The sequence below is a fragment of the Halichoeres trimaculatus genome, unplaced genomic scaffold (genome assembly GCF_033239565.1).
Source record: "Halichoeres trimaculatus isolate MK-OKI-2021-1 unplaced genomic scaffold, fHalTri1.1 fHalTri1_scaffold_5, whole genome shotgun sequence".
NCBI classification, from domain to species: domain Eukaryota; kingdom Metazoa; phylum Chordata; class Actinopteri; order Labriformes; family Labridae; genus Halichoeres; species Halichoeres trimaculatus.
Window position 1 is genome coordinate 12,636,588 of NW_027437183.1, and position 233,413 is coordinate 12,870,000.

The 233,413-nt window shown below is 41.2% G+C and overlaps 3 protein-coding genes across 7 annotated transcripts in view; 1 reads left to right on the forward strand and 2 right to left on the reverse strand.

The window, feature by feature from the left end:
- Positions 1-2,443: 2,443 nt before the first annotated feature.
- On the reverse strand, positions 2,444-129,437 carry sema6a (sema domain, transmembrane domain (TM), and cytoplasmic domain, (semaphorin) 6A). 2 transcript variants are annotated; one of them, XM_074669512.1, is made up of 19 exons: positions 128,982-129,437; positions 77,653-77,803; positions 76,707-76,824; positions 62,441-62,501; positions 61,046-61,108; positions 59,244-59,345; positions 51,138-51,228; positions 47,613-47,732; positions 46,968-47,056; positions 44,069-44,286; positions 42,305-42,436; positions 38,959-39,114; positions 35,094-35,267; positions 33,273-33,413; positions 33,050-33,127; positions 26,846-26,904; positions 25,200-25,220; positions 21,624-21,803; positions 2,444-6,701 (listed from the first exon to the last, which is right to left on the reverse strand). In XM_074669512.1, the coding sequence occupies exons 2-19, from the start codon at positions 77,750-77,752 to the stop codon at positions 5,551-5,553; spliced, it is 3,054 nt and encodes a 1,017-aa protein (XP_074525613.1). In that variant the 5' UTR covers positions 77,753-77,803; positions 128,982-129,437; the 3' UTR covers positions 2,444-5,550. The 2 variants fall into 2 exon arrangements, with proteins under 2 accessions (XP_074525613.1, XP_074525614.1); XM_074669513.1 differs by lacking the exon at positions 21,624-21,803 and having other exon boundaries at positions 2,445-6,701; positions 128,982-129,435.
- An 18,205-nt stretch (positions 129,438-147,642) lies between these two features.
- dmxl1 (Dmx like 1) lies at positions 147,643-202,407 on the forward strand. Of its 4 annotated transcripts, none has more exons than XM_074670788.1 (51): positions 147,643-148,020; positions 149,714-149,953; positions 150,788-150,913; positions 153,836-153,913; positions 154,449-154,530; positions 154,714-154,858; positions 155,235-155,301; positions 155,555-155,739; positions 156,491-156,692; positions 159,209-159,389; positions 159,983-160,159; positions 160,256-160,497; positions 161,919-162,633; positions 163,003-163,124; positions 163,567-163,656; positions 164,078-164,180; positions 164,324-164,443; positions 164,622-164,843; positions 165,619-166,877; positions 167,446-167,704; positions 168,773-168,906; positions 169,116-169,302; positions 169,407-169,517; positions 170,540-170,709; positions 171,345-171,442; positions 171,602-171,767; positions 172,781-172,909; positions 173,063-173,201; positions 174,377-175,176; positions 176,328-176,426; positions 176,863-177,030; positions 179,054-179,245; positions 180,667-180,743; positions 182,997-183,118; positions 183,242-183,499; positions 183,981-184,183; positions 184,304-184,452; positions 184,559-184,644; positions 184,791-184,992; positions 185,495-185,609; positions 186,000-186,068; positions 187,706-187,792; positions 188,253-188,371; positions 188,748-188,895; positions 193,410-193,470; positions 193,875-194,002; positions 194,565-194,642; positions 194,830-194,921; positions 195,084-195,136; positions 195,323-195,540; positions 199,510-202,407. In XM_074670788.1, exons 2-51 carry the CDS (start codon positions 149,867-149,869, stop codon positions 199,747-199,749), a joined length of 9,360 nt encoding a protein of 3,119 aa, XP_074526889.1. In that variant the 5' UTR covers positions 147,643-148,020; positions 149,714-149,866; the 3' UTR covers positions 199,750-202,407. The 4 variants fall into 4 exon arrangements, with proteins under 4 accessions (XP_074526889.1, XP_074526892.1, XP_074526893.1 ...); XM_074670791.1 differs by having other exon boundaries at positions 154,452-154,530; XM_074670792.1 differs by lacking the exon at positions 186,000-186,068.
- Positions 202,408-203,670: 1,263 nt separating this feature from the next.
- hsd17b4 (hydroxysteroid (17-beta) dehydrogenase 4) overlaps positions 203,671-233,413 on the reverse strand; it is a 30,744-nt gene continuing 1,001 nt past the window's right edge. Inside the window, exons 3-25 of the mRNA XM_074671080.1 lie at positions 232,412-232,519; positions 231,780-231,839; positions 231,667-231,688; positions 231,465-231,511; positions 231,099-231,183; positions 227,818-228,005; positions 226,501-226,592; positions 226,319-226,343; positions 226,052-226,180; positions 221,225-221,337; positions 215,222-215,334; positions 215,026-215,149; positions 214,810-214,861; positions 212,812-212,883; positions 211,855-211,958; positions 211,681-211,746; positions 211,272-211,341; positions 211,029-211,135; positions 210,721-210,807; positions 210,505-210,591; positions 209,416-209,554; positions 207,243-207,370; positions 203,671-204,564 (exon numbers count right to left, since the gene is read on the reverse strand). Of these exons, the coding sequence (XP_074527181.1) occupies positions 204,475-204,564; positions 207,243-207,370; positions 209,416-209,554; positions 210,505-210,591; positions 210,721-210,807; positions 211,029-211,135; positions 211,272-211,341; positions 211,681-211,746; positions 211,855-211,958; positions 212,812-212,883; positions 214,810-214,861; positions 215,026-215,149; positions 215,222-215,334; positions 221,225-221,337; positions 226,052-226,180; positions 226,319-226,343; positions 226,501-226,592; positions 227,818-228,005; positions 231,099-231,183; positions 231,465-231,511; positions 231,667-231,688; positions 231,780-231,839; positions 232,412-232,519 (2,108 nt within the window). The 3' untranslated portion in view covers positions 203,671-204,474. The remainder of the gene's footprint in view (positions 204,565-207,242; positions 207,371-209,415; positions 209,555-210,504; positions 210,592-210,720; positions 210,808-211,028; positions 211,136-211,271; positions 211,342-211,680; positions 211,747-211,854; positions 211,959-212,811; positions 212,884-214,809; positions 214,862-215,025; positions 215,150-215,221; positions 215,335-221,224; positions 221,338-226,051; positions 226,181-226,318; positions 226,344-226,500; positions 226,593-227,817; positions 228,006-231,098; positions 231,184-231,464; positions 231,512-231,666; positions 231,689-231,779; positions 231,840-232,411; positions 232,520-233,413) is intronic.

A 233,413-nucleotide genomic window follows, 5' to 3' on the forward strand; every position in this document is an offset into this window, starting at 1 on the left:
GTGGCCCAGCCATAAGTCGATTCTCATGGAAACATGTTCTTCGCGTTTCCAAACTGCAAAATACTCACAGACCTACTTCTTATATTCACAATCACTTGGGTTGAACATCTCACTGATACCAAACTATTGCACAGAGACACGTCACTGTGAGAACAACACTGATAGAAATGGTTGTGTTGCTAGTTTCCACATACAGTATATGCACCATCAGTGACTGGCGCAGCTCTGGAGGCAAACTAATGTAATGTGACATGAACTAAGCCCACTAATTAATCAGCCTGAAGATACATAAACTGTAAACATTCACTGTGACCTTTCAAATATTCCTCTATCATATAAACAGAAACTACTCAGTGGAAAAAAATTGACCCTGACATTATTTTCATTATGGTTCCCACTTTTTTTGTATCCACATGCAAGTTATGCATTCTAATCCTGAACAGCGTTTTCACACCAGCGCTTTAAAGCTCTTATCAAAGCTCTAAAAAGTAGTGGTAAACAAGTGAAAGGAATTAAGTTTTGGCACAAATAATTTTCAGTATGAAAAGAAATGCTTTGTAAAGTAACACAACAGTTCTTGACTTTGAGGTCACAAAGATGAGATCACTTTAATTTGTGCATAAGGGTTTTAATCTTGTGCTCATAAATTGTTATTTTGTGCACACAAGCTATTAAAATCACATAAATTGATTTTCTCAACAAGTGGGCCCCATGCTTTGCAATCTAAAAATAATGTTATGGAAATTGTGTATTTTGGTGCATGTGGGTCATAAAAAAGTATCACATAAAACTCAGTTTCAAAACCAAATAAAAACTCCTCACTGAAGCTTCAAGTATGGTGGAATAAGAGAAGAGTTCATGACATCAGGATTTCTGCTTTGATTACTTTCGTTTGTCATAGATCATAGCTGCATGCACTGCACTCAAAGCTATTGCCTGTAATCTGCCTTGACTCTGACTTGACAGACACAAATCTCTGCTCAATTGATTCCCCAACACACACACACTCACACAAAGACACACACTCACCTGTTCTGACCTCTCAAACACTGACCTGGAGGTCACCAAACCACACTGACTAACTCTGTGATCATCTAGTCTCACACAAGTCACCACCAGATGTGATTGCGCTCCTGTCATGTACAGAGAGCCTTGGTGGTGAATATCTGAATCTTGATCTCTGAGTAGAACATAAACACAAGGGCGCCTGAATGGAAGCAGCACAATGCCGCATTGTGACTGCAGCGACAGGCCTCATTAGCTGCACCACATCCTGGTTATCTGATCTCCATGAGCAGTCTGATTCGTACCAACGCCTGAAACTTGTGACTCACAGCAGGATCAAAGGAAAGAGTGTCAGACTACCTGCCGGAGCCACATCTCCTGACAAAATGATACTGAGGGTTTGCTAACCTGTGAAACCAGAGACTTCTGTGTGAAATAGAAGCTGCTGTAGTCAGTGTTAGTCAGCGGCACTGACACTCTGTGGTGATGAGGGTTGGTTTGGAGATCCATGACAAACCAGAGGGATAAATGTGGAGTAATAGCAAAATAAGTGCTTTTAAAAGGTATTCTCTCAGTTTATATTCTCCCTTTGGCGACACACAAAGCAGACACCTGCCATGACTTGTTTCCAAGTTACATACTGTAAACAAAGCTTATTCAACTCTTTGGTTATGACACATTACAACCTTTGTTCACCTTTCATAATTGATTCCTCAGAATTTGAAATACAGAGATCGTCAGCAGTGTCCCAGCTTGTGCTAAATGGTATTATGTGCTAGCTTAGCCTTTTGAGATGTAACCATAAAATGGAAATATCATTACCTCATATATTTGAAGAGCTTGCTTATTAATTTAAAAATTAAACAAATGAAACTTACATTATTGGATCACTTCATTGTTTTGCAGTTGCTCCAGAGAACATCCAAAGTGTTTATTGATTTTCTTTATGAGAACAAATGACTATTTTTTAAGTGTCATAGTTTAAAAGATGAGTTAGAGAGCATCTTATTGTACCAGTTTGTCAAACAGAGAGCTGTAGCTGTATTTAACCTACAGGATCAATAGTACAATAAAGTAGAGAGCCTCTTCCCTCTGTTCATGACTTCAGTGTGAGGTTAGAGGAATCATTTTCAGTACAGTAAACGCTCTCTCATCCCCTAAGATGTGCTTTGGATCAGGATTAGAATATTTTTCTAAAGAAAAGTTTCTCACATCTCCAGGGGAAAGACGCAAAGAAGAGTATTTCAGGTCATAAAAGTAAAATATTTCCCTGAAAATGAAGTCAAAGAAGCTATAAATCCCGAGCAAAGCTCAAGCTTGGTTTTCCCCAAACAACAATGAGATCCCCTCAGTATAAAGACAACCACTGCAGGCACAGTTCAAAAAATAAAAGTGGAAAAAGTCAAGGACAAACCGCAGTCTTCATGACGAGAATTTTATTTTATTATTTTTTTTTATTACATTTTGCATTAAATTAAAGAGTTTTTCTTTACAACATACATTAAGCTGTGAATCAGATGTTAAGGAAGTGAAGAGAGTAGGGCAAAAAACTTTGTGACGTCACAATATCTTACAAGCTTACAAAGTTCAAAAGGTCGAGAAGTTGAGAAGAGTCGATTTTGCCTCTAAGAGCAGTGGAGTATAACAAGGGTGAAAGACAAAAAAAGGCACACACCAAAGAACCTCACTGTCCACAGCAGCCTTCACAGTCAAACGCAATCCAGCCTTTTGAACACTCAAACCCCAACCTGACATCAAAACACTTGTTAGAGAATCTTTAATCTAAATTTGCTCACCAACACAGGGTGTGGACTTTGATATTCTTCTTGTTGATACTTAGGAGGAAAAATGAACATTTCTTGATATTTCTGGATCAGCATAATCTTAAGACTGGGGGAGTGTATGATTCGAGCTAGCCAGTTTACAATATGCTGGTGTTCTGGGCTTATAATGAATCCTTTTAAAAGATCATAGCTTCAAGCAGCAGCAAGGTTAACTGTCTCATTTGACCCAGTCCGTACTCCGAAAGAGGCACCTTTCCTCCCACTACCACCTCATCTGTTTACACCAGCACCTCACCACTTACACCCAGCATCTATTTACATATTAGTCAGGTCACATTTTCTACATGTCCTCCTCCTGATAGCTGTGGATTGAGACATAGTTGGCTTTCCTCCATTGAGAAACAGAAAATTGCTTGATATCAAGAAACCTATCTACACATACGACACTGAGGGAGTGCTCTGTTTAAAGTGATCAGGGGGGAGGTGATCAGTAAAAAAGAATCTTCAAAGAAACAAAGAAAGATCAGATTAGTCCAACTCTCAGCCATAATCTAAGGCCTTGATAATGAGAGTTAATGAAGCACAATAAAAACATTTTAAACTGTTTTCTTTTACAAAAACGGGGTCAAAGAAGCAACTTTGTTTTAAATTGTTGTTTTCAAAATGTCAACCTTCTTCACAGGAACCAGCCTGTTTATGTAACTGCCTAACAAATTTGTGTTACAATGCACACAAGAAGCCTAGAAGTGTGTTAGTACTCTCAGTGCTCATGTGTGTGTCATACTTGCTAGTGTTGACGCTGCTTTTACCATTATGATTATGATTATTGCAGTGCACCAGGAAGATACACATACATTGGCCGTCTCAAGTAACAAATGTTAATTGCTCAGTTAATCAGTCAATCAACCGGTACTCCAAAACCAACAGACAGCAAAAGAAAAAAATAACAGTAAAAAAAAGAAAACAGGACGTTGAAATTGTATAAAATATAAAATCAATAACACAACGTCTTCATCGACACTGCCAGCACAACATAAAGGGATGCTTTAAGCGCATTAATGGCACAATCAGAAATGAACCACAAAGATGATGTGTGTGTGTGTGTGTGTGTGTGTGTGTGTATGTGTGCATGTCATTATTTTTTTGTGTGTGTGTGTGTGCGTGTGTCAGAGAGGGAAAGAGTTAAAGAATGTAAATCCTCCTCCTCTTCCCTCTGGACTGTAAGTGTTTCATGTCTAGGGACCAGAATTACAACAATAACACCTACATTCTTTAATTGCATTTTATCAAACCAGGGAAACATCATGATGTAAGAAAAATAAAAAAAAATACTACAAGGAGACAAAGTTAACAGCTAATAAAGAAAACATTGTCACTACTTTAGGGGTGTAAGGCACAAATTTACATGTGGAAAAAGAAGCAGGCCGTATAGATGTTTTTAGACTTTTCTTTGTCGCCTGCACTTCTGCGTGACGCTGCTACAAACCAAGTTACTCCCCAAGCGTCGGCTTCGCTCCGCCTGCTCGCAGCGTCACTTCTTACAGCTTCTTTTTTGTGTGTTCGCAGATTCTCGCACTGTTGTTGCTGCAGCTGCTTCTCTTGTATTTGCAACATGCAACAGTGAGCTTTGATGGCACTGGTAAGCCAGCAACCAATCAGGACAAATGTTACTGACTCACACACAAAACCACAGTGCTGATTGGAGGGGAGGAGTGAAAAGGGTGAGATAACAGGAAGTCTTTTTTTATGATTGGTCAGAAATGATGGAAATCGTGGTCCATGAAGGTAAAAGTCCCTGTCTGGCACAGTTTAAATAAATATCTCCTCCTCTTCACAGAGGTCACATATATCTCAAGCTGCCGGTCCCACTGAGCACATGGTAAGACCTAGTGGACCTTAAGTCATCAAGAAAGTTCTACGGGCTCCAGTTTAATGACTTTAAATATGTTTTTTTTCATACTTGATTAATTCATATTAAAAGATCTCTTCTCTGTCCTTTCTCTTTCGCACCAAGCCTAAAAAGTCAGTCTGTTTTTTTTTTTCAAAAGCACTTAATAAAAATAAATACAACAAGCTATTAGTATTAACAGTCATGTGTTATTTAGTAACCAGTACAGTAGAAGGTTCCTCTGGCTTTCAGTCAGGCAGGACTTGATTGCTGTAACACTGAGAGGCTTTTTTCACAGTTTCTGAAAAACTCAGGCAGCTGTCTGTCCTTTAAGTCCGAGCTCAGTCTCTCTCTGAGTGCTTGCTCATTCACTTAGATCTCCCAGTCCTCAAGATACTGTACAACGATTATCCTCCAATCCTCCCCGTGCTGTCATCTTATGTGCTTTTACCAGCGTGATAAAGTATCAGGTCAAGTCCCGGCGGCGAAGAGACACCACAAACAAGAGAGAGCCACCGCCTTGGATGCTACAGGGCGCCGTTTGGATGAAATATTCAGGACAGCTTCATCTTCGGTTTTCAGTAGCACATGTTCCCATGTGTGTTTACAGAGGAACCAGCCGGAGCATGAGCTCCATGGCTGCAACAAATGACAACAACCATTTGTATAATATGTACATATTTATATAAAAAGAAGGTGTTTTCTTTAAAAAAAAAAAACTGTGTTGCATTTTCCACTGTACTGTACACCAAAATAAAAAAAAACACTAAAAGGAGATGCAAGTTGTACAGTATTCCCTGTTTTTTTCTCTCTTTCAGAAAAAAATCTTTCACTACTGTCTGTTCACATTGGACTGACTGGTTAACTAGCTGACTATGTGCACGAGTCACTGGACTTGACTTTTGTGGAGAGTGAGACTACAGAGGGTTTGGGGGGGACATCAGGTTTGAGATATTTGATGCCCGTTCGAGGGAGTGAACCGTAAGAGCTCATACTGGGCTGTCGAGACAGAGATATACCCTGAGCTGTCATTTGTATGGAGTCCACCCTCTGAGGCGCAGGGGGCGGAGTCTCCACACGGTTGAAGCTGTGATGTCTCGACAAATGGGAGGAGTTGGATGAGTTGGTGTTGTGTTTCTTCAGGACAGAGGATCCTGAAGCAGATGATGCTGATCCTTTCCGGAGCCCGTAGACTGATGAGTGGACCTCCAGACGTTTTCCCATCTGTGGGACGGCTGGTGGGACGGTGAGTGAGGCCTCTCGCTGGGGTACACGTGGTGGCAGGATACCATCTGGATCCACCATGGTAAGGTGACAGGGGCTCTTCACTGTCTTGTACTCCAGCGTGGCCCCCTGGTCATCCATGACACCGTGGACCATGCCGAGGTCGCTGTGGTGCGGCTGCTCCACGTATTCATGCTGGTAGGACTGCTGCAGGTGAGGCTGGAGCTGGTGTTGATGCTGCGGCAGAGGAAGTACGACTACGCTTGGGATGTGGCCTGGGGAGGCCCTCAAGGGCAGATCTGTGGAGATGACAGGAGAGCCCATGGAAGGCATGTCCTTGGTGCAGGCGTTGATGAGGTTCTGGTTTCTCTCCCACTCCCTGCTGCCTCTGCTGGGCTTCCGACGTGGCTGCATGGGGGTCGATTCAGGCGTAGGCAGAGCAGCGAGGTCCAGGTGGTGCTGGTCTGCTTTTATCAGCATCTTCCCGTTGGGTGTCAGTCTCCCGTTGTGCATCAGAGGAGTGAGGATCGCCTCAGGACGACCGTCTTTGGCCTGTGTCTCAAACAGGCCCGTCAGCTTGGTCACACTGTTCATGGAGCCTCTGCGGGAGTGGAGGTGGTGGGTGTCCTTTTCTTTGCGGCCTGTCAGGTCTATGTCTCGCCGCCGGTGGTCGCAGACACAGTAGACAATGATGCCAGAGAAAATGGCACCCATGGCGAAGGCTAGGATGACGGCAATGGCCAACAGGGTCACAGGAACAAGCTGGTCACGGCCCTTCTGGTAGCTTTCGCGGATCACACCTGTAGAAAGAGGTGAAGATTAGATCAGACTCATAGGAAGACTGGCCATACTGCTGCTGCTGCTGCTGCTGCTGTGCTGTAAAACTTATGAAAAGAAGAGCTGTTGGTAAAGATTTTCCATGAGACTGAACAAAAATAGAACATGATATTAAATTACAATTATTAAAAGACATTTTCTTGGCTGAAAGATAAGAGGTTTAAGTAATTTTAGGAAAACATGAAAATGAAAGATGATTTATCCCACCGTAAGGAACACCTAATCAAAACACAAATGGTGGCTTGAAGAAGCAACATTCAATATTTCCCGAAAATCCAATCTAAGACTGTAAATGTGTTTTGGAGGGGCGATTATGATTCACATTTTAAATCCCAGATAAACCCTCGCTGCTGAAATGAAAAAAAGATAGGAGCACAGATAAAGGAGCCTGAAATACCCAGCCCCTTTCTTCTCATGGATGCAAATGGGAGACTTTTCATAAATCTTCATAAATGGATCCAATCTCCATGAATCACAGAGAATACATTAAAAAGCCTGTGATTAGCCACTAAATCCAATGAGCTGTGTCATCAGTGTCTTATGAAAGCGCCACTTCCAAAGACTGGAGAAGAAGTGCAGCGATATGGCCAAATAAAAGATAATTCAATAAAAGCAGCTAGGAAGTATTCTAGCTGTGGGAATAAAATGGGGTCAACAACAAAATAAAAAAGCTTACACACAAGTGTGGGCACATGCATCTTCTCCCAAACACACACACACACACGCTCCCAGATGATAACCTCCAGCCTGCTGATGAATGAGGATGTCTAATGTAGCACTCTGTACCTCGGGTTAAACACACCAGTCCACAGCAGAGAGATTTATAATGCGTTCACACATGACCTGTGGCCAGCACAGATCAGTTACCACAGACAGAGGATTAGGCAGGTGGACTCTATCACGTAAAAGGCTCCCACAGTGCATCACCGCTCTTCATAACGTGACTCAGTTACACGTGTGTCTTTGTCTCATATCAGGCTATGTATAATCACAGTACAGAAAACACATAAAAGACTTTTTTGAAACTCTCTGTGTATTCACTTAGTGCCAAGAAAAACAACCTAAAATGTGGAAAAAGAGAAAGCTTTCTGCCACTCTGAGTGATATAACTGCTATTCATATGTATGAAGGGAATCCATTACGCCAGCGTGTGTCTCCTATGCAGAGGAGGTTGTGTTTACAGTGAATCTGTGTTCTAAAATAAGCACTATGTGGGAGAACTGATTTGTATAACAGCTTTCAGACATCATAGTCATCTTATTTATGAGGGATTTACATAAAGTTGGCATGAAAAATAGCTGAAAATGGCAAAGGATGTGTCTTTTTTGGTGTCTCTGTATAAGGATTTGCATTTAAAGAATCTCATTTATTAGTCACCCTCTTATAAATAAGGCTGTCTTGTCTGTTGATTGAACTGTAAAGTCCTTTTCTGAAGAAATATAATGTTTGTGTTAAAAAAGAACTGAAATCAAAGAAGCAAACAGGTTATTAGGGATCAGTATTCCCCTGTTTTCTTTCTAATCACTCAGCTGTGTCGAATGTAAATGTTAAATTCATTTTTCATGATTTGCAGCAGTAAAGTAAGCTTATATTAAGACTGATGTGATTGAAAATGTTAAAATACAATACTTTACCTATACCAGTAAGCTGGTAAGAATACTTTGACCATTGTTGACTCTGTGAAATTTACTTTTAAATCTTTGAAATTGAGGTATTGCGTCGGATCGTCCTTTGTTTTGCATCAAGGTCTCCTCTCGTCCAATCAAGTCTCTGTTTTGCATCACCACCTCCTGACAATACATCGTCCTTTACTTATACAACCCACAAAAAGTGAATAGATTTTCTGTTTTGACTCAGTTCAACACTCACTCTAATCTTGATGCTGCCTAAAAAAAATCAAATGAAAAGTGCCTTCAGCGTTAAACCTCTGAGATTACGGAAAACAGTATTTACAGCACATGTCAACACACAGACTGTTTCAATTTTGTCTTTTCACTCTCTTCTCATTTTCTCACAGATCATCATAAAAGTGTTTCTAATTGCTTTGTAGTTCTCCAAAAGATGACGAAGCGTTAGTCGCAATAATTCTGTAAAATCCTGAAGGCTCTGGATAATCTTGTTTGAGCCTTTCAGCTCGTTTGTGTCACCCCGGACGTTCTCAGCGAATCTCTTCTTTCTGTGTCTCCTCAGCGAGACATAACGCAGACACAGAGACAACACAGTAATCTGTTCTCGTGGAACTCAAATCCAGACTCTCTTAAACTAACACCCATAATCCTCACTCGCTGCAGTCATACTTCATTAGGCCAAAAACACGACTTAAAACGTGCTTTACTCGCCGAAATAAAGTACTGAGAAACGCCTCAGTCTCTGTGTTGACTTTGAGGCTCAACCTAGATGTAGTAAAAAGCAGCTTCTTTTTTTCTGGGATCATCCTTCTTTTAATGTAAAAACAAGACTTCACTTTGATACCTAATGGAGTGCTGACAACATGCAGCTACAGTTAAACAGTTTTAAAAACGACCTCTACAGCTGAACTGGGTTATTATCAGAGACAGGCTCCTCCATGCAGATAGAGTGAGAAGTGATGAGTGTTCTCTGCAGAGAAACATTAAAGTTTGACATGTGTTATGCTGTGGACTCATGTGACCAAATGACCCGTCTCTGCTGAAACATCTGCTTCTCGTCTCGTACAGAAACATCTGCGAATGTGAGAGAGATACGAGCTGCTATCTCTCATTTTGTTGACTTTCTCCCGTCCTCACTTAAGATCCTCTCTGCTACTTTACAGAAACAATGAATCACCACGCTGACTTTCTTGTTTTCTCTCACACTGTGCTGCTTCCATATGGTAAGTGTTCCATTCAGTGGAAGCTATAATTATCACCTTGTGGGTTTTTTTAGAGTTATCATCCTTTGGCAGAGACGACAATGGGGACGGGTTGCATTCAAGTGCTGCTGGGTTGAGCACTTCTGCCAACAAAGAAGAAAAAAGGAAGACGAGGAGGCAGACAGCTTCACCTGAAGAGAAGAGCCTGGATATTCTCCAGAAACTATTTTACATGGGAAAAATGAAAAAGCAGGTGTAAACAAACACTTTGGCAAATTTCTTGTTTCTTCTCTCTGTAATCCTTGTAAAATATGAGCACTTTATACATCTCCGTCTGCACTGCTTTCAGGCCTAAAGAGCAAGTCAAAACTGCCATGAATTTTCATGACGGGGAATTTATTACAGCCAAAGGTTAACATTCTTCGACGAGGGATTTTGGATTCATATTGAATAGCAAAGGCGGTGGGTAGCTGAGCCAAACAGGCTTCCACTCTGAACGAGGCAACTTGTGGAGCTCCGTCTTTGTCTTCCTCTCTGGACGTGGGAGCCGGGGTTAAAGCCCTTTTTAACCTGCACTGCATGGGTCTTCCTGTCTGTGCCTTTCATTCATTCATTCTCTCACTTTTTCTCCCATTCCATCTATCACTCTTGTCTTTGCACTCATGCACTTCTGCAGGGTACTTTGCCTAAGGCTTTGGGTAAATCACGAAAAAAGAAAAACTCTTAAGACCTCCACCTCTCGTGTAAGGAATTGTTTTTCATCCTGACATCAAAGAGTCTGGAAGTAGCCACAGAGGACGCAGGAGGTGTCTCTGTCTAATCACAGGACTTAAGGGGTTTTCAGGCACCACGCCGCCCAATTCGAGAACCGTTTGTGGTCTTGGTAAAACTTTTTAGAAACTTCCACAATGTGGCCCTAAAGAGTATCAAAGTGATGCTAAAGCTCACAGATTTTCTGCCGTGGTCTCAACTTGTTGAGGCTGGGAGTATACAGTGACTTCTAATCTTCTGGTTTCAACTCTTTGCCTTGCCCGCAGAATGCATTGCAAGGCATCCCGCAGCTCAAACACTTCTCACAGCCTTTTGAATTGATTTGAATTTCACACCGCCTCAGGCCTCAACATTCAGATATTAAATACATATCTCAGATACTGAGATATTTTTTTGCTGTCAAAACAGTCTGGGTCGGCAGCACTTAGTTGTAAATCAGAAACATTGTAATCTGCTGTGACTGGAACTCTTGAATGCTCTCCCTCTTTCTGTCTGTCTCACACACACACACACACACACACACACACACACACACACACACACACACTCACATACACTCCTGCACTCGTTTAATCTCTTCAGAAGCACCAGCTGACTTAAGCCCACAGAGCTCGTCTTTGTGCTGGTGTTGGGGAAACTTCAAAGGTAGTTAAACATCACAGAGAGGTCACACAGAGGGCCTTCACCTCTGACTGCAGGCTGCTACTCAGAGACATTGTCTCCCAAATGATAAAAATCTTAATCGGACTTAACTGCACCCACTGATGTGACACTTGTTGAAAGACAGAAAAGTGGACCTTGTCAGCAAGCGAAGGAGGAAAGAAGATGAAAAAGAGGAGCAGAAAATATTTAATGCCACATCAGGAGCTGTTTTATTTGCTGTCTGGGACTCATTTGTTGTCATTTTTTAAAAAGGGCATTGCTGTTAAGATGATCGCAGCAATTCATTAAATTCTATTTAATCTCCAGTTAGCATTTAATCTCATTAATTCCTGTATATGTTTAAAGTGAAGAGGCACTGGCATGGTGTTATTCAATTTTAAACGTTCATCAAACAATCCAGGATCAGCGCGCAGCATACAGATGAGCCAGTTAAGGTATAATTAAAGGCTTAATTATATTATTCTGCACCTCAGGTATTAACAGCAATGTTCTCACCTATCTGCCTCCCTGCATACAAACCGTAGTATTTAATCCTCGTATAATGATCAGAAAGTAAACATAATTTACACATTGATGAGAACATTTTTGATCAGGTCATCATCATGATTAATTGCCACGTCTACTGTTTGCATTCACTCGTTATTCTGGTGATAGAAATGTTGTGAAAACACAAACATATTCTCCAACTGGGGATGCAGTTCAGCAAGTGGGAGACAGATCTCCACAAGGGACAACAAAGTGTATTTATAAGTGTTGTATAGTGTTGTTTCCTACTGAATCATAGTTATTTCTTGTCCTTTTGTATCCTATCATTTTGGAAAAAAAACAGTCAAATAGCAAAACTCTGCACTTGGAATTTATTTTGCATACATGGATTACTCAGTTAGTTTTAGGGATATATTAAAGATGTTATAGATAATAGTTTGAGTGTAACCAAATAGTTCAACCAAGCTTGCGCAGTGTGAAGACTTGTGTCCTCATGTGCATTTTTCTTGCTCTTGCAGAGCCATTGACCTAAAATTCAGAGTGCTCCTTAATGGTGCTTACTGTTGCTTGGTCGCAAAGGTTGTCCAACAGGATTATTAATTAAGTTTGTATTTAAATGATTTGTACAGTTCTTATTCCCTTTCATTGGCATTTTATAAAGAAGATGAAAGATATCATGTCCCAGCATCAGCAGCTGTTCTAAATCTAGAAATGAACATCAGTAAGACAACTGTGGGTGGTTTCTCCTCCATATATGGACTGTTGCCTTGTTGTTGACAAAGCTGGCATCAGGAGTCCCACTGTTTCCTAATTTTAAAAGGTCAGTGATGGAGAAGTGACACTGATGAGCAGAGCGGTGTTTCAAAAGTTGAGCTACTGTATTTTCGGTTAGGAGCACTGTGAGCTCAGGGCGTTTTTGAGCTAAGCACCGAAATCCCTGAAACGCACAATAAAAAAAAGGAGCTACCAGTGCAAGCGACAGTGTTAATGGACACAGACCCTAATGTAACTACAGCACCATATTAGACACACATACTTTCCTTACATGACTTACTCTTGTCACTCCTTGAAATTTGGCTTCAGTGAATTTGTTTGCTTTATCATATCCTTGCTTGTGTTTGTCAGTGATCAATGTCCTGTGTCTTTTGTATTCCTTACGGTGTTCCCATATTAAAACTTCTTGGTTTGGTTTAACCTCATGTTTTTGAAATCGGGCCCATCCTCTACAGTTTTTGCAACATACCTGATGGGATGGATTGACAAAGAAGTGATGAACCACAGACACTAAATAAACACAGGTGTGAAACGGGACAGAGATCAAACTAATGAGTAAGATCGGGAAGAAAACACAAGGACATGAGGAGAAACTAAACCAGAGACACATGGAGCAAGAAGTACAAAACAAAACAGGAAACTCTTAAGGGTTGGCATAGGAACATTATATATATGAAAAAAGAAGACAGGACACCGATTACTAATAATCACAAGCAAGGATAAAAGGATAAAGCCATAAATTCACTGAAGACAAAGGACAAGACATGACAATGTATTTGTCCAGACAAAATGATGAGGTGTGCTCATCAGTGGTGTTTTCTCCTGGAGACCAAGGGAAGCCATGCTTCCTCTCTTTTTCCCACTTTAGCTGTGATTTAATGAAAATACCCCTTTTTAACAGTTTTGATAATTCTTCTGTGTTTTGTCACTGTCATCTCTTCCTTAATTCTCTCCTCTACTTATTGAGCATTTTATGACGTGTAAAACAGCGCCCTCATAAATGTTATGTGGCGAAAGCGTGGTGAAAATATGTTATTGCACACTGTTGTCCTCAAGGACGCCAAGCCGAGTTGGCATCCCTTGATGAAAAAAACAAGAATGATTAACCAATCAGATGAGGTCATGACACTGCTCAGCTGTGATTGGCCAAGACTGTGTCAAGGAAAGCCACACCATCTATGGCCTCCAACCAATCAAATCACAGTATCATCATCATCAAGCCACTGAATGAAATCAAGGAGATTAGCATATTAGCAGTGTGCATGAAGTGGCCGGTTGTGCATTTGAGTGGGCAGTTGGCTAAATTAATACGATGTTTAAGCTAATTTAAGATATCAATGTACATGTGTGAATGAGTGACTGAGGGTGGGGGAGTTAAAGGGTGTGTGTCGGTGTTCAAAGTAAGTAAAATGAGCGCTCTAACAGGTTATTCCATTACATGAAATAGCAATATACAAACAGCAACATAGTCTTTTATATACCCCACTCACTAAAAAAATATACAGATTAGAGGCTTTGTCTCACTTGGCTTTCTCAAAAAAAATCCCCACGCCACGCCACTGGTGCTAATAGCATCATTTTTTGACAAATGTCAGAGCAGAAAGAAAAGGCTGGACTATCTCAGCTAAAAATAATATCACACGATTACACCATGTGTATATGTACTGTATAGTCTGAATATTTTCATGTATATTGTATAATATTGGCTGGTTGGTGGGTGGCTAGGCTTGGGGCCACTTTAAGTGTGAGGGAATGTGAGTGTGTGTGGTGTTGGTGTCTCTGTGTTTAAATGTTTTGTCTCATGTTCTGGATTTACCTTTATCATAATCTTGTATTATTGATGATTGTATTTATGTTTTGAAAGGACCCTCTCAAATGTCAGATGATGCATCCGTGAAATAAACAAAAATAAATACTTTCCCTGTTTTTGATAGTACAGATTCAAAGCAAGTTTTAACCATAAATTAAGCCATTTTAAAATGTGTGATTTATCTGAAAACTCAAGTTAAAATTATTAAATATTCAAAATATTTTCTTGCTGTTGATGACGCTGTCTTGATGTGTCACTGTCACATAGATGATGATCCACTCATGTTTTTTGATAATTCTGTGACAGCTGATAATGTTTCTCAAGCTTCTGACTTTAATGGATGACTAAAGTGCTGCATGTTATGAATGTAGACAGGAACAACCATTGAGAAATGTATTAACACACACCCAGCTCGTCTGTTGTACCACAAGAGAACAAAGGCTGAGCTTGTATCTGCCTGATGAGAGGCCCCCTAATGGACATTGTAACGTGACTGTTAAAATTCAGAGGAATAACGACAGCTGAATGTGAGTTAGAGGCTTCAAGAGCACAAAAGGATGAGCTGCAGTGATATTAGACCCAGTCACATGGCTAAAAGGACAAGGCAGAGCTTATGTGTGATCCAGTAATGTCAAGAGGTCTGACTGAGAAGCAAAAAAAAAACAGAAGATGTAAAAGTGAGCAGCAGTAAATGTGTGCAGAAAGCAAACCGGTCTGAGAGAACAATAAGCTCATCAGTGGAGGAAAATACGGCTTATAGCTTGACGTCAGAGAGGGAAGTGCGTAATACCGGGAAAACATCCAGTCCACTGTTTCTATTATGATTCACAATGAGCTGCCAATAATTCATCTTCCTCACAAAAGCCTATCACAAGTGAGAAACACTGAAACTGAATCATGCACTCAAAATAAGGATGAGGTGTAAGTCTGACCTGTACACCGTTTGTAAGATTATTTAGTGCCTTAGAGAGCCATTTTACCAACTTTTAACCTCAATCTTATCACCATTTTATAGGATTAGCATAAACTCTGCCATTACTTTGCAGAAAATATGAGATCACTAACAGTGAATACCAAAAAGTCCTCACCCTCAAAGGCTTCCGATAAACTTCACCAGACAAAAGTATCACCAAAGTTTATTTCAAACTCTTTTCAGCCCATATAACAAAGAGGGTATCTCTTAAAGTTTTTATACTTTGACTAATGAGAAATCATTATTTCCTTCCTTTGTGCTCCTTTGTAGAGGGAGAAATTTAGCTAAAAGATTGTGTCCTTTATATACTGCTCATAAAAGAGATGGCCATTAAAGGCTGTCTTCTTCCAGATGGCAGTAGTTGGTGTTTTTGCTTTGGTTTGCAGAGATTTTGTTGATGTAAATCAGAGGTTTAATGGACCCTTTCAAACTTTACAGGTTGGCTTTATGAGTCTTCTTTGCAATGCAGACATTCATCAATCCACAACGTATACTGACGTTACTGTTTCAATTTGCCATAAAAGTAGAGGAAATAACTAGAGATGTTTTGAAACAACTTAATCTAGATCCTGACTGACTCCCAACCCTAAATGTCAGAAAACAGTTAGCTGGAAGTCAAAGCCCAGCACAGTTTATTTAACATGGTTAAAACAGGATCATAGTGTTTGTGAGTAATGGAATCAGATTGGTTTTGTTGGGTGTGGCCAACACTTGCAGAGACAGCACCTCCAGGCTTCAGTTCACCTTGCAGGTTAGCATCCACATGCCTGTGCCTGTTCTGGCATTTCGTTTCTAGATCAAGTTTACCATCAGACTTCATTAGTGCACAGTTACACAATTAATCAAACTAACCTTTTTTTTTGTTGCTGAAAAAACTGAGCCAAAATACTTGGGTTGATTCATTCTTTACACTGAGCACGTACAAATTTTGGACTACAAAGAAACTGAAATATATACATGTATTTTTTAGCTGATACTGGGTGTTCCCGACAGTTCTTTGAAACTCAGCCCTGACATAGAATCCCAAATAATGATCGTGAAATGATGGAGGTTTGTGAGCAGGGTCATTCTCTCCTCTATCACGCCGCATCAGCACACAGGTGTCAGAGAGCCGCCTGCAGCTGAAAATAACCCCGCAGACCTGCTGTCAGGCAGTCAGTGTTACCATGAAATCCATGACATGGATGGAAATTATTTCTTTCAATCCACCGTGGACTTTCTGATAATGGCAAAGAAATGTCATCAAAATACGAGGAAGCTGCTTGGGAATAAACATTTGGCCCAAACCTTGTGTTTCCTCAGACTTTTGTTCACAATCATAATAAAGTCTCTGTTTATGAAGACGTAAATGTCGCTTCCTCTTCAGCCAGTTATCACGCAGTCAAAGCTCATCCTGTGAATACTGATGAGAAAGCAAAACCATCTCAGCAGACAACCACGTCTACTACAAATTACATTTATGCAGTACTAATTTGCTTACCCAATTACACCCCGGTTAGACGAGTAATTGCTACCTGGATTATATTTACAGGCAATGTTATTTCCAGTGTAGGAAGAGCTGCATTTATATACCACAGCAGGGGGTGTTATTGCTTTCTGATTAAAGAAAACTCGTGACAGCGCTTCAAGCCAAAAATGATCTAAACTTTGAAGTTACTGTGGGGAACTTGCTTGTCACAGTTCTGGTGCACCTGCAGACATGGTGGTGCATAAAAAAGGCTCTTTTGACCTCTCTTGAATTCGGATGTCATCTGACCGAAAGAGCCTGAACAGGCGTCACAATAATCAACAAATATAAATGGTTTGTCTTCATGATGATGGTCTGGCTTTCAAATGTGGGAGATAAAGAGGCTTCAGAATATAAATCAGTTGTCACAGTACGAAATGGTTAACATAAACTTAAAAATGTATCATGTCTGTTTTGTTTAGGGATGGGTACTAAATTGGGCATTTTATAGGTGCCGACTGAATTCTGTGTGAAGTACCTAGGACTAATTCATATAAAATCAAACGGTACCATGTTTCGGTACCTAAATACATCCTTGTGTTGGAATGAGTGTAGGAGTAGTCAATTTTCCATACTCGACATTGAGAAATAAATATGGTAAATTGAAAAACTTTGAGATTTTACATCAAACAAATTCATATTGATTCCCACAAAATTAAATGTAAAAAGTACAGAGGATTGGTACCGTTGAGTACCAACAGCGATTGCCAGGTACCTGGCATCTATATCGTATCATTTCAAATGTGAAAAGTACCCATCCCTCCTTTTGTTGCCTGAAAATATGTTAAATATCTCAGAGGGAATAAAATGAAAAAAGGTTAAGCATTAACATCCACAGTTCCTCCGTTTATGTGCATTTTCTATTCTAAATTAAAGGTTTGAATTTGCTCATTTCAGTCACTCTCCATTTAGCTGATCTTCTCCTGGACATGTTTCCTGATAAATAATCTTATACTGCTTTTATTTAACCGTTAAATGTACTCAGTGCAATTATTTCCCATTTAAAAGGTTAATCCATGTTTTTATGTTACTGACACCTACCTCCTCAAAGTGGTGACAAGCATCAAAAATTACTGTACTGGAATTGTCAGTCTTGTTGTAAATGATCTTGTTTGGGATCATAGGCCATTAAATGACATCACTGTAAATATCAGCCTGTTTAACAACCAGCCCAAAAGTCCTCACGGGAGCTTTAAGGAGACAGGGTTACATAGGAAGGTTTGCAGGTTTTTTAGATTCAACTCAACAGCATGTCAGCCAAGATTAGTTGAGCTCGCCAGGGAGACATAAATACAGAACATGGACTCAGGGTTAGATTTGTGGCCCAATATGTAAACAGATGACTGAGAGGGATAGAGAGAAACACTGTTTTCATTCTGCTCAGCTGCGATAACTTACTCTATCTTCCCCTTTTTTTTCCAATTCTATTATTTCACCTGTCTGCTCACCTTCTATCGCTTCACCCTCTCCCTCATAACCTCCACCGCTACATTATTGTCCTCTTCTGTTTAATAAATCTTTATCATGTGTGCTTCTTTTCTCCTCTTTCCCTCATTTCCCATGTCCCTCTCCCCTGCCCCTGTTGTCTCTCTCCATCCCTCTTTCCTTCCACCTCTCGCCTTTTCTTCTACCCCTTGGATAGCTGCTGTAATGAACCCATAAATTGGAGCAACACAGCGGTGGCTACAGGTCGAGTTGGGGGAGGGTGGATGTAAGAGGAGAGATGGGGAGGGGTTGAACCTGACAGAGACAGAAAAGAGATAGGGAGAAAGAGAGGGGTGAGGATTCATTCCTGCAGACAAGGGGAGAGATATGAGTCTAGGAGAAGAGGAGACAGACTACGAGGGGGGAGGAGACAGAGAAGAAAAAGAGACAGAGAGAAACAAGGGCTAAGGGGGAGGGGTATTAAGCTCCATAAATTGGTCGAGGAATTAATTTGCACTTGCTAAGGTATAGCCTTGGAACATGCCCTCCCAGTCAGATGAGAGGTCCTGTGGAAGGAGGGAGACTGATCACAATGGCAGCAGATGGTGGAGGGTGGGCGGGGCTGGTAGGTTTTCGGTGGGTTTGGGTGAGCGATGGGTTGCAAAGGGAGAGGTGTATGAAAGGTAGGGTGACTGGAGTGGAGGAAAACATAACAGAGACAGATGAGGCCCAGACAGAGAGTCACACGGACACACAGACAAACAGAAAAGCGGCTCAAATGTACTGTGAAACGCCACCTGCTAACTGCGATGGTCCCACTGGAATGCCGAATAATGATGCCGCTGGGTGCTAAATACCATCAGCGTGTGAATCCTCATCACTTTGCAGCATTGGTAATTACTCTGCTAGTGTCAGGCTAATACATATTGGCAGCACTGTAATATTCATTAGCAGATAAGATTCCACAGTGTCCTGACTGCAAATGAAAAAGTTTGGAGGAGTAATTGTTATTTCTTTTAAATCACAAACAAGCTTGCAAACGACCCCCGCTAATTCATTTTCACTCAAGCATAAACTTTTCTTACTTAACTTGAGAGATTGATGCTGCGGTTAAATGTTCTCTCTTTTTTTTTTCTGCTCTAAAACGGTCTGCATGGATTCATCTCTGAGGCGATAAAATGACTCATTTACTTAGCTTCTGACTCCATAATCATTTCTCATATATTGATCCCATTTCCACTTCCTCATGCGCAGTTTAAAGTTTTCACAGTACAGTTGACACCTGAAGCCAGTAACACCGAGGGGCGACAGGAAGGAAGATGGAGAGGCAGGATGGGTGGAGCGGGAAATGATGAATACTGAGTGAAACTGCAGTGCTCAATTTGCCATGCTGAAAAAACGCATAAAGCTGCATGGAGGCAAAACTGTGCTTAATACCATCAAAGCAATCAAGACAGGGAAAAGGCAAATATATAAACAGCAAAAAAAGCAGACCAAGCCATGCAAAACATCAAGAATTGCTCACAAGAAACCAAAACAAATCAAACAACTTCATCAGAGCTGACTCATAGAAAAGGAAAAAGAAAAGACTGTTGAGCTGAAATTGAAATAGAACTAATAAATACTGAAACAAGCTGCAAAAGTGTCTTTGAAATAATAACAATAGCAATAATGATCATACAGAAAAAACAGCAGGAAGCATTGTATTGAAATGTGAAGTCCTGTTGCCGTTACCTGAGATCAGAAGCTCTCACCCCCCTCCGGAAAAGAAACCAAAAAAGGTTTCTTTAACTTTTATATCATAAGTGATTCTCAAAGAACATCCTCGCCCCATTTCTCGTGAGGCTCCAGTGATATTACACCTGCTCAGGTAAAGGCAACAAGGGGAACGACAGCATGTTGTGATGCTGGCTGTAGGCATGCTGTCTGAAGTCTCTGCCACCATTGTGCTTGGATCTACCCACTGGTGCCTCACTGCTTCCAGCTGACACGCTGCCTCTTTTTATTCCACAGACAGGAGGAGATGCGTGAGTGTGACAGACTGAACCGCCTTATTTTAGGGCTTGTAATTATGACAGACGATGTGTTTGTGCCTCGCTGTATTCAAGTCATGCCGCTGCGTTGTGGATTTTTCAGAAATATATACCTGCTGATCAACAAATTCTGTCGTTCTGAAGTTATTTCCAAAATCCTCAAAGACTCCTCCAACCATCTGGATGAAAAAAACAATCTGTCTGTGCACGATGAAAAAAGATCTTCCACCTCTTTATTAGGTAGCAAGTGTATTTCCTTTCCAGGTTGCCAAGAATGAAAAATAACCTTGTTGTTGGCAAACACAAACAAAATACAAACTTGTTATTTTCTATGAAAGCAGCATCTTGCAAGAATTGATACTTTTTGCAACTTGGTGTCTCTCGTCATGACTTCTCTTTTCCTCCTCCACACTTAATCAACCCAGAGGTGACAGGGAGGCTCATCTTTTAAAGCTTTCTCTGCCCTTTAAACAGAGGGTTATAACTGTGCTGAGCAAGTTACATGCACAGCATTAGGAGGTAGGGGCCGTCAATGACACAAACACTGATCTTCCTATTGTATGTCAGTGTAACATCTGACATTTAGAGCATTATTTCAGTAGTGCAACAGCCAAATTGCATTGTTAAACTTGGATGTTAGGATTAAAGAAAGCAAGATGTCTTTTTTTTAACTTAGTGCTTTATTATGTGATTCAGATTTAATATGAGGTGCAAACCGTGCTAATCTTTATAACTGACCGGCACACCCAAGTAGATAATTTCCTTTACACTTCTCTTCTCTGTACAGTTTGGCTGTATAATGTCCCCTCCATGTATTGATAATCAATAAGTCCCCAAGGCCAGGGTGATGCCACATGTTACAAAATTAACTACATAATGCATCAGGGACATGTTGCATGTTGTTCTAATGGAACCTGTAATGGCTCCATCTGTTTTATTAAGGGACAAAACATGATCAGCAGCATCACAGTGACCTTTTGTCTTCCTCCTTTCCTCTGATACGTGTCGACCCCCATGTCTCCTTTCCTTCTCTCCTTCTCCCCCTCTCTGTCATTTATCCATTTAGCTGTTCTTGAGGCGGTGCAGCATTAGGCAGGTTGTTAACACAGGAGAAAAGGGCGTTCAATGTCATGTCACTGTGTCGCAAAGCATGACAGAGCCAGGCACCAGGGCTGTATACTCCAGGAAATAAATACGTCGCCATCCTCCTTTTCAGAGCGTAATGGTCTGGATATTACATCTCCTGTGGGACATAACGGTCCATGGATAATAAATCCATCCAACAGTGTGGGAGTATAAGTGTTAGTGTGTGCACATGTGTAAGTTCAAGGTGCGTAAAGTGTGTCCGTGTCTGCATATGTATGCACCTTGTAGGTGTGATCATTTCCAAGGGGGGTTTACGTGCACAGCGTGAGGCAATTTGTCCCCCAGAGAGAAAGCGATCCGCTATCTCTACACCTCGTCAGCTGGAAGCAGCCAGGCAGCCGTAAATCTCAATTACACAAAACCCTCCCTACCCCCTCCCCGTCTTCTCCTCCCTCCTCCTCTCTACCCTCCCTTCCTTGCCACAGGTGACAAAGGACCGATTTGACTGTGATGGTTCCAAGGCTTACCATTGGCTTCAGGCTGAGTCTGAGAGGGCACGGCCACGTAGGGCTCCTCCCCTTTGTCTGAGCTCATGGGGGGGTCCTTCCGCTCAACCATGCGGCCCCGCCCCAGGGGGCCCTCGGCGGCCTCGGGTAGGGCCGGGGTGGGGAGTGTGAGGGTGTGGTGGTGATGGCGGTGATGGTGGCCTGCCGGACACAACACAGGTTAACTGTCGCTCGGGGCCGACGGGGACAGGGTTCAGTGTGTGTGAGTGCAGGGCAGCAGGGGTGCACGCACACACAAATACATACATAGGCACACACACACACACACACACACGCAAACACATCTATTCCTCGTTCAAAGCACAGATTCAGATAAAGTCTCTCCCACACACACACACAAGGACAGCTGCTGGGCTGTGTGAGGCAACAAAGTGTTTTTCCCTGGTGACCCTGGGCAACTCATTAGCAAATGTGTGTGTATGTGTGTGAATGTGTGAATGTGTGTGTATTTCTCAGGATCGACATGTCTTTTCTTTTTTTCCTGTCACTCTCCTTCTCTTGCTGCCGCTCTCCCCTCCTGTTCTGACTAACATGTCAGAGCTCTGTCGGGCCTGTCAGAGCAGAGCAGAGTACAATGGAGTCCCTCCACCACCACCATAGGGTGTCTACCTTTGATATGAAGGACAAGAGACAAACTTTCTCTCTGTCTCTTGAGAAGTTGCTGAAAGTTTTCCAACTGCTGTGCAAAGTGCTATTGTTTCACCATCTTCTAAAACTTTCTGAATCCTTTTTTTCCTTTGTTCATTTTGATGTGAGCTTCTCCCACTTTGTATTATAAAGTTTGTTTGAAAACTGGAGCAAAGAGTTGATTGGAAGGGAACAGACATTTTGATAAGTGGTCCTCCATTTGACAGAAAATGCCAAATCCTTCCTTATCCCATCTCCTAAAATGTTAATTCCTTCTGCAGTTCTTTGTCAGATGTGACATTTAACTAAATGTCCTTCTTTTGTTTGATATCTCTGGCTCTGTGAAATGAGACTTGATAATATTGTTATTTGACATTTTATAAGGTAAATGAATAATCAAAACGTAGGGGATTATGGGAGTTATTCAGTACTTAAAGTAAGAATTATCTGCATTGTAACTTCAATTCTTTATCCTTTCCTTTTTCTTTCTTTGTTTTCGTCTCTCATAACCCCCCTTTCCTCCTCCAACTCACCAATTTCCTCTTCTTTCTTATTTTAAACTAAAGATGTGCAACTGTGTCTTATCTGCACTGCTCCTAATCTAAGTCTAGCGTTGCCCTCAGCCACACGGTTCGATCAATCATCAGAAACGTGTCATTAAGAGTTAATGAAATTTCTCTGATATGGCTCCTCCCAGTAATTAAATCCTTTAATGGCTAAATGAACTAGTGGCCAACAGTTAGAGAGGGTATCACAACACGTGGGGACATTTTCTGTTGGAATGATTTCACTGTTAGAAACACCTTACATCTCAAAGTTTGACATTATCTGACAGATTTAACAACAAGCTCTTTCAGCCATGGATGATGGATCACATCCATCTCCTTTCCATCTTTTAAACAATCGCTGAGTTTCCCTGCATCATTCCATCCTTAGTTGAATCAGTGCATAGGCTTTGATGGTTTAATTTTGAACCATGCTAATCACATTACCATCCCACATGCTGGCACTTAAGCCACCCTACACATTTTTGAAAAAGCCATATATATTGTATTTCATATAATGTGTTTAAGCCACTCGTTTAAGAGGGGGGAAAATCCAACCTAGATGAAGAGTGACAACACTCTAATCCACAGCCAGTGGTACCCAACCCCAAATTCCCTTTTTGACACCTTCTCTACACAGAGGAGGTGACAGCCATGTATGTGCGTGTGTGTGTGAGTGTTTGTGTGTTTACAGATGTGCAAGTGCCTTTTCAATCTGTGTTTATGCTCATATTTGAAGAGTGGGACACTGAAGCTGGTGGTAGACACCCACACACAACACCACCCAGAGCCTCCTCCGCCTCCTCCTTCTTCTTCTCCGTGTGGCGTGGCAATCATTAAAATGATTTATTTAACTATTGGCCCAAGGCTGAGAGATTAGTGTGACAGGCCTATTTTATAATTCATTCCCCCACCGCCAGGGGAAGTGCAATTCAGGCAGATGACACACATAGAGAGAGGGAGCTTGGAGCCTCGGAGCTCCTCCACGGATCAGGAGGGGGGGTGGGAGCAAAAAAAGCCCTAAACTGCCGACGGATGCACATCCCTCTCTTTCTACAGATTAAAAGAGAGCCGAGGATGTCTGGTCTGAAGTGGAGGGGAGGAAAAATCGAGAGGGGGCATTTATTTATCTTCAAATCCATATCAACCACCAGCAGATAGACAGAGGGTGTGGGGCGATGGCTGAGACTTTGTTTGGAGGGTTGTAAACTGGTAGTTGTCTGTGTCTGTGAGTGTGTATGTGTGCTTCTGAGTGTGTGTACATGTGCCTTGAAACACACAGCCAAGCCTGTGGGAGCGCATTCAGCACTATAGGGGGTGCACACTAACACAGATGCTTTTCTGACCCTGGATATCCAAAAGGAGGGAGAATCACAGTGGGGGTACAGCCACAGGGGAGAGTTGGGCTTTCTGGAAGGACTTCAAAAATATCTATTCTTGTCATTCTGTCTGGATCTGACTGTTTCGATCTGGCAGCTGCGAGAGGAAGAGAGAATCACTGGAAACAAAACGAATGTGCCATCCGATTAGAAGACAATGAGGTGGATTGGAGTGCAGGTGTGGGTGTTATTGATAAGGGTGACTTTGCTGAGGGCTAATCACGCCTGATTATCATTCTCCAAGAAGACTTAAATGATGGGAATGTGATCAACAAGCGATGATTGTGATATTTTGCTGTGTGATCAAGAGAATTGAAGTGTTTGCAGGCCTGAAATGCGTGCACGTGTAATCATTAGCATGTTAGCATCAGCGTTTCTTAAGAGGACCATGCTTTATGGAAGATGGCATTGACATACCTAACCTCTCCATACTGTAAACTGGTCCCTCTTTCTCTGTTGAAATATGTCCTGTTTAATGTGCACACTGAGACATTTCCCCCACTACCAACCATCAACAACCAGATCCATCCAATTAGCGCAGGAAAGGTCAGGGCTAATCAATGCTATTGCACAGGGGATAAAGAGGAAGGGACAGTGGAATCAAGGGGGTGGAGATCCAAAAGAACAACAGGAATCAGAACCATCACTACAGATTTCTAATAAAACACGTGTCCTTTACTCATATTCAATAACACCGAAGGGGCAGGAGAAGGGGAAACACTGCCTACTGACCGTGATGTAATGTTTCATTACCTTCGTAACTGGAAGGAACGTCTATCAAGAAGAAGGAATGAAATGAGTTCAGTTAAAACCATGAGTCATTAATAACCTGCTTTACACATGTGGGAGGAGTTCTCATTTCCTTGAGAGGGAATGATTGATTGACTTTGATGAAGAGGTGTGGCTGAAGTGAAAGAGTCAGTGGGGATGAAATGCAGCGGCTGACTTTTATTTGATTGCTTCTACTGTGTATGTGGGATACTTACCGTTCAGCGCCACAAAGGTGTCTGAAAAGAAAAGAGAAGAAACGAAGGGGGATCGTGTTAATGCTGGCAGTAAAAGAGATTATACTCTTACATGACCAAAAGCCATGACTTTTAAAGTAATTCAGAATCGACTGGCTGCTCGATATTCTCCTGACTTTTAATCAGAGGGGTTCTACGGCTTTTACAGCTAATGAAGGTCCAACGCTATGGCTCCCCTTGACTAAACATACTGATGAAACTGAAGGAAAAATGCACTGCCTCAATTTACTCTGAATAAATAGTTGAAATTGACTTGAAATGAGCTTGGATTAGTGGTTTAATGTCAAACTGTTTTGATGTTTCTCTTACAAACTAAGCAGCTCAGTAGAATATCAACAAATGATCTTATTTAAATTCAAAAATCCTTCTTGACATAAAAGGATATTCAATATGCATCTCTCATATCTTTCATTTAGCATGTTTTCATACAGCAGCCATTACCCTTTGACATCAATCTCAGGTTGAAGAGCTAAAATGCTGCCTTAATGTTGCACTAAACAAAGTAATTGACAGTAATTACATTGTTTTTGATAAATAAGAAATTAAAAGGCAGTAAACAAAGAAAATATTGGAGAAAATTAGACACAACTTCAAGTTAAAACATATTTAATCAACTGTTGGAAACCATTAGACAACAGATCATGCTAGCATTCAGCTACATTCTAGCCTCAGTGAAGTGGAAATTTGCTTGGAATGAAGTTAGCCTAATAGCTAGTTTAGTTAGCTCAGTATTTTCTCAAGAAATCTGTCCATCTCCACTCTCAAACATAGAAAATATGATTCAGCTACTTCCCTAACTTAGGTCGAGTTTTCCGAGAATTAATTTCATTTTGTAAGCCAAGAAGTATCATACATCTGGCTAGATATCTGTGCCTTCCTACTGTTTTATGTAAAAATGCAAACAGTCATTAGCTTCAGCTGCTTCCTCACTAATGGTAATGATATCTAAACCAACATGTTTCTCTTTTTTGTTTTTGGAAATATGGCCAGATTTTCCTACTTGTTGCAGTGTTCACTCTTTATTCATAGTCACACGCATAAGATGATTGAAACTTAAGCAACCTCAACTGATACTCAGCAGTTTCATATTAAAGCAGTATCTGAACTCCCAAACCTGAGCATGAAATGGCTGCCATGGGTATATGGTCAGTTATATGTGTTGCCAAGAAAAATAGATGTTTCAAGACTTCTGAGGCTGACTGGAGTGAAAGCCTTGTCTGTTTGTGTTTCAAAATAAGCCCCAACAAGAATGCCATCTCTGTGTGATGCTGGGTGTTTGTGCCTTGTTTTTCAGAAAGGAACCCAGTCTTTGCCCAAGTGGACACAACTCTGTATTGACATGGGGACCAGAGAAACAGCGGGGGGAACGGACAGAAGAGGCTGAGAGCCGAAAGGGACAGATGGATGGATGAGGCTGAAAGAGAGGATTGTGAGGGCGGAACAGACGGGGGAGAAAAAGGTGACAGCGGAGGAGAGGGAAACAGAGGGCTGAGAGAAGAGGGAGACAGAGTTAACAGAGAAGAGAGGCATAGCAGTGGTGGTGTTGGGGAGGGATGGGGGGGTATAAAAAGGAGGAGGAAAGATAAGAGTGAAGAGGGCCTGCTTACTTTGGCAGTCTCCCAGGCCATCTGTGTTACCATGCTCCACGTCCTGCTCAAAGGCTGATCTGCGGGGGACAGAGACATCATGGTCAGCAGAGAAAAACAGGCCAGGCTCGCCACACCTAAGAAAGTAACAAAGCTATAGGACAGCTACTATGAAAACACCCCAGAACACAGCAGAACCTATGCTGGAACAAAGTGTAGGCTGCAGAAAGTCTCTGAGCTGGAACAGATTCAAAGAACACATAGCAGGTGCCCTGGAGGCCTGAAATCAGTGGTTATGAAGAATGCTGGCAGGCTAGTAAATCCATAGCTGGCTCATTGCCAGTAGTGATACTACAAATAGATCCATGTTTTATTTGATTGTAGTAAAAAGCTATTATCTCATGTTGTGTGACTGTAAAGGGAGATTTGAAGCTTTAAGAAATCAAATATTTTGTTGTTGTTGCTCCTTCCTTAGATGAGACTCATTCATTTCAACATGAAGCTATACTAGTGAGCTTAGCTTAGCTTAGTACAACAAAGACTTGAAACAGGAGAACAATGAGCCTTGCTGTATTCAAAGGCAGCAAATTGACCATTTGCACATTAGTACTAATAGCACCTTGCACTGATCTATTTTAGCATGTACAACAGTTTTAAAACAGTCATTATTTGTTATTATGCGTTGAATATCAAATATCTTATCAAAAGCTTAATGGCGGCCAAAAAAAAAAAGACAAAGGAAAAATGTCATGTTAAGTCTGTTAGCGTAGAGTTTCAAGCATTATTTTCTGAATGTTCGACATTATAAACCTACCTGTTTGTAAAATTGTAGGTAAATTTGAACATTGCTACCCTTTCTCCCCAGTTATAAAAAAATTAAGCCAAAACACTACCATTGCAGGCCTTGACATATTGTGCTTGTACCTTTCACCATTCAGTTTCTTCAGTGCTTATCAGGTAAAGAGCATGGTCTGTTTAGGTCAAGAGAGCTGCCAATCATGGTGTCACAATTAGGGATGAGTACTGAATTAGGTACTCATATAGGTACCGACTGAATTCCGTCTGTAGTACCAAGAACCGATTTGTGTAAAATCAAACGATACCATTTTTCGGTACCTAAATGCATTCTTGTGACTGTGAGGGAGTGGAAGAGTAGGTGATTTTCCAGGCTGGACATGAACACAGCATTGCAAGTTTATATGTTGAGAAATAAATTTGTCAAACTGAAATACTTTGAGATTTAATCAGTATTCATTATCACATAAACACACACAAAAGGACCAAAATGGGTACCGTTGAGTACCAATACCTGTTGCCAGGTACCAGGCATTGGTGCCATATCGTTTTAAATGTGAAAGGTACCCACTCCTAGTCACAACTGTCATGATGTTCTACATGTAGTTAATACAGCTCAATCCATATCCCATCAATTGTAATGAAACAAAAGACCTATACTTCAACTGGTCACCAGGAGGACTTTGCTTTGCCTTCATTCTTCAAGACCTGGCATGTCATACATCTCTTAAAACAGCCTACAATTTTTACCTGTTTCCAGTCTTTGTGCCAAGTCAAGCCATCTTTTACAAACTCTAGTTTCCACCTATTTTACAGATCTGACAGTTGTGTCAACCTCTTATTTAATGTTTAGAAAGAAAGCACCATAATTTGTTCCAAAACGTGAGACTGATGCTTTGAAATAGAAAATAAGAGCTCCAAAAGCACGAGGCTGTTTTTGTGAAAACTTTACTTGGTTTAATCCTTTCTTCTATTTTTCTGTGTCTAACATCATCTAGGCTGAGCAGAGATATGGGGCTGCAGTCCCAATCACATGGACCAACACCAAGGCAGTGAAGGGTAACCGGGCTTGAGGGCCATCATATGACACAGAGGGAGAGAGGGAGAAAAAAGGGGGCAGAGAGTTTAGAAGATGTTATTTTCTGATGCAATCTGCACCGAGACCTGTTTTCTTCCTGAAAGACCACCAAGCAGGCAGTAAGGGGATCTGTGAAACAGAGCGGACCAACTGTCAACCAGGATCACAGTCACGCATGACAGCTTTTCACAGTCCTCGTCAGCTCCCCCCCGTGCTCTACCACCACCTCCTCCTCCTGGCTGTCCACCCGCCTCTCATCTTCCTCACCCTCCACTGCTCACAATTATAGCATGAAGAGGAATGATTTTCCAAAACAGCATCATCCAAACCCTTATCCCCTGATCAGAGTCAAAAGCACGGACCTGGAAAAAACGACGAGAACAGGAGAATCTAGGTGTTTTTGCTTTTCTGCTCCTAAAATAAGCAAAAAGTCCAGGGCTTGACTCAGGCACCTACTTCTGTGTTGAAAATGATGAATGCCTTTATTTTGTGCTCATCCTTCCCTCTAATTGGGCCAGAGATCAGGAAATTTACCCACAAGATAACCTTTTTTTCCTTCAAAGCATCTACAAAAGAATAACAAAAACAAAAAAAAAAAAGCAGCAGCATGTTCTCTTTTCAGGGGATATGTTTAATCTGCTTATCTGATCTGCCTTTCACTTAAAGTCATGATCAAAAATCAGGTGCAGAGCAGCACGGTGTTGTCCAATCATTCCTGATATATGCAGAGTTTTCTGCACAGGTTTTCATCACAACACTGCACCCTACAAAATAACTTGTTTGGCATTTTCTGACCAGTCCAAAACACTCAGAAGATAGAGATCCTGGTTTTTATGGCTGAAATATCATTACATAGTGCTGTGTTGAGGTGAAGATAACGCACTCTAATCCCATCTGTCTTGAGATGAATTAACAATAAGTCCTCACACTACAGATGCAGTGTCTGGCCTTTACTTGGCACATGTGAGCGTGAATGAACCTAAGTGTGAACATTCAGTTAAAGGGTTCAGGTCTCATAGCGGCTACATTATAGCAACGTAAGTGCAGTGTGCTCTGAATTTGACACTACAGACGGTTCAGCTCGGGGTTAAGATCCCTCTGCAGCTGCATTTTGCATATTTAAATCAGATCCATGGAGCAGTGTACAGAGCTTGAGGCAGTCGAGGGCCAGGAGTTATATTATCTTGCATCAGATGTGATTATTATGTGAGATGTGTAGTTGTGCTGAGGGCCCTTGGTTGCTAAAATGCAGGTCAGGCCTAATGGCATTAATTATTCATAAGAGCAGTGAATGGGTGACCAGGGACTTATACTGTACATACAGTGTTCCTCAAAGTTGCCAGTTTAATTTGATTCATAACTTTGATTTAAAAGGAAATAACTGTGCACAACTCAAACTTAATAATAACAGTTTCACCAGGTGATAAGTCAGTACACTGTACATGATGTAACATGTAAGACCCCACCTCAGAACAGTAGGGGCTGTTTGGCTGTGCCCGTCTTAAATAATTAAGAAATAATGATAATCTTTTTTGTCAGTGAAACAGACGCATATAGCTTGTTTACATAATAACATTACAGAATCATATGCAAACATATTATGTATGAACACAGGGTGACTAAGGGCCATATTGCAGGAGACCAGAGGGCGAGCTGTACATAGGGTACAGTAGGTATGAGAGGCATAACTCCACACAGGAAAGCTGGCACGCTAAAGATGAGGCCAGATGGAAGAAGAAAGGAGGGGAGGGCATGCGAGAGGGAAAGAATATGTCAGAGGGAAGATAGAAAAAGACAGATGGTTAAAAATAGAAGCACAGACAAGGACGGGTGGACACGCAGGTAAGATGATAGCGAGGTAGCTTGTTAGGCAGACAAATGGACAGAGGGGGCAACAGGGAGAGATGCTAATGCAACAGGGCAGAGTTTTTGTGTTAAGGAGGGGGAGAAAAAGTCGGAAAAACCTTTTCATTTAACACCAAAATGTCTCTATCTCACACTTTCCTCCTGTCCAGCTTGGAAAAAGCTTTGAATAGCTCTGACCACGGACCAGCAGATCCTACTGGCCCTAATCCCGCCGCCCCCCTCGTTTCACATAGAAATATGGTACAGTGAAGGAGCGAGGTCATCTGCCCTCATAATGCCTCTGTGTTGGCTCTTCCAAAGTGGAAACTCAGTCTGAACAGCCCACTGCAGCTTTACAGAATAATAATGGGATGGTGCCATATGTGTGTCTGTGTGTGCGCATGTGTATTTTGGAGGATGAGTTTTGTATCCACATGTGGGTACGTGTGCATTTGGTATATTGGTATGCCAGACCAATCATTTTGCAGCAGGGGGATCAAATTCACTCAACGTCAAATAGCCACATGGTGCGCTGGTCCTTTTGTTATGACTTCATCCATAAAATGTTTTTTCCCACCGCAGAGCTCCATATGCTGTTTGTTCAGAAAGCATAATTTGCTTCTGCGTTATAACTACAGCCACAAATTACAGTTACCGCGACCATCAAGCCCTGCGTACCCAACCCCGAGCCTGGGGCAAACAACACATTTCTTCCATTCATCCCTCCAATAGTCCTTTCAGCCTGGGGAAATTACACTTACACACCATAAAATTAGAAAGATCACAGACACGACAAAGCGAGAATGAAATGCCACCAGGCATGACAAAGACGGTGGTGTACTCTTTATAAAATTGCTCTGTAAACACATGAGGCTCAGGCTATTTTGAAGTCACAGAACGTTCTATAAAACTCAAACTTTCTCTGGTCAAAGTCCCCAGTGTTCCTCAAAGCAGAAGCAACAGAGCCTCCTTCATAATTTAATAATGTTGTGGGTTAATGTAGCTGAACAGACTTATCACTCTTTTTTAATAGTAGGAAAAACATCAGGTTACTAATGACACAATCAGCGTGACTTTTTTTCCTGCAGGCTCAATGACATGACTTTAAAACTGAAGCACAGAGAGGAGCCTCAGATACAGCAGCTTCATGAGAGGCCCAATACTTCACAATACAACAATCTTAGTTCTAATCTAGCGTAATTTTACTCACACAGGGCAATCAAATGCACAGTAGTGTTCATATGAGGCCTCTGGTAAGACTTTGAAGCCTTTTAAGACTTTGCTCTGTTCTTCCCAAAAAGGACTTGGTTATATTTTGGAAAAGTCACATTAAAAACTAAAGTATGTCAGCCAGGTAACCCCTGGTTTTTGACCAGGGTATCACAGGGGTGACAATTATAGGTATGTGTGGGAAAACTTAACATTTATTTCCCCATTCTGACCACTGACATAAAAAGAGAAAAATAAATGTTTATTTCTTCTCATACATCCTGATTTCTTTTTTTTTCAAAATAACTCTGCAGACTGAGAGTAAATTCAACTAATTTGCTTAATCTTTATAACAAAAAAATAAAAATCGAACAAATAGAAATGTGCAAAGAAAGCAAAGGAAGCCCGTTGCTTAAATATTTGATTCCAACAAATGTCTTTCTTTGACCATAGACTGTATAAAACATGGACGAAGCATCCGCAACGTCAGCCGTCTGTTTCTGAAACCGTGAAATGAAGCCAATCCGTGGACACAGCCACATTCAATATGACGCCGGCTGTGAGTTTTTCTTTGAGCAGCAACAGGGCGCCCAGCGGTCACGTGACCTGAGCTTTGCCTCTGTTTGGAAAATCAGAACCAGGCTGCAAACATGCTTTTTAATGCTGTAAAAGTCTGTATTTATGGCTGGGTGTGTACGTGAATTCCGGTCTTTCTATCACCAGCATCAACCGGATTCTTGACGAACAGCGACTTTTAGCACTTCCGCATAGGCTTCATTATTACTTCCCGGATGTTGCCCCTTGTCTTTGACGAATCGCAGTTTAGGTTTTCAGGTGGCATCTGTGGTGCCCAATCAGAATTTAGAGGAGAAAAGGGGACATGACACCACTTCTGGACGTAATGTAGCTAACTTGATTTAAATGTATGTAAAAATTCCAATATATGATACTAACTCAGCAAACATAGCTAACATGGCTAACATAACATAAACCAAAGCATTCAATGATTGTAGTCCATGACTTCCCCCGGATAAAGTCCTGTTTGTTTTTGTTTGTGTTTGTTTGAAACTGCTCAAGAATATTAACCCAAGCTCACTTTTGCACTCTTCATTCCTCATTACCTGACAGCACCAGCATGTCAAAACAAGATAAGTTCAGAAATTACACGAGAACAGAAAGATCAGTGTCATATTTTATCATGTTTGGCTGCTGATGAAGCTGATGTATTTCATGACCTGATAGTGACATTCCTAGAAACAAGTCTAACTTAGATTGTTATTACTGATTGTGTTACTTACTTAGTATTGCTGACCACCTGTCTGCAGGCTCCTTCTGACACCCAACCACAGTACGGATCTCTGGAGGCTATACAAGACCTGGATGGGGCACACATTCACAAATACACACACCATCAGCTCCTTATCACTTCTCATTGTGGATCATTGTTTTCCTCTACCAGAGCGAGTCAAAACCATTTGGCTGTTTGTGCATGAATGATTTTATACGCAAGCTTTAACTCACTTCTTGCATCGTCCGTGTCTTTCACAGCGAGAAAGCGGCACTTTAACCACGCAGGAGGTGAAAGCGACCCACAAAGCGTGACTCTTGCCGTCTATCTGCATGCCGACAATGCGCTTGTCCTCAACGCCATCTATACTGCACCTAAGAGGGAGAGAAGAGGACAGAGAAAAGGATGACACATGGGCTTTTTTGTGTTTTTTATGTACTTGTTGTTCAGGGACAAACAAGTTGGCAAAGAGAGATGTAAGTCATTAAATGAGATTTATGACTTCATTTAAAGAGATTAAAAAAGGAGGAAGATTAAGATGTGGCAGTGAGACAAACTGCGAGGTCAGGAGGAACAGAGATAATGCCGGACTTGAAAACTCGAGGTCAGGAACTGAGTAGGAGATAAAGAGAGATAAAGAAAGGGGTGATACAGATACAAGAGATAAACAGACAGATGGGCAGTGTGAGCAGTCAGCAGTAACACCGCACTTAACTGTTAAACCCACTAACATTAACCTCCACCCTCCTCCCACTTCACTCCACTATTCTTCATTCCCTGCCAGTCTTCTTTGTCCACTCGGCCCCATAGCAGAACACCCTAATCCCTGTGGGCGTGTCGAGCCTTCCTCTCCATCCATTCCTCCCTCCATCCCACCATCCCGCCATCCAGCTCCTGGGATTTAATCTCCCCCCTTTGCAGTGCTCTGGCCCCGCATTAACGCTCTCAATTAGAGCTTAGAGTCCATCTACACTGGGTAATGCACGCCAATCGAGGCCCGCGCTGATCCTGCCAGCCGGGCAGGGAGGCAGGCGGGCAAAGTCACTTACTGTACACGACCAGAGCCAGATGGCCGGCAGCCGACGAATGCTCGGCCCCAGCCAGAGAGACGGAGGAGAGGAGAGAAGGGACACAAGATACAAGAGATAGAGGGAGGGGAGAGGAGAGGCCTGCCCTTCATCCCCTCCATAAGGCTCGTCACATGGCCGCAGCATGTTGGAAAACAAACAGTGGTAACCTTGAAAGCCCTCCTGCAAGTCCTCGCTGTTTTTCCTCCGTCTTCTCTGCTGTCTAACATATTCTTCACTGATATTTCTCTACATCTTCATCTGGTCTTCTCCTTCGGTTCCCTTCTCCTCAGTGCTTAATTCATTTCGCTTTATCCATTACCCCTTAACTAAATGTTTGCTTTGGCAGGGGTCATCCTGTGGCTTATTTTTCCTTATTCACTTCTAATCCAAATACATATTAATGCTCAATTCGCTCACCCTGCCATTCCCTGCTCACACACAAACCTTCGCAATCATACATTCACCAACAGCCGCGTTACGAATTAGCTAAGACCCTAAGTTGGCTCTGAAGACAAACACAGACCTTTGTGTGTAAGAGTGTGTGTGAGTGTCAGCGTGTGTGTGTGTTTCCTTTAATCAGCCGGCGTTTTAGATTTGGAGGAGCTGGGTTCCACTGTGGTTGAGAACCACTGCACTACGTTATCCAGAGCCTCAGGGTCCATGTCTTTAATTTAGTAGCTGTGGTCGGGCAGAGTGTAACCTGATAAAACTCTTTTAAATGATAGAGTAGCCATCTGGTTGGCTGGATTCACTCTAAAGCCCGGGTCTGGGGGGAACTTTCTGGTACTGATGGAGGCGGTGGGTTGGTGGCTTGGCTGAGTTTGGAGATGGTTGGAAATATGTAAAAACACATACTTGCTCTATAAGGCGCACACATATGCAATAACCAACTTTATTTTTGTTTCTAGCAACTGTATCCATGTGTTTCTCTACTTTCATCCGTCTCTCACTCACATACAGCACAGACTTAGAGCTGCAACATACTTGTCAGGGTTGTAGACGTTGAGCTCCTCCAGAAACAGGCTGTCATTAAGGAAGCCGTTGTTCATCTTAGCCAGGAACTTGAGGATGATGCCTTTCTCAGATCCAAGAAAGACCACAGTTTGGTTCTTGTAGGGACCTGCCTCATTGTCCACCACAATGCGTGTCAGACGATACCTGGAATAAGGATCAGAGTATGATAAATCAACCAATCAGTCAATCAGGATTGTAACAGAAGGAAACATTTGTGAAGTGAATCTGTCTGTTAGAAGAGCAACAGATGGGGATGAGACCAACTATGAAGAAATCAGCTGAAAAAAGAATGAAGCAATTTCAGAGCTGCAGAGCTTGAAAGAAAAGATGTGAAAGTATCTGCATTAAATGGATCTTTATTCTGACAGTCACTTCCTTTTACTTCTTAAATTTTAAGAGAATTGTCTCAACTTTCTGCTTTTAAAATCTGTCAAATTAGGCTTATTACTTGACTTTCTGCATATGAGAAGTGCTTTGAGTGGGCCAGCAATTACGCCACTGCTACGTTTAACCCCAAGATATGCCTGGACTTCTGAGAAGTGACCAATGTCCTAAGCTGTGTAACGCTTGCATCCTTTTGTGGACAATACATGATGCTCACTTTTGCCAGAGAGCTACAAAGTCAAATTATAAAGAAGAAAATCTGAGAAGGAAGAAGAAGATTCCTTATCCTGGCTCCAACTGCACCAAACATTGGATAGGAGCACAGGGATGCAGAGATGCTCAGGTTCTTTGTTTGTGTGACACAAAAAAGTAGTTTTTCTAATTAATATGTGTTTGTCAAACTCAACAAGTCAACAAGGAGAGTGCAGACATCATTTTTTTTTTCCACTTTTAGCACAAAATATCTGGAGAATTCATTTTTTATTAACCATAATTGCTGTTTGCTGTAATTACCAAAATGAGCAGGGCAAAAACAAAGTCCTTGTGTCTGTGAATGCATGTTGTGCTCTACAGACATCACATAATAATCAAAATATTAAATGTATGCTACAAAAAAAAAAAAAAATAGAGACAAAGTAGCGAGATTGAAGGTGAGGGTGAGAGTGAAGGAGACGTGTCTTACTGTCTACTGTTTGGTATTATCTTTGTGTTTAACAGTGAAAACTTGAAGAAACATAGAGGAAATTAAATCAAATGGCATCATTAAGGATGACAGAGCGGGTGCAGATCAGCAATGCAGTTGGTTTCATGTTTAAATAAAGCTGAGTGAAGCATCATTTCCAGTTGTGATTTATTAAGTGACTGATTAAGTTTAATAGCTTTTCAAAATTGGCGTGGCTTTGCACAGAAACAGCCTGTAAAATCTCCTCTACAGAGCTGTTTTTGTATTTCCCACTCTGTGTATGGATATCCAGAGCCTTTTATTTTTTTAAATTCACACTTGAAAAAAGTTCCCTCCAGTTGTTTCTGTTCCCACAAAAGTGCTTGTGCTTCTTCTCACATGAAGATCTTGTGCACTGTCATCAGCTCTGGTAATTTCCAACATAATAATTTTATAATCAAATCAATTAATCAATTGATTTGCCCTGCATCATGTGCGTCAGATGTCTAAAAGAGAATAATGAACAGCAGGGAAGATTACAGAGTCTTAGTAATCTCTTTAGTTGATTGTTATTTGATTAGTAACTCAATAAGATTGCCATAGGGCATGTCAGGTGGCTCCTAAGACAAAAACAGCACACAGAAAGTTGCCCCGCAGTTGATGCAATACTTCCTCTGCTAATTGATAGCTGCTGATCACACGGGTTGGCTCAGCAACAGATGGGTGTACAGAAAAATCCATTGTTGATTCATTATTTGTCAAAAATCAAACAGATTCAGTTAGAAGATTAGACGCCTGCCAGTCAGTGTGTTTGAATCAGCCTGATTTTTCTTACAGGCACTGAAAGAAAAACTCAGACTGAAGTTGTTAGAAAAATCTCCATTACTTTGAGCTTCTGCATTATCCCACAGATGTGGTTGTTATTGCTCAATTAATTCCAGGGCCAAAAACTCTGCAGGTTTTTCAGAAAGCACATACCTGCACATCAGAGTGTATTATGCAAATGCTTGTTTGAATGATTTTTTTTAATTGAAGGAGATAGGACCCGCAGATTAAAGATAAGAGCTTCTCCTGAAATCTCAGAAGTTAACATTTAGCCTCATTAAAGCATTTCTGAGATTTCTCAACACAAAAAAGGGTGCCAAGGTCCAGGATGTATTTTTGGTGTTATGAATGTACATTCATTCTGTAGAAAGCGCATTTCTGTTGAGGCTGTTAAAGTAACAAGAATATAACAACGCCCTCTCATCCAATCCTCTTTGGGTTTTCTTTAAATATCCCTTCAAATGCGGGGTGTCAGTGGCTCCACAGGATCCTCGATAACAGCAATCTGAACAAGTAATGCAGTTTTAAATTCAAGAAAAATAGCACCACCAAGGTCTGTGTCAATGGGATTTGATCTCAGCGACATCACACAATCTCAAGGACTGGAGACATTCACTGTCTCTCCTATTCAGGATAATAAAAATCTCAAGAGGGGGAATCTTCAGTGTGTCTCCCCCTGCATTTGATTCATTGTGCCCAGCCAGCTGAGGTCCTTTTCAGCATCCACAGACTCTCAGGACAGGAACGCTCTTTCAAAATTTACAGCCAAAGCTATTTGTCCTCTCCTGGGGTGTAACGGGGATCAAATGATATTACTGATTTCCTCTCCAGTTGATTTCAGCTCCAGAATAGAATTCAACTTCGTGACAAGTATCATAAAAAGACCTCCCTCTTCTTTGACTTCTTGATGCTCTCTGAGCTTACATAATGCTTTTAACTCCTGCCTTCCACTCGCATGTAAGACTGTGCTCATCGTGGTGTCGTTCCAAATCAAAAGCAACCCCCTGATTGCTGATTATGCAAAGACAGAAAAAGAAACTCTGAGTTATTCATTTATGGTTGTGTGTTAGAGTTGCACTAATGAATAGAGAGTTGTAGGAATAACCTTCATGTAAGCAGTTCATTTTCTGAATAAGCCTGAGCTCTATCTAGGTCAGGGCTAGGCTAAAGTGGCGGCAAAATGTGATCTGATGCAAATAATGGGTTAAACTAGAAGAATTCTTTAAGGGGCTCATCCTTAAAATGATTTTACTGACACAGAGACTTGTCAAAAACCTCTCCTAACTCATATCTTTAACAGTTGCTTTTCAAAACCAAGTCCACATAGATTTTTCACTTTTCACTGAATGCCCCGTAAGCTACTTTCCCCTCACGACTGGATGCTGGTTTTGCTGTCGTGCTCCCCAAGAGGTCGGCTGAAGAGTCTGTGCGGAGTGTAGCTGAAAGCCAGACAGACCTTTATGATCAAACGGCATCAGCCACAGTGCAGTGACTTCTGGGAAATAGGCTCAACTCCAGAAAGTACGGAGGAAAAGCCCAACCACTGAAGAACAAGAAATAGTTTTCTCTTTGAAATATCCTCAGAGGATTTGAACACGCAATTTCCTACAGACTAAACATAGCTGGTATCATCTTCTTAGCAGAGTCCATAACAAGCCAGACTATAAAACCTGTTTGCATTATAACTTCTCACGTAACGTAGACATGTCAGCATAAAGGCTAACTCCTCTGATGAATCAAATTCATCACATCCCTGCGTGTAGAGTGATACCGTGGTGCAGATCAGTGTTTCCTCCATCAAAGCAAAAATAGGTCAGTGTCTGGTTTATGCTGAAGCACTACTGAGTTTTAATGAGCGAGGCTCTCCGAGCAGCACTTCATGTAATTATTGTCCTGAGCTGAAGAAGCTCATAGACCTGTGATGAACACGGTCTTTAGAGTGTGAGTGTGAGTGTGAGCACTTACCGGACCATGGTCTTGAGGAACCAGGGCCTGTTAGCAATGGAGGGCACGGCTTCGTCCATCAGAGGATGCATCTTGATGAAATTGAGAGTGTCGTCAGGGAACTCGTTGGAGACCTTGTACCTCTCCATAGATGCAGTACCGGCACAGCTGCCAGGTCTGAAAAGCAGGTGGAGGAAGAAGAAGAAAAGTGAGCAGAAGAAGGAAAAAGCACGGCAGAAAAACCTGGGGAAATGAACACACATTTTAACGCCAGGACTCTGCTGCAAAACAGCTTTCCTTCCCTGAAATCAATGAAAGTGCAGCTGTAAATTACTTAACTCTCACCTCAGGAGGTTTGGGTCAGAGCAGAGGACACAAGATGTCTTCTTTTTCTCTGGACACAAGGTAAAGCAGCGAGACATTCTATCTATCTGATCCTTTTACAGGGAGTGGGTGAGCTGCTTGTAAAAGAGAAGCTGCTTTTGATAGCATATCCCCTTTGCAGGCATCTCACCTCTGAGAGCTTGTAAAACCCCTTTACTGCATGATCTTTGATTCGCTGCCACACCACATAATCCACACCAGGTACATGAAATATTAGCCAGCTGGCCTCAAATATCTGAAACTATCAACATGTCAGGATCTGATCCCCTAAAATATATACACACCTACATACTCAAGTGAGTATCTATTCATCTTCACATAAAATTTCACTTTATAGATGTTTGTCAAAAAAATTGGGGGAACACATGAGTTGAGAAAAAAAATCTCTGGATATTCTGTGCATACTTAGATCTACATCTATCATGGGTTTACAGGGAAAGGTCAGAATTTAAGGAACAAATCTGGAATGATTTATAGCAATGTGAGGAGTTTTCAGCTGAATTTGTTTGCAGTACTCGACTGTGGTTACGTACATTTCAAACTCTTCTGGTGAAGTTTGGCAGGACTGTTTTTTACCCTTGCATAGTTTTTTTAACCTGATGGTTGCTAGGCGCTGGCCTGTTGGCTATGGCTGCCTTTTGCAGCAGCTCTCTCTTCTTTGTCCGTTTCTTGTAATTTTTTTGTCTCTTTTTCGTAATCGTTGCATTTGGAGTGGATCATTACTTTGTATGGCTCATTTGTTGGTCATGGACACCAAACTTTTTGTGGCTTTAGTGATATTTTTACTACTTTTTCTCCTGTGTTTGTCTGGAGATCCTAGAAGTAACCATGGCTGCATTGTTTACAAGTGAACTCAGCTGTTAGCTTCCTGTAGCGTGTCAATGCTAACTGGTGTAAGGCCTGATGTTTCCCCACAAGGTGAGGACGACGTGCTGGTTCTCAGGTGTGAGCTAAGAAGTGATGACATGGACCTGTCCTTCCATTCATCGTTATTGGGAACGTAAGATCTATTTCCAATCAAATGGACGAGCTAGCTGTGCTAACCCAGCAACAAAGGGAATACCAGAGGGCAGAGAAGCATCATCAGGATCTAGGAGACAGAGATGGAGCATGACTGAAGAAGCTCAGTCCTGGACCCTGTGGAGGTGGAGGCTGGCTGAACTGGACAATGATGGACAAGCTGTCATCATCTATTTTCTTATGGACCTTTCTGCACTTTCTATAAACGTTATTACTTTTGTTTTCTTGATTGCTGCTGTGACTTCAATTTCGTTGTACTTGTTACAATGACAATAAAGTCCTATTCTATTCTATTCTATTGTATGTTCTGTAAATATATCTGATTCTGAAGCAGAATTATCAAAAAGATATGCTGAAGTACTGTTCTAGAGGAAGAAACTATAACCAGGATTTTGCTTGATATGAGAACAAACTGACTATAAAGAGGATTGAAGGTTGATGCCAAAGCGTGAAAGCTTTACTGCTCATTGGGGATGAAAGGGTTAACCTGTGTAAAAATTTACATCATTCTGACATTTATTGGGACACTGGAGCCGACATCATGACACCAGAACTGTGATGGGTAACGTTAAACCAGTACATCTGGTCGACCTACACTAATAAATCAGAGTTTTGACATTGTTATGCTACAGTTGATATTTTTACAAATCAGTGCATTACTTCATCACTCTGTATAAAAAAACAATTCAGAAAAAAATGAAGTAAAAAGAGCCACATCTTTAAAACAGATGGCAATGGTGCTCATGGGAAATGTAGTCTTTCTTCATGGAACATGGAAACTTCTCACAGTGACTTTAAGATTTTTTAAATCTGCTGCTGCGAATGTTAAATTAACCAACAAACTGATAGTAATTAACAAAGGGACGGGATCCAAAGAACCTTTTGTCCTTGTAAAAAAAGAAATTCGCCCACACATTTTCTTAGCTACATTTCTGTCGGCGGGCATATGGAGGACAGAACAGAAACAGACATCTCTTTATTTAAAAAACCTGTAAATGATTCAGTAGGAGCGTCTAACACATGGAGGAACAGTCTGCTGCAGGGCCAGACCTAGGTGGCTTTGTTACCACCCTCCGTCTGTTTGCCTGCAGATAAACGCTCTGAACGCACCAGTGGATAGAAACAAAATCAATCACATCAATCAGTGCGGAAAAACGACGGCTATATCTCATCTTTTTTTATGCCCAACCTTGTTGAACATCAACAAGTAATTACATGCTAATTGAGGAAACTTGCTAATATACTTCTGTTCGCACAAAGCAGAGCTCCATAAAGTGCGGAGCAGGCCTGTTTTTACCCTGCCTCCTCAAGCATATGGTAACTCACACACACACACGTACACGAGCACCCACACACACACACACACACACACACACACACACACACACACACACACACACACACACACACACACACAGGGGTATCAACAATTATCGTAACCCAGATCTTTGTGGTAAAGCTGTTTTTCTTTTTTTCTTCTTCTGCTAGAGAGGAGAGCAGCTCTTAGCGCCTTAATTAGCAAAGCAATAGATGGTAGATTGATCAGGCTGGTGCATTTGTGGAATTAGGCAGCCATCTGTAAAATGATCTCATGCTTCATTTGTTGATAGTGAATGCTTCTTTGATATGCAGCTGTGTGTGTGCTGAGAGAGGTGAGGTAATGCGTTAGGGGTGCGAGTGTGAAACGAGGTGGGATACGTGTGGCTGTGCGTGTGCATTAAGTGTGTAGGTTTAAACATGGGATGCGTAATTGCTTCCTCAAGACAAAATCAGCAGGGATGTATGCAAATATGGTGCAACAGGAGTTAAAAACGTGATGAAATTAGCACAAGTCTTATAAACTGATAAGTGGGGTATGTAGCTAACGTGTGGGAAAAATGGTAGAGTGACTGTACGTGCTGTTAATGTAATCCCATGTGTGTCTGTTCGTGTGTGCATGGTGGTTAAGTGGCTGCTGTTGTACCTTGGCTTGGGAACCTTCTCTTCAGGGAAAGGCGTCCAGGTGGAGTCGGGGGATTTCTGCTCTTTGAAACGCCCTGTAAAGGTGTTGGCCACCTCCGCCATGTCATAGGCACACACCGCTGAGCCTGGAATACTGCCATGACGCACACACAAAGACAAAGACCACATAAACAACCTTTCAACTGAATATTTCAAAGAACACCTGGCCTGGAAGTCTGGAATATCACCAGGAGAAGGAAAAAACATTCACAGCCTTTGTTTAGAAGGGTTAAAATCCCTCAAAAACAGCTTGTTCAAGCTGTTGCATATCAACACTGGGTCAAGTTTGTTAAAAAGGTAACAGATTCTTTCACTCATTATATAAGATGTGTAAAAAGTGTGCAAACTTTGCTTATTCTCTCCGCTTCTTTAGTTGAATCAAAAGATTATTTTAACTCAAGTAGAAATCACTTATGCTCTGTCTCACTTTCTGCCTGCTGCTATATTAGTGTATGCACTGGAGTGTTATTGCAGATAGTAGTCTTTTTGTCCTTATGAGCCTGCTGAGCCTCATGAGGACACGCATTCCCTCCGAGACTGGGTTTCCCCAGAAGCCTTAAGGCATCAAAGTTCACCACAAGTGCACAGTGGGGCATGAAATACAGACAGCAGATTATCTTATTATTAAGGGGAAAAACACTCGTCTTGTGACAGCAGCAGATTCTTTCTGCTGAGAGCAATCGCTGCATAGCAGATTGCTGACTCACTTTTCTATTTTTCATGCATCTGCCTTCATAAATTTAAAAAATGAAACTTGAAATTGTTTTCTTTATCAGGATTTCTTTGCAGAGAATCCAAGCTGGCTGGATTTTCTTGCAGTTGCATCATGGGTTAAACTCACACAGACATCAGGGAGACGGCGTGCACAAGGGCGGCATTATAGTGAGCAAGGTCAGAGAGCTGTTGATTCTTGGCTTAGCTACTAAATCACAGTAATTGCACCCAGTACTGGATATGTACAGAAAGTCAGACAGTCATATGTCTGTTTATATCAAGCTGCTAACAAGGCAGAGAGAGGAGTGCGCCAGTTGGTGAGCGAACAGGCCAGCAGGACTTCAAGACAGACAATTAAATGACACACACTCTGTGAGCTGCCTGCTCTCTGAATATGCTCTGTCTAATTTCCCTCCCTGACTATGAAATGGAAAATTAATGCCAGGATCAAAACCAGCGCTTATAGAAGTTTTCAGAGGCACTGCTTCATTGGGTTTTAATGTCCATTAACCACGCTCAATTGCATTGTCACAAGCAATTGTCTTATCTGCTAAAAAGCAGCCATAAAATGGAAAATTACAATATGTGCAAGCTATCAGCCCGGCTCTATGGCTTTGTGGTAATTTTCAATTTAGATAACAAGTGCCTATGAATATGAAAGCAGCTCTGAATATGAATTTATAAAAGAGAAAATAAGATTAAACACCTGCATGTCAAAAGGGCGTCAAAGCTGTTTTGACTAAAGATGTAAATGTTGACCCAGAAGTCGCAGGAATTACGTGTCACAAAAAACCCCAGCAGGGCACGCACTGCTAACATTAAAAAGGTCACACTGTCAACTTTTGATAAATTGGGGCCATTTTTGAGGTTTTTCAACCTGAAAAAAAGATGATTGTGTTAATAAATGGAAGTTGCAAAACAGATGTTGACACACTTGACCTTATTTGTGACAAGGGGAAAATGAGATAGCTGAATAAAATGCCTCATTTAGTTTGTGTCTTCTCCTGGGTACCTGTTGTAAGGTGTGGAAAAGGTTGCCATCACCACATCCCTCCCGTTGATGTGGATGACATCCGTCACAGCCTGCAGGATGTTAAAGTAGAAGTGGGAGTCCCCCGGGATGGAGCAGTTCAGGCGGGACTTTAGGAAGGAGGTCCACTGTTTCTCCAGGACACGAGGAGAGCCGCCACGGTCGTTCTTACAGACCCGAGCAACCCGAGGAAACACCACCTAATAGGATGAGTCAAAACAAACAGCTTTAGGTTTAAGAAAAATGGCCGTTTCAGTTATTTCTACAGACTCTTGCTCAATTACAAAAAGATGGTTGCACAAATCTGGCATATATGTCCTTGAAATTTGATGTTACAAAATGAATGAGGAAAACATTGTCTGTTTGTCATTGTAGCCAAAAGCTGGTCCTTCTTTGCCCAGTATGCAGCTTGACAATCAGCAGTTCTGTTTTGCTAGTCATGGGTCGAACAGCTAATGATGCCCCATGTAAAAGTGAAGGCAGGCTGCAGAAAAATGAAAAACATACTTTTTCCTTCCATCCACACATCACTTAAAAAAACACATTAGGTGTAGTTTGATCGCGAGCCATAAAACTTTTTTTTTCTTTACAAGATGTTAAGTAACACTACCCAAACCTTAAAAATATTTTATGATTACATTTGTGGAATTTCCCTTTAAGGCAAGGATTCTTTTTTTTGGTTGTGATCTTGTGACTGAAATATTTTTGCCATTTTCAGACTGAGCTTTCATCTTTAGAACACATAAAACTTTAATTCTGCTTCAAAGCTCCTTGCAAAATCTCCTTTTCTTTAACTCCTTTCTTTAATTCAGCTTGTAGCATCATGATGATGATGATAACAATCTGACCACACTCAGTACCTACTCTGTCCTGCTTTCAGGGAAATGAAAGACATCACATTTTGCTCCATCAGATGATTGAATACTGAGGAATGGTTTGTGAAGGCTGAGGGCTTTAGGTTTAAAGCGGTTTAGAGATTTCCATGAAACCCTAGAAAAGTATCTAGTAATGACAAAGATGATTTAATTTCAAGCTCCAGAAAAGCCCCAAATGTACCTGAGAGTTAAACTATTATCTGAAATGTTGTTTCTTCTTTCAGCTCAGTCTGGCTGTTTGACTGACAGAAATCTCTGGAAGACACTGCACTGCGTCTTAATCCAACATTTCACCACTTTATGGCAAATTAAAGACACAGAGGAGTAAATTGAAGTGTTTGATATGCTGTTAAGGAGTCAGCACCTGGCAACCCAAAATCTAAAGTATACAGCTTCAAATCGGCGCCGGCACTGTAATTACCACTCTGCTGTAAGTTCACTCAGTCAGTATTGTAATTAGCTGTTGTCACACTATACTTACCAGCAATAAATCCAACCCTGACCTGAAATTGTAGCCCAGAGTAAACAGTGTGAATGGGAGCGAAGAGGCATTTAAACCAGATCTCTCTCTAAACACACATACACACACACACAGCCACAGATAACCACATATAAACACACCCTCATCCCTCCATGTTTTATAACCACTGGAGACGTAGCTGAAGAAAAGCAAAGAAAACACGTATAGTCCTTCAGTCTGGCTGTCAAACACACACACACACACACACACACACACACACACACACACACACACACACACACACACACACACACACACACACACACACACACACACACACACACTCTCAAGCACACACACCTACACGGGCCTGTTTAGAGAGAGATTATAGAGCTCTGAGATTATAGAAAATGTGTTACTGTGCGCACTACAGGTGAGACTGTCAAGGTAAGTGTGGGATTATGTCAGCTTTACATAAAACATTTCCTGCTGCTAAAGAGGTGCACGCTGGCCTGTGTGTGTGTGTGTGTGTGTGATTTAGCAGGACACACAAAGCAGCAAAATACCCATAGAATTCATTAACACACAAAATGCCTCACTCAAGGTTGACCAATCCACAAGTCTCTTAAATTATTCACAGTTTTGTGTATTCCAGATGACAATTCAACAATCTGACTTTCAGACTTCTGGCCTGACAAAGTTGATTTCTCAGTTTGCGGCAAAGCAGAAATGATGCTTACCCTGTCAGGAAAGGCCAATCTATTCAATAATAATGAAGAAATACCATTTGCTTAATGTTAAATCGCTCTCCACACCATCAGTTCTCACACTTACATGCATCATTATGCTGACATTAATATCAAAATACCCCGCAGATTGAGGAGCCTGATCTGTATTCATGCTGGGGAGAGCAAGAACCTGTCACTTGTGGCAGTGAATCTATTATGTCTGTGTTTCTTGTTACCTCTGCTCTGTTCTCAACTGTTCCCCTCTCTCCTTCTCATCCTCTCTTGTGTGTTTCCTTTCATGTCTTCAAAATATATCCATTTCTATAAGGTATTTTCTGCTACCTGGCATCCAATTAGACTTTTTCAGGGCAGAGTCCAAAGCTAAATTGGGGAGATTAATAGAAAAATGTCTAATAGCTGCAGAAAGCCTGACTCTCATTCAACTTCCTTATGGTTTTTCTCAGAGAAACTTGGGTGGAATTCCTCTCAGGAAGCATTGAGATGGTGGGTCAAATGGGAGCAGTGCCGGACGGATACGGATGTGCAATTCAAGCAGTATATTTAGACCTCTAAATGGGATCTGCAGACATACACGGGTTTTCTTTTTGGGTCTATTTTAGGGTCCTGCATCCTGCCTTGTGTTTATCTGTTACTGAAAAATGCTTGGCCACTTTACAGCCCCTGAAAGCCTCCTTCCAGTTATGTGATACACCCATATCCTGTTAGTTTCTTCAGGCACTTCCCAATTCTCCCAGTAAATAGGAAGTCACCTCTGATTAGACTTCAAACAACAGCAGAACAATCGGGCCTGTGCTTACCTTTCCCATTGTGTTGTACTCCATGGCAATCTCCCGAAAGAAGAAGTAGATGAAGTCGCCGTAATCGACCGCCTGCACAAAGTAGGGCTCTGTGAGAGGAGGAAAAAAATAATAAAGTATGACTCAAAGTGACGTTTTGCATTGATAAAACAGTTCTGACACCATATTTCACAGTAAACAGCCCGGATATCTGTCATATTATGCAGAAAAGCACCGAGTGTGAGCCTTGAGTGCCTCAATCTATCATCCATCATATCAGCGAAGTAATTTGCATGCAGGGAAAGAGGGAATCTCTCTATTGAGTTTTGACAGGCTGGACTTGTGCTTGTTTCTCCCCGGGGCAAAGCAATTTCCTGCCTACATCAACTCTGCCGGCACAGGTTGGCAAAACGACTGAGTCAAACAGAGCATGTAGCATTAGCATAAGTGCTCCTGCTCTTCATACTCATACATTCATATATATACACACACAAAGGAAATGCAAATCGTAAATCACACAAAGACAAACACATGGTCAAGCATGCATGTCGGCAGTAGAGTTTGTTTTCTAACTTGTCACTCAGCTTTGTGCTTTTCAGCCTCAGAGAATATGTGTGCACCCACCCCTCCTTCCTCAAACACACACTAACACACACATACACTCACCTTTAAGCCATTTGGAGTCATGTTTGACAGTGCGCAGAGTCGGGCTGTCTCCAAGGCTACGATAGATGACCGCATCGATCGCAAGAAAGTCTGTTACGGTGGCCGAGTACAGCTTGCCATCTGGAGAGGGAACACAGAAGGAAAGAGCAATAAGAGAAAAAAGATGGAGACGGAGAGTACAGAGGGACAGAAAGGGCCGTGAAGAAAGAGAAAAGGTGAAGAGAGGAGGGTGAAGTCGAAACAAAAACACAAAAAGCCACTCAGAGATTTCTGCCGTCTGTGGCCAAGGCTGGATACACAAACATGTTACAGATGGCTCAGAGCTGGAAAAGAATGAATCACACAAACCAAAGAGACTCTCTGATGGACAACAAACAGGCTGTACACACACTTAAACATGTTGCACATTTGTAACTGCTCGCTCTCCCAAACACACTTCAAACACAAGAAGGCTCTGCATACAGTTCAAGAAGAGCTCGACAGAAACCCACAGTCGCACACGTACGCACACACACATAGTTGACGAACACAATCCACCACCAGCATGACCTCAGCCTGCCTGGGCTTTAACCACAGTGGAAACTCAAACTACATAATTGAAAGGATAGCAGTCAGAGGAGCCCTGTTGATTACTCAGTGCTTCCAGCTCCTTCCAAGCAGCTCTGCTACACATTAACCGGTCGAGCTAGGCGTTTGCTCTCCTCCTCGGCAGGGACAGCTCATCAATGCGGCCGTAAATCGCTTCACAGAAAATATGAACGGGGACTGAATGTCTTTAGCGGCCTGTGGGTCGGTTGCATCAGAAGTGTTGCACCACGCCATCGGAAACCTGACTCATCCTGGTCCCGTCGGTTTGTGACTTATTTTTCATGTGAAGCATTTTGATAGAAGGCTAACGAGGGACAAAGAGAAGGACAGAAAAACCCAATAAAAGCCAGAGAGAAGGGATTACCTTTTTTCTGTTACCACAATAGTATTGATGGATTTCCAACATGCTCTAAAAAGCAGCAAATTCTTTAAGCAGAGCATTTGTGGCCTCCAGTTCAAGGTTTTCCTCTGGTGCATTTAACACAGATTGGCCTCCACTCTTGACATGTTGTCAAAGTACTGCCATTACAATAAACCGCAGGGTATTAAGAACAATATTAAATACAACCGCAACTAATCCCCTCACTCAAATAGACTCAACTATCCCATCTAGCTCCAGCCTGTTCCAGTGTTTAATGAGTGCAGATAGGAGGAAATTAGGCTGGATGTTTTTGCCTTATGGCAGCAAGGGAGTTGTAGCAGTATCACGTGTAATTCATCTTTTCTTCACTAACAGGAAAGTTTCTCCTCTGTGAAGCCACAAAAAGGGCTTCTGAAAATCACAGTCACGACGAATGTAAGAAAATATGTACGAAATAATGTACAAGGAGAAGGTTGTTTTAGCTGACTAAAAGGGCCCCAACAAGGTGATGTGGACTCTGAGTGAACTTGGGTCAGCATGTCACGAGGCTATTTATGAGAGGAATCTTTAATTTCACTCAGGCTTTTGTTGATTTATAAAGACAGACCTTCTTTTTGCTGTTGGAACTACTTTTATGAGCTTCCTCAAATCAGTCCATTAAGCCGTGTATTTGTGGTGAGTAAAATAAGGTGAACGTAGTCAAAGTTTGTCATTGTCTTTTCTATTGGCTATCTTTTAACACTTCCATGTGCCATACACACGTCATGATCGGTGTTTTTTTGTTTGTGTACTTCTGACAATCTTGTCAACTTCACTGTATTAGAATATAATGTATATCAGTTAAATCAGGGGTGTCAAACTCATTTTCACCAAGGGTCACATCAGCATGATTGCCCTCAAAGGGCCAGATGTAAGCAGAATAAAATGTAACTAAATTTAATGTAAACTAAATGCAAATACTCCCTATTGTACTTTTTGACAGCCGCCACTGCCTCATAACACAAAAGACATGCTAGTTTGTCTCCCTGAAGCAAAAACATATATTGGCCTTCCCATCTTTCTTTAAACAGCCTTCCATCTGCATCAACTTTTCACTTCCTGGACATTTTGGGATCATTGTTTCATTTCTCATTCCACTGGCTTAGATAATGGCGCTGATGTGAAAACACAGCAATATAGTGGCGGGATGCCATCACTTCTTGGGTAACATAATCAGTAGGCATTATGGGAAATGTATTTTATGATCAATGCATCTATTACAAGACAATCAGACCTTTTAAGCTCTCACAGGCCACATAAAATAGCGTGGCAGGCCACATTTGGCCCGTGGGCCTTGAGTTTGACACATGATTCCTTGAAGGCTGCTCTCATGTAACCTCGCTTATGACTCCTCATATTTCCCTCCTCTCTCCTTGATCCTCCATCTTTGAGCAGTAGTAGGGATGGGTACCTTTTACATTTGAAACGATATGGTACCAATGCCCAGTACCTGTCGACAGGTATTGGTACTTAACGATACAAATTTTTGGTACTTTTGTGTGTTCCTGTGTTGATAAATATTAGTTTGTTTGATTAGAATATCTAAGAGATTTTCAATCTAACATATTAATTTCTCAGTATATAAATCTGCAATTCTGTGTTTATGTCCAGTACAAAAAACCGCCTACTCTTCCACCCTCTCTCACAGTCACATGGATGTGCTTAGGTACCAAAACATGGTACCATTTGATTTTGCGTGGACCAGTAATCGGTACTACAGACAGAATTCAGTCAGTACAATAGACTGTAAAAAAAATGGACGTCCGCTTGCTCTTCTCGAAGTGAGGTCTCCACAAAAACTGCTCCCCCTGGTGACTGGCTGCAGTATAGGTTGGAAAATCCAGCTTTCCAGCCATTCCAGATGGGCTGTGGTCAATCTTTAAAAAATGAATACACCTCGCAGAAATGTTTCTCACGTCCAATTGTTGTGGTGATTTGAAGGTATTATTTGGCTGTCTTGCATTCAAGTCCTCTTTTTTCTGAAAAGTTTCATTTTCATTAGTTATACCAGGTTAAAAATGAGGCTTTACGTAACGTTTAACGATGGTTCACAGATGCCGTTCTCATGTTTTTTTTTTTCGGGTATTGTTAAATATGTCGGGAGGTAGAGTCAAGAAGTGATTAGACTCTCAAAAGAAAAAAATAATTATAATTTTTTGTCACCCAGCTCCACTCAGATTCTCCCAGAATCCCTCATCATCCCTACTGCACAGACTCTGGCTGTACAACTGCTCAATGGCTGCGCCTGTGATAGAGGAATTTTGGCTTCAAAACCATTCAATGATAAATGGGGAAGCCACGCTGTACACTCCATATACAGTTTATGGTCGGTACCAATAAAAGTAAAAGAGCTTTAGGACGATTCTCAACATGGTAGTTTCATAACTACTTCATGTTATACTGAGGACTGAGAAACACGTTTGAGATGCAGGGCATGGCTGTGTGAGAGTTCTCCTCCTGCTGTCTTGTGTTTTAAGTCTTCAACACATCTCAGTAAAAAAAGATAAACAAGACAAACGAGATTTACTGCATCTTACCTGCAAACAGGGCAACATTGGCGTGCTTGGCATCATATGGGCAGCGGGCCATTCCACTGATCTCCTCCCCCAGAGCCTCCAGAGTGTCCGTCTAGGGTCACAAAAGATGTCAAAGGTCAACAAAGGGTCAAAACAATGCAGTGTTGTTAAAAGAAACAATGGACCTAAAATATAGCTAAGACAGGAAGTGTTGGTTTCCAGCTGAATGGAAAGATCTGAAAGAGGAAAGTCAGAGATGCGCTCAGTTGTCAAAACAATGTCAATCTGAAGACCCCAGAAAAATAAAAAACAAACACTGGTGTGAGTCTTACTAAAGTCGTCCCAAAAAGCTGTTCAGAGTGTGTCCATTTCACTCTGACCTAAACTAATATCCTGTAGATGCCCCTCTGGCGTCCCACTGAGAACTGTCAAAGTGGCCCATCTGGGAGGGTCTGGGAAACTGTCATAGAGGGAGATTACAAAAACCCTGACATATTCCACCACAACATGTTTCACAGCATGGGTGGGTGCACTTTGCTTCCCACTGTCATCCTTTATCCTTCAACTGTCTTGGTGATAAAGTCAAGTTTTAACAACCCTTGAGACGGATCTTTAACCCATTTTACTGCGGTGCTTTCCCCTGCCCTGATTTCTGAAGTCTGTGCTTTTACTCTGAAGAGGAAATAAATGGGCACAGGGAAAATGGGTGAGCACACGGCCCTGAGCAAGGAATGCGAGAAGTTTTTTTTTTTGAGCCACAGTGGTTTTTAAATAGTCAATCATGCAGTAGTCATTATTTCATATTTTGCAGTCTCCACTTAGACCCGTGCTTAGAGCGTTTCCTTGGGCAAAACTCATTCCCTGATTTAGAGTCTAGTTTTAATTCTGCACAGAGTCGGTGTAAAAGTTGTCCTCTTCAGCACTGGGTGTAGTTCATCCAAACTCGCAGCTAATTTTATCACTCCATCACTCAGTGGTCCCATTTCCATGAGCTATTCTGAGATTTTATTCATTGTTTCACAGGCACTGCTCGTCTAGTCGAAGGCTCAGTGAGATGATCGCCCTGAACTGGAATTTCGACAAGATTTTCCTGCTTTGCACCCAGTTTGGTTGCAGTTCAGTTGGCAGTGCATGGCGGAGAATAAGATGTGGGTGAGAGGTTATTATCTTCCCAACATGGGTTGGCTTGTCTTCCCAGGATGCCTTAGGATACTCTCTTACCCTGGCTAAACACCAGAGAAACCCACAAACACACAAACACATGAAAGAAAAGAAGAAAAGCCGTGCATCACAGGCCAAAACCGAGGTCAGGAAGGATTACCCAACACACTTTTCCTGCAGAGTTCCTAACACACCGTCATTTTTCTTCCCTATCTCTAGTTCTATCTCTCCTGCAAACTACTTCCTTCCTTGTTTCCTCACTCATTCCCTTCACTCTAGACAAAGCGGAGTGTCACTTGCCAAGGCTGCAAACTGCTTACGCCGCCCTTTCTGGTCTCTAAACAGGTCATTTTGTTTTTCTATTCCTGTCTCGGCGGAAATGGTTATCATCTGCCCACTAAAAAGGTCACACACACACGCCGGCGCAATGCTGGAAAATCCTGCCAGAGAAATTGTTGAGGCTGATTTGGCAGAGAAAATTACAAGTGACCTTTTACAACAAACACAGAGGCATGGACAGCAGTGCATTTCTCAATTTCTCATTCCATCTGCCTTCTCAGAAATCAGAGGCAGAGAATACACAGAGGTGATCTTCTATGAAGATATATGTTGTTAATAGACAGGAGAGACTGTAATTATAGATTGGACTGAGTTAATCATAAGAGACGGGAGCAGCTGAAGGTCAGGTGCATCCTCTGAATCACAGCGTCTGGATGTGCAGAGCGACGGTCGAGGTTGAAACGTCAGCAGCTTGTGCCTGTGTCAGCCACCAAACACAAACACACCCTCCTCCTCTGACACATCACAAACACACTCTCGCATATCTCTCACGCCACAGCGGCTCCCCCTCCACCCCTCAATCCACTCAGTTGATTTCACAGAGGCACTGACCTCTGTCTGCTGGGCTCGGCTGCCTGTCACTGATCTATTCCTGCCGTTTGAACAGAGGAAGAAACTCCCGGCCCAGCCTCAGATATACGCACAGCTCCTGTCAAGTTTTGGAGCAACAACAGGCCGAGTGCTCACTTGTTGTTAGCCTTGTCCCAAGCAATCTGTAATAATTCAAAAAACGGCCAACAGCTTTCCATAAAACTGCTACGCTGAAACACAGCATTCTTAAACATTACCATGAAGAATTTAACGTCTTAACAGCCAGACAGATTTTTTATGTGTTGTTTACCAGGCAAACCTTATTATGCTGTAAAACTCACTGGTTGGAAAAAAAAGAAAGAAGTGCTCCAGCTTCGACGAGACACAATTCAAAGTAATGGGAGTAGAAGAGTAAGGCTGTCACAGTTTGTCAGCGCTGCCTTAACAACACACTGTTCTGCAGGGATGGGCTGTAAGTCAGCAGACAAACGTACAGTAACCTTGGCTCGGGGTGCTATGTATCTAGATGAATTAATTACTACAACAGCTCACTGGTGCTTTCCATAGGCTATATGCTAATTAATTAGACAAACACAATGTAGATCCAAAACATGCCCGTCAGGAGTGTTATAATTGGTTCAGCATCAACTTAAAAAATTCAGGGTGAGGGACACGTTCCTCTTACATTTTTGTTCTTGTGGCTTCAAGGCATCTATTCTGTATTTTGAGGGATTTGTGAAATCTTAGATGACATACTTTAGGTGAGTTGAGCCCATATCCAATTTATTAAGTGTTGAGCTGTTTCCTTGTTACTCTTACTGAAAAAGAGGATGTTTACATTTTAGATCTTGTTTACGTACGTAATTGTTCCAAATAATCTTGGAGGACAAAAGACAAACCTAAGATTACCTGAGCCTTTGTACCTCTAATTTTTTTTTTTTTATCAGTTATCTTACTGAGTTATTTTGTAAAAAAATGTTATAACACTATGAATATTGAAGAAAACATCAAATCTGATTAACACAAAGGTAATATTTTTTACACTAAGATAGGAGAAGATAAATTTGAATGCAACACAAAACCATACTGTGCAGATTGAAGTGGACTGATACACCATGAGACACAATAAGATACAATAAGACACGATACGACCTGATACAACGCGAAATGATTCAGAACCACTTTGTATGGCATGATAAGATGGGACGTGATAGGAAACATTACCTAAGGCTACTTTGCGTTACATTACATTACATAATGTGATATTTTGTTACATAACATTGAATTGTTACATTAAATTGCATAACATTACGATGGGTTTTATAACTTTTTGTAACATTATGCTACATAACATTACATCGCCTAACAGAATGTTACATTACAGTATGTTACAGTTCGTTACAGTATTTTACATTATGTTACATAATGTTACATTGCGTTATATTATGTTGCATTTAACTTTGTTAGGTTACATTATGTTGCGCTACATTAGGTTATTTTACTTTACACTACATGAAGTAACATTATGATGTGTACATCACTTTAAATTGTGTTACTTTTCTTATCTTACATTAAATCACATTAAATAACATGACATTACTATTACGTCATGTAATGTTGCACTGCATAACATTACATTGCGTTAAGTTGCTTAACGTTGCGTTTTGTTGTGTTGCGTTTCGTTACGTTTCGTTTCATTACGTTTTTTTTTATAACATTTCATTTTCGTTATGTTGTGGTTCAATACATTGCGTTTCATTGGGTTGCATTTTGTTGTGTTGTGTTGTGTTTCATTGCGTTGCATTGGGTTGCGTAGCGTTGGGTTGCGTAGCGTTGCATTGCATTGCGTTTCATTGCGTTGGGTTTCGTTGCATTGCGTTGCGTTTCATTGCGTTGGGTTTCGTTGGGTTTCGTTGCATTGCGTTGGGTTTCGTTGCATTGCGTTTTGTTGCATTGCGTTTTGTTGTATTGCGTTTTGTTGCGTTGCATTGTGTTGTGCTGCATCACATCGTGTTGCATTATGTTGCGTTACGTTATGTTTTGTTATGTTACATTACGTTACGTTACGTCACGTTACGTTACATTACGTTGCGTTACGTTACATTATGTTACGCTACTTTTAGTTTTGTTACGTTACGTTATGTTTCGTACATCACGTTACCCTGCATTACGTTACTTTATATTACATTAAATTATTTTATATTACTTTACATTGGACTTAAATTTATTCACATTAGATCTGAAAAAATAGAATAAGAATAAAACGTGATATGATACGCCTGTCACCTACCATCTGGTAGTGGTTATACATTTAGCTGCATCTATATCCTGTGCTTTATGTGTAGTGCAAATTGTATAAACATGACATAATGAAAAAGACTAAGACCAAATTGAAGAGTTTAAAGGGCCTTAAGAAAAAAAGACTGAGCATTTAAAATGAGCTGTGCACAGGAAATTTTGAAATGTCTCATTCTTAATCTAGAGACTGTCATCTCTGAAACAATCTCAGTGCTCTAACCAGTTCTGATTTTGACGGATGGCTTTGTTCTAATTGTTGGTGTCAAAGAGGTCGGCTGCTGGAAGATTCATCATTATTATAAAAAGAGTATCTCTGACACTTTGATGCATTTTTCAGATCCGGCTCTACAGTTTGCAGCTGAGAGGAGTGTCCATTTTTCCTCCTGCACAACCTTCCCCTCATCCATAAAGGTCGAGTGCACAGGATCACACCTGGGTTAGGAGCAGTTGTGTAAAGCAAACAAGGACACATCTCCCTGGGAGATTAATAGTCATGGCCCATTTCTCTGCAGCCTGTCTCTGAGCCCTGGGAGGATGAACCCTTTCCCTGACCACCTTTTACTCCGGAGCAGGAGGCTGCAGGCTTTGCAGCTGCTGAGAGAAATATGTTTGAAGAAGAAGCTCATTTATCAGAGTCCTCATAAGAAAGAATCCAGTCAGGATATATGAATACCTTTGACTAGTTTTATGTCAAAGAGCTTGATTATGCATTACCTTTTTCAGAGTATTAATTATTTTCTTTGTAATGGACACGGCGGTCATGAAAAAGCTGTATCAAGAGAGGAAGAGACGGTTGTATCTCTTACTTGCTCAGAATTCAAATGGAAACACTTGGCATGCATAGAAATTTCCCAGCACATCTCCGTCCACCAGTATGAGGTCCAGGATGCATCACCTGGGACCCTCTGCCTCCCAGCTTCCCCACCGATTCCCCCCACTTCGCCTGGCAACAGGCGATGAAACTGACTCCAGTCATATATCAGCCCAGCTGGATGGGGTGTTTATTATTACAGCGCAGCAAGGGAGTGACAGAGGGAGAAAGCAACAGAGGGAAAGATGGCGGGCGGAACGGTGGGAGAAATGGAGGGGGAGAAGGAATTAGGGCTGGCAGGAGAGGGGGGAGGGTGGGAGGAAGGATGAATAAAAGAAGAGTGGGAGATGGGTACTCTGAGGTGACGAGGGAGAGGTCCATGCCAAGGTGTCTTTCTGTGTTTGCTCTGTATGGATGCATACGTGTGTCAGTGTTTTTGTGCTGACATGAGCAACACGAGGTGATGGGCGAGGAACGAGAAGCAGCTAATGAAGACAGAAAAAAAGAGGAAGAAGGTAAAATAAAAAGGTAAACAAGGTGTTGCAGCAGAAGACAGCATTGGCGTCTGCTGGTTTAGCCGGGTGCCCTCCCTGCCCCCTCAAGTCTCTCTCTTTCCCCACCTCTGCTCCCCCCTCCACCACCCTGCCCTCCCCCCTGCTTGCCCTTGCAGCGTTGTTGATTAATGTGGGATGAGGCTGGCCCCGAAACAGAAGCTCTTTTCAGCGCTGTCACACTGGGGAGATGGAGAGGCAAACTGTGGCCAAGGTGGATTTAACCACAGACAGACACACACACAGATACACACACTATGATACACACACTTTTGACCAGGCAGAGTGGATGAGCCCAGCACGCCATCAAAGGCCTGGTATCTGCCCAGAGAGTCTGCCAGGCTGCCAGCAGAACACAGTGTGTGTATGATTTTGAAAATGTGTGTTGTATGTTTGCCTGTTTGCACAGTTGTCAGTGTTTGGATGGGTGTACACACACTTCTGTTTCGTCCATACACTTGTGCCCTGACATTTGTTTGTGCATTTGTAGGTTTGTGTAGAAGCGATTAGTGATGATTTTAACGACTTTTGAAATGCTGTAAATATTTCACTCTTTAGACATGAAGTCATGGTGTATTGATTTGGTTTGTGGTCTAAAATTGTTATTTTATTCTACTACAATAATTATAGTGAAGGCAATAGAATCATTTCTAGAAGACGGAGCAAATTCATTTACATTTACTGAGAAAATTTATGGCTAATTAGATGGAGCAAGTTTAAAATATGCAGTAATATTGCACTGAGCGCTCAAATGAAATAACTGTTTTTCGTCCAACTCTTATTGACGGATATGCTGCTTTAATGAATTCTAAACAAGTGTTTCTCATTTTTTTTATAAGTTCATGCTACCAGAAGTCAACATGCAGTAATTTATGACAGCAAACCCAGATTTTCATGTTTGCAAAAGCATGTGTGCCTGTGCAAATGCATGTATCCAAGCGTCACTGTGTTTTACTGCACTTTCCTTCACTTCCCCTTTTACTCCACCAGACTGGCAGCAATCTCACTGCAGCTCACAGCTAAAACACAAACCTTGAAACCATAACCGGAGGAGCCATAAAAGCTAACCACGCCTGATAAATGCAGAGACATAAATTCCACTTTCCCCTGCAGGAGGAGTCGCTGAATTGAAAGACGTCCGCTCTGCGCGCTTAGCATGCCGAACCGCAGACGCAACCGAGCGGAGATGTCTTGTTTGACTGGTAAACAGATCTAGTGAAGCAAAGCAGGAGAGTTTTCCCCACAGGCCACCTAGATAACATCTCAGTGTGCCGTGACCACCGCATCATCCTAACAAAGCAAACAATAGCATCCTTCAGGACGAAACCTCTTTCTGTCTCTCGCCTGTCTTTCTGATTATCCCTACATCTCTCTTTCCAGCCTGTACCATGTTGTTTTTATCTGATTCCTCTGTATGACAGCTCATAGCCCCTCTGGATACTTGGATGAAATGACAGTGACGTTTGAAACCACATAAATCGTACTTTTGTTTGTCTGGAGAACATTTCAGGCGTACTTTGTTTCTGCACATGTGATAAAAGTTGAATGAGTACCGTAACACTGAGCTGCTTTGTTCCTGTGGCATGTTTTTCTGTCTTTTAAGTCAGCCCAGCGTCTTCAGGTACTTAAAATTGTTTCATGAATGAGCTAAGAATCACTCAATGGAATGGAAAATGCTCACTTTTAACACGAAGGCATCAAAAACAACGGATATATGTCACTAGGGAAGGAACAAATTGGGACAGTTTTGGCAGCAGTTACAAGACAGCCTGTCAACTTCTCGTGTTTGTCTTTCTGCCTGCTTCTTTTTTTTTTTTTTGTCTGCTTCCCTGTCTGCTGATCTTTCTTTTTCCCTCCGTGTCTATCATTTCAGACGTCTCTATTTTTGGTGATAATGTCAACCCAAAAGTCTACCTGCTCTGTCTTGACTCCAGGTCATTAAAAATGCCTCTTCGCACGGCGGTTTTGCTTCGCCTGAAGGAATTTTGAAACCATTCCAAACATGCCCGCATGAATATGACCAGCAGGGCATCTGTTTACAGGAGAAGGTTGAGTCAGATTTTAGGACTGGGCCTGATTGTGTGTGAGTAAGTGTGTGCAAGAAGGAAGGTGGTTGGGTTTCTCAGCTTCTAAATCGAGCGTGTCAAAGTACACCTGGAGATAAAGACATAGGAGGAGGGCTTGCTGAGTTGTGAAAGTCATCCATCCTTGTCCATCACCTCATTGCTTCACCCTCCAACCCACCCTCCTTAAAACAACACCCACATAGTTTGGGTTGAGAAATTGTCTTGAGACGGTGTGTGACAGAGAGAAAAAAAAAAGAAAAAGATAACAGTGATAATAGGAGTCCTTAGTGGTCATGCATATAGGGAAGAGCAATATGTCTGTATGTCAGTACATCTGTGTGTGCATGTGTGTACGTGAGCGTATCCCTACCTTGTAGGTTCGACAGGAAGGGTTGAAAGCATTCGTTCCACACACAAACAAGGTGTCATCGTTTTGCTGCAGGAGGACTTTGATGAAGTTGTGACACTCGTCCTTCAGGCAGAGGAAGAAAGACAGAAAAAGATATGGTGACATTTGAGTCTTTTTTTGATTTCACACACAGAGCCATGTGCGGTCTCTGAGACAAGACACTCTTTCTTTGCTGTCTTCTGAAATACAGCATGAGGTATTATACACAGAAGATGAGACAGGTGTTTATCAAACTTAAAGCATAATAACACAACATGAAGCATCAACCTCATTGTACACTGAGAAACATTTTAACCTTGCTTTATTACCAGGCTCTGTTCATCCTGATTGGTCAAATCCAAGCGGCAACCTCCAGTCTAAGAATATGGGACAATGGGGAAGTGCTAAAATCTGCTGTTTCTTGAATGTCTGCTTGAGGCTGGCTCCTGAACTACACAAGTCACATACAAACCCAGCCAAAAAAAGCTGTTTTTAAAGCAGAAATTAACCTTTATACAGCCTGATTCAAAAAATGTCCCCTGTCTGAATCGTCAGGTTAAGTATTGGCAACCACTGTACTGGGAGTGAATTTTCTTCTAACTCTGTGGTTTAGAGCTCGCCCAATCAGAGGCACAGCTCAGGGTCACGTGACCGACAGGTGCCCTATAGCTGTACGCGAAGCCCTTGCCACTCCCAATATGGCCACTATAGCTGATGTGCTTCAGTTTTTGTTTCAGACGGGTGACGTCGAGAGACTACCTCCATGTTTTATACAGTCTATGGTCAAATCCATTAAAAAGGTGATGATAAGCAGTGCTTGGTACAGCGACAGTACTGAAAGTTGTGCCAGCTTGATTTTTCTTTAAAGGGTTAACAGCTGCAAAACTCAAAGAGGAAAAAACATTTTCTTTGAGTTAATTTTTGGGCATTTTCACCTGCATTAGATATAAACTGTGGAGACTAAAGAGTGGGTGATGAGATACAGCAAACAGTTGAGGCTGGGTGTCAAACCAGCGACCTCTACAATGAAGACTAAAGCCACCATAGACGTGGCACATGCTCAAACAGCTAGTTCAAAGGCACCCCGGAAATGTCCACTTCACTGTTTATTTGCCCCACTAGAAAACTAATAAGAACCTGAACCCTAAACATGACATAAGGAGAAATGTTTTCTCAAGTGGAACGATTGAAAAAAATAAATAATAAAATAATCTCTTGATTAACAATTTGTGCAAACTTATTTTTGGGTCACCTGGTAATGAGCAGTTTAATGAACAATAAACAGAAGGTTACGCAATTAAGTATCCCAACAGGTTGAATAAGACCTCAATCTGATGCGAAGCATTCAATATACATTACCCTTTACCTATCATGTGATTTTTCTGCATCTTTTAATGAATCAAAAACACCAAAGAAATCTTTTATAATTTGCATGTTAGCTTTTTCAATAGTTTTGTCAGCTCTACTAGAGAAAATGCAGTTAAACCACTGCCTCATACAAAGATAATCACTTCTGTGCTCTTTAAATTGTCATATGAGCTGCAGGTGTGCTATTACACCTGCAGGGTCTGTGTGTATACTGTGTGTGAGAATGTGTGTGAAAGACAGGAGCAGACAGAAACGGCAAGAAATGACACCTTGAACACCTGCATTGTGTAACATCTGATCTCTAAAGTGCTGACTGCTGGAAATCGAGGTAATATATGTCTTCAAGTTTAAATAAAGTGCAAGGTTCAACTTCACAAAGTTGTCGTGTGAGTGTTTTCATTGTGTGATTTCTCTACCTTGTGCTTCCCTTTCATTCTGCACGTGTCCACGTCCGCCTGCCGGGACTTCCATGTCATTTTCTGTAATTAGAAAAAAAAGGTAGAAGTATAGTGAGGAAAAAGAGGGAGAGATCAAACAGGGAGCAAAGGAGATAAACATTGAGGTAGAAAGAAAACAGAAGGCACCACAGAGCTCAATAACCAATCTATACTGGGATCAATAATCATCATCTGAGATTCTCCATTATCGATTCGTCTAATGAGGCACCTGCTCTGAGGTGAACTTTGTTCTAAGCGCTGATTGGAGATCAGTTTACCTCCTTGAACTTCTAATTCTCTGCCCAGGAGGAGGAAATATGATACTGACCCCAGATCAGAACAGAGTCCGTCCAAGGACAGATCTCCCCTCCCAGAGCTCATTTCTGTGGATTGATAGGCTGGCCATCCTTGCACACACATACACACGCAGAAACACAAACACACATTCCTGCATACACACACTAACACACACTGGCTGCCTTGGCCTCCAGGTCAGCCCTTGCCAATACCTGCCAGTCAACTACAAACACACAAACGAATAAGCAATCTTTCACTGTCACACACACTTATCAGTCAATGCTTGGTTATATCTGCAAACACACACACACACATTTCCACTTTTTCATCCCTCCCCAGTGTGGCCTGAGGGTCAGTGCTGGGCCGCCCGGTTCAGACCGCCGCTTACCCGCCGCTGTTGTACAACATGTTTGGAGCTGGGCTGCTGATTAAAGACCCTCAGTCATCAATCAATCTGCACGTCTCCCAGCAGCCCTTTCATCTGCAGCCTGCTCTCATTAAGACCCACTCACTGTGCTTTGACATTGAAGTGGATGAGGTAGAGGGACGGCGGGTTGTTGTATACACCAGAATGGCCTTGTTTGAATTGTGTTTGCATGCATTACGTTGAGGGCAAGTGATGGCAGCGTGGAGTGGTTGAAATGGAGCAGAGAGTGGGTTATTACAGCCGAGGGCCTCTGTGTAAATGTGAGGTGCTTTTTGAATTATTTCAAAACATGAGATCTACTGTTTCTGCATCTATAATCTCTTTTTTCCTACTTCCCTTCCCCCTGCTTCTCCACTTCCTCTCCCGCCTCCTCAGCTTCCGTTACACATCCTTCAGATCTGTGCTTGTCCCACTGCCGAGCGTGGATGACGTAGGTCAATCACTCGCTGATTGATTGGATAATGTTCTTAGCAGGGTCAGCAGGGCAAGCACGGCAGGCTCACACCGGTGAGCGGGTGAGTAAGACGGCTGGCGAGGTAGACACCCACGTGCGCACAGAAACACACTGGGAGCCAGGTTATTAGGGCCACGTTGTCAATCACAGCATGCTGAGAACAAGTCGTCCTCCAAGAGACAGACGTCTCACTCACCTTACTGAAAAAGATCTCGTCACTGTTGGCAGTGTCTGTGTCCACCGTGTATATGTGATCCCTGCAGGCAGAGGAGGGAGAGGGGGTAGTGAGGGATTTAGGAAGAAGAGGGAGAGGAGATGAGAAGATAAGAGGTCAGACGGCAGCAGACAGTCAAAAATTCAACAGACAATAAAACACATTTCTTCTCTTCCCTCTGTTTTCTTCCCCTGCAGGCAGCAAACAACATCAGAAAATGAGTCTTTGTGTAAACTTTGTTCAAACTTCAAAAAATGACAATAAACAAAAGGAGGCCAGAGCTATTTGCTCTGTCAGACAGAAACAGTCAACAAAGGTTTAGAGCGCTGTGGCGCAGGCCTGAGGACAAAGCCTCTTTGTCCCACAGAAAGGTCTTCGGGGGTGTAAGGGAGGAGGGGGAGGTTGAGACGGGAGGTGCCAAGTCACTCAGAGCTGTTCAGGTCAATTAAGCCTAGTGTTTGAGCCACAGGAAATCTATACTAACACTCATTACAGCTCAGACAAGTGGACTTGTGTGTGCCGACCTGGAAACATACAACCTTCTCCTGTATTACACAGTCCAGCCATAAAGGCCCCAGCAGGGCATATGGAAGACATAAAAACCACAAGGGTTAACTACATCTCAGGCAGACGCATCGGCTGGTGGAGCAAGCGTGGAGCTGCACCTACTTACCGTGAAGAATTAGGGTGCAGACACAGGGAGGGAGGGCGCAGCAAGGGGAGGGAGAAGGTGTAGAGGTGGTGTGAGCGGAAGAAACGCACAAAAAGGGGGATTTTCCTCATTTGAGGAGAGAACTAAAGGTGACCGTGCCAAACGATGTAGCTGCTTTAATTTGTTGGAGATTAGCCGTTCAACGTGTTTTTAATCAAAGTGTATAACAGTGGCATCGTCAGACTCGCGGCTTAATTACGTTCTAGCTCCCCATCCTGCGCTCAGACACTCAGCCCGCCTTGCTCTCTCATTAACTAAATCTAATAAAGTCTTTGGAGGAACAGGCATCTTGAAATGAATCCACTTATATCGCTTTCCTGGGGGCCAACACTGTCTCCTGAAGGATAAAACACAGCCTACTGTACATTATCAGCCACCACACTTAAATTGAATAATTAATCTCTAAGAGCAGCTGAAATTAAGAAAACACCGATGCCTTTTCGGAAGGAGACGACACATTTACAGTGAGGTCAGAGGCTCACTCTGTCAATTCAATTAGGTTTCTGGTCTTTGCTTCTTCTTCGCTCAACAAGGGACAGTTTGTTTTTGTTGCAGTGGGGTTGTGTGAGGTACTTGTCAACATTAAGTGCATTACCCAGAGGGGATGCTGGTCAGTTAAGCCTCTTTGTTGAGAAACCATCCACAGAACCAAAACAGGAGCTGGGTTAGCAGATGCAGCAGACTAGGTCACATTTACTATGTGTGTTAGCATTTGAGAAAGTCTAATGTAACTATATGGACATGAAAAGCCACTTTTTTGTACGACCTTCAAAAAAAGTTGATATTTTTGATATCAGTCTGAAATAAATTCAAGCATATTGTGATTGTCACGCCACACTTAAGTCCTTTAATTTTTTACTCCCCTTCAGCAGACTGCCTGCTAGAATTTGGTGTTAGTTGCAGGTTTGTACAATAATTTGTTACCTGACAGTGTTGAAAATTATGATGACCCAGTACATATTTCATATTCTGGATCTTTGTATCTAGAATATTGGCAGGATCTGGATTGTACTTTTACATATGTCATAAATTATGGTGACCTTGTCTTGTATTGTTTTGCAGAGCAATCTGACCATTTATGACCATTTATGGAGTTATATACACATATGGGGAAAACGCCCCCTATCACTCAATGATAAAGAATCCTTTAAAAAAAATCCTGGCTCCAGATGGTGATCCAGATCACCTCCAAAATTTAATCACTTCTTCCTTATCCTATTCTGAAAAAAAAAAGGCCTAACTATCTCTTTGAACAATGTTAGTCCAAACTTTAATCTCATTAACTATATTCACAAATCTTCTAGCCTGTTGTTTCAGCTGACAGTTGGTGCAAAGTCTAAATTTTAGTCATGTGACCTACTTCGTGTTACGACCCTTTGAAATTGTTTAGTTGTTGAACTTTTTTTTGTTTTGTTTTGTTTTGTTTTTACAGACCCAGAACTTCTGCTCTTTCTTTACGTTGCTTACCCAAAACAGGCTAAAGAACTATCACTTTTATTATCCACAGAGCAAATCTGGGCTTTTTTATCGACCATTATTTTGCCACGGGGGAGAAAAAGAGAAAAATAGTGAAGTCAACTTGAGGTCAGTGAGATCCATCCTTTGCCCTCTCTGGAGTCAAGTTCACTGGTCTCCAACACCAGATGCTGACTGTCACTGTGCACTCTGCCATGACTAAAAATCAAGCTTTCTCAGGCTAAAACGCAAACTGTGCTGCAAAGTGTTTTTCATTAAGCTTCTCTGGTAGCACTAACATAGCACTACTCAGGCTAATTGATCTGTATTGAATTTCCACGGCTCCTTAAAACAAGCCCGCTGTGTTTCAGTGTTTCTTTCACCTTGCTGCCAGGGTAACTGGATACATCTCCAGGCAGGGTGGTGGATTTGATTAGTAAAATGTCTGCTAGATTAAAAAAAAAAGGAAAAGACTCCACCTCATCATGTTTAAGAGAAGAAGAAATATTTAAATGGAGACTTTAAAGTGATGGGTGATAACGAGGATGGATGAGTATAATTTTCTTTGACTTGTTCTTTTAACTTCAATTAAATCTTCATATTAAAATTCAAACTTTATATTAAAAAGACAAAACTAAATCAAAAGCCATTAAATCAGAGGATTACTTGGCGGATTTAGTATAATCCTGTGGGCAATTTTAAAACAGCTCATGAGCAATCTGTAATTGACTGCTGCAGAATATTCGACAGCACCCATCCCCGGCTCTGCTCCCTGACTTGTGCGTGTCTGGTTTTGGGTGCTGACAGGATCCCCGAGGGGCCGAGGTCTTCATGGGGATTTCAGTTCCAGCAGAGATTAGAGGGAGCCGAGCGATGAGGCGTCCCTCAAACATCCTGAGCAGAGATGGAGCAGCACAATGGAGAGGCTGTGTCTGTGTCAACACCAGCTCTCTAAACACACACACATGTGGAAGGACACATGCTCACACACACACACAAAGGCACCCTTTCCTTTCCTCTCCTCGCAGCTGCACCTGAACTCATATTACATGCTAACTTCCATCCTGTTTGTGTGTGAGTGAGTCACAGCTTTGTAACTTGTAAAAAGAGAGAAAGAGAAGTGCTTTAAAGCCACCACTTGTGGTTTTGTACGATGAAGACTGTTAACTGAAATTAAATCTATAGTTAACATCGTTTTTAACCAATTTCCAAAGCTCACTTTAAATCTTAAGATTTCTTTCTCACCCTCGAGGCAGTGAGTATTTTTTAATAACCCATAAAAATCATTGTGCAGAAAGTTGATGCTTGCTTGAAATGCCTGATTCATCACAACCAGCATTTAACTGCCTTTACTTTCTGCCAACAGAACAATATTAACAAGAGTTAGAGAGAAATTTGACAGCCTAACAGAATTTTCTTCATGACTGGATGCTGGAGCTATACCACTTGAAAAATGGTTGTCCTGGATGATTACTGGGGTGACTGTTTTTGGTATTCATTGACAAGTATGACCTAAACACTTAATGAATATAATGAGTGTACAATAGTATAAAACATCAAATGCAACAGATTCTTGATTTGGAGAGCTGCAAGATGAGCGTATTAAGGATGCCTGGTTATAAGAGTTTATTAAAGCTCCCATCAGGAATTTTTAAATGGTTATGAAGCTAACTGAAATTAACGGCAAGGCCTTTTTTAAGACCTCCACAACAACAAAAAATAAATTGGAGGAAAGTTTAACAATGTCTTTAATGTAGCTTTTAAATTTCTGCAACCTGTCTGAGGGGGTAGTAAAACATTTATGGTGACTTAACTGTCAAAGTAAGTAGTGTGAGACTTTCCTTTTGGAAGAATACATGACTTAAACAAGAAACGCACTTAGAGAGTGCAGACCTCTGCAAAGCATATTGTGATTGTCACGCAACACTTTAGTCCTACTTTAATGTTATACTTCCTTTCAGCGGACTGTCTGCTACAATTTGGTTTTAGTTGCAGGTTTGTACAATAATTTGTTACCTGACAGTGTTGAAAATTATAATGACCCAGTACATATTTCAAATTCTGAATTTTAGTATCCAGAACATATAGCCAGGATCTGGATTGTACTTTTACATATGTCATAAATTATGGTGACCTTGTCTTGTATTGTTTTGCAAAGCAATCTGACTATTTAGCATGGAGTTTTATACACATATGGTGAAAACGGCCCTATCTCACATTGATAAAGAATTATTTAAAAATGTCCTGGATCCAGATGGTGATCCGGATCACCTCCAAAATTCAATCACTTCTTCCTCATCCCATTTTAAACATTTTCTGAAAATTTTATCAAGATCTGTTTGTTACTTTTTGAGTTGTGTTGTTCACAAACAGACAGACAAACTCACCCAATAACATAACCTCCTTGTCCGAGATAACAAGTGCAGGAAACTATCACTTAAGACAGAAGGGTATCACTTGGTATCAAAAGCAATACACAAAGGAGCTTTAAAGTTTTGTTGCAATCAACAAACAAATCGATTCACTTTTTTTCCACTCAGAGCTCAGAGTCTTCCCTTTAAAAGGTTGCTATCAGGTGTGGCCCTTGAAAACTTCAAACTCAGTAAGATGTCAGCATTTAAATTGTCTTAGCTTTTTAAAATGTTTTCCTGCTCATGTGTCTTCAAGCTCTGAATAACAGCCAATAAAATCCCACTGACCCAGCAGTCAGGAGCCGAGGTCACATTTCAAGACGGTTCTTGCTCACTGAGCACAGTCCAGACTAAACAAGCAGCCTGAGTAAAGCTGCTGAGCTGTCCTGGTAGGGCTAAAAATGTGACACAGATTAATAAGACAACCTGGTTTTGTCATGCAAAGGCCTGTTTCCATTTGCCCTGAGCAGTTCACAGTGAATACAGAAATACATGCTCTATTGTGTATTGTTTCCTAGAATAGAATCCATTTTCATTATGCACGCGCATTTCCATTTCAAATAATTTATGAGAAAGAAACTGTTGGATGAGTGTACCTTCACTGAATTCGTGTACTTGAGTCTGAAGACTAAGCTTTGTGATAACTCAAGCAGTGCAGGACTAGAACTTAAAACATGAAAACCACCTTCAGGAAGTGAGTAAGATACATTTAAATTTACTCTTCTAACAGAGAAATTAACAGCATCATACTTTTGTCTCAGTAAACTTACTGCTGGGCCTGTTATCATTATCAGGAGTTGTCAGGAAGCTTATGTCTGCCCTCACTAATTTCAGTTATAACATTATTACTCTAGAACAGGTGTTTATTTAAAGCATGACACTGTGCCCACCTTTCCTTCAAACTCGCTGATCCTTGACAACTCCAGACCCATTTCTCTGCCTATTTTTGATCATATTTTGGGATATTGGCACCATTTAAACTGTACTTAATCAGCTCTCAGCAGTACCTGCTCGCACCATCCACGGACGCTCCTTCAAGTACTATGGGATTACTTTGATACTGAAGGGGCGTCTATTTCTATGACTTTTAAGCGGATTTATGGACATTAATTCAGAGATAATGCTATCCTCAGGAAGTGTCGCATTGAATCCCAAAATATATATGCTTCATGTCTGTGGGTTCAGATTTGACTGAGTTATGACTCATTCTTTTCTGGGGGCTGAAAGTTTGAAAGTAGCTTTCTGCCACCGTGAACTGTGTGTCACCTCAGTCACAATGGTAGCGAAATCTTTTTCTATTGATAGGAAAGCTGAAGGGAGACAGAAAACACAAGAACAGCAAAAAGAGTCCAACTGTACTGCTGCAACAAGGACCATGACTTCCTTTTTAGGTCCATTGTCGGCCCAAAAGCTCAGGTGATAACGGTAAGATTGGTCTGTTATGTGACTGAAAAAGAAATCAAATTCTAGGGATTCAAATCCCAGTCTCCTGGGTCTAAGTAGTTTGTTTGAACTAATGGCCTCAACATCCTAAACGAACAGACTAATCCTGGTACCTGTGACATCCTGCGACTTAAACAATGCTTCCAAAGATCTGGCACACAATTTACATGAAGAAGAGATTCATGGTGTTTTGTGTTTTGCAGCACAAGACTTGAATTATAGCTGCCATGCTTTAGAAATCGGGGAAAGAGAACACTTTGCTGTTTGTCTTCAGCAAAATTTTGGTCTCATGTTCTTCCCACTGGTTTTTAAACCATTGATCCGTCAACCCAAGTCTGACAGATACAAATCAGACTCAGAATAACATGACTGAACAACCAGACACGGTTTATCTATTGTGACTAGATCTTTTTTTGATATATGTTTAAATCATCCTCAACATAGAAGCTGAACATTAAAAACCTTTGTCAAGCTTGTTGTCCCTATTTTTGGCTAAGATTATACATCAGCACAAAAATCACTTGACTGATAAATCTGATTTCGATGATATTTTGTTCCACAACATTTTGCTCCCATCATTTTTCTCTTGGAAAAGTTGAACTGCACAATCTCTAAGAAAGGCCTAGGGATGTTACCAAAAACATAAGGCTCCAATGTGTACTGTATGGATGATGAAATTTCCAAACACCATACGATTTTTGGGAATATAAAAAAGCAGAAGTCTTTGACAAAAAAAAAATGGTAGAAACAATTGTAAGTCAAAGTGAATCACTTGGCAGGGGTTTCACATTTCCCGAAATTCAGCGACAAAAATGTGTGAGTAGGATGGAAGCTATGCAAATATCCTCTCAGACACAAATGTGGAGGCTCTGTAAAAATGGGTAAAGACAAAAAGAAAGATCTGAATGACTGAGGCAGGACAGTGGACCAACTGAGCGCGAGCGAGGGTGTGAGACTGAGTGGAATAGAGTGATATAGAGGGTCTCGGTCGGACATGTAGCCATGCATGGCCATGAGAACACAGGGGCTTTGTGTGGAAGAATGTCGTTTTCATAACAGCGCGTTTCTTCTGGGGGTGACGGCGGGCCGGCTTGGTCCATCTGCTGGGCCTTTGTCAAACTATCTCGCAGAAAAGAGAAGAACGCGATTAGCATGCACCCCGCACCTTATCCCCACCACCCCTCTAAATGCCTGCACGTCCTCCCTCCTCTCCACCTCCTACCCTTTCCTCTCTCATCACGCTCTCCATCCGTGTTCCCTCCCTCTTCATAACTAGATCATGGGTGGTAGAGGAGGGTTCATTGTACATTGTTTATGGCCTTCCCTGGTTCAAATCCTTCTTAAAAAGTGGATGGGAGGGAACTGGGGAAGCCAGCAGGCACCTTTGGGCTGTGAAGGGAGCTGTTGACGTTCTGAATGGGCTCAGGGCACCGAGAGGCCCTCTGTGATGTGGTGGCATGAAATACAACAAGCCAGAGTTCACTCACCTCCAAAGCTGCAGCCTGGTTGTTCTTTTCGGAGGCTGAATTTCTCTAAATTCTCTCCACATATCCAGAGTGTATGTGTGTTTTTGTCTGTAGCTGGGTCAGTGAGGTGAGGGGCATGTTTTGAGCATGAGTTTGATTAGTCATGCGTGGATAATAGCTGCTTAAAAGATGGGAATTCATTTACATGTTCTAAATGAAATGTTTCAGTAGTCTCAAAATATCTTAAGGTCTCCCTTTTTATTGCGTGTAAGCTAATTTAATGAAGGAATTGGTGCTCTTGAGTTGGAAACATGCTTTCAGTTACAAAAATCTTTGCTCGTGAGTCAGGTATATTTACATATCAACAAAAAGAACGCACAGTCAAGCAGTATTGCGAATATTAAATCATGCCAAAGGGATACCAAGGTTTCACTCCATTGTAATTTCATACAATTTCCCTGGAATATTCAAAAATTTCAAACCCAAGCAACCCATGCTACTCTGCATTAGCCCTTCTAGTTAGTCAAACACAGCTGAAAGGACTGAAAGGAGAACACACAATGTAGCATCACAGATGAACAAAACAAGCCTTAAGAATGACAGGGCAGGAATCAGTGCAGCACAATTAAAGATTTTCTATCTAAAATGGAAAGAAAGTCTGTATTTCTGTTGAAAACTTGCCATGAACACATAACCTCCAGCCTGATACTAGGACTCTGGGTGCACCTCCCAAACCGACTAAAGCAGCCACAACAACCTGTTACTTCAGCTCCTGCTGTTACAGAAGCTAAACACTAATTTGAGAGCATGAATTACTGTTTCCAGATGCTGTGTATTTCTGTTGGATGACTACCCAAAAACCCTGCAGAAAGAAACAGTTTTGAATATTTTCAGACTTTGGTTTTGAATGAAAACTTGTTCCAACTTTTAATTCAGGTGATTATGATTACTGAAGCTGCAAGTTTTGTTTCACACTGCGGACGTGGCTGAATGTCGCTGGTGCTGCGAGGAGAGGGAGAGGAGGCAACCGTGTAATCCCCGTCATTAGTGGGTTTTAACAGGATTTGGTGCAGCTACAATAATGGAGACTCTAGTGGCCTCCACTGCGAGACCCAAAGAGACCCGACAGGGAAGAACAGCGGCCACAGAGGCTCGACTGTTCCAGAGGACCCAACCGAGGGAAGGTAATCGGGATTTTTGAGTGTGTGCGTCTCTTTGTGTGAGTGCTAATGCCAACCACAAAATTTGTGTCCTATCCCTCTGTCTCTCGCTGTCTCACTCTCCCACACACACAAACACATTCTCCCTCTGGTTCCCATGCTTCCCAGCCTCATAGAGGGGTGTAAACATAGTGTGGCTGATGTTACCATGGTGAGGGCTGACTGAGGGCCGGGAATGGCGGCTATGCCCTCCATGTGGAGAGACCTGGGGCATGCTGGGCAATACAGTAACGCATTCACTCCAAATAAGTGAGGACTGCTTGTCTTAATGGATGCATGTCTTTCATCTTCAGGTCCTCAAACTGTCTTCACCAGAATTTTGTTTTCAGTCATCCTGGATTTTTGGCTGTCATTGCTTTCTTTAAGAGCAACATCTTTAAAATATTATTAGCCCAGAGATTTAAATTTGGTGATGTAGCTAATCAGAGGCAAGATAGGACTAAATACAGATAATAACCAAATTTTTTAAGAAGAAAAGGCAGAAGAAAAGATTATAATCAGAACTGTTCATTGTAAACATTGTTTATCATTCCTCTTCTTGGGGCTTAAGACAGATAAAACAATGGTTTGAACTGTCTCTCCAGCAATATCGCTGTTCTTCTTTTGATAGTAATATCTGAACGACTGTATAAAATCATGGACAGCACAGCGGCTACCCTTTTAGAAGCCAAAATCTTTAGAGCTCTTTTTGTGATTGAGCCAGACTCATCAGCCAGTTCATTCTCATTTTCCAATTTTGTGGATCCGGAGCTGCTGACATCCTGAGTCTTTTTTTGGGAGCTTCAGACAAAGGAGACCAATCATTGATCTTTGTTAAGATGACAGCGCAGGAGCTTCAGTTTAGCAATTACATTCACAACAAATACTTACAGCTGTTTAAACAAACTGGATCATGTATTTCCATTACAACAATGCTAACGCTAAAGTTCTGTCACTGCTCTGAGTGGCTGTGGGACCAATCGGTCACTATCCAGATGGCCTTGTACATGCTAATGCTAATGCCCCCTGGAAAAAAGGACATGAATCCTTCCGATCCAGAGTCATTTATCAATGTGAATTGTTCTGATGATGTCAGGCTCAATGAATGTATAGTTTTTAAATCCCACCCCCTCCATTTTAAAAGATGAGACATCACAATTAACATAAAATACTTAAGTGATCAACATGGTTTCTGTCATGGTGTCAGTTCTCATCATGCTGATTGATGACAAAGTGTTCATTTTTTAAGTTTAGTTTCTGTAAGTAATCTAATGTTAAAAAGAATGAATTGACAGCTCTGTTGACATATATGAGGTTCTGTACCATTAGCCAATTAGAGGAAACTGCAAGAGAGATATAACAAATGCTAACAAATGAGCGATTAAACTTAAACCATAATCTTATGTGTCTACTTCAGATCAACACAAGAATCTATTCTTGTATGGACTGTACTGAGCCGGAGGATTTTTGCCATGTATTGAATTAAATGTGTGTGTTTTGGTTACAAGGAGGCTGATATCAGTACCATGGCCCCAACAGAGCAATATATCAACGCCTAAAAGGACGTATTATGGCTTCACATCACACAATGGGAGGAAATGGAGGCATGCTGTCCTTATTTACACACAGTCATACAGCCGATGGTATATTTAGCAGTGTCGCCTGATCCCAGAAATGACATTGTTGAGATGAATCCTGCTCCTAATGGTTATAAAAATGAGAGAAACACAGAAAAAGACTGAGGGTTGTGAAAAATAAAAATCAAATAGATAAATAAAAAGCATTGTGAACAAGTGATCTGTGTGATCAGGGAAATTTGATGAAGAGAGATGTCAAAAAACACCCACGTATATTACTCTGCGCTCTGCATTTTTGTAGGCCTGGGAATGTGCCTGACCTTCACAAATGTACCCAGCTCCTCAAAGAGTTAGGGCCTCATTGGTTTATATGAAGACGTGTAAACACTTTTCTGCTCCATTTTTGCTTCAACTGCTGCCTGAAGTGTTACTGTAGATATGACCTCTACAGCAAAAGAAACTCTTTCAAAAAATGAAAAACACTCTGAAGGTCTCAAAGTGATTCATAGAAACATAAAAGTTCATGAATAAAAACACGTAAACAAACAGTTTCTGCTGATATCTTCAGGAAGCACAGCAATAACTTTGATAGCCCTGAGGCACAGAGAAAAACAAGTCTGAGAGTGAGGTGTTGAGTTAGGAAACGTCTGTGTGATTGCTACATGGCAAGTGGCTTCGATCAAAGTCATTGATGAAACACACTCACACAGACACACATGCAACAGAGGGGAGCGAAGTGACGAGGCTCGCAGTGGTTTCAGCATACACACAAAGACGCTCATGCACTGGGAGATATTTTCCAGAAATATTTTCCAGCAATCCGAATGATAAATCTCCCATTGCACGATGATGAATTCCCTCTGAATGCTGAACATAGTGTTCCCTGACCATGAAATATGGAGCGCTGGGATAAGAATCCTCTAGTGTCCATCTCTCGCTGGATCAAGAGTAGTTTATTGCTTTTACGGAACGTGACTTTGCTGCTGAGCAAATGACACACATATGAAGGCACACAAACATAAACCACTGAACTTGTAGAAGAAGGTGTTTTTACGTTTAATATCCATGCTTAAATATTGTACAAGACTCTCTTTATCCGGAAAAATATACAGCTGATTGCCACCATGAAAGTGCACAAACCAGCAGCTACAGGTATATCAGCATATATCGGCGTATATTGGCATAAATGTCTTTTATAGAGCAGAAATTATGGCAACAAGAAGCCTACATATGGGAGGACAGCAGTCTGCTATCTTATCGGGCTCTACTGTCCCTCTGGATAATGCACATGACTGATTCAAGGAATATGACTCAGGATATTAAAAGACGCAAAGAGTCTCATTCTGAAGCATTTAATATATCTGAGCCTGAAAGGGATAAAGCATTCTTTACACATTTTTGAAAAGCCACCGATGCCCTTTTCTTCCATATCTGCTCACATAAAGTCTCTTACACATGATTTAAGAAAGTGCGCCTGATTCCTCTGAATCAATACACATCATTCAGGCCTCAAACCCACAGATGAATTATCAATCATTGCATCTGTTGCTGAGTTTCCTCGGTTGCCAAAGACTTGCCTCTTTCCCTCTTCGGATTAAGCCACTTTTGTCTATTTACAATTTCATCAGTTGCTATGTTTGTATGCGTCTCGTAGCTTAGAAATCTTGTGATTTTATTGCCAGCACCAAAACAGAAGCCAAAAGGATTTAATACACTGAGCAAACCATTCAAAAACAGCCTGAAACAGTGTTGAGCTTTGGACTGCGTTCACAGTGGCCATCTGCAAGCTGCTGCGCACCAAGAACTGAGGCTCACTAGTCTGGAGGCATGATGGCAAATCTGTGTGAAGCTGGCCCCAGAATAAACAAGTCATTTTACTGGACAACCATCATAAAAGCTCCTATTGATGTTGCCTTGTTTTTTTCCCCGCAGCGTGGTTGGTTGTTTCCTAGCTTGAGCCTTGCTGGGTCGACCGTTGGCTTGCTTTCACATTGATTTCTGAAAGGGTGATTGTCTCCGCTACTTGCCTTAAACTGTTTGTCATTCAACTTTTACATGTCTTTATCGATATCCCCGCTAAGGCTGATGGGTTTCAGTACACGGGCCGTCGATTATGCCTCAGCGTAATCGACTCCACACATTCTTTTCTGCCTCAGGATCAATGGCGGTCATCCGGCGAGGTCTAATCTGGGGCAGCCATTCCAGTCATTCAGGGGGGGTCACATACCTCGGACATGTGGCAGAATTCCCGTCTGCTCCAAGAGAGAGCGCAAGTGTGGGACCAGACGCACTAGGTGACCTCGCACATGCACGCATAAACACATGCTTCAACACCCACGCCCGCGGTCACACCAACACATGTTCACCACCTTTAAAGTATATCCATATGCAGACACACACACGGCCACATATCACACGCAAAGGATCACTTTTAAATCCATGCGACAACTGGCCTGTAACACACACACACACACACACACACACACACACACACACACACACACACAAACACACACACACAGACACTCTCTAACAGACACACTTTCACATACACACCCCTCCAATAAACCTTCTGTGTCTCATTTCCTTGCCCTACCCCTCAGGCCGCTGCCACCCCATGTGGAGCAGGTGGGAGACCGGCAGAGCAAAGTCTCTGGTGCCCCAACACATACACACACACAGACACACACAGAGGCTCTGTTTCCTCTCCCTGTCTGCACACACCTCCTCTTAATGATCACAGATATGTTAAAAAGCTGTGCCACTTAAAGCTGCAGCCCCTCGCAGCCACTTAATTTGACATGCTTGGGAGGAAAACAAAGAAAGACCCCTATTGTGACTTTTTAACAGTATCCAATCAGGCATGCCACTCAATTAGCCGTGGACGACGCAGAACAAGGATCCATTTTATTAGGACCACCTTTTCATGCTGCTTTAACCTAACTGCAGAATGCTTAAAAGATCTGCGAGTCAGATCTTTTGACACGGACCCGACTGTTTTTACACACTTTGCCTTGAGGTTTAGCCACATGGACGTTTTTAAAATACTGATGAGAACTGAGAAGCCAAAATCAATATTGAGTGTCTCCCTTGCTGTGGATGGTGTAATTGAGCTATAATATCTCTAAAAGTTGAACTGCACACCAACAAAGGAGATGCAGAAGTAAAAAACACATTGACAAATGGACAGAAAGCAATAAAAGCAGGTGACAGACAAGCAGGAAAACGGTCTGGCCGAGACACAAGGTGTTTTAAAAAAAATCGATTTGCGAGGGCAAGGATGCTGCCAACAAATACAGAGCCCAAACTTCTTTGTTAGTTGTGTTTATTACAGCACAGTATGTGCATTAAAACTGTCAGGCTGAAAAGTTTTGACATCAAAAGCTTAGTTCCTTTCTTTTTTTATCTGTATGCATTTGTGTGACTTTGTTGGTCTGCCTGGATGTTTAACCAAAACAGGGCAGAAGTCCTCAGGGACATCATGCAAAAGGTGAAGAGGTTTTGGCAGACAGTGGGTCCAAAATAGACAACAACAAGACGGTGGCGAAAGAAAAATCCCAGACTGACAAGTGTTTCAGATTCTCAGCCTTTTGCACTGAATCATTCCCTCCCGATCCTCCAAACTTTCAAAGAAAAAACCCAGCACAGCAGGACACCAGAGTTCAGTGCAGGGGCCTGACTGCAGTGGATCTCACAGCCCTTAGACATTATCGAGTTAAAACACAATCCTCAACTGGTAGCAATTGATGAAACCTTTATAGCTGTGAGTCAAATTCAATTTGCAACTGTAATGTGCAAGAAGATGATGGAGGATTCAATAATCCCTGATGGAACCACACTTGCTGAGTTAAATTAAACCTTACACAGGCCAGCATTTTTTAAAGGGTGAAATATGCAGCACTTTTTTTCTGACTGCAATAGATCCTCCCTTAAGCGTAGGGGAAACACATGTTGAAAAATCTGCCCAAAAGGTTTTATCACTCACCTGGCAGCGATGTATAACGTCCTGTTCATGATCATAATGAGCTGGATGTCCAGTTTGTGCCGCTGGGTGTTGTTCCTGCCAGGTTTATGGCCTACAAATGCTGGATACTGTTTTGTATCTACAAAGAGAGGAAAGAAATGAAACGTTGCATGACTTTTCTAAACATTAGTAATAAAGTAAGTGTAGTGTAAGGACAAGAACTTTGATTTTAGGAATTTAAAATCTTTCATCAGGTGTCTCCTGGGTTTAACTTTGATTTCAAGCCATGTGTTTTAGAGAAAACGCCACCATAGCTCCTCCTGGGACCATAAATTGTAGGGTGAAAATGTGCTCTACTGTAACATGCAATCGTTCCATTGTTAGTGGCTTTGGATGAAAGCAGTGGCTTTGGGTTAAAACAACAGCCAGATAGAGGGGCAGGTCTCTGTGAGGTTGGCCACGAGCACTGGGTACAGCATCAAACCCAGAGAAAGAAAAGGATGAGGCAGGACAGAGAGAGAAACACAGACAGAAAGAGAGGAAACAATGACCGTATCTATTTAGCCCGCAACAGCATTTACACTATCACACACAGCATTAGGAGCCCAACAGAAAAATAAGGGATTATCCTTTGATGTGGGGTGGGCGCCGTTTCAAATGCTGCTTTAAGGCCTTCATTTTTATGTGTGTGTGTGTTTAGGTTCATTCCTCAGGCGCCAAATTACACTCCATGCCTACAGAATGTATTCAGTGCAGGGGGGGAGGAAAAGCTGGTATCAGAGGAAGCGAGGGGCTGAGAGGGATGTGAAAGAGCAAAGGGATAGAATGAGTGAAAAAGATATCGAGAGGGGGATTTGAGAAGAGGAAGACAAAGAGGTAAAAAGGGGAAGAGAGTGAAGGGAGAGAGCAGGAGAGGATTTGTAATAAGGGGGAGGACAGTGTAGGAGAAGTGAATGGATGTACTTACAGTTGCCGTGTGAGATGCTAATGGGCTCGCTGTCTTCAGGGAAGCCCGCCCCGGCTATTTGCAGTAGAGTGAAGTAGAGTAACAAGGCCTCTGACCTCATGGTCGCATCAACGCTGCTGCTGCTGGTCCTCTGCTACAGATTTACCTCGGCCTGGAGAAGAAAAGGGCAGAAGGGAAAGGAAAAAGAGACAAAGTTCGTCAAACAAATCTTTTTTCATCTTACTTCCTCTTCAATTACTTTCTCTTCACGGTTTGTGGGTTCTTTGTGTAGAAAGCCAGGGGGAGACGGCGAGTACAGGAATATAGAGGAAAAAGTAAGGCAAAGAGAATTTGTGTCCACTTGATTTAGCTGTTTGTGCGTTTTGCACGGCCCGTTGCAATCTGGCAGAGAAATATTTATATATGTATTTTTCGATGACTCAAGTGAGCTGCGTCGCAAGCAAAACAGAATTAATTGGATTAGCTGGGTAATATGCGTCATAGATCGATGTCAGGCAGAGAAGATCTCCCTCTCTCTGTCTCTGTCACTCTCTGTGTTCATGTGCATGTGTGTGTGTGTGTGTGGTGTGTGTGTTACAGGGTCTTAGTGAAGTAAGAGAGCTCTTGTTCAGATTAGCCTGCTGTAAAGTATCAGCAGTACCTGGAGATGGGAAGGGATGGCTTGGCAAGTGCCTCATTTCCCACTTGTTAGTCTCTGACGAGGGTAGCAATCCCACATCCAAACTCCTACAGGCCTCTGACTACCCCGGGTTGAATCAGATGTTCAACACTCAAATTTAGCACAGCGTTAGTTTGAGAGCTTTCTGCAGGCTTGCACTCTTCTTTCTTCCCCTTTCAACTCATTTAGCGCTACACTTGGACTCTAACTTAAATGCCAACTGCTCACTCTCCATCCTCACTCAGCGAGCGTGATGATTGCCTGGAGGAGAACCACCATGTTTTTTTCTTCAAAGCTTACCTCTGAATCCTAGAAAACATTATGACCCTCAAAAAGGCTGTTTTCTAATTTGTGGATTCTAACTAAATGCTTAAACTGAATTGATATACCATCTTCATTGAACAAACCATGGCAACTGAGCTTTTTTCCACAGCAGTTTGTGGCAACAAATTACACTCATAAATCATCCGAGACAATTATTGCGTCGGTAATCTAATCAGGAATAAAGCATTTAATTTGCATAAAGGACTTTTTTTTTCTTAGTTGAAGCTACAGGGGTGAAATGTTGCCGGCTAGATCGAGCACAGGGATGCTTCAGGGATGAAGAATTGAATAAAATAGTCGATTTCATTTGCTCCAGTCTGATAAAAGTTGTTTATCCCACGCTGTATTTTTCATTCCCTATTGTATGTCCAAGGGGAGAGAAAGCAAGGGAGGAGGGAGAAGGAGGGAGAGTAGGGGGCATTACTCTCTCTGTTCCTCTCTCTCCTCCATGCTCCTGTGAATCTCATTCAGGAGAGGAATGAAAACACTATTCACTGGGAGAATCACTTTAACACGGAGGAGAATACCAATACTAAAGCCTGGATACGACCTTGATCTTGGAGGCCGCTTCGTTCAGCTCCCTCCTTTCTCCCTCCTTGGCCTACACCTCTTGTCCTCACTTGTTTTTTTTTATCTACCTCATTTCATTTTATCAGGAGAAAAATGCTGTAATAGATTTTTCCTGCACCCTCACCTTTCTAAAGCAGAGGTTGACAGCTCTACACCAACGCTGTGCTTTCCAGTTTAGTCCATATTGTAAATAAATCTTTTTTTACTTGTTTGTACTGTACAGTAAACATCTGTAGAGAACTGAAATGTGTTTCTCTTCTGAACTTTGAACCAGGAAACCTCCAGTAATTGACTGATTGATGAGCAGGAAGTGGCGTGAAGCAGCAAGGTTAGCCCAGAGGGAGCTGACGTAGTGAATGATGGATGAAGGTCGCACTTGGTGGGAAAACAGGACATGGACAGGCCCTTTACTGTACAGTCCAAGTGGGTACAATATGTGACTAAATTTTGAGGCAAGATTTAATTATATCAGTAAATAGTAGAAGAGTACAATGGTAACTTCTGCCTTGTCAGTTTGTTTCTGTTCATGTGTAACAGAGTAATCTGGATTCAGATAAATTTCCAGGAAATTCATCCAATAATATGCAAGTGATTGAATTTGTGTGCTTACCCTCTAACATCTTTTATCATTTCCACAAAAAAACCTTAATCTCCCCCATAATACACCAACCCAGCGTCAGCATTTCAAGCACCGCAGGCGTCATCTGTTTCTAGACGGGTGTGCTAGCTTAATGTCGGAAATAAGTGTTTTCCAATCACATATATGACAGTTACCTACCCACTAAATGAGGTAGTGCCAGTGGGAAACCAAGGCTTTTTTGGACAGCCTTAAACTTAAATGGGATGTTTAAAAAGACAGCTAGCCAAGATGTAGCTAACGCTAGCTAAGCTGCTTAGCTTGTTTTCAGGTTAGGGTTCCTTTAGCATGAAGACCAGTGCTATTATAAAGATAGCAATCATATCAGATCCAGGGTTGATAGCATAACCTGTGGGGGTTAAATAAAGATAATATCTCTCTTTTAATATTTTAAAATGCAGTGCTAAAAGAGGGTATACCTTGTATCAGCCAAGCGTAGTCAACAAATCAGAGATGAGATCAGGAAAGGACAAAATAATATCAGATAAATAACATCACTAATTTAAAATAAACCCCATGGGGTTAATTGTCCCCTGGGCTTTTATCTTGAAAATCAGAGTCTGCTGCAGGCAGCACACAACCTCCACCCATATCAGGTGAGGGTGTAATCGAATGCTAAAAACTGTTAGTCAAACCATCTCACACTGCCTCCTGTGATTCACAGAATAAATTGAGCACAAAATGACTTAAGTGAAACCCCTCAGCTTTCCACCAGCCCTTTAGTTACAAGCTGCCACACATGAGTACGAGGAGGGAGTGAGGCGCAGTCTGTCTTTACTGAATTACGCTTTTCATGGAAGAGAAAATTGCTTCCTTGCATTCGATTGTGACTTGGTGTGTGTGTGTGTGTGTGTGTGTGTGTGTGTGTGTGTGTGTATATGTTTAAGATTTTGATGTCAAGTGCTACCTTTGAACAGCACATCAGACGTCTGTTTTACCACACATCACACAAACGCAAAATGAGAAAATCAAGAACTCTAGCTCCACACATAAATGGCCTTTGACCAAAAAACCACACTTGCGCAGGAGGACGCATGTGGATTTCCTCTCTTGTAAAAGTTCTCCTTCAAAAGGGACCAAAGAGATGACATTAAGAGGACCACTGCAGCCCTGCGCCTCCTCCCCCTCCATCTCCTCCTCTGACTTTTAATAGATAATAACATTTTGAGAACCTTTGCTGCTATTTCTTTTACACCTTACGCACACACTCAGTGATAAAGTAGCTGCTTGTGTGTATGCTCATAAGTGTGTGTGTGTGTGTGTGTGGAGCAAGGCGAGTTAATCATGCTGGAAACTGGCAGGAGGCCACCAGCAGGTAATAAAAACACGAGGACCCCCCAGAATCCCTCTGCATGCCTCGCCATCTTATGAATAACACACACATGCGCTAGCACACACTCAGTCACCTTGTCTCCTTGCAAGAAGCTAGCAAAGACCAGGAAACTTGGAGGAAACACGAATAAATTGGGGCAATAAACAACTCACAAATACTCAGACAGACGCAGTTAACCACTTTCCCTCCCCAGGCAAAGCAGCCCCAAATCACCCTTAGCTTTAACAATAAACATATTCTCAGGACTAATGATGTTATTGCTGCTGCTACATCAACAAGTTAGCCATGCTTAGGAGCTAACAAAACACACACAATAAAACATGTTTATAAGAGCAACAAGGTCAGCTACAGTGGCCCTCAGGTGAAAAAAGGACGGAAACGTTAGACGTTCAGTTTGTTCATCTCGTTAACTGCAGAAACAAACAGAAAACACTGGTTCAGACACACATAATCAAGCTTGGTTGAAGAGATTTTCCTAAAGAACATACACACACACTCGCACAAACACACTCAGAGCCAGTTAATCTTGAGGAGGTCCAAGCCATTCATCTCCCAAAGGCCCCCGCTGGGCCAGCCATCAGACTGCGCAACCAAGTGAGAGACTGCCATTTAATTACATCTGAGGGAACCTGTTAGTGTTAGACTAACGCTTCTGGATGTGTTAAAAGACTGTCCGACCAAGAAAAACAACGCCATTGGATGTTCCGGCAACAGGCCTTATGTGAACTCAAATACAATAGCTCTTAGTGGCTCTGAGCGAAGGAGAGTGGTATGATGTTAGAGGCTGAAAGTTTATAAAAGATGCAGATGGATTCCACTTATGGAACAACAAAAAGGACTATATGAGTAGGGGAGGCTCACATAACTTTATTTTAGACCTTGGATTCAAAAGGTGCTGAAAAATAATTCTTGTCCATAGTTGCATCAGGTAAGAAAAAACATCCATGAGCTACCTCAGCAAACAACCTGAAGAATTTTGTCTGTGTTTATATTTGTGTTCACAGCTTGCTTCATGGCCAACAGTCTATAATAGCCTATACTTGAGCTGTTGCCTCATACCCTGAATTCCTGCCATGTACACCACCTGATACAGGGACTTCACATTGCAAAGCTGTATAGAATAGCTGACCTGTGAGTTAAGGACATACACACCGTCATGAGTCCTGTCTTCACATGCTTTTGTGTTACTTCTTTTGAGATCAGACTTTGCAGCATTATCAAGAATCAAAGTGCTTTAAGCTGTTGGGTTCTCGATCAGGAGTGACAGTGTTATATGAAGGTTTTAAAGTTGCAGGTTCTTTTCAATGCAGCCTCACAGCTCAGCAGCCTGCCTGTGTTTATATTTGGCTGTCTGGGTTATGTCTGCAGATTGGTGGTGAAGGGTTTACAGATGACAGGAATGGCAAAGAGATGGGGGTCGCTAACCGGCGGTGTTTACTGTTGCATGTCTATAATTGTGGCCAGTCACCACATTTGGAGGAGGTGTTGCTATCAGTGTCTTTAACTGGATGACGCAGGCAGACAACCACACTGACTGTTTGTGCTTTGCGTCAGATCGGGAACTTTGTGTGGTCATAAAAGGGTTGTTTGATTCTGAGTAAATATTTATGTCCCTGTGTCTTGCTGTGATCCACAGAAACAATCTCAAACAGAAAGTTTAATTTAGAAGAAAGTAGTTCCCAATAAAACTGTCAAACTATGGATCACCCAGGCATTGTTTCTCGGAAGAGACTTTACGGTTCAGCTTTTTAAGTAAACTTTAAATCCTGCAGGTCCTTTGCATTGTGTTCAGATAGAGGACTCCAATCAGTTCAAAACTAACTTTGTAACTTGATTCTGCTTGAGATAAACCAATCGTTTGAACATGAATAAAAGTCATAAAAGTGTCTGGCTGAGAGGAGCAGTTTGTCTCTGCGTTGCTTTTCCTGTTGTGTTTTTGGAGCTGTATGAAAGCAAAAAGTGATTTTACAGGTGGATGATTGACAGCAGGGGAACTCCAGTGAAAAATTCAGCTGTGTGACAATCTCACAGTGTAACGGAGCAGAAACAGACCCAAAACACGGGTGTGAACACAACACCTGCACCACCACAGCTCAGCCACATAAATACCATAGCTCACAGGGCTTTCTATGGCAGCACCTGTTCCAGGTCAGGGAGGACGTGTTTTGGGTGGAGGTGTGAGAGTAAAAGAGAACGAAACCATGCTGGGAGAATGGTGGAAAGGCGTCCAGGTGAGAATAATGCATTGATCCACCATATGGGGATAAGAAATGGAACATATCCAACCACCTAGGGCTCCCAAAAGGGGGGATACTCTGGCAGGTGTTTACACTTGTCAGCCCCGGCCTGATAAATCAGAGAGAAAAGACAGGAGGAGCTGTCTGCCTGAACCCAGGAGGCCGTGATAAGAGGAGCGAATGGAGAGGGAGGAACCTGCCTGTCTTTCAGAGAACAACACCCAAACTATAGTGCCCAATATGAGCACACAAAAACAGACACACACCCACATCCAAACTCCCACAAGTAGACCTTGAGCTATTAACCAACATGCTGGTGTTTCCCTTCCACTCCCCCATTTTTCATCCTTCAGATGTTGCTTTCAAGTAAATATCTGTATGGGGGCAATCCATCATGGTTTGATTATTAAAAGACAATGAAGTGGACATGAATGAGGCGCCCTGTCGCTGTAGGGCCTTTATTGAAACAGAAGCCCAAATGCAAGAACGTCTCCCTTCAAGAGGTGACGGATTGATTCTGGATGTGGGCCAAGAGGATTTTAAAAGACGAGAGGGAAGAAGAGAAGAACAAGAGACAGAAAAACAAGTGGGAGAACAGAGGCAGAGCGCCAAATTGTAACAACAGAAACCTAACAAAGACGTTCAGCGACTGGAGATAAGCTGCTATCTTTAAAACTCTGCCACTGTGATCCAAAAGCCATTAGGTTCGGACACGCCTCTGTGCTTCTTAATCATTAAAAACAATTATCAGTCACAGAGCAATGGATATCCTTTTTTCGGGATACATTGGGGACACTCTTTGTTGCATTTAAAAGGAGGAAAAGTAAAGAGAAAAAGTGTAACTACGACAGAGGAAGAAAGGAAACAGGAGGAGACAAGTTAAAGGGAATTAAAGAGAAAGGAAAAGAAAGCAAAGGAAAGGAAAAGATAGCAGAGCAGAGAGAGGAAGAGGAAGAGGAGGGGAGGCTAATGGGTGTTTGCTGTGTGAGAGTGATCCAAAGTAAACTGACATCACACCAGCCCTGCTACCAGCAGACATCAACAGAGCAGGAAGATGAGAGGAGATCTCTACCTACAACTCACTACATTGTTTTTAAAAGTAGGTCAAGAGCTTGTTTGGCTGCTGCAGGGCTGAGATGAACTTGCAAAATAACTCTGGAAACACCGTCAGCCAAAGGTTTAGCACTAGACAAAAAGCATGTTAAACAGCCCTGGATCAGACTTACATAGTGTGCAAAAAAAGGATTATCAACACATGTAACAAAGAAAACAGGTAGATATGCATCAAAATACAATACACATGATGTGATAACAGATATCTTATTTATCTCTTTTGGTTCTGCCAGCTGTAGCTGTGGGAACGACAATGTCAGTCAATTTCAGCAACCTTTGGATAGACTGTCAGCAGTTTCTGTGCAGAGATTTATGGTCCCCAGAGGATGAACCCAACTGATTTTAGTTAATCCTTCATTTTTCTTGTTCAGGATAAACAGCAATGAAAATTGGTACAAACATTCAACATGTTCCCTTAGGGAGAATTTGTAATTACCTTGTTATTTTTCTCCTTCAGAAGAATCTTAATAGTATTGTTTCTGTTTGTTTTGAATCAAATTAATGTAACAAACAGTTTTTGCTGTTGGCTTATTTGTGTTGGGTGATAATCTCAGGATACAACCACAACCACTGTCTGTCATCCGAAGACGCTTTGTGGTAAATGCCTCTGGTGACGATTGATTGGACTTGAAGGTGCCACAAGTTGGACTCAAACGTGAGCCAGCCCGTGCAGCATTTGCAGTATCAATGGAAAGGCCATGGTTGTTATTAGGGATGTCCTGATCTGAGACACTGATCTGTATCTGCGCCTGATATGGCTATTTTTGGAGAATCGGACAGCATCGTTATGTGATCGGGACGATCCAGTTTTCATGTGTTTTCGGCACCATCTCCCTTGCATTGCAAACATGTCCGCTATGTGGGGCAAATTCTCTTTGGAAAGCAATGATAGTCAGACAGCATCTTGCAGCATTTATAAAGTGAGTGTTCCTCAACGAGGTACCAACAGGGCTCACTTTAGTACAACGAATATGATTTGTCATTTACAACAGAATCACCCAACAGAGAACAGTATCTATCAGAGAAAGGTATCGGATCAGTATCAGATCTGTATTGGATCAGTACGTCATCTGCAAAACATATGATGAAAAAATCGGATCAGATCGGAGGTAAAAAAAAAATCTGTATTGGAGCATCCCTAGCTTTTGGTTCTTCACATCCCCAGGTCTAGCGCCTGCTCGTCTGTTTGAAGTACTTCTCAGCTAAAGCTGACGGATCATTATCAGAGGTATGAGCCACAACAAGAAACCTATCTACTTATCTTTTACCAACAGTCTACAGGTCTTAGGTTTGCCAAAACAACACCATGAAGCTTTATCAGATCCGATAAGAAAACATCTTAAGGCCAGGTCAAAAATCTCTGATGCCTTTTAAAGAATCAGGAAAAATAATCAGAGATTAGCTCGAACAACACTGCTGCAGGTAGATCCATTACTCAAGCTCAAATATTTGATCTGTCAGCTGTACTTCAATAATATCTTTTACCAATATAAATAAATAGCTGTCCAATAGAAGTTGTGTGTTTTCCACTATACAAACTGTTTTTCCTACACCAAAGCCTCTTAACATGTGACTACTTTATTCAACTCAGACTGTAAATGTGCCATGAACTCTTCCCATGCTAATTTAAAAAAAACCCCACAGAGTTCAAATTGTATTCTATACAGGCCATGCTTATATTTTCCTATTAACATTTTAGCATACTGGTATTAGCAGTTAGCTCAAAGCACTGCTGTATTACAGCCTTATAGGACTGCTAGCATGCTAGCTGTTGCTGTCTTGGCTGGTTTCTCTCAGTTTTGTTTATTCATTGTCTTGCAGAGCCTCAGAGCAGTTTTTCCTCCCCGCTCACCCACTTCTTCACACAGCCTTAATGAAAGCTGTTGTTATGATGTCATCATCATCATCATTCGTCCTTCCTCTACACTTTTTATCTCCTCAAGAACAGGAGCAAACAAGAAAAAGGTGAGAGCAGCGCAGACTGGTCCTCTGCTTTGTTGTGGGAAAAAAAGTGTTTATGAATCAAAACAAGCCCTCACTCTATGACACACATCTAACAACACACACAAAAACAATGCAATCCTCGCATCACGGGCACACACACACACTAACAACTGGTGCGTAAGAGATTGACCCTGAAAGACGAACAAGGTTACACATTTAAATATCAAAACCTTCTCCCGGCCTGTCAATCATCCTTCGTGACGATACAAGCTGGGCAACTTAATCAATCTGGAAGCAGCTGATAGGAAGCTGTGTGGGAAAAGCAGAGAAAATTGCTGTTGATAAGGACATGCTTGGTAGCACTCGGCCTTTTCTGTCTTTCCTTTGATCCAATTATCTCCTTGGTTTGATGCCACATTGCCTCCCTTATTTGAATGTTACAAATCACTCCTTTCATCCCCTTTTCTCTTAATACACCTCAAAACCTGGGGCCTGACTCTTTTTTCATTTTACTAAAGATCATTCATCTTGTTCTGAGTTGACCGCTGCCAAAAGAGCACAAGATTCTGAAGGATACAAACCGAGACTCAGCATTTCTCCTGAGGTGCAGCAGAGAAGAAATACCAGTAAAAAATGTCAGAATGTCACTGAGCTAAATGCCACATTAACTCCGCTGAGAGAGAGATGCTGGGATGACTGAAGCACAGCGCCCTGCGGAGCTGAGATGGGGGTGTTGAAACTGTCACACGGCATAATGCACATTTTACTTGGAAACTCACTTTATGAAGGCCGACTGCGGGGTGCCTTCAGGCGACACTGCACCATGCCATGCTATGCTCAGTCACAATACAGACCTGGGACTACCAGCCTGTGAGGTTTGTGAGTCAAGTGCTGCTTTAAAGTTGGCTGCCTGGGGTTGGAAACATTTAACAACATGTTTAGAAATGTATGTCCGATACAGGAAGAGGTAAACGCAGGGGCAGATCTGACTTCCAGGGAGGAGTTAAGCACATCCTCCTCAGGCTCTCATCCTCAGTAAACATCAGCTAAGCCATCAGCTGGGAGAAGCAGAACAGAGAAATCCATTTCTGTGGGTCTCCAGTTAAGTATTTCTGAATCCAAAATGCATGAGGCCTAAAATGACTTTTTATGTAATTTCTACAAGGGAAAAAACTGCTCCACTAAGGGAAAGAGGGGAGAGCTTGATAGACTGGCAGTAACTCATGCATAAGTTCTTTGAGCCATGGCAGGAAATTAGTTTGGGTATTTAGAGGAGTATTGGAGGAGCAGCTGAGGGACGCTGTGTTCCTGGGGTAGTTTTCCCCACAAATAAAAGAGGATTCGCAATCAATAAAACAATAGCCGTCCGGCCCAAGAGCTGGATGGTTACAAACCCTTTTCCTCGACAGGCCCAGACTGTAAATGAGAAAAGTCTCAAAGTCGATATTCAACGGCGGCTCACTAAGTGGTTTTTACTATGGATATAACAGGCTAAAGGAGAATCGGAGGAAAGAAATGGAATATCGTTTTATCCTTCTTGGATTTGACTGGGTGGATATAAAGTTCTAATCAATACTGCACGCATGTATTAGGTCATGAACATTATATGCATGAGAGTCTGCAACCCACATGACCTCTGCTCTTGGGCAAACGCAGGAAAATCACGGTAAGGCAACCAAGAGCTGTGGTCAGAAACCTAAAAACATCTGGCACAAAGGTCGAAAGGCCTCTAGGAATTCACTTTCCAATCCCAAGACTATTTATACACATTCTTTATTTTTGCTCGTGCTTCAACACTCAACTCATGCAGCTGTTTTGTTTTGCTTCTTCCCTCTCCTCATGACTAAACTGAAAAAGCAGACTCCGGATGTAAGCGGGTGGCCTGCAGGGACTGAAGAAGAGGTGTGATGGTTTTCTGTTGTTGAATCCATCTGGTGCAGTTTGCACTTCTCACAGCCTCCTGCTTCTTTGTAATAGGTGTGTTTCAGAGTTTCACTAGGTGTGATACATTCTCTCTGTGTCTCATTGTGCTTCTAATGCAATCCCATCTCAGACTTGCAGCAGGTTGAACTGTGCCACGTTTTCCACAAATGTGCATTTAGGTAAACTGCACAATGGGCAATTTGTAGCAAACAGTGAGGTACATGCAGGAGGGAGCTGCTCATACATGACAAAAAGGCTGAGTAAAAGCCATTAATATGCCATGCTGCCCTGGTATAATACCGCTCAGTAACACAGGACACCATGTGCATCTGTTTCAGTCATAAACTCTGCAAATGCAGCATGATTTCATTCCCTGTTTCACCATCACAGAAAATCATTTCAGCTCTGTTAATGGCATTTCTTTCTTGTTGAGCTCCCAGCTCATTTGATGCAGGTTCCATTATGCTAAGTGATTGAGTCTGTGTCCTCGCTGATAACTGGCTAGCTGGCCATCCGTTCCACGGCGTCAGGCCTATCAGATCTGACTGAGCATGATGCTAATCTCTATTAAGGTAATGTGCCGGCCATGGGTCGGAGGAGAGCAGAGCACAGCCCAGCCCAGCCTTTCTTACCCTGTCTCCTATTATCTGTCCCTGTTCTTTATTCACGTAGAACAAACCACCTTGTTCAGTCAGTCTCTGTTCATTACATTTTTACATCATCTTTGTCTTCCTTCTCCCTTTCTCTCTGCCTTCAAATCACCTCATACATCTTCAGAATGGAATAAACCCTCGTCCCACAGACTCCGTTTCTCCCCACGACAGGAAACCCATATTTATAATGGAAAAGAGACGAAGCTAAACACAATTACATTGTGTGTTAGCCTGTGATATTGTGATGCTGATAACAAAATATCTTGTTTTCTGTTAGTGCATCATATCCAATAGCATTATGAATCATCTCTGATAAAACCAGGACATTCAATCCCACTGCTGCACGAGGCCACAGTCACCGACAGACAACACATTGTCCCACAGCAGCTGTCTTATTGCCAACGTACAGAATGAATCTCTCTGAATGTTTTTATCTCCACAGACCATATTGTAGGAGAGAGCTGCTCGTCCAGCTCCAAACTAATGACAATGACAACGAGATGACAATGCTGGTGCAGGCGGATCACTGGGACACCCTGCCAGTATGCAAAACAAAAAGTATCACACGTTTGATACAATGCAATGCAGCCAATTCCAAATGAATGCTGTCAGTCTGCAGCAGAGTACTGATTGTTCCTACCATTACCTTTATGTTGCAACAATAAGGTGTCACAATACAAGAAGAAAAGTAATCTGCTGGGGATTGCTTTTGAAGGATTTTCCTTTCTTTGCCTCAGTGTAGCTGCCAATAAATGACTCTGTAGAAGCAAAACTAAGTGGAAATAAGAGAACAGAAATATTTTTTTAAAAAAGAGATGTGCAAAAGATAAGTTGAAGAAAACACCACAAAAGTGACATAAGCGTGCAGTCCCTCAGAAATCTCATGGCTTCCTCCTTAAACCTGATTAGAGCCAAGCCAATCAATGCAATTAGACCCCTCAGTGAGTCACAACGCCCACTCTGATATATACACTCGCATGTTTGTTGTAAGCTAGCTTTAAGAGGCTTCTCATGAAAACATGAGTACAGGACTAACAACATGCAAGCCCGTCACGACTCAGTGTCAGCCTGCAGGCATGTCACATTAATTGAAATAGGCAGGTATTAGTTTTATCTTAAACCTTTTTAAAGGGGCTGTGTGGAGTTTGACTGATCTTGAAAAAGGCTACCTTCGGGAAACTTCCCTGAATGTAATCAAAACTTTAAAATGAGATTATCAGTGCCTATATTGCTGGTTACATGTTATTTTAAATTGCTACTTCTTAGCTTCCAGGTTGGGTCGACCAGGACCAGGTTGATTCACAGCACGTCTAGGTCTCTATGACAACACCATGCCAGCTGATGATGTTTAATAGTGAGAAGAGATAAAACACAGAGATCTCTAAAACTGCACTGATAAGTACCTCACCTTGGCACGTTGTATCCAGTAAAAAGTTGTCTTGACCAAAGAAAATTTGATTCAATCCGATCTCCAATTACTTCCAAAAGAAACACTCACCTTGCTAAAAGTAATTTACGATTGTGCAGAGACTCCAGGCCACAAGGTGGCGAGGGAGTGCAATTAAAACAGATCCTCCTCATAAAATTTTTAAGCTTATAAAGAAAACCAAAAGTGAAAGTTTGCACACAAATAGAGTCATAAACCACAAAAATGTCCATGAACTGTTCCGAAACAAAACTTCCAAATCCAAGAAGGTCTCTGCTTTACTTATAAACAAAACATGACCTTATCATTGTTGGGTCCTGGCGTGGAACAAATGAAATTCAAAATCAAGATGCTGAACCCATTGTCAACAAAGCCTACTTAGTAGAGCAGGCTAATGATCTGTTAACCATCAGCTATGAGACTTCGAACAAAATCCCTTTAGGTTTATACGTACATGAAGCTGGATTATTAGTTAACCTCAGTTAACTCGAGATGTGTTCATGGCAGCTGTGCATGAAGCACTCTGGGTCACATCTGAGCTCATCTGAGAGTAATTAACATTGCAAAAACACTTTATAAATAGAATATGAGGGGTTTTTTTTACTGTTTTTTTACTGAGATGTTGGAAAACTGGGTGAATTTGCATGGCTGGCACTGAAGCATGAGTTAATAAACAGTGAATGCTAGGTTCATGTAATGAGCTGTATGAATGCTGGTGCCACAAGAGAGACGCCTTCCTCTTTATAATGAGACCATGAAATCAATACAAGAAGCTGCTCTGCAGCGCTGAACTTCATTTATGCAGCAGTTTAAAAAAAGAAGACAGCTGGGGGATAAAACTGAATCAAGTTAGAAATGTTGTGTGATCAGCATTGGGAAAAGAAAAACAATTCTCCTGATGTTCCTCCTGTTGTTGACTACTGTAAGTGATGTAATGATAATGCAAGTGCCCATAGCAATTTAAACACATGGCTGCTCGTGTGGCATGATTAAGACGTACACATGGTAATGGTAAATGTAACACAGTGTGACATGAATAAATACATGTGTTTTTTTAAAGGAGGTCATGATGATGCAGACGTAAATCTGACACATAAGATGTTTTTTTCTTTATAAAAGAAAAAGATTGAGAGGGACAGAAAAAGACCTACTGTACAGCAAGAGGTTAAAAAAAGATAATCTGACCTTGCATTTGTTTAACAGCTGTCCAAACCATACAGTCATGCTATTGTTTCTCAAATACACAGTCATTATGCTGTAATTACAGTGTACAGTTCCAATGAACACTGGTTATACTTCAAAGGCTTCAAAACCCTGCACTGAGTGGAGGAAAACAGGATGAAATTACATCCAAATCAGCTCCCTCTCATTTTATAAGTGCTACAATATACGCAGAATGTAATTCATATTTAGTCAAAATTTATTTCATGTGTCATATCAGACTTTTACAAGCTACAAGATCCTTCTCAGCTTCTCAGAGGAACGCATCTATTACATTATGCACTGCCGCCCACCGTCACAAATTTCAGCAAAGCACAGATGACATTTCTCCGATAAGTAATTTTCCATGCTGTGTCACAGCGTCTTTGTGATTGCTAACTTCTTCTATCAGCTGTGTCATGCAATTTTTCTAATGGAAATGTTGCATTAATTCAGTGGCCAGGGTTATACATCATCGCCGTAAATTTCCTTTGGGGGGTCTAAGCTGAACTGGACCAGGCCAGACCAAAGCAGGCTAGCTTTCAAGGAAGTGGCGACAGACTAAAGTAATTAAAGATTTTTTTTTTTCTCTCATACAGACACGTAAAAAAAAGTCCTCAATTTTCCAAAAATGTCCTTTTTAACCCAAATAGATGATTACATACTGGGTGCAATAAGCTGAAGGTGTTCCTCAGTTATCAGACAAAGCCTTTTTAATGTTCACATAATATTAATGTTTATATTATTTGTCTAAGTTGAGAAAAACATGTGTTTTCTCTACAGATCAACTCTAATTCTTAAGATAATCAAGGCTGTCCTCAAACTTGACTGAAAAATAAGTGTGCTACAATAGATGCACCCATTGAATCTACTCAAATGGTGAGGCAAAGAAAATGGGACATGTGGAAGAAGTATAATTTCAGCACAAATGAGCAGCGCACTGAAAGTAAAAACAGTTTACGATCACTCTGCATAATTGCAGGAAACTTGCAAACTGGAAGGTTGAGGGCACAATTATTCCTTCTTATCTATTTTCTCTTTTTCACACCATAACTCAGTAAGTGTTGTTCCTCTCAAGTGATAAAAGCTTTAACAGTCTCCAATTTCACGCTTACGAATCCTGATTACTTTTTTTCCTCTTCTTTTGGAATAACTCGCTACACAAAGGCTTTTCGAGACCGCACGCACAAGATTTCTGTTCAAAAGTCAGTCCTCTGGCTTTCATCTTTAACCTTACAACCTTCTAACCTCTTCCGTTTCCCGGCTCAGCCACATCTAAAGATCTGCTTTTACGACTTCCTGATGGCAAAAGGACAGAGGAGGGGGACATAAAAGCGAAAGGGAGCCAGACTGAAGGTGACAAGATCCTCGGGCCCTGACCTATTGTTCTCAGCCAGAGAGATAATGAAGGATGGAGTGTGGAGAGACTGCAGTGGGCTGTTTGTGGGATCTAGCATGTGGTTATATGCTTGTCCTTGCAGGTGTTGCATTACAGAGAGTGGGTCAGATGGTGGGCGTGTGAGTACCTGCAGATCCTGGCCTGAAAACACAGAGGGAAACCGGATCCTGTCAAGCCCACTTACAGGGATGTTAAGCTCATGCCAAGATTACAGCTTCCTTTCAATCAAACCTGAGGAAAAAAAATCCACCTTGTTCTTTTCTACCTGCCTGTCTTTCTTTTTGTGCGTCTTTTTTTCCGGCTCTGGCTGCCAAACAAACCAAGAGCACATCTGGTATGAAACTGTCCTCTCTTAATTATACACCTTCATAGTCCATCAGAAGACCTGAAGGGAGCGTTTACAAAGAAGTTACAGAGAGGTTGATGAAGTGTGGAAGAGAATGGGCAGAGTCAAGAAGAAGAGAAAGCACAGAAAAAGGTCTCCTCTTTTGGCTTGGCAGACACATCAATCATACTGTTTATTCAATGGATGGAGAGTTATGTCAGATTTCAGGAGAGTCTGATGAATCATGTGGAAGGAGGACCTCTTTTTTTTTTTACACAAACAGAAGAGACAAAGAGCAGCCACTCTCCATCAAACCTTAATGATTGAGAGACACATGACAGTGAGTCATGACCACAGCAAAAGGTTTACACACCTTTATTTTGAAGTAAATTTTATCAGAGGATCCCAGTGGGAATGCTTGCTTAAGAGTCCACAGCTAAGCTGCTCTGTGAGGCTGTACTAACAAGCTTAATGCTAGCATCATAACTCTTGCTGTATGTTTACAAGCAAAGCCAGTGATGATGTTAAGCAGGCTAATGTTAAACATGTTTACAGTCCAATATTAGAGTGCTAATACTTGCTAATGAGCCTTTACAATAAATTAGCCTAATAAGAATGTCCTAATTTTGCTGGTTAGCTAACATGATGAGGTTAAGCAAAACATGTCTAATCACAGATTAGCATGCTAACATTTGCTAATGGTTATAGGTAAGCCGTTATTTGATAGACATTTGATCATATGCTCTTAACATCATGGTAAAGCTAGATACCAATCAAATGGTGTTCATCATCCAGGGACTATGAATAACTCTACCATGTATTATCATGTTCATCAATAACATAAATTGGGTTAATTTTAATTCAAAACAACTTCAATTTAGTCAATTCATTAAATTTTTACGGACATAAGGGATTTATCATTTGGGGAATATGAAAAATTAAAACGGATTAAGTCCATCACATAGCTTTTATGGAACAAACAATTTCTACAAGTAAGTAAAACTAGAGAAAGGCAAAATTATCTTGAACTATATTTGGATTTATTATCTGGTGAACCTGAAAAAAATAAAAAAGATTCATGGTAATACAGAATTGTGGTAGTCCATCATACTGTAACTTTATGGAATTCACACACAGCTTCTAAAATGATCTTATTGTTGAAATAATTTTCAAAAGGGTCAGGATTTATCATCTGGGGGGCGATGAAAAATACAAGATTATCATTGCAAATGATCACCTTACTTATGAGGAATAACATTCAGAACTACTCGAATCTATCTTATGCAAGAGCAGGTGAAAGGTCAATAACTTGGAGAGACATTAGGGCTCTTCCTTAGGGGATCATGAATAACTGTTCCAGAGCATCATGCCTGAAATACACTAGATCTGTCCGCATTTCGACTCCATTGCACTGCGTCTTGACTGCGTTTGTCAACTTACAATGGCTGCGTGTGTTCAGTCCAACAAGTTGCATGACTGACAGACAGCTGTAGTCACGTGACAAAGGAGTTTCCGTGCTTCCCACTCCATTGATAAGTCTCTCTTCATTCATGATGGGCTGTAAAACCTCCAACCTCATGACTCCTGGTCTGACTACGCTCATTATATCCATTTGTCATCGTAGTCAAGCTAAATACGAACTGATTTTGACACGGTGTGTTTTATTTTGAAAGTCACTGGGTGTTTTTAAGTGGTCTTAGGTAGTTTCTCAGCACGACTTCCTGAATTTATGCGTCACAGCTCCGCGTCCGTCAAAAATAGGATGGCTGCATATTACCTTTGACATGACAGAGCAGCCATGCAGACGGACTGCAACAGAACAGATCCAGTACAAGTTGACTCATTGACTTGAATGGAAACCTATTTGATTTATTTGCCGTGACACGGAGACGCAATGCAGACGCATCCAGTGTATTTCAGCCACTACAGCAGACCAATGTACAGTTTCTGAGAGGTTATAGTGAAACCACCATCAACTTAAGGAAAAGTAAGGATCATCAGAGTTGCTTGGGTTAATCATCAAGAGAGCCTGACTGACTGGACTAAATTAGATGGAAATCTATCCAACTGCCTCCAAGTTATTTACATCCAAACACACCAAACCCCAAGCCACCATGACATAACAGGAAATTTGAAGTGCTGAATTCCATCCATCAAAACAAACACTCAAAACGAGAAGCAGCTTTTCTAAGAGTTTGTTTCTGCAGTTATAGTTTTCAGAAAGTGAGAGCAAAAAAAAAAAGACTGTGCATAAAGATGATGGAAGCCAGGAAAATGTATTGGTTCAGTGACAGCTCATTTTAAGATTCAAAAATATGGATTTGTAGACAAACTCCACAGCCCACGCAGCCTCTTTTACCCTGTGTGAATTTGCTTCGTAGCTCTAGCAGCAAACAGTGCCCAGACATACACACACCTACTTGTATACAAAGGTCAGGAGAGCAGTGGCATTTCATACACTCAATCCCTCACTGCAAGGTTATATACACAAACAAACAGACAACAAATACAACTTCTATTACCACAGTGATTTGTTGTATGACTACTGTGCGAGGCCGGCGTGTGTGCATTGGAGTCTGTCGGCCTCTGAGTGTGCTCTAACTAACCATCTCATTTCCCCATCGGAGGACTTGGTCTGGCTGCAACTGCATCCTCTGGCACAGTCACATTAACATTTCATCCTGATTGTCTCTGTCAAAGTCATTCATCATCATCGACTGAACGACTGTGGCTGGAGACTCCCCCGACTCCACAGCTCTCCCTGTCCGTCTTTCTCTCATTCCCATTTCTGCCCCTATCTCTGGCTTAACTTCTTCCTTCCTCTATCTCACTCGTGTCCATCTGGCTCTTCAGATAAACACAAGTCTGGCTCTCCTCACACAGACAAAATATCTTTAAAAATGAGCATAATCAGACTGAGCTGCGCTCATTTGGCTGCTAAGTCCGAGTAACCCTCCAGCAGAACATAATCCATCTGTCTACCTCCTTTTTCTTCACCTCAATCACTTCTTCTTTTCTATTCCTGCTACCCTCCCCTTGCCCTCGCTCAGGTTTAGATTGACAAGCAGATTATATCCAAGGGGAAATGTGATTAATGAGTTTGTCTAAATAATGTAAATCAACTTAATGGAATTGAAGGCACAAAATGAAGGAGCGAAAAGGAGCAGGAGAGAGGAAAAGATAGAGGTGGTTCAAATATCCACTTAGCTGAGAGGCAGTAAGGAGGCCTCAGCTGCTGTCACACCGGCCTTGAAGAGAAGAGAAAAAAAAGGGGGAGGACAGGCAATGCCCTCCTTTTTTCCTCCCCCTTTCTTCTTATTTCCCTTATTCTGTCGTCTTTTGATGAGTCCCTGGAGCCCACACCCTCCCATCTATCCCTCCCATCCATCCATTCATCCAGATATGATCCCATCCAAACCATTACCACCACCACCACCACCTCCACTATCTCTAATCCAAGGACAGAGCCTGTAGCATCTCACACACACACATGTACGCTCACACACACACTTTCACGTGCATGCAATCGGAGAAGAAGCCTGCAAGACAGCTCTTTACAGTCTGCTAGTTGCAACAATGAAATCTGTTCTTTACTGACAAAGTTAGGGCCCCTAAAGACATAAGAGGATCAAGCTGCTCATCCGGCAACTTAAACCATTTAACTGTTTGTGCATTCGAGTCCACAGACATGCAATTTTCAAACAGAAAACAATGCAAAGGAGCTATCCTATCAGACAATGCTCAGGCTTAAAACCTCTCATCAAGCTGGCTTAACCAAAATACCCCTGCAGAATTCTGAAGTCTACTTCTGTGAGCGACTTTGACAAACTTAGTAATCACAAAGTTTCATTTTTCAATTATTGGTGGTGATTTTTTCAAGGACTTTAAGTGGCTCCTTCATCCTGAAACTAGAACGCAGAGGAGCCTGTTACTGTCGAGTAACAGCTAACCTTGTCCTTGGGTAATCCACTTATGAGCTAAAGCACAGCAGTACGGATCCTCCACAACATCTTGACTAATGAAGGATCTGCGGATTACTATCCTTGTCTTAAAACTCTGCAGTAACTAAATCTGTGGTATAAGGATACTGTAATACAACAAAGGGATCAATCGCAGCGGGTTTATTATCACGTCCAGTAGACTTTGTGTTGTGATGCTTGAGAGTTGAAAAAAACATCACTGAGTACGAGAAGCAAGGGGCACAGGTTTAGTAAAGTGGTTAAATTGTACGCCCCATGGATATGGACTGTCACCAGTTCAGGCAAAGCATTTGACTTGCCAATGAAAACAAATAAAGTCACTTGATTTGTTTATTTATCTGTGCAGCCACACTTTTTTAAAACTTATCTCTTCCAATGCTGTAATTCAAATCTTTCATCACAACACTGCAATTATGAAATGTTAATGAAAGAAGGTTTTTGTTGGAAAAAAATGATCAAATTTAATGAGTCTTGTAAAATATGATTTCAGTTCATTAAAATTCTGCTATTTCCAGACAATACTTGAGGCATGACTTTGGTTTCAGTGCAACCACGAGAGCCTTGTAGCTCATATTACACTGCAATAAGTCGGGTTGTTAAAGCACTCTAAAATACACCTGCAGCATTTCAAAGGACAATAACTTCAATTGCACAAGGTAGAATTTATTAATATGTGTAAAACACATTTATATACTGTCTAATCATTCCCTTTCTTTTTATTCTTCCTTAACTCGGGTTGATAATTGGATGTCACTTCAATTCAGCACTTTCAAAGGAATCAATTCAGCAAAGCATTCCAGACGACTTCATTTTTCATTTCATTTTTCTTCTACAAAGATAAGCCATCTGTGAAATGATGCTTTACAGTTTCATTCTCTGGTGGCATATTAATGCGATGAATTAAAATCACACACTGACAGGTTAGGAGACAATTACATGGAGTAGTTAAAGGGAGATTCAGTAAAGGTTTGAAGTTCATTGATTAGAGATGTCCAGCTTCATCACCTCGTCTTGCATAGCCACAGGCTTTCAACTGGGGCCAATTATTTCAAGTTAAAGTTGAAGGGTGCTCTCATTATTTTTTGTGGTGTTTAATCCAAACCTTGCCTGCAGATTCAGCCCATGACAGACAGGTAGGAATGGCTGGGTCTGGTCTGACAATCTCCAGAAGTAAACAGACATCTGTCCTGACCTTTGACCCCATTTCTACATCTGTCAAAATACTGAAGCTGACATCTGAGTTTCTGTCAAAACCGTCTGCGTGAAGCCCTTCATAACCGCTCTGGTGTTATCTGACTGACTGGCCGACATCAGTCAGTAGACAGGACAACACCAACCGGCAGCTGTGGCTAATCCTCCTGTGCCAGTGCCACAGAGAGAAGCAGAGGCACAGTTAACTCAGCTGACTCAGGAGGGAGGTCAAAGGTTACGGGTTTAAAAAAACAAAGGCTGGCATGGAAGCAGTGGAGACCTTAATTTCAAATTAACATGGATACCAGGATCTCCAAAGTAGGACAAGTTAATACTCTGTTATATAGACCTTTTTTCCAGTTCATTCTAACACAAAAGTCCACCAAGACCAAAACTTGAATGTAAAATAAATGCAATAAAAGGTGTTAGACTTCATGAAAAATTACATCTCATGCACTCTGTTTAGTTTTAAGATACTTATAAAACACTAAACTCCTGTGAGCAGTTTATAGCTGCTTGTGAAACAGATGGAAATTAAAAATGAGGTCTCTTTATGATCTAAAAGAGCAAACAACACCGCTAACAAGAGGAGTGAGTATCTCTCTACAGCTATTTTAATGTCTGGTGACACCAGAGGAGGTTTTGAGGAGGAGATGTGATACTGTAATCATAATCTACAATGCAGCAAAGAAATTTGGTGAAAATATAAAAAGTATATATTTTTTTAAAACAACATGAAAACAAAAAGTTTTTTTTTAAGGCACTTTGAGGAGTTTTGAAATCCTTTGGATGAAATCAGTGGATGGGACCACATTTCCCATGAGCACATTTTCCCACAGTTACAGATCTGGTCTTTGCCTGAACTTGTATTTTTTTGCAGAAACAAAAAAATATATACAGATTATCTTTTTGATACAACTTTTCTTTGTTCAAGCCAACTTTTAGCTGATGCACAGCGATGCTACTGGATTTGTAGCGACATAAAATGTTTAACTTTTGTAACTATCATATAATGGTCAGCAAAACGTAAACATAGTTCAACTTTTTAGTCCCCAAAGAGCTCGAAGCATTTGCTTACTGGTAAGAACATTAAACTCTGTTCACAACAAATTCTGTTTATAACAAATTTCTCAGTCTGGCACAATTTCTTTTGCTAATGTTTTCCTTTTTGCCAGCAATGCTTGCAACACATTGTGTAAACAGAAAACAGTCTGAAAAAACCTCCTCCTGTTTGTTTGTTTACTTCTCACTGCCAAACTTTACCAGCAGAATTCTTCAGAAGTACTTCTAGGTGAGTGCTGAATATCTCAGCTTCTTTCATGGAAAATTCTATCTGCACACAGACACACACATTCAACTCATTTTACTTCATAAAGAGGTATAAGTATGGGGGGAAATCTGTTCAAAACTCCTCCTAATGCCTTCAAGTGAATCCCTAATCATGACACATTTATTCTGAACCCATTAGCAAAGCACTCCTAAACAACCTGGGTCATTTGTTTCCCTTCTCTTGTGTAAAGCCAATCTACAATATCTACACAACCTAACCAACCCTGACCACCTCACTATGACTCGTAAGCTCGGCACATTAAGCTCACTTCTTCCTTGAAAAACGTTGCCAGGGAACCTAAGCCGGGCAGCAATTATTCCGCTGTAGCAAATATAATTGGAAAAACAAATTAGAAGTATATAAATGTAATTTGTCGGGGACTGGGTTAGAGGAGGGCCACCTGAGGACAGGAGCCGTGAGTCCAAACAGTACTTAAAGTGTATTTATATGTGCCTGAGTGAGTGTACGACCAGATCATTCGAATGCATAGAGTGCATCACATTAATCCAAATGGACAAGATAATCTAGTATAATCTCTTTGAAAATACAGGAAATGTTAGGAGAGTTCATTTCATTATCTCCAATGATACTCCAGCATATCAAATGACTCCAGCTCAAGCAGCTCAATATAAACTACACTCTTGTGTAACTGCATGGCATCAACTGGAATTCAGCCAATCACGTCTGTCTTGTATTTTTCAGAGGCTTTAACTTACCACACAGATGAGTAGTTCCAAGATAGCTCAGGGGGTTGTTTTCACAAATACACAACCATCAAATATGAAACTTGATCAGTCAGACCTACAGATTTCAATTCAGGTGGGTGTTTCAGTGTTTGTTTAGTTCATTTTCCCCAAGGAGTGAGTAAAAATAAACATGAAGCAAATGTTTAAAGCATTAAAGCAGTATCTTTGCTCCTCTGAAAGCAGAATTTCTTTTTGTTTATGTTAACTGTGATCACTTGATTTATGTTTCTTTTGCATCTACAGCACAAATATTGTTTACACCACCAGTTTATAACTCTGAAATCTACCTCTATTCAAAGATTTTTCTGCAATATGCACATCTCTGCCAGTAGGTATAACTGCTGTATTTGCAGCTGGTGCCATAGAGCTGCAAAGACGCAACAACACAAGATAATCCCAGCAATGCACCTCAGAGGGCTTTAGCTCATGGGAGGGAGTTAGAAGAGAGAGGAGAGGGAGGAGAGGGACTTAAAGCAGTCTTTGTCCCTCCAGGAGCAGATTAACTATTTTAAAAGCAAAGGTGACGTCTTGCTGGCTCGCTACGCAGCGCCAGGAAACACTCTCAAACTCTGTGTGAGATGCCGTTTCTCTTCTCTAATTGTTCTCCTCTCCTTTTCTCTTTGGAGCTCTCTTCCCTGTGCAAATATATCTTTTGCTCCCTCTTTATCTCTCTTACCTCAATTTCCCTCCTCATGAGCTCATTCTTTCTTTTCTTCTAATCAAGTAGGAGGCCGGCGTAAGCTCGCTGAGAGCGGCTCCGGCGACAATCAGAATCGCCTGAGCATCGGGAGCAGAGCCAGAGACATAATGACACACTGGGAGCACAGGGAGGACTGACGATTAAAAGTTATTATGATGGCTCCAGTGGGGGCCCTTCCCGTTGGGAGAAGCACAAATGGGTGACGACAATGAAAGGAGTACACACTCATGGGATACAGAGGAGCAAGTGGGATGACACTACTTCAGAAGGGGGGAGGAGAAAGTAGGGCATTGTGGGAGCAGAGTGGGGTGTAGATATGAGGGCTTCTTTTGAATTTGTTGGGGGTGAAGATGAGGGAAAACAAATAATCTACACTGGGGGATAACGTGATAAGTGCTATAAAGTAGCGGTGACGGAAAGAGAGGGCGCTACACTTGGGAAACACTCATGTTTACATAAAGGGAAACAAAGGCTGGCACGGAAAGCCTGGCATGAAAATGCAAATATATCCCCTCCTATGCGCCACCAAAGTGTTTTTATTAAAGCTAAGAAGCAGCATGAACGATGGGGGGAGGCTAGGGGAAAAAAACACTTAAGAAACCCCATTCCTGCTTTTGCTTTCTGTACGAATGTGTAAACAGGTTTGCAGCATGCATCCGTGCTAAAATAATTCGCTATGGAGTCATACTTTCCTCTCACTGGTCCTTATTGTGTGTCGTGCATAATGCATGACTTCTGTGTATGGATTGTAAAGGGGGAAATTGTGCACAAAGCTAGCTCTCTGTAAAGGCTACGAGCATATTATGTTGTGCTAATGAATTATTACATAAGGCCGTCAGTGCTTTCCTAGAAGCTGCAGGAGTTCGCTTCCTCTGCTGAATGAAGACGTCCTACCTTAAGTGTTCAGTGAGAAGAAACATCCTGTTGATACACTTCAGCACCCTGGCACATAGAAGGACCCTGGGAGCATGGCCACACACACACACACACACACACACACACACACACACACACTGAATGAACATGCTGCACATGAACGCACATGGAGGTCTTTATGTAGTTGTCATTCCCTCTTTCTTTCTCTCCATCTCCAGTTTTCCTTTTGCTCTTTCTGACTCGCCCTCAATACCAACACAAACACACACACGCATCCACACACACACACCCACACAATTCAGTTCTGTCATAATGAGGCCGTCATGATGAGGGCAACACAGAGTTAACAGACAGCCATTCACACACAGAGCTGCCGAGTCTCCTCAAGTCTCTATCTGGCACTATCCCCAGTGTGTGTGCAGTGAGAGTGTGTGTGTGTGTGTGTGTGGCTGCCAGGCAGGGTGGGCCCCAGAGGAGAGGCCTACATGGCATGACCTCAGCCAGAGACTTTCCTCCTCCAGACCCCTGGCACACACACTCTCTCTCTCTCTCACACACACACACACACACACACACACACACACACACACACACACACACACACACACACACAGAATCATGCAAACAGCGTTCCTCACAGCACCAGTCAAACCAAGCTTCTCCTGCACATCTTTCATTCTGTTTCTGCTGATCCCTCTGGGTCTCCCTGGTTTCTTTTTCTGCCATTACTTCGATCCATATTTACTCTGCAGGGAGCCACAAGAAACAAACACAAAGCCCTGTCACATCTCCTTACAACATAATGGGATTTCAGGCTTGAAACATCACAAAACATCTTGAATATGTATTTTTATTCAACGCCTGTTCACTGTAAGATGATTAAAGAAACAAAACAGTGGTTGTCCACCCACTTTGGGTTCAGCTCAGGTCTAAAAGAAGCAAAAGGAGCTGTTTTGTCTCCTTTTATTCTGTAAAACAAACATTTTTCTTCAAGACGCATGCAGTTAGTCCCTCGCTTTGTGTATTATCCCTCCAGTATCTCCCCTTACATGTACAATGAATCATTTCCTCTGAGTGTGTGTGCTGAAGGCAGAATCCCAGATTAACATAACTATGGCAGGAAAGGTACTGTACATTCCTGATGCATAATTCATCTGCCGTGCAAGGTATCATCTGAGAAAACTAAATATTGGATCTACAAAAGCAGGCTAATGGATTCAATTTGAATGAGGTGAATACATATGCAGGGCCGAGCTACAGTAACAACACTGAGGTTTTAAGAAGAAAACACAGATCATTTATTTAAGAAGGAACTTTACTTTTTGTGATTTGATCAAATTGTCCCTTTGTTGTAAAATTAGTTAAAAAGAAATGTTCATGGAACTAAAATTTGAGTCAAATCCAGGTTGAATGAGTGATGATGTGATGTTGCATGCTCAAAACCACAAGACATACCACTGAGAGAATTTTATACTCAGATGTGATCGCGAGGATGTCACGCTAACTGAGACTAAATTATAGATAGCCTGCATCCCCCCAAGCCAACCTCTCTGTGTTTGTCTCTCTTTTTCTTTGTCTGTCAAAATGTGATGAGCTAAGAAACACAAGCTTTGGGTGTGAAACTGCATCCCTCTCAAGGGGTTTCAGCTATTTTGTTGAATTTGCATCCTAACAACCTGTCTGAGTAATTGAAAAAGTGGTGTCAGAGCCCATAGTCTTGATCTCTGATATGGTAATTACCTTCCATTTATGCCACAGACTTTCAGGGAGTCCAGAGATCCAGAGGCAGCAGCTGTCTTTTGAGGGGGGAAAAAAGGGAAGCGTAATGGCCCACATATGTCTGCGTCTGCTTGGGAGCTATCAAGATGCATTTGGCCGGGCATTCTCATGTGTGGTTGACATCTCTGATTATAAGATCCAGTAAAGTTGTCTAATCTTCCAACGGCAGCGAAGGGAAGGAGGCGGGGATGGAGGGGATGGAGGGGAGACGGGCGGAAGGATAGGGGCAGACCTTTCATGTGGTTTTAGCCCACTCTGAAATGGGTTCCAGAAGCGAGCGTGCTGCTGACACACAGCGCTTAAGACTAAGCTTTGAAGACATGCTACTGGTTTAGCGTAGCGTGTGTGTGTGTGTGTGATCTGAGAGATGCAACTGAGATCAAGTCAGAACCGTGTAATCCTTTGTTTTAAAATAAGTCAACTTAGAAGGCAAAAGCAGGAATCTGGGCCACAAAATAAAACAAGAATGTTATCGTTGCAACATGAAAGTGTTTGTTGGAGTGTGTAAAGCAGTTCTTCACCATATGTTCTTTAATACTACAAGTAATTAACTGCTTAAAGTCTTTGAAACCCAATTCTTTCCAACACTGCCACCAGCTCTCTATAGTCTGACATTAAGCTTGTTTGATCTCCACAAATATACCTGAAAACACGACAGCTGACATATATCCATTGCCCGTGTGATTATTGAGGGAACCAGGCAGCTTTTATCACTTGATTCAGCACCATCTTTTATCTGGAGCTGCAAAACGTCAAAACAAATGGCTCAGAGGGACGATATCACTGTGGGGGGATCTGACAGATGAATGTGTTTATCTGAGGAAATGTAAACATCATTTCTACTGAGTATCCTGTGCATGAAATACAACAAGAGTCATATTAGGAGAGCACAACTCTGAAAAGAGCAATAACAGATAAAAAAAAAAGTCCTGAAGGCTCTAACACAAACAATCCTTCAAGTCACTTGAAAAGACATCACTGCAACATCATATATTTGAGATCAGCGGGAGTTGAAGTTAGCATCAACAGCACAAGGGGATGAGTGCTAGTGGTCTGATCCAACAGACCTTTTTAAAGGATGACCCAAACTAAAGAAACTAGAGACAACACAGGACTAACTATCCAAGGTAGATAAACAAGGATTTCCCCATCAAATGTGAAACTAGAAAAGCACTCAGAACAACACGTTAGTCCTACTTTAATGTTATACTCCCTTTCAGCAGACTGTCTGCTACAATTTGGGAGTGTTAGTTGCAGGTTTGTACAATAATTTGTTAAAGTGTGTTAGAAATGATGATGACCCAGTATATATTTCATATTCTGGATCTTAGTATCCAGAATATTGCCAGGATCTGGATCGTACTTTTACATCTGTCAGAAAATATTGTGACCTTGTCTTGTATTGTTTTGCAAAGTAATCCAACCATTTATCATAGAGTCGTATACACATATGGTGAAAACGGCCCTATCTTACAATGATTAAAGAATCCTGGATCCAGACGGTGATCTGGATCACCTCCAAAATTCAATCACTTCTTCCTTATCCCATTTTGAACATTTCCTGAAAATTTCATGAAGATACGTACGTTACTGTTTGAGTTGTGCTGTTCACAGACAAACAGACAAACATAAAAACAACCTAAATGCTCTGAGTACAGCCACAACAATCCATATCAACTGCTAGAACACATACTTTATTTTAATAATGCACAAATCCAACAACAAAAGATAAAAAAGGGCATTTTTCTGTCTCCGTTGATGAGATTCTACATGAACTTTTAGATTTTTAGCATTTGACCTGCTTCCCGGCACTATGAGCCAACACTTTTTCTCAGCAACAATCACCACAATCACTTGATTAGCTAAAGTCGTTTGTCAATTACACTGCTCTCTATGTGCGAGCAGGGCCTCTCACTAATCATGGTCAAATGGAGAGGGAGAATCAGTGGAAGTGGAGAGAATGAGAACACGTTAAATGATCCATGACACAGTCGTAGCTCCCAATCTCTGATTTATCCACTTTATGCCTCGAAGATAAACTATTAGTAATAGCTTCATCAGCTGCTTTTAACCGCATAAAATGCATGAATCTAGATTGAATATCTGTGAGGGCACACAGGCTAAAAGGCTCATGAAAAGTGCCTGGGAGAAAAATTATTACATGACGCTTTCACATAAAAAAAGAACATCTCACTGATTGGAAAAGACGGGTTCCTCCTTTTTTCTCCAGGCTTCACATCCTGTGCAATGTCACCATCAGAGCGATAGTGCTAATTACATACAGGACATTATCCCTGGGTATACATGTAAGTCTTCCTCTAAATCCCAATCAATACAGAGTTTGTTAAAGAGCCACTAATGTCCGAGGCTCCATGCTTCACAGACACTAACGACCTCGCTCTGGATCCAGCTACGACAGCTGAAGACACCCAGCACACGCTGCGATCAATACCTCCTCATACCGACTCAGGCTCCAGCTCCTATCGCTCCTACCATCTGTCTCACTCTGTCTATCTCTCACTCTTCCTTCACCTCTGTCACCTATAGGTTCTTATCTCTTCCCTCTCTGTTTCCAAAGATGGGATCTCTCCCTTTCTCTTTGTTTACCCAACACACTTTCCAAACCTCCTATCTCTCCATCTTCCCCTCTTCGTTATTCACTGTCCATCTCAATCTCATTCTCTTTCCCCTCCCTTCCTTTCTCTCTCCCTCTTTTCCTCTCTATCCAGCCAACAGCTTCATTGTCCACAGGTTGGGGGGGTGAACAATGTCAGCCCACATGGGGCCCCTAGTGCGGTCCCAGCCGAGAAGGCAGGGAGCACCAGAGAACACCCATAACTCACAGCTTCAACTGGGCTGTGGGATAAAGGGAAGCCTCACACATGGCTGCCTATGTGGGTCAGCCTTGGATCATTTGTAGAGGAGGAGGCCAGCAACTGGCACCAGAGTCCCCCACTGAGAGTGTGCATATATATGTGTGAGTGAATGAGTGTGTCGTCGTGTCCCCCTGCTACCCAGCAGCGATGCCCCCCTCGCCCCAACCCTCTTGGGTTCATCCCAGCGGACTATTCTATGGGAAACCTGCTCCTCTGCCTCGCTCCAGCCCCCAATCTTCTATGTGACCGCACCCCGATGTCTTTGTGAGCGCCATGGACAAAACAGGGGGCTCTTTGGGGGCCACCAATTAGTCCTCCCCCATGGGGTGACATGGCCGATGAATAGAGGGACCCCCGAACCGTCCACGCATATAATCTCAATCTTCCCTGCCAGAGGGTCGCACTGTCATAGCCACACAGATTCAACCTTGTTTTCAGGAAGGTCTTGATTCAAAGGCACGGCGCACTGGTGCAAAAGAGAAAAAACGAGCATCCGCATGCCAGAGAGTCACTTTGTCAAGAAAAAAGGATGTTCTTCTCGCTGTGTGTTCATCCTAAAGGACACACATGGAAGGACAGCAAAGGAAAAGGGGGGTTAAAAGAAGGTGAGTTTTTCCCATCAATCACTGGGTGACATAAACAACAATAGCAACTTGGAATCCATTACCAAAAACAAACAAAGACATAGCAGGAGAGTCTGCAGACGCAGGGACAGGCTGTGTAAACTGAAGTGGTGATTGAGGAGGCGCAGAGGGAACTTTTGAATGAGCCAAAACACATGTCAGAGTGACGAGATGTCTCAATGGTTGCATTAGTACTTCAGCCTAACCTTCCCCCAACGCTGGATCTGCGTTTGAAACAAGAAAAAGGAGAAACATCAGATTTTTATTTTAATACAAGCCTTTACGGGAAAAAGCTAATTTCTCCCTGCTGTATTTTGCTAAATTGCTTTCAGGAATCAAAATTATCCACAGTCATTACATCTCAACTCAAGCTCAAGAGCTTTTTATCCAAATTACTTAGCCTTTCAACTTTTCTAACATTCAAACATCCCTTGAGTCTCCTTTTCTCTTTGAAAACAGTTTGATTCTGTTGACTTCTCATGTTTGAGTAAGATGTGCAAACCCCATGCAGACAGCCTGGCACTAACCCCCCCTTAATGCACAGTATCACATACAAACACACACAATCCAGAATCTGACTTTTCTCCTGTCACCTCGCCTCAACTGAGCCATCAGCAGAGGACATAATGTGAGAGAAAACACAAACAAACAGACAGAAAGAGGGGAGATGGATGTGGGACACTTGTGGAGGAGTTTTCTGCAGCAGTCTTTTCTCCTGCTGCTCCCCCTGTTCTCCTGTGTCACCAAGTCCTGACAAGCCAGAGCAGGTTAAACTTGCAGAATGACCTCATGGCTGGTCAAATAAACACACTGAATTGGAGGAAATAAGCCGCAGAGAGGTATAGCTGTGAGGTACAGAAAATTGCAAAGGAAAAAATGACTTATTCTATCCGGCACACATAGGGTATAAAAACGGAGAGGTAAAAAAAGCAGAAATTGGAGAAAAGTTTTCATGCCTGGTTGAGTCGGAAAAGTTGATAGTCGTAAAAATAGAAGGAGCAAAGGTGGGATGGAAACAGAACTCATGAATAAATAGTTATAATGAAGCAGGTCAGTCACTGTGTCTTCATGTTGTTACATAAAACAAGTAGGACTGGAATGTCCTCATTATATTATCCATATACTCTCACATAGTTTAGGCTTTGACTGGTGCTTTCTAACTACATCTCATTATCCAGTTATTTCTGCAGAGGTTTAAGGGCTCTCAGTTGGATTTTCTCTTTAAAATTGGTTCAAACTAGTACTATGTTTAGATGGAGAGCTGAATATAGTGCCACATTTCAACTTTGATGGAGTAAATGTGCATGTTCACCTCAAAGCTTATGTGGGGAACTTTTGATTTGTGTCCGTTTTGGCGACCCTTGAGGTTAAAAACGGTAAATCAAATTTACCCTGCTGATTTTATCCCAAAACTTTTCATAGCAATGAATTTCATACCATCTTCTTTTTACCATCAACTGCATTTCTTTAGGGCGCGAAAAAGGCTTGGTAGTTTAAAATGTGCCCCATGTACAGAAGCTGCAGTCTCCTAAGCTAGCGACCCTGGTTTGGCTGTGGCCTAAATCTCTTTGCTGCATGTCATTCTCCATTCTCACTTCCCAGTTTCCAACACCATCCACTGTCCTATCTCTGTGACTAAATGCATAAAAAGCCTTGAACTACTATAAAATCAGAGATATGATGCAGCAGACGCTGCATGGTGGCGCAACGGGTAGCGCTGCAGCCTTGCAGCAAGAAGGTCACTGGTTCCATTACCAGCTTTGCCGGTGGGCCTTTCTGTGTGGAGTTTGCATGTTCTCCCTGTGCATACGTGGGTTCTCTTCGGGTATTACGTCTTCCTCCCACAGTCCAAAAAGATGCTCACCAGGTTAATTGAACGCTCTTAATTGTCTGTAGGTGTGAGTGTGTGCGTGAATGGTTGTCTGTCTCTGTGTCAGCCCTGTGATTGGCTGGCGACTAGTCCGGGGTGTACCCCGCCTCTCGCCCAATGACAGCTGGGATAGGCTCCAGCCACCGGCGACCCTGAACAGGATAAGCGGTTAAGAAAATGGATCGATGGATTACGCACCAGTACCTCAACTCCCATTGAATTCAGCAATGTGCAGTTTCTATGCGGCTGTGTAGCTTGTTCTAGTGCCACCACTTTTCTCCGCTCATGCTAAAAACAGTCACAGAAGTTGAGATAATCCTACATTATCTTACAATGAGCTAAAAAGTAACCAGTATTTTATCTTCCTCACAGTAAACTACTTTTTTCTTTACACAATTATTGTGACCAAAGGCAGAAAAGCGCTAAAAAAGTGGCGCTGGTCCACTGGACTGTGTATCCAATCTAATTATTGCACAAAGGCAGTTGTTGTCTTCTCATCATCGCCTGTGTAAGGTATTGTTACCCAATGATATAATTCACTGCATGTTATGCTGGTATGTTCATTGCATCAGCATACAGGAGGCAGCACACACAGAAAAGGTGTTGAAAGAGTTTTATACACCAAATTCTCCTGAAACTTTTGCAACCATCACTTTCTCAATTAACATTCACTGTTGAAAATGGCATTAATAACTATTTTAATTAACTAAATAGAAGTAATTAGCTTTGATGCTGATGTTTACATTTGCCCCTTTCACTCATGAGTTTCAGTTTCAGTTTCAGACTTTTTTCCTGCTCCAAATCCCATCCTCTGCAATACGTTACCCAACACAGACATAATACTCTTAAGTTAAATGTTCTACCCTAGAAAGTCAATACACTGAAAAACTCATGCACAAGCTTCCCACACTACAACAGCAGCACAGCAGAACAGAAAAAGAACAATATCCACTCCCAAAGAGAAGCACATCGGCTCTTTGTTCATCATCAGTAGCGGCAGTAGAGCTCAGCCGGGTTATTTAATGCTCGACTGAAGAGTCAGGCAGCATTTTATCTCTGTTTTAGTTCACATACCTGAGGAATACTCTTCAATACCTAGAACAACACACTGGGCAAAGAGTCCCAGTGTTTATCAGTGATGAGATATAATTCTGTGTACCGAACACTAAGCAGAAACTTCTTTCAGGAGAATCAGGTCATCTGATGTGAGGCTGATGGTGTTACTTTAAACTATTTCTCTGTCACATTGATATTTTGTTTCCTCGCAGTAAATCTGCTACCTTCTGAAGGTGAAAGCTGCAGGGTGGAGACGCCTTGTGGCTTCTCACAGAGCGGAGAGAGAAGGTGAGGGGGTGCAGGAGAGCGGAGAGGCAATGGATCAATGACTCCGTGTTCCCACTGAGAGGTATAGGAAGTACAGGGCAAGCAGCAGACGGGGACTCAAAATAGCTCCACCGACTGCAGCTCAGCTTTAACCCAAATAATGAGGAGGTTGACCAAGGTCTTCAGAGGTCTCTACATTTTTCATTAACTCATGACCTCGGGAAAAGTGGAGACAGAAAGGAGAATTAATTCTGAAGAGATAAAAAAAGTGGGACATGAGTTCTTTCCGTCTCTGTCTGCGGCCTTGATCCAGTGTTTAGACAAATGTTTGAGTTAAAGATCGGGTGTTAGGTGGTACAACCAGCACATCAAGTCTCTGTGCGTGTGTGTGAAAGTGTGAGCTTTACGTGTGTCTGTGTGTATAGATCTCCCGTTTCATCATCCATCACATCTGTCAGATTAAACCTACCAAGTAATGGCTTCAGGGGAATGTCAGCCGCTGAAACACCCACCCACATGGAGACACATACTCGCACACACTAAGACAAATCTCTGTCCACTTAACGCTTTGTGTGCTTTGGAAAGAGAAACAGCTTGACATTGAATATGAAAGCTTAGATAAATAAAGCATTATCAAAGCTTTCTTTTGTGAGAGGGCTTCTGCAGCCGAGACGGAGTACACATTAAGATAAGATGAAAATTTAATGATCTTACTGGGTACATTATTGTATTAACTGGAAATGCACTTGGCTATTCAACTAAAAAGGTGAAGGATTGGACACATTCAACCCAGGTTGGTTATCAAGTTGCATCAACTTTCTGAACACATACTAGCTGGTGACACACTGAGCAATGTGTCCATTGACCAACCTCTTAGGTCCAGACTGAAATACCTTACAACAGATATACGACAGATTTCCATGTCACGTATAGATTCATGCTCCTGAGAAAACTGACAACTTTTGTGATCTCCTCAGTTGTTATCATCATTTGTGTTTTAGGGAAAGTGTTGACAACAGTTAGAGGGAGGGATTGCTAGGCTAAACCAGTGGTTGTCAAAGTGGGGGCCACCAGGGAGCAAAAGGGGGGCCTCAGAAAATAGGAGGGAAGGGAAAAAAAGAATCTAATTTTTTAAGCATATATATTTATATGTAGTTTTTCTTTTTTATATCAGTTTGTCCTGAACTACAACAAGTAAAGTGCCATAATCGTCAGGTTCAAATGTTTCCATTTGTACCTAACCACATCTCGGGTGACAGCTTCAACTTTCGCATGATGATGTCATGATCCATGTTAACCTGGTGGTTTGCGACTATTTTTGAGCTATCTAAAAAAAACAGAACTTTATGGCTCTTTCCTTGTCTAAAGACTGGCTACATGTAATAAAGGCATACAGAGCCATGAAATACCTTCCCCCTTTAGCAACAACCTATGTGATTGTGAATCTGGTTTGTTAAACAAATGTAATATTTACTGGAAAGTGAATAAAAGTTAGAAAAAGTTCTTCAAGTTGACATTTCTTTACATACTCTGAAGCATTGTCTGTTGGTTTCCAAAGGGGGTCCCTGGCCAGAAGCATTTGCTGTTTGGGGGTCTTGGCATTGTTAAGTTTGGGAACCTCTGGGCTAAACCACATGAACCTGTTGAGAATCAACATTTTAGAATTCTCAAATTATAATTTAGGACAGAGCGACAATGGCAACTTCTGGTGGTGGGAAAATAAAGCTAGAGCGAAAGTGCACAAAAACTGCAGTTCCATACATGTCCACTTGAGGCTGGCTCAAACTCCAGGAATCCCCATAAAAGCCCTATATTAGCCCCACATTAAAAAGCCAGATGCGAGCAGAATGAAATGTGTTTGCAGCCTGGTACAAAAGATGATTATGGTCTTAATTTCTTATCACCTAAGAGAAAGACTCTTTAAAAAGTCATCCATTATCATTCTACATTTGGTCGTGACTGATTTGACTCACACACAGGTTTTTTCTAGCTGTGTCAGGAGGGCAAACACCTAAAGATGATGATGAAGACATCGTCTCATTATAGGAGACTAGGATATCCTGTGATCCTTTCAAAGTTGTGGATGACTTTGCTTGCCAACCAGCCTATGCTTTGATATTAGCCACAAAACCTTTTTTTATCCCATGCATGAGAAATTCTTCACTCCTCTGGTAATGAAACTGTACAGAGTTCTTTTACCTTCTGTTGGATGTGCTGAAATTTGAAACCCAGTAGACACAAGTGCTGCCACTAATATTTCTTAGCTTCCCAGACTTGTGCTGGGTGACAGAGATTAATGATGAGTGTAAAACAGGGCCCCGATCTTGTCCCAACACATTTGGGTTTTGGAAGACTTCTCACATACTCTAAGAGCAGAACCGTGACTCCATATTTCTGGAGAAATCCCTTTTTTTTACATTTCAAAGCCGATTCCCTGCTGAGCTGTATCTTAGCTACTGTTTCAGAGAAAAGATGAACTCAGCATTTCCATGACCCAGAAAAGTAAAACAACAGATCAGCAGGCAATAAACAGAAATAACATAAATGGAAACATAAATAAAAATGAGTCATTAAAAAGATTATTATTCTGGACAAGTTGGCTCATTAGTGGAGCAGACTTCACAGGAATCCATCTCATTGTGCTGCATAGTCACCAATAAGACTTTTCCTGTCCACTGAACAGACAAACTGATTCCAGCAGAGAGCTGCTTCTGCCATAATGAAGCATCCGCTCCTTTCTTTCTTTCATTCTGTCTCTATCAATTTCTCCTTTCACTTTTACCCCTCCCTCTTCTGTTCTCTGTCTTTCCCTCGCCGTCCCTCTTCCTCTAACTCTGTATCTTTCTGCACTAAACCTCCTCCTCCTCCTCCTTCTATCCGTGCCTTCAGTCGCTTTCTCAGGGTCAATTAAGCTACAGTAACTAAACAGCAGTGCAGCCTGTCACATTCCATCCAGTCCTCCTTCATTGAGTGACTACAACTTACACTAAAACAAACGGCCTCTGAAGGAACCCGCTCCGGCAGCTATTTACCATATGAACAACTCACTTCCTAACGCACAATGAACTACCTTGACAGACCTTCTTTGCCCTAAAGCTGTCCTTCGCGGAACTCTGTTATTAACAGGGAATAAAGAAGGGTCTGTGTGCAGGTTTTCAGCCCTCTCGCCTCTGCTCCGCTCCGGTCTCCTCTGCTTTCCCAGCGCTGCAATATTTACTTCGTAGGGGGTTTGACAGAGGAGCAAAGCCGCTCACTCTCACACACCTAAGTACACACAAGCTCACAGCGGGGCGGGCGTAAGCACAGAGAAAATACATGAAACAAAAACTTTGATGTGCACACACACTTGCACACATGTTCACACAGAAACATGCACGCACTTTCAAGTACAAGAGCACCATACTGTGCGCTCGAGAGGCCAACCTCCACCAAAGGCAGATCTATTTCTCTTTCGCTCCTCATCCACCTCCAACTCACAGACACTTCAAATCTAACAGTATGTCAACAACTGAAACAGGAGAGAACAGGTACTTTAGGATTTTTTTTTTTACAGATATTTCAGACAGTTTCATGTAAATAAATGTTGGTTTTGCTGAGCTCTGCTCACTTCGTGGAGGTCTTTTCTTTTTTCTTTGCTGAAGACACCAGGAAGTTGGACCCTTTCTCAGAAGCATCCTCTTATGCAAAGAACTTGACGTGGCTCTGACAATACTTTTTGTGCGATGACAATAGAAAAGAGCTAGCTCATTAGCGTGGGACTCTACAATAGCTGGAAGAGGCATAAACAAGCCTGAGAGCAAAAGAACAGAAATCAACAGAAACTGGCATGTCATTCTTTTTTTTTTTTTTGATCAAATACAGCACAGCAATAACAGCTTCTTACCAAATATGTCTGTATGCTTCCTGATCTTGTTTTGCCTTGTGAAATTAACAGTATGTGCACCCCTGAGAACTGTTAACGTGTTATTTCCAAGGGACACATCTTGAATTTACACCCTGCAGGTAGCTAGAGCATCCTTTCTCACAACCTGATACTTACCGCCTCTATATGCTGCGAGAACAGGCCTCATTGACTCTAACACAGAAGGAGGAAATATCATGTGATCTGCCCAGGCACCCAACATGAGCTTGTTAGCTTTATCTATCCACTGGATCAGTTTAAAGGAGGAAGTTTGGTTGAACGACTCTTTGTGATCAGCTACTATAGCTTTCTGGCCTGCAGGGTGGGTGGGCCGAAACACAATCAGATAAGTTTGATTGAAAACCCAACAATCAGTGGAATCATGTTCTTCTCTGTCTGAACACACACACAAAAAGTAGATCTATAGGTCATTTGGATGAACACAACTTGTACTCAGATCTACCTACGCCTGCTGTGGCAAGTTTTTTCATCGCACCACAAAGCAGTCAAAATGCTCAATTCACCTTCCTGCCAAAATGTGTAATTGAGGAAATAGTCATGCTGTTAAAAAACATGACTCACTTCTCTTAGTTTGGCTTTGGTGTTCAAATTCACAAAGCGTATTGTAATTGAAAGAAATTTGAAACAACAGATGGTGTGACAAAATGTTTTTATTATGTAGCAATATTGTGTCATACCTTGTTTCAGAGCTCCCAGTTGAGTTGGGGCTGAATATTGCCAGAAACCATCAGCCGGGACAATCTCCTATTTGTGTTACAGAACGAGTGTGTGAGCTTTACTAATCTCTCTGTGACGAGTGCATTAGATTGATTACACTGCACTGGGGGATGTGGACTGAACAGTTTGTCTCTATAAATGTTATTGGTTTCATACAAAGACTCATTCAAAACTTTATTGAGGCCACTAAAATCTGTGATTTACCAGATTCAGATTCAGACACAGATACAAGATTATGTGGGGAAATAGGTAACTTGAGACTCTTGTAGATTTTCGGTTTTAACAGTTGAAAAAAAACATATGCCAGAAGTTTGTAAGTTTAGAAATAAGCCTTAAAGTTAGAGATTTCTCAACATTTTATATGTCCAAGATGTAGCACAGCAAACCCCCCGCTATTTGGGGCTGTAGCTTTGGCTGATGGTTACTGTCTCAATGCTTTGGTGCTTGACAACCCAGATGTAATCAAACACAGATGGCATCCTAAGCTTTGTTTGGCAATATTTTGATCTAGAATATGGAGATAAAATTGGATGTCGTGAATGTTAACCTAAAAGGAGGAGCGAAGGCTGGTGATGCAAGCTTTTCTGACATTAGCCACACTCCCTGTTATCCAATTTGACTTGGTTTCTCACACACTCTGACAGTGTTTAGCAGTGTGAAACATATTGTGCCCATTTTGACTTTTCTTTTTGCTTTTGGACTAATTGGTTAGTTGGAATAAAAATGTTTGCTCATTAATTTTCCGTTAATTGGCTAAATGCTCAATCCACTAATAGTTGTTGCTCTATCCATCTAGCTAACCTCTTTTCATTATTTGATTGTAGTCTCATGTAGACCTCTGACGCCAACAAAACAAAGAAAACCTGAGTCAGAGAAGTCAGCTTCTCACGGATCAGATCTTCATCTGACCACAAAGTCATCTGACTCCCTGCACATGTCCAATCCACTGACACTTGATACAGAGAACCCAGCCCAAAACCCAGATAACAGACACCAGAGAGGGACACATATGCAGCCCTGCCCAACCTATAACATAGCATGGCTCCACCCTGAGGGCGGAGCAACACCAGCAACATATGTAGCTGTGATGTACGTGTGACATGGAGGAGCTCTATCTTTGGTTTATGAATGCTTGTGTGCACAGGCCTGAATTCCTGGGTGTGTGTTTATGTCATGGTTAAGATAGACAAAAACTAAGAGACCTGAACAACTGATCAGGCGCTGAACAACTATACAAGAGGAGGACAGTTGAACCAGGCCAATGGTTTGTGGCATCAGTGATATAATGTCTTAAAAGCAATAAAGCAAATGCCCCAGGGAAAGCATGAGAAGCAGGAAAAGTCCCGGTCCTAAAACAAGACCCTGAGGAACTCCAAACAGCAGAGAAGCTGAAGGAGACTTTACATTTAAAACTATCTGTCATTCCAGTATCACTGCAACCTATTCAAACCTACATCACTCATCTCAAGTTTCTCACCATCACAATACCATAAAAGCCTGTCCAAAGCTTGTTATCTCTTATACATATTTGCTCATCAAAACTGCACCATAAAAGTCCTCAGAGGTGGATAAAGTTCCATCACCCACCTGGTAATGAAATACACTGTTTGTCCTCTTATACAAATGGCTGCAACACAGGTGTGCTCGCATCTCTGTCCATTTGAGAGATAGCTATCAGTTAAAAGGGTAACCAAAGCCTCTTGACTTGTCAGACCCCCCCCCCCCCCACACACACACACACACCCCTTTCCCCTCTATTCATCTCCTTATTGCATCCCACTGTGAACACTGTGAATAATATCTCCTTTTAGCTCTGTTTACTGGAGGCATATGGCAGGCCTACTGTAGTCAGCAAGCTGTTCCTATGACTGACCTTTCCTCTTTTAGTGCTGTTACTGCACTCTTATGACTGCATCATATGAACTGATCACATTTGAAAACCAAGTACTGAACACATGACGGTGGCTCTATCTAAAAGAGGAAGACAGCAGCCATCTGAGAGAACAGGACATGCAGTGCAAAAAGAGTATTAATGCCTCTATTGATCATGATCACGCCATCAGCGTCTACACCCTCCTTTAGGTGTAACACAATGCATCTCAGGGTATGAATAAGTATTACTAATGGCTATAAAAAGCCCCTGAGAGCTGGCTAACGTTCTCGCCACTAAAATCGATGTCTCCCCCAACCACAATCTTTATTTAATCTCACTATAGTGGCACAGGGAATTAAAGATGAAGAGCGGATGAGAAATTGCTCAGTCAGGACAAAATAGGAGACTTTGCCCTTTTTGGAACATCCTAAATGGACTGAAGTACCGCTGCTAAATCAAAGCATCTATTCAGAGTTTGAACTCCTACAGTATTATAACCAGTTTGACTGTTTAAAATGAGTTAAAAACACACTCTCTTGATATCCCACAAGGTATTCTAGATAAAAAATAGTGTCACTCTTTCTCTAAAATAGCACACTGACTTCTATCATTCGCAGAGGATTTTAAATAACAATCAATTAACTAAATACATCTCCCTGGTGCTCACCTCTTCCATTCAGTTGATGCTGTAGTCACAGCCGTGACAGTATTTACTGTAATAATAATTAGCCCGATGTTACAAGCTTGGGAATCCCTGTGATGAAGGAATAACTTTGACTGCCTCCAGGGTGGGGCAGGCAAGGAGAGCGCTCATACACAAAGTCACGCCTTGTTATGTAAGTGGCAGAGGTGAGATATACAGGGTCCCTAGGTAATTGAGACCATGCACGCTGCATATTGCAGGCCTTCAACAAGACTGAGGCTCTGGTGATAAGTGGAAGTGAAAATAGCTGAAACCCTGCAGTGTTGTTTTCCTCAACAATCATCATATTTTCTCTTTTTGGGAAAAAGAATACCAGTGAACGTATCAAAAAATGTGAATTTAAAAGAGGATACACTCCTGGTGAGATAGTCAGCCCTGTGAAATTAAAATATCATGCCTTAATGTGGCGATAAATTGACTAGCACATTATTCTCACTCCAATCAGAAAGCTTTCTTTTCCTTTAAACCAAAAACACAACTGCAGCCTAAAAGTTATGGTCTATATCAACCACCAGAAGCACATAAAAACCTGATATTAAATGCTAGAAACCCAGTTATGTGCTGAAATTCTGCCATGGTATGTATTTCAAATCTGTCATTTCATTGCTCAGCTGTCACAGCTTTATTGACTTTGGGTCTTGTTTTATTGGGTTTATGTGTTTTTGTTTGTTTACTCATGCTTGTGTGCAAGTGAGGGCATGTGATTGTGTCTCAGAAGTGTGTAGACCTGTGTGCGTGTGTGTGTGTGTGTGTGTGTGTGTGTGTGTGTGTGTGTGTGTGTGTGTGTGTGTGTGTGTGTGTGTGTAAGCATGAGACTGTATTGGGAAATGCACGCAAATGATCTCATTATTCCTAACCACATCCTCATTCTTCACAGTGTTGTAATGACATCAAATATCCTTGTCCAAGTAATGTCGCCTGTGCTATCTGCGGCTGTTCATTTACCAAAGTGCAGGTCAGACGGAGTTAGACGGCTCGACTAACACAAGCGCATACACACACAGGCGAACGCACACTAAGTCCTTCACCTGTTAATGTGTGAAACAAATGACGGCTGCAGTGGCGCCAGTATGAACAAACCACCGTGTCCCATCTTATCAGCTGGCTGCATGAAAACCTGTTTGTTCTAGATAGAGTCTGCAACAATTAACCAGTCAGCTTGAGGGAATTCAGCTGCACCTCACAGGACTGAGCAGAGATACAAAAAATCCAGCAGGGAGACGGATGAAGATCAGTGGCACAGGCTGGATGACAACAAACGGCCTACTCAACACTCCTAACTCCTCATCTTATCTAGGTCAGAGCTGCACCTCCACAGACTCATCCCACCTCCTTTTTCTCTGTTGCTGTCTCATTCGTTGTCATGGGTGGTGATGTAACGTGTTGTAACTTTGCGGTGTAAACCAAAGATGGAGACCAGGTAGTGAAGCCATGTGATGAAAACAGACATTAGCAACATGATTCTTTCGAATAACTGAAGAGGAATACGACAATATCATCAAAACAACTAAAAAGACCCCCAAAAAGTAATATCAAATTTAAAACAAAAACAAATAACCATGCAAAATTCTCCATTAGCAACCAAGCTCCAGTGTGTAAATGATAAACTGACACTGGGTTTAGATACCCTCTCCTCGTGTTCTGTGTTGCTATCTAGTTACCAGGCTAGCATTACTAAACAAAGCTAGCATTACTAGATTGCATGCAACCTGTGTTAGCTCACATGTACTCTTGACGCAAACATGCAGAAGGCGAAAGACGGATCAGGAGAGAGAAAGAAACTTGAAGAGGGGATGAGTCATGGATTGGCCTGCTTGTGTTTTTCCTACCTGTCACACATCTGAGACGCGCACTCTGAATCCTTTATGCAAACAGTACCTGATGCTGAGAAAACACTCACACTCTAATAATCTCCTCCAAAAACAGAAATAAATTCTCTGTGATGATGTCTGACCACTTTTGACTCATCAAACTCTCCTCAGAGAAACTGGGCACATCGCCATGCCTCTGCACTCTGGCTCCCAGCTCAATTAAATAATCACGGGTTCAATTGCTGTATATTACCACAATCAATAAACAAAGGATTTCTTGGTTATTTGGATGAAATTAAACAGATCCCACAAGAAAGAAATACTGAGAACTTATCAGGAAAACGGATGAGATGGTCCCAGATTGGGTGAGGAAGAGAGTAGATGAAAAGACGCGGCATTTCAGTATGCAGCTGGTGCCCTGGCCAATCAAACTGAACTACGCAGGGACCAAAATAGGCCTCATTGCAGAATTCTCAGTCTCCACACACACCGATTTATGCAAGAGTGCATACATACACAAACAAGGCACTGGTTGCAAGCACATCTTCACAAACCAAGCTGCAATCGCCTCCTGAATAATCCAGTCAGCACACAAATCACAACCTTAACAGGTTTTGAAAAGCAGAGAACCTTTTTAACAAATAACGTAAAAAGGCCCCCAGTAGGCTGTGATGAATGAATCAAGCCACGCATGCTGCGAACATTATCAGAGTGGGGGATGAATGAATACATTATCATGCAAGGCACAACTTCTCTTTTCCTGCCTCACAGCTTGTCGGTCTTCCTGCCTATCAACCCGCTCGCCTGATTACCTGCCCACATACAGAGCTGCTTTTGTCCAGATTAAAAGGGGTAAGGATGGGGGCGAGGCGAAATATTATTTCTTTTCACTAGGAGTCATTTTGAAGAAGAGATGTGTTGAGTTTCTTTACCTCCAAACCTCACCACTTGCCTCCCCTGCCAACAGTCCAGGCTTTTTCTATTATTCTGTCTGACAGTCTATCTCCTTCTCTACCTGTCTGCTTAAATATCCCAGTTAGCTCTGAGTCTGTGTATTCCTCCATGCTCCCTGAACGTTGAATATCTGCTTCTGCTTGACATCTCCATCAGTCTGTCTTATAGATTCCCAAAAGTGTTTCCTCTTTCCTCCCACAAAAAGTGTTTTTACAGATGTTTTAAGAGGCATGCTTAAACTTAAGTTACAAGACACTAAATAAAATGATTCACACCAATTAATTGCCTGATCAAGTTATAACCATAGCTCATGCAAAAGTACTGAGTTACTGAACAATTTATCTGCTTATTATTCAACAGAGCTCACCATGATTGTGAGTTTTGATCTTGTGTTTGCGGTGTATAAACATCCTTTTACATGCTGAAGTAATATTAGAACAGAAACAGACACTGTAACAGTAGACTCATCCCTTTCCTCCTGCATGCACCGTCCTGCAATCCGGCCTTCACCTGACTTAAACTGAGTTTATCCAGATGTGAGACTGCTTTGAAGTACATGTGCAAACCGCAAGATTCTCAAAAACTCTAATGTCTAAATTTTAATGATCTGGATAATACCACGAGTTTAAGGTGTGAAATGATGTGAAAGTGTTTAATTCTGAGGAGTTGCAACATCGTCTGCAAAAAGCATCTCAAGCTAATTAACACAACACATCCTGTTTGCTCCAGTACACAGAAAACAGAGTGTAAAAATGACACCTTGTGGTTTTATGGGGTGTTATGTACAAAGTGCAGCAACGTCCTTCAGTTAAAAGGCTCTTTAAGTCAACAATGAATGAAGCTCCAGACATCAAAACCACCAGTTTTCCCCTCGTCTCAACTGAGTTTGTTTTCAGATGTCACTTTCTGACAACGTGAACTTTGGTCTCCAGGTCACAGTCCAGGCTTTTGCATGTCCAAACATTCACCTTTTACTCCTTTCTGTAGGAAAAAGGATATTACACTTCCTGCTCTGTATAAACATTCCCAGCAAATGTAATTCAGGCAGCAATTCCATTTCCTCTATGCTGTATTTGGCAAAGCAAATTAAATATATTGAAATGTATTCCATTGGAGATAGGCTCTCCCTCCTACCTGTCTACCTGCCTGCTAGTCTCCATTTGCCTATCAGCCGCCTCTCCTCCTGGTGTCAGCTCAGGCTGCTGTCACACCGTACATTTAATCAGTCCAGCAGCCTCAGCTATACCTTACAGCCTCCCTGTGCTGACTGAGTAGTGTGCATGCATGCATGTATGTATGTGTGTGTCTGTGTGTGTGTGTGTGTGAGGCCTCCGCTCAGCAGAGTGATGATAAGTACTCCCAGCCCAGCGCTCTGCATGAGCTGATGGACGGACAGGCCGAGAACACTGGGGGCCTTGTGGTTGGGTGTGTGTGTGTTTGTGTGTGTGCGTGTGTGTGAACTGTGGTGAACAGAGGGAAGGGGGAAGATAGGCGGCTGGGGACTGGAGTGTGTGCATGGGGGTGTGTGAGCCTGTGTGTGTTTCTTCTTTTTTTTTTTTTTCTAACAAGCCACACCACCAGACCATGCCACATGGCTGCAATTTGTTCATTAGCAATGTAATAAATGTACACACACACACAGAGGTAATATTGTTCAGGGTTCTGGCTGATTGGATTCTGAAATAGAGGAGCCTCAGGGGAATCACTTGTAGTCTGCCAGCCACTGTGACCAGCAGAGGTCTGATTTCTTAACAAGGTTTCAGTCTGTATTTCTCCATCTGATGTAAGAAACAGTGTGGATATGAACTTACCTCATGGATGTGCCAGTGTGTAATTTAAACACTTACATCCACCAGCTGAAGGTATCTGAGCTGTTAGATTACTTTTAAGCGTCTGAAAGTAGAAATCTTTCCTCTCTATCTGGGATGGTAAAACTACAGGTCATCATAAAGATTTAGCAGTCACCTGGAAATAATTAATACTCACCCAGGGCCAATTACAAGCAATCTATCATCATCATCAGTGTGTCAGATGAGCTGAGGATGGCTGTAACAAATTACCCGCTGTCTAGGATATCAGTCAATGCTTGTTTAAACTGAGCTCATCCTGCCAGGTTTAGGGACACGCTAATAAATGTTTGCACACAAGTTTTAGAGAGCGGTATCAGATTATATGAAGCTCAATCCCTGCTGACTGATGATTCAAGCATGGATGTTGCAGCAGAGGAAATCCAGAGGCTCAGATGATGAACTGAATCATTGTCGTCTAGGTTGGCCTGCACATGGAACCCGGCAGAGAGGCTTCAGAAGAAGCATCATCTTGTTCCACATTCGTCGAGGCTTAGAGCCTCTGGGAGGGTATGACTGCTGCTCTGCCGCGAGCATACAGATCACCTTACACACTGGCTTTCCTCCACTTTGATGACTGATGCACACACACACACATGCACATCCCAACACACAGCCAGGAATGCCTGACTCTACGGGAGCATTTACCAAGCTGGATTTGCACACACACAGACACACACACACCTCTTTACCGCCTCCCCCACCTGGATTAATTCACCTGCTGCACCTGAGAATGTGACCGCTATGATGTCACCTGCAATCCCATCACTTCAAAGGCACAAAAGCAGCCCGGTGCCATCAGCACAAAGAGCAAATGCACCCTTGCACTCCCTCCTTTGTCCTCCTGTCCCCTAACAGTAATTCCCCCAACAGAAAGTCCACACACAGTGAGGGGGAGAATTACACAGTGGGCTCCACAATCCTGTATTCTTGGGTTTCTGCCCATTGGCACTCACTGTGCAGCACTGTAACAATGACAGCCTTTCTTTATCCTTCTCCCCACTCAGTGACATGAAAGAAAACTGCCCTGCTGACCGATTTCCTGTGCTCTTACATCTGTCTTTTGTGCACACATGTGTATGTGCGGGTAAGTCCAAGTACAATTGTGTGATAAAGGTGGTTGTGTGTGCTGAAGTGAATCCCATGATTACTGTGCTGCTGCTGCTGGTTCGCCTGCTCTCTGAAAGCCCCAGGTGGAAAGGCTCATGAGTAAGAAGGCAGCGTATGACGTGACGAGACAAGGCGATAATACAACCACCACATTAGAGCACGGCAAGCCATTAAAACGACCTAAATGAGATTATAAGGTCATTTGGGAGGTACGGAGCCTACAGCACCCCCATTTTTTCTGAAAGAAGCAGTGAATGCTCAGCTCTCTCCCTCCACAGAGAGAAAAAAATCTGAATGTAGAGGAAGGAAGAGAAGTAGAAAATGGGAAAAGGAGGAAAAAGACAGGCAGATGATGAGAGTGAGATTGAGGGGCCAGGCATGACAGCAGTAGGTAGCCCCTGCCTTGGAAATTTCCATATTTGTTGATTGTCATTGAATGGCACATGAATTCAGCATGATTTACCATCAAAACACCCAACTGAGCATGAAACAGGAGGCCCTGGTCTATCTCAGCTGAAGTCTTTTCCATTGTAATAGCAAGGTGCAATAACAGCCACTCAGTGTACTGTAACACAGTGGAGATGCAGCCGCCCCATGATGCTATTCACCAGATGATGCCTTCTGTGAAAATATTCTCCTTCACTGAGATGGAGGGAGTTTTTTTTTATTTTTGTATGTGTGTTAGACTGAGAATGAAAAGATGCACGCACAGAAGGAGATAGAGGGTTCACTGCTGAGATAAAAATGGAATCCATTTTGGTTCTTGAAGCACACTCATCCGCCGTGCGAGGACCTGCCCGCTGTGTTAGCCCGCCATTGCTCTTTCAATCACTTCCCATCCTTCCTCCTCTGCTCTGTTTCAATTGTTCCGCCTTCCTTTTGCTATAATGTTTATATAATTTCCTTCTTTCCTCCACAGTCACACCTCTTTCCTTTTCCTCTTCTCCTTCTCACTTCTCCTCTCTTTAGGCAGCCAGGCACCCCAACACTGTCTCAGGTCCTGAAACTATGGCAACGGAATGAGAGAGCAAGCGCTCTCTATGATTAATAGATGAGAGATGCAGTGCCAATCGCTGGGGCCCGGGGAGGAGGGACAGATGCACTCGAACAACGCCATGCAAACACACACGCATACTCACACAACACTGAGTACACACTCTCCAACCTCCCCACCACCACCACCATTAGCCACCCTGTGCGCTTTGTGGAAATATACACACAGAAAATTGAAAATGCTCACAAACACATGAGTTTAAAGGGCAGAGTCAGGGCTCAGAGAGCGAATGAAGAGGCGGCAGAGTTTTCCTCATGCTTAACATCCCCATGACACACACACTTCCTTATTGGCTGCCGACAAGCACACTAACCACAGAAACAACCACAGCCACACAGAGCGGATGTGGCCCTAATGAGTCTTAACAGACTGTGGCTGTCTGCATGACTCACAGCTGGCTGCTCTCACCTGTAAGAGCACAACAGCAGGACAGGAATTAGGACATTTTATTTTATTTTTTTTACACCGTGTAAGCATTTACATCATCTGATCCGCACAAGAATGGCTCTCTTTCAAGGCCAGACATTCATCTACCTCCTAGGCAATCACACAAAGCCCTGCTGCTTTTGGATTATCCCTGCAAATGCATTTCCTTTCCCTTCCATTTGTGTAATGACAGGCGACCAAAGTCAGCTCAGACAGGGGTATTACATCGCATGTGCTAAATGCTTAAAAATACATGTTCAGGAAGAGAGAGAGAGCTCATCGCAAAAGATTTTTGCTGTGGTTTCAAAAGAAGTAGAAAAGTTGGCTCCTCAACAGTCCTCAGATGAGCTGGCTATCACTTTCTAATTCATTTAATTTCTAACAACAAAGCTTTGCCAGGGAGCAACAGCCAAAAACACCAACAGACTGTCCGCCAATTCCGCCCAAATGAGCCTTTTTTTGCCTGCTCCTGCATGCCTCTGGCTTTCTTGGCGTAAACAGACAACACACTCAATCAATTATGTTAATGTAATGAGGATGAGGAGCGTTTAGCACATGGACGGTTAATTCAATGGATTCACATTGGGAGCTGGAAGGGGTTAAGGCTAAGTGGGAGTGGAGCAGCCAGTTAGAACGACACAATGAAAGTTAGGAGCTGGAACGCCCTGTATCCATGCATATGTGTGTGTTTGTGTGTGTGTGTTTTATAGACATAGAGAGCATGGAACAAGATGCTGAAGCAAGTGATTAGAGGGTGATTACATTGTCAATGAGCCATGCTGTGAAAGCTGGACCATACTGCACAGTGAGATATATTAGGTCCCTGTAGTATAATGAATATCATTCATCAACTCTTGTTAATAGTGGGCGGTATGATCCAAAGTAACTGGAAAGAAAAGCAAACTGCTGTAATATACTAACAGAGCTGAGTTATCCGAATTCAGAAGTAGGTTTGCCATCACCTCTCATGCTTGTGTAACATTACTCACCATGATTTTTTAGATAAAATGAAAAGCGTTTATCTAATAATCACTGAGAGGAATCATAGCCCCAGAAAAATAAAAGATGGAGCAGCAGGAGATTAAATAAAATGTTTACAGAGAGGGGGAGTTGTGTAATTTGCTACAGCAGGTTAGAATATCTTCCTGTCTCTTTTTTCACCTTCTGAATCACAACACCGAAACACCCACTGAATCTGAAACGAGAGCCAGCTCGAGTACAGCCTAAATCAGCGAATGTGCGATGTAACACGGTGATGGACATTTCCATTAAAACACACAGATCCTCTGATTCTGCTGTGCTGTATTTCCACAGCAAGATGTGCTGTGCTAAAAACACAAATGCAAACTCATGATTATCCTCTTCTTTCTGGACATATGCCACTGCTGGAGCAGGTTTGTCATTTAGTGTGCAGGCTGTGTAATTGAAGCAGCGGCAATTTAGAAAGATGTGGAATCTGGAAAATAGGTTAAGCATCAATAAATCACATCCAGATGAGTGAGAGGGGTTTGATGCTTGCTTGCACCCTAATTGTTTAATAAAAAATACACACAGCAGCCCACACACGAAGAGAAGCATCAATAAAACATGGCTGTGATGAAATATGCATAAATACACACACTATTGAACGCTGGGTATTGACACTGACTGAATGAGGAGCAATGGTTAACAGCAGCTGACCGGTGTGCCTGTTTATAATAGAGGGCCAATTCATTTCAACGGGAGCAAAGCCATTTATCAATTATTCAAAGCTATTCAGGCTGTGTCTGCATCTGTCCTTAACGGGCAAAGGTAAATACCAACTCTCATCTCTCTGTCTCACTTTCAAACTCACACATACACATGCACACACACACACATACAGTGTGACAAATCCACATCAGTCACACACAATGCCATCCCCACTGCCATTGTTAGGGGATCGGCGGATCAAACGCTCCACGGAGCATTGCTCCAAATACAAGCAACAACTCCAGTGGCTCCGCTTGGCTCTATCCTGCCTCTCCAGGAGGAGAAGAGCAGGCAGGCTGCTGTCACAAAGGTAATCACGCTGTAATTCAAGCATCAGCAGCACAACATGCCATAGTATGTAGTGCTAATAGCAGGATTTGCACTCTGCTTTTGTGTTGTTGCATGAAGCGGTGTAAGGGGGGGATTTACAGTCTGTGCAACATCTCAAAAAAGCCTCCAGGACATGAGAACGCCTTGAGGCTCATGTTGTCGGAGGAGGGGTGGTAAAATATTAAAAAACATTCTGCTATTCTACATTCAAGATCTACGTGTAATCAGAAGTGCAGCCTGTATCCATCTGATGGGAAACATCAGGTCATAGTGAGAAAAACCTGCACACATTAGTCCATTACCAGATATTTCCAGTGATTTGAGGAAAACAGATAAAACACACACCCCTTCCTTTCAGTTCTGGCATCAAATCCTCTAATCTTTTTTCCCTTATTGTAAAGACCAATACTAGAATCACATTTCCAAAACACTACTTCTCACTGCTGAAATTCAGGTGACATGAAGCACATTTTTCTGTGTGCCTTCAGTACTTCTTGGATTCATCCGTTGCTATCACCCCCTTTTGCACACTTGATAATCTATAACCTACATTCAGAGTTGCTGAATCCTTTTTCCAGCTTTCCCAGTGCCTCTAGGGGGATTTTTTTATACTGGGAGGAGAGGAGAGGAGAGGAGAGGAGAGGAGAGGAGAGGAGAGGAGAGGAGAGGGAAATCTCTGGCTGGGTGTTGGCAGTCAGGCTGCTGGCTCAGGTTCATGAGGCCTCTCGCTCCTCTCCCAGCTTGTTAAAGCACTTCATTTAATGGCAAATCCACTTCTGAAGACCGGTGCAATTTTCTATCCTTGTCAGAATTACAAACATTTGATTGATCTTTTGGGGTATGAGTAATGGTGGCCAGTCAGACTCATGGTAGCTGGAAGTCCCTGAACACACCCTAGTCTATGTGTCTGTCAGAGGGAGAGAGAAAGAGAGGAAGAGGGAGGCGAGGGTCTATCCTAACTCACTTAGGAAAGCTAAAAATCTGCATTTAGAACAAAGCACATTTAAAGAAACCTTTGTGAATCAGATGGAGCAGCATTAAGCTTGTAAAACAGGCTACCAGCACCATTAGCATACATGCAAATTGCTGCTCTGATTTTGCTGTTTTCAATAGTGTGAAAATTAATAGCAAATGAAATTCCCATCATGCATTGTACTGGAACAAGCACCTCAGTGTTTCTGCGTTTTCGAAACAAATCAGGCGTGGACTTGTTATTGAGCTCATATAATATCAGATTGTTCTGTGTTTACCCTCATCACACTTCGATACGGTTGTCTAGTTTTAAAGCATCCTCAGTCAGAGGGGTTGAAGTGAATAAAAGAAGCGCTGTTAGACTGAGAAACAGAAACAACACTCGCTCCGTGTCCAGCAAGTTCCCCCAGCAAGCACGTTTTTTATCCTCAACATGTACCAGCCTCCCGTACTGATCGCAGTAACGTTATCTTTTTGTTTAGACTCAGGTTTCAGGGATACTCTGTGACTGATACTTCTTTATTCCGTATGGGTAAACAGCATTAGAGGGATTACGCACGAAACTGTTGTCTGTTTATATCGCCACAAGGTTGTTTTCATATGAAAATGGGTCACAGATCAAACCAAAAATAAAATAAAGGCACTTTCAGGTGGTTTTGAACTTGAGATTTGCTGTTCATAAGCGCACAATCACGTTAAGTTGCCGAAGTAACGCCGTGGGTCTGATGCACTTGTCGCCCGGCAGCCTGCCTGCCTGAAGAGAAAACAAGCCTCCGGGGCTAGAGAAAGACTGGTACAGGCTCTACGCGCACCCAAAGTTTGAAATAAACAAAGAAATCTTACCTTCAGCTCATGAATGGATGCGCTTCGGAGTGGTTTCACAGGTCTGTCTTTAGTAATCCATTGGACATGGCTCTCAAAGCAGTTCAGACGGTGCTCGCTTCGGAATAACAATACGAGCGCTACTTTTCTCTTGCGCTTCTTTTTGTTACATGCCGCGCTCAAATCACACCTCTTCAAACGAGAATATCCATCGGAAATCCAACCAGGAGGGGAAATAAAAGGGTTCGTTTGGGTTTTAAAACTCCCCTCAGGTTAAAGTGAACGCGCAGAGTGTCCCAGAGCTAGCTACGGAGCTGGATACAGTCCCTTCCACAAAAGCCGACGGTCATCCTATTTGGAGATGAAGCTTTACCAGACTGGAGCGGAGCGCAGCGATCCCAGCTGTCACCCACCCGCTACACACACACGCTCTCACACATACATAGGGAGGAGCTACGTCGCTGGAACGGGGGGTATTGTGTCAATGGGTGCCAGTTATGGACAACTGTATTTCTATTTTTACGCAGCGGCATTTCAGAGGAATGCGCGTTGGGAAAGAGAAAGCCTGCGCGCAGTTTGAAGGAGAAAAAAGAAAAGTGTAAAGAGGATAGTTTGAAATGCAGTTAAAATTAACTGCTATTTTTCAAGACTCGCAGTCTGTTGGCCCAGTGTCATGCAAACTGTCAGAGGTAATTTTGAAGACACAATAAAGATGCAGGTCCCCCTTTGTGCCACCCGTATTGTACAGTTTCTGTGCACAACCGATGCGAATCGGTATGTGATCAGGTTCAAAGCGGCTCTTGTCTGTTGTCTCTGGTCTTTGGAGCGCACTTCCTTCCCTGGTGGTCCCTCCTGGTCCCGGGCTGGCACTGACGCGCGCACACGCACGCACGTACTCACGCAATCAGCAATGCTTTGCAGTTCTTTTCTACAAATGAGCCCTGATATCATCTTAAGGGCCATCAGGTGAAATCTGAACAACATCAGCAAAAATAAGAAAGTTGCAGCTTTAATTAAGGCTACAATCTCAGGGAATCTTGCTACACACACACACACACACAGACACAGACACACACACAGACACACACACACACACACACACACACACACACACACACACACACACACACACACACACACACACACACTTTTAAAGAGAGCCAAGATCAACATCAATTTGTTAGATTTAAAACTGCAAACTCGCCACAAAACACAAACATACTGTAACTACTTGCACATGCCCTTAGATACACAAACGCACGCACACCCACACATTATATTGCTGCCACACACATTTCTACACACCCCTGTGTGCATTTTCAGAGCATATATAGATGTACATGAGCTCCAGGAGGCCAAAGCTAATGTGTATGCAGCTTTAGGCTTATCATTATATAATAGCAGGCCACCTGTTAAAGCAGTGTGTGTGTGTAGGTGAATGTGTATATGTGTCTGTGTGTAATTATGCTCCTGAGTAGTGGCCTGTCAGGCTCTATTGCTGTCTTGTTACAGTAACAGCTCAGTACAGTGCTGCCTCCATAGGCCTGATGCCAAACACTGCGCTGTTGTTCTTTAATGTAAACTAATGCCTGTGGACTCTCCTCATCTGTTTTCATTTCATTTGCTTTTAAAACAAAACTCATTTAGCATCAGGCAATTGAACCATCAAACAAGTCTGTGCACCAAATAAGGGAAACTTAATCACTTGTGCTTTATTTGGCCTTCTTTTGTGTGGTTTGTTTAAAAATACCTTGCAGTTAAAATGCAGTTAAGTCGCATCTAAATACAAGCACTTCTTACTAGCAAGAATTCATTCATACAACTCACACACCTCATCTGACTGTATAATACACCACAGGCTTGTTCCAGTTCATTAAAATTCTCTCTGAGATGCGTTTGATTGCAAGTTTATCAAATTCCGTTGGCACATGCAGGTGAATCATCGTGGATACTGTACACAAAGCAGATGAAAAAAAAACATTTTGATCTGCAAACATCAATAGATATGCAAATTCTGCAAGCTTCCAACCAAAACAAACTACATACAAGCCTTCTGTATTTCACACACTCTTACTCAGTCTTTATATTCTTTAATCTCTCCCTCTCCAACCCTCTCGCTCTCTCTCACACACACACTTTGAAGTGGAAGTGTTGCTAAGTGTGGGAGGCGGGCAGGGTATAATTCGAGCTCAATAATGTCAAGATGCACACCAGTTAGTTTGAACTCTGGAAATATGCTCGTGTCAGAGCTTATCTCGCTTATCTGGCTAAAGTTGTCCCAGGCGCATTCGGACTGTGCGTGTGTGTGCATGCATGTGTGTGTGGAGGAGAGGTGGTTGAAACAGAGTAACTACATCCCAAGCCAGGACTGAGAGGAAAGCACACACCAGCAATTCTGCAGGGGCTCAGTCCAGCTTTATGTACTGTACCACAAATTTTTCATCTCCTGACTCCCCTACACCCGTCGTTACTCACACACCTCTTCCCTCTTTGGCCTCTGTAACAACATCCAAACATTACTTTCCAAGAGTCACACACATCTACTCATTTTACTTGCTTTCAGTTTCATTTCATTTCTTTAAAGACACCACAGAAATAGCACCCACCTTCCTGGAGACAGCCTGTGGCTTTAAAATCTTTCAAAAAATAACCCACACCCAAATTTCCTGAGTCTCTGACACTTCACTTCTCTTTCCCTCATCCTCTGTTGATGAAAAGCTGCCATGACACATCAGTGGGAGTACTCAGATCTTTTTTTTTTTACCTGAGTGAAAGTGCCAATACATTAATGCTAAAGTAGTCCAAAAAAGACATAATGAAATATTACTTATGTTGGGGGAAATGGACTTCAAGAACCAAAAGGTAATACTCCCATTCTGGGGAAAATGGCTCATGTGGCGGATACAATGCTATTTATGACATCATTGCATTGTTAGTATTAGTAGTTAATGTTCAAGCAGAATTAACTTTATGCTATTTTGCACATGGATGAGGTAATTTTTATCTTACACAAATACAGATAGCTCAGTATTTTGGAGGTCTGCAGCGTAATATTTCAAGCTGACTGTAATGAGTTTTAGAGAGTGACGTGAGATGGTTACAGGGTTGGGGCAGCTGTCCCTCAGGAGCTCATCAGAGAATAAACGAGTATGTGTTGACATGGAGTGTTAAGTGCTTTAAGTAGTAAGAAGAATCTCATTTACCAAGCAAATTTTCTTATTCTGTTTACTATCATACTTTGCTTTTTTGACTACAAGATGCACTTCTTTTATTTCATACTCTAACACATAATAATCAGATGATGCATCGAGTCATTTAAATTGGAAATATGTCACTCACAACTCATTGAATCTTTAAAGTCACAAGATTTGCGCTTGCTTTAATAACGATATTAAAATGAAATTTGAGTCTGGACAGTAACGACTTAACAGAACTTTGCATCAGATATGGTTGAGTTAAGTGGATTAAGCATATTTTCCCCCGAGTTTACATGTTTTAAGGAAAAAAGTACACTAAAGTACAAGTTAATATTTATGTTACCCCCTATTGCTGCAGCATGATCAGTTATATGTAAATAGTCATGTAAGATGCAGCCACTGACAGGGAACCATGCTGCATCGAGCTAAAATGTTATAATGTATTTGTATAAACATTTGCATTCATCTTTTCAATTACATGAACTGTGGCAACAAGATACAGCAGAGTTCAGCAGTGATGACAGACACTTTCAGGTCCAGTATCTGTGTGTCTTTAAGTAGAAACATTATCCTGGGTAAAAACTCTTTTGCAAAAAAAAATTGGAGAACAATTTTTTTAAACTAGAAATAAAAGAGCAATATAAAAGAGACCAGTCAGTTTCGGTTAAATGTCCTTAAAGTAATAAAAAAAAGTAAAGTAAAAGGTACTCTTGTAAAGTAGTGCCCTGTTACAGACACCTGTATCATGCATTAACTTTGGATATTGCTGCTGATCAAGGTAAAAGCTTGTACACTGATGAGTAGTTCGTTTCTTTTTTTTTTTCAATTCTCATTTATTTTGGTCCAATTTTGCTGCTTTTAAATAGGACAGCTAATGAGAAACAGGAAACACTGAAGGGGTGGTGGGATTAGCATGCAGCAAAGGACCACGGATGGTATCAAACCCTGTTTTGAAGAAGACTGTCGCCTGGGGCATGTGCTTTTAATGCTGTGCCTGGCCCATTGGGTAGCTTTATCTGTGAAATAAAAAAAAAATCTGCAAAAGATGATCATAGATTTTAAGTTTATAATTTGTTCTGCAAAGTAACTTTTGAGTGAAGTTTTAAAATAGCTAATAGTCAAATAAAAGTTTTTGAAAAGTATGCAGAAAAACTTGTGACAGGAACTTTCTGTTTGTGTGGTTTTTGGCAGCTCCTGAGGACACAGCAGTACTTCTTAAATGTCATCTGTCAGTGAAATGTATCAGTTACTGAGAATATTTGTAGTGGAAAAGTTTACAAAAGTGTTTCTTCAGCATGTTGTTTTCACCTCAGTGTGGTAACAAGTATCAAAATTACAAAACAGAAATTGTCAGTCTTGTCGCAGTAAGGCTCGTTGGCTTCTTTAGCTTTTAAAAAGGCTTGTTCATTTTAGTCTGTTTCATACCCACACAAAAAACTCCTCACAGTAGCTTCATTGGATAGCTATGTTTAAGTACAACCTTCCTTTGTTTAGTACTAACAAATGGACTTTGTTACCTCATGACACAAGTTTAAAATATACATGCAACAGCTACAGTTCACTTGAAAAATCAGTCTGGAAACAGCTTGGTGAAAACAATAAATATAACAAACTCACTGACAGTCTGCAAAGTGCCTGAGGGACTCAGTTGGTCGGGGTCTCATCCTGTTGCAGTCACACAGAGTTTGTTGTGCCTTTAAATCCCAATATGATGCAGGTAATGGGATGTCCATTCAAAGCCTGCTGAGCTGTTTGTTTGCAGCTGGACCACTGAAGGAGCATCATTTGTTCAAAGTGCCATTGCTGCTGCTGCCAGAGCCCTAATGGCTGCTGCTCACCTGTGGATCATACAGACAGCAGAGATAGGATTGGAGCCCATTTGCAGTCGTAACTGCCACTGTACTGTTGCAGGCCAATCAATGAATCTGTCTGCTACCGCTCCTCTCAGTACTTTAATGGGCCCTGCAGCCTGTTTATTTTCCCCAAAGGGTGGTAAGTGGAAAAGAGTAAACACAAACTTACATCTTATATTTGTGGCTTACATACTGTTGATTGCTAAACCTTTCCACATGCGACTTCTGGGAAAAGGATAGCTGCTGTGTATGTATGTGCTGCGATCTGCTGTTCCTATTGTGTCATAATTGATATTTACACATGAATCATTTTGCAAACAGACAGAAGAGTGTGGACTTTAAGGATCTAGTCTGCCACAGGTGACCAGTTACAGGTTTTAAAGTCATACTGTGGAGGCTTGAACATTTCCAGGCTCAGTACACCACATGAATATTGCATATGACTGCAAAAGCTGCAGGACTATATGAGAGACCAAAACATGGCATGAAAGTAAATACATTGTTATGATGGATGTTTTTTAGTTGATTTCAGGCCAGAATACAGCATAAGAGGGAAAAAATGATACAGAGCAGAAATGTGGAAAAAAAAAACTTTGTGTTATTCTCCAATGAGATGGCACCTAGCCAATTTATTAGCAGAGGACTTTGTAATCAGACTGGACAGCTGGACACTTGAGAAAAAGTCCATCTGCTGGGATCTAAATGTCACAAAGGTAGGGATGAAAAAAAATCTAAGATAAAAAAAAATACACAAAAACAGTTCCTTTCCTGAATTTGTCCTAAGAAATATATCATTTTAAAAACTGTTATTCTCTTCAAAATATATTTCAGGGCCATTTTATGTCTTTATTGATAGGACGGTGATGTATTTCGGTGTTTGGGAGCAAAGAACAAGGGACAATATGCAGAAACAGGACTGTGCACATGGGACACATGCTCTAACCAGCGAGATAAAAAAAATTAAATTAGTTCTGAAATGTCATGCTCTTTACACATTTTATCCAACTACTTACAGTTTGGTTGGCTAACAGTCTACACAGGTGTCCTCATCATATCTAAGATACTCATGTATAGAATAGAATAGAATAGAATAGAATAGAATAGAATAGAATAGAATAGAATAGAATAGAATAGAACTTTATTGTCATTGTAACAAGTACAACGAAACTGAAGTCACAGCAGCAATTAAGAAAACAAAATTAAGAAAGAGTATAGAAAGTGCAAAAGCATCCATAAGAAAGTAGATGATCACAGCTTGTCCATCATTCTCCAGTTCAGCCAGCCTCCACCTCCACAGGGTCCAGGACTGAGCTTCTTCAGTCATGCTACATATCTGTGTCCCAGTCCCTGTCTGCTCACAGCAGGTGAAGCTCTTCCAATGAGGCGTTAGTGTCTGATGTTAGCTCCGTTAGCCATGTCTGTGAATAGCATGATGCTACTTTGCCCTCTGGTATTCCCTCTGTTGCTGGGTTAGCACAGCTAGCTGGTCCATCTTATTGGAGATAGATCTTACGTTCCCAATAATGATGGATGGAAGGACAGGTCTATGTCATCACTTCTTAGCTCACACCTGAGAACCAGCATGTCATCCTCACCTCCTTCTCCTCACCTTGTGGGAAGACATCAGGCCTTGCACCAGTTAGCATTGATATGCTACACGCTGCTAACAGCTGAGTTCACATGTAAACAATGCAGCCATGGTTACATGTAGGATCTCCAGACGAACACAGGAGAAAAAGTAGTAAAAATATCACAGAAGCCGCAAAAAGTTTGGTGTCTATGACCAACAAATGAGCCATACAAAGTAATGATCCACTCCAAATACAAAGATTACAAAATAGAGACGAAAAAAAAAATTCAAGAAACGGACAAAGAAGAGAGAGCTGCTGCAAAAGGCAGCCATAGCCAACAGGGCGGCACCTATCACCGAAGATATAAGTATTAGAAGGTAGAAGAAGAAGGTATAAGAAAGAAGGGGAAAGTTTTGGTGTTTTCACTGCACTTTGACTCCAAAAAGCCCTTTTTTCCAACAACTATGTCAGCAGAGGCTCATAAAACAATACTAAAACTGTAAATGAGCTCAAGAAAGTTCAGCTCTGTGGCCATGGGTCTGGAAAAAAAAAGATGCTGCTATGATTAAAGCCATATGTTTAAAAATACGAAATGACATAAATCTGCTTTGTTGTCTTTAAATTTACCACTAGGTTAAAAAATATAGCAGAGTTTATGAGCAGGAACATATTTAACATTTAGTATTTACTTTAAATCAAACACTTCTTCTCCTCCATGTCAGATAACTGTCACATACGTCAAATCAAGAGACTCACTCAACAGATCTTATAACATAGTGTGTAGCTTTCCACAGGTAGGTGGGAAATCAAGTTAAAAGAAAAGAAAAGCTATACTTTTCCCTTTGAGCAGCTGAATATGTGTCACTCACATTGAACGCCTGTGTGTGTTATGAATTCCATTAGAACCCCAGGTTGTTACCTGTGTGTACAGAAACACAGTTTGTATGTTTCCTGATAATGGGTGAACACGATTAAGTCTACGGGAAAAAAGAATCATTCAGTGAATCAGGAACAACAGTCACATAATTTAGTATCATCCAACAAGTCAAGCAACACTTTCACACCAATTTAATTGGTCTCCAAGTGAACTTAATCTTCAACACTTCACGTTCTCATAGCTCTGTTGTTTGCAAAAGGTTTTCAACATCTGATTTGTATTCGTAGATGACTGAACCCTGCTAATGCTACATAATCAGCTCATTATCCCTTTTTTCACCTCTAAATATCGACAACAGGAAACAAGCTTCAAATTGTTTGTATGTGCATGCATGAGTTTTTACTTACCAGCTACTGTTAAGACATGTTGTTTACATATAATCATAATACAATCAACCTCCAGACATGGGCTTTTTTCATGCAGTTGGTTTTTGGAGGGTATAGTGTACTAGTGTACCACAGTTCAGATCCAGGTAAATTTATCTATCGGTGTACAGACACAGTCCACTCAGAAAGCACGTGTGGGTGATCACAATGCCATTTGTGAAGTCTGAGTTGCCTATCTATATGTGTAACAGGTGCAGTGGAAAAGAAGCCAGAGATTTGTAAATCCTCTAGTATTGCACTCCAAAAAACTGAAATATTATAAGTGGTTTTGTCTTATCTAAGTAAAAATTGTCTTAATATACTCAATATGAGCCACATTTGACCAATCGGTCCTGAAAAAAATGTCTTATTTTAAGTTATTTAAAGACAAAAATGAGGTCTGAGTTGCGTGTAACAAGTAAAAAAAAATCTGCCAATGAAAAAAGAGATATTTGCTGGAAAATTTGCTTGAAACTAAAATTACGTCTTGATACAAGTAACATTTCTCTTGTTGGCATCTTAGAAGATTTATTTTACTTGTTCAAAGCAATTAAGATCTCGTTTTTGTCTTTAAATAACTTGAAACAAGATAGATTTTTATTTTTTTTGACCGGTCAGTTGGATGTGTCTCATACAAAGTCTGAAAAGACATTTTCTACTGAAAATAAAACAAACTGACTTAATACAATCACAGTTTTTGCAGTCTGGCTAATGTTAGTGTGGTTTGAAAGTAAGACCTGTCTGTTATTAAAAATGAACGTTAACTTAAGGTTAGAGAAAATAAGTATCAACAAAATTTATAATGATGAACAGCAAGCTTAGAGTTCAACTCAGCCAAACGCTGATCAAGAAATTTATCAGATTTTCACAGTTACATGCTAATCACAGGGAGCCAAGCTCTTATTTACACCTTTTTATCCTGTATTTTACTCCAAATGACAGCAACATCCAGAGAATAATCATTATGTTCTCATGAAGGAGACTTCAAAGTGATAACGGGGACCATAAAACCATTAGGAAAATGTTTACCGAGGTAATAAATCAAGTGAAAAGTTGAGTTATTCTTCTCAGAGGCTTATTCATCCCAGTTTCTTTTCACTCATCAGACCAGAATAGGTCATCTTAATTCAGCCATGTTTTCAGCTGCATGTAAACATGCTTACACAAACCTTCACTACAGGACCTCTTTTTCTATCTGGACATTAACACGGAGTCAAGAGTGGAGCCAAAATATCAAAAGCTTCATTAGCAAGTGGCCCTGAGTGTAAGCCAGAGGCATCTTTGTCAGTATATCGCACTAAATACATGTAAGTGTCTGTGTGAGTGTGTCTGACCTGTAATGGCAAAATGATGTAAAGCCTGGCTGAGTGGAGTACAGTAAGCAAAGTACTGTCAGTCCCTGCATGCACACACAGCAGCTAGCTTGGCCTCGCCCCAGCCAGCTTCAGTTTCCCCCCTGCATCCAGGTTTGCATGAAAGCCATGAATAAGTCAGCATTTCTGCATGATAGGTCTGTAACCAGGAGTGACAGTTAGAGAGCACAGTCTTCACAATCTCAGATGGGACACAGTGTGTTTGTGTGAGGATGTGTGTGGGTGGGGACTTGGTGCATGTGATTGTTAGTCCTCCCCCCTTCTCTTATTCACCTCACAAATGGACGTCATGCTGCTGATGAAGTCTAAAAGAGAGACACAGAGAGAGGTTGTTGACGTCAGTAGTAAGTGGAAATTTAATGTGGGGAAGGAACACCAGGGTTCAGGTTCAGGTACAGAAACTGGGTCATCATGTAATCAAATGGCAATATTCTGGGTTTTTTTTTCCATGTGTTAAAATAACTTTTCAAAGATGCTTCCTGGAGGTGAAGAACTCAGGCAATATATGAAAGGGGAGACACCTAGTGAGCTTTAATTTTATTATTTATTGAGGATAAGTGTCTACCTGGACGACAGCAGATCTTGCAGTAAATGATTTCACTGGTAAACAAAAAAAGGGTAGAAAGAGGTGTCCTTAATAGCTTTGGGATCTTGAATTTTGTAGACAATAAGTTCTAATTTTGGTTTGCTTGTAAAATTTCTGTTTTTTTCTCTCATTCATTTATTAATTAATCTCAATTTTTCCAGCAATCAATACAGAGAGCTTTTCACTGCATTCATTGATTTAAACACTCTTGGTAAGTCTTGTCTCTTTTTGTCTAAAAAGAAACTGAATTCTTCCTTTTTTTCTATTTACCTCCTCTATTTCACACACCTCAGGGTCATTGTGTTCACTTCTCCCTCGTTGTTGCTCTGTGGATAAGCAGACGCAAAAAAATAACAAAGACGTTGGGAGTAAATTGCCCACTTTTTCAAAATTTGAGTGTTTTTGAAATTACAGCACATTTACCTCACTGGTGTTATTTGCTGCTGTCTGGGTATGTGAGCATTTTTGAATAACCCTGAACAACATGTCGAGATTCTTGTGAAATATGTAATTCAGAAATTGTATGTTGTCAATATGTGTGCTATTACTTTGTATGATAGTCTCTTGTGAAGTAAAACACTATCTTTACAGACTTACTTAAAAGTGCTCTTTAGTTTTTAACTCACAGCTGAATATAAAAAACTCTATCAGACCAGATCAGCAAGCAGTGTTGGGTAGTGTTTAAGAGAACGACTACAATGATGCACAAAACCCCTCAGCACTGCATTTTATTATTTATACCTGCCTGTAGATCAAGATCCAAATCCAGATCCAGATTTGACCCCTTTGTCTCTGTGTTCTCCTTGGGCTTTGACATTAACATCACCTGGGTGGCTGTATGTGAACACAGCAGCTGATTTAATGACATGTACACACAGTCTCTACTGAATAAGTCATCTGGTCTCTGCTTACACACCCATAGTACTCATCTATTTTTCAGTCCGGGGCATTTCTCTCTTTCCTTCTCACTCCGGTTCTGTCTGCCTGTCCATCTGACTCTGTCTCCTCTCTCTGCTGCATGTAAACAGTGTTTTCTGTTAGTGTACCACAGTCAGCTTCATGTTCTCCTGAAACAGTGCCAAGCCATTTTCAGGGCTGTTGAATTATGGCTGCGCAGGTGTTGTTTGCTGCTGTCTGTGGTTTAATGGATAGAGATTCATAACAAAGGGAGGGAAGAATGTTTTCAAATTGGTCTTTAACCTTGAAAATCCACATTTACATGTACTCTAAGCTTTTGCAACAGCTGGATAACTTGGCTAATGATCGTCAAAACAACCTTGATCCCATTTATCTTAGTCTGTATTCCATGTTTCAATCCAAAGTGGTACAGTTACAGCGCATTTAGATACATAATATTGGCCACTATTCCACAGTGTCATTTGGGAATTAATGCCACTTTGATCAAGCCCTCAGCGATCCTCCACAGACAGACCTTTGCTTTAAACTGCTAAATGATTGATGGCTGAGATGAAAGTGAATGTAGGTCACCGTGGGTGAGGGTCGACTGAAGCAGTATAAATCAGACAGGGATAATAACCAGATATCATGGAGGATAATGGCCTAACAGGAGCCATTACAGGTATATCGAAAAGCAGTTGCTGAAAAATGTGTCACAGCTTCAAAATACCGGCTTTTATGTTTTACTGCTTTCAGATGATTTGATGTCAAAAATATGGATGGTTTAGTGTTTGAAAAGGAAGTGGTGAGTAGCTTTATCATTTTATACACACTTTATGTGTTTCATGTTTCTTCTGACAGAGAAAATAAAAGATGCCGGTGTCTCCCACTGCACCCTCTTCGCTGTAGTTGATTTGTAATCAGTTGAGTCTTGTTTGAGAGAAATGTGTTGTGGACGTCAGCTCTGTGATCTCTTTTTAAATCATGTAAAATTATTCTTGTCTCCTCATTAAACAAGTTCACTTCACATTCCCTCAGACAGGAGGAGGCAGTCAGACAAAGAGTGATGCCAAAGCAGCTGATGATGAAGACACCCGAGCGCTAACAGTCAAAACACGTTGGGAAGAATGCAGCTTGAGAAATGTGCTAACAAGTGAGAGTGTGACTGAAAGATCCACGGTACAGAGACAACTTTCTGAATTTGGAATCCCTGAACTTAAAATAATCCAATTACAATAGCAACTGAGAGACTTGAGGTCTAAGTTGATGTCAATTCAGTCAAAAACTTTGCTGGCTTTTGGTTCCTGTGTTATGAAATGGGGCTTGAAAGTTTTCACAGTGAATGACCAAATCTGTGCAAAATGGAAACATCAGTTTCAACTCTCCTGCTAAGTTTTCTCAACAACCATACATTATTCTATCAAAGCACACCATTGTGTATCATGAAATATTTAAATGACATAACATCTATATTGCATTATCACGTGCCCTAGATTTTAGTTGTATTTCTGACACACATTTGGCTGTCCTCTCAGGCTCATAACACAGAGCCAGCCCCCTCTTTTTCTTACTAAAAACTCACCAGAGATTCTCCTTTGAAAGAATTTGGTTCAATCTCCAGCTTGTCTGAGTGGAAGCTGCAGTGGGTGTATAGTATCTCTGTTGCAATCTAGAGATCAGCTGCAGACTCAACAAAAGGTCTCGGAAAGGGACTCCGGAGTTCTGTGAATCTATGAGAGGGACTGACAGAGGGAAATTGTGAGTGAAGCCCCGGCCATCAAAAGAGCAAAAAGAGGCAAATGAAAGGCTTAGAAAGGAATGAGAACCAGGGAACAGATGGAGAGTAAAAAGATGTGAAAATCATAAAAGAAAAAGGGGTGAGGGATCAGAAAGCTAAAGCTGGCGCCGGGGGTAGAGGGTGAGGAGAGAGGGGAGAAAGTTCTGTTGTCAGCAGAGAGAAAAGCAGGTGATGGAAGGATAATGACAGAGGGAGGAGCCCTCTTCACCTCTGCTGACCTCTCTGCTGGGAAGAGTTGAAGGAAGTGGGCGCAGCAGCAAGACTCCTAATGTGATGGGATATCCTGCCGGCTGCCTGCTAACCCCTCTTCCTCCAACCGTGATGTCTGTTCCCATCGTTTCACAGTCACCTCTGCAGGATGAGGCCGTGCTCGAGAGCTGCAAAACTCACACAGGAGACGCACACGTAGACATCTCACGCGGTGACACACATGAGTTTACATGCACGCCCACACAGATGGACGCATGCAGGCCTTCACACATGCTGACAGACCAAAACACACACACACATAAACACACCTTCAAGTTGACTCAACAACATTCACGGCCAAGGTCGCTATGACTCCGGTCACCGCGTTAGGCATAAATGTAGGACAGTGTTGAAATTATGGTACAGAAGAGGAAGAGCTGCTGGATTACAAACACAGACTGTGTGCCAGTGACGGCACCAGTGAAAGCAGTATTATCATGCAGTGCAGTGCAGCTGGTTTGGTTTACTGAGTGCAAACAAAGCCCATTATCCCTTCCAATGCTGTTTGAACACCAAAATGAAAGCTTATCATTTGATGAGTGTTTAAAGGATACACATAATTACCTCGAGATGAGAGTATTTATCATTTTGTGATTACTGAAGCCAAATGCTAAATGGTTCGTTTCTTCAAAAGAATACTTGTTTTATTTGCCATTATGCTTCATTATGGTTTCTTACGCGTGTCCCCCTCTCTGTGAAAAGAAGTTCAGACACTTGTGGGTATTTTCTCCTGTGGAAAAGCTCCCCTCACTCCCCCACCCACCCACCCGTGAAACATCAAAGCATGGCCACACTGAAACTTCAAGCCCATTTTGGCTTTGCCCTCCTACCTCCAGATCCAGTAATTACAGCTCATACAAGACATCAACATTATTACTCGTCAAACCACAGTATAATAATACCGCAAAACACTTCAAAGAGACAACTCACATTTCAAGGGAGAAATAAAAACTCATGGATTATGCATTAGGAAGGACTGATTCAACCTTCCAAAGCAGCTGGCGCTCAGTTCACGTTATCTGGAGCGAGACCCAAAACTTGATAATCGAGGTCTACAGCATGTTGGTGTAATGTGAAAATAAATTTTACATGATTGTTAAAACTTACCAGACCAGTGGTTTGGGGTATTTTTTTAGAGCACTGTAGTCTGCATTTGCAATGCGATGCTTTTTTCAAAAGCAATGGTAGGATTATGCGTGTGAGCCTGGCAGTGAGGTTAAATTTCAGTGCTTTGATAAAAGCGCCACACCAGCCTGTTTTTTTAATGTTTCAATACTGCCCTCTTGTGTCTGTGAAGAAAGGGAAAACACTGTTCTATTTTTCTTCTGAATATGATTTCCTTTTTAAAATTAGACCAAATTATTATCACTTTTCACACCAAAAACCTTTTTGAAAATAAGGTGAAAGAAATTGTTGACTTTGGAAAAATGGAGCCAGTCCCAACTGTTAGTGGATAAAAGGCGAGGTAGACCCTGGATAAGTAACCATCACAGGGCTATTGTGGAGACAAACAATCACTCATGCACTCCCACCCACAGGCAACGCTAGAGCCAAATTTAACCTCATGTTTCTGGACTGTTGGAGGAAACCAAATGAGAGAACACATGCATGCTCTGGGACAACATGCAAACTCTACATAGAAAGGTCTCTGCCCAGCCAGGGACTGTATGGAGAACCTTCAGTCTTACTGCATTTTCAATCACAGTCAAATTAAAAAAAACAATGTTTACATTGTTGACTTGTTCAGACACATTCTAAAGTCTTGACTTCTTTTTCACCTCAAAACCATGATCTCGAAACATGCAGATGGTTGCTCTGAGCTCAACAAATATAAGATGAAGTAAAATCTACTATTCTATCTATTTTCAACTTAAAATTGTCAGAGTTTTTTCACCTTTTTGCAGTATTTTCAGCAGCACGTCTGTCATAGTGAATATATCTTTCCTGAGAATTTTAACACTACTGTCCTCCCAAGCTTTCTGCAACTCAAGCCAAAGGCTTTCATTTGACTGTACAATAGATCTGTCCAATTCTTTTTCCAACTCACCCAAATTTGCTGGATGGGTTTTAGATTTGGACTTGAGGGGGCCAGTCTATCATTTTCAATGTTCCTTTTTATAAGGAAAATGACCAAAATCTCCATGGGATGGCTCTTTTCTATGGTACATAAGCATTTTGACATAATTAAGCCTAGATTTTTCAATGACTTTAAGGGTACTTCAATGGCCAATTCAATAATACTACTGAAACCTTTTAAACATGCCATGTGTTCTAATAAATTTGGCCACCAGTGTAAATTTACCAGACTTTTATCACTTTATTTAATTATTTCAACATCCGATTTTACAAGCACTAAAAACATTGGAGTGATTTGCAAGAAGGCGAAGTAATAAATAAAGACAGTTATTCTGAATTAGCCCTATTGGTCTAGAAATTTCATGGGTATTTTTCAGGGTTACACAGATACTTTATCCGATCTATTTTGTAAGACTTAATTCTGAAACAGTGCTAACATTTCCTGATTATTTTGCCCCAGTCAATAATCTTTGTGATGCACCCCTGAGTTATCTGCTCCCACCTCTGAAATGACATAAGCCTCCCAAATAAAAGATGCTGCCTGGCTGAAACTCCTTTCACAATTGAATACTTTTAGTCTGTAATTCTGCCTTCACATGCACAGGCAGGCTTTTAAAACAAATATTTTCTCTAAAGTAAACTTTATCAGAGTTATTTCCAGTTTCAGATGGGATACCGAAGAACACAGTTTCTCTTTTTATCTTTGTGGCTGTCTGCACTCAAAGAAACAGTTGCTGGCAAAGAACTACACACTTTTACACAAACTCAGAGAATTCAATATCACACTGAACAGCAATATCCTTTACTCAGTACACCACGGACCAGAGTTTGTCTGAGAGAGAATTCTCTTTGATTTCTCTGTGAATGTTGTTCAAAGTCAAACCCACTGCTGGAAAACTGAGACGGTAAAGTGAGAAAAGGTGACAGAAGCGCGGATGGTGTGTGTATGTGTGTATAGATGTGTGCATAGAAGGTGTGTGCCAAAATGTTATGTCAACATCCAGAGCATATATATTTAACCTCTAATGGTTGTGCATGTGTGTGTAAAGATTGTGAGTTGATGTTATATTAAGCACAGTGATACTGTGTAGCTACATCTTTAATAATGCTGTGACCTACTTCTTGAGTGAGAAGTCAACAGATTCATCAGTAGCACCATCCAACTGCCATGACAATAAATGTCGCCAGCCTTCCTTAATGTCACTGACATGTCAGCCACTTTAATTATTCATGGGAAGTGTCTGTCCCATTTATCTCCACATGCTTTAATTCAATCTGAAGCCTCAAACCCCCCATCCAAATACACATCCCCGCTCAGCAGTATATGTTCCTTGTAGGGGAGCAACAGCAGAATATACATTAACACAGTGGGTATGAAAATTTTATCATATGTGCAACATACTGCCCTTGGTGCACTGAACGTGATTACAAAAGTCAATTCTCTGTCACCCTCCTGACAGCCCCTCATGTTTCATAACCACAACAGTAACAATGCAATATGTGTAGAGTGTGTATACGATTGATTCAGAATGTGGAGACAGACACACAAAGCTAGGAGTGACAATAGCATTAGCTCTGGGAGGAAACTATAGTCCACTCCTACAATCTGGACTGGTCAAAGCCAACTTTCAAGTGTACTGAGCAAGAGCGACACCCTGTGGTTATTCAAGCACAGTGCAAGGACTACAAACACCACATCAAACCAATCATCTCCCCTCTCAGAGAAATAGCACATCAGTAACAATAGAGATGTTATTAACTTGTAGTTTAAAATTGCTTGAAATCTAGATGATGAATTTTGAATATCTACTAATTCAAGCATTAAAATATAAAAACAAGATCATGAATAAGATGCAAAACTGACATAGTGAAAAGAATAGCAATGAAAAAAAAAATATTGGTATAGGACTAAAAAAGCACATCATAATTTCCCTGGGAACCTTGGGAAATTTCATCTTTTTTCCCCCATCTCTAGCCTTTGCTAAATTTGCCAAAAATCTTTACAAAACCTGTCATACAGAGGATTTCAAAACAGTTGCTCTCTTCCTCTCAAAATGGTTTGATACAGACCTGTGTTAAGAGCATGTTAAGATGTAGACCACTTTGTTAATAAAACATTATGTTGACAAATAAATCCAACCAAATCGATAAGCAGACAGAATGATTCACATGGAATATGTCACACCTCCAGATACAGGTACACAAACAAACAAACAAACAAACAAACAAACAAACAAACAAACAAACAAACACAAACACTTAGTCCTGCCTGCACAAACAACAGTCATTGCTGGCAGCCTCAGTGTATCAGTTGAAATTGGGTAAACAAAATGTCAACAGTTCATAAATGGCCCCTATACACCTGTGCAAGTTTTAAATATAAGTTTTAAAGCATGAAGAAGCAACATTTTAAGATTTATTTAGGCTTAAATTGATTAATGAAATGCATATCAAGTGACAATAGTGCATTTATATTGTTCAGAAGGGAGGAATAAGAAAAGAAAAAGACGAAGGGATTCTTTGCATGTGCTCTGCTCTTTAGCCTTGTTTAAAAAGTGCTGGTGCTGACCTTTTTGCTTATGCTGCAAGATATTTGCCAATGACAGCAATACCAGTGTGCTTTAAAAGCAGTAAACTTGCTGTGGCAAAGCTTTCACTGGCCTATTTTGATTGCTGGACTTGCTTTATTTACTGAGGCTAATTTTGGGCTGCTGTTGTAACACAGACCTGGCAACACTGGCACCCTGCCACTTCCTATGATACAGGATGCTGCTAAAAAGCACAAGATTGAATTGATGCTCTAGAATATTCGGGGCAAACACTGAACCACAGCCTGTTTGCATTTATCAAATTGAATCAACAGCTTGTGTGTTATCCGACACCACTTTTGTTAGACTTTGGGTAACTGAATACAACAATGGAAGTAGCTGGCAAGCAGAGGCAAACCATAGACAGAGAATAACAGAGGCAGACCGTCTATTATTGTTATTATGCTGCCTGGGTCTGCCCCAGATCCATAGCATGAAGGTCAACAACACAGGGATCCCAACAAAAACAAATAGAAAATGATTTACAGATTTTATTTCCTATGAAATCCCAACTTACCAACTGTTGAGAAACGGTGTTCACAAAATTAACGTTCTATTTTGCTTCCCTTGAAAGTGCCCGAGACTTGTGTTTCATGCTCTCGAGAGCTGTAAACATCCACACGCGTTTTTTAAATATGGCGGGTCACTACGTCATTTATGTGGGTCCTAAAATACTTGCATTAGAGGCAAGTGTACGCCAGATTATAATACAATATCCCTAAATATGGTAGCGTGCAGTATTATTGTGATAACAGGACTTTGTAAGGAAGTACTCTCAAATATATTCTTTCACTCCTTTGTTCATATTGACTTATTTTGATGTAAATGTGCACAGGAGTCCACACGATATGATATACCAGTTATGACAGCAATGTATTTATAACATCAATGAATTGACAGGTTAAGTTGGATGACGTAGCCCATATGTTATCCAAAGATGAGTTTACTTTGAAACTGTCACATAAGGACGAGCAAAAAGTAACAATTGTTTTCTAATTATGATATAAAAATTGTTATATCGACATACAGAGACATAAAATAGCTTACATAAATAATAATTTGCATAGAAGTATTTATTCTATTTATGAGTTACAGCATCTGCATGCAGATAGGTGCCAATGCTGATTCCAGACTCTTGTTTTATACAGTTTATGCTCTGCCCTCTGGCTCTGCCGTGACACTACAAGGACCACAATTCCTTGCGGCGAAGCAGTCACTATCATGACACATCTTCAACATAAGGAAAAGCTTCCTCTCTGGAAGCCTTCTATATGCTAACCTTGGGGATAGACTGGATTCTTTTTGTGACTGAATTTTGAGTAGTAATTTAAAACTCACCCATTGTGGCACACAGATTTTGACAGGCACTAAATGTTTGTCGGACGTGAAACACAGCTAGCTTTTTAGCTCGCTAAAGAGTTGCACAAGCCAGTCTGTGCTAACTGTAGCTAACTGGGGGGACCGTAACGTCTAACGTTGGAGTGCTAACGTTAAACATAACAGAGAGGAGTGAGAAACGAAGACTTTTGCCGTTGTGACTACGGGACATGTTGTTCAATTTGAGCACAACGTAAGTTACTCCGTTTTTATTCTTACAATGTTCGTCCCAAACGTTGGTCTCATAAAGTACAGCTGGTTAGCTAAACTTGACAGCTAAGTTAGCGTCATCATAAATTCTAGTAAGCCAGTTTTGACATTTATTTAAAACATTGCACCAACTAACTGACATGTTAACTATACATATTTTCAAGATACGTGATAGTGTCCGCTAGATGTGGTGTCATGAGCTGTGTGGTACTGTGGTAGCGTGTTAAATGATATCACGTGAATTGTCACAGAACAGGAAACATAACTCATTTTATGCAGTTAGTAGCTAGTAAAATGTTGCTGTCGCACTTTTTTTTTCCTCTTGCAAGACTTGATTTTTCAGATAACATTTTGGAAGAATAACTCTTTAAACGTGGGAACTGTGTCAATCGATACGAAGATACAAAAACATAATTTGTGAGCCCCTGTGGTTATGAATTTGTTTACATACGCATTTAAGTTTCCTCAGTCGACCTTTCGTGTTTCTGCAGACAAGATTGGTAAACAAAAAGATGTAAAACAAGTGGATACCAAACAATTGAGATTAGGGTTGCAGTGTTGATGTCAGGTGTAAGCCTCAGGTGTAAGCCTCCAGTGATGGTGACCCAATTGGCTCACTGACATCTGCTCTTTAACAATGGCTTTTTGTAGTTTTTGGGCTTGCTGTGCTAACACCATACAGAAGGTCAAAACTCAAGATGCATCCATCCTTTTTCATGATCTGTTGCTAATACTGTCTTTTTTTACTTACCCTTTATAACTAAGCTGAAAACTGTTACTGTAGCACAACAAACCTATGTTATCTCACCAGTAACTTAACCAAACTGTCACTACAACTACAAAAAACTGTCATCAGTGTTAAAAGGGGTGTTTTACTTTCTATTTTGGTGTTAAGAACAGTTTCATGAGAACTAGTTAAACTATTGAACTACAGTTATTTTCACTTTACCATACTTGGTTAAATATGTACTCTCACTTTTGCTCAAATGTGCATTCCAGAAAATTATTTCCATGTTTCACCTGTGCAGTGCTGCAACAAAATTGATGCCACACTTAAGAAAATGTGACACAGACTTGTACAGCATCCCCCCCAACATGTACTTACAGTATGTGCTCCCCCCCCCATATTTACATTTCTGGTTTGCTCACCTAGTTGTAAATCCAGTTTAGTAACTGAAGTAGTTTGTCAATTCAAGGCTGACAGGTTTTTTAAGTGGAAAACAATTGCTAATCTCTTAAACCACTTTAACCATTATTTAAATTAAATTAGAGATGTCCCTGCAGGGTTCATGAGCCTTAACACCAGTATGCCTTCCAGTTTTCTGAACACCATATTATGTTCAGTCACAGTGTTTACTTGAATTGACGTTTCTTCTTGTCAAAAAATGTAATTTTGGATCACTGTCATATAGTGAAATGAATGAAGTACACTTTTTGATCAGTCAATCAAATATATAAGAAACTTGATGCCCTCAATGTACAGTGTAGTGCATTAGAAATAATTTTAAGAATCATCTATTTTCTTCTTGATTGTATTACAAGTGCTGAGTGTTAAATCAATTTGCAGTCAATAACTGTAGGTTAGTAATATGCTCTTTGCTTGATGTGTACAAAATCAAAACATTGTCTGTTTACATTTCTCTTTTTTATCTCTCTCCTCACTTTCTTCCCTACAGCAAGTCTTTAGAGACATTCAAGTGAAATTACAAGCTGCAGAGGAGGATGAATGCATCGGTCCCATGGTTTCCCATGAATCTCCCCTGGAGTGGGAGGTGATTGTGAGAAAGGAGAGTGGAGGGAGGCACGCAAGGAGATTATAAACAAGAGTCATGAATCTCCATCAGGTCCTCACAGGCGCTGTCAACCCTGGAGACAATTGTTTCTCTGTAGGAAGCGTCAACAATGTGCCGTTCACGGTAAGATATTTCAAGCTCTGGAAATATTTCCATCCCAGCTGTGTATGCTATTTAACTCTAAGCAGTATGTCAAAATGATCAGTCAAGACAGATCTGTATTCACAGGCTTGATTACAAAGGGAGATGCACAGTTAAGAAAAGGCGCTTCTTCTTGGACCAAGAACTAAGGTCAAGTTATCTAGCCCTCAGACCTCCAACAGGTGGTGTTATGCTGTAATTTCTTCAACACGAATGCAATCCTGGGATATGAGTAACACTCAAGCAGGATGGGGATGTTAGAGCTGGATAAAGTTTTACCTAATCAACGCTGTTGCTTCTTGAACCATAACATTGCCACTTTTTTTGTGTTATGATAACTGCTGTAAAATTTAGGTCATGTGAAAGAGTGCAAAAGCACATCCCTCAACTACATTACATCCTTTCTCAAGTTTAAGATTCTTCTACATGTCTGAAGCACAAAGAAAGTACATCTGACTGCTCTCGCACTCTGTTATCTCAGGGCTCTATGTGAGATACTACTCCCATGCTAGTCAGAGAATGGATCAATAGGAGAACTATTTCTGTCCCTCTGTCCTCTTGTAAAGGAGGCTCAGTCACATTGAGCACGTCCCAGCTCATGTCAAGATCTCCTTCTGTGAGCCACAGAAATAGAGCACAGAATACTAATCTTATCTGCTCGTACTCCTGCACTGTCATATGGTGACGTGTTTGATGCAGTAAAACTAACTCTATGTCAAGTGTTGTTCAAGTAGTCGTTCGTGCCATTTCCAGTGGGTGGATTCGAATGTCATCCCAATCTCTGTCCCTTTCTGCTGTCTCTTTGTCTCTTGATAGGCCTATGCATCGGGCTGTGACGTGGTGATTTTGGGTAGTGACTTTGAGCGACTGCAGATCATCCCAGGGGCCAAGCATGGGAACATCCAGGTTGGCTGTGTTGACTGCTCCCTGCAGGGTGGACAGGTAAGAGTGATGGAGAGGTGTACTGACATGTTGGGTCCTCAGGCTGATTTGGAGAAAAGATGCTTCCCGAAATATCTTGCATTTGTGATGTCATTTCACTTTACATCATTTTTTATATTTTAAAATTTCATATGATGTGTTTACATTTCAATCAGAGGCCAGAGCTGTTAGTAGATGAATAAAATACAAAAGACCTACAACACAGTGTGTTAACAAAATAGGAAAAACAATGCAGCTTGTGTGTATCATAATGATATTGCATCATTTTCATAACCAACTACTCATGCAAGCCTTTGGTTTTGCAAGATTAAGTTGCAAATGAAACCTCTAAAAGGTTTATGATGACAGGAAGATAATATTCAGACTTCTTTACTTTTACTATGGAACAAGTCAGGCAGGCAAGCTTAGTTATTTGTGTGAGCAAAATCACTCTCCTCTTATGGATTCTACCAAAACCTTTCTTTTAAGTTCTTTAGAGATTAAAAAAAAAATAATGAACTGTTTTGCAAGGCACATTTTTGGCAAAGTCTGTTTCTCCTCTGAAAGGATTGTGCAGCTTTTCAGGGGGAGATTTGTTGGCAACATCAAAGAGTCTTTTAATGAACTCTAGCTTTCTGTCATCAACTCCAAGTGAGAGAAAAGTTCACCCAGTAAACTAAGAGCTGGTACAGCCGGCTCTTTCTCTGATGTGATGCCACTAATAATCACTTCAATGCCACCCAAATGAGTTTAAATGTTGGCACAAACAAAAGATCTTTTGTGGTTTCCTTGTAATGTGAATCCAAAACAAATCCGCAAAATTATAATACTGTTGTTTAGATTGCCTGATGTTGGCAATTGAAGACTTTTCCAAGTCCGACTGTAAAACATAGATGAAAATTTCTTGTGTTTACACTTTCTATTTGCAGCAGAAATGGTCTGCTTGGTTTGCTTAATATAGGAAAACCTGTGTGCTTTTTTACTGATTGCAATGGTGCAACGGTGCAAATTATTTTATCAACACTGCTTTGTTTCATTCACATGAGTTCTGTAGTCTAATAAGTTAATATCAGAAATAAGCAATTACTCTTTACTGAGAGCCTCTGTAGTTTTTGACCTGTCTCCACAGACTGTCATCAAATCCATTTACAAAGCTGCTTAAGTCCAGGTTTGAGTGTCTTCATTGTATGCTTTAGATCTCTGCAGGGCTTGTTTATTGTTTTGACCAACTGTGGCTTGTGTTTCAATGGCAAGGATTGGAAGAGAAAGATTTAAGTCTTGAACCCCACTTTTGTTGACATGTGACACTTTCCTGGGGGAGAGCTGCTTCCCTGGCACAAGTCAGAGCAAACTATCCCAAATTATTGGCACAGTCACATTTTCACAATTCCTCTTTGCTGCTGAATTGCAATGCTTAATCTGATCAAAAGGAGGATTCCAGGATAAGTCTACATACTTTTTTTATCCAACAAACAGCATTGGAAGTATACAAAGTGGCAAAAGAAATGAAAAACTACAAGCCACTAAATTATTTTGCTGCTTGCCAATAGTAGTAGCCATTAGCAAACAGAAACTTATCAGACTTAATTCAAATAAGAACAGAAAAAAGCCCACTCAAACCATCACTGCTCCCCTCATGTGATGTTTAATCCAATTCAGAAGTAACCTCACATGCCTCCAGCATGGTCTGGCGTCTGTAAAAGCATGCCCCATGTTGCTATGTATGCTATTCCCACTTCACTGCCTGCTGCCACATGGCATTTGTATTGCTGAGCATACAGCCTGGGTGCAGCTTGAATGTTTTCTACTCTTAAAGCCCCTAAACTATTTGGTTATCAGAGGCATAATTCTATGTCAATCACTTATCTTAGGTTAGTAAGTCTCTGGCTTTACTGGCCCTTCAACTTAAACACCTCAGTCTGTACTTTCCAGCAAGGTGCCAAAATGACTACCAGTCATATTCTTGTTACCAAATTTACCACGTTTCTGCCCTGTGATTAATAAAGTATCTCTGATTCTGATTGATGGGACTGTGATCAGAAATAAAGGTGCTTGCCAAATGATCAGGTCTGTACTGAATGGTACAGTACTTTGTCCCTTGTCTAGAGCTACGGCACATCATCCGTTCTTTGATGTGTAGACGTGTTGCTCTTTGCTTTTCACTGGAAAAAGAAGAAAAACCAACACGTTACCCTGATGCACCCTGATGCATCATCATCACACCAGGAGGAACTGTCTGTTTAGAAGGAATTTTTAGACCAAGCTTATTCACATTAAGACTTTTCATGTTCCTGTGTAAACTAATTCAAGCACATTTGCTCATATGTGACCAGCTCTCCATACCCTGTCAGCATATTTTTTAGTCCTGTACAAAGAGACCTTGTTTTTTAACACCATGACCTTATTAAGCCTGGTATTTGTGGTCACTGACACAGAAATGTCACCCATTCAGTCTGTTTAACATTGTGACTGTGGCTCCCATGGAAAGCCCTTCAATTTGTTGCTCTAACCAGAGGATACATTCAGCAGACAAAACAGTGTTGACTTGTTGACTCAATGATAAAGGGTAATTGTCAGCCTAAGGTATTTTTTCCCATAGGCATGGACTGTAAAAAGACCACATGGTTCCTTGTTTGCACTCAATTAGCATCTTGAATAAATATCTGCACTTTGTCTTAACTGTCACGGTTTGTTTCCCCCATGAAAAATCAGGCTAATAAACACAAAGCTAATGCTTTTGTAATAAAATGTTTCTTCTTTATCTTGTCTGTTTAAATTTAATATACAACAGTTTGATGCATTTTTGCATGTGTAAAAGTGCAGTTCAGTCTGCAGTGTGTTGAGCAATGTTTTTCTTTTTTACAGTTCATTGTATTTTTTTGAGATATGAGAGATGCATGTTGGTTCTTAATGAGTTGTCTTTTCCTTGTTTTCTGCTGACAGATTGCAGCTTCCTATGGAAGCATCGTGTGTGTCTTTGAGCCTGTTCAGCACTCATATCAGAAAGACACATCTCAAACTGTGAGTAACCTACCTTAATCTTTCAGTCACAGTGTGGTCATGAGTGCTGTCAGATCATCTGAGGCCTCTCTCTTTTCACGACTTGATATTTGAAACAGAACAGATTATTGTTACTTCAAACTTATCAGAAAGTCACCAGAGAAGTTCAGACATTTCAAACACACAAAGTTCCTGCTGACATTCTGTTTGAAGTCTTGCCGCTGTTGTCATGTGTACTGTTTATTCCTGTTCTGTAGTCAGTGCAGAAGTCCCAGGTTATCTGTGTCAGCGTCTGTTGTTGGAGAAGTCAGAGAACAGTCACAGCGAATGGAAAGATTTTACACATTTTTAAACTAGCTCACCAAGTTCCATTTTCATCACAGCAGTCTCCTGATGTTTCAGCTGCTGTCTGCCTAATCACATGTGCCTCACATGGGAGCAGCTTTACTAACCACTGATTATACAGTTGTTACTGCTGTTATAGGAGACAAATTATGTGATTGTTGAAGAACCTATCTTAGTTATGTCATATATGCTTTATTTAATGTCTTTTTAGCAGAAGCTGAACTGCCAATGGCAGAAGACTGGCCAGTTTGTTTTACAGTCTGTGGTACGGAACCTGGCCTGGCATCCTACAGGTACTATGATACTTAAATTAAGATACTTAGATTAAGTCCCACGGAAAGTATTAATTTAATACAGTCAGTCTTCTGAAATTAAAAAAAGTAGTTTTAGTATTAATTTTTAAAACTTAAGTCTTTTAATCAAAATAAGACATGGTGGTATCAGTCCTGACATCAAGAATGTGTTTGTGTTTTCAGGCAGCACTCTCTTAACTGGCTCTACAAGCCTCCAGTTGTGGTCTCATTTTGACGGAGTGAAAGATGAAGCTGAAGACGGAGGCAGGCAAAAAGAAATGACCATAAGAGACTCTCAGTCTGCCTGGAGATGCATCTGGCAGAGCAAGTAAGAACTCACAAGTAGAAAAACTACACATGAAGCTGCCTGGGACTATTCCCTTAGACTGTATCTAACTGCTTTTGTCCCGAAAGAAAGATTGTTTAAGCTGTAGTATTGTTTCTTACCAAAAATGAACTCAAACATATTTTCTTCCTTTATTTACAACACTGTTAAATTACAAATAATCACTTATGTGGAGTTCAACATTACTTCTGTTAAGTACCAAATACCAAATTTTTTCTAATGGCCTTTATTTTTCTATTTATTTCAATTTATTTTGTTTGCCTTGGACTTTTGCCAATTCTCACACTATATATTGTATCTGTTAATACATATTCCATTTTGTAAAATATAAAACAGCACTGTAATTATGTCTCTGAAGGACAGCCTCGCCAGTCAACTTGATGAAGTTCTCTCCTGATGGAGAATTCTTTGCTACAGCTGGACAGGTATACACACACACACACACACACACACACACACACACACACACACACACACACACACACACACACGTATACATACATAAAAACTCTATATCCATGTGTTTGTTTTATACTGCCAAAGCCAAGCACCTTGAACTCATTTTAATGTAAAGTAACTTTTGATTTGACTCTTAGTCTGACCGGATACCTTAAACTTGTAAAACCTCATCCTCAGCACAATAACATTTATATATCTTTGTTTATCTCTCCTGTTCAGGATGATTGCCTCGTAAAGGTCTGGTACAGCACCAGTAAATGGAAGTCAGGAGTTTCCAGACTTTTTAATCCTCCAGAGCCCAGTGTCACTGTCCAAGGAGAGCTGGCCTTTTCTTTTGTCTACCTGGCCCATCCCCGTTCTGTCACTGGCTTCTCTTGGAGGAAAACCAGCAAGTACATGCCACGGTAAGAACAGCGTCAGGGTGATATTTTACTATTTTCCTTTTTTCAGCTATTATTCATTTAATTTAACTGTGCACAACAAAAGAAGAAGCCAAAATTTACAGTTGCCTATTTAGAAAACCTGTTTAATTGGGATTGTTTACCTGTTTTACTGGGTAGACAGGTTGTGTCGAGCTCTCTAAGAATCCTGATGTACATGTATAAATTGTCAACTAAACCAAAGCTTTAGTGAGGAGGATGGGTTTTTTTTGTTTTGCTCTGCTTTATTAAAGAAAATCAGCCTTGTGTAACCTGCCATTGTTCTGTGTACAACCACATGTGACACAGTCCACAGGAGGTTTGGCTCACAGGACACGTATTGTGAATGAACAAGAAAGAGTTTCAACTTGTCAAGTTACTTTAGTCACTCCCACAATATAATTTTAAGGATATTGTTTTTTTCCTGAGCCTATTTGACTACGTGATTCAAGCCACAGTTGAGATTCAGGTTGTATGACAATGTTGATAAGCCTCAGACTTCCATTTTATCCAATTCTATCCCTGGTCAGCTCCAGGTACAATACAAATAATTAGATTTGATTACTTCCTACTCATCACTGTGTTTCATGTTGACTGTAACGTCTCTGTTGATTTCGTGACAGATGCTTAGGTTTTGATCTGCTTTCAGTAGTGCTATCATCATTGTTGTAAAGGGATCAGGAAAAAGGCAGAAACATATTATTCTTTGTGACTCTTCTTCCCTTTCTCCTAACAGAGGTGCAGTGTGTAATGTTCTGCTCACCAGTTGTAAGGACAGTGTGTGTCGGCTTTGGGCTGAGACGTTGTTGCCGGGAGACAGCCTCCTGTCAGGTCACAATAATAACCACCCCAGCCAACACAGTGAGTCACACAGATGTGCTGACCCTTCCAGGAAAAACACCTGCAATGGGAAGATGCAAGGACGAACATCACAGGAAGTAAGCTTTTAAGCTGCGTCTGTTGAAGTCTTTTCTTTTTCAATGTGATGGACACTATTAAACACAATAACTCAAGAGACAAGGATATGGATGTTCTGAAGGGGCTCATTTCCTAGTTGTAAATGGAAAATCAAATTATGACTAATGAACTAGTCTGGAGGTAAGAAACATTCAAATAGGACATAATTTACTTGTGCTTTGCACTTATGCATTTTACCTGTACTGTGAGATGCCATCTGTCATCCGAGCTGAGAAGCAGAGCTTTATAGTGTAATAGCAACCGTCACAACATATGGCTGCACAACATATGACCATCATTTCAGGCCTGCAGTTTTAAAAATATTTGTTATTTTTTTAACCAACAAGTGAGTCTGGTGTTGAAACATGGCTGTCAGTGCCAGTATGATTGTGGAGTCATACCAAAATCCCCCTATGTGGTTGAAACCAAAACTTTTAGAGTTTCACATCCAGGTAGAGTTTGTGGTAGTACTGTTGTATACAAGAGGAGATGGTTATCTCAATTACTAGAACTGACATCCATTTTTAAGAAGCCAAACTCATTAAAGAAATTCTGTATCCTGTCATTAATTTCTCATTTAAATCAGTATAAAGGGGAATGTTTAATCTATATTTGGATATCTACAATCATCATTATGATTGTCATCTTTCTTTCCATATTTGAAAGGTGTAGCAGAAAGATTGAGATGGGTTAAAAAGCTGTCATTTTAAACTACCCATTATAAAATTTAGACTAAAGAAGGCTGGCTTGAACCAACACAGTTTCTTTTGCTAAAATCAAAAACATCATTTAGACTTTAAGGAGCTGAATCACACACAGAGTAGTGTGGACTTTGATAACAAAGTGCAGAAATCATCTCAATTCTATTAACAGTGGGAACATAAATTACATAGATGTTATGATCTATGGCTTGGCCTAGCTACTAAACTTCCACCACAGCTAATGTAGGCCATTATTGCACTGCAGAGATGAGAGAACAAGTAGTGCCAAAGGAGACTGAGGAGGAAGATAGAAAATTAGAAGCTTAGTGGAGTTAAAAGGGAAAATTAATTGGCTATCAGGCATGAAGATGGTTTTTGAAGCTTTGTAAGGTTCAAGACAAGCAACAGTGAAGACTATTGGCCTCTTCTCTGTAATCCCTGCAACACCTCAAACTTATTATTTTGACTTTGCAGCTAGCTCACTGCATAAATGTTCTGTCTCGTCATGCTTCAAATAATAAATGTTGTTGCTGACAGCCTTGCCAGGCCACAGAGAATCAATATCCTCTTTAATATGGACATCTAAAGGGTAATGGATCTCACAGGCACTGACACAGCCCAGGGCATGGTGGATTACAGGAAAAATAGATATGCAAATTTTCTTCTGTGCCTGGAGGAGAGTCTGTTAGAGAACATGTTTGGAATTATTCATTAAAAATCTCTGAATTTGCTGCATGATTCAGGCAATAATCTGAGGTAACACTCCTCAGATGGAGGGACAATAAGGGACAGAATCTCATACAATAAGCATTTCTGTGTGAAGTCTTGTGATTTGATAACAGGGCAGCACAGATAGTAGACTGATACAGGATTTGTACCATAATCTCTTTTTTTCCTTGTTTGTTTGAAATCTGATCAAAATAATGTGTGTATGCTTTGTTCACACCAGTTCGCTCAACTCCCTAATCTCTTTGTTGGAGTTGGGAGCACACAGGTGTCAGTCTTACTTGAACAGCTTTATTATGTAACTACCTCTCAACCAGGGAAGCTGCATCAATAAACAGAATCTAAACCAAATATTATGTTAAATAATCTCATTGAACCCAAAGATGCTCTGGCTCTCATTCCAAGGACCATCACTCATATGAGACTGCTGCTATTCAAAGAGGCTTAAGCCAAAACTGCAGGGTTCAACACATTTCTGAAAAACAACAACCCAAGCCCACTACTTATATAACCTAAGCACCAAATTAAGATTTAATTTCACTTCCCTTTAAACACCCCTCCTGCTCTGCGGCTTGTTTCTCTCTGTCTCCTTTCAAGACAAATTGGGTAGTTAACTTGAATGTCCTTTAAACGTCAATAACATTAAGTAAAACTTCCATCCTGAAGAGAAATGTCTGTTCATTAAAGTAGAGTAGCTCAGGTTTGGCCCAGAGGAGATAGAGAAGCACAAGTGGATTTATTCACATCAGCCTCCAAAACCTGCTTTAACCTGCAGCGCTGTGTCGACCTGAGTGGGATAACAGAGATATATGATGTTACACCTGCCTTGCTATATTAAACACTTGTTGCTTTTCAGGGTGTTTTAAAAGTTCTTAATCTCTATATAATTTATGGGCAGTATGATGATTACTATGGATACGACACACTGATAATAAACTCAGGGCAGTTTCTGTTTATTAAATTTAGATTTATGTTCCAACAGAAATCAAACACACAATAACTTAGAGAAATCACAACACATGACACGATTCATAATTATCTAGCTTGATTAATGGATGTTTTCCTTTCAGTTTAATTTTCAAGAATCATTGCACACCCCCTCCTGTCGGGATTTGCCCCAGCCCTCTGTGACAGGCTGCCTGCCTCACCATCAGAGCCGACACTACAAGCACAAGAGAGTCAGCAGCCACATGCCCCATGCCAATGCTCTCTGCCACTTCCACATTGCTGCCAGCATCAACCCTGCCACAGGTGAGAATGCAGACAATGCTTGTTTCAAACATTGTTTTGAAACTAACCCAATTATTTTTTTACATATTTGAAGCTACAAGATGGAAAGTAAGGACCCTGCATTACAATTACAGAGAAGGTACTCCTGAGCTATAGAATTAGAATAACCTCTGGGCTTCCTCAGAATAATCAGCTGGATGTCAGAAGTCTTTACCTGCTTTTCTTGCAAGAAAAAAATGCTACAGGATTTGTAAATTGCCAGAGGCTGTTTATTTAACATCAAATTAAGGGTTTGTGCTCAGTGAAAGCTGCCCAGAGTAATTCTAAAGCACTTTTAGTTTGTCTTTTCAATGGGTCTTTGACCTAAATAAGGGCCAAACGTTGTAGATTCTTGCAGCCTTAAGGCTGAGAAGTCTTTTAGGATTGTATTTGTATGCTTGAATTATGTTTTAGCATACTTCAGAACACACTCCCTTTCCTGAAAGTTAATTTGCTTCGGTTGATGTCTTTTACCCTGCACGGCCCTTGACCTAATGCAGTGGAAATTTCTCTCGTTCTTTCTAGCCTTTTTCTTGACATTATAGTATCCTTATTTTTTCATTATCCTCACCCAGACATTCCTCTGCTGCCCTCCATCTCCTCACTGAGCGGTGTCGATGATGAGGAACCTGGAGGTCCTTTCACTGTCCACTGGCTCAACAACAAAGAGCTTCATTTCACATTAGCTATGGAGGTCTTCCTGCAGCAGCTCCGAGGCAGCCTGGAGCAACAGAGCGAATGCTCCAATGAAGGTACAAAAACAGTTTGAACACTCTGACTTGTTATTCAATGAGAGCTGTATATGAACCTGTGGTAACACTGGCATTGTAATTTGCTTCCTCTTTCAGAGCCTGAAGATGAAGATAACTATGATGAAGACGATAATGGTAACAGGCCAAATTACAACCAAGGACCTGATGTAGCAGAGCTTCCTCTGGCAGCAGTGAAGCATCAGGTGGACGTGCTGTTGGAGGAGTGGAATAAAGGGGCAGACATGTTGTTCAGCATTCACCCAATGGACGGCTCTCTGTTGGTCTGGCATGTGGACTGGTTAGATGAATATCAGCCAGGCATGTTCAGACAAACTCAGGTACGTCCACTTTGTTATGGTAGACAAGCCAGTGCAACGTTAAATTTACAGTAATGCTGTGACTGGAAATCTTTGTTTTTCCTACTGTGGACTGTTAAAGAGCACTTAGAAAAATGAGAATTAATTGTGATTTGAAGGTAAACTGCCTTTTAATATTTTTTTTAAGAAGAAAAAAAGTCCTATACTTTTCTTTACAACAGGATTTGATGTTTCTTTAACTTAATACAGCTTATGCAATCAGTAACTCTGTTCTGACTTGGCATGTCATAGATGTTAACCAGGTTTTAGGAGCTTTCTTCTCACATCAAATTAAGAACCTAAGCTTTTTTACAGCCATCTCTAGATGTCGTTAAAGAAAACACTTAATCCACCAGTGTGCAAGGCTGGAGAAGAGGTGCATACTGCTTTGAAAAAAATATTTATAAAAATAAAAATCTTTGATATCAACAAGTTTTTAGATGTTGGGGTAAGAAAAGTTGACCCTTTCAAGTAGTTTGTTGAAAACATGAAAGAGAGAGGCTGTCTTCACATGGTCTTTCTTGGACTTGCATCATTACACTTATCAGTGCTAACACGTCTGCATGTGAACAGACATACATGTCGGTTATTTACTTCACTAAGATTTGTAAACATTGACCATAAACTAAGAATTATGGCTTCCTCAGAGTAGGTGACTCCTTTCTTCCTGACTCCTCTTGAGCTGTGTTTGAGCCATGATGTATTAGCAAGTAAGAGAACTGCTTTTCAAGAAAAAGACATACTTGTTTCATTTTAATAAGGCTATGAATTCACTAAGTAGCTGTAATGGTCCAACTCCTTTTCTAATAACTTCCTACCCATTCATTCAGACAATATTATTCTAATTATAGATGACTTAGGGAATCAAATTCAGAAACCCCTTGATGCATTTCTATTAGGGTTGAAATAATGAGAACCCTACGACTTGGCCCCTTAGTCAGTCAGGCAAGGTAGCTTAAAGAATCCCAAGCTTAATTGACATTCAGGTGATAAGACCTGGCTGCCTGTAATAGAATAGATGGAAAGGATTCTGTTACCCTGAACAGCCATGAGTTATTCTTTTCTGATAATTCAAAGAAGCCAGTGGTGAAAGCTAAATTCCCTTTGCGGTAATCACTCTCTAGGTGTTGTAATTCATGTCAGTAAATGAGCTCAGTTGATTTCTGAATGGACAATTGGATAATGTTTAGTCCTTTGTTTTTATTTTTTTCTAATCCTGTTATAAAGTAATGTAATAATCTTCAGTAACATCTTTGTCATTAACACATCAACATAGTTATTGCTTCAGTTATCAGGTAATGAATGCTTTTCAAAGCCAAAAATAATTAGATTGACAGGGTTTTTTATGCTTACTTGGAGCTAATTAAGATTCTGTTGTGATTATGTCTTTCTTTTTCTCCTAGGTGTCATTTGTGTCCCGTATCCCTGTGGCGTTTCCTGCAGGAGATGCAATCTCCCTCAGCCACAGTGTGGTCATGTATGCCTGCAACAAGAATGTGGATCTAGCAATCCAACATGGCAGACAGAGACCACCTGGAAGCTCTTTGCCTCAAACTAAATCTGCTCTAATAAGCTACGGAGGTCAAGGAAAAGCTGCACCCAACAGTCTTCGTCTGAGCATATTCACCCCAAACGTCCTTATGATCTCCAAACATGCCGATGGCTCCCTGAATCAGTGGGCCGTCAGCTTTGCAGAGGACTCTGCGTTCTCCACTGTGCTTAGCGTCTCTCACAAGTCACGGTACTGTGGCCACCGCTTCCACCTCAATGACCTGGCCTGTCACTCAGTCCTCCCTCTCCTGCTCACCACCTCCCACCACAACGCCTTGAGGACACCGGATGTAGACAGCATCCTGGCTCCTCCTGACACCTGCTCCTCTGGTTTCCCTCATTCAAAATCTCTGCCTCATCGGTCACGGTGCAGCCGGGGGTCTCTGGGTGTGGTATCCCAGGATCCCAACGCTATTTACAGTGAACTGATTCTGTGGAGAGTGGACCCTGTGGGCCCACTGTCTTTGTCCGGTGGGGTTTCTGAACTAGCACGGATAAATTCTCTCCATGCATCGGCCTTTGCTAATGTAGCCTGGCTGCCCACTCTCATCCCAAGCAGCTGTTTAGGTGAGTAGATATTTAAGCTTTGGGAGCTCTCTCTGTTACAATTATTGTCAAACATATATTGCTTGTCCTTTCTTTTGTTTTCTTTACTGCGTTTCAAAATATCAAGAAATAAAGTAAATCTCTCCAGGATAAGCTAATTGATTCAACCTTACAGACTTTCTGAATTTTGAAACAGTGAAAATGTGCACTTCAAAAACACTGTTGCTGAAAAATACAGGTGTACAAAGTAAATAAAACTAAGTACCAGGAGTGTTCAGGTAGCCTGTCTTCTTCTAGATGTGGTAACTAAATCTACTGGTTAATTGTATCCTGTTCATTAGAAAAATGAGCAATAAAACAAACAGCACTGAATGACATTTCTCTCTTCAGGTGGGTACTGTAACTCTCCCAGTGCCTGCTTTGTGGCAAGTGACGGCCACTCGCTCAGGCTTTATCAGGCTGTTATTGAAGCGAAGAAACTCCTGAGTGAGCTGTCCAACCCGGAGATATCAGTAAGTCATCAAACTGCAGGAATCCTGCAGGGTACAGTCAGCATTGAAACATTTTTTATGGCACACTAATAACAACACATCAAGGTTTTCCCTTGGGCTCTGGCTGAATCACGTAGATAATAAGGTGTTGATGATTTGCCAGTTTATTAGAGTCTTTTTGGATTTTTTGCTGAATGACACGTGGACATAATCAGGCAGTTTGTGAGGAATATATTCATCCATTTATCAAACACCAAAAAATAATTTTCAGTAATGTTTTCTACAGCTTAAAGAAATTGTTTCTATGATAATGAGTCAACCATTCTTTCTTGCATTTGTTTTTCGCCCATCGTTTTAGATCAATCATTTAAATCAATGCTAACTCACTACCTTTTTTGACTATGTGACAGTGAATGTACAATTGCATGAGTAATGTGAAATTCCGCTGTTTCTTCCACTCTAGAAATATGTTGGAGAAGTGTTCAACATCATCAGTCAGCAATCTACTGCAAAACCAGGGTGCATTATAGAGCTGGATGCCATTACTGGATTTGTAAGTATCTATACAGACCAGGAGAAACTGCTTCTTGGTATTTTTCTGAGGCACGCAGACCTGGTAAACATGGATGAAAAGGATATTCACCCAAGCTTCTCTCCTTAAGTGAAAGAAAGATGAAAAATCAATGCACTGTATTTAAAAGCTATGGTACACTTCTAAAGCTTTTGTGTTATGAAACATTGTGCTGTGAGGTCTTTGTGAAAGGTCAACCATGATAAAACAGACGGGTGCAGAGCAAACCTTCTCTCACCCCTACAGGCTATCTTTTTTTTTCTCTTTTTTCATACATGCAAGTGTGTGCGTGCGTGCTTGAGTTTACACAACATGCTTCATATTCACTCCACAGCGTATGAAGCATGTTATGCAGTGTCTGTAGCTGATGTTGTTTAAAAAAGGCTGCTGTTGTTCTCTGCAGCAGGGGAAGGAGACCCAGCTCCTGCATGTTTTTGAGGAGGATCTGATTCTCGGCTGTGAGAGGATGGAGACCACACAGGAAGCTCCTGATTTGTCTGATACTGGTATTGACAAAAACACTGTTTTATTTTGTTTTTTTGTTTTTTCCTACAGAGTGCTTTAATATTTGCACCACCTCCATGTATTGATTGCAGCACTGTTCATTAAGATTCTGTGTTTGTGTTTGATGTGTGTGCTTCCCCCACAGCCTCGAATGAGCCAGCCTTCTCAGCGCGTTTTTTCCTGGTGGTGGTTGAATTGACCCCAACAGGTCGCTCGCTCCTCCACATGTGGCATCTCCATATTGCTGCTCTACCTGTCACCACAGGTGGGTTCTGAAAACAAAAGACTTCCCAGGATGTGGAAAAAATTGTGATTATTATTTATGCTTTATTGACAGTGTCGATAAAAATACCACTTTGGGCATCCTTAGAAGTTATAGCTGTTGTTTGGAGCCTTTAAAGCTTTTCTTACTTTTTTTTTTTTCGCTCTTTGTATCTCCACAGATGAGAGCACTCCGTCACAGAGGGATGTGCCACCGGTTTCTCCTTTGAACAGCTCTCAGTTCAGTTTTGACATGTTCACTTCCCCGGTACCTCAGAAAAGTAAACCCTGCACTTCCAATCTGCAGAGTGCCTGTCGTCTCAGCCTCACAACTCACAGGGTATACAGCCAAGAGATGGCTCTGCCTGAAGGAGTGGAAGCCATCAGTGTCACACCCTCAGCAGGTGAGGGGCTGAAAACACAAATGACATAGATTAATACACAGTCTCAGTGGGCGAGACACAGAAAACGAACAAACATCATAGCATAAGGGAAAGGTATACAGTCCTAGAGGAAAATAAAGTCAAATGAATGGCAAACTATAAACAGCTTTGGTGGCAGCAATTACTATCATGTTACACAGAATAACATCATCTCTTTGTGTGCCTAAATAGTTTTGTGGTAACAGCGTTAAATCAGCATCCTCAGCGGAGGAATGTTTTCTTTTATCAGGATGCAGAAACGGAAGTAAAGTGCAGACAGCTGTACAGAGTGAATGTTGCCATGGAAACTAAATAAATGGTCTTTCAGTTATGAAATGATTGAGAAATCAAATAACCAACCTTTACAGAAAAGCTAAGACTTGCCTCTCTGACCTTGATAAAGGTATTCAAAGAGACTGAAAGCATTAGGTTTCTTTCAAACACATTTTCAATCAAAATATTTATACTTTTACATAATTTTGGGGGAATTGTCTACAACGAAATAAATCAAAAATGAATTTTTAAAACCTTTTTTTTTTTTTTTATTTTTTTTTTTTATGTAGCCTCTGATATTTCACTACAGCTGTGGAAAAATGTGCCTTCATGTGTCTGATAGTTTCCAGCTGCAATACTCGAATAAACCCTTTCAGAAATGCCTTAAAACCTTGATATTAAAAAAATAGTTGAAGTATTTTTGGAATAACTTTTAATTAAGTTATTGGCATGTATCAAAGTGTTTTGTCTGGTCTTTCTCCAGGTCACCTGAGCGCATCCTGTTCCTTGCTGAAAGGCCCTGTGCCTTACCTCCTTGCTACTTCCTGTTCTGACGGGTCTGTCCGCTTCTGGAGGTGTACCATCAGTACAGCAGAGCCCTCTGGCACAAACACTGTGGTGTACCAGTGGGAGGAGTGGCCTCTCCTGGTAGAGGAGCAGCTTCCTAATAACAGTGCTCTGAGCGTGCACGGCCGCCCCATAGAGGTCAGCTGCTGCCACTCGGGACAGATTGCAGTTGCTTACAGGCAGGCTCCAAACACACCTCTGAACTCAACACCCCACCTGAACTCTCACGGACTGTTGACTTCTCCCCCCACTCTGGCCTCCACCCCTTATGTGCACTACAGCAATACCACTACCAACACCCACCTGACCCCAACCTTAACTGTACAGAGAAGCCCAAACCTCACTCCAAGTTCCAACTTAGCAAACACCAGAGAACCATTGTTCCACATCAGCATCTTTCAGTGTGAATCCACTGGTGGTTCCCAGTGGATTCTTGAGCAGACCATTGTCCTGGATGGAACAGATGGTGTTGGTGGTAGCACAGCTGGAGGCGGCAGTACAGCAAATACCACAGACTTCTCTGTACCTAATGAGAACTGCCAGGGTTCTAATTGTAGGAGCCTGGTTCATATGGACTGGGTCTCACAGGAAAACGGCTCACATGTTCTCACTGTCGGAATTGGGACAAAGATTTACATGTACGGCCGTCTCTCGGGGAAACCTCCAGAACTGGGCCTGTCATCTGACGCCAGCAGAGACCAGCGCTCATCTCGCTTGGTTCTGCTCCGGTCAGTTGATCTGGTCTCCTCTGTCGAAGGCTCCTTACCGGTTCCAGTGTCTCTCTCCTGGGTACGTGACGGCATCTTGGTAGTAGGCATGGACTGTGAGATGCACGTCTACTCCCAATGGCAGCCTCCAGCTCCACCCAAACCCAGCGCCACTGCTACTCAAGATGCAGACTTCAGCAGCAGCGTGTCCTCCATAATCTCGGTGGTCAGACAGAGCCAGGAGGACGCTCTCAGCCCTGGGACCCCCCTGTCTTTACTGGCCCCTCCTAAAAAGGCCCTGACCAGATCGATGATGAGCCTGGCTCAGAAACTCAGCGGGAAGAAAACAGCTTACGACCTGCCTGTAGAGATGGAAGACTCCGGGCTTTTTGAAGCAGCTCACCAGCTCTTTCCCACGCTGCCCCAGTACCACCCTGTACAGTTACTTGAGCTCATGGATCTTGGAAAGGTAAGATAGAAAAATCACAAAACTGTTGTCCACACTGGCAAGTGTTCTCCAATGTTTCTTTTTATGTGTTTGAATGAAGCCATTTGTAGTGTTTCCTTTCATCAAACTTTACTTGTGCTTCCTCAGTGTCTATCCAAATATTTTTGTCAACAAATTTGACCTTTTTTTGTTTATTTTCCTTTACTCTTTTAACAAAACAACTCCATCCAGAGCAATATTCGTGGCCTATGTCATCCCAGTTTCAAACCCTTTTATACTTTTTGGTTAAAAGTTTCTGCACATGCTCTGCAAAAGAAGTGTGTCCTCTTGTGCCTCCTTTCTCTTATGTATGCCACTGTTTTGAAAAGCTGGTAAAGCTTTCCAACCTTATTCAGCACTAAGATAGTTTTGATTGCTTTGATATGCACACTTATTTACTCCTAGTCCAAACACATACCTCTGTTTAAGAAAGTCAACAGAGCAGTAATAAAAGCAGGAAGACACAGAAAGGAGTGATGCTGGAAAGCTGCTGCTGCAGGTTTACCTGGGTTTGAATTGTAAATGTTAACCATAACTTATCTTTCATAAGGTTCATCGTGCCAAAGCTATCCTTTCACACCTGGTGAAATGCATTGCGGGGGAAATTGTAGCTCTGAAAGACAGCACCACCAATCCTGAGAAACGGGTGCGCTCTCGAACCATCAGCGTTGGAGGCAGCACAGCCAGGGACTGCAAGATGTTCAGCAAAGCAGAAAACTCCCCCCCAGACTACACCGAGATAAGCTCTGTTCCTCCTCTGCCTCTCTACTCACTCCTGGGAGCTGATGAGGACACATTAACGAAACCTGGTGGGTTAGCAGTGCAACAGTGAATAACATCTACATGTTATAACAGCAGTATCTAACATTAGCAAAGAAGAAGAAATATAAGCAAAACAAAAATGGGCAAAGACATGTAACAGGAGTCCTCAAATTCTCTGTTACCTTTAAAAATAACACAACTGGTGTATGTAGGTCAGTCATAGTTATACTTAGCATAGTTATACTAAGTTATACAATTATATTTTACTTCAGGCACTGATATTCGAAATAACACTTGAAAAAAATTGACTCTCCACTGGGGCTACAAAGGCATCACCTTAGGTGCTTTTTTTCCTCTTTTCTTTTCTTTTTCCCTTTTCAGGGGGGTGATATTTTGAAGGTTATCCATCTTCTGATCTGAGGCTATTCCTCTGAAAGTAAAACAACCTTAAACTTACATTGGACTTTACATAAATTTATAAATTAACAAACACTATTGAAAACTGGGTTAGAGAAAACATTGCTTTGTATTTCTTTTTTGTCTTTTTAAATGTTTTACTGAACAAACATTATACGGCTTTACTTGTTGATAATTTAAAATACTAAGTAAGGAAAAAAATAATTATATATATATATATATATATATATATATATATATATATATATATATATATATATATATATATATATATATATATATATATATATATATATATATATATATATATATATATATATATATATATATATATATATATATATATATATATATAAATATATATATATAACATTAGATTTTGTTAAATTTGAAGCGAGAAAATTGAGGTTTGTAACATGCTCTGAGCTTAAGTCTGACACAGACTCCCCCAGGGAAACACAGGAAAAGTGATTTCTGCTTTAATCCATAGTAACCATTTTTTTTGTATTTTTTCATTAATGTTTTCCTTGTGGGGTCTCTTGGGATAAAACGAAAAATAGAAGCAGAATCATGAATACAGTGGAAGAATTTCCCGCTCTTGGCATTTTAATTTATCAGCTGTCTTTTCAGCAGCAGGGTTCTTTTTTGTCTGACACTTTTAAACCATGTCTTGTGCTTGCTCTTTTGCTCTCCTTCAGATAAAGTTGGCAGTGTGGGTGGAGATAGTGGGCATGGTTCCAGTCACACTGATGCTTACGATGAGCTCTTTCAAACTCCTAGCATGGCGGACCTGGACCCTCTCGATAATGATCAGGAGGAAGCTGGGAACAAGGTCAGTTTGTGCTGGCTTCTGCTCTGATAAAAGGGAATTTATCAAAATGAGTGTGCACAAACACTTAATCTTTTTATGCCTTTCAACTGCTTGATCAGGCTTCTCTAAATTATGCATTTCAAGGATGATTTATTAAATTTGTGCCATTAAGATAGACCAGGCATGCAAATAATTTTACACACTGTCCTCTGTTCATCCCCTCTCTGTAGGTTATTGACCTTTCTCAGTACAGTCCAACATACTTTGGTCCAGAACATGCCCAGGTTCTGTCCAGCCATCTCCTCCATTCCAGTTTACCAGGATTAACCAGTATGGAGCAAATGTCTCTGATGGCTTTGGCTGACACCATCGCCACCACAAGCACAGACCTTAAGGATAGCCAGGGCACCGGCAAAGGTGAGGAAGAAAGCACAGAAGAGGCTCTTTCAGAATGATATACATGCAGAAGATGAGTGCCTCCTTTAATAATTTTCTAAAAAAGCATTTTTTTAACTCACCAGGTGGGGAAACACTGGATGAGTGCGGCCTAAAGTTTTTGTTGGCTGTCAGACTCCATACTTTCCTCTCTACCTCGCTGCCTCCAGCACACAGAGTACAGCTTCTACGACAAGGTACTGTGACATTGTGTTTTTCAAACTGCTTCATAACAATTGCAAATTATCAGAAAAGACACTTGACAGGACATCTTACCTCTTTGAATTCATGCAAGAAGACCAGATTTCACATATAAATTCTTCATGGTGAAAGGGTGGCACAGTGAAGACATTTTTCTTACCTCTGAAGACATGTTCAGACACTTAACAAGACCCCCCCTTATGAAGCCTCACATCTGTATCTTCCTTCAAGCACCTACCAGAGGGCAACATTTTAGACAAGTGGTGTCCAGGACAGGTTGAGTCTTTGAGAATGCCAAGGCAGCATGTGCTGTAAATGTCCTCAAGAAAAGAAAGAGAGGTATCCAGCGATTTTTTGGTGCTGTGGAAATGACCCGCTGGAGTGCTTTCTTTTGTGCTACAGAGCAGCTGGCATAGAAAGTGGGTATAAAGAAGCTCAGTGCACTTTGGATTGAGCAGCCGTAGAAGGACAACAGCTTTTTATCATAACAGTTGCTCTTTCTGAGTAAAGTGGAGGCTTTCTTTACAAGCTCAGTGGTGTTGTTATCCACATATAGGCTCAGGAGCTTGAAGTCCAGCACCCTCTCCATGCGGTGATGTTGATAAGATGTGTATCAGTTCTCTTCTTGAAGTAGCTTCTGCCAAAATGTTTTCACTCTTTTCTGACGAGACGTGTTTTCACATTGCTCTGCCTTGCAAGACTCTGTGTAACTTTACAGCTCATTGCTCAAGGAGCCCCCTGTATTTACCCCATTAAGTACAGCTCCAGTGCCAGCACATACTGTAGGTTTTAGAGCAGTCACTGTACGAACACTGCTCTGAAAAAGCTTGCTGAACCTGTTATAGACTAAACATATTTAACAGTGAAGTTCTTTGTTAAGCTGCCCTAGAGGAAGTCACATAACCTATGTCTCCCCCATTAAACCACTAACCAGCATTGTCATTGAAGGGCTTTTAAAATATTTCTGCAACCTTGAAGTTCTACACTACTGAAGACCGCCTTTGTATTTTCTGTGCAGGTTTGTCGACATGTCACTATGCCTGGGCCTTTCACTCTGAAGCTGAGGAGGAGCTGCTGAACATGCTGCCTGCTCTGCAGAGAGGAGAGCCCACCTGGCCTGAACTGCGCTCCATGGGTTTGGGGTGGTGGCTACGTAGCACCAACAAGCTACGCAGGTGTATTGAGAAGGTGAGGAATGTTTTCACTTTCATTTGTGGTCAAATTCCCAAACAGAGACCCATTACAATCTGTCTGAAAACAGGTTTTCTAAATCTGTGCAAAAGAGGAGGTACAGAAAAAAATGAAAGTCCAGTCTCTCTATACTTAAGCAAAAATTGAGTTTGTAGTCTTTCCTTTATTATTGAACAGATGTTTAAGTTTGCTTAGAGTCGCTTTATATTACATGATTTTGTGTATTTATAACTCTGATTACAGTCAATCCATTAAGATTTTTAAAAAGCTAAGTATTATTAATGATTAGCCACCTTTCTCATTTGAGATAAGACATTTTTTTTAATTATAAGTTTCAAAAAGCTCTTTTAAACTTAATTGTAATCAATTAAAAGATGCTGCTGCAACATAAAATATCTTTACATAATAGTTTTAAAGGTTTGCCATTAGTGTGTCAGCTCTCTGACTGCTTCAGTTACAAAAGGAAGTACTGTCAGGAAGGTGAAAGTAAAATCTCCCAGAGGTTGAAATGAAACACAACACACTCAGTTAGAGCTGCTCCCTGAAATGACCCATGATGCTACAATTTGCTCAGTGCATTAGACTGTATAGAATGAGGAGGTGTGAGCTGAATGCACTTTTCATTTTGTCAGGTTGCCAGGGCTTCATTACAGAAGAACAACGATCCTCTGGATGCAGCTATATTTTACCTCGCTCTGAAAAAGAAGGCGGTGGTCTGGGGACTGTACAGGTAGGAAGAACTGGCTGAGACCTGCAAATGTAATAAAAAGCACTCCCATCCACACACAGTCATCACCACTGTTAAACAAGATGAGTTCTGTCAGACTACAGAAGACCTATGACACCAGTGTTGTTGTTGTTGTTGAATTCACAATGTCTGTCTCCTCAGGTCTCAGAAGAATGTCAAGATGACAGAGTTTTTCCGCAACAACTTCAGTGAAGACCGGTGGAGGAAAGCAGCACTAAAAAATGCCTTTTCTCTATTGGGGAAGCAGCGGTTCCAGCACTCTGCAGCCTTCTTCCTTCTAGCTGGTTCCCTTAAGGATGCTGTTGAGGCAAGTGCAAAATAGACATGACAGATTGTTTACAAGAAGCACTTCTTCCTTCAGCTGTTGGTGCTACTTGCCATCCTGCTGAAACTCAGTTTGAAGCCTTACTTTCAGCAGTCATTTACTGCTCATTTTCATTTACAGAAGCAGTGTAATTGTTCTTTTTTTTCTCGACAACTCAGAGTCAAGGGCAGCGTCTGAAATGTAGTAAAAAGCTGAGAAAGAACATTCACAAAGAGACCTTGCTGTCAGTGTTTCTGTAGTGTGTGATTTTCTTTTTATTATTAGAACAGCTCAATACATTCCCTCAGAGGTGTCTTTGTCAGGAGCTCTTAGCACAATGCACTGAAGAATTATTGATGCTGGCAGTTGACTCTTGGGTGCTGCTGCCTTTTACACCGTTCTTGTGAGAGTTTTCAATAGCTTGTTGTTACGTTTATGAACCAGCCGCAGCATATTCCTGCTGAAGCGTTGTAAGTGGGGTCATTACCTACTACCACCTTTTATTTAAGAAATGCATTAGTATGATTTCTGTTTGTTAGCTTTTTTCATGTTTATAGTTTTTCTCAAAAGAAAATGTGTTTGTAAGGCAGATTTTTTCTACCTTTTACAGGGATTAGTTTAGAGTAAACAGCTCTCTGTTTTTTTTGGTAACACATGAAGTGGGCTGCTCCCGGTCATCTTGTTTGCTTAACCTTTTACTCATCAAAGTGATAGTCCCTCGAGCAATGAGTCACATTTTTTAATCTGCGTGAGTAAGTGGATCCTCTCTGAGCACTTTATGGAAATGAGTGTGACCCAGGCAAAGGGCTATCATTGACTTTGCTTGCTCTCTCTGGCTCTCATTGAAATTCACCTCATACCCCATCAGCCAGCCCCTCTAACTTGTTGCTTTGTGTTTAGACTTTTATTTTTCCCTTTTTTTAAGCATTTCTCTCGTTTATTCAGTCCTGTGGCAATAGCTCAGAAAAGATTTGGAAATAATAACTGACTGTTTTAATTTGTTTTATTTCCCCCAGGTGTGTATAGAGAAAATGCAGGACCTACAGCTTGCCCTGGTGATCTCCAGATTATACGAGTCTGAGTTTGAGACTTCATGTACCTACAAAAAGATCCTGCAAAGACATGTGCTGGGACACGACAAACAGGTGCAGACTTTTAGTTAGTCACAGCCTCCGGCAGATATTGTTTTTTTTCTGAAATATGCCCCATTTAGTCAAACTACCCAGCGTTAAAGGACTCTCCAGCATTTTAATTATTGCAGAGCAGTATGAGTCATTTTTATTCTCTGTTTGCTTCAGATTGCAGCCCACCAGGACCCGTTTCTGCGGAGCATGGCTCACTGGGTCCTGGAGGACTACAGTAGAGCCTTGGATACTCTACTCGAGCAGCCTGCTAACAGCACCAGCTCTGGGTCCACTGAGACCAAATGTGACAACGGTAAGCTCTTCCACTTTTCCTTTCATCTCAAATGAGCCCAATGCAGAGGTGAAAATAAGCTCAGGGTGAAGTACTTATCACATTTTTAAAATCACCATTCACCACTTTGCTGACATTTTCACGGTATCACTGCTAATGATGAAATATACACAGATCAGGTATATCAACTGATTATTTAAAGAAAACCATAACATTTTTCATTGCTGGTGACAAAATCCATTCTGCATCGCTCCAACCCACAGTAGTTACAAGCCTGGTATTGATTGACATCCCCCCCCGCGAAAAACATTATAGATTTCTATAGACACAGCAGTAAACTATCTAATTGACATCTATAGACGTCAATGGCAGTCAATGAGTGAAGAATGTCAGAAGTCACTCTGGCTGACATAATCCCATTTTGGTCAAACTAAAGGCGGAGCAGGGTCAAAGTTGTACCTCATAGGTAAAACTGCGAGCACACCCAAGTTGTTCATCAGATTTTAATTTGGCACTGTGACGTAAAATCCTCTAGTTTCACCAAGTCTCTCAGCCTTTAATCTATTTTTAGTCCTATAAGTATGTCAAAAAATGCGAGTAAATGCAGCCGACGGGGCACAGTAGACCGTTTAAGTGAAGAATATATGCAAGGCTTTTTGTATGAATAGATGAAGAACTGAACTTCATATGAACCTCACTTAGACTTATCCCCGTGCTACATGTGTTTCACAAATGATGTTCTCAAAGCCCGTTTGATATGCTTACAGAGAGAAGAGCTCCAGCTTATAGGAAGCTGAAAGTAATTCTTATGCGTCATAGGTTGCACGCTGTCATCATTGGGTCTTTTGTACAAGTCGTCTTGCTCTTTGACATCATAATACCTGGATAAAAAGGATATATTTAATTCATCACCTTTCTTCTCTCCCTCTCTTCTCAATAAGTTTTTTAGTTATTTTTTACTCCCAACTCTTTCTTTTGATCACCTTTAAACAACCACAGAATGCAGTTTGTCAGACTAAAAGCGCTCAACTAGCTGCAGGCCACAATTTGTCAGCAAAATTTGATCAAGACAGCCAGGGCTCCATTTGTGTCTCTGATCCAATATACCGCCTGTCTCTCCGGGTGCTGTGGTCAAAGAACTACAAGTTGCAGGTTTTTGCTGACACCAATTTCCCATCTCTTTTTATCTATGACAGGTTCTTCCCAAGTGTCTCCATGTAACCCAGAGGTTTTCAACTTTTACACCTACCTTCGTACTCACCCACTCCTCCTTCGCCGGCATTTAGGCTCTTCAGAGAAGGCTAAAGTTGGACTGACTGCTGAGGGTCGCAGGGCTGACTCCATTAGCCTGGAGGAGAGGAGGCTGTTTTTCACAGCTGCGTATGCACACCTGCAGGCTGGCTGCCCCATGCTGGCGCTCGAAGTCCTTTCCAAAATGCCCAAAGTCCGCAAGCATTCAAAAAACACCCACCAGGAAGACACGGACATAGCTGCTGAACTCAGTGTGGGGAGCAAGAACGGTCAAACATCTGACCCTGATTGGTCTCAGCCAGCTCTGAACGGCTACGAGTCGGATGGAAACAGTTTATCCAACAGCCAGTCAGATTCAGTGTTGAGCTTTGACTGGAGCCAGCCGTCAATGACACTTCCAGACGAGCCCCTGGAGCTGAAGTGGGACACTGACAAAGATGATGAGGAAGATGATGATGAGGATGAAGAAGAAACTAAAAATGGTAATCTTGGTGTTGCTGCAGACAGCAGCAGTGTGTTTCAGGACACACAGGATGCCATGTCCCCATTAATGGAGACAGTGACTGAGGAGGACAGGGAGGACAGCAGTGACTTCATTGCACCATCTGACGACATCCTGGCTGCTCAGCTGAAGTTTACAGCCTGCTTGAAGATTTTAACCAATGAGCTCCGTACGCTGTCGACAGGGTATGAACTGGAAGGAGGAAAGCTGCGTTATCAGCTCTGCCAGTGGTTGGAGAGAGAGGTAACACCTATCAGGATTCTTAAACAGAAAGTAGGGCTGGGACGATGTGCCTTTCTCTCAATTTGATTCTTTTACAATTTTTGGGGTGCCAATTCAATTTTAATTGCAATTTTTTGATTTGCAATTTGTGATTTTTAGTTTGCTTTTATAAAACCAGACAATGTGAAAAAGTTGAATGAAGATGATGATGACGACAGACTATATCAGGAGCCATATTTTCCCCAAAAAATGCACATTACATGTGAGTCAGTTTTTAGGATAAGTTCAGGGGATCTGACATCTCAACTTTTTCCCAACCCAACTTATAAAGAAAAACTACAATGAAGGATTTAGATTTGAAAAAAAAAAAAAGAATTTTGAATTAATAATCCCGTTTTAAAATCCACCCCTTACGGACACAATGTGCCTTTTTTTTAAGGTTTAATTTTGGGAAATCAGTCTCTTATTTCAGTAGAAGGAGAACATCGCCCTGTGCTGTGTGTATGCTCCAATTTCACAGAAAACAATGCTTTCTGAATTTTAGGAAGAGTGTTATTTTGTAGTTTGTCCAGCAGAGAAAGCTCCAACTCAGTTTTTTTTTAAAACTCTCAGCACTGTTTACGTTTAGTATAGCTGAGCAGATGGTGGTGTACTTAAGAACTGGTAGAGTTTGGTTATGTTTCGTTCAAGAAACACTGTTGTAGTATTATGGTTGCAGATTTAGTGAAAAATCCACAGTTCAGCTTGATCATTAGCTACAGTGCTGTGCAGGTAATTGTTGAGCATTGCTTTCAATTCATGATCAAGCTCAAACATCACATCTGCCAGGCTGAAGTTTAGCAGAATAATAAATATAATATCCATCTGTGAAGAATAACTCTGGCTGCACCCCAAGGTTCACTTGATAAATCTTTTATAAGTTGCATAACTCCCACACATCTCTCCTGTCACTATGTTGGCTGTTAGAAGATTTTATCTGCGTGTGTGTTCTGTCACTGCATGTGAACATCATATTTGTAATAACTACTGGTTTTCTCTTATGAAATTATTTTTCTTTCCCTTGTTAAATCTGTTTGACAATTTGAGAACTGTTTTGCTTTCACTCCCACACATGTGAGATAAATTCCTTCTTGACAAGTCGATTTTAAAAAACCAAGTTCTGTTTACCCCAGGTGGTGGCTCTGCAGCGCTGCTGCAGCTACAAGCCCTGCCTGCCAGAGCTGTCCGTCCAGGCTGATGCTCCTGTCTCTGGGTTGGTGGAGGAGGAACAGGTGGGTGTAGATTGCTGGCTGCTTCTATATTTGTTAGAGGTTCATGAGGAAAAATCAATGCAACACTTGCTGTAATAAATAATTAAGAGAACACCGCTGTGTTTCTTGACATCGCTTAAAGAATTTTCCCTAGTTTTATAAATTTTGGAACTTGTTTTTTATTTCGGGTAGCATAAAGTTTTAAATTACGCTGTATTTCTCTATTATCAACAATCTAATTTATTTTGCACCCAGATAGTTAAGTTAAAAGTTATATTTAAACTCCCAAGACCTCCCAGTTACCCAATGAATGATGGGACAGAGTAATATGTGTTTTTTTTTTAAGTTGTAGAGCACGTGGAGCTTTTGTATGAGCAGAAACCAGTTGGATAATGTTTGAATATTTAGAAAGGTGTTGAGTGATTGGTCTATCAAACTAATTACAATACCTCTCCAGGCGGGGAGTCCTCGTGCTGGCAGCCTAAGGAGCAGAAGACACTGGCTGCAGAGTAACCAGCCCTTACTGAGGATGTTTCTGAGCTACTGCAGCCTGCACGGCTCACACGGTGGAGGACTGGCCTCCGTCCGCATGGAGCTGATTTTGTTGCTTCAAGAGTCTCACCAGGTAATGAAAGCATGCACGTAGGACCACTAACAGACAGAGCTTGACAAGTTAATAGGCTAAAACTTTATCTGCCACTGTGTGACATAACCAGTTGATTTTGAAACTGAGTGTGAGAGGGATTAAAAAACAAGTAAATAAGTCACTGAGTACCATTCCTGGAAGAATTAAATGCTGGTAAGAATTTGGGTGATCAGCTGAGATTGTTGGGAGCAGTTTCTGCTCCTGCAGCCTCCTTTCATTTTGTTACCTCAGCCAAGGAGGTTATGTTTTTGGGAGAGTTTGTGTGTTTGTCTGTGAACTACATAACTCAAAAAGTAACAAAAAGATCTTAATGAAATTTTCAGGAAATGTTCAAAATGAGATAAGGAAGAAGTGATTAAATTTTGGAGGTGATCCAGATCACCGTCTGGATCCGGGATTTTTTTTAAGGATTCTTTATCATTATGGCCATTTTCACCATATGTGTATATAACTCCACGATAAATGGTTAGATTGCTTTGCAAAAAAATACAAGACAATGTCAAGGTAATTTCTGACAGATGTAAAAGTACGATACAGATCCCGGCAATATTCTGGATACTAAGATCTGGAATATGAAATCTGTACTGGGTCACCATAATTTTCAACACTGTCAGGTAACAAATTATCATACAAACCTGCAACTAACACCAAATTATAGCAGACAGTCTGCTGAAAGGAAGTATAATTTTAAAGTGTTGTGTAACAATCACAATATGCTTGGCGGAGGTCTGCGCTCTCTGAGTGCTTTCCTAGTTTGTTCACATGCTGAGTACAAAAATTCTTTAAGGGCACAAAAAACAAGGCTTTGTACATTTGACATTATTTTATCATTATCAATTTTGCTTTTTACAGATGTTGGTTTTACTTTGTTTTCTTGTAATGTTTTTTATTTGATTACCTGAACAGCTGGGGTGAGAAAACCCATGTTCACAGTGGAGGCACTACTGAGAATGTTCTGTATTAAGGAGGTTTTACATGATGCATAGGATTTAGTTGGTGCTGTCTTAACTTTAATTCTCATGAGTTCTGAATATAACTAACAGAAACAAAATGTGACAAAATATTAACTAATTATTAATAAGAACATCATGGCAGAAACAGAAACTGTTGACATGATAAATTTGAACAGAAGAATAATAATCATCATTGCATGTGAAAGCGTTCACACCAGTGAACTCACAGAGCTGCAGAATTATTTAACTGTTCCCATATTCTCTTTGAAGGGAAAGGTTCCAAGCAGATGAGGGGCAAAGTACGAAAGACGAACATGACGCCCTCTGAAAGCTTTTCCTAATGCAACCACATTCCCTGGACACACACAGTCACGCACACTTACATGCACACAATCACACGAACCACGCATAGCCCTCCTTACTATCGTCTGCACACCTCCAGCAATGGGCTGACAGCATGTGCTGATCCTCCTGCTCCTGAGGGAGCGTCTGCCTTGGGCTGAATATAAGAAGGTTGAGTCAAGTTTTAGGAGATAAACAACCCAGTGTGGCACCGTGGGGACAGTGCTCTTTAATGTTAGCGTGGTTGTTGGGCAGTGGGAGTACGTTCTATCGCTTTACTTTGATCTGTAGATAACAGCAGCTTCTTAATCCCAGCTTTGTTCCCAGGGATGTCAGATTTCTCTACTTTTTTCAAGACAATGTTTTTATTTTCTTTTGTTTTGACATCAGCTTATGGAGAGAGCATCTGTGAAGGAGTTTAGTGACAGCTAATTGTAATTCATCAAGACTGAGGAACATAAGCCTGTGGTGAACCCACTTTAGAGAGCCATGTTCAGGGATCAAGTAAATGCCAAAACATTAGAAAACAATGTGTCGGACACAAATTTTGCTCTCTTGGTTTTGGATCTTTTTTTTTTTTTGCTTTGGTTCAGGCTGCAGCCGTTCATCATGATTTACAAGATGATGTGATTTCAGCGCAGTATATACAGCATGTGTTTGCTCCATACTTTGTCTTAAAAGACTTTTTGTTGAACTTTCTCTTCCAGGACGACTCTGTCCAGTCTGTAGCGCAGCCATCTACCCAACCAACATCCATCCCTCTACTGATGGCGTGCACAGCCAACGTTAAGACGGTCGTAGCAAATCCCATCGTCCACCTGACCAACCTGACCCACGACATACTGCAGACCATCAATGCTTTGGACTCTCCCCCACATCCTGATGTCATTAACAATGAGGTGAGACAGTGTCTGGTTTTATCCATTTGTTCCTCTTTGTGTGTCTGAATAGTTCATTACTGGAAATTCACTCTTTCTGAACTTATGAATTTGAGTTCAAAGAAACTGTTTGCTTCAACACAGATATAAAAAATGAATTTTTGCATTTTATATTAATCAATCAAACTTCAATCAATCAAACTTTATTTGTATAGCACTTTTCATACAGGATTTTGTAATACAAAGTGCGTCACATGAGAAAAAGATAAAATGAAATAATAAGTGGAATAAAAAACAGAAATTGCATAATTACATAAAATGAAAACAAAAGCCCCCACAATCCCCTCCCACCCCCAAACCATATGCAACATACACACTCACTTACTCAAACACATGAAGACATGAAAAGGAAATTCTGACAGAGAGCAGAATAAGAGGACTGAGGAAACGCCATCTTGTATTAAAATTGAGAAAACACAGGAGCTAAAAGTAATATGATACTTAAAAATACTCAAAAATACTAGAGGGTAAGATAAATAAGTGAGTAAATAAATAAATAAATGAATAAAATTATATAACAGTATAGAATAAAAGTTAGATAAATAGTATTGTAGAATGAGATTGTGTAACATCAGGTGCGTAATAAAATCAGCTAAAATTGGAGAAGCATTTAACAAAAAATGAAATTCCAAGTAAAAAATAGAATAAATAAATAAAACATAAAATAAAATTTAAAAAAAAATCTGACTGAAATGTAGTAATAAAACAAAATAAAAGAGTTAAAATAAGTTACATATAACATAAAATGATATTAAATACAATCAGCTAAAAGCGAGATTAAAGAGGTAGGTCTTGAGTCTGCCTTTAAAAATATGAACAGAAGGTGCTGCTCTCAGGTCCTCAGGTAGACTGTTCCACAGACGGGGGCCGTAATAACAAAAAGAAGCTTCCCCCATATGTTTTAGTCTTAACTCTGGGAACAGCTAAAAGACCCCTGCCTGAGGACCTGAGGGCTCTACATGGTTCATATGGTAAAAGCAAATCAGATAAATATGCAGGAGCAAGACCGTTAAGAGATTTAAAAACTAATAAAAAGAAACTTAAAATTGATTCTAAAAGATACAAAAGTTGAAAAAAGGGAAATTTATGTCTTCATCTGGGCAGACCTCTGGCATCATTTGACTTTAATTTAATAACAATAATAGACCGGTTTCAGTATGAGATGTTTACCAATACCTGAAGAAGAGACGCCAAGACCTTGTTGGCAGGAGACAAGACTTTAATACTGTAAATGACATACTTAAGAGCATTTCTGAAACTGCTGAAAATTACAGAAATCACTCTCAAAAAAGAAGTAGGTTTTGGGTGAAAATAGGTTTTTATTGTTTGCATTAAGTTTAATCACTTATTCATCTCTGTCTTTACCCCTTTACTCCTTTCAGATCTATGTGCTGCACACATTGGCTGCTTCCTTGTCAGCCTGTATATATCAGTGTTTGTGTGACGGACACACCCAAAGGTGAGAGCCTTACCTCTTTCTTTGAAAGAATAAAACAGCAGCTGCTCACTGAGCTTTTACTAGATCACAAACCTTTTCCCATCTGTTTTCTAAAAACCATTTAGGATCTGGGGAAACAAATCTGTGTAGATCTGAGCCCTGTGTTTAAATAAATGCTTTAAAAGCAGCCTGACTTAAAAAATAGTTTGGTTCAGAGTGAGATTCTACAGCACTGCATCTCTGCTTCTTGAATTCTTTATATGACTGCAAGCAATGCTTAACTTTGTTACTGCTTCCTCATTTTCCACCACATTCACCTCGACACAATAGCATTAACAGCTCCAGCCGCCACTGGATTATTTATCTATCAAGAGTGATCTGATCCTGGTCCCTTTTCATTAGCATTCAAAACACAAAGGCTGGCCAAAAAAATTTAATTTATGTCCCCTGGTGTTATTTGTGAGAGTGTGCGTTTGTGTGAGAGAGTTTTTAGACTTATTGGAGCAGAATGATAAGAGATAAGGGGGAAGGGACATGACTACTGGCAACCAAGCATACTTTAAAATAAAAGGGTAATGCTCACATACATCTCAAGTCAGACTCGACAAATCCAACAGCAAAGTGCAAAAATGCTTTTCAAGTTGTCTCAAGCTTCGTTTATGAAAATTCATCTTAGCACATGCTGTAGGCTGTTTTTACAAAGCGCTTTAGTGGCGTGATTGGAGACGTGGAAAAGGGGAAATATGTTGCAAGTTTGCAAACCAAAAATACGACAGTCACTTGTCTGTTTTCATCGCGCAGAGAATGATTTATGAAAGCTGCGAGGCTGTTGTTTGTCATTCGTCATTCTCATCGTAAATATTTAATAAGATGTTTTGGTTTTGACAGATGTGAGGATCATTGTTTATTAATAAAGATGTGTACGTACTATAACGCCGAATCACTTTGGCAACAACTTGGTGGGGTTTAAACTTTGCAGGGTGAAAGTGTGTGCGTGTCTGTGTGTCTGTATGAGTGTGTTTGAGGGGTGCTCTTGTTGTTTGTATGACTAAATTGGCTTTGAGCGGTGCCGCTCTGAGAGTTCCTGTCACTGTTCCTCCAGATTTGTGGTTTGATTTCTGATGTTGTATAGAATCTTTTACTTAAGCTTGACCTGACCGGGACCTTTGAAGCCACAGTGACGTAACCCCAGAGACAGAACTGCTTTCACAAGTTAAATGACGTGTCAGAAAGGTTTTCTTATACTAAGAGAGAAAAATTCATCATTCTTTTGGAGCAACCTCTCCGACCGTACACAACTCCAGGGAATGGGGTTTAAATGAGCACTTAGTTTTGCATTTTCCCCATGAACAAGAGACTTTACACAAGCACACACACACCTATCACATTCTGTTTGTCAGAGAGCAGACTCACCAAATTAAAAGGCTATTTCTAATTTAACACCGTCTTTGTTATGGTAATCATGATATCAACTCTCCTGGTGCATCACTGCAGAGGTTTAATGAAATATTGCTTCTGTTTTTTCCTCCTGAGTGTGTGAGCGACAGAGAAAGACAGGGTGTGAATTTTTTAAATGGTATTTCAGGATGCAGGTTTCAGGAGTGCTGCCACCAACTTGGCAGTGTTCTGATACACAATGTACTCCTTCCTCTCTCTTTGATATCACATTATCTGTAGTTTAATTTTATTGACAAACAGCCAACACCCTCGTTCAGCCTGAAAAAAAGGACTCTGCAGCTGTAGGGGAGCTAATGTTTTGTAGAGCTGCAGAAAGACCACAGTCACCTCCTTTGAGTGATGTTTCCTTTGACTTGTAAATTCTTTTTGATGCAGGGGCTTCAATTTTTACACAAAAGCTTAAAAGGGAACTAATTGGATGTTATCATCCTAATAGGCTCTCTTGTGGGTTGAGGATCCAGCAATCTTAGCGAACATTTCCTCTTCAACCATCCAAGGTTCTTTTTGTGAGTTGTTTTGGAAAGCTGCTTGACGTGAGAACTAGAGTACTGACACTTTATTCATCATTGAAGTGTTTCTTCATGTTCCAAGCAGAAGAGATAGGCAGGTAACTCAAGATGGAGCCTATTAGTATTTTATGCATTGATAGAACAAAGTTTGACAGCTGTGCCATCTACTTGAGAGTAAAAATAGAACATTTGCGGTAAAATATTTAGACATTTTATATAGATCAAACACCATTATTCACTTTCACTCCAAGGTTTCATGTTTAATGTAAATATTCTACTTTTTGATTTTTCTTGTTTCCTCCCCCAGTCATGTGAACGATTTCACAGGCACCGTGTATCAGAGTGTGCTGCTGTCACAGAAGCATCCAGTCAGAACTCTCAGCATGGACGAGTCTGTTCAGCCCAACACCTCTCCTGCTCAGTGGCCAGGTAAACCAGACAAACCCAGCACATTTCATTTTATTCCTGATACAAAGCAACAAATATTTATTTCCACTCCTACCATCTTCTTCACTTTCCCTGCCCCTGGTTTTACTTTCTTCTCCCTCCCAGGAATCGCCTCTCTGATACGCCTGTTGAGCTCAGCAGGTGAGGAGAGCCAGCCGGGCTTAGCTATGCTGCTCTGTGAGATCCTCACCGCTGTCTTCCTCAGCCTGTTCGTTCACGGCCTGGCCACTCACTCCTGCAACGAGCTGTTCCGCATTGTGGCCCACCCCCTCAACAGCAAGCTTTGGGTGATGGTGTTCGGAGGGGGCGCCCGTACACCTGTCATAGAAAAACCCACCAGCCCAACACGATCACCCCCACCAGGTGAGGAGGGATTAGTGAGGCTGGTTGAGTCTTCTCTCTGACACTCTCTGCCTAAGCTGCTGCCTGCCTCTCTGTCTCTGTGGGGGGTTTTCTTCTGGAGGTGACCCAGCAGCTAAATCAAATCAGTCTCGCTAAATTAATTGGGTTCCAGTCTGTAGGTCATAGTGAAACCCATCAACCTATCAGTGAGGGAGCGATTTCCCTCACAACCTGTTTGTGTTCTCCAGTGGTTTTCAGAGGAAACCTGATGTAATGCAGCTGTAACTCCCATTTATCCTTAAAAAAGCAGATATTTCAACCCATAGCTTCATATGTTTTTATATATTTCACATAATTTAATGCCTACGGCTGATGTAATCCTCCGTAGAACATTAAATAAGTACATCAGGCTCTGAACATGTGAATATGCTCAAACAGAAAGGGTTATGATGGGAGCAATTACATATGCAGCAATTTAAAACACACTTTCTCCACACCCCAGCTTCTCCAAGTGGCTCAGACAGGAAGTCCAGACGATTCAGGCTGCTGTCATCGCGCAGTGGATCAAAGGAGGAGTCAGGGATAGAGCGTGAGGGACCGGCTAGTCCCAGGCATAGCCATGTGGTGGAACAGGAAGCTCCTCCTGTCTTTAAAGAAAGATTTGTGCCTCCAGAGCTCAGCATTTGGGATTACTTTATTGCAAAGGTAACTGATGTAATCAGTGAAACAAATGATGATTTTTTTTTTGTCTGTTAAGTTTTAATTTGGTATCTTAATTAAAATGTTGTAGCAGCTCCTCATTGATTTTGTTGATGTTTCTTTTAGCCGTCACTGCCACCATCAGAAAGCAGGATTGAATATGACTCGGAGGAGAGCCAGGGCAGTCAAGATGAGGATGAAGAGGATGATGAATTTGAAAATGTGTTTGACCCCAACTCTCCTCAAAGAGAGCATTCCAACCACAATTCATACAGGTAATGGTTGTGGATATTACTCCTAAGAGGGACTCATCCTGAGCCTTTTGGTGTCTTTTGTCTTCACATTTTTCATCTGGTTTCTGCTACTGTCTCCTCCTTTCAGTTGGTGTTTGATGCGTTTGGCCATGGTTCAGCTGGTGTTGGTCAACCTCAAATCCTTTTACCCAATGGCAGGATATGATCTATTAGGTAAACACTAAAACTCTAAAACACACCACATACCTTTCTGATGCACTAACACCATTTCAGTTAAACAGCCATCCCATTTCTCTCAGCCTGTCTCAGCTAATCTCATTGCCTTCTTGTTTATGTGTGCCTGCTTCCTTTAAACGCAGATCTGCCCGTGGGCTCTCCGCTGTGTCACGCTGTGCTGAAGACGCTGCAGCGCTGGGAACAGGTGCTGCAGAAGAGGCTGGAGATTTATGGGGGCCCCCCTTCCAAATACATCTCCACCCACCTCCATGACGAGGCGGCCACGCCTGGACCCGCCCTGCTCAGACACAAGGCCTTGCTTGAGCCATCAAACACCCCATTCAGGTACCAGGACTAAAACCAAAGAAAGACAGTCAACTTTAAATTCTCTTTTTAGAATTTTAGATTAAACAAAATTTAATTCACAAAGTGTTGTTCTCTCAACTTCCTCTGTGATATCAGTTTTAAAAGCTTACAAATATACCCCTCACTATCTTGACACTTCAACGTAAAGTTAACATGATGCGGTTTCATTGTTAACATTTTGCCTTAAGCAATATTTATGTATGTTGAATGCATCCATACCAGTATGATGCGTATGTAGTACTTAGATTAAAATCATTAGCCTACAGCAGACGTGATCCCTGTGGATTCCCCCTGTAAGTGTCCCTGGAGGAAAAACATTTACCGTGCGTTTATTTGATGTTTTTTTTTTATCTCTGCCTTGAGCAGCAGATATGTGGAGTTTTCAAAATCAGCACCGATGGGCCTTGTGCTTCACTGAACTGCTACAACTGATTTAATGAGCATTACTGTTAATATGCAGGAGGTGTTTTATCCTTTTCAGGACCAGCCACCCCTCAGCGCTGCCTGTGAAGCGTCTGTGGCAGTATCTGGTCAAGCAGGACGAAGTGCAGGAGACTTTCATTCGCAACATCTTTGCCAAGAAAAACCCCAATGAGGTACACTATGTTTACACCATCACCATCACACTGCATGAACATGCCTCCATGTCGCACAGCTAGCACATTGTATTAATTGACAATGAATAACATATTAACTGTTTCATTATGATTAAATCCCTTCTAGCAAGCTGCATCATTACGGCTTTTACAATCCCCTCTAGTGCATTTGTGCTTCCTCTGTGCCGCGTACCAACCACATGTAATTTTACTGCTGCCACTCGCATGTTGATGCTTTCATTGTACTCAAATAATTATACACTTTGTTTGATTAACAGCACAATAATCCCCTCTGTATGTGTGTTGACTGCATGGTTCACCAATGGTTGCTGTTGTGTGTGTTTTGTGTGTGCGTGTCATCACCCTGTGCTGCCTTTCCAATCATTAAAGTCGCGTGAGGACCAGACTGAGACTGACAGTCTGAAATATTCAGGGATGGAGGAGACAGGAAACCATCAGGTACTGCTGCTTAACATAAGATGACTTCTGGTATTAGAGTGCATATAGTCGGATATCAAAACTTCTACCTTATACTGTCCCACTAAACTCCCTGCACCGTCTGTGCTGTCTTTTGATCAAATGAGCAAAATTGCCTTAAATATGAGAATAAAAAATCTTCATTAACTTGTTTCGTAATTAAAACTCTGTCGTTCCCTTCCATTTGTAGTGTCGTGTTTAAAGAACATGACTCTAATGTCTCATGTAGATATCCAAAATTATGATGTATAAAGTGTGGACAATAACTTCAGATAAAATAGATCATGTCTGACTAAAGGAAAACAAAGCTTGTGTACAGTATGTGATCCAAACTAGAGCAACACTGTAGGTGGTGTCATTATCAGACCAAGAATAATGCTAACACCGGGAACTATCACAGAGGTTTTTTAAGATGAATACATTTGTCTCTGCTTTCTAAGAACTTAACCATAAAACCAAGTTTCTAAGATCCAGCATGAGGCAGGAAAATGAGACAGTCTAATGTGAGAGTCTTTGTGGCATGTTCACAAGAATGTAAGATGTTTGTATTTTTCAACTATTCTTCTGATCTGTCAATAGCAACGAAAAACTGTGTGCTCTCTGCAGATGTTAAAGAATGTTAGAAAAGATCCCTCACTGCTCTGTCGTGTGGGCGGTTGATACTGCACCAATGATGAGAAGCCATGTGCCACGTGTTTTCTTTCTACAGTAGAATAGAAAGTGTTGAATGTCACATATGATCAGAGGAAGAGTGAATTAAAGATCTAGACAGAGTTACAGTTTGTGTGTTTTCTAGGTTATGAACTCTATATGTTCCTGTCAATGCTTGATATTAATCGTACATTTAGCTGTCTGAAACTTCATGTCAGTAGGACCCATAAATCATGAATTACACTGTAAACTGATGCCTTCAAGAGCTTTTCTAATCTTCTGGCTCTCACTGTGCAAGCTGCCACAATGTAGCGCCTCCATTTGGTCCATGTTAATTAACCCAGTCTCTCTGAGGAAGAGCTATGAAGCTGAATAGCTTCTGATTAATGGGCCCAACACTGTCGCAGTGAATCTGCGGCCCACAGGGATTATATGCTACGCGAAAATGGCAAACCGCCATATTTAGATTTCTGCGAGTCAAGTTTTCCTTTATTCAGTGTGGCAGAAAAAGACGTGGTGTTTTCTCCTTGGATAAATGCTGTAAAGACTTTAATTCAATCTCATCCTCAAAGGATGCCTGTCTCGTCTGAAATAACTATGGTATCAAAAAGTAAAAGCCCTATATAATATGCAGATCTACAGTATAGTTTTCTCTGCCACTGCACACATCCCATAGGACCTCTCTGACACAGTGTGCATGCTTCATCACTAAAGGATTGTTATTCTCATATTGTCTGATGGTGCTAACCCAGTTACATGTACTGCTGTAGTGTTACCTGATTCCCCATGTGTTTCTCCATAAAGGCAGCCCAAACAAACACATTAACACTGAGTGTGCATGATGGTAAATGTAGAGAACAAAGAGTGCCCTTAGTTTGTTCTGTTGCATCAAGGAAAAAATGTCTGAAGTAAAATAAATGCTTTCTGATATTCAAGTGTAATGATTGAATCTCTGTTCCTCCATGCAGACTGAGTCAGATCCGAGCGGCCCTGGAGGAAAGGCACGCATCATCCACAAAGAGTCTGACATCATCACAGCTTTTGCCATCAACAAGGTAGAGCGAAGATGTCACCGACTCGCACACGAACCAAAGAAAAGTTGCTGAAAAGTATTCCACAGCGAGCATGACTCTAGACAAGTAAACACAAAGTTTCCATTCTGGATTCAAGTTTTGAGACATCAGAGGTTTGTTGGTCAGAGTAAAGCTGTTATTTAGAATGCTTGTACATGTTCTAGTTTTTACCAGTGGCACAGCTCTTACACCATATCATCTTGTTTAGTCTGTATTTGTTTTGTATAGGTGGAGGTTTCTCTTCTGTGTTTATTTTCTTTTCAACAAAAGTAAAACAGAACCATGACTAGGAGCACATTGCTGTATGGATTTGACACCACAGGCAGAATGTAGTTGGAAAAAAAGTTTTCAACAAACTCTTTTGGACTAACTTTCCACATGTAAGCCTCGAGCTGTTTCCCTTTCTCTGTCACCTGACCTCCAGTCTCCGTCTGTCTCCCAGGCAAATCGTAACTGTTTAGTCATGGCCTCCACCCATGACATTCAGGAGCTGGATGTGTCATCCATCTTGGCCACACAGATCCTGACATGGATCGATGATGATGAGGCTGAAGCCAAAGGGTAAGAGATCAGTGTTGTGTGTTTTCGTGTGAGTATTTTACCTCCTGAGGCCAACGGCTGTGTGAGTTCAGTCAGAGTATCAAGTTAAATCTTCACCCTCAAACAAAAAGAGCTAAAAGAGTGAGGAACGGTTTGATTGGTTGAGAATTGATTGTGTAGGTGCTGTAAATACTGCGTTGTGTTTATGTTTGGGTGAGCAGCTCATCCTGTGTGTTTGTGAGACTGCTTTTTGAGATATCAATGTAAGATTTCAGCGCAAAGTTTCTTTCTATCTGCATTTATTTTATCAGAATATCCCTTCTGTCATTTAATCATTTTTAGATGCTCAGATTATCATAAAATAGATCATTATATGGAACTATATCTGCTTCTGCAGTGTCGGTGGTGATGACTTCCTGGTGATCCATGCACGTGATGATTGTGCCGCCCTCCACGGCACCACACCGTACACTCACAGCAGCCCAGGCACTCCCATCAACATGCCGTGGTTAGGAGGTCTGCAGACGGGCCGGGGTGCATCTGTGGTGAGCTGTAGACCTGAGTCTGTATGTTATAATATTAACTCAGAAACTTCTTGTGTTTGCCACTTTGATAATTTGATTTCAATTCTTGGTAATACTTTAATATTTTGTTATTTCTGAACACAAAAAAAGCAAATTTCATATTTCATTCATCTTCCCCTGCTGGCAGATGTAGTGTGAATGGTTCAATCTTACTTGGAATGTAAAAAACAGTCCATTTAGCTTTTATCTGTATGTAATAAAAAGCTGTATGTTTTAGTTTCACTATCAATAAAATGCTGTTTTGGTTCAGCTGTACTTGAGAAAGCAGCTGGGAGGATCCCTGAGTCTCCCACAGAGCACCATTTGATGATTGCTTTCTCTTTAGTACACTCTTTATTCCATTTCTGGGATGAACTGATGCTGTTTGTCGCTGCGGCTCTTGCCTGCTTTGCACGTAAAGTGAAACCCTCAGAGCTGTTTAAAAAACTTAAATTAATAATTCATCTTTGTATGGGCTGAGTTTGCCAAAAGCATCATGGCTGCTAACATAAGCTCCCCTCATTGACTTACAAAGGAACAAAGATGTTGCTGACTGCGACAGCATGTGAGACACCACCAGAGCCAGACCTCTATCATTTTTCTGCTTATGTAAAAGAAATAAAAGTCTGTTGAAGCTGTTTCTCTGAGCTGGAGAAGTTGGCGTTTTCAGCCTTGGGGGAGTTTGATTTGATTCTGGCGTTTGCAGTGTCTTTAAAATGGAGTGCTCGTGAGTCATGTTTGTTGATGATTAACCAGCTCGCTCATTGCTCCTGATATACAGACTGGACAGCACGATCCTCTCTGAATACTAATTATTTCACCAAACTGTCAGGCTGTGGGCCCAAGGTTGGAGGAGAACCAATGCTGAAACAATGATGAATTAGTTATTTGGACGACATTGCTGTTAATGTCTGAGTTTTTAGGAAAGAGATCATGAAACAGGAGATAATGAGTTACTTAGATAATGAAAGAACAAGTGGAGGGGATTGGCTCACTTGTTGGTTTCTCTTTGTTGTGTGACATGAATCTTAAATCATGACCATGTGTTAACTAGGGATGGGAATTTCGACTAATTTCCTAGCCGACTAGTCTCAAATTTTATTTGCGACTAGTCGACTAGTCTATAAAAAAGAAAAACTTGCAATTTAATACACATATTAAGTTAAAAGTTTTAAATGCAAATGTGTATTTAGGAGCTATTTAAGGACAAACTGTTAATTTAAATTTTATTGATGTAACAACAACTGACAGAATAAAGTTGAACAAATTAAAGAGAAATCCATTTCTGATGCGTTTGCCAATGCAATGCATGGCATTTATTATGAATTCTGTTTCAGTATGAAACTTGGATGCAGCAGCATGACAATTCCAAACATACAACATAGTAGCCTAGAATAGAATTTCCCTGAAAACCCTGGCACTTAAAGTGTTCCTCCGGGATGAAACAAGTTGGGTCCTATCACAAGGTTTAGGGCAGAAATTACCCCTACAGCAGTGTTTTTGTTCAGCAGAAGCCCAGAGTGCACGCACCAAACACCCCCTCCCTGCTCCTCTGCCGGTTTCTGCTACCTCTGCAGATAGCCATATAGCCACAGCTAGCTACGAGGCGCTCGCCGCTTAGTGTATCAGTCCGCGCGCGCGGCGTGCCAGATATAAACAAACGCAGGTAGTCTGCCAGGACGAAGAGACACGATGAGAACTAGAGCCTTATTTAGCGGTGTTTTCGTGTGACCGAGCCCGGTCTCACCATATTCGCCCTGCAGGTCAACATCGAGGTGTCTACTATGGATGTGGTTTCTCATCGCTCCGGTAGAGTGGTTATAAGCGAGTGTCTGCTTACACAGCCGACAGGCGACCTTGTTGTCATCTGCTGCGTCGTAATACAGACAAACTGTGCTGATTTTCTTGCGCGGTAGCCCCACTTCACCTTTCCAAACTTTCTTCCCCAAACTTTGATGCCCTGCCCCCTACGTGACGTGTGGGGGGAGCATGGGGGGAGGAGAGAAGGAGCAGTTCTCTCCCTGTCTGCTCCCCCTGTATACAAAGCAGCCGAGGCAGAAGCGTGCAGCGATTAACCGACTAGTAAAATACTAAACGTTTAATAAATGAGTAGGCGGTTAATCGATTAAACGACTAGTCGCTCACATCCCTAGTGTTAACTGGCCGTCATACAGGGGATGTAACCCTTGTCTTTGTTGAAGGATGGTCTCTGTCATCAGATATAAATGGCATCCTTGATCTTCCCCTGACCCCTCCTTTAGTCTATTCCAGTTCTGCTCTGGTGTTCAGCAGACGTCCTTTGTTCAACACTTTCATTCATTTTTCCTCCAAGGTTGAGAGACGTCATACACCGCTGCAGGTTTCTTTTTAAGTTCATGGATGAAAAATCAATCTCACCTTCAAAGGTGATCTTTCTCTAAAATTAGAATAGTTAATCCTTGTTTCTCCGCTCTTTGTGGAGATTTAGAAAGTAACGCCTCATTGCAACAACTTCCAGAATTCAGACTAAACCTGTGTTCACCTCTCTATTTCTGTTCAACTTGAACTCAAGGTAATCTGGGACTAGCTTAGCCTGTACCAGCCCTTTGGATGCAGATTTGCAGCTTTCCTTTTACCTTTGGCCGTTGATGTGTGCATGTCTCAGTACAAAAGGGGTTAACTACATCAAATCCAATGAATGCTGTCTACCAGGAGTGTCCAAACTCCATTTTTTTAAAGAGGACTACATTTGATTTTTTATGACACATTCATCAACCATAAAAGGAATCAAAATACTGCATTAGTAAATCTTTCAATGACTACTGTATAGGTATGGTAATCAAAAACCGGTTCCCGTTGAGAATCAATGAAGAAAAGTTTCGATCTATTGACATCGTTAGCCTTTGTGCTTAACAATTCCTTTATTGATTCTTTACACTACACCGGAGCTGCTGGACCTTACGTTGACTAGTCTGCTGTAGCTATCTTAGCTTAGCAGTTAGCTAACAGTTTCCCAAGAAAACTCTGATTTAGGATTTTTTTCTAAAAAACTGATCACAAAGAAATGTGCATTACTCTCTCTCAAGAGATTCCTTTTCAATACATTCAACATGCTATAAATGTACTTATTTACTAAAAACAATATAAACCAATAGGGCCTTGGGGTCCTTAAACCAGCTCTTGCTGGAAGTCCCAAGAGCAAGGACTAAACACTGGGATTATTTTTGTGTCCTGGTTTTAATGGAAAGCACTTTTGTCACCTTGTGTTTTGTAAAGGGCTCTACATATCAAAGTTAATTGATTGATAAACAAAATGGCATTAGCTTGATGCTAGCTTGTATGAGAAATTGAATTGATATGCTAGCAGTTAGCATATATCGGTACAACTTTGACTCCAGAATAGAATTTTAACTTTTATCACAGAAACAAATCACAGTTACTCTTTTTAAAATATACCGAGTACTCCTAATATCAGAATACTGACAGGTACATGAAAGGAAAGTTACATGCAGGCTCATGACTGGCTTTATAACTATGACAAGGTTCCAAACAACTGAAACGTGCTATAACCACTTCGAGGCACTAGATGGCCTACTTTACTAAATAATATATTACAAACAGAACATCAACGTCACATGACTTGTAATTTTTACCTATTTTTGTGTATGTACATCCTGAGATATCCAGATCCAGTGACCAATTACATATTTATTCACCCATGAACTCAATTAATTATTGTTGACCCAGAAAACCTGTAGAGCTACTTTTTGTACAGATATACTCAGGAGGAATTGAAAAGGGAATTGAAAAAGAATTGGATCGATAAGCAGAATCAATAAGGGCAATGGTATCAATACCCCCAAAGTCTAATCAGTATCCATCCCTGCTTCTCTTAAGTTAGTCATTAAGTTAAGCCAAACACACTCACCCCACTCACCTGAAGACAAAGCTCACCTCTTCCTCAGTCGTCTCTTGATACTAGGAGATAATTGTCAGGTTTCTGCTGTGAAAGTCTTTAAGAATTTTATGTCCCCTTGGACAACACTTTAACTGTACACTAAAAATAGCCCTAAAAACGTATCGATAAAACCCTCAACTTCAATGTTTTTATCAATATATACTTGAGTAGAGTGAAACGTTAAGAAATAGGAGAATTGGAGAATTTTCTAATAAATGAGTAAAATGATGTGAAAGTCTCTCTTTGAGTGTGGAAACAAAAAAGAACTCAGTCATTAAATAAGCTTTTGGCTGCTTGTCTGACTTCAAAAAGTGATCACTGACAAAGACTGCCTTTTCTACAAGTTCTGTTATCTTCACTGAAGCTGAAACATCGGCTTTGGAAAGGTAAAGGAAGAATAGTTTTGACATGAGCTGTCAGAGGGAAAGAGCAGTGTATCTATTCTGTATTCGAAAGAGGATTTGAAACATAATTTGAATGAGTTTGATCATGTGAAAGTGTGATTTTCCCCGCTGTAAAGAGTGAGTCCTGATTCCTCCTTTTCCCTGTCTTCTCTCAGATGATCAAGAGAAATATCAACAATGTCAGAAGAATGACCTCCCATCCCACACTGCCCTACTGTGAGTACGACTCTGAAGTCTGTCAGTAGATTAGAGGAGTATCTGCCTCGTAAAGGTGCTCCCGCTGACTCTAAAAAGAGCCTCCAGGGGAAGATTACATCACCTCCTAAAGTTTCTCTTTGTTAGATATTTTTATAGTTCTCCTTTCTCTGGCCGAGAGGTGCTGTCGGTAAGAGCACGGCTGAGCAAGCACTACGTATCACTACCTTGTTTTTTTCCACCCAGACAGCAGAGTGAGGGTTAGGTTGTGATGTGTCGTGAGAACCATCATCAAGGCTTGTGTGAAATAAACATCATTTATAAATAATTAGGTGATTTTTTTAGGGGGACAAAACAAATGCCAAAACCTCATGTTGAGACCAGACTGCCCCTATAAGCACACTTTTTGTTTTCTCTATTTTCAGACCTGACAGGAGCTCAGGACGGGAGCGTGAGGATGTTCGAGTGGGGTCACTCCCAGCAGATCATCTGCTTCAGAAGTCCAGGAAACTCCCGAGTCACCAGAATACGCTTCAACCACCAAGGGAACAAGGTGAGAGGAGTCGCAATCACTCCACCAGGACTCAGGATGACGAACACCCAACACAAGTCAAACTATTTTTACCTTTGCAACATGACCGCATTGTGATGTGAGCCTGTCAGATTCAGCAACATTTTCACACCTCGTCTCCCAACGCTGCCATTCAGGCACGAACCACAGTGGGGAGTTTGGCTTCAGCACACATTGTTCCTCAGCTGAGTGATTCCACTGCTCTGAACTCAAGGCGCTTGCCTCAAGCAAATCATTTTCTCAGATGTTGCGTCTCTTGTGCCAGTACTAGCTTATCAGCGTGTTCTGGCTGAAAGAGGGGAATATGCTTAAAAGAACCAAACATGCTCAGCGCTTGGAGTCAGTTACGTAAGTGGTGCTCGGACTTCTGAGGTGTGTTTTGAGAGATAATTTGAGCACAATCCAAATCACCTGAAGGGGAGTAAAAGATCTGAATAAGAGAGGAGGAGGAGCAGCTGACACCATGTTTTTGTCTGTCTCATGTTAAATAAAGGATAGTTTTAACTTCATTTCAGTAAAGTCTGCTCTGAATCCTTCTGTGCAGTTCGGTATTGTGGACGCAGATGGAGGTTTGAGTCTCTGGCAAACCAACACAAGTGGCAACGCACCCAAACCGTACCTGGTAAGAAGCAGCTCACAGAGCTGAATAATGTGCTGCTGTCTTTCTTTTTGTTCTTACTTTTTCTTATGTCTAGACCTTCCTAGTGTCCTCTCGCCTCCGTCCTGTCATTCTCATTTTTGTTTACCCCTCTCCAGCTCCTCTATTACTGTCACTTTTGCTAACCGTCTTCTTTGTTTCTCTCTGCCAGACGCTGCAGTGCCACAACAAGACAGCTCACGACTTTGTCTTTGTGGGCTCCTCCTCTCTCATCGCCACTGCGGGTCTCTCAACAGACAACAGGTAGAGGAGAATTTCATCTCCAGCCTTCCTCAGAGATTAGATTATTTTTCATGGTTTTCTAATTCATTCAGCTTCAATGTTTTGTGGCTAATAGGGTTAAAGATATGGCCTTTGGTTAAAATGTCAGAATGGAAAGTAATCTGGTTTTGTTTGATTTCACAGAAACGTGTGTCTGTGGGACACTCTGGTGACTCCGATGAACAGCCTTGTCTTTGGTAAATCCTGCTTGATTAAAACATGCAGTTCTGAGGGATTGAAATGTACATTAAGAGTTAATCATTGAAGGATTGTTCAAACCAAATCATTTAAATTTCGAAATCCTGGCTCCTTCAATGTGCCGCAGATGCCGTCTTTTTCCCCCTCATGTTTTAGTGAACCGAGAATGTTTCTCCTCTCATCAGCTTTCTGCTGCCACGATACTGGTGCCACCGTTCTGTCAATGGCCCCCAGGCAGCAGCTTCTCATCACAGGCGGGAGGAAGGGTTGGATCAGCATCCTGGAGCTCCCCCACAGGCTCCAGCGGCAGACCTTCCAGGCTCACGACTCGCCAGTCAAAGCACTGGCTGTCGATCCCACAGAGGACTGCTTCATTAGTGGATCATCTGAAGGCAACATTAAGGTCTTTAAACCAAATTTACTTTTGTCGTTTCACATCCTCAAGTTAGTTTAATGAGGAGAGATACTTACAGAAGGAAATAAGCAAATGCTTACTGGCTTAATTGGAGATTTTCAGCTCAGCAGTACAAAGACACAAGACAGTTTCCTGTCAGAATAACTCAAACTTTTTTTAAGTCATTTATTTTATATGAGGGATTTTTCCAGGAATGGTTATTCCAAAAACTTTCACATGGGTTATGAAAACATTTGATCATTTCCTCTGCACAAAGTTAACTCATACCTGACAGATCCTGCAGGGAGTTTAGCACCCAGGTGAGAAAATCTCTGCCAGTCCTCCACATCAACAATCAGATGACTGCTGCATTTATCCACGGAGACAGTGAGCGCCATCACAGTCAATCGAAACCAATGTCACACTTATGATTAACCACCTGCTCGGGACAACAGCGTGAGTGATGGAGAGCAGAGTGTAAGGTGAGAGTAGGGTGACATGGGGGAAGGCAAAGAAAAGCGTTTCGACTGAGCGGGCGGGAGATGTGACCGTCTTCAGCTAATATATTTCCACAGACAGCAGCTCTTTTATCTTTTCGACTTGAATGTGTTGGCGCAGATCACACAGCTGTCACTCCAAGGATGAAGCCACTGCGACACACAAAGTCGCACAAGAAATGGTGCAGTGCACAGCTGCTTGAAATTCAAATGACTTCCATTCTGGATGATTGCTCATGAAAAAACCCCAAAGCTGTGCACGATGGCGCTCATCAGAAGTCATTAATGGTATATTGGCTGATTGAAAATTTAACATGTGAGCTTCTGCTTTATAAGGTTTAAAGTGTTTGATGAAAGGCCATGGGACTGGAAGATTAACTCATATGTACAGACTTCAGTCACTGATTTAGCTTATCAAATAATGCAGCTCCCAGGCTGGGAATACAAATCAAACAATGCCACTTTCTCTCAGCTGAATGTGGCTCTCAGTGAACGCTCACTGGTTCCTTCTGAACATTCAAGTCTTTGAGAACTGGTCACAAACATAAACTTGTGTGTTCGTACTATTGAGTCTGTTGCAGCAGGGTTGCGTGTGCTGGATCAGTAAGAAACCTGTGGTACATTTTACCAGATTGTGATAAGTCTATGTAGTATAGAAAAATCTGATCTCATTGTTTCTAGTCCAGCAGAACTAAGACATTTGGTAGCACAGTTTGTGTAATACTGATGTGGCAGTAGATTCAGAACACTCACATTATCTGCTGGCATCGTTGTTTATAATTAAAACCTGTCCACGTTACATAATCTACTGTGGTTACCCTAAATCACAAGTTTGCAGGTGTATCCACTTTTAAAGCTCAAAGTTTGTATCTGTGGGCGATAGAGGATTGTTACTGTCTACCTAAAGATACGTCTCAGTCAACACAAGAATAGAGAACAGTGCTTCATCCTGCTACATAACATCATTCAAACTGTCTGTCAAGGACAGATAACATTGCAAAGCACTCTCTCTCTCCCTGTCAGTGGAAGCTCTCGATCACTGTCCCTCTTTTTACCTCAGTCACTTATACCCATGACTCTCCTCGTCTCTCTACTTTGTTCAATTTCGGTCGCGTTTTCTCTTCTCCCTCGTGATGCTTTCTCCTTCAGATCTGCAGGCTGCAGACTTCACCTCAGCCAGCATGAATCTCTGATGTTATCTCCGTCTTTCTCTCATACCGTCAGTCGTTCAGGATCACACAGATGTGGAATATGCAGGTTTAAGCTTTTCTTATTGTGATGGCAACGTAACCAACCTTAGTACCTCCACCATCTTTGACCAGAGATATCAAATAACACATAATTTACCACAATTAGACCTGGGCTGGGCTGGGATCCCATGCATGTTCTTTGCTTCTCAAGCATTTTTTATGTTTATCAGCTACTCTCTGCGATTAGTGACTGAAAGGATCTGTCGTTGCTCATCTGATCACCTGCAGTGACCTCACACCGGATCAGACAGGGAGCTCCCTCAGTTCATCTCGTATTAAGGCGTTGCTGATTTTTGGCATATCACACCTTTGTTTGGGGAGTCACATGTAGGGATCATAGACTGTATAATCAATCCGTCTGTTTCTGAAACAGACTTTTGAAACAGTTCATCTATTGCGGCCATATTGGAAGCGATAGGGGCTTTGGCCGTTTTCGAATTCGCATACTATACTAGCAGTGCCCACTGATTTGACCAAAATGTAGTATGCAGTATGCAGTATGCAGTATGCAGTATACGAACAAATGTCAGAGTTGTAGTATGAGAAAAACACCCGGATGACGTACTGAATCGGGAAAAATCCACAGTATGCAGTCTGCTTCGCCTACTGTTACCCACGATGCAACGTGCCTGGTCCTGTATCAGAAGTGAAAATGGCAGAGAGCGGAGCAACAACAACCAGAGTAGCAGAGGAATATAAATGTAAGAGCCATTTCTTTTTTATCTTTAAATCCTCATCATATCCACCACTGAAAGTTAAAATAAAATGATCTCTCTGTCAATATATTTGCAGATAAGTTAGTCGTTTGTTTATTTTGTACACTTTCAATAAAGTTTTCTGGGGGAAAAAAGTCAGCCGTAGCCAACTTCCGTTTTCTTCAAACTGAAGACCAGCGTAGCATACTACAAAAAATTAACCCAACTGAACAGTCATTCTACATACTGTTTATGAAAGTAGTATGTAGTAGGCACTGCCTACTACATACTTCGTAAGCAGTATGTTGTAGGCGAATTCGAAAACAGCCTTTGAGTACAGCTATTTGGCACCCGTCAGCCACATGAGCTGAGCTGTGCCTCTGATTGGGCGAGCTTGCCAAGTTAGATAAAAAATCACTTCCTGTACAGTCTATGCTGATAGTGAAATTAGCGATTTAGACAGGAGACTTTTTTTAACCAGACTATAAATGGGTTAATTTCTGCTTTGAAAACAGCTTTTTTGGGTTTGGTGTGTTTGTGACTTCCAGTACTTCCAGAGCCAGCCTCAAGCTGACACTCGAGAAAAAGCAGATTCTAGCACCCTGCATTTTCATATTTTTACACTGGCGGTTGCCGCTTGGTAGGGATGGTGCCAAATTAGGTACTTTTATAGGTAGTAGCCAAAGTCCATCCGTGGTACCAAGAACTGATTCACAAAAAAACAAATGATACCATGTTTTGGTACCTAAACGCATCTTTACGACTGAGAGGGAGTGGAAGAGGAGCTGATTTTCCATGCTGTGCACAAACACAGTTTATATACTGACAAATAAGTATGTTAAATTGAAAAACTTTGAGATTTTATTATTAAACAAATTAATATTTATTACCACATAAACACACACAAAAAAAGTACAGAAAATTGGCATCGTTGAACACTTGGTATTATATCATTTCAAGTATGGAAGGTACCCATCCCTTGTCACATCCAGCTGGTTCTGTCTTAGTTCCAACAAGCCTCATCCAGAAACAGTCCCACTGAGTGTAAGGGTTCTTATTTGGCTTTCTGAGAGATATTCTGCTGATGAATGGTGTCCAAAAACAGGGACACTTAAGGGAAAGGGAAACAGTAGAGGGCAGGGCAGGCCACACCACCATGTAAAAGAAAAATAAAAACTGTTGATGCAGAACATGATGTTTGTGAGGGGTTAGAGAAATGCAAAAGTAAAAGATGAAATAAGTGGTTTGTCTTGTACCACTGTGAAGCCTGTTTCTCTCCCTTTTAAATGGTGACACATTAGACTGAGCAGCAGCACTGGGTATGTGGGTTGTGACCATGAATAATTTGCTAAATCATCTCTGCTAATGCCGATTGTTAAACTGCCAACATGTCTTGTTTTTGCTTCAATCATCTAATCCACCAAACAACAACAACAAACAAGAGTCAGTGGCAGAATAAGCTGTTTGGCATCAGCAGAGACGATTTGGCAAATTTTGGCTGAATTGTCCTTTGATATTTGTTTCTGGACTCCTCAGGTTTGGAATCTGGCCACGCAGTCTCTGCTTTACACCTTTCCAAACGAACACGCTCGCCAGTCCCTCTTCAGGAACCTCGGCACCGGCGTCATGCAGATCGAGGTGGGACCAGCCAATCACATCTTCTCCTGCGGCGCCGACGGTACCATGAAGATGCGGGTCCTCCCAAACCGCTTCAGTGTCGTCAACCACAACAACAACCACAGCAACCTCAAGAATGACGTCAAGTTCTTCATTTAGACTGAAGAAGATGCGAAGTGACGGGAAATGTTTCAGGTCGTGGAGATAACTGGCTGGAGGTTCTGTCATCGTGGATGGATTTTTGGAGGAATGATGCCGTGAGAAAGCAATGATGTCAAGTGTTATTAAACTTTGAAGGAATGTGGATTTACAGACTTTCACTGGGTGGAAGTGTGTCGACCCAGGGACCAAAATGTGATCCCACCTGCTGTGCTCTGTGTGGGACAAAAACACTGAAGCAGGCCAAACACAGGAGCCTCCACAAAGTGTTTGACGGAAGCCAAAGCAGGCTTGGATGGCACAGATCACAATAAACAAAAAGAGACACAAAAAGCGAGCTGGAGATTCTCCGACTCAAACTCAGCGTCACACGGAGAGCTTTTGTTTTTTGCACAGGAAGCAAAGCAGCACAGTGCTGCGAGTCTGCCGCTTTGTTCTTCTTCTACAGCATCCCCGAATCTCTGCGTTCACATTATAGAGGCAGGCGTGATGGTGAAAGCTCTTCAGGAATCACTGCAGGAGTTTTCAGGTGATAAAACACAGGAGGCTGATTCATGCAGTGACTCATAAAGAGACAATAAGAGATCCCTTCAGAGGATTGAGCGCACCACGAGACTGCTGAGCCTGCGCCGCACAAAGCAGTTAGGACAGTCAGCGCCACACAAAGCACATTGTGTCTCATCAGAAGGACTCATGGTGCATTCTGATTCACGTTTTTACCATAACGAGCTAGCGTAGGTGGAGAAGCAGGAGGCCAGGTGTTCGAAAAAGATCAAACTACATGTTAGGAATCTTTGAATGCCAGTGTCCAATCACAGTTTTGTTTTAAGTTTTCATTTTGTTGGCTGAGCTTCTCCTCCAGCCTGATTTAAAATGATCAGAGGAATCTTTGATTTCACAAAAGGTAAAATAATGAGTTAATACGCCAGACCTGCTCTATTTGAAGCAACAGTTATGGCAGTTTTCCTTTGGGGTGGAGATGCTGGCGAAGAAACTAGCTCTCATGTTTGTCCCTTAAACGAAACGTAACAGGCAGCAGCTGGCTAGCTTAGCCCAAAGGCTGAGCAAACAGAGCTAGCTGCTCTCAGTCTAAGCTGAGCTAACCGTCTGCTGGCTGAGGCTCCACACTTCTCAAAGCGATAAGATTCTCTTCATGAGCAGAAAGGAAAGAGGACTATTCTAGAAAAGAGGAATGCTCCTTTAATAAAACGAAGACAGGAGTTGACTTTGTGCTGCAGCAGTTTTATAAACTCCCTGAACGCACCATTTCTCTAACTCTATTTGCACATAAACTTTAAGCTAAATGATATGTAGTGTGATGCATAGAACTATAGGAGGCTTGTTAAAGCAGTCTGAACCTTTGGTCACAAAATCAGCTCACAGATTTAACCAGTGGTATTATTAAGTGTCCTTAATCTCTGGAAACTGCTTCAGCCTGTACTTCAGTACTGTTTGTTCTGAGTTTATGGATTGTTATTGATTCAGAGTTGCACAAAGTACGCCCTCTAACCATGGGACAACATGAATATTACTTTTTTCTGCTTGTGTTGTGATTTTTTTTTTTTAATCTTTGAATATTAAGCTCATGTAGCAGGAAACTTTGCATTTGACAATGAAAGCAGACTTTGTGGGTTTGTGCTGTTAAACAGCTCTTAATGAATATTTTGTTGAAGACGTGCATTTCCATTTCATTACTCCTGAGTTTTGTTTTCCACCTGGACCATGGCTGAATCTGCCTTGGAGACTTTATCACTTGCCTTGTTCTTATTTGAAGCCTACTTACAGTTTTTTGCCTCATTTGTGACCTTTTCACTACTTTTCATCATTCACTTTCTTCATAGATCGTCCAAATGCAGCACAACGCCTTCAGTCCTTGCGTAGAAACCGTAACCCCGGTTGGTATCTATAATGATGCGTCTTCCACATTAATAAGGAAGGCGCTCTTGCTAAGTGTCCAGTGAAAGTTCATTCTGAAGGAGATTGTCTAAGCTAGCGCTGCGTTGTGCTGCTGTAGGAAATAAACGTACATTAGCTTTGATTTGAGGAGAGAGAAACTGAGGAACCCTTCATATGAAGCAGCTTTATCACAGTGATGTAAATACATAGATCATAGACTCAAAACGACAGCATAATCTTTACAAGTAGTCACAGATTATAGTGAGTGATGACATAGGCCACTTTATGAATAATATTATCTGTATAAATAAAGTTATATGTATAAAACAAGTTCATATTTAGGATTATAGACTGAAATGCAGGTTTGATCTGATTTCTGATTTAATTTTTTTTTCCTGTCAAATCAAAGTATAAAACGCTGTACCTCTGCAGTAACTTAAGAATAAACCGTTTCATTTTTCAAAGTCAAACTTTATGTTCTCCCTACACTGAAGATTACAACACCTCCTATCTGAGCAGCCACTCACAAACTAAAGAGAAACCACAGAACAAATGAGTGTAACAGCATCAGTGTGTGGAGGGAACAGACTAAACCACTCAAGCTTAATCAAACTGAACCAAATCATTCGCATCAATTGTTCCTCTTTACTTTCTGGAATCTTGCAAATGTGAATTTGATCAGATAATTCTAATTTTATAATGAAGATATTGTGTAAATCAGTGTACTATACTCAGAACATGTACTGATGTAATAAAAAATGATGTAACATAAGCTCTGTTCTTTGTTATTTATTTTTTTCTCATTGATTTTAATGACTAAAAAAATAAGGGTGGGTGTAAGATCATCCACTCAGCATCTCACTGATGGTGTGGTAGACATCGTTTTCTTGACTGAACACCTCCTGTTTCTGCACCACACGGTAGGAGAAGACTTACTTTGTAGAAAGCTGTAAGTGTCAATAAAAATGAGTGAAACCTTTTTTCAGAGATATTATGGCTCCTGTGAAGTTGAACTGAAAAAGAAGAAAAAAAGAGCGAATGACGGGCAATCTTCAAAAACTCACCTGAGGAACTTGAGGTTTAACAAACCCACAAAAGAGTCAAATATGTTTCGTTTAACCTCATGTAACTCTTTAAACTCTGTTTATGGTCGCCACCTCCTCACTGTTATATCCTGCTTTAAAGTGGAAGTGTTGAGCTTTTTTTTAAGGGTTTATACTCTCCCTCTTGTTCCCCTGGTAGTAGATCTACAGCTCAATTAAAAAAACATGTTTTCTTTTTTCAGCCTCTCCCTGAGACACTTCTTTCAGCTGTATCCTTGTGTGAGCATGTTTTTGTGTCTGTGAACACATCCGACAGAACTGCTGTGCGCAGTAGAAGGGTAGAGGAGAAATGTGGACGCACTAACATGAGGCAGAAATGACATTCCACCATGTAAATAAGATGAATGACACAAGGATTTTTAGTCCGTTAAATAGAATAACATCTACAAGTGATATCATCTACAGGAGACAACGCATTGTTGTTTTAATTTTGCTTCCAGTTCAAGTTCTGAATAAGAAAGAGTCAGTTCTTTATCAGTGGAAACACAGAGAACCAGTGCTAAGTCCGACACTGGCCTAGAATTAGCACTTGCGCAGCTTGGTCGTAAAGGGGTATGTAAGGCTTCCTGCCCCACAACCCCCTAACCTCGGATTGGCCAGCCCTTTGGCAGACCATGGTGTTTAAGGCCCGCACCTTCAATGTACCTTGAACCAGTTAGCAGATCCTTATGCAATGACCTCATCATTTCAGCAAGTCTCATGAAGATCTTGTGCTGTTTTAGGCACTTTACAGATTCAAAGATTTCTACAACATATGAATCTGTAGAGGTCAGAAAGTCTGCACATTTAGTCTGAACATTCAGCATTGTTGCTTTACACCCATGTGTGAAACATAGGAAATCAGAATACCCCCGCTTTAAGTTGCTGAATACTCTGATACATTCAAAGCAAACATGAAAAAAACAGGTTTTAAGTCTGGATACTTTATTTTATTAAAAGAGTAACCATTAGATGTTTATTACAGTGATATAACAATGTAAGTAAGAATCATTTTGTCTCAAACTGCACAGCTATAGATGTTAAACATAATTTAGGTACAGAATTAGTTCTGACTGAGCAGACTGAAGAATCTGTTGAACAAAAAAGCAAACACAGAATTTAACTCCAGTCAAGCTGATTGAGTTGATTAATGTTTTCTCTTCCTCAGGAGTATTTATCCAGAGTGAGGCAGAACCACGCCACACAGCTGTTGCTACTAATCAAGAGGAAATGTATTTCTGCTTCATTGGTTTTAATGAATTAAATCAGTTTAACACTTTTAATAAGATCTAAAGTCAATGAATAAAAATAAATGCTTAGTTCAACTTTGAAGTGAACTTTGAAAGTTTGAAGGCGGTTGTTTTAAGTGCACATTAAGTGAGGACAGAGCAAACTTCAACCTGCTGAGATGATGTTAACACTCTGTCTCCGGTCTGTTTGTTTGAACTTGATACCTCCTGCTAGCTGTAGAAGAACATCCTGGATTTGTTAGGACAGAGACACCCTCTCACTTATTCAGGAGCCTTTGTACCATGTGTGATTACAATGAAAGTTCATTTAAGTGACAGAACTCATCCTGAAGTAGTGCTATCATTGTAGGGTCATTTCCCCAGGCCTCTCCCTTGAGAGGAAAACCGTGTAAGCACACACACAGATCAGGATGAGAGGAGCAGACGGACACAGGGAGGGAGATGGAGCGGGGAAGCTGGGGGGCTCCAGGAGTTGCCTGATTGGTGGTTTGTGGAGCTCACAGCTTGGCATAGTCCTTCAGGATGACCTCCAGCTTCTGACTCAGCATGATGTTGCCTCTAACCTTCAGCTTGCCGGAGAAGAACGCCTGAGAAAACAACAGAGACACACATGAGTGGTTCCTCTTTATTTCTTCCAAGAAAGCACAATGTCCCCTGATTTCTGGCTGCTTAGATGTTAAGCTGTTTTTCTGGAGCACATGGAGAGTAAACAGGGGCAAAGAGCCTGCAGCTTCTACTTCTAACAAATAAAAAAAACAAGAAGCCAGGTCTGGAGCTAAAAGAGGACATGGGACCACAGCTGCTGAGAAGTGCTGCAAAAATTTCTCCTCATTGGCTGAAGTGAACTGCGGAGACAATGCTGCGCTCTTCTCCACTGAAATCAATCACAGGATAGCGCTTCTGATGAACCTGGATGAGAGCAGCACCTCTTCTTTTTCTTTTCACTCTCTGAACTAATCTTCCTCCTGCTGCTCCTTTTATTGTCAGGAAAGCCCGGAAAGGACTCAGCCCAGGGGATCTTCAGCACATAGTAAAGACTGCACACACACACACAGGCCTTGGATCAATACTCAGCGCTCCAGGAAGCGTATAAATTCTGTACAGTGATGGCCGATCCCTGTGACGGATGAGATGCTTCAGACATAACAAGTAGAGTCAATTGATTACTCCGCTGAGTGCTTTCTGAACTTTGTTTGATAGATCACTGCGTCGCGCTCTTCCTCTGAGATCAGGAGGGAAGTCAGAGCGGACAGAAGGGCTCTTCAGAGATACTCCGACTCTGATTAGGGTGTACAAGGAGTCATTTTGGTATTGGAAAAAAGACAAGGTATAAAATATGAGTCCATTTACACCAAAGTGGGTGAAAGGCAGAAACACTCGAGCTCATGTAAGAACGAACATGCAGAAGAAAAGCTTTTAACCTGGTGTGGAACCAGGCAGCAACTCCAGTGCTCAAAAATGAAGCCAATGAGAGGTCATAAAACGCTGCAGTTCCTCCACTGTCCACTTAAGGTTGACTCCAAAAACTAGCTCCAGCATTGACCATTGATACACAATTAGGCTGTGTCTCAATTCAGGGGCTGCAGTTTCTGTAGGCTGTAGACTTTGAAGGACCTGGCCCTCGTAGCCTGCATAGACCACATAGGCTAAACTGAATTGAGACGATCTGGTCTACGAAGCATTTTCTGTTTGTCACCCTCAACGTCACGCAGTGGCGCCTGTCACCTGTCAGGCTTACATTACTTTTCAAAACCACGTAAACCAAAACCTCACATTTGAAACAGGATGATTTTTACCATTTTTTACTATGCCTCATTATTATTATTAATATTATTATTTTCTTTTTTGATAGAGTATAGAACCACCATTTACATGAGAGTAAGGCAACATCATACATTTTCAACATTTGAATAAGTGCTGGGGGGATGATAGATTTAAAAAAAAGCGTAAAATACAAGCTTCTGAAATGATTAAATGTCTTTTTTGAATTCCTTGTAAAAAATAATAAATAAAAAACACCTAGTAACTTTTTTTTCCCAGAGAATTAACATTTATGAACATATTTTTATATAATAATGAGAAAATGTATAAAAAACTGTTTTTCTTCAGTATATTACTTGAAAAGAGCCCAAACAACACAGATTTACACATTCTTTGATGTTTTAGAAACACAATCACAAAGTTGTTGCCAGAAATCCTTCATGTCCGGTAAAACAGGACTCTTTTTGGAGTTCGGCCGTGTCCATCATCCTCGGCGTTCACACGCAATGGATCTTGGGATACGTGAGGCTACGAAGGATTCACCGAAACCGTCCTTTGCGGCACCCAAAAAGGAAGCCGGATTTGTCGGCCACATTTGAAGGAGCATTTGAAATGGGACAGCCTTCGATGCACCACTGTGACTGTAATTGGTCTTCATATTCAGCCTTTGTAGGCTGCAGCCCCTGAATTGGGACACAGCTATGATCTAAAAAATCTTTCTTCTTTTTTTTTTAAGGCAACAGAACACATCCTGCTTTTTACTGCTAACTTTTTCAGCCAGCGTGGTGTTGTCATAGGAACTTTGAGTCTATCGGTGCGTTCCATTTTGTACTTGGAATTAGGAATTTCTATGTTCTGTGTGGGAACACCCAACTGGAATTTCCAACTGGGAAGTCGGAGCATCCACACCACCTCCGAGTTCCCAGTAGGAAATTACGACTTCAGGGGTAAACAGTAATTAAGCTCCTGTTATAGTCTCTTAGAATTGTCACAATAAATCAGTTGTATGCATAGTATTATTTGATGTTTATATACATATATATTGCTGTTATGGCAAGTTTTTCCAACTTGGCAACTGGAACGGTTTATCTCGGAGATGACGTCATTCCCACTTCTGACTTCCCAGTTCCGAGTAAAAATGGAATGCACCATTTCTGCCATAAATCAAAACAGACGGCCCAGACAGGACAGGGAAACACTAAGAAATAAACTGTTTCAGATCTGTGAATCACATTTTAGATCATGGATTACGAACAGGCATAAAGGAGAATTTTTCAAGCTCACTTAGAAGGTTCTCCAAGGGACTTTAGGCTAACGCTGCATTAAGGGCGTGGCCAATTCTGTCAAATAAAAGCTTTAAACCAAAGTCCATTTTACAAGCAGGAAGTCAGCAGCTGTCACCACAGTGCTCCATCACTCCTCTTTAGATGCCAATGAGTGATGTCACACACAACACAAGAAGCATGCAACAAATATTCTCTGCAGCTGAATTCTTCTGTTTTACCTTCTGAGGGTTGAGTTTCCCCTGCACCACTTCCATGAAGTCTTCATCTGACACGGTGAAGGTCACGTCCGCCTTCCCGCTGTACGGGCCTTTGTGTAAGGAACCAGTCCCATTCTTCAGATCAATAGCTGAGAGAACACCAGCGAGGAAACAAAGAGTCACAACAGAGGAGAAAAACGAAAGACTCAAACACTTGACAAGTGTTTCATGGAGTGCTCACCCTTTCATTCAGATCTCACTCCTGTTTGGATTTATTGTTTCAAGTTTTAGTGTTTTGTTTGAAAGCCTGTTGGCAGCATGTTAACCAGGAATCTTTTGCTTAAACTCAGGGAGCTTAGTAGGTTTATCTCTGTCTAAAACTGCAAAAGCTCAAGAGATGGGGCCACCACTGCTGCCTGTTTCTGATTGGTCCGATCCTTGCCCCTTTTTCCCTCTTTTTTTCTCTTCTTTGTAACAATGTGCAGCTGCAAGCTTTAAAAACAATTTTCTGGTGATTTTGCATCGACACAAGTGGATCAAATAAGCGGTTCGCTCCAGAAAGTTGGATCCAAATCTAAGTTTCTCAGCAGAGGCCCCAATTTCTCCCCACTAGCAGGTAAGATTATGAGTGGAAGAATAAAATTGTAGACTGAGGAGAGAAATTTGTTTTGAGGAAGTTTGAAAAGTATTGAAAATGATTTATCTGACAGCTTGTTAGCTGCACATCAACTTGCAGAATATTTGTACAGCAACTGGGGATCTTTAGGAGTGAGGGTCTAAATAAAGCTCAGAGGATCCAGTGATCGATATGTGTATGAACTCTGAAGGTTAGGCTTTGAGAAAACCTTTTTTCCGATTGGTCAAAATAAAATCCTGCAACAGTCGGACCAGTTATCTTAAAAATTGCAGCAGTGAACCATTTTGCAGTTACAGGATAATAAAATAAACAGGCCTCATTAAACATGATGAAAAGGAAATCAGGCTTTCTGTTTTTCTACTGTGACACCAAACACAGAGCCTGTCAGCAGCCGTCATTCTTGTTTTACAGAAAAAGAAGAAAAGCTTCCCCTAAAAGTGCAAGTTTCCTTCTTCTCTTGTTTTTATAACTGTGCTTAAGGAACCTATTTCAACTCTAAAGCAGATTAAAACCATCTGCAAAAAAATCTGCTGCCTTTTAAACGGCCAGCAGATTTTTTTGATTCATATTCAGGGGTCTTAAATCCTCAGCATGTTGATAAAACAGTTTTCCAACCCCGGTTCCTCTGAACAGTCGGAGGTTTTTTAACCCAAGTTGCAGAACACAGCGAACTTAATGAAAGGGCTGCTCTGAGCAGCAGAGTGGTTTCACTTCTGACAGGAGGTACGTGGTGTAAAAATTCAATCACAGCACCAGCCCTGACCTTCTCACCGAGCTCATGTGGGAATCTAAACGGCGCGAAATGACAGATGAGACTTAATCTTCTTTGTGAGTTTTTCTTTTAGCAGGAAACTTCAGTTCATCAAAGAAATGCAGACAAACCCCTTTTCAGGAACTTGACAGCGCTCCCCTCATGTTGGAGATTCCCGGGGGTTATGTGCAGCAGGTTTAGGTTTTAATTTTTCTAATATGATTAATAAATGCTCTTTATTCTGAGGGAACTCTCTCTTGGCTCCCTGTGCAGATTAGCACTTTATCTCATCTCAGGTTTTTGTACTTTTTTCACATTATGAACCTTCCATTGGATCAGCAGTTTGATGTCCTCGCTGTCTTTATTACCTCAGCAGAGGAGGTGATGTTGGCGTTTTCTGTTTGTCAGCAGGATTAGGCTAAACTGCCGGACACATTTTCATACAAAGCTGGAGGGAAAACTAATAAAATGTTGTATCCTGATCCCAAATGAATAATCAGAGCTGAGCTGATGACTCTTCAGTAAGTCTGAAACACATTTTAACAGGGAACAGATCCACACATGTGAAGTAGTTTTCCCTGCAGACGGATATCTCACAGAGGCCTTGGTGGTCTGATCTCTCTAAGTGCTCTGCTGCTTATTTTCCTGTGGTTAACTGTGTCAATGTTTTGTTATGCAGCCTCTCTACGAAAAGAATCTCCCCTTGAAGAACACTTTAAATCTGAACTGAAATGATTTTTTATTTCTCTCACAGTGCAATGGCATTGAACAAGTGGTGTGTTAAATAAAGCATCAAGAGCACTTACTCCACTCTGCAGAGCTCTTGCCGTCTTTAGTGATCTCCCAGCCGAACACAGCGTTCACCTTTTTCACCAGCTCTGAGCCCAAGTCTTTGATACGGCGACCGATCTCTGCAAACACCAGCTCACTCTGAAGGCCTGCTCCCTGCAGGCAGCAAAGGAGAAATGTTTATTTCAGGGATTCGATCAAATCACTGATTATGTTTCAAATGTGCCGGGCTAAACAGCCATATGTGTTCAATTTTAAATTGATTAATTGGAGATCGGATCAAAACAAATTTTCTTTGTTCAAAACAACTTTTTACTGAATACAACGCACGAGGTAAGGTATTTGTCAGTACAGTTGCATAGCAATACGGTTTGAAACGTGACATGAAGCAAATGTTGTAGTAGTCAGGTATATGTTAGTGACATTAGCAGCTCAGTGCTCTGAGGTATCTGTAGGCTAATGTGACAACACCCAAACACCACCACTGCAGAATAAAAGCTGCATGTGGGTTGGAATGAACATTATCACAAATTGTAAAGCCCCTGTGTTAGCCTTTAGCTCAAGCTGTATCACTCTCTTGTTTCTTCTGCTATTCTGTCCTTTTTTTTGTTTGACTGTTAGGCTCCTGTGTCCACTATCACTACAAAATGAATCACAGAAATTAGTTTAGCAGAGAAAAACACAGGTTTCTGTGTTTAATCTCTTCTCACTGCTAAACTTCTTGAGCCGGTGTGGTGTTGTCATAGAGACCTAGACGTGATGTAATCAATCCCGTCCTGGTTGACCTGGCCTGGAAGCTAAGAAGTAGCAATTTAAAATAACCTGTAACCGACAATATAGGCACTGACAATCTAATTTTAAAGTGTGGATTACGATCAGGCATTAATCTAGAAGGGAGACTTTTCAAGATCATTTTTAAACTCCTCACAGTCCCTTTAAAACATGGTTTCATGCATTCATAAACATGAAAGGATGAAGTTTCTCAAACATTAAAAGTGGGTAGTTATTGACTCCACACATTTCCCTGAACATATACAAATCAGCAACCTGGCCCAGGGAAGTCTGAGCCGATGTTTTCCTAATGGAGCGTTTTCAGACCGTCTAACCTGAGGGAGATTCTCTGGAGAAGCTTCGGGTGCTCCATGTAAATCCACGTAGGCTCCAGACAGCACAACAGCATCAGTCTCCTTCACCTATAGCACAGAGAAAAGCCTCACTGAGAATGACAGATGCAGAACACTTACAGAGGAAAAGCACAGACCCATTTGACCAAAGGTCTGTTTGAATATGTAATTTCATTACACTGAATTTAAGGGACTGACTTTGCACTGGATGTGAATCCTGTTGCCTTCCTTCCACATCTCAGTCTGTAGAGACTGCCCTGGCTGCACTGGCTTCACAAAGCGAACCTGAAAGGGAGACAGAGTCAGAGAGGCTGCTTAAGCCTGAAGTGTGGGTTAGACCTGTTGTAGTAATGAGGAAAAACAGACAGAAATGAGGTGCAGGCACATGATACAGTGAACAGAAATGCATCATTAGTCCTAAATAAAACCAACTGTCTGTCTGATGATCTATGTGTTGCTTGATGTGACAGATTCCACAGGATCATTGAGTCACATGTGTCGTGTACCTTGATCGCCTTGAATCTTGAGGGGTCATTGGCAGCAAAGTGCTTGAGGACATGTCTCGCAGCAAAGCCGAATGAGCACAAGCCGTGCAGGATGGGAGCCTTAAAGCCTGACCAAAGGGCATTTTAAGAATAGATGAGACCAAAATGCATCGTTTGACATCAAATCCTACAGAAAGTTTAGTTTTGACTGGATGAATCTGGATGACATCTTTAAGGATAAACAGCATAAAGAGGCGCTCTCACCTCCCATAGCAGCAAAGTCAGGGTCTATGTGGAGAGGGTTCCAGTCTCCGCTCAGACGGTACAGGGCCGCCTGTAACCACAGGGGAAACGGATATTGTTTAGATCTATATCTAATTCATAAACCACTGAACTTTCCTCACACAGATGTGGAGTGAAATTAAATTATTATGAGGGCGGTAGGAGAGATACCTAAAATAAAAATGGCTTTGAAGTGATGAAGTCGTTAGAATCTCTCAGAGGATTCAGTTTTTCAGTTTCCTCTGGTTTTAATTTCTGCTGCCTCTTACAGTCAGCATTTCTTCTTCTAAAACGATTTTCTTAAAGGCACAAAACAATATGTCCTGTTCTCACCCACATCGTCAATGCCAGTGATTTATCCTGAAACTTAAACCCACACAGATGCACTCACTTGGTCTTTTGTGGTGGAATCAATCACCACAGCATCTGGTGCTCGATTAGGTGGAGGCAGAGCAGCCTGGAGGAAACAAAAAATAAATGAAACACGTCAAAAAGAAGGCAGCGTTTACTTATAGTGTCTCTTCTTGAGCTTTATGTTTGAGTTAAACTAATAGAGAACACGAACCTTGGCTTTCTCAGACGCTCTCTTCCCTCCAAAGCCTCCGGCTCCGACCACAAACACTGAAAACTGGTTAAAACAAATCAGCTCGTCGCCATGGTAGGTGTTCACTGTGAAGCAGCACAAATGTGGCTTTTAAAAGCATATCTGAGGTGGCAGACGTGCTCAGTGCAAATTTTAAATTTTTGTTTGGTAAATTCAACAGAAACAAAGAGAAAAAAACAAAGCGGTGAATCTGCTGCAGTTCATTTCAGAGTGAGACCTCCTTCACTGTTTGCTTATTTATAAATTGGGACTAATTAACGTCACCTCTGATGAAATCCAACTCAACACAATTTAACATCATGACATTAAGTACAATAACCACGGTCAAACTAACACCTGCTTCAGCCACATTTGCTCATCACAGCACATTTATAGTTTATTTAGAGCATGACAAACGGCCCACATGGAAAGAGACTGTGAAGAAACAATTAGCAGCTGTCACAAGGAATCTAATCCACACTCCTTTCACCGTACGGCCTGGTTAATTTCATTAGGGCCAGTTGGAAACATAACCAAGCATAAAAACAAACAGAGCTGCCTCTGCAGGACGTTGAGCTGTCTCAGACACAAATAACTTCACTCTCACTCACTAGGAGGAGAACAGAAACTGACTGCTTCACTGTGAATAAAGAAATTGCATGAAGTTTCTCCCTCTGTGAATCCTCAGGGAACCCCGAGCCTCGTGTTATTTGTTTTAAGTCGGATTAATTATAGATCAGAGTGGTTCTAAGACCGTCTTTCTCTATAGAATTGTCAAACAAAAATAGGAGCCATTCTCAGTCCATTATTTCAGTCCCTGCAGACACAGACTGAAAATTAACTCATTAATTCAGCCCGAGAGACAGCTTTCAGGAAAAACACACATTAAAGTGATGATATGGAATAAATACGGTGTATGCTACACAGAGTGAAACTCACCATCCAGGAGGATGAGGGCTCCAGAGCCTTTGTCCAACACGTCTGCTACAGTGGCCTGAGAGATCAGTTTACCTGAAGAGGTATTACAGCGTGTTAACATAAAACACTCGCATAAACTATACTATTGCACAAAGTTCCTTTAAATAAGCTGAAAATCAACTTTAATACGAGCCTCTTTGGGTACACATGTATGATCAATAAGTCTGAGAAAATCTGACAGTTTTACAAACCCCAAAAGACTTTTACACATTTTGTCCTGCTACTGCTCACTTTTCAGGGATTACATGCCTCACCTTCAGAAATTTCAATTGTCCTCATCTTACATAAAATCTAGATGGGCTGAGATTTGAGCCACTAGAAACTGAATTCCAGAAATGATAGTGAATTTAAGAAGTATAATTTGAAATTTGATTTAACATTTTAGCATTACTGAATTTATTTGCTTTGAAATTGTGTTTAAACTACTTGAAAATTCAACTTTTTGTGTTCCTTACATATAGGGATGGGTACCAAATTAGGTACTTTTATAGGTACCAATCGAATTTTGTCAAAAGTACCAGATACTGTTTCACGTAAAATCAAAAGGTGCCGTGTTTAGGTACCTAAATGCATCCTTGTGACAGTAAGGGAGTGTAGGCTATTGTCCATGCTGGACATGAACACAGCATTGCAAGTTTATATATTAAAGAATAAATCTGCTAAATTAAAAAAAAAAATTAATACTTTATTATTTAACAAATTGATATTTTTTACCACATAAACACCAAAAAGTACCAAAAATTGGTACCGTTGAGTACTGGTACCGATTGCCAGGTACCAGGCATCAGTACCGTATCGTTTTGAATGCAAAAGGTACCCATCCTTACTTACATACAAAAATACACAATCAGTTTCAGTCTGAACCATTCAGATTCAGTTTTTACATTTCAACTTCAACTCAGCATGGCACAACCACTTTGTCATTTGTGTCCGTAAGAAAGAGTGACTGAGCACAGATTCACAGAAATTCTCTTTGCGTCCACAAATACTCCTCTACAGCCTGTGGCTGTATTCTTCACCTGAATGGGAGTGAAGAGGATGGCACCTTTTCCATGACGCCTGGGGGACGGAATAATCAGGTTTTTTTGAAACTTGAGTTTTCTCAGACATGAGGAGACCTGAAATCTGTGCTTGATTACGTAGATGATGTAATAGTCGTGCTGTGCTAAACTGAAATAGAATTTTGTATTTTTGTATTTAAAGAATACAGAGAGTTAAAATGTTTTAGTTGTTTGAATACAGTTTTAAAGCAAATAAATTCAGTTTCATAACATTAAATTCATTTTCAGATCATGCTTTTAAAAGTTTTTGGTAACACAAATCTCAGTCCATTGATTTAACTAAAAAAAAATTAAAAACACATTTTAATGCATCAGCGTACATATATAAACTCAGAAAAATACCCTTTGATCAAATACCAGTCATTTCTTGGAACCAACTTTGTTCAAAGCTTGATCATCAAAAATCCAAGTTGTCATGAAATACAATTCCAAATATTCAATTTTCAATCAAAATTACTCTCCGTTAGAGACTGATATATTAAAACTGAGACTGCATAGCTAAGTTGAGCTGAGTGAATTTAGAGCTGAGTTGAGTTTGGAGCCATGATAAAAATGAGAAAGATAAACAGGTCCAAGAATGATCCAGACATACCTCAACATTACAAGGTCACACAGTTCAACATCTATCAGAGCTTAAGAGGTACACCGGCTGAGCATTAAGAGATCCTGTTTTATAAAGAGGCACAAAAACAGCCCCACAAAACCTTTAGAGGGACTCAAAGTTGAAACTTAATCACCTATTAAACTCAGACTGGCCTCTGTTTTATAATGTGTTACATCCAGCTAAATGAATCCATCCTTTTAATCCCCTCGTTTTTATGTTACATCCACAGTAATTACATTAAGTATTTATAGGCAATAAAGTGGGTGTATTTAAATGGAAACAGGAAGGATATACCTGAAGTTGGTAAAGGCTTAAAGAGCTCAAGATACTGCTCTCCGTGCAGCACCTGCACAAACAAGACAAGACGACTGTGAATGAAGCATGAGAGCTGTGTGCTGCAGTGCTGTGTGAAAAATATCATTTATACAAAGAAGCAAAGGTTCACACAACAACCTCCTCACATTCAGCTTTATGACATGTTTTATCATTAAAAGGTAGTTGTTTTCTGACCCGTGTCAAATCAATGTTGAGTCCAGGGACTGAGCTCAAGCCACCCTCCATCATGGCCGCCTGAGAGGGAATGACCCCAAAGGTGGGGAGGGCACCGAAGTCTGGATGGTTCTCATACAGGAACCTACAGAGAAATATCAAACCATGAAGAACCTCAATGAAAACACACTCTCTTTTTAACAAGGGTCATACTCACCTTAGGTGGTCTGGATCCTGAGTGGACATGCCGACCCCCAGAGCGTAGAGGATACACTGAACATGGCTGAAGTCGAATGTGGTGGCCGGTATCTTTTGACCCACAGCTTCAGCCTGATGAGAGAGTGGGTGAGGATCTTTAATTATTCAGCTTTTTGTCACAACAACCTGAAGGTCAGAAACACTGTCTGCATTCAACTGTAAATCCAGACTTTAATATCTTAACAGCTATTTGATTAATTACTGAATAAATTTTGTACTGACACTCACAAGCATCAGAAATAAAACCTGCTGACTTTGGCAATCAGATGACTATTAATTTGGCTCCAATACAAGGCTGACATTTCTGTTTGCAAAATGTAACAACTGTCGCAGAAGGATTTCATTTATTGCCATCTTAAAATTACATCTTTATTAGTCTGATACTTTTCTGATAAATATCTAAAGAAAAAAAACGCATCAATACACAACCTTCCTGAAGAATTACATAGTTTAATAGTAAACATGCAGAACTGACAGTTTAGAATAATCTGTATTATTTTGTTGAATAACAGTTAATCAGTTAGCATGTGGAGATCATCACACATTTTTTTGACTTAATACATCTACATGGATAAATTATATTCAAATATCATAGAACCACTGTGTATGATTTCCCCCTGAATGTTAATCATGCGCTATCACTGTATTGATACAACATTTCATTAATACTTTGTGTGATGTATCTAAATAAGGACCTTCAGAAAGCTTTGTAGTCAGATTGATGTCTCTGAAAATACTCATTTCAGCCTCAGTCTGAAACACTTCGACACAACAGGTTGAACCCCCAAGCATATCGGAAGCCTTCTCCACTGTTACCATGCTCTAAAGTCAATGCCATGAGAAATGCAACCATCTAAAATGATGAATCATAAAACATTGCCATATTTTTGAACACCAAAATTTACCTGGAAAGTTTTGAAGCAAAAAATATCCAATACACAAACAACTCTCATGTGTGTCTCTCGTTTGATTCTTGTGTGACTTCTCTGGAGATTCACCCTGGTGTTGACATTTAGTACTGACATTCAATAATGTTAGCAAAATATGAAGAGACATACTAATCTAATAAAAATAATAATCCTCTTTAATGTCAGTGTTTTAGCACTGCCATTATGAGTCATTATGATCATTTTAGCTTGCCAATGTTGGACCTTTATTCAAAGCACCAGTGTCTAAATAACACAGATGCAGTGCTTAAAAAAATAGGAGCTGCTGGCTCGACTGCAAACCTATTAACTTGTTATGAAAAAAAGAAAAATTTAAGAGGAGCAAATGAAGAAATATCACAACGGCACCCTTGTGTGTACATGAGCTTAATAATACACTCTATCTCATTTCTTAAGGCTGCAAAGAAGAACCTACATGGACATGATTTGGAGGCCAATAAAAAACTGTTTATTTACTCTGTTATCAGCAGCAATCCTGAGTTTAAAGACCTGTGAGGTCTTAGAGAAAAAGACAAATCAGCAGTTTGTGGAGGTACTCCTGGGCCTGCTCAGACCGTCTGTAAGTGATCAGCACCTTCTTAACACAGATCCTGAACTTGGCCAGAAATAGAGAGATGTTTGATTTTTGTCTCTGCGCTTCTGCTAACGAGCAGCTTGATAATGAGCTGGAACTCGGCACAGTAATCAGGAGGTAAGTACTCCAAGTCATGAAGGCTTTTTAGAGCTCAGGAAGGTGGAATCCTTAGTTGTGTTGTAAATATTTTAAATCTCTAACTTATCTGTGCCTGAGATCTGTGCTGGAGCCTCCTCAATCATTGAAGAGCTTCAGTGAGACGCTGAACAGAGAGTCAAGTCAAAAAGTCATTCATTAGTTAAATTATTTACTTATTTAGTCATTGTCTTCTATCTATTATACCTCTCACATTTTAGTAGGGTTTAATTATGTCACTTAATACCTCTTTCAGGCAATGGTTTGAAGAATTATTAAAACCCTTTTTGCAGCTGCAGCCAAAAACACTTATTCATGAAGTGAAGCGTCCCCAAAAGCCCTGTATTTTCAATTGTTTGGAAATTTTCTGTTTGGATTTACACCATTAGCTCTTTAACAACAGGTAACCTTTGCAAACTCACACCCATTTTTTAAATCAACAAAATGAAACAATCTGTGGCCAAAGTATCCATCCAGAATATAAGATCTGCTGTCCCAATTACACGGCTCCTTTCAGGCACCTTCATTGAGAAATATCACCAAATTTTAAATTTCCCTGTGGACTTACAGCCATATTAGCAAAAGGTATTATTTCTTATCACATTCATAAAGGTAATGTGTCCTTTTTCAGGAACTAGAATTCAGTAAAATATGTAATTTTGCTTCCTTCATGATCCTTAATTGGTGATCTCAGTATGAGCAGGTTAGCTTTTCTTTACTCTTATTTACATTTGCTTGAAACTTGGACGTCGACAAACACACCATGAGAATAAACCTGCATGACACACGAGCACGTGTGAATGCAGAGAGCGACGTTAAGTGAGGTAGACTTAATGTGATGTTCCTGATATTTTGCTTCACTTACCTAATTACATCATACAACAAAATTATATAACTGGATTATTAGACGTGTGAGAGGTGCATGACATGAAATAAAGATAAGCAGAGGAGAAGCTCAGCATGAGCACAGCTTGGAACAATATAAGCTCTACATGCAGCGCACAATCACAAGAAAAAGACAGAAAGACAGTGACCACATCATTTGTGTGTACTAAAAAAATACACACACACACTAAGCACACAGCAAAGTCAGCTGAGGACACATCGGTGATGTTTGTCTTGGGGCTATATTATGACTCTGTTCCAAATCTCCAGTCCAGACAGAAAATCACATATATAAACACACAAAAACACAGGCGCACAGAGCTACACACACACCTGCCAAAGACAGAGTGGAGAGGCCAGATACCCAGGACCTAGATCTGTACATCATTAAACTCCCTGGGAACAGAAACATGATGGTTTTGAAGCGAGCACTTTTTTGCTTCTGTCTTTTAAAGTCAGGTAACTCTTATATGGATGTTTTTTGTTGGATTCCTGAAATAAGGTTTTTTACTGACCCACTTTTGAGTTTTGAAGCTTATAAGCCCCCAAAGAAGGTTACTAAAAAATGTTCCAAATGAGAGAAAAGATATTGTCATGGGCTCTAAATGTCAGCACGCTGAACACAAACAAGTGAGAGCGAAGTGTGGATGCTGAACTCGTACCACATGCTGTGGTGCTTTAATAGCCCTGAGTTAGCTTTTCACTCCTAGCGCATGTTCTGCTTCCAAGACCTTGAAAAAGGTTTTTTATTTTAGACGGTCGTGCTGTAAAAAAGTGTGTTTTGTTGCAGGTCATAGATTCTAATGCTGCAGATATCCAAACCCCAAAGCAAAGGCTGAATTCTGTTGGGGGAACCAGGGAGAGGCTGAATTTTGAGTTAGAAACAAAAATAAGGAATTTGTGAAGCACTGTTTTTATTGTTTGATCTCTTTTGAAATCTTCTCAATTTTTGTCTAGTTTGAGCTCATTGTGCTTTTTTGGATAGCATTCAGATATAAAATAGTGTTATTAGATGTTTGTTGTGTCACAGAATAAAACCCGACCTAATTTACAGAGCAGATTTGGACATGTATTAAATTATCCATCCACCCATTCGTTTTCCTCCACTAATTCAAGATTGGTGCAAGCATCAAGTTGACCCTGAGCAAGTTGACCCAGACATCCCTCTTCACAGCAGTGTTTCCAGCTCCTCTTTGGGAATCCTTGGGTGTTCCCAGGTCAGATTAGATATATAATCCCTCCAGCGAGCTCTGGGTCTTCCCTGAGGCCTCCCTGAAGGTGGATGTGGTTGGAGCACCTCCAAAAGGAGGCATTCTTATCAAACTCCAGAACTACCTTAATTGACTCCTTTCAGTGCAAAGAAGCAGCGACTCTACTTCAAGCTCCCTCCAGATGGTCCTGATCGTATCTCTAAGGCTGAAGACAGCCACCTCTTTTCAGCTTCCTGTACCTGCAATCTCATTCTCTAAGCCTGTGACTATGGATGGAGGGAGAGGAGGCAGAAAATAAGTAATTAAAATCTTGTAAATGTGAATGAAAACATCCTTTCTTTAAATTCCTCTCTTCCATCTTCATCTGTGCTGCATTCAGCATCAAGAACATCATCATCGCATGGGGTGAGTCAAAACAAATGAGTAACATATTAACCTTGAAACTGACAGACATATGGACAAATGCATCCCGTCTTCATTCAGGAGATCTGATCTATTATAACATGAGGACAGTTCGGCCACAGTGAGGACGGCGTTCAGTCACCTGTTTGTGCAGTGTCTCAAACACAGATTGACGAAGTCTCACTCCTGCATGCTACCGCTAACTTAGAAGAAAACTGAGGCTGTTTCTGTGGATAATTATTTAATGTGGTACACTAAAACTTGTGGCTAAATGTTTTATTCAACAAAGTCAGCCAAGTGTGAAATGTAACCAGTTCACTTTCTGTTATTCAATGATAGGGAACATGTTGACGTGAGGGAGCAACCGTTGAGGGAGCCATCGCTGCTGCTATTGTACTGCAGCGTCTTTTGTACATGGTGTTTTAAACGCTAATGTGAGCTGACACCTATCTGGTGCGTTGCCGTCTCACATTTACAGGAAGCATCAAAGTACTCATGTATGTTGTAGGAGCTTTGCTGAGGAGGTTATTAATGCCCCTGACTAAATACGATGTGGTGGTATTAAAGAGTCATGAGTTGCCATTTTTGAAACAGTCTGAGATTTAACAGCTCCACACTTCCAGAAGTCATTATCAACCAAGCGTCAGAGTCGCTACTACAGTCGCAGTCAGGAGACATAATGGAGGAGAGGCAAATGAGGTGAAGAAGAAACATGATAGGTGAAAACAAGACATGAGGAGAAGAGGGCGCAGAGATACAGGTAAACACATGATCTCTTTGCACATTCTTCTTTCATTTTTCTTTTGCAAATTGCACATTCTCTGACATCTATTCAGTGCACTATTTTAACTTAAATGTGTATATATTTTGATTCTATTTTGTACAAAGTTCTTTATTTAATATTATCATTATCTATCCATCCATCTTCTACCGCTTATCGGGGGTTGGGTTGCAGGGGCAGCAGCCTAAGCAGGGAAGCCCAGACTTCCCTCTCTCCAGCTACTTCGTCCAGCTCTTCTCGGGGGATCCCCAGAAGTTCCCAGGCCAGCCGAGAGATGTAGTCTCACCAGCGGGTCCTGGGTCTGCCCTGGGGTCTCCTCCTGGTGGGATGTGTCATGAAACACTTCACCAGGGAGGCATCCGGGAGGCATCCTGGTCAGATGCCCAAACCACCTCATCTGGCTTATCATTATTACTATTATTATTATTTTCCTACATTTAAAGCTCTATTTTTCTACTTTAGTCATATTTAATGTTTTTTTTATTCACAAAAATTAGTTGGCGATGGTTGGCGAAATAAAAGCGATTCTGAGTCTGATTACACAAGGGCAACTGCACTCAGGTTATAGATATTTTTCATGGATATAAAACCTTTTGATGCACATCTCTTTCGAACATGTCCCTACAGAGCCTATGCAAACTTGATTTTAAGACCTCACTGATAACACTGAGAACAAATTGGAAAGTCAGAGTCCTGGAAACACTAATTTATACTTTTTATTCCCTTTGAGCAGACTATTGCTTTGACTTCTAATGATTTCAGTTAGTGCATTAAATGAATGACTGGATTAACCAAATAAAAGTAATTGTTCATTAAAGTTTATTTTAGGTTAATGTCCCTGCACACGGAAGGGCATAACGATCCTATCCAAGCCTTTCAACAGTACAATTAATGATGTCTTGTTTCCCCTTTGAGCCCTCTTTCCGAGGAAATTGAATTCAATGATTCTCTGATATTTTAGAGACCCTCTCATACACCAAACATTACTGTTCAGGGAAAAAAAAGACCAGCGGGCACTTTTACTCACAGGATTGATCCCTGAAGCAGACGCTGCAGATGCTAAAGCAGCTGTTGGATTGGCACCGACTTCTCCTTCAGACTCCACTCGAGACAGCTCGCTCACAACTGACTGTAGAGACTCTACACAAAGAGGTAAGAGGTGACCGGTGAGTGAAAGCATGCTGAGCAAGCCATGGAAAAACAAGAAATGGGCATACAAACCCATTTGTGCTCATACTACCAACTTTGCTACACAAACACAGTTTAAGGTAGTTTTTGTGTTCTGACAAACACCTTTATTTTTCCTTCTAAGTCTAAAAATTTGGAGCCTTTGCCTAAACTGCAGCCCTTTGAGCGTCTGTAGAAAAAATACTGATAAATGTGTTTACTATCTGGTTCAACATCTGGCTTGGTCATTCTTATCAGCACATGCAGTATGAGGGTGAATTTTTTTAGATCAAGTTCGTTTGAAAGTTGTTAAACTTTAGAGTTTTGCCGTATGAGGGCATGGCTGACTTGACCAACAGGCAGGTGGTAATTTATTCAAAGCTGAGCTTAACTTATCACAACAGACACATTTTCCTCGTAGCAGGCTGTGTATCTCAAGCATGTTCTGTCCTGCTCTGCTCCATTACTTCGTGTGTGCATTAAGATGAATACATTTTAATATCCAAGTCCCCCTCTCAATGAGATCATCAATCATTGCTAGTTTGACAAAACAATTTCAACATAATGTCAAAAACTATTACCTGCCAACTGACAATGGGTTTCACTGGTTTAATACTAGACAATTTCTGCTCCTACACTCAAATTAGTTCCCTACATAAGAGTAGACACCTGATCAAAAGGTTAAGACCAGATGAAAAATCGCACTGTTTAATTTTAAGAGGGTTCAAGGTAGAGCTTAAAAATGCATAAAGAAAAATGGAAGTCAGACAAAAAAAATGAGAAAGTAATTTTTTGCAAACAGCAGGTAAAAACAGAAATAGGCTGTTGTTTCACAATGTTTCAAAAAAGGATTCAGTAATATGAAGCTCCACCGTACTTGTGGATCACTTCAAAAAGCTGTTTCAGCATATTTGGTGCAAATGTTTCCAGGAAGCTAGAGGGGCTGTTGCTCCAAGTGGTGAAGATGGCTTCACAGTGGGCTCCCACTGTCTAGAAATGATGTCCATTTTTGTAAACTTCCCTCGCCATCCATCCCCAGATCAGGGGAACACGCAGGATGTTCCCAAAGAGTGAGATTATTCCTCTGGAAAAAGTCCTTTGTCAGGTGGGCATTGTGAACTGCAGTGTTGTACTGTTAAGTAACCCAGTCATTATATCACTGTCTCATATTTGGTGCTTTCTGGAAAAGTCCAAATGGGGATTTTTTCTGTCGTTGAAGGAGACAAAGCCTTTGAAGAGGTCCTCAGAGCCCTTCTCTCACAGACCTTGTCTGGTTATTGCGTTGCAGTCAGCACCAGTAACGGCCTTCTTGGGTCGAAGATCCTCACGTGTCTTTACAGACAGCAAATTGGGTCCTCTGGCTCAGCACTGGCAAAAAATTTGGGGGTCTACCACTTCCCTTTTTTGAAGTAATTCAAAATGACTGTCTTACTGCGTTCAACCTCAGCAGCGACGGTGCTTCACAGAAGGTCTTGCTTATGCAGCTCAACAATCCGACCACTTACAGAGAGAGAAAGCTTTTTTGCCTTTGCCATCAGGCAGTCTTTAAAGTGTGAATACCTGACAGAAAATGAAACTGGACCCATATTTCTGTGCAGATTTTGGCTTTTAAAGGCTGTGGTCTTAAACTTTTGATCCACTGATGAGCAGCCCATTTCAACTGTTGGAAATGAACTAACTCAACTTTTTTTTTGTCTCACTCACATTTCTTCAATTTACATTTTGAAGCTCTTAGAACCTTTTTGAGACCCAATAGTGCAAAATGTAAATTTGTGCAATTTTTCAACTGGTCTTAAGATTTTGATCAGGTTTATGTCAATTCTTCTCTCAACTCTTTCTGCTGTAATATTCAAGTTGCTGCAGTTGCTGTGACAGTAATGAGTCTGCCTGTATCTAAAATCAGGATTGTATCAATATTCCTCGACTCTTACCCCAAAGTAAAAGTTTGGAGTCTGTGAGTCTATCAACTGAAAATATGTTCACACCTTTATGGATTCCAAGTATCACCCAGGCAACTATCATAAAACCGATCTTTTGCAGCAAAAAGCTTTAGGGTTTTTCGATCTCACAGACAAAAATATGTTGTTTTTTTCTGATGCTTCACAGATCAGAGTAAAGTAAACAGTATTCCAGAGAGATAACAACACACAGTAAGAATATCAAACAAACACAAAGTAATCTAAAGCAGCAGCTTTGACATTCACATAGGGGTGATGCACATTATCAGGTCTCTTTTCCAACGGATGTTTGCATACTCCAAACTTTGTAGGCGAAGTGGGAACAAACATTGTCAGCTCAAAGAGATAGTAAATACATCCAGCCAAGTAACCCCAGCTATGAATACCTAATCATGTTCACCCAGAATAAATAAAAAGACAAATACAGCAACAAGTGAGGAACAGAAAACTAGATTGCAGAGGCCAGAGGACTAATTGCAGTCACTCAGTGGCAGGCAGTTACAAAGCCAGCAGCCATAAGTCTCTGTTGTAACCTACAAATGATGGAGCACAACAAAGCAATGCTAATGAGACCAACTAGCACCCTGTGGGACTGCCACCCTCGCTCAGTTAATGTAACACCTCCGCCCTTCCTGGAATGTACATCTGAGAGCGTGAGGAGGGATGGAGGAGGTGGAGGGAAACAATAATCAGTGTTTACCGCCATCTTCTTGGAGACCTTTCAGGGAACATTAAAAAGCTTGTTCACACTAGACATTGTGTGTACCTCCTCTTCTCCTCCTCGCTCACTTGATCTCTAACACCATCTTGTTTGTGCACATTGGTACTAAACTCTCTGTAAACACAGAGCTGAGAGTAAAAGGACCTTGATTGGATGAAAATTGAGTTTGCTCTTACAAAGGCGGTCAAGTGGTGTGAATGCGTGGCTACTCAGCTGAACATGTGCTCTGTTTCTTATTTTAAAATCACAATTTCACCGCTTAAAAAGGTGCTTTTAGTGCCAGTGGATTTTTATTTTTATGATAATGCCATCTGTTCCATGAGATATGGACAAACCACCCTTCTTCGTGAGTGCATTTCTAAAATTGGATAAAAAACTGGAACAAATGGCCTAATTTTGTCTTTATATCATAATTATCTAGCAATTTGACATATTGTTGCATTGAATTATGTGTTAATATAACTCTGACCACTGTGTTTGCACATTAGGAGCTCTGATTGGTCAATCAAACTTATACTGATCAGTAAAATGGGATATTATTTGAGACATTCTTGTTTTTTTGCTTTCTATTTCTTTGATTTGAGGCTATCATTTATCAATGTTGACTATAATTTCTCTTTTTTTTTACCTGCTGCTGGGACATCACAACTATAGACACTCACTGGCCACATTATTAGGTACACCTTGCTAGTACCGGGTTCGACCCCGTCTTGCCTTCAGATCTGCCATAATCCTTCATGGCATAGATTCACCAAAGTACTGGAAACATTCCTCAGAGAGTTTGGTCCATATTGACATGACAGCATCACGCAGTTGCTGCAGATTTGTCGGCTGAACATCCATGATGTGAATCTCCTGTTCCATCACATCCCAAAGGTGCTCTATTGGATTGAGATCTGTGGTGACTGTGGAGGCCATTTGAGTACAGTGAACTCATTATCATGTTGAAAAAAACAGTCTGAGATGATTCCAGCTTTATGACATTAGCGTTATCCTTCTGGAAGTAGCCATCAGAGGATGGGTACACTGTGGTCATGAAGGTATACTCAGGTAGGCTGTGGCATTTAAATGATGCTCATTTGGTACTATGGGACCCAAAGTGAGCCAAGAAAATATCCCCCACACCATTACACCACCACCACCAGCCGGAACTGGTGATACAAGGCAGGATGGATCCATGCTTTCCTGTTGTTGATGCGAAATTCTGACCCTACCATCTGAATGTCTCAGCAGAAATCCAGACTCATCAGACCAAGCAACGTTTTTCCAATCTTCTATAGTCCAATTTTGGTGAGCCTGTGCAAATTGTAGTCTCAGTTTCCTGTTCTTAGCTAACAAGAGGGTCACCCAGTGTGGTCTTCTGCTGCTGTAGCCCATCTGCCTCAAGGTTGGACATGTTGTGTGTTCAGAGATGCTCTTCTGCTGACCTCGGTTGTAACTAGTAGTTATTTGAGTTACTGTTGCCTTTATATCAGCTTAAACCAGTCTGGCCAGTCTCCTCTGACCTCTGGCATCAAGAAGGCATTTTCGGCCACAGAACTGCCGCTCTCTGGATTTTTTCCTCTTTTTTGGACCATTCTCTGTAAACTCTAGAGATGGTTGTGCTTGAAAATCCTCAAAAATCCTGAAATACTCGGACCAGCCTGTCTGGCACCAACAACCATGCCACTTTCAAAGTCACTTAAACCACTTTTCTTCCCCATTCCGATTTCTACTGGTTGCAACTGCAGCAGATTGTCTTGACCATGTCTATATGCCTAAATGCATTGAGTTGCTGCCATGGGATTGGCTGATTATCTGATTTATCTGGAACCCCAATTCGAAAAATATTTGGGCTGCTACACAACAGTTTTATAAAAACAGAATTTAATGGTTTACAAATCATTCAAACCCTATATTTAACTGTACATAGTGACAAATATCACTTTGCTTACATGTACCTCTCTATGCTTTTCTATGCTTTTTGCAGACTACTGTGTATGCAAGTCTGTTTTTAACTAGTACCAACCTTGTATACTGTTTGGCTTGGTGGCATCCGTAAAATCACAAATTTTGTCCCACTGGTCCCTAACAGCCTCAGGAGTCATGGGTTGGTTCTTCTGTCTCACAGTGCGGCCCTGAGAACGCTCCCAGCGCACTGTGCACACGGAAACACAAATAAAGAGGTCACTGACCGCAGGGGGAATCACACTAATACAATACCACTGAGCTTGAGGCTATGGAATATTATAAATGCGTGGAGACATTTCCTCTGAAAAAAATAAACAATACTCACATTTACCAATCCAGCCCGCACCAACCTGAGAGAACATGAAACATGATCAGATGAGTAAGATCACAGATATGAAAAGTGTTCTCTTTATAAAACCTAAATCTGTCAATCTTGCTAAAAGTACAACAGGAATAAATCATGAACTTGTGTTTTGAAAGAATATCTTTTTTCTTCTTTTTTTTTACCTCAAACAGTCCTCCATTTTCTTGGCATTGTTCATGACAAAGCCACAGGACCATGGGAGCAACATACTCAGGCTTCAGGGACGCCACCAGATCTGAGTGAAACAAAACATGTACTCATAAAAAACAGCAGCACTCCTCTTTATTGCACATCTGTTATACAACTGACCTTAACAGCAGAGGCGTGCTTCTGTTTCACTGTCTCTTTGGTAGTAAGTGTATATTGTGAAAATGATGCTGAGATTGTTCATTGTAGGCATTTAAAAAAAACTACGAGGGCACGGTCGAGCTACTGCACAGACCTTGAGCTTTTGTCCTCTCAAAATCAAACACACAAGTTTCTGTGAACCCATTTTCTTAAAATCTGAAGAGTATTCATAAGTGAGCCATGCATGATGAAATTATATGCTTTGTTATCATGCTGCTTTTTATTTCTCAAAACATGTTAAGTGCATTTGATCTTTTCAGACCCATCATTAGAATTGACCATAAACTAATCTATGTGATTCATCTCAATAACCTTAAGCTAGAGTGGACAACTACTGCAAAACATGCACTTAACATTATCACTGTTAAGTCAAGTAGAAAGAAAACAGCATTTGAATGCCAGGGAGCACAGAACCAGCTCAAAATCTGCTCTGCATTTTTGTAAAAACTTACTTTCAGATAAAAAGAGCCAAAGCACTTTGAATGTGTGTAATGAAAAAATCATAAACAAGGGAAAACTTGTAATTCCCTGTTTGATCCAATAAAGACTGAACTCCAGACACCATATGTGTGCTCAAAATATCGGTACTCTTCAGTCAAAAAGAAACGTGGTGGCATTCTGTGTCCCTGCAGCTTGCAATGTTTAGCAGGAGGATTTTTGTTGTTGGTTTTTTAGAAAAGCCTGAGTCAGTGAAAGCCAACATATGGAACCAAGTCGTTTACTGAGGTGAAGTCATCCTGTGACAGTTGGCACCGTGCAGTGTGACAGATGCTACGGTTAGACCAGCACGGCAGGACAACAGCACCATTCCTTTAATCTGTCACTTAATAGCCCTGTCAGTTAGCTGGTCTGCAGTCACAGAGCCTGCACAATATGCTCTGGATGTATAGGAATGTAGAGATGCTTTCTTTACTGTGGAAAACATCAAATTTATTGAGCATAATACCTGTATTTTAAAAAAGAAGGGGTGGTTAAAATCTGGTAATTTCATCTGCCCAGAAGACGTGCATGTGTTTGGGCATGTGCACCCACATGCCAAGCCGAGCGTCACAGTATAAATTATCCAGACCAACTGCCTGCAATCAAGCATGTTTTTTAATCTCTCTGCCTACCTGGGGGCATGACGGTCTCTGTGAGGCGTGACCCAGCTACAGGAGCAATAGTGTTGCAGTAGATGTTGTACTTCTTTCCCTCAATAGCCAAGGTGTTTGAAAGGCCCAGCATGCCCAGCTTGGCAGCGCTGTAGTTGGCCTGGCCGAAGTTACCATAGATGCCCGCGGCTGAAGCTGTCATGATGATTCTGAACAAAGACAACCCCAGGCAAAAAGTAAGTGACAGACATGGCAGCAGAGAACCAGGACACACAGAATGCCCCTCACAAACATTCAAGACCTCACAAAGTGGTACACACTTTCATGCATGCATAAACACTCAGAAAGTAAGCAGCTAGTCATGCTAACACACACACACGCACACAAACACACACAACAGCTTTATCACAGCTACAGAGCAGCACACAGTACATTTGTTTGAGGGATTGTGAACATAGGCCATGAGCAGGAATGAACGCATGTATGCACAGCAGGCACACAGTCATACACATACATTTTTGCCAGTAATCTCACGCAGACAGTTCAATTAAGTCAAGGGGAAGTAATGCGGTTAAAACACAACGTTAACTGCTGAAGACATCTGAAACACACTGAATCTCTGGTCATCAGGGAGCAGTGATCCATACCACAGCACAAAACAATAGAAGCACAAGGAGACCAGCAATGGCAGAATATTCTTCAAATCAATAACCTCTGTGCACAGTGGTCTGTGACACAATTACTGCAAGAGCCTATTCCACCGTCGAGTATTACTCCAAATAAAACATCTTTCAATCTTTATAGAGGACCATATAGTGAAATGCTGTCACATAAAAGAGCAACAGCAAACACAGACTGTCTTTTGTGCAAATACCCCCTGGATCAAAACTGCATCTGAGCCTTGCACTGTCTGTGCACATATCCCTGACTTCTTGGTCCATCTTGTTGAGATTCCTGGCGTAGATACGTTTGATTTCAGATCAGACATATTTGAGAGACAGCAACCTGTTTTGCAACAAGTTAAGCTGACGGGGAATGCTAATGAAGAACAACTGTAAATGAAAGACAAGGACCTAGGTTTACCCCAAAGCTGCTTTACATGCCTAAATATATACGAGCTAAACTGGGTTGAGCTACGTTGTCACTATCAATACCTGGGCTTTTGGTATTGACCAGAGCGTTACCTACATGCTCTACAGTGGAATAAGACTGGTAATGTTTTGGGTAAAAGGCAAAAAATGAGTATAATGAATACTGAATTTGATATCTATTTAAACTATAAAATATTCAAATCTTAACCAGCAAAAAGTTTTTCAGGATGTACAGAAAATCTATTCAATTAAAAACGTGTATACCCTCTGGACTGGTAATGCAGCAAAAAACAAAGAAAGTGCATCAGAGAAAACATTTCAAATCAAGTAGCCGAGGAAAAAAAAAGGCATGGAGCTGGTTGCCTGGATCTGCAACATGGATCGGCCCTTTCCCACCGATACTGATCCAGCTTTGAAGGGCATGTGATGTGTCAACACCCGCTACCAGGATCAGTATCAGTGCATCTTTTAGTTGTCACATGGTTAACCTTAGCTCTGATGCTTTCTTTCACTTCCCTCTTTCAGTAGAAACAAAAAAAGTCCTGAGAAGTCAGTGGTAGCTCTGACGGAAGATGGTATAAAGTTGAATTTAATTGCAAAACCTCACAATGAAAAGAAAAAAAAAACCTCACATATTCTCTGGATACCCTCGTGGTTTCCAGCTTTGAATCTACATTCATGTTTAATATATAGATCAGAGAAAACACACACAAATGAAAGGCCTTCTTCACACTCTATTTTAGGATGAACCTGAAAAAAATCATTTGATCGTTTGGGTCCAAAGAATTCCCTTTTAACAGTATATCCTTGAGACTTGTGTGAAATTGTATTTCATACCATATTAATTGTGCAGTTATGGCCAAAAAATGTGTAAGAGATCAGTGGCCTTGGACCTTTCATCACTAAATTCAAACTATTTCATCCTGGAGTCCAAAGATGAGTTTGTGCCAGATGTAGTAAAATCTCCTCCAGGCATTGCTATGCTACCATGTACTGGAGTTGGACCGAAATGACGCCACAGTGATCTGACAGAACTGTCACCAGCAAAAAGGCATAATAAAATCTGTTGAATTCCCAAACCTCACAGTAAAGTCATTAAAAAAGGATTAAAGAAGCATCATAAGTTTTAATAATCCTATTTAACCGCTTCGTTTAGAATGCCTTTAAAATAAAAGATGTAAGGTAAAAAGTACAATGATGTAAAATGCAAGACACTACTTCAGTGTTAATGAACTACTTTTCTCCATTCACGCAGAGCCTCTTGTGTTTTGATATGAAGGGCATCTGCTACATGCAGTAACATGGGAGCAGAGCAGGTCGTGTGACCTTCTTCAACAAATTTCAATTCAACACATGCAACTCTCACCGGACCTTTCCACCACACACACTCTTATTCTCTTGTGATAACAGTTGAGGTGCAGACGTCATAGGTATTTCAGGTGCATCTGTATTTGTATGAGTTTTAACTAAAAATGCCAGGTAACAACTGTGTTTCAAACATCCGTAACAAACCACAGATTTAAAATAGACCTGCTCACATCAGCGAACATCCGCTCTTCTTAGTGTATCAATTATACATTTCTCATTGAGGAAGCCTCTACAGATATGAAAATCCCAGACAAGTGCCACAACACCTCCAACAGTAGGTAGTGAAAGAATTACTCATTTATGCAGTACAGGATTAAAGGAATAACATTAGACCTTCAGACAACTTCTTCAGAGTGGCTAATTTACTCAGTTCTAAAATATTTAAGAGCTTCACTTCTAGTGCAGGCTAACAAAGCACTGACTTAACTAATTTTCCTTCATTCTTCTGTGATTTGAATAATCAAGTCAGATTTGCAGTCTTGGGCTTTCAGATGAAGATTTTTTTTCAGTACACCTTTAAACCACTGGGACCAGAAACATTAAGGGGTATCAAGTGAGTAAAATCAGAGTCAGAATATGAGTACCATAATGCGAGGGCAGACATGCTTTATATACCCATTACCCCAAGTGTCTTTTCTCAAGAGTCTACTTAAAGCAGGGCACATAAAAATCATTTTGAGTGTCTTTGGTACTTAATTTGATGTCTACCGCACAGAATACTGACAGACTATTGATTACAGGCCTGAATTGATGTCTGCTGAAAGTTAACTGCCCTAAAAAATTAATCCAACCCACGTAACAGGGGGACAGCATGGTTTTATCTGCATAAATAGCTTCACTCACCTGCCAAACTTTTGGTTTTTCATGTGATTCCAGGCTGCTCGAGTCACCAAGAAGGATCCTCTCAAGTGAACTCTGTGAATCAGGTCTGAAACGCAGAAAGAGCGAGGCAACACTGTGCATAAGAGTGTTGAAGAAGATTGTGCTTTCAAGGGATTCTCAAACTCCCACACAGACAATCTGTTGTAACAGACATAAGGTACAAAGAAAACAAACACATACAGTATAATCGCCAGCTATATACTGCAACAAAGACTATAGGGATGAGCCAAATAAAAGGGAGCAATGTGATGTTATTGGACGACCCTTTACAACTGTAGGAGTAAATGAGAAAGAAGTGAATGCAAACAATAGAAATAATTGAATTACCCCAGTCCAAATCACTCGTCCTGGCAAACGACCGATCACGAAGAATCCTTGGCAAAAACAAGCACAGCAGGGTTTTAGTCTTTTGAGTCTTTGAGGCAGAACCTTAAATTCTCTCAGTATTTATGTTCTCATTGCTTTGAAAAGTCACTAAAAACATATTTACAAGTTTAGAAAGTTTTAAATGAGCTGTGAAAAGACTCACCCAGCATTGTTCACAACAACATCTAGAGAAAATGTTTCACATGATTAATTACTTGTTAAAATAGCAGAAATAAAACAGAGAAAATTTATTGATTTAAGACTTGAACATCCTACCTATTCTTCCAAATGTATCCAGCGCTGCCTGGATCAGTTTTTCTCCATCTTCTACAGAATCTATGCAGAGCAGAACAGAAACAGTCAAAGATGTTGTGAGCTCCTTGTACTTGATGAGTCACACATCTTAAATGAGTTGGCATTACAGAGCTGCCAGCTTTCTGTATCTATGTTTTTAAGCTCTAATTCCTGGCTAGAATATTCTGTATGGCATTTAGGTTTACATATAAAAGCAATGTAAGGAGTCTGTGTGATAACACTTATATAACTGGGAGGTTTAGAGGCATATAAAAGAGTTTTATCAAGAATAGCACTCCACTGTGTAGTGAGATGTGATTAGTCATTTTTCAGAGTTGCCTTGTTTGGGATTTCTAGCACTAACAGTTGTTGGTCAGTTGTTTTCAGAACTACCTGTCAATCACATTTGTCAACAGGCTCTCAAATTTGGGGCGTTCCAACAATGTTTTTTTTGTATGAATGCATGTGAGCATGTCTCATTAACAGAAATCAATAGTTTACACCCCAAATTACTATCAATAATAACTCAAAAACAAGCACGACAAAAAAAGATTATGATGGCCACAGACAACAAATGAAGACATCAGACAAGATTATAAGTCCAAACTTCTCACCATAGTTTGCCACAGCCTTGCCTCCCTTCGCTCTTATCTCCTCCACCACCTTATCAGCAGCCGCAGAACTCTTTCCACCCCCTTTAGTGTCTGCCCCAAGGTCATTCACTTTATTGCAACAAGAAGAAAAAGATTAGCAATAATGGGGTGAGTTCTGCAATTCTCCACAACTGATTAGGTAAAGAGAAGAGTCTAGCTAAGCTGATTCCTTGTCAGAGTTCAAGGGCACATTGGCTCCAGGCAGCAGGGGAAGCTATTATTTTGGGGAGGGCAAATGTTTTTGCCAACATCTGAAACTGTGTTTTTTATTAAAAAAAAAAAACGTTACTGGATATGTTAGAGAAAATTCTATAATTAGGTATAATTTATGTAGTAATGTGCTGACTTACATTTTCTCCCCCAATGATACCTCAGCTCAGGATATCACTTTTGATACAGTTTCCATTTTGTAGCACTTAGCTCAAGGTCTTTCTGAATCACTGTGTAAAATCTACTGGTATTTATTATTGAGTAAATGAACTAGAGACCTGGAATTGCCTGTGACTGGATTTTCCACCCACAGTGACTTGATAAATGTAGGAGGAAGCAGAAATGACATATTTTAAAATTGGTTCTTATTGTTATTAATTTTGTATTTATATTTTTCGAGGCCGTATTATTGTCGATTGGGTATGTCGAGGCCTATACAAAATCATTTTAATAAGATAATAACATATAAATACAAAGCCTATGTCTGATACATGTATTGCTATTCTAAACCAAACATGGACACTTCTAATCTTTCAGTAGTGTCTTACAGTGAGCTATACAGGTGTAGGAAACTGCAGGTTGTAGCTCATGAGCTATTCTTACATGACACAAAAAGCCATTCTGTGTCTCTTTTTTAGACATGCATATCTGTACTCTAAATCTAAATTTTACTTATGTTACTCAGATAGCTAAACAGGGTATTCTAAGGTGATTATCTTGAAACTTGTTTTCAGTCCAGGACAAATCAAAGAG

What these genes read in the sequence shown, in the direction of transcription:
- dmxl1 (XM_074670788.1), top strand. Translation starts at nt 149,867, where the DNA reads ATGAATCTCCATCAGGTCCTCACAGGCGCTGTCAACCCTGGAGACAAT. An exon ending in GTGGTCTGGGGACTGTACAG is followed by an intron (nt 171,443 to 171,601) that starts GTAGGAAGAACT and finishes CTGTCTCCTCAG; the next exon opens with GTCTCAGAAGAATGTCAAGA. An exon ending in AGGAGACAGGAAACCATCAG is followed by an intron (nt 186,069 to 187,705) that starts GTACTGCTGCTT and finishes TCCTCCATGCAG; the next exon opens with ACTGAGTCAGATCCGAGCGG.
- sema6a (XM_074669512.1), bottom strand. Translation starts at nt 77,752, where the DNA reads ATGAGGTCAGAGGCCTTGTTACTCTACTTCACTCTACTGCAAATAGCC. An exon ending in ACGAGATCTTTTTCAGTAAG is followed by an intron (nt 61,109 to 62,440) that starts GTGAGTGAGACG and finishes TTCTAATTACAG; the next exon opens with AAAATGACATGGAAGTCCCG. An exon ending in TTCCTCAAGACCATGGTCCG is followed by an intron (nt 35,268 to 38,958) that starts GTAAGTGCTCAC and finishes TCCTTATTCCAG; the next exon opens with GTATCGTCTGACACGCATTG.